This window comes from Harpia harpyja, chromosome 5, assembly GCF_026419915.1.
Source record: "Harpia harpyja isolate bHarHar1 chromosome 5, bHarHar1 primary haplotype, whole genome shotgun sequence".
NCBI lineage: Eukaryota > Metazoa > Chordata > Aves > Accipitriformes > Accipitridae > Harpia > Harpia harpyja.
In genome coordinates, this window is record NC_068944.1 from 23,378,355 (window position 1) to 23,666,712 (window position 288,358).

Genomic DNA, 288,358 nt, shown 5'->3' on the forward strand with positions numbered 1-288,358 from the left:
TGTGTCACAAAACATACATGCCTTAGTGAACTAGACCTGCCTTGAGTGCTCATAACTTCAGTTGTGCTTCATTCACCAAGGACAACTGAGTTTGTTTCACTTCCCCCTCTCCCCCAACTGAACTACTGGATCCCAGTTATCTAGAACCACACAGCAAAAGGGATGGAGGAATAACTGCAAAATGCACCTGTAGACACTGCATCCTTGAAAAAACACATTACAGCAAGTAACTTACCTCTCTTCCTATTGTGAGCAATTGACAGTATGGACCATTCATCAATGGTGACTGCAAATCTCTTGACCAGCTTAGTTGAAATGGCATTCAGAATAGCAATATAAACGTAGCTTCATCAAATATGCACCTACTTTGGAGGCTTCAGAGCAAAACATCCAGTAATTACACTGCTCAAGTCTCACAGGGTGTCTCAATGGACATTTGGAACGGGTGCGTTTTTCATCCAGGCTATTGATGTAGTGATAGCATAGCATCATCCTCCAGCGGTTCTCTGCCTCGCTTACTGCTCTGCCTTCCTTTTGCTCCCCTTGGGCATCATCCTTTCCTCCTTCCCTCTCACTGCTCTTTCCCTGAACTGGAGCCCTGGCGGACAATGGGACTCGGAGAGGCCCTGGAGGCGGCAGAAGGAAGTCACAGATGAGATACATGTGGCTAGAGAAGTACTGGAGAAGATGGTGATACTGGGATGGTAGAGTTGTGGAGCCAGGGCTCCCGATGGTGGCGCTGTAACACCACAGCAGCGTGGTTTGGAAAGGAAGGACTTGTCACTGACCAACATCAGTGGGTTACATGGGGTATCACCCCTCACCTGACACAGGCAGTCTCTGCATCCCTGCTTGCTAGAGGAAGAGCAAAAAGCATAAAGTACACACCAGCCTAGGGGAAGCAGAGCTTAAGCACCGAGTCAAGCTATGGTCCTTTAGAGGTGGGTGAAGGAAAAAAAAAAGCCTTGCCATTGACATTTTCTCCTCTGCTGAAGGGAGGGAGACTGGGAAGAAGATAAGTAGAGTTGCTGACACAAGCCCAGGCACAGGACTCACTTTAGGTTTCCTCTTGATAGGCTTTTGCCAGAGGTTCCCTGTCCTACCAGAGAACTCAGCAGCTTACACCATAGAGGCATGGCCCCCTGTCTCTCCTTGTTGAAGTGACAGGTGCTCTAATTTCCATCTTCGCTGATGAGCCCAGCATACAACACGATGATATTGGGGTCTGATGGGGCAGGGAGAAATAAAAGCCACAAGCTGGCGAAAGGGCAAGTCTCGGGTCTTTCGATGGGGGAAATCTTGTCTACCTTCTGAGTGGGAAAACTGCTGCGGGGTGTACAGGGCCCGCTGTGTAGAGTGGGGTCACCTGGCACAGCAATGGGCCTCCTACTCAGCTTCCTGACAGCATGCAGTGATAGGCCCACTGCAGACACCACCTCACACTGGGACAGTGGCACCATGCCAGTGTCTCTGGGGGTCTCTGCTGGAAAAAAAGGAAGAAGGTGAAGTCCTGTCTCCCTGGGCTGGGAGAGGTGCCCGCAGCCAAGAGAGAACCCAGGGGATTCCCAGCCAGCCCTGCTCTGTGGCTGCTGCCACTGGCTGCAGTACAGTCAGGGCCTGACCTGGTGTGCCTGCAGCCCACTCCTCCATCCCATCACCACCCAGCTCCTCTCCCCATGGTGCAGCGGTGGGCAGCAGCCCTTCCCCACCCGGAGCTGCTTCCGGCCTCCATCAGAAACCAGCTCCTTGATCCCATAAGCTGGCCCAGGCCCCAGCCAGAACCGCTCCCTCTCACTTTTCCTGCACTGCTCTCCACCAGCCCCTCATGAAATCAGCAAGGACAACATACACACCCTAGTTTTTAGTCCCTAGTTTGCTCTGTAACAGAGTAAAGAATGGGTAAACTAAAAAAACAATTGACACTTACCTTCAGAGCTTGGGTGTTTTGTCAGGACCAAATCAGCTATCCTAAACAGCTATGCAAAGCAGTAACTTGCACTGTAATAACCTGCAACCCCTCTGCTGAAAAATCCTGAAAATTCCCTGGTGAAATTTCCCAAAATCTCTGATTGAGCTATTGCACAACTCTGGAAATCATCCTTAATGTCCTGTTTGCTTCTTCCAGCAGGGAGATACATCGCATGACACTGGTAGTGCCTACACTGACCACTGAAGGCAAGAGATGAATTTCAAAAGGAAACATTTCTGCTGGAATAGGTATTTAATCAAACAAGATTCAAGGCCATCCAGAGGCTGGAGGTTGAGGCTAGGCAGATGTCAGAATTAAAATAAATGCATTTAAAAGAAGTACTACCAAGTAACTTGGTGTGGTGGGACAACTTCTTAGGTGGCAAACCCCATTATGGCTGCCTGGTTCAAGTCTTGATGTCTAAACTTAGAGCTGAAAAAAAGGAAAAAGGGCTGAGGCAGGGCTAGCATAGTTTTTGGCTGGTGTTACATGTTGTACTTGAATGTATTTATTTTCTTTAAGAATAGGACAAATTGATGTCTAAAGTAATTTAGACTATCTTTAAGACATGACGTTATGAAGAACCTTCTACCACAGAAAGCACTGCTTAATTTCTCCTTAATTTGGAGAAATTTAGTTTTATTAGAAATGTCATAGAGATGTGCACCAGTGATCAGCATTCCGAAACTTCTAGCAGGATGCCATGAAACTTCTGTCAGGATGCCATCATGTCTTTTTAAGTTTAAAGTCCCTTTTCAGAAAAGCCGTATATAAAATGCATGTTGCTGAGTGCATATAAATCAGCAGATTTGATAGCAACTTTCACTCCAAAGCAGAAATTCTTTGAGGCTGGTGTGAACCAACACGTCCACATGCTTGAACCCCTTCTCCTGCTATGTTCTTTATTTACATAGCTTCAACTAATATTTTTATACTGCCTCAAGTTTAGCTTTCTACTCTTGCCCTATCTTTTTCATCCAGTCAATCCTATTTCCAGCTGCTCACTCTCATCCTGGCTGAAATTGTATCTTTAATCATGCCTGGTCCTTTTCTGCCCTGCACATTACTAAAATCCTTCTGAGGCAGATCACTAGAGGTAACCTTTGACTCTCTCCCTTCTTTTTTTTTTTTCTCATTTACCTGTTGACTACTTTCTCTAGCATTTTAAGACTCCGTTTCATAAACCATGGAAAACTTAATTTTCTTTAGGTATTTATGAAGCCAACAGAATGTTGTTTGTTTGTTTGTTTGTTTGTTTTTTAAAGCTGGAGACAGCCTTATAAAGTAAAATTCTGTCCAGGTATCTACAGTTTCCCAACACGATTATCTTATGTTCAGCTTAAGTCTCCATTTCCAACTCTTAAACTGCATACACACACAGTTTTTTATGAGAGTTGTGGTAATATAGACGCTGAAAAGTGGTCAGTATTGGTACAATATTGTATCTCATTTGCACCCATGAAGTATCCCTACTCACCACTCTCCCAATCCATAAAATAGCCTCCTAGTAAACCTGTTACACTTTTCATACTCACAAGTTACTACTTTGTTTTTTCCACTGGCACTGTCTGAAGGAGATATGAATTCCCACGTCAACACCTTGGACATAGCCTTAGATACTGACTTCTTGTTAACTGTCTAAAGGCTCTACAAACGGCTGTGGTTAGATCTCAGTATATCACTGCTCAAACCCTCCCTTTTAAATCAGTACTACCTCAACAGCTCATACATCCAAAAAGAGCAGTCCAGAAAGTTCTCTTCCCCAAGACAGCCTGGGATGCTTTTAAAATTAAAATCTCATTTCATGGCACAATCTGTTGACTTAATCATTACAATCAATTATATTGGCAGTGCTCTGTACTGAAGCAGTTTTATTGAAAAGATTGATTTTTTTCATAAATAAAAAAGGATATACTTTAAACTTTTTTTCACACATGAACATAAAAACTCTGAAAGCTTTTAGAAATGAAAATTAACTATACAAAAATTAGGCTATCAATGTTAAATACTTAAATTTTTGTTACTACTAACTGAAATACATTTATATCTTCTATCAGTATAAAAATCTTCATAGTAATGGGTAATACAACATGAATATTTCCTTTAACTGAATGTATTCACATTTTCAATACAAAGCTATTTTCAGCAAGTCTCATCAGTCTTATGCCTTTCTCTTTCGTGGAGTCCCATTAAGTTCTGAAGGGGATATTTGCAGCAGTTGCTGTTGCTGCTGCTTCTTTGTGGGAGAGGAGATCCATTCTTCTGAGCTAAACAAAAACATACCACAGTAGCTTATAAACCAAGCCTTTTTTTCTATATATATGTATTATATATGTCTTTTTTATTTATATATATATTTGATATAATTGATGCAAAAGCACAGAGCTCCCACTAGTATAAATATTATAAACCCCATATTTGTGCACAGCTTCTAATTCCTGTAATTATTTTGTTAAAATGAGGAATAGCATCAGGCTAATATTAGACAGTTTAAATACATGTGGATAAGAAAAATAACAACAAATATAAACAGACATAGTAATATAGTGAAAACTCATTCTGAGATTTAGAGAACACAACTGAGTAAGATTTAAATAATCTCAAAAATATGACCATAGTTCAGCAAAGACAATGGTGCAGTCATGAGGAGAGAGATGAGAAATGGAAAAGTCAGTTCCATGTCATTTTAAAGATACAGACTTACAGATTTCCCTGATTTTCTTTTTGAGGTGTGTATAAATGCTCATTAGCCACTGAGGCAATGCAGAAGTAGATACACAGGTAGAGAGGTAACTGTGTTAAATACCTTACCACCGGTTCACCTCAGACAGTTACTTAGAAAAAGTTATGTAAGAATAATTCTTTCTCTGTTCATCTGCCCAGTATTTGACATTGAACCTTAAAAGACTTGACAGACCAAGCCATCTCAAATATTTCTGGGGTGGAGCAGAGCTGAATATACCAGAAAATATGGGGAACATGAATGCAGAAAGATGCCAACCAATCAGTTCAGAAAGAGAAACAGAATTAGAATTAGCAAGCATATCTTTACATCAAGCTTAAATAACAGCAGAAACTTTAAATAAAAGTTACCTTGAAAATCAGCCTTATGCAAACTCTACTCATTGTTGGTTATTGTATACAAATACAAATTAAAAAAAAAAAAATCTCCCATGTAAAAAACCAAACTAGTTTTTGCTTTGAATTCAGGATATGGGAAAGTAGTGACTAGATTCAGAATAGACTTACCTATACAATTTTTTTACTGTTTCTCTTCGCATTCTTTTGGGAGGGATGGGGGTGTCAGACATATCTAACATATGATGTGGCTGAAGTAATGATTCAGTGACTTTATCTGATGGAGTCATACCTATGAAAAAGTTGCAAGTAAGAACAAATTTAAACAAATATTAATCCTACTGGTTATAAATGGGCCCTGTAACAGTAGTGTTAAACCTTTGAAGTAAGGCTTTAGACATGCCATAAATTTTATAGTTACCTTATGTCTGAAACTGAGTTCAAAGATGACAGGTAAAAACATTTGCTTTACTTATAGTTGTCACAGAGTAAATGTTGTTTTTTAAAATATATTTTGAAATATTATAAACTATTTGTTATTGACATAAAAAACTTTTCTAACTAAGAAATACTATCCTTGCAGGATTAGGGGTGTTTCTTTTTATAGTACAATGTTTTGATTGTGTTTCCTTAGCAAAAGCAATTCAGCTCTTTACTACGCAGTCATTTCAAAAAGAATGTCAATGTTCTCTACCACTGGGCCAGCCAGACTAACAGTTATATAATCTCATATTAATGAGATCATAGTTTCATGTTCACAAGACACTAACTGACCACATTTTTTTTTATCTGAACACATTACAGGGCACTGCTGGTCTAGACAATATCCACAGCACATACTACATACAGTTTTTCTATTCCTTCCCTAAAATGAGACATCTCTAAGATCTTAATTAACTTTAACAATCTTCCTTCATAGTTTGAACCTGTTAGTTTGTAAGAGTAGAATACATCTGGATGCAGTTAACAGTTGTTCTCCTTTAGGACACCAAAAATATAACCTACCCAATTTTTGCTCTATTAGCTTGAGGCTTTTCTCTTGTTCAGCAAGTTCCTGTTTTTTCTTCTGCATTTCTGGAGTGTTAAGTGACTGCAAATGTAAATCAAGGTCCTTATTCACATTATCAAGTTTCACCACTGCTGCACGGTATTGCTGAAGAAGATCTAATTGAAGAATAAAATAATAAAACACAAAACAGTAAATAAGTGGTCATTTTGATTTAGAAGGCTACCAAATATAATCCAGACAATGTATAAGATTCACAAGAAAATATATCTTTCAAAAGCACTACTTAAAAAAACCCCACTCAAATTTATAGTGGACCAGTGTCTGTTCTTAAAATGACTGTAAAGACAGACTGAAAAAAAAAATCACATCCAATATTTTGATTCCTCTTTTCTTTTTCAGCCCGTATCTTAGATCACAGTAAAGTACCAGTGAACCCTGAAAATGATGTGGCAAACAGGTATTTCTTTACATATCTTGTCACTTGTGTGCTCCAGACTGAATTCTCTAACTTTGATGCCATTAAGTGTGCTTGTAGTATGTTTTGCTTTTAGTGCTGCAAAGCTGAAGCTTGTATTACTGACTTGAATTCTAGTCCACCTTGTGGAACAAGAGAACATTTACTGAGTTTCACTTTGTCCCACCTACAGAAATTTAAACAAGGAGACAGCACTAGACTCAGGTAAACAAGGGTGTATTTTGCTGACAAACTTTGTTCCTCTTTTAACACACGAGACAAAGAATTTTTCTTTGTCCAGGCATTGAATAAATATGTCAAGGAATAAAGAAAGAGTTCACACATGTTAGCCCAGGCTCATTCATTTTACTTTGTGGTGAAGATGAGGTAGCTTGCACAAAGCTTAACTGAACACTAAATTACCTTACATTTGCCACAGGGCGAAAGCATTCACACGGATAGTTACTGCAGACTGACAAAAGGCACTGTAAATTCTTAGTACGGTTTATTTTAGAAGTACATTGTCAGTGTAATCACAGTTTAAGTAACTGCTTTCCTTTTATGCTACAAACATAGTAGAAGAGCAAGTCAGAACTAATGTTACGGCTGAAATTCAGTTCAAAACAAATCTTGCGTAAAGAGGTGCTGTCCTTTATATGGAATTTCACTACTATTTTCCTTAAATGTCTAGTAACTATCCAAGCGAAATTAAAACATGCCCTTTTCTTTTACCATGATTGTTCCTGTACTAAATGATAGACAATTCCAATTTAATTCACATTGGGTAATAATTGAGTTCAACAATTGAAAATGTGGTGATAGAAAAATATAGTGTGCTAAAACCAGCATATTTCAGTCTGTAGCTGAAATGCTTACTACGTTTTTCCTACATGTAATACATTTTTACTGAAATGCCTAGGAAAGATCTTTTTAGTCTTTTTTTCTCCCTCAACTGGTCAATGTTAAGTAGTTTGCTCATATATAAGGCTACTCCAATAAGTACATGTGTTCTCTCTCTCTTGTTCTCCCCCCACCCCTTTCCACTGCACATTTCTAGGAATAATGTCATGGAAAAACTTCATGTCCTTTCTTTTGAAAATTAAGTATTTAAGAACAATCTTATTTGTGAATAAGACACTTCAATGTTTTACAAGTCAGTCAGGTCAGCTGTTACATGTCAGAAGCTGCCATCTTTTAACTTAATTTATAACCTTTATTCTGAAAGGAAGAATCCAAGCACGTAATGAAATATAAGTGATCCTGCAGGAAATATAAGGCATCTTCTTATTAGGGAAATAATGTAGATGTTGTGCATAACTGATGAGAACAGGAATTTTTCTATCACTGCTTCATAGAGCTTACTTGCACAGTAAGACATTCTAAATTGGTGTATTGATGTATGCTGTTTCTGAAGGAAGAAGACCTGAAACGTGTTTTTCAAGGATGCCTGCTGTTTGAATGATTACCACTGCTTATACTCTTGCTTTAATAAGACTAAGAAAAAGGGGGAATATCTCATGATTATTATTTTTGCTTTCAGGAAATTTAATAGCTATCAGCTTTTAAGAAAATTCATAAATAGGACATTGTACAGGCCATATTTCTTAAAATAATTTTATGCTAAATTGAAGTTTTCCTTTTTATATTACATAAAAGAATAACAAACATAGGCAAGCAATATATTTTTGGAAGTTTTGTATTTTCATGACTTCATTAACCCACCTATCTGTCCAGAGAAAGTAGAGTAAAGTTTTGGCAGGGGTGCTCCAAATACCATTCCTCTGAGTTTGTCCATTGGAGGAGCTTTATTCTGAAGGCCTCCAAATTTCCCATTGCTGCGAATCCTGTCTCCTTCCCTAGTCAGCAAAGTAGGGCAATGTGTAATTTTTACAACCTACACAGGTATAAAAAGTGATACTAAATTAGTAACTCCAGGGAAAAATCTAAGTTTTTAGCAATGCTGTTGTGAAGCTTTGTGTTTTAGAGCTTGTTCTCTAATGAGAACTTATTTACATTTCATGACTTCTGCTTACAAGTAATAGAACGCATACATTAAAATTAAACAGTACTGTTGATAATTATGAAGACTAGATTTTTGGGGTTTTTTTGTGTCCTCAGATTTTAACAGAACTCTGGAGGCAGAATTTAGATCTATACTGGGAAAAAGCTAATTATCAACATATACTATGAAGTAATGGTAATAAAAATCAGTGTTGATAAAAAATGTGAGCACTTATTCAATTAGTTCATGAAGATGGCTTTTTTTTTTTTTGAAATGCACAAGATTTAAAGCATCTAAATTCCAAGGGATTTATTTCTTATAACATATTCAATAAAACTTCCATAAAGTTGATAAAATTTACCTGTGGTGAGTGACTGGAAAAAATGGGGTGACAGACTAACCAAGTGAAATGACCCAGACCTCATTTTGAGAAATGACCACATATACAAACTCCTTTTCCTGAACAGACACAGATGGTCAGTCTCCTGACACTGATTAACAACCAAGATCTGACTCTCCTGCCTCTTCTGTTAGATTTTTTAGTAAAAAATATATACTTTTTGATGAAAGAAGCATACACAGTCTTCACAGTTGAAAATGGTAGCTATTTGTTCACTTGATGGACACTGAGGTGGTTATAACACATGATGAAAATTAAAATATTTACATCAATCATCTGGTTTTTACTATGACTATATCCATATTGCTGAGACACTCTGGAAACATTCAGGACAGTCCTTGTTCCCAGGTTACCAGCTAGTGGTAGCCATTAAAAAGGGAATGGAATCATAGAGAAAAGAGCTGGTCAGGCCCAGAGCATAGAGCAGGAAATCCGTGCTGTGCTGACTCTGAAAGAACGAAACAGGCAGCCAATTTTAGATGCCACCAGAGGTTCCTTATTAACTTGTTGTTCTCTTAAGAAGAACCCTGCAGTACAATATCTTATACTTCTGGAGAGGGGAAGAAAAAAAAAAAGAATGTCTGGCCCCAAGAGCTTAATATTAATATCATACGGTTCTACATTCTTATGCTGAATCATTATTTCAATTCTAGCAAACTCATAAGCTGAAACAGAAAGTGCCCAGTGTCAGGACTTCCTCAGAGACTCTTGCCTGCTAAAATGTGTCCCATTAAACCTAAATAAAATGGGTCAGAAAAAGGTCTAGTAAGTTTCACATCAAGACTTTAGTAATTTTAGTGGATCTGGAATTTCATCATGTGCCTCACACTCCTGTGTTTTATTATACATACTGGGACTAGGAAAGTACTGAAGAACTTACATTTAACGCTAATAGCAAAATTAAAAACGTTTATCTTTAACAACATGGTCCCATGCTTCATGGCAACATTCACATGGAATTTGTTGAATGGAGGTAATTTTGTCAGTGCCAATAATAAAGATTTCATTCACTGTTAAGTGCATCAAGACCTACAGACAGTAAGCATGCTTACAGCTAATGCAGCATTAAACTTAGCAATCATTCTAAGTTTGTAATGTATTAAATATGTAGCTATGCAAAATATTTGTTTTAAAAAAATATCAAGAATAATTGAAACATACCTCTTTTCTGTAATGGTTGGCAGCATCCAAGTTATCTATAATGATAGTGTCACCCAAGAGCATCCCAAACACTGAAAAATATAATTTTTTGAACCATGAAATTTCTCTGCAACAAAATAACTTGAATTTTGAAAAATCAATTCTGAGGCATCATTATTACAGCTTTTCAGATAAGTGCAAGGGAAATAGCACGTGCATGATCTTTTTTCAATGAAATTTTATTCTGAGATTGAGATAAGTATGCAATCTTCTGTTTTCATCTAAGACTTCATAAAGAAAAAAATTTACTATATTTACTTGCCTCATGGCATAATTGACTCTTTTTTCCACCAAAGTACTCTCTTGATATCTTACATTCACATTTATGAAGAAACACATAATAAAATCCCAAGTTTTAGGAAATGATATAAATTGTAATTTTTTTAAGTCCTCCTTGAATTGTGTTCTTAGTTTCTTAATGTTTCTTAATATTCAGTGGGTTATCAAAGAAAAAAAAAACATTCACAGGCTGATGATCCAACTGAGTTTAAGACTTTTCTTCTCCTAATAAAAGACTGTTCTATACAAAGTCTAACTTGATGTAGCCTTGCATGAGGTATGTCAAGCAATGTGGTTTTCAAATTCCCCCAAGGGACACTAAGAAGAATTTATAGTTAAAGTCTCTTACAATATCAAACTTTCTGAAAATAAAGTGGACTAAAAATTGTTTTATTAACAGTAGAGAGGATTATTTCAATACTGGGAAGTTGTGAAGTAAAATGAAAAACTTATTGAACTAATTACAGATCCGAACTCTCCATATAAAGGAGTAGGTCTACTTAATTTAAGAAAAAGAGTGTAGGAAAAGGTAGGTACTGCTAAGTTGTTAGAAAGAGTGAGAGGATGATGGTTCCCTAAACTGCAATATACATAAAAATTGAAAGCTTATTCTCACTGTAACTATTTAAGCATAACATACATAGTCATGTACAGTTTGGTCTCAGTGTACATTAATCTATACATTACAGTGGACTGGAAAAAACAGCCTAACAAAAGCAGTAACATCTGCAATATGAAAATATAAAACCAGTATCACGATTGTCAGTTTCTGCTTACATGAGCTTGGGAGTAAGATAATGCTGCGGTAATTTAAAAAAGAAAAAACCTCTAGTATATACAGTAGAGAAAATAAAAATAAAACAACAAGCAGAAGACAGTGGTCATTGCTGAAATTTTCACAACTGTTGTTTGCTAACGTCATCATCTTTTTACCAGCAGACCTCATGAGGAATGTACACTGGTATTTGCAAATGTCTCAAGGAAGGTTACTGAATGGATTATGGTTTGTGATGTTTCTGTATTTCATTTATTAAAAAGAAAGAAGTTATGAACAATTTCTTTAATATCATTTACCTGTTTGACAATGCTCTACATTATCTGGAAATGTTAACAGATCTCTGGCAAATACAGGATTTCCAATAGGTCTGAAGAAGATTTTTCCATTTCTTAAGTGAGGCAAAGGCCTAGTTAAAGAAAGGGGAGAGTGAGGGAGAAGAAAAGAAGAGAAAAAAGTAATTTGTCCTTATTTCATTATTGCTTCTGAGAATCTAGTCAGAAATGTCAAAATGAATTGAATGCATCTTAACACTTCCACATTAGGTGCTAAGTGATCCCAACATTATCTGAAATGCCAGTTATATTAAAGATGCTTTGTTGAAACACTTATTTGTAATAAGACATATATCCAACAAGTTCATATGACTGATTTTACGGACAAGTTTTAATACACTATTTTATAAAAACTGAGATTTTTGACCTTATAAATACATCTGCACATGATATGTTTTCTAAAAGTCATTCTTTATGATATTAGCAGTCATCTTCATAAGCAAATTATTTTCAGGCACAGAATTATTATATTTTCATTTATCTTCCAGGAAACCAAACCAGCAGAATGACTTTCTATTACTACAGATGATTTTAAGGAATGTACTTTGGAATTCAATTTTTAAAAAAAGTTAGAATTTGATTTGAAGGACTAGAATTATTTAAAAAAAGTTCCTGCTCTAGAAGACATGTAGTAATGAAGAAAAAAAAAGATAGATTTGTCTTCTCTTTTTAATAGAAACACACTATTAAATAAAGAACAAAGCACAGCAGTTAAAGATATAAGGCTATTATTTCAGCTAACATTTCAAGTGACATTACTGTTGCTGTAATTATGACGCCAGAAATTTTATGCTTTGAATCTTTAATAGGAGTAAAGTTTAAAATACAAATTAGAAAAAAAAAAAAAAGCTGAAGAAGTATTTAATACAAATGCAGAAATTTCTTTGTTTTTTCTCTACCTGTTCCAATCAGGGAGTGTCTTCTTGTAAATAGAATCAAGGGGTAACACTTGTTGTCGACCTTGAGTTTCATCAAAAATAGAACGAGCGGCTTCAGTAGTCAGTGTGACTACACAGTCCATGTCGCTTGCCAAATGCCAAGAGATAACTTTTGCTGCTTCATTATCCTCAATTTGAGCTAAATGTGCAATCTGTACCACAGAAGTTAGAATAGTCAAAATAGAAGCCAAGACCACCTCCCCTTTTCATACTAATCACAATCATCCTGCAGCTTCAACCAGACATTTAATTCCCCTGTTGATGGCTCTGTTAGAAGAGCTGGTCACCTGATGGATTGAGAATGCTATCTTTTTTTTAATACTCCTCAAAAATTACTTGCATATTCAGTTGACTAATTTTCCATCACTACCACTTCCTGGAATCAACAAAACTCATTTGAAGGCTCTGAGAGAAAACTCACCTTGCCTAAAATATCCTGGTTGCCTTTTGGATAGTTTGGGAGGGTACAAGTTCGTCTTGGCTGTTTCATTACTCTTTCTTGATCCAAGATCTTTTGTTTTATAAGAGAATCCACATACTGAAGCTGAGAATTAAAATTTAAAGTTAGCGAGCATGCACCATTGGGCTGAGCTGCAGAAGTAGTTACTTTATCTGCTATCAGTCAAGTTCCTAATAAAAAACATTCAATAATCTGAAACAGACTCTTAATATATAGGGGACCACTGCATATAATCTCAGAGGAGAGCAAAAGGACGCACACTGCAGTTGTGACTATGAACTTTTTTATTACTACTTTCTTTTTTTAAAGACTTCAGGAAGCTTTTCACAAAGAGCTACTGGAGCTTTATTAGAGCCAAAACTGAAGAAAATTTAAATCAGCAGGAAGAGACGACCACAAATGTACAAAAAGAAACCATTTTACAAAGGGACTATATCCAGCCCTGAAAAATTCAGCCAGCAGGGGGAACTTGGGTATCATGATTGCAGAATGTGTATAATTTAATTCAACTGATTTGTGATTAATGACTGTAACACTTGTTTTTATTTGATCTAAAGATAACTGATTGTTTACATAATTTTTTTTCCAAAATGTTAGTAGTTTGAAAACTGTCCCTAAAGTTTCTTTAAGATATAATTGGATCTTTATGGGAAATTAGCGATGGGGTACATTGCCCTGAATCTTTCAAACTTCTTTTTACATCAGCTTTGGCAGTAACATATGAAATTCTCTAATTCTCTGAAAAGAAGTGTTTTCCTTTGGTCTACTTATGCCAGAATACATCCATTGTATATTGATCAGCCTGCAAAAACCAATTATGAAAACTAGCAGTACCAGTAACACAACTGGTAACCTTAGCAGAAAGGCAAAACCAAGATCAGGATATAAATGAGACGTTTTTCTTATTCCTCTAGCAGTTTCTTTAAGAGATATTCACATTGGTAGAGCAGTAAAATTTAAGTTTGGTATTGATCCACAAATTTTCCTCATGGTTTAAACTTTCAGGGTTTCGGTAACAGGTGCTTGTGTATATACCAGTGTGATTCAATAATGTTATATAATGATATCAATTTCATATTAAGATTAGATTTATTTTTAAGATGTTATGGAGTTTAGTAAGAAATAAGCCATACTGTGTTTGTCTGTGGTAATTCAATTTGGTGTTTTCTCAGTTCATTCTTCAGGTGAGTTTCTCTTGTTTCAGCTTCTTTAACCTGACCTGAAACCAATAAAATCAACAAAGAGTAAGGTAATATTAGAAAGCAATGGAACACTTCTTACAGAATTTCTTACAGCTTTTCAGAATTATGCCATGCACAGCTGATCCTATCTACTTCTTAATTTCATCACAGAATATCAGAATTTGTCCTCAAAGATCTTGTGATTTGTCCAGCTTCTAAGCAATTTCAGCAGCTGCCATCTCCTTCAGCTTCAGGAAGCAATGGGGCCAGTTCTTAGATCAGTCTGAGAATGTAAGCTCTTTTCATCCTCAATTGTCTTTCCAAATGGTTCTCTAACAGGTGAAATGGCAAGAAGGAAGGGAGGAGTAGTAGCTAGCACTACCCTCTTTTGTCTCTTATATGGGACACCACTTTCTGGACAACTCTCATAGCTGAACTGAAGCAATTTTGAAAAAAAAAAAAAAATTAAACAGATGAGTTGCTTTCTACTCTATTCAAACAGGTTTATATTTGGAAATGTTATTGAAGCATGAAGTATAATGTTGTGCTCTAACTTACTCTAGAGATGTGCAAAAATCTGCAAATAGGAAACAAAACTTTTTGCCTTTCACACCGGAATTCAGGAATTTGCATCCGTAATGGCAACATGCAGTAAGCAAGTAACAGAGTCATAGCCCTGTACTAAAAGTACAAGAAACAGCACCATCTTCTAATTCCAGCATGCTTTATTTACATTTAGTGATTACTTAAAATAAAAATTAAAAATGCATCTATTAAAACAAACCTTCTGATCAACAGATAGGATGATTCAAACAAAAAAAATAATGCAAAGAAAACACTTCCTTCATCTCTCCCATTCCCATAAATCACTGCCCTCACAATGCTCTGCTGTTTTAACAGACTTTATAAAGGATTACATTTGCTGAAGAACATAAACAATTAATAGCTACACAATACTTTTGAATAATGTACATAGGGTCAAATCCGGGGCAAAAAAGTAACATTTTGAAAATGTAAGACTAATGTTCTGAAAGAGGTTTATCTATAGTTCATTCCCTAAAATTGCTTTTAGGCAATTGTTGAATTTCCAGATGGATGGAAAAAGTGAATCAGACCACCAGCTTCAGTGTTTTATTCCTCCTTTTGACCCATTCTGATATAAGACATTCTACCTCAACTCAAGACCCTTTACAAGTAGGTCTGTCTAAATAACTAGATGCTTCCCTGCTAATGCAAAGATATAATCCCTTCTGCTCCCCTCTAATTACTGCATCTCATGATTTCAGTACCAATTTTTCTCCCCCTCTATATTCTCAAAAGTAAAAAAAAAGGAAAAAAAAGTCTAATTCACAGGAAATTTATTTACATATTTGATTGAACTTACATTTAATTTCAGTTACAAGCTGATTAGTAGTATCAAACCAATTTCTGTAAACACCTATGGACTGAGATAATTGGTCTCTCTCCCTTGTAAGTGTTGCCATCTGTTGCTGCTTCTTGAAATCTATAGAAATAAATATTTTTAGAAGAAAATACAGTAACATACTTAGTTGGTTTAAACATCAGCAAAAATCTATTAAGCTATTACACAGTTCTGAAGAAGTATTACGGACCTAAAAATAGTTGGTTCTAAGTAAAAGCAAGCATTTTAGAGTAATTGAAACATACCATTGTAAAACATAAATGACAGACAGTATGGTTCCAAAGGTTTTTTCAAAGCTGGCAGATCTGGCTCAAATACAAGAATATATTCAGTGCTATCTCTTCCAGGGCTGTTTTCAGCCAGCACTAGATTCTAATAAAACAAACAAACAAACAAACATACCTAAGTTTATGTTCACACTTGAGGTAACACACAAAATAAAATAAACATTCTTCAAATACTAAAACTTTTAAGTTACCTAACACGTCTATACAATATCACTACAGTTTTAAGTATTGGCTTGGAAATGCCTTTTATACCTAATAAACAGAAGTAAAATACAAAGATTTAGCAGTAACTATTTTATTATTTAAGAATTAAGATTGTCATTTTACCTGTTTAAAGAGTCTTATTATTTTTGGCTATGTATTTTATTTGAGAGACATATGCTCAGAAAAAATATTCTCTGCACTGTCCCATAAGCAAGACTTCCTCGGATTTACCTCATTCAGCATGTGAACAAATGCAAATGGAACATTAAAAACAAAGACCCGATGCATAAGCGCAGAGAAGGAAAAAGAAACTATTTCCATTGCTCAGTTAAAGTTACTGCTGTTACCATGGAATTAGACAGCAGGTCCCAAATGAATGAACAATACATGTCCAAACACTAACATGAGCATCCCATTTCTTATCAATTCCTTATTGAAAAGACAAACTAAATCCTTCACCTTTCTTTACAAACACAGGAAATATTATAAAACCATAAAGAATGGTAAACGGAAATAAAATTAGTATAGGTAGTATCTAAATGTGCTGTTACTTTGGAAAAGGTATCATGCATAAAATGAATAATGCTTATAATAAAACTCATACTGTTTCCACCTTTAACATGTAGAAATTGCTACTCAACTGGCCAAATCAAGAAAGAGGTGGCTGCAGCCTAAAAGAAGAGATAGATATATAACCTTCAAAGATAGTCTTCATGGCTTTCAAAAATATTGCAGCTACATATTTAATCAGGAGAAGTAGTCTGTAGTGCAAATATCTTTTCCTTAGAAAATTTATACTAATAAAAATCTAAACATTTCCCTTCGTTAAACAAGTTTAGTATTCTTGAACCTCAGTGTAAGGGTAAACACGTCAGATTATCAGCTTCATTACACTGATGCTAACTGAACATAATTATATTTATAAACGAGATGGAACAATTTCAAGATACTTGAAAAAACACTAGTGTATCCCCTCCCCTTCCCATTACTGGTCTTCATATGAAAAGTACATTGCATCACAACCAACAAATCCTTGCCACATGAGCTTTGTGAGTTGTCTAAAGTCAGAGAACTCAGTATAAACTAGACAACTGAAAACTGCCTGAAGAGGGGAAGAGATACAGGATTCACTTAAATGGAATTACTCCTGATGGAAGACTAGGGAGCACAAGTTACTGTCAAAAGCAGTAGGATCTCATCAGATCACAGTAATGAGAAAGCAGAACGCCCCCCCCCCCCCCCCCAAGAAACCAGGAATATATATGTAGAAAGAAAAAGCATGTGCTTACAAAAAAAGTCCAAAACAAGCCAAACAAAAAACCCCCAAAACATCCTACCCCCCCCCCCCCCCCCGCCATTACATAGGTTGTTAGCTTAGTCACTGAAGCAATACTGGAGTATTTAGGTCACAATGGCTCAATGGCAGGTTACTAGTACATGGAGGTAAAAAAATGGTTATTTCTGCGTCAGTGAGGAGTCTGAGAAATTATTCAGTAATTTTATCTGAACTGTCAGAGTCCACTCTATGGGGTTATTATTCCCCTCAACACTATGAACTTTTAAACATCTGTTCAAATTTCTATACCATAGGTGTAAATGCCAGATCTGTGGAGAAAAGTGCTATTTTATTAGACCAGTGGCTATACCTGTCTTTTTCCCACCCCACCTACTCAAGAAAAATGTGTTCACAAACCAATTAATTCATTACTCCTGAAACATGCTTGGACAACAAGAGAAACTCAGAGTACACCATAAATCAATTAGTGTATTAATTTTATCTGACACCTGTTTTTCATACATATTTTGTCACTTTTCCTTACGGATCAGAGTAGACCAGCATTTGTCAGATTGTTCAGTGAAAAATATTTGCCCACATTAATTGGATGTTTCCGTCCTTGACTGTTATTGACAGAGAATTTATTTATGCTGTGTCATTAAGTTTCATCTACGTAGTTCCATAAAAGCAGCTGATGTACTGAATAAAATATACTATGAAGAAGTTTGTATGTAGGATCTGTACATTTTAGTGATTCTACTGGGGTTTTATTGTGGTGACTTCCAAAATGTATTGGGAGATTTTGTATTTGTTGCTAAGGCAGTGTCTGCCTCCACCTGGCACAGACTGATGCTGGTCTGCTGGGAAGCTGCTTCCAATGAACGAGTTAGAAAAGGTGGCTGAAAAAATTTCTTTAAAAAGTTGGATTGTCCTTCAGTACACCTTCTAACTGTTTGAAGATTTCCACAGACTTCAGGCTAGTAAAACATGTGACAAACAGAGGAACCAAATGAAGTGGGGGTATACTTTTGCTCTGCAATTCTTATATGATACTTAAGCAACTTTAAAAAAAAATACATCTATATATACCTATTTCACCACATGAATAGTCCTGTTGACTGAAGTTCTCTGTAGACTTTTAAGAGAGAGACTGTGACCATTCCACTCAGAAGAAATGTGTGGGTCTAGACTCAGCTGGTTTTTTTGGTGTATTTTGAACAGTTTCTGGTTTTGTGCATGTGCATGTTTTAACTTGTGTCTTTTACACTATACTTTGTAACAACTATTACAAGTGGAACTCACAGGTTTTAATAATTCAATCTGTATTCGTTGAAGAAAAAGTGACAGTGATGACATGACTACAATATGCAGTACTTTCAGAGGTATGCATGATGCTACAGCCAGAGATTCAAACTGAAATAAGGCAAGCATTTTTAACAGTCAAGGGCACTAATGACTGAAATAAAGCATAAAGAGAAGTGGTAGTTTTATCTTTACTTCTTCAAAGGAGGATAGGGTGCCTTTTTGCAAAGTACATATAAGCCCAGTTAGCTTGACATAATGTAAAGAGAATCTGGCAAAATCTAATTATATATATATGAAGAGGTCAGACTAAATGATCTTAAGATATTACAGCCAGTTAGCATTATAAATAAAAATGCAAAATACCACTAATATTAAAAGTTTAACTACAAATTGCTGAAGTTTTATTTACACGTGAAACTCAAATGAAGAAAAGACTTATCCTGGATCCCCCTATATGTCTCAGTCCCTAACTGAATGTACTTGTAAACCTCCTGTGCTGGTTTTGGCTGGGGTAGAGTTAATTTTCTTCATAGCAGCTAGTATGGGGCTGTGTTTTGGATTTGTGCTGAAAACAGTGTTGGTAACTCAGGGATGTTTTAGTTACTGCTGAGCAGTGCTGACACAGCGTCAAGGCCTTTTCTGCTTGTCACCCCACCCCACAAGCAAGTAGGGTGGGGGTGCACAAGAAGTTGGGAGGGGATACAGCTGGGACAGCTGACCCCAACTGACCAAAGGGATACTACAGACTGTATGATGTCATGCTCAGCGTATAAAGCTGGTGGAAGAAGAAGAAAGGGGGGGGATGTTCAGAGTGATGGCGTTTGTCTTCCCAAGTAACTGTTACGTGTGATGAAGCCCTGCTTTCCTGGAGATGGCCGAACACCTGCCTGCTGATGGGAAGTGGTGAACGAATTCCCTATTTTGCTTTGCTTGCGTGCACGGCTTTTGCTTTACCTATTAAACTGTCTTTATCTCAGCCCATGAGTTTTCTCACTTGTAACCCTCCTGATTCTCTCCCCCATTCCACTGTGAGGGAGGTGAGTGAGCGGCTGCATGGTGCTTGGTTGCCTGCTGGGGTTAACCACGACAACTCCCTCACTTGGCAAAGATAAACAGTTTAAAGAATGTCCTTCCTTCAGGTTTTCTGAAAATCAGCAACCAAACAGAGAAAAAGTAATTTATCTACTTATCTGTAAGCGAAGACTAAAATATATGCTAACCCTCTACAAAACACGATGAGGTGCAAGATCAACTTTGAAACTGTAGGAAAACAGGCCTCATTAGATCCACTGCTCACAGAGCTAACTGTGTGTTTCAGTCACACTTACAATTTCAGCTGATCCTCTGTCAAATGGAAACTCAATTGTACTGACTTTCCCCTGAAACTGTGGGACCTCTGTGTCATCTTCACTGGGGCTCTTAATTTTTGCTATTATTCTGCCAACTAGATCAATTCCAGTGCGGTTATTGTATTCATCCTGTAAGTAAAAAAGACAAAGTTAGTTTGGAACATGAACTAAGTAATCCATTTATATACTGCATTGGGGTTACATGGCAAGGTGCTGGCAGTGGGGGGGCTGCAGGGGCGGCCTCTGTGAGGAGAGGCCAGGGCTGCCCCATGCTGAACACAGCCGGTGCCAGCCGGCTCCAACCGATGCACCACAGGGCACGGGTAAGCCCCTAAGCCAAAATGGTGGTTCCTCCGGGAAAATATATTTAAGAAAGGGCAAAAATGCATAGAGGAGAAGAAGGGGGGAAAAAAAGTGATACAGCAGAGGGAACACCAAGGTGAGAGAAGGAGGAGGGGGGGAGGTGCTCCAGGCACCAGAGCAGATTCCCCTGCAGCCCGTGGGGGGACCACAGTGGAGCAGGTATCTCCCTGCAGCCCATGAAGGACCACGGTGGAGCAGATATCCACACGGCAGCCTGTGGAGGACCCCACACTAGAGCAGGTGGGTATTTCCTGAAGGACTGCAGCCTGTGGAGAGGGGTCACGCTGGAGCAGTTCATGAAGGACTGCAGCCCATGGAGGGACCCACAGTAGAGCAGGGAAACTGTGAGGAGGAAGGAGCGGCAGAGAGGAGCTGTTATGGACTGACCGTGACCCCCATTCCCCAGCTCCCTGCATTGCTCAGGGAAGAGTAGAGGAGTCTGGAGCAAACTTGAGCCTGGGAAAGGGTGGGGAAGAAGGTGTTGCTTTACTTTTTTTGTTTCTCACTACTCAAATCTATTTTAATTGGCAATAAATTAAATTAATTTTCCACAAGTTGAGTCTGTTTTGCCCATGGTAGTAACTGGCAAGTGATCTCCCTGTATCCCTGTGAACTTTCAAAGTTCAGGAAACCTTATTTTTTGTAATACAAGATTTCTAAGAGAAACCATCTCCTGGAAGAAAAATCATGGAGCAAAACATCTGCTGTATATATAAGTGTTTTCCCACTAGAATCTATTCTTGAAACATTTTTTTCCTGTGGCAACAAGAAGTGGGTTTCAATTGAGATGCCTGACAGCAAGGATTGCAGGTTTCAGTTTTGGTCATCTGTATGTAAATAAAACAAGATGCACCTGTCATATACTGGAAATCACTGATTTACACCTTTTTTGTGAAGTTAATCTGCAAAGAGATAGCAGCAATACCTTGCAGAAAAATTCAACATATTTTTAGCAGTCTTATATATTTTCCTAATTAAGATTTTGTATTAAAGTATAGTTACCATTACATGGAGGTATAAATCCTTGACCAGTGTACGGCTAGTAAGAGTTCGAACATTGGAAACTGCTGGAGTAGCTGGTAAAGAATCAGGTAACAAGCGTACAGGGTCATTAGGTACAACTTCAACTATAATCTAGCAGAAAAAGGAGGAAGAATAAAACAAAACAAAACAAAGACTGATATAATTCACTGCAATTCACCTGCACACATGGGTTGCTCAAAAAATACTGGAACAAATGCATGTGAAATATACTGACAATCTTGAAATAAATTAGCATGATCACAAAACAGTTCTACTAGGTTGCAAATTATGCAGCTCTGTTATTCCACAAAATTTCTGCTTAGTTATAAAAGCTAATGAAAACATATTTTGATAATCAACAGTTTGAAATCAGTAACTATCAAAAATAAAAATCAATTTTTTTGCGAAGCTTGCAAGTGAAAGTATTTGCATTCTGAATCTACAAAGTATTGTAATATTTCTCCCAGATGATTCTGTATTATATGTTCTTGGCTACATATAATTAATTATAGATTCAAACCTGGTCACTGCTGAGCATATTTGTCTTATCCATTGCAAAGGTAAACTGGATACTGTAAGTGCCCACTCTCTCTGGAACCACTTTATCCCTAAATAAATCAAGAACAAAACCCAAGCAAAAGCGAGTCAATATTGAAGTGACAAGTATGTAAGTATGCAAGCAATTCAAATTCTGAGCAGTCTTCCAAACTAGTTAGAAAGTCCTATTAAGGCACGATGTATTTTAGTACTCCTCCATAACACTCCTCCTTCAGCAAGAACGCCATGAAAGCTTCTCAAGAACTAGAGTAAGGCTTTTGGAAGCTTGGATGAGGAAAGTCTCCTTCAAGGGTTTGTCTCTACTAGCTGACAGGAAGTTTGTCATGGTCCTATTATTCAGAAATCTGCAAGTCTACCTCACTGCACTTCCCATTCAATGAATTTTCACAAAGCTACTGAGACAGAGCACAGAGATGTTTAGATCTGCAAAACCAAAAAATTCTCTCAAAATTTAATCATTTGGCTTGAACTTACATAAGATATGAGTAGCTGATTCCATCTCTTACTCATAACGTGTACAAAGTTGGGCAACTTGGACCAGTGGCCAAGGTTGAGTATAGTGAGTAAGAAAAGAGTTCTCATTCTCCCTTACAGTGTTCCAGAGTGCAGACTACTGGCAAAGAACCCCTAACATCAAAATATGAAGGGAAGACAGACGCCTGCACTTCTGCTGCTATAAAGAGAACTTCACCTAGGAAGGAAGGCCACACAGCATCCAGAAGACCGCAGCAGTGTTTAACAATGGACAGCAGTGACTTACAAATGCTCTAAACTTTTGAGGAGATGCAAACAGTCTCTAACCAAGACTGAGACATTTCTCTGAGAGGATGACTTGCGGTACTCTTGAATTGGTTAATGAGATTTTTGTTTTCAACATACAGCATTTTATCTATTCTGTCAATAATATTAAGCAATTTGTTTCCTCTTATTCTGTTTGTGAAGGAGTAAGATGCAAGATTCCCTGGAATGCTTAACTTGTAATAAACAAGATCCCAAAGCTTCACCTATTTCTGGAATGGGCCATGACTTTTCCTTATTGTATTTCATATAAAGAAGGAACAATTCTACCTTCTTTTCTGCACTTTATCTAGGTTTAAGATTGAAAGTAGCATCTGTCTTGTCAGGATGCATTAAAAAACTGAGTTGTAAATAATCTGCTAAGGATCTTGTGGCTGAACACCATGTAACCAGACATATGCTTTAGAAAAAGAAGAAATTGCACAGTTGCTATGAAAGTTGTAAGACTGTGTAATAGCATCCATGTTACTGATTGGCGTTAAATAGATGAAAACCATCTGTGGCTGTGCCAAGGACAGGAAAACTTGAGAGAAACCAGGTGCTAGACAGTGATGTTACAGACACTAGTAGCAATGAGTAATACGTACGTTCCTACAAGGGCTGCTAATGGGTAGTCTCTACCATCTGTTCTTTCAAATTTGTCAATAAGGTTGGGAGTTTTAATTCTGGACATTTGTGGACAACTAGTAAACTACAGGTACCAATGTAAAGATTTTAATAATTCCATATTCAACTCTATATAGGTTAGTTTATATCACACTGACCACCATAGTGCTTTTCACAGGAAAACATTTATTAGCATGACTACACATTGGCACATTCATTCTAGTTTTATTTTTCGGAGGTACAAATACACGATGCAGAGTGCCTTGTTCTGATAATGTTTTAGGAGTTCTTACGTTTTAACTACACCTATAACTAAGAATTTCTCAGAATGACCAAGGCCACAGAAATGTACCTCATACTTAGTGCAAGTCTGCAGTGATCTTTGGCTTCTGGAGAAGTTCATTCCATAACCTTGGACTACCCCCACAGAAAGCTCTGCTCTGTTAAAAGCAAAATTGCACCCTTATTTGGAAGCCTTCTTTTGCTATAGCTGCCAAACTCAGCCACAGAAGGCTTTGGAACCTCGAGTGCCTTCAAGGTAAAGACAGATCTCGGTAATGATACAAAAAGCCATGCTTAAATAGCTTTTTGAATTAGTTATAATCTCTTAAACAAAAAAGCCTTCATATACAAATACATTATGCTGCTGTGCACGATCTGAGAAGCTAAAAAGACTGAATAAAAAGGGTTCTATCAACTGCCTTCCCAGATAGGATAGTTTCTTGGCTGGCTGTGACAGAGGGAATTACAGATGGAGGTATGTTTGGATTGCATATCAAGCTGGGTCAGAACCCTGGATTTGAGCCTCAGCTCCCAAGGGAAAAAAGTGTTGAAGACTTAATGCTACATCAAGGTCTTGAAAGCACATAGATTTCCCAAGGATTACAAATTGGATGCCTAGCTTCCTGAACTCTTATGTGCCTCGAAATGGAGGAGAGCCACAGCTGAGAGGCAAGTTAGGAAACTTCCTATCACCTCTTGAAATGCTGCCGCTCAGATGCTGCTGGAATCTTGACATAGCTGAGCTGCAGCAGCCTCTGTTCCTCTAATGCAGGAACCAGATCAGCTGTGCAACAGTGGTATCTGCTGCATTGAGGTGATCCTAAAGTCTACTTTCTAAAAGCAGAAGGGAAGTCTGTTCCTAGGAGGCAAGGGCTTGAATCAACAGCCAGTACCACAACTGTGTAATTGATCCCATAGCATGCCTGCCAAGAATAGATGTAGAAAGAATGTGGCAGTCAGGCATCAGCTTATGATGAGCTCTAGTTCTGCTGCCTGTCATCTAAGACATTATCTCTGAATAAGTAGCCCAAGGAAAGACCACTTAACTGACAGGGCCAATGTCATGCTTCAGGATTAACACACAGCCACAGAAGGTATTAAATCAGAGATAAGTCCACTTTGTCCGGCCTGCAATTCTACAGCAGTTGAACGTAACATTGAAAGAATTAAGGAACGTTACCAGACAAGTGACAAGCAGATGATGTAGTCCCTTCACTGCTAGTATTTCTCACCACGTATTCTAATACATTATCTTACACTCTCTTCTTCTCTACTCTCAGATTAAACAAATGTCAAATGTATCTAGGGAAGAATTCAATCCTCATGCTCATTGCATCTTGCTAATATCTTTTACCATTTTGTAGCACTGTATCATACTAATTCTATAACAGATTGTTATTATCAACATCTAAAACTCTTGTTTCTATTTCAAACTATGTATTTTGCACAGTAAGTTGCACCAGTAATTATAAAATAAATGCTGCTATACCTGAAGTAGAAGAAACCATCTTCTTTGTCATCCTTCACTTTACTACAGCTAAATGTTGTAACCTGAAAAGAAAGATGCAAAAAATTTAATGCAATATACTGAAAGTTAAAGTACCTTACTTGTAATATGCTACCAAGTCTTAATGATTTGCAGTTCTGATAGCATACAGTAATTCAGTGAGATCACCTATAATTTAGACACTAGTTTCATATTCTTAATTCTTGGAGTCTTGTCTTTGCAAAATTCAGAGTGGCAACTTTGAATAGTTTCCCTGCTATTAGTTAACTTCTGCAGAGCAGTAGCATTTTTGTCCCTACTATAGTCTTGACATTTGAACAGTCTGACAACTTGTAACAGGACAGATATTGATAAAAAAAATATGATTGATATGTAATACTTGTTATTTAAAATCTAGAACAGGATATTGATCTAAGTTAAATGAAGGAAAGTTTCTACTACAAATGTGTTTGTCCTATGCTGGCATTTTGATCCCCATTTTGAAAACACATTTTGATGACTTACATCAACTGGTATCCTAGTTCCACTGCTCTGTGCTTCCCACATTTTCATAGAAATCCGTGCTGGATTAATATTTTTAATAATGTTGTCATCTTCAGAAAGAACACTAACCATAAAATCTGTCGAATGAAAGACAGTATTTTTTCATGTTTTTTTTATTCAGAATTAAGATCAAACCCCATGAATTTCTGTGTCTCCCTCATACCTAAAGATAAAACACACAAAACCCACATCCCAAACAGATCCTAAACAACAAAACAATTTAAAACCAGATACAGAAAACCTTCTTTCCCTAGCCCTGTAATTAGACCAGGTAACAATCCTTAGAAAAAAAACAAACCCCACCTACTTTATACAATGACTGCTTTAAAAAAACCCCTCAAATTTCAAGTCTGCCTTTCCCAGATTATCATTCTTATCAAAATAGCAAGCCAGGCTTCTTCTTGCTCTCAGGTAAGAACAATCATTACCTAGTTAAGTAGCTGATTCCTTCCTTCAAGGGCAGGAAATCCAGATCTCCCACTTCCTTCAATGGCTAAATGCTTTAGCCATTGAACTACTGGCTAGAAAGGTGCAGTAGTTGTAATGAGACTGTACCAACACCACTACCATTTCCCCCATCTATTAGCCACACATTGGAAGGAAATAGAATCTAAACTAGAATAAAGCTACCCTTCTAGTTGAAAATGTGAACTAAGCACTTTGACACTATGGTTACAGGTGGATTTCTTGCATGTAATTGAAGCTGCACTGCTCAGGTAGAACTGAATTTTGCACTTTAAGGAAGGACTGCGCTTTGACATGCATGAAAAATTCAGGCATGACTTCCTCCAAAATTACATTGCCTGCCCTCAGGTGTACCTGACGTCACCAGTAAATCCAATAATTAGGATGTTAATTAAATATGAGGTTGTTAATAAGGAATTCAATATCTAATTTTATATCAAAATTTAATGTCATATATACCATGTTATCTCCTGAAGTCCACCTAAAGGCAAGGGAAAGACTGAAGTATAGGAAGGACAGTGTAAGTAACAGCTTCAAGAGCCTTTGGTTAAGGAACTTGCCAAAAGCTCTCTAAGAAACCAAGTACTCTATATCAGCAGGATCACTCATATTCACACGGTTGTCAACTCCTTCAAACACATTTGCAAGGCACCACTTTTCTGTACAAAAGTCATGTAGTTCCCAGCCTGCTCCCATTTCTACATTTACCCATGTACCATAATTATATTCTTTATATTCCTTCCAACAGCTGCCCAGTACTGAAAACATATCTACTGATCAAAAGTTTCCTTTACCTCTCCTGAGACTTTTTGAAAACTGCATCAGATTTGCCACCTTAATTATTCCTTTCAAATAAAGACCAAATTAAATAGGATTAGCATATCAGAGTTAGTAACTTAGCAATTTCATGCCTAAATTAATTTATAATTCTTAAGGTAATACCATTCAGTATATGAAATTTGTTAGTATTTACTTCATCAAATAGGTCTAAAAGTCATCTACTGAAGATTCAAATGTGATTTTTTAATTTTTTTTTTTTTTAAACCAAGGATGGGATCAAATGGAAAAAAAAATTTAGTTTGGAAACTACCTTACTCTCCTTCACAGGTGCCACTGACAAAATACAGCAGGCTTCCCAAGTCTCACATGTTTTTTGTTTTTTAATTTCACTAAATTGTTACTGAATTCTTTTTTTGCCTTCCTTAATATGGTATTATATTGAAAGTGACAGAATCTACTTGCTTTCTATTTAACTTATTTAGACGGGACTTCAGCTTTCTGAAGAGTATATTTGTATCATGGTTTCATAGTGCAAATGTGTTACTACAAATTAAACAGGAAAATTTTCTGGAAGAACAGCTAGTAAATTTGTATACTTCACTGGCAAATTCAAGAACAGTATCTCCCATGGTTATCATAAACAAGACTTATTTCCCAAATTAATGGAATTAGTCGGTATAGGTCTCCTATTCATGCCAAAGTGTCCTTACAGGAAAAAGCAGAGGTTTCACATTCTGTTTTGCTTTTAGCAAAAGATGTTTCCTCATGGTCATAACTTGCTCTTCTTTATCTGTTTTCCATATTGTGAATACTACTGGGATATAAAATAAGAGACGGGTTTTTTCTTTTATGACTTAGCAGCCTTAGTTAGAAAGCAAAGATTATCCTTTTGTGAGAGAATACAGCAAGAAAGAAGAATATTTTGTATTGTCCCTGGCATACTTCTGATCACTTTTTGGTTCCTCTTGGCTCACAGTTGGCCTATAATTTCATAGCTACCTCCTTTGTTACTATTCCACAGAAAATGAGGCGAGGGAAAACATGCATGAACTAGCTCAGTTCATCTTTTGGGAAGATCAAAACCTGAAATACGGTATTTCACTAAGGACAGAGAAGAGATTCTGTAGTTTTACCACTTATAGACAGATAAAACCAGTAATTTGCAATAAATAAATAATAGGTCTTTTGAAATGCTTTCCAAAGATGACGTACGTATCTTTTCTCTCCAAGTATTAAGAGAGGCATCTCAGATACTGCTGTTACAAAGAACTGAGACAAAACAGACAAAAAAAGGTAAGAAAATATACCAGGAGAATCATCAATATAGTTTTTCATAGGTTTATAAAGCTTTTGAGTGATTGGTTTCCAGCAAAGAATCCTTATACTTACCAGGGAAGGTACCTCCTGCTGGAAAAGAAGCATTTTTGTCATATTTAACATTCAAGCAGACAGGTTTCTCAGGATCAGGCAGGACATTTAATGTGACTATAGGACAATCTAATGTGGTCTTGTTGTGTAAGGCTTTAAGCTGTAAAGTGTGCTCTCCCCTGAAATATACAGAAATCATACAAACTGTTATAAAATATCTCTTCTGAAAAGACAATTTTCAACAGACTTCAAGTCAGAATCATGTACATGAAAGCATGACAAAATAAAATATCTAAAAGTTATCAGTAGTAAAGGGAAGAAAAAAAATGGAAGTGTTAATGCAAAGTTAGACAAGTAAAATCATAAGTTTAAGATATCCTTAATATATTACCTTATTAAATTTAGTTTTGCTTTAATATTTCATTAGCTTGATCATGTTTCATTGCCTCTCTGTAAGACACTAGCAACTACAGCTTTAAGGTGCAGAAGACAGTGAGGTGGAAAGCAAACACAGCTGATTAAAAAGCTGAGGAGCATTCTGCTTTGACAATTTCCAAAGAGCAAATCTGCGTACAACTCACATCTAGCAAAGTGCATTACAAGTATATAATGGCTTCATTGCTATAGAATAACTCATTTTCTTTGCAGTATTAAAAACCTGAAATTTAAGATTTTAAACAGAACTGGGAATGATATTTAACTGCATAGAGGCTGTACTCCCCAGCCAGTTTTGATTATGCTATCAATAGTATGATGTTACCACTAACACTAAGCACACCTGTTTCTAACCTCCAGCAATATATTGATAAATGATATTCATTATCCTTCTACCAAGATGCAGGCATTATAAATACACCAAGCACCATCAATAGCATTTAAAATAGATTTTCTTCCAAATGCAAAATAATATTGCGAGTCAAATCCTGCAGATATGAATGCAAAAGTATTAATTGCTATGAAAAACTTCAGACGTTTAAGAACAAGCACTTATTGCTAGCTTCTAAGCTACCTAAAGCCAACCTAGTCTTGCAGGAAAAGCTCAGGGATAGGGTAGCAGAACTGTGAACATGAGGAAGATACAGAAATAATGAATTTGAAAAGTCAGATGGGACACGTGAGTGTAAGGGGAACCCGTGTGACTGACATGAAGAAGCGGGAGCCACAGGACACACATCTGCAGGAAATGAGACTTCATTACTTCTATCGCAAATAAGAAAAAATAAATATGTATATTTAAAATTCTTTTGGACACTTTGCTAATCCCTTAAAACAATGGCTAGCACCCAGAAGAAGTGGGGTTTCAACACTCTTAAAATGTGTTCCTAATTTGAAAGCATAGTGTCTGGATCTGGTCACCCAAAGGCTGTACATTTCAAATATTTTAAGTGGTTTACGACACCATCTGCACTAGGTACAGGTTGACAATTATAAGCTGTGTTTTACCATGACCAGAAAAAACAGGATTCAGAAAATGAGAGCAGCAGCTTCGCAGCAGCTTCTCAGAAGACCAAAAGAAACAGCTATTGAATTTTATTTAGTTAAGCACTTAATTTCTTAAAGCTCACTATCTGGCCTTCCACTGGCATATAAATAATAAATGTTTGACCTTAGCTCTAGATTAATTCTTGGTAGGTACTTTATGAAATGCGCAGCTTAAATACATCTAGCAAGCGACATTTCAGAATTCAATTTTTTTCCACATAGTTTCACTACTTACCTAGGTGCATGAATACTAATAACTCCCAGGTTAGCCCTACCATTTTCATCTGTTTTAAGTTGCTGGTTTGAAGGAACAATCTGTCAAAAAAAATATTTTTTATTCTTTCAATGACACAGAAGTAGTATCAAGTCTTAGAATAAAATGTATATCTCATTTGCCTGCATACTGTCTTTCCATTTGAGCAATAGCTTCTTTGTATTTTTGCACTCTAAATTAGGGAAAGATACACTATTATGAATACAATATTAAGAGGTTTCAGAATTCTCTCTGGCAGTTTTTAAAGACAATCACTTTATCTGAACTAGGATATTTTTGTTCATTAATATGTTCAATTCTTTTATTAATGTTATTTCTTCAATTGCTACTGATGCTATAATGTCTTCCGTAACACATGTTAATCTGAGTATATTTTCAGACTCTAAAACCTTCTACAAACTATTTATTCCCTTTCACAGTGTTCCTCCAGTCTGCACAGAGATTCCCGGGTAGCAAACATTAAAGAATGATATAACTGGAGTAAAAAACAACTAAAACATCTGTGTGTCTCTTCCCCTTCCCCCATTCTAGTCCCACTGCCAAAAATGTAAGACTGCCACACAACCTAGCAAAAACTGTTACCACAAGTGATGAAGTACAGTACCTTATTTATCAAAACTTAATGACAAACAAGAACTAATCTCTACACCATAAGAAATGGCATTTAATCAAAGATTACTAAGGATAACTACTTGTCAGTGTTGTTTTAGGATAGTAACACAAATGCGTTATACATCCCCTATTTACCTAGCACATTAATTAGGTCTGATTCTAAGTCCTTTGAAGTCAATGGAAATTCCACTATTGACTTAAAGGAATTCTCGCTGAATGCCATTGTTAGAAAATAACTCCCCTTTAACTCACTAGTGTTCTTCAAGGTGTGTTTTCTATGTGCACCCCATCTTTGCCACACTTACTTCCCTGGCACTGAAAGTGAAATCTCATGATTGGCAGTACCATTAAGTCGTACTTGCCTTTACACATTAAATGGCAGAGAAGCCATCACTTCACTTTCCTTATCAACAAAAACTTTTTGAAACTATGGACTCCAGCGTAGCAGATAAGAGAATGCCTATCATCTCACAGAAACAGGTGTGAATCTTAAAGAATACTAAAACACTCTTAAAGTAAGCAGAAGCTATTCTGCAAATTTGTGTGCATGCTGCTTTAGCCTTACCTAAGAAATACCTTGTCAACGTATCAAAAAAACCTCAGATAGTAGCTTTAAAGTTTGGAGAACAGCAAAGGAAGCCATGGATACGTTCTGAGTTCTTCTCTAATTAATTCCTCTCTAACGAGAAAAATCAACTTTTTCACTGATGATACAACACAACAATGTGGTGCAAATGTTTGTCATTACCTGAATAGTGTTTGGCATTAAATTGCTTTCCCTTTGCTATTTCAGCACAAATTTCAGACTAAGTGCCTAGTGTCCATTTACATAAAAACAATGTTTTGGGAATACTTGAAGTGGGCAATCTTCTTCCAAAATTATTTTCTTTCCCAAATCTCATGTCAGTAGGTTAAAAGAATGAAATCACTTTAGGAAAAAACATTGTGGAAGTTGATTCATAATGGATCAGCTATGGGAGCGTGAATTTATCCTACCATGTCACTAGATAAAAGCAATGGCAAAAAATGTGTGCTTAATGGTTCAAATGGAAGGCAGCATTGTAAAGATATGCTGAGAGAATTGCCAGACGTTTCATAAACTCTTTTGAAGAGTATATTCAACTCAACAAAATAAGTCTGTATTTGAAATTACTGTACACCACAGAATGGAAAGTTTTAATTTTTACAGGAACCAGTGCTTTGTGCATTTCCACTACTGAGCTGCACGTAAGAGTTCAGAGTGTTTCTGTTCAGCCATACTCACTTAGTTGTGGACCTGTAAGACAGAGAATGGAGTGCTACAATGCATGCTACAACTGCAGAATATCAGGCTTACTAGACTTAGAGGATGGGATGTGAAATATAGACAGACAGCTTATCTTAGAATTTCAGTTCCCAGAAGCTTCTCATTTCCTTTGGGAGACTGTGCATACAACCTATTTGAAATGCCAAGGCAATACAGTTCTCTAAAGAGGTTCTCCAAGATACTCATGAATACTGATCCAATGTCTGTTCAGCAGCTATGCAGTTGGTTGCTCTGCTAATGTATGAAAGTAACTCTCAGAAATGACGCTAGTGTTAAGTTCTGGGAGCACGCACTGTAATAAACACATTTTAAAGGTGATCCACCTTGGCTTTCAGAACACTTTCTCCTGGACACATCCCACTTGGATAAAAAGCTTGCAGACTTTCTAAGACATGCTGTTGGTCCTCCCTGGAGGAAAGCATAATATCCGAAAAGACACAGCATGCCACCACAACATCTCTTTGATCAGGCAGCACAACCACACACTGTTACTGTCAAGGTTGTATGTTCTCTCAAGAACAACATAAATAGAAGCCCCAAGGAGTTGCAGCTGCCATCATAAAGGCAGTAGCTGGGGCAAACAAAAAAAATCCACAACTATGAGGCAGGCTTCTATGGCAAGAGATTCAAAAGAGCCAGAAGAAAAATGTTCAAGACATCAAGAAATTTTCTCACCCCCTCCCCGCAAAAAAACCAATAAAAATAAGTAATAGTAGCATAGTTAAACTGGGGGAAAGGTGAGGCTGTGGCACAGTTCTTGAGGGGTGAGCAAAAGAAAGTTCTTGGCTGCTGTGTGTTCCGAGAGAACTGAGGGATGCAAATGCATGGCAAGCAGGAACAAAAAGGGAACAAGACCAGCCCTGCAAGAAAAAATATCATGTCCACAGGTGGATGAATATATCCTGTATTGATAATGTACACATTCAATATAACAGTCTCTGCACCAACAGTTAGGAACATTTGACAGTTTGACTTTTTTTCTAATAACAAGAACAAAAATTTTAATGAATGGAGTAATCTGTCAAACTCCTTTCTTCATACAGAGCAATGTGCAGACCATCTGACACTCATATCTCACCCATGGAAAGGACAGTAATCACTTAAATTTGGGTTAGACTTGCATCCTCATTGTTTTAATTTGGTTTATACTGCCAATGCTTTTCACAGGGATAATCAAGTAGGGAGCAAAGCTGCTGACTAGCTTTACATACAGACCATAAGTCATACATTCAGGAACCACAATCAAAGAACCACCAGATAAAAATGATTTAGTTGCCAGTTTGGACCATATAATCATTGTCATTATTATTCAGTAATTTACCTCAGATAAAGTGGGGGGTGAGGTGCATGCAGAATTTGGAAGAAGGTTCAGTAGAAGATCCAGAATGTATAATAATTACACTTGGACACTGTACTATAGGAATTTTGTTATATTTGTGAATGAAATGAAAGGGAGCTGAGCAATCCGTCACGGGAACTGTTTACATTACTTGTTGACACTACTATTATATGAGATTAATTATTCTTTTGTGCCCTTACAATGTTTTATTCACTTTTCTAAAAATGTCTTGAAAATGAAGAAGATAATGTAGACTTGACAACAAAAATTTGTGTTAAACAAAGTTCACGTAAAAAGGCCTATGCTTACCTTTAAGTTGTTACCCTTTATAAGGCTGATTTTGACATTAGGTTCAGGAGATGGATTTCCCCACTGATCACACAGCTGAACAATAAGGGGCTTCTGCAATTCTCTACCATTAATCACTGCAACAGGCTGGAATAGATACAAATGCATTATACTATTCTGTTCTAGGTGTATCAGACATTCATGGCAGGTCAGGAATCCCCAGAGCAAGTCTGCCTTTTCCATACTATTTGTCTCCCATAACAGCTAGACCATAACAGAACTGTAAAACTCCAGGAAGGTATTTCTAGACTTTTCCCATTTACATTCTCTTGTCTTTATAAAATGCACTACTTGAATTGAATTGCATGTGTTACTCGTGTTCGTATGACTAAAAGGAAGGACGTGCTTCTGAGGAGGCTTACCAAACAGTTTCCTTGTTGTAGAAGGAGCAAATGGCCTAAAAATTTATCTTCTGATATGCCTTGACAGCCTTCTAGACAGTAAAAAGTTATGATACTCCCTGAAACTTTTGTTTCACTTTTTTCTTCAATAACTTCCTTCTCCATTTTCCCAACATGCCAATCTTTATTTCTGTTCTCTACTCAGATATCCAATTTTCTTTTATCTGCTTCCACTCTCCTATTTTGCTTTCTGCTGCAACTTCAGCACTATCATTTGAATAGCCAAGTAAACATTGAAAAATAAAAAAAGCCCCATCAAATAAATAGATGGTACCAAAATCTCCATCCTTTTCATTTGATATCAGTACTGTACTCCCTTCCCCACTTTCTGACTGTAAACACTTGTAAACTTAAGTAGATTTGGGACTGCCTTCCTACACCCTAAATATCAAAAAAAGCCCCAATAACAGATAAAGGAGAGATGAGCTGCCAACTATTACTACCATTAAGGACAGTATCTTTGGCAAAGAGCAGTGGAAGATGGGTGTTAGGATCCAGCCCACAGTAAAATTGCTGCACCAAAGAAAAGAAAAATACATCATCTGTAGAAGGGCAAATAGGACAGAATAAACAGTTTAAGTGATATTACAGAATACAGTGTTGTAAACACACACACACACACGAGTTAGATTACTCCAAAATAAGTTCGCTTTTAAAAAACTAACATAGTTATTGTATGAAAATGCTTCACAGCTACAGTCCCATTTAAAACATGTCTATATAATCAGACAGATGGCAAAATACTTTCTTAAATTTGCTTGTGTTATGTTGTCCTGTATAGAATAAAAAATGTCTCTAGAGCTGTCATATTCTGACAATTTTTAGAAGTATCAATACTGAGAAGTCAAGGTTTTCAGTTTTGAATCCTGTGCTCCAAAAAGCTCTGGAAATAAACGACCTGCTCACTAGCGACCCCTTGTTTTTTTCCAAACCAAAACTGTTCAACTCACCTTTTCTAACTCTGGCCAATCCACAAATTGTAATTTAGCAGGGGATCCTGCAGTTAAATTTACTCTGAGAAAGTCAGAAAATTCACGCCAAGCGAAGCACAGTTCTTTGCTTCCAAGTAAACAAGGTTTAAACCGAATACCTTTTACTCTCATTGTTAGAGTACTTTCCTGTTGAGAAATAAAAAGATTTTATCAAGAACAAATAAAGGGTAGTATAATTTATTCATTTTTTTCAATATGGTATTTTAATATTCATGCCTGCTGCACACTATTTTCTGTTTTTACTGTGAGACAGTGGACTAAAAATTAAAATACAAGTTCTACTCCTTTTGTTAAATTTAAATTGACTTCTTGTGTAAGAAGTGATCAATTTTAAACTCAAGCATTTCTCAGGAACCTGTTTTTCAATGTATGAGTTATGTACAACTTAGTTATACCCAACATATTTTAAAAGGTATAGAATGCATTTTAAATTAAACTATGGCAGACAATATTAGTCCATTCTACAGGGTTTTTCAAAAGATGATAAAATCAACTGTACCACCATAAACAAACACAAAAGAAAAGACTAAAAACAAGTTAGAAGAGAAGATATAGAACAATGGACTAGAAACAAAACAAACCTGACTCAAGCATGAAGTGAACTGGCCCCCGTACTGTATAGCTGCAGCAGTGATAAGGTTTTTAACAGATGCTGCTGTATTCCTTAGAACAGGATCATATGACTAATGCTTTAAGTCTCTATCTTCTCACAGCTTACCAACTAGTGTTAAATTTGTCTACTTTCCTACAGTTTTGGTTCAATTCTGTGTGACAGAATTAAGACAATTACCACACAAAGGCCACAGAGAAATAAACTGTATGACATCTTATAAATACCTGCCAAGTTATTTTCAAATTGGATTTATCAAGTCCAGGCCCAGAAACTCCTAGGGAATTTAGACATGCAGATGTCACTGTCTGAACCTGATTTCCATACTGATCTGTAATCATTATATCTGTTAAAAAACATGATGATGATTAAAATGATTACTAAGATGATTACCGCAGCAGCTGCTTTAACGAAACATTATACAACATACAGAATATAAATGTAACAACATACACATAATATAGAGAAAATTTACATGAGTATCACAGAATCACAGAGTGGCTGAAGTTGGAAGGGACCTCTGGAAGTCATCTGGTCCAATGCCCCTGCTCAAGTAGGGCCACCTACAGCTGGTTGCCCAGGACCATGTCCAGATGGTTTTCTGAGCATCTCCAAGGATGGAGACTCCACAATCTCTATGAGCAACCTGTGCCAGTGCTTGGTCACCCTCACAGTGAGATAGTGTTTCCTGATGTTCAGAGGGAATTTCCTGTATTTTGGTTTGTGCCCGTTGCCTCTTTTCGTGTCACTGAACACCACTGAAGAACCTCGCTCCATCTTCTTTACACCTTCTCTTCAGGTATTTATACACATTGATAAGATCCCCCCATCTTGTGGGTTATCAAAAGGGTATAAATAAAAAGTATCCATGTAGTCATATAACATATTTGTGCTTCCCACTTTTTTTGAATAAAAAGATTATTTCTTGCTATAAAGTTAAAAGAAAAAAAAAATCTTAAAATTGAAAGCTGTTTTTCAACCTGTTGGTTTGTCCTATGTGCTTTTCTTTGCTCACACACAAGCTTTTAACATTCCAAAATACTGTAAGAATTTTTAATTTCTTGCTATGCAATGTAGCAACTGTGTACAGAAACCAAAGGAGAATGAGAAGACTGATCCCAAACTAACATGCCTTCCTCTTAGGTTAAAGTTAACCTTAAAATGTTTCACTCTGAAGTCCGTGCCTTTGAAATAGTCTGAATGCTGTTATGGCCTGTAAGATTTCAGAATACATGAACTAAACAAAAATTTACGAATAATTTGAACTCAGTGTGATGAATGCCCCAATGTACAAACTAAGCAGCAAATTTTATTGGAGAGTAACTCCAGAATTGTGAAATGGCAATTGGAGAAGTCTGATCATCCTTCCATGAATGAAAATGTAAACCTGTTTTTTATATTAAAATAGTTGAAGATAATTCACTCTTGATGACATCTGTATGCATAACAGGCTAATAAACTGCAAAGAAAAAGAAATGTACCTTACAAGAAATTGAAGAATATGCAAATACTCACCAATTTCACTTTGTAGTTCTTCACCCATCTGCAGTGTGTTTGGTCCTTTTAATTTACATTTAATGTGTTTGGGTTCATCAGGAAGTGGTCTAAGTCAGCATATGAAAATTGACTTATAATCAGTCTCATGAAGGTAATCACTTATAAGACCAGACATGATAAAGCATACAGCAGTTATCACTCATTTGTGACTGGAATTTTTTTTTTTTTAACTTTATCCTTGCAGATATTTACAGGATCAAACCACACATGCACACAAGTTACATAGTAGCTTTCACCTCAATCTTATAAGGGGGAGCTTATCAGACACTACTTATATAACAAACCACAGCAATGTTATGGCATTTTAACTTATCTCTAATAACTTGCCTACCGACATTTTACCATAGATCAGATCATTAGCCAGATAAAGCAGAATTCAAGTTTGCAGTATTTTAAATCTTGAAAAAAAACCACCCCCAACACTTCTAAGCTGAAGTAACATAGCTGTCTACATATTAAAATACATCTATTACTGTAAAACCAATTACAATATCAACTTTAATCCTGATACATACATACAAAGGTATCACCGTCTCCCTTGCTATGAAAATATTTGCTGACTTCTTAAGGACCTGACTACAACTAACATATCTTAAATGTTTTAGTGATACAGTTTTTCCTTAAAAGCAAAACAAAACCAGAGCACATTACAAAAATTATGGAGAAGATGAATGACCATAAAAAAAGAAAAATCAGATTTCCATTTCCTCTTTTGCTATGATAAAGCAGAAGTCATCAGCCTAAATTATGCTTAACACTAGTGTCTTAAAAATACTTTCTGTGGTTAAACAATCTCAGCCTTTCCTTCTGTTTACTTGATGAAGATTAACATATGTTATGTGCTGGCTCCCCAAATATTTAAGAGTTATCTGACATCTGTAAGTTATTTAAGAGTTATCCAACACAATGTTTTTTACTATTTTTGTGCGTTCTAAGCTAAAAATTACAGTGAGATCTTTAAAAATCCCATTAGAATGACCTCCAGTTAATTTTTACAACAATGACAATAGAATAACCCCTAAATAAGAAGTTCCCTGATCTGAGACTGTTTTTCAATGACAAGCAAAAATGTATTAAAAATATTCAATAAATCAATCCACTGTTCTACCTTCCTTTCAAGAAGACAGGTACCAATTCAGTCTGCTTTTCTGCTCTTCTTAAAACAGAAAATACTATGTAACTGAAAATTTTTCTGTCTCCAACAGTGCTGCATCACGGACAGCTTTTTACAAGCACTATGCTCCCAATATTTTAAAGCATCTTAATGCTTGGTCATGTAGGTTTTTTTTGTACTGTAGATCGGTGAAATGTCTAATTGCTGCAAATTTACCGCATCAGTGTGCTATAAATGAGTTACTTAATCTTAACCTATTAAGAACACATGAAACACTTAAGTAATTTAGAATCAGATTCATCTTAACAAACTTTACAAAGATATAATAAGTAGACCTAAATGCCAAGACTCACTAAAAGTGATAAACAGGCAATTTTAAAGTTCAATTTACAGCCTGTCACTTTTGACTGAGATACCAGATGCAAGCATCCAGCATTTGGCTAGATAAATACTATCTTTAGCTTCAAAGTAATAACCTCTGTAAAGGTAACAATTAACTTCATAGTTATATATCTCTTCGGTAAACAGTGACCTGACTCTTCAGTAAAACTAGTTATTCTATAAGCTAATGTTTACTGAAAGTTTTCAAAGATAGCAATAATCTTCTTCAGCATATGTACGCTCACAAAAGGATTATAGGGCTGGATACAAACAGATCGTGATGGAGTCTTTCACATAGGTAATGTTCTCATCTGTAAACAGTTTGCATAACCCCCCCCCCAACCAAACCTACATTCCCCTGCTAATTTGCCAACTGCTTTCATTATTTCAGCTTCTGCAGAAAGATTTTTTTACCCCAAAGCACAGATCTACAATCCTTTGCCAACAACATAATTAATAAAAAAAAATTTTCACGTGAACAAACCTGACTGTGAACGCACTCTCCAAAGACACATGGTCATCAAGATAAGTAATTAGACAGTAACGAACATCTTTTACTGATGTTGGTACTTTTACATCAGGTAATAATCCCTGAATCAGCTGTTCTCTGTTAATTCTAGGTGTCCAGTTAACCTAAAATTAAAATTTCTTAAATTAATCAAAAGCTAAATTATTAATGACTAGCTACATAATACATCCGTGGTCATTCTAAATATGCTGAAGTAACATACAGGCAATAGAAGCTTTCAACGGAAAGCCTGTGCATTTCCCAAGAGTAAACAATGCTATCTTCCCAAATACAGAAAATTACTCCAAAAAAAACCCCAAACAAAACAAAATATATATTGTTTTCCTCACTTATCTTGAGTTAGGCATGATATGATTCTGAAAAATCTCACCAAAAAAAAGTGTCACATATTTGGTGAAGCTCTACCTTCATATTAGGCTCCATATATGTACACAGACAAAGTGATAAGATAGGTAAGCAAATCTTCATGAAGGAACATGCCTATTCAAGGTTCCTAAATGTTGGGAAAACCCCACATCTGAAGAATCATAACTATGCTGGAATTATTTTATTGTGTTTAGGAGAAGCACTGGAAATTACTAACCTGCTTTTCATAACACTACCCTGAAGCTTTACTTAACATTTCATTAAATGTCTTTATCTCATTGAGGACACGATTTTAATAAAATTATTTTTAAAAATTTATTAAGCAGAGAGTGAAGTTCCCATTTTAATAATACAGTCTTGAGGAATATTATTTCATAGTCTGATGTCTATGGATTTTAGAGGATCGGTATTGTATCTCTCCCCCATATTATGCTGCTGCTGTTTACTCAAAAGAACTTGCCTTGATTTTTTCTGCCATAGCTGGAGTTATGTGTATCTCCCTTTCTCCTTCATCATACATCTGAAATATAAGGTTGTGCATGACATCGCCAGCAACCCAATTAATTTCATCCTGATGTTTAATTTGAATAGCTTTTTGTCCATCCATACTTAAGATCTGTAGTCTTGCAACATGACTGCTAGGAAGAAGTTTAATTATCTTTTCCACTGGTGGCACATCTTTACAACTCTATACATGGGGGAAGGGGAAAAAAAAAAAGATATTAGATGTACCTATATGCATAAATATCACTCCATAATAGCCTATGGCACTACTCAGGATTACCAGGTGTGACCAGGTAATCAGCTTGACTTGTCAAAAGTAAATCAAAAGGATATGCCAGAATACTTACAACTTTTAACAGATACTAGAACTGATGCTAGCTATTTAGAAAACATTTTCTATTCCAAAAGTACTATGTTATACAATTTACAAAATACTTCTTAAGAGTAATCATAAATATCCTTTCATAGCGGTCATCTTGCCATTTTAGTGTTTTTTTACACATTTTTTACTGTAAAACACCACAGGTCTTATTTTCTCCAGCAGTGTGGCTCTCCTGACTACCAGAGAACTGGGATGTTCAACAGCATTAAAAAAAATTCAAATTTCAAGAGCTTTAAGACTGCAATGCTATAAAAAGCTACTGATCTTTAACCTTTGAAAAAATATATCCTTCTTCACTAAAGTTTTGGGGAACATGTTGCCATGTCTATTCTGGCTCTAAATGTTTATGCAATGAAGGCAATTTGTCAGAAGGATCCAGGGACTAAAAAGGGGAAGAAAAATCCCAGAAATAATGCATATTTCTGAAACACTTCAGGGATTTCAGAAATGAAGAGTAAGAGGTGAAGAAAAGGTAGAAAAAAATTCTTTGCCTTTTTATGATTTCCCAGAGAGGAAAAAGGGCAGCCACCTGATTATCAGGCTTATGGTATCTAAAACAGTAACTTTTGGGAGTTAAGTTGATACATAAAAGACTTCAGTACACTATCAAGACAGTACAATAAACTGTTTTCAATCTTTTGTTCATCCAAACATCCAAATCAATACTTACAAGTATTTCAATCCTTGCTTTCAGCAACTGGTCTTTCTTTATATTCTGTACATGTATAACTGGACCAGTTAAAATGTTTGTTCCTGCATTACTGCAGTCCACAGAATACACAGGAAGGTTTGAAGCACCTAAAAACTATTTAAAATATAAAATTAAACTTCAGATTTCTTCTACAGAACTACTAGGATTATTCCGGAAAAGATTATTTGTACAAGTCCAAACATATATAGGATTATTTACAGATAAATTTGATAAGATTTCAGTTTTCCAGAAGCTTGCAAGATCAACACCTATATTTTTTCATAGGTCATAAGAGATGTGTAGGAGAAAGGAAGAAGTTATAGAACTAAAATTTACTGTCTATACAACTGTTTTGTATTAACACATAAACACTAGTCTCTTGCCATTATGGCAATAAATTCAATTATGTTGTTAAATAAACCTCCTTTTTATTAATTTTCTAAAAATCACACATTAAACAGAATTTAAATACCAAGTTCAACATGTCATCATACTACTGCAGACCCAGTCTACAGGAAAAGAATGTACGCATATAAAGTGTAAACGGAATGCAGACTTTTTTGCAGTGGGAAAAACATTTTTATTTGTCTATCTGTTCTTGCTGGAAGACTGATTTCACTATAACTGGAAAAGTCACTTTCTTGAGTTAATAAAAAATAGGTCCAAAAGGGCAAAAGTTTTTTCCTTCTAAAAGCCACAGTAATACCTGTATTCCCTTCTGAACTTAGATAAATGCTTATGATAATAGTCTTATCTAGTATTATTCTTAGGCACTAGACTTGCATTTTCATCTTTAAAAACAAATAAAAAATAAGCTGTATGAAGTTTTTTTCCTGAACAAATTTTAGCACTGTATATGGCAACCATGACCTAAAATACCTTAAAATTGTAGCTATATATCCTCACCTAATTTTCTCTTCCATTTCTAAGGCCAGGTTCCTCTGGTTCTGAAACTTACTGAATGACTCATAATAGATGAGGCAAGAGAGTCACAGTTATGGTTACCAAGCTACAGAAACTTCAAAGGCATTATTAAAGATAATAAATTCTATCTAGATGCCAAAATAGGCTCTTTTCCCAGCCCTTTAAAAAGCAAGTATCAAAATCCTTATGACACATAATGAAATGCAGTTTACCTTACAATGAACTATCAACTTTGGCTGTGCTGTTATATTTCCTGATTCATCCAGTACTTCAACCTGAAAGGGGAAAGCTGTACCATTTTCAATCTTTAGAATTTCAGAATCTGGTTTTACTTTCAATTGATGAGGAGGGCCTATAAAAATGCACAATTGCAGAACAGTGGTTATATTTTAGGTAACTTGAGAGACACTGGATTTCAATTTTTGCTAACTCAAAAAGTTTTTAAAGCTAAGCTACCAAGATATTTGTGGTAACAAACCATTTAGACCAATTCAAGTGTATTGGTTTATGCCGAGAAGTTCTAGACACTTCCTGTCCTTCAATACATACCACCTGCCAATCTTTTGAATGAATTCAATGAGGAATACTTAGATAAACATGATAAACTTCAGCATATACAAGGTCTAAACACATGATATAGTGCTATTTACATACTATACAGATTCACATTCATCAAAAAGAAACTTGGAGCTTTCTCCTGATATGTTAAAACCAAAGATATTAATGTTGAGATATCTGATCAATCATAATGTGCAGCAGCTTAACTGCCAAAACCACCACAGCTACAACTCGCATGCAAAGAAAAGCAAAAGAAAATTTTGTTGGCATTACTTGGATAGTGAAGCTATTCAAGTAAGTCTACCCCCTGGAACATATAATTATTTTATGAGTTTTAAAAAAGAGAAGGAAGTAATAGAAGGAACAAAGGAGGCCATTTTTCAGAAACATCCCTTATGCATCATTCATTAAAACTTCCATTTCAAACTCACTGGTTGAAGAACAGGAAGGAAAGACTGAAATAGCTTTTATTCACTCCTTCTTCAAAAAACAGCTTTAAAAGCCAAGGATAAGTCCAATGAGAAGAAAGGTAGTGAAGCATCTCTACACTGCCAAAAGCAAAAGATTCTAATGAAGGATGAAGTTGCCTTCAGTCCAAGGTAAATAACTAAGCAATACAATACAATCTGTCTCAGGTCAGATCATTCCACTCCATTTTCTACATGAAGCCTTAACTCCCCAAAAGATAAAGAATAATGAAAGAAACTCTGCATTGTTGGCCTAACAAAGCTTGAAGTACACAATTTCTCTGCAAAAAATGAGATGGGAAAGCCCAAAGTTTGGTAACCTGGGAGGCCAAAAATCAGCCTTCAAACTATACCTTATCTCCCAAATCCAGAAAAACCCAGGTAACAAGCGATAACAAGTATAATACAATGGAATCCTCAATATCAAGACATCCAACAAAACTTAAAATTCTGGTAAGGGCAGTGGACTTACAGACTTCTATATTCCTCTCTTGTGTTATGATAAAGGCAACATGTAACACTGAAAATTTCAGACAAAATCCCAACTGCCAAAGCATCCCCCGCTTTGCTGGGGTAAGAAACTAAATGAGCACTTATTCATTCACAAGATGTTTTCTCCAGGGAGAAGAGGTCAATGCAGATCAGTACAGGTTAAAGGGCTTAATGCTGAAGAAAATCAAGATAAATCCATTCATTCATTCATTCAATGGTGCTAGGTTAGAAAAAGATTTTAAATAATTAAAGAAGTGAAAAATCAGTCTCAAGTAAGCAGACAAATTCCAGCTGCTAGAATAATAGACATGATTGGGCTGTCAGTTTGATGTTATTCCTGCCAAGAATGACATGCCCTTAGCTTTATTTAGTTTCAGTCATTCCCTTGGATGAGCTAGAATAACCTTTTTTATGCCTCACTAAATATTTTACCTTCTTGGGAGAAGACGCATTTCATTAATAGTGTCAGAATAAAGTTCAACAGAAATTCACCAAATATTTTAAGGATACTTACCAGGCTGCAATCTTATTTTAAAGATTTGTGTGTCTTCTTTCAAACCAGGAAGAGTAACCTTCAGATTAAAGTTCTAATGAAAAGAGTATTTTAAATATTAGCCTTAAACAAATCCAGATCATAAATTATCTCACATAGCCATGTCAATTCATATATATGTAAATTTCAGAAGTCCACCCAAATTTTCTTGCACTGCTACATAAATCAAGATTTTTTTCCTGTACTAGTATCTGTATTTTTCATGTTACTATTTCCAGAGAAGTTCAATCTAGGATTTGCATGTTAAACTACATGGTTCTGAAAACATTAAAAGCAGCTATCATAACTTGTGGTTTTCTGCTTAGAGGCTATTTTAGTTGGGGAAAAAATATATCAGTTCAAAAAAAAGTAGTTTTAAAGAAAGAGCCTGCAAGTTCTGTGTTCATTATTCCTTAGCTAATTGCCTGAAGCAAGGCAGCACAATTACTATCCATCTCATCTTTGAATAAGGTCATAAGAAAAACAATTGCTGTAGAACTGCATCGCTAAAACTGATTTTCACATTAAAATCAGAGAATGAAGCATTCTAATCAATAATCTTAAAAGCTCCAACTTTAAAAAACTAGTTGCACTGCAGCTACGTGTATTTCGTATTTTATATGTTTGATATTTGAAAGTATTTAGTTGCAATTCATGAATTGTCATTTTTACACATTCAGAAATGCTGCCTCTGGAAAGGTTTAGTTTCATAATCCTGGCTTATGCCCTTCCCATACCTGACAGGGTATGCACAACATTAACACCTTGTAGACTGGATGAAAACAATCAGGTAATTCTTTTGGTTTGAATCATAGAATCGTTTACGTTGGAAAAGACCTTCAAGATCATTGAGTCCAACCATCAACCCAACACCACCATGCCCACTAAACCATGTCCTGAAGTGCCACATCTACGCATTTTTTGAACACCTCTGGGGATGGTGACTCCACCACTTCCCTGGGCAGCCTGTTCCAATGCCTGACAACCCTTTCAGTAAAGAAATTTTTTCTAATATCCAATCTAAACCTCCCTGGTGCAACTTGAGGCCATTTCCTCTCGTCCTATCGCTTGTTACTTGGGAGAAGAGACTGACCCCCACCTCACTACAACCCCCCTTCAGGTAGTTGTAGAGAGCGATAAGGTCTCCCCTCAGCCTCCTTTTCTCCAGACTAAACAACCCCAGTTCCCTCAGCCGCTCCTCATACGACTTGTGCTCCAGGCCCCTCACCAACTTGGTTGCCCTTCTCTGGACACGCTCCAGCACCTCAATGTCTTTCCTGTAGTGGGGGCACAAAACTGAACACAGTTTTGTTTGCTGGGTAAGGGAAGCAGAAAGTGCAACAAGGCCTGGGCCAGATGCATCACAACTGCAGCCACATGAAACTCATGAGCTCCCCAGCTGACGGCTGGCCACAGAGGTGCATGAAAACTCTCCAGCTCTGACCAGCAAGCCAACCACACTGGTCTGCCTGCAAGCCAAGCAGCACATATCACCTAGAGCTCCATTAAAGCAAATGGTGAATCACAAGAAAATGGGAATATACTGAAAAGTTTCATGTTGGGGGACTAGGAAAAAAAAAGGGGGGGGGGCAAGGAGGGAAAAAATAAGGTAGGAAATAAAACCACAGGAAACCACTATAGCTGATAGCTGCTGTTTAATGTTAGTAAGTTGAATTCTTCAGTAGTTCATTCAATCAAGCTTTGTATTCATGCACTAGACACTCCTGTGCTCCTCCTTTTTAGTTTCAACCCCTTTTCTGCAATACTAATTTTTCACTTAATACTGCACTATTTTCTGCCTCCAATTAAGCAGTTTACATCTTTAATTTCATTCCTTTTAATCTTTCAACATCTGCGTCCTCTAGGGAAGTATTTTCCCTTATCCTTCATGATCCCTTTACCTACTTTCCTTTTGCTTTCAAGTCTGCTTCTATGTATACTGAAGTACTTTTTAAAATAAAAAGAATGAAGAAATATTATTTTCCTTTTTTAAACTCCCTTCTTCACCCTTCTCCTGACTGTATTCAAAATTCTATAAGGCAGCAGTCTTCTTGATACTGCTTACACACTTCTCTTAAAATTTTCTCTTTGATTCCACCCACGATCAAAATATACTTCCTTCTATCTTGACTGGTTTGGGTGGAATTAAATCAATGACTACAGAAGTAAATGAAGTCTGCTTTCTCTTTCTTCTCTATCAGTGCTTCCTTCGTTGGCAACTGTGATATTCTGTATTTCCTATCTCAATCAAGTTTCTCCTCTCCATTTGGCATGATTATTCCTTCAACATTTTTTTCCTTACTCCTTTCTCTGAAAAACACTAACTTTAATTTTTTCCATGCTCTCCATTTCTTCCTTTTTCTTCTTTCATTCACTTTCTCCTTCTAAATTCTTTCCAGAATCCTATTACTAGCTGTTTCTCAGAGATATTTTAGCTGTTTTGCTACCATTTCAAAATTAACTTTTAAAATACTGAAAATTTCTCCTATGTTCTTCTCTGCTTATTTTAATTTAAGCACTCAAAATTATAGTGTATTTATGTTTTAAGATTATCTGTTGGTTTTAGTCTGTTGTCCCACCATCCTGCTTTTTGCCATTGTTTTTATTACCACCTTAAACAATCCTTTTTTCATATAAATTAGAACCACTACTTTCAGTGCCACTTCCTTTATTGCCTCCAACATTTTATGCAATTAAGCAACGTGAGAAAATAACAGCCCTTCTTTTCCATTATTATGGTATGGTATTATTTCTGTACTGCAAGTTCCTTAAATGACTTTTGGTCTAGCCCCTCACCAAATTTATGTCTTGCCACAGCCTGACACTTCTGCTCCTACACACTTTATTTCCCATAATCCACCTCTATCCTCTGTCTTTCCACCAGCAAAATTATTTGCTTTTTTCTAAACAACAATATTAACAGTATAATGAGGTATCTTCAGCTACCTCAGTTCCTGGCTTTGCCTTTACTATGCTAGACTGCAAGACTAAATGACAGTATTAGGACCTGGGTAGAATACTGTGTAAATATGCCATCTACATGATTTTAATTTTTTTTTTTTCAATCTTCAAATCTATATTTATCAGAAGCATTAAGATCTGTTTTATGAAAGAAATCTTTTTGGCATGTAACATATGTTTTTGTTTTTACAGTAAATTAGCAGCTTGACTAGGTGCTGAGAATCCATCAGTAACAGGTTGGATTTGGATGACATGTATTTGCTACAGAAGTGGAAATAGCATTTTGGAAATGTCTAGAGAAGCTCGAGTAGTTACGGCTCATATTAACTAATACCACTTATCTCAACTACAAGAATGAAAGATTTCAGTGCTCCCTATGCTATTTCAGTGCAAAAGTCACCAGGATGATTTGGCTTAAACCAATTTCAGCACAAGTTTAAACTAAGACAGCTGATTTAGCACACTAAGTATACTCTACCACACACACATGTGTTGCTCAGCCCCTCCAGCTCCAGTCCCATCCGCTAACAGAATGCAGCTGTGGGAAAGACAAATTGCTCCAGGTAGAGCCAAGAGATCATTTGAAAATATCCCAAGAAATACCTGTAGTCATTAGTGTAGACCAAACTTAGATAACACTATGTGTTGTATTTTACACAAAAATTATTTGCTCTGTGGTTTTTTTTTAAATATTTTACTTCAAGTTTAAATTCATTAGCCTACCTTGCCCTGGCAACTATTTATACAGCCTTTAGCAGTGACACCCTTAATGATGCACTTTGTTCCTGCAGTTACTTCTCCATACTGCAATGACAAACCACTAGAAAAATACACAGAAAACAAACCAGAATCAATTTAAAAATGAACACTGTGTTTTGATATACAAGATACTTTCAGATATTCTTATGGAAATAAAATAAAAAATGCCAGTCAATTTATGTGAAAAGTATCCAGTATATCACTCAGACAAACCCCAAAGAATTACTATATTAATGTCACATGAAGAAAGGACAAAAAAATAATTAAAAAAAAAAAGAGATGGTTGAATTACCTAGCTTCAAGAATTGGTTTCATGGCAGTTGTCAGCTGTGTTGCATGACCAAATTCATCCTGCAATTCCAAAGGAATATTAAAAGGTACTCCAACCCGAAAAGGAAGCTCCAAAAGACCAACTGAAAATTTCTCTGGTTTGCCCTCTAAGAGAAAAGAATAATATATTTTTAGAAGGAATATGCATGTTCATTGGCTTTTTCTTAGTTAAAGCTGCAATTAAGTCAAGTGGTCTTCAGCCTTGAAGTAAATAGGCTTTTCAGAATACTGTTGTAACCAAAATCACAGTTTATTGGTTGATCTCCTTTTTTTAACTTACACTAACATAAAAACAATAGTTAAAACCTAATAGCAGTAGACTACGGTATAAGAAACATAACAGGACAGCCAAAACTTCCAAAGTACTTAGAGTATCAATACAGCACCTGAAAGCGGCTAAGTTCCTCATAGACAGCTTTTCTTAAACATTTAGTTGCTTTAGTTCTGTTAACATAAAATCATTCATGCAACAAAACATTTTTGTTCTACAGCTATCCCAAATTTGAGAGATAAAGATGAGTAATGATGAGCATTTGAAAAAGAAATGTGAGTGCATCCTTTCTGCGAAATCTGGCCCCATTAGACTGCCTCCAATTAGGCACTAAAAAATGAGACCAAACAGAGCAGTACAAATGGCACCTTGCAAATCAGAGTAACCTTTTGTGGAATAAAACTGTCTTGGCCAAGTGGCCTTTGAGAAAAGAAGCAATACAGTGCTGAGCTAAATGGTAGATAAATATCCTATCAAGTTTTTTTGGACTCAAGAACTACTTTCACTACCTACAGGTGTCATTATCAGGGAGCTTCTTTTGCACAAGAGATGTGAAAATCATGGGGTGAGAGAAAATGTTACCTTGCATTGGCCAAAATTATTTATTGGTTACAACAACAACAAAAAGACCTCAACCTACAGTGTTTACAATTTTATTTACAAATGAATTATAAAACTATGAAATGATTTGACAAAATAACAGTAGAAGAACTTCTGCGCTGTCAAAGTGAATAACTACCAAAAGAACATGTCTGAACTAAAACCAGAAAACTTACAGATTGACTTAGGAAGTTCAGTTTTAACTGGCATTTATGATGATTTTTTAGCTTGGCAAGAAGAACTGTAAACACTGAGCAACAACCTGCTGTTAGAGAAATAAAATAATTTGTTTCTCAGACAAAAAGACTGCTGATTTCAGTTTAGATTAATTGTTCTTTTCTGGATTTTTAGAATCTATATACATAAAAGGTCACACAAATGTTAATATTTTGGAATAATGAGTGTGAGGATTTATGGCTGCCTCTGAGACAACACAAAACATTGCAAAAATAAAGACTTTTCAACACTGAAGATATTAAAAATGTCAAAATATCTTCTGACTAGATAAAAAAGCAGCAACAGATAGCAAGAGTTGCTTTTGGTACCCCTTGTGTTAAAAGTACCAAACTATCAGTTCATTAGATTTTTACAGTGTGTATTCCTTTCCAAGCAGATCTATCCATTTCAATTGTTATGGCCAAAGGAACCTTTAATTGAAAGCTGGCAAGCTGGGGAAAGCCACAATACTACCGAAAAATAATTTTTAAAATAGAGAATGCAACTTTGCAACTTTTAAGATTCTCTTTTTGCTTTGATAGAGATAAAGAAGGAGCAGACACAGTTCATTTATGTATTTGTTCAGAGAAAGAGAGAGAGATATTTTTCTCTTTTCTTGGAACTTCACAGAAGTACCTTGAGACTTCAATGCCAGGTTTTCAGACATATGTTTAAATAATTACTCCTTTCAAGTAATGCCAAACATTTTTCTGTATTATCATACAAGAATACCTCTTTCTATTCTGCCAGTAATACTTTTGCAGAAATTTTTAGAAGAATATGCTACAAAGAACTCTTTTCTTCCTAAAGGGTTTGCATTCAAAGCCTCTAGTTTTGCGGAAAAAATAGGAGGCTACTGAAAGCATCTATTTTTTCTTGATCTTCTGGAAACAGATGTTAGCTCTACCTCCTAAACTTGTGATGAAAATATCCATTTCAATATTCAATGCAAAGGAAGTACTATTTTTTGTCCTCCCCAATCTCCGTCTCCCTTGTAGATAAAGCTCACAGAATGGTTGGAGTGGGAAGGGTTCTCTGCAGGTCATCTTATCCGACGCCCTTGCTTCAAGCAGCGCCACCTAGAGCCAGTTGCCCAGGACCATGTCCGGAAAGCTTTTGAATATCCCCAAGAATGGAGACTCCACAACTTCTTGGGCAATCTGTGCCAGTGCTCAGGCAACTTGTGCCAGTGCTTGGTCACCCTCACAGCGAAAAAGTGTTTCCGATATTCAGAGGGAAACTCCTGTGTTTCAGTGTGTGCCCATGCCTCTGGTCCTGTTACTGGGCACCACTGAAAAGAGCCTGGCTCCATCTTCTTTACACTCTTCCTTCAGGTATTTATAGACATTGATAAGATCCCCATGAATCTTCTCTTCTCCAGGCAGAGCAGTGCCAGGTCTCCTAGATATGAGAGTTGCTCCAGTCGTTTCATCACCTTCATGGCCCTTTGCTGGACTGTCTCCAGTATGTCCATGTCTCTTGCTGAAGATACACTCTGCCCCATCATCCAGATCATTAATGAAGACATTAAACAGGATCAGACCCAGTATTGACCCTATTGACCCCTGGGGTAACCACTAGTTACTGGCCTCCAACTAGACTGTGCCATTGATAACCACTCTCCGAGACCAGCCGTTCTGCCAGTCCATACTTCATCAGTTTCTCTATGACTTATGAGAGACAGTGCTGAAAGCCTTACTGAAGTCTAGGTAGTCAACATCTACTACTCACCCCTCATCTATCAAGCTAGTAATTTCATCATAGAAGGTGAATCCATGCTAACTACTGATAATTTTGTCCTTCATGTGCCTGAAAATGGTTTCCAGGATTAGTTGCTCCATCACCTTCCCAGGGATTGAGACAAAGGTGACTAGCCTGTAGTTCTGTGGGTAGTCCTTCTTGCCCTTTTTGAAGACAGGAGTAACATTTGCTTTCCTCCAATCATCAGGCAGTTCTTCCGATTGCCATGATTATTCAATTACTGGAAGTGGCCTTACAATGATATCAGACAGCTTGCTTTGCCTCATGTGTGCACACCCCATCATGGCCCATGGACTTACGTATGACTAGTTTGCTTAGGTATTCCCTGACCTGATCCTCTTCCACTAAGGGTATCTTCCTTGCTCCAGACCTTCCACCAGTCTTTGGGGCCTGGGATTCCTGAAGGTGCATCTTGCTAGTAAGTATCGAGGCAAAGAAGCTGTTCAGTATCTCAACCTTTTCCATGTCCTGTGTCCCCTGCCTCATTCAACAAAGGGCCCACATTTACCCCAGTCATCCTTTTGTCACCTATATACTTATAGAAGCCCATCTTGTTGCCTTTGATACCCCTTGCCAGGGACTCCAGTTTCAATGCAATTGGACTCTGGCTTTCCTAACCCCATCCCTGCATGCTTGGATAGTGTCTCTGTATTCTCCCCAGGTTATCTGTCCCCACTTCCACCTTCTATATACTTCTTTTTTGTGTTGAGTTTTGCCAGGAGCTCCTCATTCATCCATGCAGGCTTCCTCATATTTTTGCCTGACTTCCTATTCATTGGGATGGACTAGACTTGAGCTTGGAGGAGGTGATCTGTGAAGATTAACCAGGTTTCTTGGGCCCCCTTTCCGTCCAGGGCCTTATCCCATGGAACTCCACCAGGCAGATCTTCGAGGAGGCCTAATTTTTCTCTCCTGAAGTCCAGGGTTGTGAGCTTCCTTTTTGCCCCCCTTCCTTTCACGATCCTGAACTCTACTATCTCATGGTCACAGCAGCCAAAGCTGTCTTCAGCCTTCACATCCCCAATGAAACCCTCTTTGTGAGTCCCAGAGTACCTCTCCTTGTTGGTTCCTCTATCACTTGAGTCAGGAAGTTGTCATTGATGCACTCCAGGAATATCCTGGATTGCTTATGCTCTGCTGTGTTGTCTCTCCAGCAGATATTAGGGTGGTTGAAGTCCCCCACGAAGACCAGGGTCTGTGAACATGATGCTGCTTCTGGCTATCTGTAGAAGGCCTCATCCACTTGTTCTTCTTGGTCAAATGACCTATAGCAGACACCCACTACAGTGTCATCCATATTGGTTTGCTCTTTAACCCTCACTCATAAGATCTCAGTTGGCTCATCATCCATCTCCAGGCAGAGCTCCATGCATTCCAGCTGTTGTCTTACATAAAGGGCAACTTCACCTCGTCTTTCTGGTCTGTCTTTCCTAAAAAGCCTGTATCCATTGCAACTTTTCAGTTATGTCAACCACCTCACCATGTCTCCATGATTCTAGCAAGATCATAGCCCTGCTGTCTCTAACTTATCATGTTTATTCCCCATGATGCACGCACTAGGGTACATGCAGTTCACAGAGGCACCAAAGCATGCTGATTTCCCAGAAAGGTTTTGGCGATTTCTCCGTAATGGTGCCATGTAGGCATTTCCTTGCATACATGCAAATGCTAGAGGTGGGCCCACTGCAGCACCATTTTGTTGATTTTGTGATTTTGAGATTTTTCTGTCACTTCATTCCAGGCCCTTTGCTCATCAACCATGTCCATCACTCCCTCACAGGGCTGCTGATAATGCTCTTCCTCCCTTGTCATTCCTAGTTTAATTTCAGCTTGGTTTTTGCCACTTCAGAAAAAGGCAAAGTCACAGCATGGCAAAAGGGCTGAACAAAAGTTTTCCTTTTGAACTGGAGACTGAGAGCAGAGACCAAGAGAAGACCTATTTTTTTAATGTATGTAGGCCACAAATTTTTTTATTACTATATACAAGCACGCTCACATAAAAGGATGAGTCTTGGTGATAAGACAGAGCAAGGGATGTATAATCTGTAGTTAGCATGTATTTTTGCAAACTAATTTAGCAAGTAAATACAGATTTTCTTTAAGATGAATTATGATGTACAGAATCAAAAGTACAGATTTTTTTTTTTTAAATCCTATGAAGTCTCATTTACAGATAACGTATTATTCCTTTACAATTTAAAAATTAATTGTGTTTCATATTGCTGGACAGAAAGAGCGACTTCAAACTAGTCTACAGCTTTACCCCTTTTCATAAATATATGCCTATTTTCCCTGGAAACGAAGTCTTTTCAGCAAAAATAAATAAAACTTCTTCAGTCAGAGAAAGGCTTATAAACAAAAACTAACCAGCCACTAACAGATAAATACACACAAATAAATCAGAAAATAAAATTAACATCTTTGAGGATGAGAGAAACAGGACTAGCAAGGCTGTACCAGAAACATGATGTAACCATACATTGTACATCTTACGGTCTTCAACAGTGTCATTAAAATCAGAATCCGTTAATTTTCTTTAGAAGATATGATCAGTCACATACTATTTTAGGCCACATACATACATATCAGAGTGTATGGCAAGACAGAGTAACACCAGACATATTTAACAGCATTATTTCTATTCTGGTATTCCAGTAAGTATTTTATGATGGTTAATCCAAAGATACACACCTATTATAACTGAATGAGTTTAGTTTTGCATAGGAAACTTCTTTAAAAAAAAAAAAAAAAAAGAGACTTAGATCTCAACATGCATATTTTAAATGCACAACCTGTTTTTGAATGAGTTTCTCTCTGTGGTTTACGCATGAAAGTTGGCCTAACGAACACTAGTTTTATGAAAGAATATTTATGCTAATGGCATCAGGAAAAAGGGTGATTCTAATTAAGAGGAGGTTTATTTTTATCAAGTACATTTAGGAAAGTTCACATCAGAGTAAAGCTTTTAATTCCACCACCACTTTACTTTTTTGTAAAACTGACTGTATAGCAGAGGTGAGACACATTACAGGTGAGATCAAAACCTATTAGACAAAATTTTTTTTTTCTGAAAATAGTTTGTATTTGACAGGCAAATGCTACTTTTCAGTGCTGACAATTACCTCTCAACTAAAACATGAATAATTTTGATATACAATGAATCAAATAGAAACACTAAAAGTAGAAGAAAATTGCCATGACTGAAATTCTTACCTATAATAGTAAATTTAAATGTTTTAGATGGTAGAGGCCTTCCTGCATAAGTGTCTGCATTGCTTTCATTCAATACTACTTGCAGTTTCAAGGTGTAGTTCCCAAGTTTCTGAAGATTTTCTAAACAGAAATACAAATACAATTAGAAAGCAAAAAAAGTAAAATTATAAATAAACTGAAAATATTGCATATGTGAACTTACCCATTTTTTTAAACCAGTACGGCCATTTGCCTCCATGCTGACTGATATGGGAAATAATTTCTTTATTCCCAGTAGGTGCTGAAAAACAAACAATTAGCTACATGTATTTAGATTTTACACCATACTTCTTAATTTTTTCAGGTATTACTATCACTCATTATTAAGTATTACTATCACTTCTAAATCTAATAAATATAAATTCAGCTTCACAATTAATCACATTGATCACAGCTAAAAAAATGAATTCCCTACCTAATCCTATTTTAATTAAAAATTGCTAGCCTCAGACACATTAAACTGAAAGCAGCAGGTTTGTAAAATAGAATTTCATTAGCTCTTTGGTTATATGTTCCCCGTTAAGTCTGAACACTTGTAGGCTGTGCACTCCATACACTGGCAACTGATCGAACTTGACAAATGACCATAACAAATTAGCTTAAATGGGAACAATGGTAAAAATGTGCAGTTGACTGAACATATAATTGAGGAAAAAGAACATTCCTTTTTTGCTCCAAATTATTGTATCTGTCTTTATAAACACTTCTGCAGCATTAAGACACATCCGAAAAGAGAATACACTGAAACTTCCAGGTAATTTTTTAGTGAATGGTACTATAACCTAAGATGAAACCACGAATAAGGTTTATTGTTTGCAACTTCAAGAGGCATTAACATATTTGTTTTTCAAAACATAATTTTGAATAAATACAGAATGTGACTGCAGTAAGACTACACAGATTAAAAAGAAATGCAGTAAAAATACACATTGTTCTATAGCTAAGTACAACTGCTTCAGCTCCTGTTCTTACACCAAGATAAAGTAGCATACACGAGATAAAGTAACAGCTGCCAATTTTCTTAGGCGTATTTCCTTGAATGTGTAATACTGGAAGTATTGGGTTATTAAAATAAATTTTGATGGCGTTTTGTAGCAAGAGCTAATTCAGTTTTCTATACTGGAGAGTTTTCTACCCTTGGTAGTTACTAACACTGAGAAAACAGAACTTCTCAAGTGAGTGCAGTTTTTGTATTGCCACCAAGTTAAACTGAAAGTCTCTCTGTATTATGCAAGATGCACAGCTGGAAGATGTACACCTTTCTTCTTGTATTGCCCCAATACACAGATAATCTAAGGCGGAAATTTATCTATAGGAAGTGAAGAAAGTCTAATACTTCTGTGCATAGTGATACACAAAAGATGACAATAAAATAAATGGGATCTTGGAAGAGGACAAATGAGAAAACCCTGGCTTTTAAAGGCAGGGCTGTTATGTTCTGATGTTCTCTTCTGAAAGAGGAGACAATCCCAAGAGCAGTTCTGCACAAGAAAGTTATCAGGTATGTCCACTGCTGCTGTTGTGGTCTCTGTGATGAAGAAACATCCTGATGTTTTATTTGAACAACAGACTAAGTTATTTCAGTGGAGCCACGTGCAAAGATTTAGAACTGTCTTCGGAATTTATTCATTTTTTCCTTTCCTAGAGGAAAAGCCCTTCAAACACTTTGTATTAGTAGTGATTAATGAGCTCTCCTCCGTTGTTTTGCTAGAAAGCACCATTGGCACTTCCTAACCACCATGTTCTTTTCTTGACACTTCCACACAAACCTATTTATGAATATTAACAGTTTCCCTACAATCACCGAGATACAGAACGCTGCACTTGGTGCAAACTGTGTACCACCAACAGCACAAGAAATTAAATGGGGCTAGGGAGGGAGACGGAGAGACACGCATCTGAAGAGCATCTCCCATTGTGGTTTACAGGAGAGAAGTGACAAGATAATTGTTTGGTCAGAAGAACAGTCAATTAAGTTCTAAAATAAATACTTCGGTGATGAAAACACTTTGCTGAAGAGCTCAAAAACCTGAAAAGATGCCTCACTATTGCCACAGATTGCCACAGCACCTATTTGAGTATTTTAACAGAGATACCTGCAATTTTATTGAGTAATTGGAAGTGTTTTAAAAATAATATTCTGAGATAGAAATGGTTATTTCTCAGACACACCTTAGACAAGAATCACCCAGGCATGACTTTGAAAAAAAAACCACCAAACTTCCCAGAACCCAGCTTTCCTGGCAGCCCCCTCTGTCTTGGCAGCCTCCTTCCACCAACCCTAACATGAAATTTTAGAGTGAGCCTTAGAGACACAACCTGCTGGTGGCCCAGGAAAAAACCCAAAACATCCAAACAAGCAAAACAAAAAAACCCCCCTGGCAGTCCATGCCTCCTTTGGCAGATACTTTCTGTAGGCAGTCTCTTTCTCTTTACCCTACTCTTTCATTTGGTAGCCCATTTCTGTTCCTGCTCCACCTAGACTCTTCAGCTTTCTCTTTTTCTCAGCTCTAACCCATAACCCCAACCTTATTTTTTGGCCAAACCTTACAAGCCCTAGATAAAAAATTTCTCATATCCCAGCTGTCTTGCCAGCCCTCGCTTCCCTTGTCCAAACCTTGGACAAGGTGCTCCTGCCATGGCCCATACAAGAAGTTTCTCACAGTCTAGTTCTCCTGCTATCCCACCCTTTCCTTTGGCAGCTTTTATCTCCACTGGACCCCTCGACTTTCTTATTCTCTCAACCATAATTCAGACCCTAATTTTGAATTGAACTTTGTATAAGGCTCCCCAGTAACAGACCAGATAAGATGTTTCTCATAGCTCAACTCTCTTGGCAGTCTGCAGTATATTTTGCCAGGTACTCCACTCCTCAAAAGTGAAGAGAAACTTTTTGTACATTGTAAGATGTTTGCTGTTGGCCTTCATATGGGTGTAACCACTTTAGTACAAATGAGAGCTTTATATTCTAAGAAAGACTAGGGGTTTGAGTTTGACAGGTGTGCCATGCTCAAACTGTCACTTGCAGGACTTACTCATTGTTCTGGTGAAAAACAGTGGGATTATCCTAGTGATGCCTAAACTGACTAGAGACAAAAGTTAAGATAGGAAGCAGTAAAAACAGTTATAAGTACAAATTTCCATCAATGAATCAAAGTGGTCAGGAGACACGAAAGGTCTGAAGATAGACGTTTCAGTGATCGGAGGCAAAGGGCAAACTTAACTTTATTCTTCCCAGCAACACCACTGACAAAACACCATGCCTCTTTCAAGTTTATACATCCTGTCGTCGTGATGGTCTACCTTAATTAAGGTTGCAAAACACTGATTTGTTGCCCAGGCTGTTGGCAAATAGTCTGATAATCTGTATTTCATGAACACGTTTTTTCAGTTCCAACTTCTTCATGCCCCGGCACACTACCTTGGACAATGGACATGCACAGCAGGCAGTCCCCGTACAACAAGTGCCATTAAAATACCATGTGTAGTCTTATGACACATATACTAAACTGAAGCTAAGATACTTCCATTTGGTTTCCTTTGACATGTATCACTACAGTAACCTCAGTGCTTCTGAAGGGTATTTTTACAACTCTTATCAGACAAAGGAATCGGATTTTCCTATTGTATATGGAAAGAAACAAGGCAAACAAAATTTTAAGTTCCTAAAAATTTCAAATATATTTGACACGTGCAGGATTGGAGTCTTCAGAGAATTCAGTGTTCTAATTTTGTGTTCAACACACAACTGAGTAATTTCAGTTGCCTCGGAGAGAATGCAATTCTTCAACAAATGCAATATAAGAATACCAAGTGAAGCACCCATAAAATGCAAAGCACATAGCATTAAGACATTAAGCTTTGGCATTGAAGCAATTGTCATTTCATGAAATGTGGCTTTGGAGTACTACATGCTCTGATGGAATATTGTCCTTAAAATTAAAAGCTATATCTATCCATCTATGAAATTCTAGTATGTATTATATGCATATATACACAGAAATTTATTATCCATTATGCATTTTTAAAATAATAAAGACTCATTTAAATATACTGAAATACTTACAATGTAAAATAACCTTGAGTTCAACAAGAAGTTTCTTTGAACCTCCGTGGCTTGTACCTGGAAGTTTTTGCATTGCTTCTCCTTTTTTATTCAAAATTTCTATTCTTAATGCTCCTGTATTTAAAAGAAAAATTATGGACATTTAAAATAACCTGTGATTGGAGATTTTTGTATGCTTATTTTTTTAACAAGAGTGCATAATATAATTCTAAATTGACATTTTACTTTTTTAGTATTTGGAAGAATAAAATATACCTATTGGTGTACCAGCAAATCTTGTTTCATTTGGTAATAACTCATCTCCTTCAGGCCATGTTACTGATAATTTGTCAGGAAGTCTAGTGAAAAAGAAAGAATGAACAGTTTTCCTGTGAGTTAAAAAACAGGGTAATTTATCTTTAGTAGAATACACATGAAGCTATTTTTTGGGGGAAAGAAACCCCAAACCTGAACTATTTCTTCTCGGTTTAGAGTTCTAGGTTTTTTTTGTTTCTGCTGAAACAGCTGACTGCTTTCCCATTTGGGAATAAAACTGAACATTTTTGTGTTCCTGAAGAAATACTAAAATTGTTATTAGGAACTCCACAAGTAAATAATTACAATTTAGAGCTTACCTTGCCATTTCATCCTCTATGTATTTTTTAACAGCTTTGTCAGACACTGTTCTGTCAAGTTTTGAGATTGGAACAGTTTTCATTTCAGCATACAATGCCTGAGGTTCCTGAAAAAAAATTTAGCGCAGTTATAAACAGCCAGATTATAGTATGTCAGAGAAGAAATACCTCTCTATCAAGGGACTGGACAAGTAGACATAGACATAATGCAATATGCTAACAAATACTACGTGGTGACTCCACAAGACACTGTTCTAAAATTTGCTGAAATCACAAGGGTTAAGAATGGATAAACAACATACTATTGATACCAACTGTGATACTCTATTTCATATGCAAATTTAAATAAATCAGATCATTGATCATGAATAATAATTTTAATATGCTTACATTAAAACTAATGTAACTAAGCAGTTGAAAAATACCATAATTTTCAACAGTTATTTGAAAGTCGTTTAAATAAGTCTGACCTGGGATTATGTTTAAAGATTCCATAGGCATACTAGGTGTGTGAATTCTTTTTATATTTGTCTTACCAAAGCAATTTGAACCTCTCCTCCAGTGGCAAATATATCCCCATCATGGTCTCCATACAAAAAAAATTTCTCAATACTTCCATAGAATATTGGAAGAGTCTTAACAGTTTTCACCTGTAAAGCAAAGACAATTGTCAGTACATTGTTTCTACATCAAATGTACAGTAGTTGCCTTTTATAGCATTCAAATGCTTTATTACAAAACAAACAAACAAAACCCCAACACCAGTGAGCAACTAACTTACCAGCTGTCCAGTTTTGTATGTTTTCCCATCCCACTCTATTGCAGCATACATTGTCCAAGGGCTCTGCATTCTTTTGGATGGTAAATCAGTACGTGTAGTTATTCCTTTAAAGACTGTGAATTTTATCTGTTTGTCATATTTTTCATGACAGTCTTTGAGCCACAAAGCAAATTCTCTGTCAATTTTCATTCGCTGCTCCTATAAAGAGTTTACAAAAGAAATACATACTATTAACGTATTACAAAATTTAAATCTGACAACTTCAGAATTATAAACAATTATAAGAGTACAGTGATATTGTATGCAAAAAAAAAAGGATTCTTCAGCTTGGAAACACTACAAAATTCTAGGAAAGCTACACTTCAAGACAGAGAAAGTGTTTCCCCCAGCACCCATATTCCTCTAAGAAGGGGGTCTTTCCACAAAAACTGTCATATAACAACTAGATATTATTTAAGAAAATAAAAGGAAAAAGACTAACTCTTATTTTTTCAGATTTAAAGAGTCGGCTTTACTACTCTGAGAGTAGTAAAGTAGTACTTTACTACTAAAACTGGGAGAAGTGTCTGCTACAAAGTCCTGCAAAAGTGTCCAAGGTGAAAGTTCTTCAGAAACGGGTCAATATGCAGTGACATGAACAAATGTCCAGTGAGTAAAGGTTTCTGTATCATATGCATTAAACTTTTCCAAGAAGAAATACTTAACAGAATAAAATGATCACCTGTCCATTGAAGATTCTTGTGAACAGAGTATTCTTATCTTTTAGCTTCAGCTCCAGATCCATGAAAGTGAGTTTGTTTGTGCTGACCTGGAACTTATCATTGGTAAATAATGCACCAGAAATTCTGTTGTAGCACTCAATTGGTGCCAATCCTCTCTTCTTTGGAGGAGCACACCACTCAAAACTTAAACAAAAGGAGAAAGACATTAAACCCCTTTTTTATAAAGAGAGGTTTACATTATAGAAAGAGACTGGTTTACATTGTAGAAACAGATTACCACTTACTCTTCCACAGTTGTGTATGGTATTAATCTTCCATTCCAAAAACATTCAAAAATAGGCCTTTTTCCTCTGGCACCCTTTTCTACTATAAAGCAGTCTTCATCATCGTCATCATCGTTTAATTCTTGATTAAAAAGAAGACAGTCTCCATGAATACATTTCTTTAAAAAACTAATATCAAAAACCAGAGCAGTCTAAATTAAGGATTATCTATACTTATTAAGTTAGGCACAGTAGCAGTACACATGATCTCAAGCTAGGTATATATAATATTAGGATTTTTTTTTTCTGTTTAAGAAATACCAAGCAGAAAAACTAAGGAAAGCTAAGGAAAAAAATTTAAACAGGGATTGAATAATATTACCAAATTTGCAAATTTCAAATTTGAATAAATATTACTTATCCCCCTTAGTTACAACTGATGTTCTTCTAATATCAGAAAATCTTGTCACAATTAAACTCAAGATTTGTTTTGTCAAAAAAAAAAAAAAATCACCAACACAAATTATTTTAAACCCTAGCATCTGAAAACTCATTAAGGCTGGATAAAACAAATTTTAAATTAAGGACTTAGACTAAATGTTGTCCTCTGAGGTATTCTGATGTTAGAAATCTCTTGAATCAAACTACTGGTGTTTCATTACTTTCTCGGAGCAAAGATCTAACAGTCACGAAAGTCAAAATGTTTCAATCAGAGTGCATTCCATGAGAGTTTATAGTTTGAAATCAGATGGTGTTATGTCAAAGAACAGGTTTACATGAATGAGTTACCACAACAGCCAATTTTCTCACAGGGTTCATTCATCCAAAAGGATGTGAACTTTTCTGTTCCGCCAGAACCCAAATTAGATAACAACTTGCACTTCAATTTAAATTGTTCTAGTTTCTATTTCATTAAAACATTTAGAGTGGTAGGATTGTCTGTAACAGGACTGATAAGCTGCATAACATTTCACTCACTTGATGGAAAACATGGATCATCAGGGTATGTTTCTTTATCATACAGGAAGGGATGATATCGGATGATGCCTTCCACTATACCTTCTCCTTCAACATGTGCCTTAAACTCAAAACTATCTGCTGCAGTATTTATATACAAAGTCTGCATGTCATCTTTGATCTCCCTAAGATTGACAATCTTTGGTACTTTTCCTTTTTCAAACATTGAAATCTGGAAAAAAATAAAACAAGTTGATTTTCCTTAGGCAAAAAACCCTACAGTAATTAGCATTTGTGACACTTACCTTAACTGTTAGCAAAATGAAATAGTTCCTATGCTCCAATGATAAATAGTATTACTTTTTACAAATTAAATTACATACATATCTTAAAATGCTGCTGTAGTTCAAAATGCATGATTAAAGAGAAACAGGCACAATATGAAATGTTGCCTTCAAAGAATTTTGACTACTAAGTATAAAACTTCTTACCTGAATGTCGATGTTGTTGAAAGGGCTTATGTCTTTTGTTATAGCATTAGTTTCATTTCCTTTTGGTCCATGGATGTAATAGTGATAGATATGTCTGAAATACATTTTAAATGAAAAGTAAATCTCAGAAAGTGAAATTTTAAAATTTCAAAATTTTCAAAAATCTAGATAAACTTGCATTTTTATTAAAATATAACTGGTTCATTGCATTGTTATAAATCAACTCCACGACAACACGTATATGTGGTACAGAAGATTTACTAAAGGGAGTGACTCTTTTTCACTCTTTTCAACTCTCATCTCTTTCATGCACAATCATACTAAGATCAATTTTTTGATAAAATACAAAATGTAAACTAATAAAACTACTGTAATTTGTACTACACTCTGGAGATTAAAAAGATCTAGAGCCAAAAAACTTCCCACATATTGTTTCTGATATCAGCTTTGTATTGATAATCTAATAGTAACAGAAGTGTTTCACAATCACTATCCTTAAGTTATTTCCAAAAAGTAAAGATACCTCATTTGAATACAGGCAGCAGTCATGGATGTGGTCTGCATATTAGAAATAATTTTTCTATTCGTAAACATTATTTTCTAATGGCATTTGCGCTCATTTAAGAAAGTTCAAAAAATCCACACCATCAGATAGATTAATTATTTTCATAGAGATAGGAAGTTTGAGAAAACTGAGGAACTTAACCGCATTTACTTCAACTTTTCAACAAGCTAGCTAATTCTTCCAACTTCAGATATTGAGTCCTCAAACCTCAGGGTGGTGGTTTGCAGAAAAATGAGATTATACAAGTCAATGGGACTGAATGTATGAAGGAAGTTAAATGCACCTGCAAGTGTTTATAATCGCTTTGCTTCTGACATCTACTGCACTAAATGCAGCCCAAGGAGAAATCTTGGTTCCCAAACAAAAGCTCCTCATGGTCTCATTGCTCAGGAGTTTAGACCAGACTGGTATGTCCAAACTGCTTAGCATTTTGTCTGCATCTCCTCCAGACTTCAAAAGGTGCTCTCATGGCCTTAAGACATAATTATTTTGGGGGATCATCTCCCCTCCCTCTGCTTCAAAGCGTCCAAAATAATATGAGGGCTGTGCTGTAGCCCATTAGAGCAGAATGAAACTGGTATTATGCATGTGTGGCAAAAGGCACGGCAGGATGGTATGAGGGGGTGTTTGAGGGGAAAAAGGCCATTACAGCTGAAATAGTGACACAGGATTGTGTAGCACTGGGAAGCTAAATCTGATTGGTTTTACTGTAATAGCTACAGGGCACACCCTCGAATAATTGCACCTCTGTTTCATCTCAAATGGAGGCAGTTCTTTCACTTCAAGAGATAGCTGGAATGAACTAACACACACCTAAGTTTGGGTATTCACCAGAAGAGCACCTAGAAGCTAATGAGGGACCTAATTTATCTGTCAATGTAGATGTACCCCTACATTTTCACAAGGTTAAAAAGGGTTTCAGCCACAAGTTTTTACTTGCAACAGTGAATGATGTTTCATATAATAAGGTGTTATCTAATCCTTATACTAATCCTCATATTAAGTATTAGTATTATTATTAGATTACAGGTAACACAAAAATAAAATTATTGCTTAAAATCAAGTTCTATGGTTTGCCAGATTTCAAAATTGGGCCATGGCTTCATAGTTCAGTTTACATTCACAGATAGATCCATCCTCTTAACAGATAAATCCACATGATTCACAGGTATCACAGACTTCCACATCTCCAAACTCTGCAGGGCCACTGATGACACTACTATAGTACTCAGTGGAGAGTATCACATATCAGTCTCCCTCTTGAACTGGGATGAAGCAGCATTTTTTTTTTTTTTTTTTTTTTAAAAAAGGCAAAACACAAATCTAGATATAAAGGTTAGGAGCAAAGCTGTGAGAACAGTAATTTATCGAGTTACTAACAATTAGATATCTAATTATTACATTAATAATAATTATTAAACTGAATAGGTTATTGATAATTCAATTGGATAATTACGTATCAATTATCAAGTCACACTGAAACTGATGTTTGTAAACATCTTTGTTTGGATGGGGGGCCCCATTCAGTTGTGCTAGTTTCTGTAAGATCAGTTAGTTAGGAAGACTAATTGTGGCATCAACAAAACACGTATCAACAACCTTAACAGGAATAAAGCCGATGACAAAGTACAGAAAGGAAGTAATTCATAATTATCTGACTTTGTTAGTAGTACACTTTTAAATCAAATCTTTTAAATCACAAACTTACGCCAGCTGCCTTGTCCAAAGATGAAAATAGTTTTTCAAGTACTGCATATGATCTGGTTGTACACCTGTAATGACAACTGCTGTGAAACTCTCTTTATCCCTTTCTTCTAATATTAGGTTATGAAGAAATCTTTCATCATCACTTGTGATGTGAGTAGAGTCAGATGGCTACAAAAAGAGTAAAATAATAAAAGCAAGAATGTAAACTGAATTTCTGATCTCCCATTAGCTTTGAAAAGTATTAAAAAACAGAACAGGAAAAGAGTACAGAACACATGATGCTAAGTATCACACAGGATTAACGCTTATAATAAAACCTTCCAAATTAAAGTCAACAAACTAAGAATCTGACATCCCTGATCCAGTTCATTTTCAACTCACTTTCATGATAGCATTTGAAGTGTTCAGTCTAGAAATGCATTTAATCATGTTTAATGTGGCACTGTGTGATATCCATGTTCTCATCCATCAAATGGAACTACTATGTGTACCAGACATAAGTCTTCTTTAAGAAAACCAAGCCAGAAAAAAAAAAATTTGCTTTTAAATGGATAGGCTGCTTTCTATAGCAGAAATTGAAGTGGAAGAAACATGCTTTTGCCACGGAAGGGTGAATCCTCAGTTCCAGCTGAAATACCCAGTAGCCTCACAGAAAAAGAAGTTCCTGATTCCAGAAAGTCCTGATTGTCTTTTCCTGGATGGATGCACTCTACTCTTATGATAGGAGGTTTCTAAGCTGCAGAGAAACACAGCAGTTGATGTCATGTTTCACGCTGGACCAGTGGATAATCCTTTACATTTGGTGCATCCAGAAAAGAAGCTATTTTTAACACAAAGATTGAGATCTTTATAGCAACTGCAAACAATTGGTACAATGGAGAAGATACACTTTTCCATGCTGTAGTAAATGCAGCATCATGCCTTGTTTTGCAGGAAAGCAGGCAAAAAGGAAACACATCACTAAGTCGTGAAAAGATACATCTCCTACCTAACTGTAGACAGTGAAACATGGTAGTCAAGGGTGTTAAGACTTACTTTCCCCAGGGAATCAAAGAGCTCTCTTTAACCAACAGGATAATTTAACCAGTTGTGGGAACTTTCATCAAAAAAGACTGAAATTCTTAAAATGCTTTCTTCTGCCCACAGCATAGCCTCTTTTAAACCTAACAGTCTTGCTGATTTCATCCAAGCAAGGGGCTGTTTCTATGCTAGTAATGAGATCACAGATAATAAAGAAAATCCAGAATTGCTTGGTCCTCATCTCTGTATGGTTTGACCAATGACCTAGAAGCTGCACACCAATGTTGAACAAGTGCTATCCTGTACAACTTACGCAGTGAAAGTACCTCCAAAACGCTGTTCCCAAATTCTTTGGTTGCCTTCCTACTACAGATGACAAAATACCATGGTGCTTTCCCCAACATTCCTAGCATCCATCTCAACTAGAAAAGTAGTATTGTTGGCAATATTAAATGGTCCAGGGAAGTGAGTACAGTAAAGACAGGTGCCTATTATCCATCAACAGAAGAGCCATCAGTGCCATTTCTCTTCAGTGTTCTGGCCTTGTTCTAGAATGTCTTAGGTTTGACATTAATTACATCTTGATTTCTTTGCAGAAGTAACTTCCTTTACCAACTCAATACCTCAAAGATTCAATTATTCTTCTCACACTGCAGTAATCCATTACAACTTCTATTTCTGCCACAGTATTCTCTTGCTCACCTATGTGCACTGCAGACCATTTTTCAAGACATTAAAGAGACAAATTCACATGTTCAATTTCACATCAATCTAATGAACTGGCCTGGTGTATTGGTTTTGTGTGGCAAGGTTTTGGTAGCGGGGGGAGTTACAGGGGTGGCTTCTGTAAGAAGCTGCTGGAAGCTTCCCCTGTGTTCAAGAGAGCCCATACCAGCCGGCTCTAAGACGGACCCGCCGCCGGCCAAGGCCGAGTCAATCAGTGATAGTGGTAACGCCTCTGTGATAACATTTTTAAGAAGGAAAAAGTTGGGACGGCGGTATTCGGCAGCCGGAGAGAGGAGTGAGAACATGTAAGAGAAACAACCCTGCGGACACCAAGGTCAGTGAAGAAGGAGGGGGAGGAGGTGCTCCAGGCGCCAGAGCAGAGATTCCCCTGCAGCCCGTGGTGAAGACCACGGTGAGGCAGGCTGTCCCCCTGCAGTCCATGGAGGTCCACAGTGGGGCAGATATCCACCTGCAGCGCGTGGAGGACCCCACGCCGGAGCAGGTGGGTTCCCAAAGGAGGCTGTGACCCCGTGGGAACGCCGCGCTGGAGCAGGCTCCTGGCAGGACCTGCGGATCTGTGGAGAGAGGAGCCCACAGAGCAGATTTTCTGGCAGGACTTGTGACCCCGTGGGGGGCCCACGCTGGAGCAGTCTGTGCCTGAAGGACTGCACACCGTGGAAAGGACCCATGCTGGAGCGGTTCGTGAAGAACTGCAGCCCGTGGGAAGGACCCACGTTGGAGAAGTTCGTGGAGGACTGTCTCCCGTGGGTGGGACCCCACGCTGGAGCAGGGGAAGAGTGTGATGAGTCCTCCCCCTGAGGAGGATGAAGCAGCAGAAAATAACGTGTGATGAACTGACCGTAAACCCCATCCCCGTCCCCCTGTGCTGCTGGGGGGGTGGTAGAGAATCCGGGAGTGAAGTTGTGCCCGGGAAGAAGGGAGGGGTGGAGGGAAGGTGTTCTGAGATTTGGTTTTATTTCTCATTACCCTACTCCGGTTGATTTGTAATAAATCAAGTTAATTTTTCCCCAAACTGAGTCTGTTTTGCCCGTGACGGTAATCGGTGAGTGATCTCTCCTATCCTTATCTCGACCCACAAGCTCTTTGTTATATTTTCTCTCCCCTGTCCAGTTGAGAAGGAGGGGGAGTGATAGAACAGCTCTGGTGGGCACCTGGCATCCAGCCAGGGTTAACCCATCACACCTGGCTATTTCAATGATTTGTAAAAACTCCTTAGACCTGAGCTGTCAATCCAGTATCTCCACACTTCACTTCTATTACTTGAGTGCTTCACAGCATCTCTTCCCTCTTCGATATTTACAAGTTATTTTTTACCTCTAATAGAACTTTACTTGCAATTTTTTTTAACTGCATCAGCTTAACTTTCATTTTATATTATCACCACAACTTTTCAAACAGTTGATTGCACCACCTTCTTGAATTCCTTATTAGTATCTATGCATCTCATTCAGCTAGTTTCCTCCAACTAATGTCTGTTAGCTTATTTTCTACTTTTATATCCCCCACACTCCCTTTTTAATATGAAGTGGGGAGGGAAAGCATTTGTGCTCTCTACAATAAACAGATTTTGTCTGCTTTTCAGTTTCTATTTCTGTGACTCTACCTTCTCATCTCTATTACAGAGAGATTAAAAATAAAACTTGTACATTTTTGATGATTCATTCTTTGTCACAAGTTACTGCCCCAATATTGGCATGTTAAAAACATTATCTACCTCCTGTTCCTCTCACCCATACAAAAGGCCAAGAGCACTGAGATAACCCACAAGATATGGGCTATAATCAAGGTCTGATTACCTCATCATGCACAGCATCCACTTATGCTCCCATCTGCACCCTTAGCCATATCTTTGCCTTTATCTTCTTGCTCAAAAATGTCCAAAGAAGAGTTCTTTTCAGTCTTCCTCCTTATCTTGCAGCTTTTTTCTTAAGCTTTTCTTCTTCATGAAAACCATCAGGACTGTTCATTTTAGTTTTCAACTAAATAGTTCATTTCTTTTACAAAATTAGTGGAGATTTGTGAATCCACTGGGTTTTGTTTATCTGGCTGGACTTCTCTCCCATAGACAGGTTAGTTGTTCTACATACTTCTACAGTTTGTTTCCCTAATTTATTCCTTACTACTTCAGAGAACGGACATTTTTCTTTGTTTCATACATAATGAAATACTCGCTGATCTTAGAAAGGTATTTTTAAATATTTTTCTTAACCTGATATGTTAAACTATATGTAATTTCTGTCCTTTATGGTAAACTGAAAAGATAAAAAAGAATCACATACAAATAAAGCTTTATGATATGTAGTGCCTTCAAGTTTCCCATTACTTCCTTTAACACTCCGGGGTGCAAATGATTCAATAAGACAAAGATATCCCCAGATAAGTATTACAAGAATATTACATAGTGAAATCATGTTAACCTGGGAAAAGCTTTCAAATAAAAAAAGAGAAAGTATTAAGGCTATTTACCTTTCTGTTTCGAATGTATCCGCTATATATTGCTTCTTTGTTTTTCTCCTTCTTTTCAAAATCCTCTTTAGAAAGGACAAGTTCATGAACATCCTGAGAATCTGCAGGTTTGCTTATCATCTGATATTATTAAAGAAACAGTATTTAAAATCAAAATAAGATTTAAAATGAACACAACAAAATAGTTTAATACTGTGATTAAAAGCTAGGATAATAATAATCTGATTATGTAAAAATGTTTTAAAATAATGTTTAAGATTGATATTTACTTACTCTGGCAGACTGTCCAACGAAGAACACTGCTTGTTTGCCTCCAACTCCAAAATATGAGATATCACTATTTAAACTACGAGGCACTGGCAAAGGGCGTACATATCCTGAATGATCACTGAGAGTAAAAGTGTGTTTAACAAGTTTTCTCAAGATAAACGTAATTTAAAAAAAGAGAGAAACTTCTGATCTAAACAGCTTGTATTAAATTCTTCCGGCAGTCACACTGTTCAAAAAATCCTTCACTTTAGACCTATTATAATTGCAACATTAAAATGTATGTGCCTAAAATTCTTGATGTATTCTTTTTAAAAGCATGATGACAGAGTAACTCTTTTCCTAAGTCATCTTATAAGACATTTCTGTCCCTTCTAGCAAACCAAATCTTATTCAGTCATACAATTTGCTTATTACTATCTATGTACAATTTTATTACGCTGACGTTCAGATGAAAGAGAGGATAATGTTTGGCAGGGAGAATCTGATAGAAAAGAAAATATTACTCTGAAAACTTTTCTCCATTGTTAACTCTGCAACAGGGACATGGTCAACAGGTCCACGCGATAGGTACTGTGGTATAGGTACTGATACTAACTGTGAAGCTCATGCAAATGAAAATGGCTTACAAAGCAAACCTGGTCTTTTTGACATCATCCTTTCAGAGAAATACTATTGAGTAAAAATGGGAAATAATGCCAACCAACTATTAAACACAGTCTTGGAGAGACTACATATGCCATCAGTAATTAAATTCCATGTCTTTTAAGTCAGCTTTGATGGATGAAAAGTCTTACGTAGTTTAAGCAAATAGTAGGACAAACATGTTTTTAAATCACAGCTGTCCCAAATAAAAACAAGGTGTAGATAGTATCCTGCTATAATTTACAGCTGTGCTCCTATTGAATGGTACCAGCCCACAGTTTAAACTTGTAGCTTAAAAATACTATACATTTCTACTGTTACTAAATTCAACTACAGCAATTTTAAAAAGCAGTGAATTTCTTTACAAATTACTAGATGACTCCGAATCACTTCATATGCACATATCTCCAGTTCTTTGACAGATATTAGTTGTTCTATTTAGACATGCTTCTAATGCAAAAAAAACCCCTCCTCAGCTATATTATCACTTTCCACTGTCCCATTACTTTTTACACTACTTTCTCATAGGACAAATTAGTTATGATTGAGGCTGTGATCCTCATCTTCACATTTACTGCCCTAGGCTTAACGTATTTAAAAAATGACTAAAGCTCAAGAACTGTACTTAACTGCTTCTCTGGAATTTTCTACACTAGGGTTAAGTCTGGCTGTGGAGGTTGAAGAGCTCTTGAGAACAGATTCAAAACTGTAAAATGAATTCATATAAACCCACCATAAACCACCACTTTCTTCTTTAAATGCAAAGCATTTATTTTGCCTAGCCTCCTTCAAAAATTACAGACATCTTCAGGTATAATTTTGCATTACATTGTACACAATTATGATTAAAGAAAAAGTAGCATAACAGACATTGAATGCATTGCTTAATGCGCTACTGAGAGGCTTTCAGGTATCAGATGAACACACTATAAAAAAACCTCTCCAGAACACAGAATGCCCCTAATTGTACATAGGCAAGTCAAAGACAGCTTAGAAAAGGCTGTGAGAATAAAAAAATGTTCTCAGAGTTTCATAATATTAGAAAAGCAGTTTTGTGTTATGAAGCTTCTCTGTTTCCTACCTACAAAAATGTCTATTTATATGTAATCATGGAATGACAGGTTTCAGCTAAGTGTTGGCATAGAGGTATGTGTTAAAATGATATTCTGCGAACCTTCGCAGAGTCTACTAATTGTTGTAAAAATGATTAAAACTTTCTAACCTCTCGAAGTCACCTTGTCTTGTAAACTTTGACAATCTGTATACAGCCCAGTTGTTAAGCTGTTTAGAAGTCATTCCTCTTCCATTATCGATCACAGCAACAGCTGGTTTTCCGTGGGAATCATCAAACAACTGTTTGGGGGAAAAAAAAAAACCAACAAAAAAAGGAGCACCAGGAAAAAAAAAAAGGATAATGCAAACTATGCCAACTACACCTGAAAAAAAGTAGAATATTTTTATCTTACCAGTTTTATCTGTATGCTCCGAATACCAGTATTTCGGCATGTAGCTGACAGAGAATTGTCAATCAACTCAGCAAGGGCAAATGCTAAAGAAATTGAAGAAAAATAACCCCATTAAAATCTTGTTCTCAAAAGACAGCACTCAGAAAACAGACACATATTCACAGTAGTTTCTTCTGAGCAATTAAGATAACACATTCCGTAAACAGAGACAAGAGCTAAGCACTGTCAGAACGATCAAAATTAGATAACATCTTGATTTAAAAAAAACCCCCAAACCAAAAAACTTTTGTACATATTTGTACATATACTTTATGATTTGTTTCCTCACTGAACCTCTCATACCTCTGTTGATGGTAAGGACACAATTACGGTAAGTACCTAGGAACAGTGAGGAACTAACAGGTTCCTTACCACAAGACAAACTTGTCCTTTTCCATGATTGGGAATGAATTTGTATGATTCATATGAAAGTCCAAAGTATGTAAAGAACTGACTTTGACTTGTTAAAATATTGAGGGAAGAATGAACTCATTGAAAAAAACTGAATGGAAATGTTGCACAACTTCCAAAAGAGAAAGTTATTTGTTTACAACAAGAACAGAAAGAAAACTGTAAAAATGGTTGAAGAATTCAGTGAATGGTTGTATTGGGTTTGTGTGGCGGGGTTTTGGTAGTGGGGGAGGCGGCTGCAGGGGTGGCTCCTGTGAGAAGCTGCTCGAAGCTTCCCTGGCTCCAAGTCGGACCCGACTCTGGCCCAGGCCGAGCCCCTCAGCGACGGTGGTAGCACCTCTGGGAGAACAGATTTAAGAAGGGGAACCTGCAGCAGGGGAGGAGATTGGAATGTGAGAGGAACACCTATGCAGACACCAAGGTCAGTGAAGAAGGAGGGGGAGGAGGTGCTCCAGGCGCCGGAGCAGAGATTCCCCTGCAGCCCATCGGAAGACCATGGTGAGGCAGGCTGTCCCCCTGCAGCCCATGGAGGTCCACGGTGGAGCAGATATCCACCTGCAGCCCATGGAGGACCCCACGCCAGAGCAGGTAGATGCCTGAAGGAGGCTGTGACCCTGTGGGAACGCCGCGCTGGAGCAGGCTCCTGGCAGGACCTGTGGACCCATGGAGAGAGGAGCCCACGCTGGAGCAGGTTTTCTGGCAGGACTTGTGACTTTGTGGGGGACCCACGCTGGAGCAGTCTGTGCTTGAAGGACTGCAGCCCATGGAAGGGACCCACCCTGGAGCAGTTTGTGAAGAACTGCAGCCCGTGGGAAGGACCCACATTGGAGAAGTTCATGGAGGACTGTCTCCCATTGGAGGGACCCCATGCTGGAGCAGGGGAAGAGTGTGAGGAGTCCTGCCCCTGAGAAGGATGAAGCGGCAGAGACAACTTGTGATGAGCTGACCCCAGCCCCCATTGCCCGTCCTCCTGTGCCACCAGGGGGAGGAGATAGAGAAAATCAGGAGTGGACCTGTGCCCGGGAAGGAGGGAGGGGTTTTAAGATTTTTTTTTTTTTCCTCTTTAGCCTGTTTTGATTTGATTGGTAACAAATGAAATTGATTTTGGTTTTTTTCCCCCCAAGTTGAGTCTGGTTTTTGCCCAGGACCATAACTGGTGAGTGATCCCTCCCTGTCCTTGTCTCGACCCACAAGCTTTTTGTTATATTTTCTCCACCAGGGAGGGGGGAGGAGTGAGGAAGCAGCCTAGTGGTGCTTTGTTGCCAGCTGGGCCTAAACCATGACAATGGTAAATACAACCAAAGTTCTGTCAGATACGTGGCAATACACAGCAGAAATAGCCAGCCAAACTACTTGCACAAGTCTGTTTTTTCTAAACATTAACACTTGGAACCCTTGCCTAATTAAAGTTAGGAATACCTAACTTTAGTGAAAAATTGCATTTAATTAAGGACTACAGCATCAATCTGAAAAAAATACATCAAGTTTGGATTAATTCACTCCAATTGGTCAGCCCTAGTGAACAGACATTTCCATTCAGTCTCTCTGATAAGGAAGTTTTATTCCCTACAATTTGCAAGGTTCTTCAGAATGCTACAGTGCAAATTACATTGGCCATACACTTCAGACATGCAAACGAAATCCCTTGAGTATTAGTATCATACAGCAACACTGAAGCATTTTGCATTTTCCTTCAAGTTGTTTCTGAAGTACAAAAACAGTTCTCGGTTTCTCTGCAACCTTCTTCACTGCTAACAGGAGTTGAGCATCAGATAACAAAGGCCCTTCATCAACACGTGAAACTGGTTAGGCATGCCCTTAGAGATGTTGTAAATGAGGAGCCTCAGCTGCAGTACACTTACCCATGTTCAAAATTGTTATTTGCTCTAATAGTCAATTTTAGTACATAATAAACAAAAGTAGACAGTTTAATATAGCTGTTTAGCAAATTTTAATTACTGCTGTGTTGCAGAATTTCACAAATTACCTCACTAGGGTCTCAAAGAGTGAGAATTAGTAACATTAGAAAAAAGATACCAGTAACATCATTACAGAAGTGGATCTAAAAGTTATTCTGTTTGTAGTCTTGATCATTGTGGTCTCTTTAGGATTGAAGAGTTATGACCAGAAGTAGTACCAGAACATTTGGACTATTTTAACAGCCTTTGTTGGAGCAATATGAACACATGCAGTACACTCAGAGCAAGAATCCTCCTTTTCCCTGTGTCACCTATTGCAGAGTACTGCCAAGATCAAGAATTGAGTTAAATACATATGAAAAGTTTCTCACAAAACCCTGAAGCTTGCTCACTCTCTTTTAGAGAGAATTATGATTTAAAGCACCCTAGCAAGCTGCTTTAGCAATAACACGACAGAGGAAAATGTAGGAAAAAATTTACTTTTCCCTTAGTAGTAAACTTCGCTTTACTAGTAAAAAAACCCAACAGACTTCAAAAAGACAACATTGAGATCCCATATTTAAATCACTTCTCTGACTCATAAATAAATATGCCTCAGGCTCTTGGGCAACAGTATGCAAGGAGAGAAAACAGCAAATGTACGTTGATGATACTGCCAGATGGATCCAAACAAAAGTTCAACCTGTTCTTAAACTACAGCAAGTTGTCAAGAAACTCTGTTATCTAGGCCCACAGACATTGACAGGCATGACCAAAGTCTTTTCCTCTCCTGTGGATATACTTGCTTCCTGTTTCAATACTTCTGGAACACAAATAAATCTGTCAAAGATGCTGCTATATTTTACATTCGAACCACTTTGTAAAATGCAGTATTTTTACATGTGGATGGCAGATTTGACCTTGATACAAAATCTCTGGATAACACAAGAGGTTATCATTGGAGTTATGTACAGGGAAATGATCATAATATGAGGCAATAGAAGTGGAAAATGTCTTTCATGAAGAAAAAGAAGGAAAAGGAAAAGAAATTGTGTGTGAGGAACTAAAGGAAAACTGAACATACATATGCATTATCTATTTTTCACCTCATATTATTATTCTGAAGCCTGCTGAGAGAAGGAAAAATGGGTTTTCCTACCAAGGGAATGCTCAGCATTTCATGGGAGATGAGCTGTAGCTACAACTTACGTGAACACTTACAATAAGTGCAGTATTGAATGACTTCATATTCATAAAGATCTTACAAGATGTAACAGTTCCTTCTGACAAACCAACTGTTTGATTGCAGTGCTGTTTATTACCATGAAAACAAAGTGAGAGTTGGATTGTTATACACATACTGGGGAATTTCTCCAATGTAGAATAGTAACAGTCCTCAGTATGTATTAATTTTATTTCTTGATTTAATAATTTAAATGTTGCTTTAAAAAAACTAACAAACCAAACCAGCAACACTGAAACCAAAACTCTTTAAAAATGTATTTCTAAACTGAAAACTTGTTTAAACATTTGTTTTCTTGACATAAGAAGCCATAAAAACAGAAGAAGGAACTTCAAGTTCTATTGTAGAACTTGATGACCATGCAATATCTTGCATTTAACACACAAACCTGTTTGTTTAAATGCTACCATAAGTAAAGCTAAATGGATGACACTTGACTCTTTGACACTAAAATACTTTTTCTTCTGAGACTTTTTTTTTTAAAAAAAAGGAATAGGGATTGGCAGTTGATAAAGTGTTACAGAAAAATGAACACAAGAAACCATAGACTACGTATACCTCTTCAAAGCTTAACAGTTCTAATACAAGGTGGTTATATTAACTATAACTATATGACAGAGGACTAGATTTCTCCATTTTTCTACCCTTCATCTCTCAGTTCTTGCAGTACAGGCCCTTGCTTCCAATTTCCAGTTCTCATCATCTTCTTGTCCCACAAGTTTTATTGTGGTAATATTAACTAAATAGTATTAACTCCTTTCTAGCAGTGTTATATATACTTAAAAGGGAAACATGAATGTATAGTACCAAAATCCCTTGGTTTTGCAGCTGAACATCAAATAACCGAAGGTTCTGTGTCCACACCATTGCACTCAACACCTCACATCATCTTCACATGCCACAGAATTAACAATTTTCTTTTGTTCGTTGTTTTTCTGTCCCAGTGTATGGGCTACATGTGTGTTGATATTGTTTCCTACTTATACCCTCATGCTCAAGTACTTTTTTTTTTTTAAATTTTTTTTTAAAAATTTTAATTCTTTTTAAAAAATTAAAAAAAAAAGTCATGCAATGTGGTTGCTAAAGGTTCACTCCTTCAAATCAAGGCTGAACTGCTCTACAGTTTCAGGAACGTACTATGGTTTGACTGCCAGAAGTGCTCATTTGAATCTCATCAAATTCTGTGACTGAAAGAATGGAAATGCTTCCAGTTAACATGAATCTAGCAATGAGAACAATATTTCTACCTGCAACTTTTGAAATACTATGCATTTACCTAAAAAAGCTATTGTCACACTTTTTTTCCTATGAGTCAGCATTAATGTCTGTAAACTAAATAATTCATAGAGTCGTAGAACAATCCAGGTCGAAAGATCATCTGGTCCAACCTTTTATGGGAAAGGAAGCCTAGATGAGATTATCTAAGCACCCTGTCCAATTGCATCTTGAAAAGCTCCAGCGATGGGGACTCTACCACATCCCTGGAGATGTTGTTCCAATGAATGATTGTTCTCACTGTACAAAATTTCTTTCTTACATCAAGATGAAACCTCTCCCAAGTGCAACCTGTACCCATTGCCCCTTGTCTTCCGCACGTGAAAAGAGGGCCTCCATTCTCTTGGTAGCTGCCCTGTAAGTACTGGAATACAGTGATGAGGTGTCCCCTGAGCCTTCTCCAGGAAAAAAGACCTAACTCCTTCAGTCTTTCCTCACAAGGCAGGTTCTTCAGCCCTTTGATCATTTTGTGGTCCTCCTTTAGACCCTCTCCAGTCTGTCCACAACTTTTTTGACCTGGGGACCAGAACTGGACGCAGCACTCCAGACATGGCTTGACCAGTGCTAAGTGGGATGATCACATCTCTATCTCTGATAGTAACACCCCTGCAGAAACAGTCCAGGATCTGATTTGCCTTTGTTGCTGCAGCGGTGCTCTGCTGACTCGCGTTCAGCTTGGTGTCCACCAGGACCCCCAGGTCCCTTTCAGCAAGGCTGCTCCCCAGCCACACAGACCCAAGCCTGTACTGAGCTCTTTGGTTATGTTATCCCAGGTGCAAGACTTTGCACTTGTCTTTGTTAAACTTCATACAGTTCTTGCTTGCCCACTCTTCCTTCCTGTCCAGGTCTTTTTGTAAGATGGCTCTCCCTTCTGATGTGTTTGCATCACTATCCAGTTTAGCATCATCAGCGATACTGATAAAATCACAACAAAGAAGTATCTCATCCTACTGCTTTTGTTCTTTTTTTCTCTTGCAGCCTCCATCATATATGGAAAAACACAGCTTTTAACAAATAACTTCAGAGTCCCTTGAGCCCAAGATAAGAATGGAAGAAGAAACAGTACAAACCATTTGCCAATTAAAAAACCAAAAATCTGACAGATAAAATTAGCAGAAAAGTCAAGCAGCTAGAGATCAGAGTAGCCTAAGATAAGATGCTAACCAACTACCCCAGCATGGCTTCAGCATCCGTAACATGTACCTCCCAGTAAGCCACAGTGCATTTCACCGAAACACGACACAGGACCTAAGGGTACGATTTTACAGTGTTTCATTTTCAGCAGAAAGAACTACCACTGTTCAGCTTGAAGATCTATCACTGCAGCACAAATACAATGATGAGATATGATATCCGCCAGCTTCATACAGTTATATTCTCCAAATGAACCGCCCCACTGCTGACAACTCTTTGCTATGCAATCAACAATTTTACTGTCATGAAGAGTAGAGGGAACAAAAAAACCTTGATGTATAAAGAAAAGGAAAATGTAGGTTTGACACGCACAACCCACCCTGATCCATCGACCAATCCTTATTGATCTATACCTTCGTGGCTTTCCCTCTTTTACTTTAAACCCTTTTGGTACTTTGTTCCTGTGTTACTAAGTTCTTGCCCTTGGTGAGCATTCTTAATAGTTGCCCTGGATGGTTCACAACAGCTGGTTGATCTCCAAGGACTACCTCCTCAAAGAATAAGAGTAGTTCAATCCACTGTACAGAAACTAAAGTAAGTGTGGCAGAAGGCCAGAACTGGTAAGACTCCTGACCAAGTTCAAATGCTGATGGGAAGTAAGCATAAGGTTGAAGAGGGGATGGGGAACCAAGCAGGAACACAGAGACACTGACAAAGTGTCAAACAGCCAGTCAAGGGAAGTGATTCTCCCTCTCTATCCAGTCCTTGTGAGACTGCATTCTGAGTACTGTGTCTAGCTTGAGGCTTCTCTGAAAAAGACAGTGAAATACTCAAGTGAGTCTAGAGGACTCCTCCAGATAATCAGAGGGTTTGAGCACCAGACATGCAAGGAGAGGCTGCTGAGAGAACTGGGATTGTTCAGACTTAAGAGAAGGCTATGGGAAACCTTATTGCTGTCTTATTGCTAGGAGGGTGCAAAGATGAAGCCAGACTCTTCTCAGGTGTACAGTGATAGAATAGGAAGCAATGGATGAAAGTTGGAACATGGAAAATTAATTAGACAAAGATGTATTTATTTTATAATCAAATACTGGAACAGGCTGCCACCACAGGTTGGGGAATTTCTACTCTTTGGAGATACTCAAAACTCAACTGGTCTTGTCCAGTCACCTAATCTAATTGACTTTGCTTTGAGCAGGGGTTAGATGACATGACCTCCAGAGATCCCTTCTGACCTAAATTATTCTAGGATGCCATGTAATAGTTCCACATGCCCAAGATCACCCAACATTTCCCTGAAAAATCCCTGGATGGTTACTGCAGGTAATGATTACCATACAGTGTCATTTATTTTCAACAGTGTCAGGTTCACCCATCAATTCAGTGTCACAAGGAAGTAAAATAGTAATTAGCCTTCCTTTACAAAAGTCTTGAGCTGAGCTACAGAAGCAGAAGCATCAAGCTCAATTTAAGAAACTATGCATAGACACGGAATGCTTAGGCTAGTTTGCACTGCTGTAGCTCAGTTTTATTCATTTTGTTCAAAAAGTAAAAACAAAAGCCTTAATTAAGTAGAACAGAATGTACGTGCCTGGAAAAATGGACTCCTGAGATCCATGACTGGTATAGAAAATATGGACAAGAGATGATAGAATCCTAGAATGGTTTAGGTCAGAAGGCACGTTCAAAGATCATGTAGTTCCAAGCCCCCTGCCATGGGCAGGGATGTCTTCAACCAGATCAGGTTGCTCAAAGCCCCATCCAACCTGACCTTGAACTCTTCCAATGATGGGGCATCCACAACTTCTCTGGGCAACCTGTTCCAGTTCTCACCACCCTCAGAGTAAAGAATTTCTTCCTTATGTCCAATCTAAATCTACCCTCTTTCAGTTTAAAACTGTTACCCCATGTCCTGTTACTACAGGCCCTGGTAAAATGTCTCTCTCCATCTTTCTTATAAGCCCCTTTAGATACTAGAAGGCTGCAGCCTCCCCGGAGCCTTGCCTTCTCCAGGCTGAAAAACCCCAACTCTCTCAGCCTTTCTTCATATGACAGGTGTTCCAGCCCTCTGATCATTTTCATGGCCCTCTTCTGGACTTGCTCTAACAGGTCCGTATCCGTCTTGTGCTGGGGCCCCAGAGCTGGAGGCAGTACTCCAGGTGGGGTCTCACAAGAACAGAGTAGAGTGGGAGAATCACCTCCCTCAACTTGCTGGCCACGCTACTTCTTATGCAGCCCACGATACAATTGGGTTTCTGGGCTGCAAGCGCACGTTGTCAGCTCATGTCTAATTTTTGACTGACCAGTACCGCCACGTCCTTCTCTGCAGGACTACTCTCAACCCATTCAGGCCCCAGTCTGTATTGATATTGCGGGTTGCTCTGACCCAGGTGCATGACCTTGCACTTGGCCTTGTTGAGTCTTATGAGGTTCACACTGGCCCGCTTCTCAAGCCTGTGAAGGTCCCTCTGGATGGCATCCCTTCCCTCAAGTGAGTATCAACCACACCACTCAGCTTGGTGTCATCTGCAAACTTGCTGAGGGTGCTCTCAATCTCACTATGTCATTAATAAAAATATTGAAAGGTACTGGTTCCAATACAGACCCCTGAGGGACACCACTTGTTACTGATCTCCATTTGGACATTGAGCCTTTGACTGCAAGTCTTTGGATGTGGCCATCCAGCCAATTTCTTACCCATCAAACAGTTCATCCATCAAACCCATATCTCTCCAATTTAGCTGCAAGGATGTTGTGTGGGACCATATCAAAGGCCTTACAGAAAGAAGGTAGATGACATCAGTTGCTCTTCCCTTATCCACCAACAGTCACTCCATTGCAGAAGGCCAATGGATTAGTCAGGCATGATCTACCCTTGGTGAAGCCATGTTGGCTGTCTCTAATCACCTCCCTGTCATCCATATGCTTTGATATAGCTTCCAGGAGGATGTTGCATGACCTTACTGAGCACTGTGGTGAGGCCAAGTGGTCCATAGTTCCCACAGTTCTCCTTTTTAAAAGTGAGTGTGATGTTTGCCTTTTTCCAGCCACTGGAGACTTAGTGACTACATCTGCCAGTTCCCTCCAGACCCTTGGATGCACCTCATTGGGTCCCATGGACTTGTACATTCAAGTTCCTCAGATGGTCTTGAACCCGATCTTCTCCTACAATGAGTGGGACTTCATTCCCCCAGTCCCTGCCTTTAGATTTAGACTTGAGAGATGTGGCAAGAACAACTGCCAGTGAAAACAGGCAAAAAAATTGTTTAGTACTTCAGTCTTCTCCATGTCAGTTGTCACTAGATCCCCTCCTTTTATTTATTGGGGGGGAACAATTTCTTTTCTCTTCCTTTCCTAACATACCTGTAGAAACCCTGATTATTATTCTTTACATCCTTTACCAAATTCAGCTCCAGCTGTGCCTTAGCTTTGCTGATCCCACCCCTACATTCCCAGGCAACATCCCTATATTATTCCCAGGATGCATGCCCCTGCTTCCACTGCTTATGCATTTCCCTCTTGTGTTTTAGTTTGACCAGAAGATCCTGACTCAGTCATGCTATTTTCCTGCCTTCCTTGCCTGACAACTTGCATATGGGAATCAATAGTTCTTGCGCTCTTAAGAAAAAAAGTCTTTAAATAGCTGCCAGCTGTCTTCTGCTCCTTTATCCCTGAGGGCTGTTTCCCAGGGTGTCCCATCCACCACTCCCTTAAACAACTGAAAAGTTCGCTTTCCTAAGGTTTAGAGTCCCGACTATGCTTTTCACCTAGCCTATATCCCTCGAGATCATGAATTCCACCAGGGCATGATCACTACAGCCCAGGCAACTACCAGTCTTGACCTTTCCAATAAGTTCCTCTGCATTAGTGAGCAACAGGTCCACTAATGTATCTCCTCTGGTTAGGCTTCCTATCACCTAGATTAGGAAGTTATCCTCAAGGGTCTCCTTGACTGCTTGTAGCTTGCTGTGCTGCTTTTCCAGCGGATGTCAGGGTGATTCAAGTCCCCTAACACGATCAGGGCCTGCAAGCATGATGCTTCCTGTAGTTGAAGTAAGAATGCTTCATCGACATCCTCCCCTTGAACAGGTGGCCTGTAGTAAACACAAACCACAATGTTTCCTTTGTTGGCTTGGTCTCTAATTTTCAGGGATAAGCTCTCGACTTGTACACTGCTGTTTTTAAAAAACACAGCTCTGTGCAGTCAATCCATTTTGTTTTTTTATAGAGAGGGCAACCCCTCCACCTTTCCTTTCTTGCCTGTCCCTCCTGAACAGTTTATAGCCATCAACTGCAGCACTCCAATCATGTGAGTCATCCCATCAAGTTTCAGTGACAGCAATCAGATCATAGCTTTCCAGCTGTACAGTGGCTTCCAGCTCCTCCTGTTTGTTATCCATGCTGTGTGCATTGGTGTAGAGACACTTTAGCTGGACTGCTGACTGTCTCACCTTTTCGGTGGAACCTTTTTGGAGGGTTGGTGTCATTCCTTACTACTCCAGTAGGGGCGCTCATCCACACTGATCCTTGTGAGTACGCTGTTGTCACAGCTTTGCACCCCAGCCCCCAAGTTTGTTAGTTTAAAGCATGATTCACCAAGTCAGCCAATCTGCCAGCAATGCTTTATGATATCTCCCAGCATTCAAAGTATGGTCAACAGGTGAAAAAAATGGTAACTAGCTCAACATGTACAGAAAGGCAGGACACTTCACATCACATGCAATTAAGCTGGGAACTCAATACCACAAAATATTGTGAATACTAAAGATGTTATGATGGTTCATAAAGTAACTGGACAAGTTCATGGAAAAGAGCAGTCCACAGACATGAACTCAAAAGTCTGCAAATCACTTTTGTTGCATCTTTGCGTGGCCTTTCTGTTTTCCTAGTATTTCTCAGGTATCTAACACTCGCTGCTGGTGGGAACAAAGCATAGACCTAGACAGAATGCTTTGTGTGGTCTAATACAGCAATTCCTGTGCACAGAGATACACATATAGCTGACCACACTCTTAGTGCACTTTGAGCACAGTTTCTCCAAACCTGAACCAAAACAGTGTCTTTGGCAGGGCAGGGAAAAAACTAAGTGCAGAAAGAGGGAGGGGGCAAAAGGAGACTGGTACTTAAAAATACAGTTGCTATTTATAGACATTGTTGAGATTGTTATGAAACAGAAATAGCTGGGGGAATGGTATGCTTGAGTCTTGATGTTTGCATTTTTTTCTGTACAATTGTGAGCCTGCTGTACCTACAATGTACATATAAAGTAATTATAGCCACAGACAGAATTTTCAGAGAAGCTGTAAACAGAAATTTATTTTTTTCAATAAAACAATAGGAAATACTGGTTACATATTTAATATACCGGTTAGATAAAAACTAAAGCAGCACCTTTTTAAAGAAATACTTGCTCCTGTTGGTAAGTTAAGCCCCGTAGAAGCACAGATGGGAGAGCAGACAGTAGCTCATACAAAAACTGTTCACCAGTTTCAAACACAAAGTCTGTTGTGAGTACAGGAGACAAAAACCTGATAACACAAATGCTAACCTGTCTGAATGACATCCGCAAGTTTATTATCAAGACTAAACTCATTTTACTTCTAAAATATCCAAACTTCTTAAAGAAGTATTTGAGGAGGTACCTTTGTAAATCTGGATTCTTACACGGCCATTTTGAGTCATTTTTAAAAGAAAAATTTGTATGAAGAACATCGTTAATTCTTCTTTTGCAGTTAAGACTGTATTTTTTCACCAGCTGTAACTAAAAGTTAAACTGCTCATAACCACATTATATTCATATAAACATCATTTACACAAGATTATTTTGGCAAGTACTTACGCAAAGGATTTTGCCCTTCGCTGGCATAGTACTCGTACATGCCACTTTTGACAAGTGTATCATAGTGGGGCAGGAAGTCAATTCGCTCCTTTGTTGCCGAAAGCAGCATTTGATCAACTGACTGTAGCAGATACAAAGTCACTCCATCTTGAACAAGTTCGCCTGCAGTGAAGATGAAATATAAAGTATATTGAAGAGCACTGCACCAGGCAACTTCTGCTCTCAAAACCAGTACAGGTTTAGCCTCAGGTAATACCTGTATTTTCTTAGGCATTGACTGCTCTGCATCCTAGCAACAACACTTCATTTAAAATCTTTTCACACTTCCAAGCTTAATAATGCAAGTTCTCAGGTGATAGCTATTTACATGCCATTTTTTCTTATCATTAACAGAATTTGTGATGGAAGGTAAAAAATTACGTTGTAAAACTGTCATCATACTAACAAGTAGTTGTTAAAAACTTGTTTGTGAAAGTCAATTTTGTAACAATTCTTGGCAAACTATTACAGGATTTGTACTTTCAGTTAATTATTGCATGTCAGAGTATAAACAATCATCATGTGGTCTTTACAATCAATATAAAAAATAGCTGTACTTATTTTGCCATCTAAGATACTTACTGAAGTTGTCTTCTGTAATTTCTTTCCTGTTTGTTGTGGTGATAACAAAGTTTTCATCAGTAGCTATGCCAAATGCCTACAAAAATTGGAGGTTAATCAGTTATGATGACTAAGTACACCATAAAGTATTCAGATAAATGAAAAAAAAAAAAAAAAAAAGCAGTCTTTCTACTCACTTTGCCACAAACTACTGAGAGGTGACCAAATATTTTTCCCATATTAACTCAGAACACCGTTTAATTCCAGAATTTCATTTGCTTTCTCAACTTAGCCAAAACTGTCTGTACTCGAGTAGCTTGGTTTTTTACCTGCTTAAAATATGTTCTAATGAGCAACAGGAATTTTAAGGAGGAAGAACTGTCTTACAGGTAATCACCTGGAGGGTTGAGGAACTGAACAGCTCTACTTCAGACTGTGCAACTACAACAGCAATAGTCATGATCTAGAGGGTGTCCCATATTTAATTGCACTCTTCTGAGTCATTAAACCACCCAACTGTTTCTTAATGTTGGCTACACATTAAAGTCTTTGTTCTCCAATTATACCATACATTTTAAAAAAACAATTAAGACTTCTTTTAGAAAATTCTTTACCATTAAAACACTGAAGTATATTCTTCTGAACCTAAATAATCTTTGCCACTTTGCTGCCTCCAACTTTTAAATACGTTTCTGTAGCTTTGGACTTTTTATCCTGCTTTCTACATACATTTATATGTCTCTACATCTGCCCTAATTTTTGCACCCTGACGTCCAACACTAATCTCTTCCTCAAAATAATAAACGAAATATCTGTATTTTCTCCTGACTTTCCAGGTCTTTGAAACTCAAGTAAATGTCAACTCTGGTCTTGTTTAATTCCATCAAGCCTTTCAGTCCTGCAGTCATGACCCCAACAGGTGCTTTCTATACTTTTAGCCAGATTCTTCCCTGAAGCTCTTGCATTCCCTGCAGCAGCTTGTCCTCATCATTTCCCATACCTCTTTCTTTCCATCCCTGGTACTCAGACTCACAAAAATATTTTCAGAACACTGCTTAAGGCTTCACTAGAAGTCTGCTTTCCATCTTTCAGTTACCTTCTCCCTGGTTGTGACTCTGTTAAAGATACGGTTAGTATCCATCAGCAAAATTAGCAAAATTGTCAAATTTCTCATAGCACTTGGTGCAAGCGAAATAAATGGAGATGACATGAAGAGACTGATGTTCAGACTTAAAGAGCCTGGAGTAATTATTACTTTTTAACTCTCTATGTTCAGATCACTTCAACTTAACCTCTCACGTCACACAAATTTCAACATGGCAAACCTGTGCATGAAAAAAAAGAAATTGCTCAGAGCAAGGAAAATAAGCAATAAAAAACATGGATACTATAAAACTAACCATTGTGCCATTTGAGGTTAATGGTTAATATAGAATAACTGAACTGGAGAGTTTTACTTTTGAAAGCACAGATAAGCATCTTTTCCCTCCAGGTATAATTACAGCTTCCCTGTTTTCTGTAATTCCCGCAAGCTCTCCTGCTCTCAAAACCTTGTGAAGAGTGCAGCATTTACTTTAAGGCAGCAAGAAGTCAGGATGAGGTAGTGCATGCACAAGACAGCAGCCTGCTAACTGAGCAGGCGCAGCCTCCTCCTTCTGGTCCTCTCCTCCACTCCCTGGGTGAGCCTCAACTAAGCCAACCGCAACAGCCTTGCAGGCAGAGCTACACCTGCATTTCCTGGGTGAGCCCAGCATTACTGTATCTACTGGCAGCAGGTCCTTTCCACTTCGCTCCAAATGGCTGTCATTTCAAGATAAGCTACTAGGCAGGTTCATGGACCAAGTCTGGCAGTCCTAACCGCAGGTAAGCCATTTTTCTTGTCTGTGCCAGAATTTAAGAGGCTGCATCCTCTGTAAACTTTGGCCAACTTAGAAAATTTCTCAGTTTGAAAGCTTCACTTTTATATAAGACCTATTTGTTTTACTTCCTCCTTCCCTCTGTTGCACGCTCTTAGTTATCCCAGTCCCTGCCACTTCCCATTACGCCAGGTAGCAGTGAGGTGGCTGCACAGTTGTCCCATTATGTGGATGTGGTCTCCAGGAAGATGAGCTGGTCATCCCTGAATAAAAGTGAACCTACTAGGTAATTTACTTGAACAGTTGATGAGGTTTCATTTGATTCTGATAAACAACGTTTGGTGAAATGTTTCATTTCTCACTACAATTCTTGCATATAAGAGACATCATGGTATCTTTTGTTGACTTGACAAAGTTCGGGTTTCACTGCTGAGCCCCTTTCAGCCTAGTATTGCGCCCTTTTTCAAATAAGCACTGAAGATGCACCTAATTCTTGACTTCAGAAGGTTCACGTGACAACCTAGCAGTACTTTCAGATTATAAATCTGTTGCTTCTTCTGAAAATTGTCCAGATACACAATCATGATTTAGCTTTTGATGTCATTAAAATCTTGAAGAGTACAATAGAATCAGTATACTCAGAAATGCCTCTGCACCTTCACAATGAAAGCATGTTTGGAGGTTATTGTGTTAAAACAGCTAAGCAGAAAGCTTTTATTTTTTTGGATACAAAAGAAAAGATTTTTGGGAAAAAAACAGAGACAAGCTACAAATTAATCCACAATCTAGGAGAAAAAAAATTAATAATTTAATGTTCTCTAAAGAGAGAGGTAGATATGTGAAAAGACAAGGATTCCTAAACTATTGGTTACATATGATCACTACATGCAAATGCAAAAGTCAAAATGTTAGAAAGATGAACAGTTATATGCATACAAAAGAGAAAAAAGCCACCTAAAACCTAAAAAGTAGAGAAGATTATATCAATAAACCAAATTTTGAATATTCCGGGAAAACAACCATAGCTGTTCACTAAGAGCCATTTAAGTTGTTTGCTAAGCCACACTTGAATGTGTACTGAGTGTACACTGCGGGGTTTTGGTGCCAGAGAGCTGTAGGGGTCACCAGCGCGGGAGGAGGTGATGAATTGCCCTGACCCAGTCATAGCCAGTGCCAGATGGCTCTCAAACTGATGGAAGACAAACGAGAAGCAACAGAGGAGATGCATCAGAGGAGACATCAGTGCTAGGGACACCACCAGAGACACATTGAAAGGAGGTACGCCATGCCAGAGCAGGGATGGCCCCAAAGGTGTTGGGGCCCATGGTGGCAGATCCGTGACAGGGCAGGGACTTTCCCCTCTCTGTTCTACTCCCACGGGGCTGTGGCCTGCGGACAACCCCCCAGAGCAGAAGAAAACCAGTAAAGAGCACGAGGAGGAGCAGCAGCAGAGGGAAATCCTGCACATGGCCCTCACATCTCACACCACCTGTTGCCTTACCAAAGGAATTGGGATTGACTGAGCATGGCACATGGGGAGAACAAGGGAAGCTTGGACTAGGAATGGGAGAAGAGAGGTGGATGACAGAAGATGAACTTGGAGGAGGAGGAGGAAAGGCATTTCCCTAAGTGTTTGTTTAATTGGCCCCCCCCATCAATAATCAAAAGTTGTGTTAATTGGCAGTAAGTTAAATTAAGAAAAATTCCCTGAGTCAAGCTTGTTTTGCCTGCAGTGGGATATCAGTCATTATACCTATGAGATGATACACAAACCAAAAAGCTGTCTTGTTCAAACAAAAGAAACACATTCTTTATAAACTCGAGGCTCACTCTGGAGCACTGCCTATGTTTCATGATAAATAAATAAAGTTAATAACTCTCAATCTGTTGGTGGATGTTTATGATGCAAGATTAATATAATGCTAAAATGTAAGAGTTTGGAACAGCCAAATGAATGCCAGATGCCCAAGAAGCTTTCAGCAGAGCAATTTACAGGAACAATATGTGAAAGTGTGAATGAATTGTGATCTCGTTAACCCTTACATCTGAATCAAGAAGGAAGGTTCAATTTATATACTTGCTTCAGTCACAGGTTTTCTTTATAAACTAAAAAAACCACAAGCCCACAAATCACAGACAACTCCTCAGCAGCTAAGACTCCTTCAAACAGGCCTCAGTTTCTTTTCTTTCACATATTAGCACATAAGCACCAAAGCAAATTTTGCTGCTATTTGATCTGAACACACACTGCAAGGCTTACCTGGCTACTAAGCCAACTAGAACAATTAACACAAAGTAAACATAGATTTTGCCTCTAGATTTACCATCTGCCTTGGAAAAGGTGTTCAACAACCAAATGTTCAACATTGTGTGTATAGCACCACAGCTTGCAATAACATGGATAGGCTTGAAATGGTAAGTGAAGGAGAGATAACACACTGTAAGCACAGCATCATTGGTCTGCTTCCAGTGGGCCTCCAGTCTATTACCATAAAAGAATCATTTCTGGTGCTGACTTTTCAAACTGAAGGAATATAACAGTCTCACACATGACAGATTTAGGTAAAACAGTGAAATCGAAACTACAATATCTTTAGGGAAGACATTTAACCCCTTGCAATCCAAACTTTTCAACACAAACAGTTGTTTCCTACAATAAGCGACTTCCATACCTTTAAAATGCTCTGTCTCCTCCTATGGTAACTGTTCCAGCAGGCAGACACATGAGAATGATGTGAAGAACTGGCCTCAGAACTTGGTGATGTAGCCAAGTGATAACAGAGACATAACAGCCACCTTCCATGAAGTGACACCTAGCCCAGAAATAATTTTCTGGCTAATAGAATTGCATTGCCAATGCGAACCTCTTAAAGGGGACCTGAACTGTATCAGTTAAATGTAAAGAAATCCAGCAATGGCATTTTCAATGCTGTCCTTTACAGCTACTCATTTTCACAAGACTTATCTACATACCTCAGCTACCTAACGTGACAAAAAGCAATACAGCTTTACTTTAAGTACTTCACATTGATCCAGTGGCTCCTTTGCAGGAACTTGTTCAGGAATCTAAAAAAAGAACATAAATGCCACATCTAACCTCTGAGAGGCCTGTAGCCTTCTGTAACTTTGCATGTGATTAACTGTCTCATGCTATTTGCCAATTTATCACCTGAAAGATGTACATTTATCAGTTAGCTATGCTGCTTTATGCCACATTAAAAAGAATTATCAGTCCAAATTGAGAGAAATCTCTTAGATCAACAAATGGATGATGAAACTGTAAAACGCATCTGAGGAAACAGATTTTATTCTCAAATCACAGATTTTCAAACCAAGAACTGTCTTTCAGTAGTGCTTAAGGATACCGAGATATTTGTATCACATCTCTAAATTATTCATACATTCATACAACTAGGTAATATTAAGGTCATTCATACAAATTAGCAAATACAAAAACCAAGATATAAACAGATTAAGTAGAGACAAAGATCTTGCTGGAAGTTATTGACAATAACCATATGTAACTCATAAGAGTGCTAATGAGATAAACTTTTCCAGTCCACTGTTAGGTCAGCTAGTCTCAACATAATGACAACCTGCTGAGGATCTGGTACTGAGCGCTCATGGTAGGACAGCAAGTATGATAACAATCATCTTTAACCATAATCTGAATGAGCTTGCCTAATGTCAGAACACAAATGTGTATTGTCTTCGGACACCAACAGGAAGGGGATCCAAAAGCCTCTGGAAAAGCAGTTGCATTCAAAAAAGATAGAAGTTATTTCTAAGCATTTCTTGGAGCTCAAAGCAAGGAGTTGTATATTACAGAAATACAGGAACACCCAATAGCCCGTATCTCCTGGGCAGATGGTTGCTAGAGACAACCTATAGACAAAACCCAGCAATGAACAGTAGTGTTCTGAAACATTTTCCAACCATCCTTTAGCTGGAGGTGACTCCGTCAATAAAGAACAAATTACAGAAGACAACATTTGCAGAACTTGACGTGCTTTGTCCTCTGTCCTACTTAAAAGTTTCACTACTTTCAGAAGTTCTATTGATACAGTTCTGAATATTTACAAAAAGGTACCAATGAAAGGTGTTAAGAAGTGAACAGATGGATCAACAGAAACACTAAGAACATTGCTACCCATCACAAGAACCAGTAACAGAAGAAGTTTTTATGCGGTATCTTCAAGTAAAGCTTTACACTAATTTTGGTAGAAAAACAGAGAGAAAAACAAGAGAGGGAAATTGCATGACAGAAGCTGTCTACAGAAGCCACATACACAAATCTATGAAATCTTGTCCAGAACAATGAGTTAACTCAGACATCTTTTCAAGATTTGCAAGATATAACAAGTAGAAAGAAGTTGGGGACCCTAGAATTTATGCAAAGAGCATGCTGTCATTACTAGACTTATTCAGTCTAGACAAATAGAGTAACTTTCACAAGCCATTGTGTCTAAAAACAGAACCACAAATATTATTGAATACAGCTATCACCCAAAATTTTGACTTCAACTCCATACAGCTTCCACCATGAAAATACTTTGTATGACATCACTTGTTAAAGTAACAAGAATTCAGAAGCCAGTCTTCAAAAGCAAAAAATACTTGGTCACATTAAGAAGCTGCACCTGGATAACTAATGCTAAAGGAATGCATATGCTCTGCATCTGACTCTATTGCCAGCACTCAAATTTGAGCAGGAACTTAAAAACCACACAGCTTTCCAAATCAGTCAACACATAAGGTAGTACTTAAGTGCACAAAGGTATGCAGACTGCATCCTTCTTCCCACTGAAATGTCAGTAACAAAGTCGCTATACACAAGCGTTTCAGCAAAGCCTGAAATACAATATGACAGTTTTGGAAAAAACTCACAATACTGTTGCATCTTATACATACCTTACAGTACCTCCAACGGTTTCCTTAAAAAGCAAGGAAAAACTTGTTTGTGTATGCACAGCATGTTTAAAACATATCTATTTTCAGTTTCTGATTATACAGAATCTTGAAAAGTGAGTAAATGAATATAGATTTTTATAATACAAAAATATAATTATGGCAAGATGGACTGAATTCATCATTAAGAATGGAAGTACTTTTATTAGGCAAATTTATCAGAACAGTATCATAGTAAGTAATCCAGATACCTCTTAAATAGATTTAAGAGTTACCCTCTGGTGATACAAACAGCAGAAGTTGCTAGTATTTTTTCATTGATCATAAATAATTTCATTAAATTATTTAATAGGCATTGGCAAGCAAATATTCACCAAAAAAAAAAAAATTACACTTATTTCCTGAGTTTCCACCACAGCTATGCTTCTTTTCCATACTCACTCTTAAAGGACATCCTTTTTTGCCTCTTAGCTTATTGATACACTGGAATTTATCTTGGTGGACTGGCAAAATAGTATGTTTAAATAGTTGGTAGATTGTTAGGATACAATGGGAAGCTCAACAAAGGATGTGACAGAAGATTAAAAGCAAAAGACTTTGTTCTATTGCAATGTCTGTATTGTATTTACTTAAATTACAGATATTTACTTTCTATACAGATTACAGATCTATACTTCCTATATATTTCTTCAAACAAGGTCACAACAATGATGAAAAGTTTCAAAAGAATTAAAGATGCACTTACAAATGTGTTCAATTTCTATTTAAGAAGAAATACTAATTTTAGTACCGCTAGCTCTCTTCAGACTGATACTTCACCTCACAGCCTCTCACAAACCCTTCACTCATAGCAAAACTTCTGTGCAATTTTCAGCACAGATACCTTTCTGCTTTAAAAGGAGTGTGACCTCTCTAAGTGCCTGGAAGGATTCCTGCCAGCTTAGCAACAAACTGAAGTGCTCCAGCTTCACTGTGTACCTGGACCACATGAGCGAGGGATCTAGGATTAACTGCCAACAAAGTTTAGCTCCATTCTGCTCATTGCAGGTAAATATTTTCCAATTATACTCTAAACATCAGGACAACCAGTGGGGCATATACCTAACAAAAGACAACAGGAAGGTGTACAAGCAATAGTACTTCCAAGAAGAGGTAAAACTCCATATTTAATTCACTTATTCACCTTAAAACTTCATGGTTCTGGGGAGTGAAATTACATGACTGCTCCACATATGCTCGACAGCCCTCAAATGGAATAGTCAAGCTAACAGATCTTTTTTAATTAAGAGGTTTCTGCTTTAGGATTGATCACTGCAAGGAATAAGAATGAAGACTATATATATTCCAGCTTCTCTTATAAAGACTTTTTTTTTTTTTTTTAAATCTTCCCCCCACACGGACATTCAGAAGGAAAGGTTAATTTATCAGTACATAAAGCCACATCCAACCACACTGCCATGCATTATCTTGTTAGGGGACAGTAAAAAAATACTCATAAGGTGACAACAAATATTTGCTTCAAAAAAAGTTTCAAAAATTAATAAAGAATATTTTAATAACAACAGAGGAATATTTTATATGAAAACAGAGAGAACATGAATAAGCTCCTAAATCGACCTCTCAGTGGCTGAATCTCTTGTCTCAAGACTCAGTTATTTTGCTACACAAACAGGAAAATACTCACGTTCTCTCTGCATTATGAAAAAAACATAAATCTCAGAAGTAGCAGCCTAAGACCATGCCTTCAGGCATTCAAGTATTTTCAACTCAGAATCATCACATATTGCAACCGGGTTTAATTTCATTATTTTTTTCAAGATTTACATTCTCCTTTGACTCCTACATATCCAGTTATATCCAAAAGAATTCTCTTGTGCCACAGGAAGATGTTCATAGCAGAAATAGTTCCAACAGCTTAATATTTCTGGTGCCCCTGTCAGACATTACCACTCTCTCAGGCCAGTTGGCAGACTGGAAAATGTATGTGCACCTTCGCTGCTACAGTAGAATCATTCAGTCACACGACAAACTGCCGATGAAAGTCGATTTAAAGATGAGCCTGTACTGAGGTTGAGCCACAGACAGGATACCCGTAGAAACAACACTACTAGATATGCGGCATTTGCCTGATCATGCACTCAGATAGACAGTGTCTAGTAGCTTTATTGGAGAAAGCAAATGCAACATTCCATTTCATCTTAGTCTGAACAATTCAAAACTTGCTTATCAAAAGAATCTTTCTTCCTGAACTTTCATCACTTCCCTGACACGTATTTCAGCACCATGAAGTGGTGAAAGTCTGTCCCAATCAGGTGAACCCATTCATCACCTTTTTCCTGAAAGTAGTTAGTTGCAGTTTTCAAGATGCCAGAAATTTGGCACTCTGGAGTACAACACCCAGAGAAACACAAACAATGCGCAAAACTCCCAGAGGCACCGAGATGCCAGAATGCTCTTCCAAGAAGCCTAATGAGAACCTGTACACTATTGGTGTGGGAGACGTAAAGACATCAAACTCCTAGACCTCAGCCTGTCCAGTTTTCACTGTATCAGCACTTACTGGTCATGTCAAACCACCTGTCTCAGCATGCTTTCAGAGTGAGATGTCCCATATGTAAGATAACAAAAGCTCCAAGGTGCAAAGAGTCACCTCATTGAAATTAGCTGTGACAGAAGCATCTCTGACTGAACTCGCAGACATTATTGGAGAAGCCCTTTCTCTAAGAGAATGAATATTTGAGGAACTTGTTGCACAAGTTTAAGAGCACCGACTATTATCCTTAACACCCCAAAACAGCCACGAGGACTGGTGATAAGTATTATGGTGTTGACATGGTGAGAAACTATACTTGAAAATTTTACTTTCACAGGCACCAAATCCAAACACACCAAGTTCTGCTTTGCTGCGCCAGACTTTTCAAACGCTATGTTGCACGTCTGAGCGGACTGCCTAATGGCATTAAAGTACTGACTCCACAACATCAATATGTTTTTTGAGATAAGAAAACCCTGAAGCTGTTTGTACCCAAGATTTGTCACATCTGGTGATGAGGACTTATTTCTGTGTAAGACTGCAAATATGCCAAAAGCTCTGTGAACTACTGAACGCTGTGAGGATGCATAGAAACAGAAGTCACTGGAGTGTGCAGCATATGTAACAAAGCCATGAAAAGAAAGATGCCCTTGACTGTAACAAGTTGCAAATTAGTGTTAACCTCAGCCCATCAATTAATTGCAAAAGCTAAGGAAAAAGATGGGTTAATCATCAACATATTTACTCTGAATACTGAAAATATGAAGTATTCTTGCAATTCATCCACTAGGTACAGTTAAGATGGGATGCATTAGGACAACTCTTGGGAGGAAATCACGTAATGCTTCTAATTACTCACAGGCAATACGAACCCTATAATGATGCTCCATTAAGGAGGATGTTGGTTCTTAGAAGGCCATGAACCCATCCCATTGTCTAACTTCTCAGAATGTTACACTGCATAAAGTGTAATGATTTCTTTATTCCATTCAGTTACTTTGTTTCTTCTGAACAGAAAATGAAAGTTTTCTGAACTTTAGGGGCTCTGACCAGATCAAGGGATATGCTAATGCTCCATAGCCAAGTTGCTGCTGAGTAGCAGCACCTGAAGCAGTAGTACAGATTCAGGACTTCTATCAGAATAAGAATATGCCATTTTGAACACTGAAGTAGAACTGTGCAAGGAGGAGGCAGTCATCTGTGACAGCTATTCCTGCTGACATTGATAACTCAAAGCTTCCATCACAGTAGGAAACCATTACATTAAACACCGTCCAGACATAGCACAAACCAAGCAATTTCCTCAAAGAGCTTATATCCTAGAGAACAAAGTGCAAATTACACTGGATAAGGAAACTAAAACAGAATGTTTTATCCGACTAAGTTAGCACACAGTTTACAGCTGATTTTCCTGTGTGCGTCACAATAAAAAACAGACGCAGGCAGCTAACAGGTTTATGGCATTTATTACTCCCTCAGAAAACGAAACCATGACAGAAAATGGGCGATGCCTACTGGTATTACCAGCAAAGTAAAGTAAACAGCCCATACATAGAAAGAAATCTCCACCTCCAAGAGATCTGAAGACAGAGTAAGGTCTTGGTTTGTGTAACAAAAGGAAAGACAGCTGAAAGGATACACGAGACAGCAAAGAACAAGCCAGGTAAAGTATTTAAATGGCAGCAGCCACCGCTGCGGACGTCGGAGAGACAGGTACAGTGCTCAAGCCGGGAAACCACCGGCCCTTATCGCCAACACCCTGGACAGCAGAAATACCACCGCCCCGGTCCTCCGGTGCGCCGCACGGTGCCCGAGGACACCCCTCCTCGCCGCCGCCAGTTCCCCGCGCGGGGGAGCTCCCGGGCCGCCCGCTCCCTTCCCGCCCGCCGCCAGGGGCTGCTCCTGCCCCACCGCGCCGCGCCGCCGGCCGCCCTGCTGCCGCCCCGGACGGCCCTTTTCAGGGCGAGGGGCCCGCTGCCCGGGGGAACGGGACGCCGAGGGAACGGGCACGGTCTCTCCCCGACGCCCGCCCACCTGTCCCGGCAAAAAAGTTTGGGGGAGGGAGGCAGGCGCGGCGGCCCGCGCCCCGCCGGGCAGGTGGAGGAGGCAGCTCCCCCCACCCCACCCCCGCCGCCCAACCGTCACCGGTCGGGCGCGCGCCGCCGGGGCCGGTCCCCCCCCGAGCTCGCACGTGGGGCTGCGGCACGTGCCGGCTCCCCCCCGCGCCGCGGGGCCTGGCCGCGCGGAACAGTGGCGGCGGTTGGGACACGCGGCGCTCCTCGGCCGCGCCTGCCCCTGCCGCCGGAGGGGGCGTTAACGGCGCGGCCGGCCCCGCGGCCGTGGTCGCCCTCCCTTCCCCCACCATCCTCCGCCCACGGTACCTGGCAGACGGCGCTGCGGAAGCCGCGGTAGTTGTCCTTGCCGTAGCTGAGCACTTTCTCGTCTAGATCCGCCTGCTCCCGGCGCCGGTCGAAGAGAAAGACGGTGCGGTCCCCGCTGCCGCGAGGCGTCAGCAGCACCGGCCTGCGAGCTCCGCGGCTGCCTCCCGCCGCCGCTGCCATGTTGCGAAGCCGAAGAGACGGAAACCGTCCCGCAGCGATGGCGGCGGCGGCGGCAACGGCAGTATCTATTGCCTGGCCCGCGAGCTCCCCCACCTGGCGCTGCCCAGCCCGCGCGCGGAAGCCCCGGCCGGGGAAGGAGGAGGAGCCAGGCGGGAGGCTGGGGCGGAGACCCGGAAGGGGAGGGGGGCCGCGGTGGCGCAGCGGCGGTCGGCGGAAGGGGAGCGGCCTGGAAGCGAAAGCGAGCCTCGGCGCCGCGACCTCGGAACGAATTGGGAGCTTCTAGGCTAAGCATCTGTGTGCTCAGCGCCCAGGATAAAACACCTGAGGAACATCTTCTGAGTAATCAGTCAGGTCGAAAAGGTTGATCTTTGCTGGTTGCTGGAAGAGATCCTCAACAGTGCTGACTTGCCATTCTCTGATTTCTTGTTTATTCCTTTACAATTTTATATCTTTCAAGTTGGTTGTCTTCCTCTTAAAAAACCTACACTTGCCTGAACAGTGCAGCCTCTGGCTATAGTTTTCTGTTTCTTTTCTTGTGTGACTCTACTCTGCAGCTTTCCTTATGACTTTCTTACAACTGATGGCCAAACCCCTGGGAAGGGGAGAGGACAGTAAGTCACTATACTGTATTAGTCAGGCAGAGCCCATTACTTTGGTGTCCTCTCTGCACTTCAAATGTAATGTAATGACCCTTGCTAATTATGATCTGCCAGGTAATTAGAACTGGTAACTCCAGATGGTCTTTTCTAGGCAGAATAGCGAAGGACTTCACTTTCAGCTGGGTGGACCAGTGGTAACGTATGACTGTGCTAGTGTTCAGTGTTGTCAGAAGGGCCATGTGATTTCTACTGATACAAAGGCATTCACTATTCTGAATCCTGGTATGAAAAGTGAAACAAAATTCCATACATCTTGCTTGTTTCAAAATATTTATACACATTCCATTACCACCTGTCTTTCCTTCTGCTTTGGAGTCTTGCCAAACCGGTAAATATTTCAGTGGAGGTGAAATTGAAGTAACAGACAATTTCATGTGCCTTTTAAGTCTTAGTCCTGTGCAAAGGTTAAGACTAAAATGCTGATCAGATAAGACACTGCCAATTAAAATAGTGATCTCACACATGAGGTGCTAAACACCATACAGATCACACATCATAAAGACTCCTTGTTATCATGAAGCTGTTGATGAGGACTTCTGGAATGGAGGGACAACACAATCATCCTGTAGACAGACACGTGATCCTTTCTACTTCGGGCAAATACTGGGACTGGTAGACCCTTATGAACTGGGGTTCACAAAGGGTGTAGAGCACAATAGACCTGGTGTCTGTAATGCTTTATATAGTACCGTAAGCTCAGACCAGTACCATGGACAGTCTCAAGTGTGAGCAATAAATAATCTAGAACATTTTTTTGCATGGCAATCATTACCATTGCCTGACCTGTAATAAGTAACAATTGCCTTTTATTCCTCTAGTAAATTTTTAATCTGCAAGTCTGAAAAACAGACAGCAAAACCGCGTGCAGATACTCTTCTGCCAGGTCTTGCAGTTGTACTGATGCAAACTGACAGCTGCTAGAAAAATGCTGTAAACAAATCAAGTTCTACAGAAAAAGTGTGCAAAATTAAGAGTTTTCTCAGGCTGACTGAGCAGTCTCTGCCAATCTCCTGATACAGGAGTGAAGATGGTTGTGCACTTCTCTGAGATATGACATTGGCTAAGGCATCAGTGGTCCATCATTCAGTGAGGACAGTGAGGGCTGTATGAGTCGTCTGTGCTCCTTCCATTCCTTAAAAAGGAATGGATACCATAAAAAACTTTCAACAAGCACCTAAACTATAAAACTCCAATGAAGATTACTGAAGATACAATAGTCCTATATGGTAGAGGCCTTTGCAAGGAAAAAGACCTCAACAACACATGATTTCATCATGCCAGGACCCTTTCACAGCCAAAAATCTGGAGAGAGCAAGTGTTGAAAAAACAGGCCAATTCCCTGTTCCGTACGCTACTGCCAAAAGAGGAAGGTTAACTGACTCAAAAGGAGACATTAAGGTTTCCAGCATTAAAACAAAAGAGTGCTCCCCAGAGAAGAGTGGAAAGATAATATATTAGGCTCTTCAGATTCTTTGCAGTGCTCAGAATACTTAATACCAAATAATCTATAGAGTAGACATAGGCAAGGAGTAGTCAGTACGCTTGTCCACGAAATCGCCATTGCTTTGCATAGAGTCACTTGGCATGAAAGACCATGGACTTCCTTTTTGCTATAGAGCATTGCTGCAGGGAGTTTCCCCTCTTCTTATTGAAAAGGGAATGTCTTCAGCTGTTGGCCTTTTCTTCTTCTGTACTCTTTACAGAAATAAGATTAAAATATATACATTGTTTTTTTCAATTCTACTGCAAAAGGTGGAGCAGGGATGAGAAGTACACAAAATATTAGAAGTCTTACAGTACCAGAGAACAACATATTGTTATCCAGCTTGGAACTAAAGACATGCATAGATATGCAGTGCCGTACATTGGCAAAACCCATGAGGAGGGTCTGAGTAGCCTCATACACATGAGCTGAAGGGACACTGCAAAGTTAAAAAAGCCTTACCAGGCTCATACGATGCACTCAAGTACTCCAAAAAGAACTACCCAGTTCTTGACAGTAATGCAAGTTTAGTGCATTATCTTTAGTGCTTAAGATAGCAAAAGGTTGGTTGGGAAGATTAACGCCAAAAGGATACCTATGTGCATAAATCAGTTGTCAAAGTAGCTTGGACCTCTGTTCCTTAGAGTTTTTAAAAAGCCATTTATTTTTAAAAATGTTAAGACAATTTTTATTCCTTTGCAATTTATAGGAAACATGCTTCTATGTCTTTCCTCTACACAATGCACGTTTAACAGCAAGGATAGTCAGGGAATTAGTATCTGCTGCTAAGATAATTACCTAGTTTCTCCAGGAAAATCAAATTAATTGTGATTTTTATGTCACATTTCTATACTTGCAGTAAGAATATATTCCAGAGAAACAGGTTTCAGAAATTTTATTGAGTATAAAAATACACAAACTTAAGGCATATTAAGTAAACTGTACGAAAGATACACTAACAATAAATGAGGGAACTCTACACATACAAAAGCCAAAAAATTTACAAACCACTTGTACTACTGAGATGTGCAGGTGCCAGTGGTACATTCTGATTAAGACTTTACATTCTGGTGAAAAAAGAAAACCAAAATTAAGAGCAGTAATTATGTTCTAGTGTTTATTGTCTAAATTTAAAAAGCCATATTCCAGAATACAAATAAAAAGTAACTGACTACCCAACTTCAAATATCACACAGGAGCTGTGTTCAAGAAGCATTGAAAAGTTACCTACATTTTAAAATTGGAAGACATATTACCTAGTAAACATTGGCCAATGTTAATCTATGTTACATTAGCACAAAAATTCCCATAGTATTTTACAGAACCTAGGTCAAAGCCTGAGCTGGTTCTAAAGTCAGTTCAGTTTAACTGATACACAGATCAATAGTTCAGCCCAATAACAAAAACATGTTACCAACATTACAAATATGGAATTTTTATTACTCAGACTACTTTAATTTCAGAATATTACATTTGCCCGTACATGAAGGAAGGTCGTTGTGACCTTGATTCTTTAACCCATTACCATTGGGTTAATATTAGTCCTTACAAATGACATTTATTTTGCTTTCATTTACTGAGTCAACTGACTACTCCACATGGCAAAACACCCTGCAGATACTAATAAAGTCAAGAACAGTCAGTTATAGAAGCAGAGACAAACAGGTATCAGGCAGCCAAGAGAGAGCATAGCCCCTAAATAAGCACATATTTTAAAGGAACATGATTATTCTGTATAGTTCAGTTTTGCTTAATTAGAAGAATATTGCTTTAGATAAAAATATCAGAAAGATCACAAAAGAAAAAAGCTTCTAAAGAGAAAGAACTGAGATTTGATAAGGATTAGGCTGTTACAGGAAAAAAAAAAAAGTAAAGAGTTTGTAAAGGTAAAACGAAAGAGGACAACATAACGCGGCAGAAATACTACCCACCAGTCAGAAGACTTTTATAGCTGTCAAATTAAACTTCTGTACTACAACAAAAGAACAGAAAGTTAGAAGCTTAAATAATGCCATCATTATCATAATATCTGAAACAAAATACTCATACCAGTGTCAGAAGATTCACACACTATGTTAAGGACAATTGAGTTTTATATATGCTCTGCAAAAATAGCCTAGAATTAAAAACAATTCAGTTTTTATTTACAGTCTGCATTCAGATAGTCCAACTTAAATTTTATTGTATATCCCAGGGATCTGCATTTCATTCAAATATTGTGTCTAATTATAGAAATAAGGAGCAACTTCATTTAGCTATCAGCTGCTAAAAACTTTTGAACAGACCACAAAGTTGTTTTTATCATTGTATATTTGAATCAGTGATATTTATCACTGAACTCTCAAAAACACTCAAGTACTTCAATGCCTTTATTAGGAAATACCTTCATAAACTAAACTATCCAAGATATAAATGCTGATTTTCTTTTTTTAAAAACACAAAGGTATATACAGAGGAAGTAAGAAGATATTACTTCCACACAGCACCAAAGTAGTACATGTTCAAAACATGGGGTTACATTTTCTTCAATGTATTTGGACCGGAGCTCCCCATAACACTAATTTTACTGCTACTTTCCTGAGGAAGAAAAAAAAGTCAAATAGCATCTGTCCTACTGGTCTAACAAGAAGAATGCAGACTCATTTTAGACCATTTTGATGTATCCAACATTAGCCAAATCTACAACTGATTAGCTATATTGCCAGAATTCATATGTTGTCCTACTTAGAGCTATCTCTGGTATATATATTCAAGAAGTACAGTGAGGATTCAGCTGGGACTATGAGCAGTTAGAGACAGAACTTTGTTTTCAAACTGACTATCTTTCTCTAGACTACTTAAAAGAGTACTGTATAACTACTACTGATCTTTAAAAAAGGTTTTTGTAAAAAAAAAAAAATCTTACTCATGTAAGAGGGGTCTCTGGGCAGTTTCATAGATAACTGAACAAGCAGGAGACTGAAAGAGATTTACATTTGGTCTTGCTACTAAAAGAAAGGCTTGGGAAAGGATATGCACTGTCATGCCTGTGCGCTAAACACTTACGTATATTACAAAATGCACAAACTATACTCCAGAAAGGAAAGCATAACTCTCTTCTCAGTTAGCAATCTTACAAGTTTACAAAACCCACTGGCTATTTTTAAGTAGCAGTATCTCAAGTTGTCAGTACCCTCTGCATTTGTGCTGTCACTTGCAGTTCCATCTTTAAGTCCACTCTGGCTTGTTATTTTAACAGCTTAACTGTACTGTTGTCTTATATTCCTACAAGACCACAAATGATTTGATTATAAAGAAAAATGAAATTAAATTGTTCCACAGCTGTCTTGTCACAGATGTTTGTAATCATGTATAATATTTTGCAAGAAGGAAGTGTAAGCAAAGACTTTTTTAAGAAAATGCAAATGTATTGTTTAATTCTTTAATGTATTTGTGTCAATAAAACAAAGGAAGTTCATAAACATTTCCTTACACTTAAAACCAGTTTCACTGCTAAACACAGGAAGTACCCATCCTTTTAAAGGGCACCATATCAGACCTTCAGAAACACAAAATTTTCATCTTCACCATTTTGGTAATTACAGACTTTCAGCCTTCTTTTTATAACTGTCTAGAATTCTGGTCAAGATTGACAATAGATCTTCAGACATGAATTCTTCATAGTCTCTGTCAATTTTCACATTCTGTTCATCAAGATATTTCTAGAAAGGAGTTACAGAAAGTTTATTAGAACTATCATGGTCTCTGTTGTACTGGTTCTGCTAAAGCATTTTAAGCAGTCATTGCACTGGTTAAGTGATTTCAGTTAAACACTTCTCTGAAAGATGTCTACCAGAAGCAGATTAAACCTGACAGGATGTTACTGCTGAAATTTAACGATCAATTCTGATTATTTATACCAAAGGTTTTGTCAACAAATTTATTTAACTAGAATCCACAGACTCAGTGCAGCAGCCCTAAATAACTGATACTTTATTGGAAAGAGTAAGTTCTAATTTCCATGTGTTTACTGCATTTGCAAATGTCTCTAGAAAGATTTAATTCTGAATATCAAGATTTAGCTTACCTCTATAGATACTACATGAGTAGCAACCACTTCTAAAAGACGATTCAAGTTATCACCAGCTTTCCTGCTCTCTTCTGTTGTTGTTTGCATAACAACTTGATATCTAAAATTAAAGACACTCAGAAACTCACGTCCAAAATTACAAAATTCCTGACATCTAAAACAATCACTTCACCAAGTCTGATATATTGTCATGTTTAGCCATAATTTTTTCTATTAATATTAACTTGAACCAAATTAGATTTGTATATTAATACTCTGAAGAAAAAGGACTGTATTGTACTAACTGGTAAGAAACAAACTACCTTAGAGTCAGAATAGTCTTTCAGACTTTAGGCTGTAAAATGAAGTTGTCACATAAGTTTGGAAACAAACTAGTTTCCTTACTACAACCAAATATATATGAAAAAAAGTTACATGGAAAACAGGAGTTCTGATGCAGCAGACAAACTTTCTAGCAAAATATTAAGTGTCGAGGAGAAACATCTTTCAATTGTGAGTTTGTGAAATTCATGTACTGAGATGGATATCCGCTCAACAAGGAATTTAGTGTTAGGATTCAAGAAAATGTCTATCCTTAAAACACATAAACCCCAAAATAAACTACACAAACAACTTGAAGTTATGGGCCTTACTGTCGTTGAAGATCATGCAATTCTTTTGTGGCTTCACTGAGACCTTCATTGACACCACTCTCAAGTAATTGTTTATGCTTCTCTAACAATTCCAGTTCATTTGCACATTTTTGCTCTTCGTCTTCTGCTTCCTGTAAACATAAAGAGAAAAAAATAAATAAATTGCATAACTCGGGAATAAGTAGGACTTTTTCCTCTCCTTTATGTTACCTCATTACATCCTAATACTTGAATTCAGAATTCACACAAGTAACTCCAAACTCCGAACTAAAAAAAAATCCAAGGACATCCCCCCCAAACCTAAAGTTGCAGGCATTTTCTGTATTGTCTTCCACCCCAAACCAGCCTAACCTTCCCTTTATTTCTCTAACCATATTTCAAGGTCTATGTTGCAGCTATTTTCCCTTGAAAGTTCATCCAAAAAGTGTTATTTACATACTTTAAATAGGTTAGAAATGGAACATCATGAACAATTGTTTCTAGGTTAAAAAAATAAAATCACATTTGAGTAAAGAAATTGCTTTTCCCTTTTGTGTCTGAAAGATGAGTAGAAAATGTAAGTAATCATATCTCCAAGGAGAGTGACACTGTTGACACTATACTTAACACAATTAAATGCACAAAACCAAACTAAATTCTGCCATCAACTAAATATGCAATTCTGGTAAATTAATGAAACATCATCCTTCAAAAATAATTTTAATACTGAAGTCTTATGGATAGCATTTTAAAAATTACATGAGGAATTAATTACATGACTATGTTGTCTCATAACCATCCAGTTGCAACTGTGTATTTTATGAGGTCACCTTAAGAGAAAAGCATATGCAACAGCATAGATCAAAAGATAAATTTCAGATGTTTTTGAAAGCAATAAACTAAATGAATTGCCTTCAGCCACCCAAGCAGGTATTAGCAATGAAATAACCCTGTTTTGTGGTTATAGCATAGGAGCTTGGATTTGAAAGAGCAGACATGTTAAACGTTAGCTTAGTTCAAAAAGCACTTTTCTCCTGGGCACCACAGCTCCACAAAAGCTATGCTGTTAGAGAAGCTGGGAGGTACTGAAGCAACTACTTCGTTGTTAACTGAGAGGGCTATGTTTTGTTGCTAAACTGGAAGTGAGGAAAAGGATAGGGACTGCTCCCCCACTGGGGAAGAAAAAACAAAGCAAGCAACAGTTTTATATCATTCAAATATTTAATGTGCTTTTAGTCAAATAACGTTTTCCTTAGTTTTTAATGTGATTAAACACGGTTACTAAAAACTCTAAGTGTATTTATTATATACAAACTGAAAAGACAAGGCAGATTCTGTTAACTCTGAAGTCTCCTTCAAGCACATGCTTTGAGAAATCCTGAGGTCAGATGATTGCCACTGCTTTTATTACTGGATGTAGTAGCTTATGATTTACAGGATCTGCCAAAGTATGATGCCAGATTCTCTTATGAGAAAGTGAAAACTGACTCACTCAAATATTTCTGAAGAGAATGAGAGAATCCTGCAAGAGGAATGGAAGGAGGCAAGGGCAGAGGTCCAGACAAACAAAAATGCAAACCAAAACCTTATGTATAAAGATTAAGGATATCATTAAGGATAAATTGTCATCAACCTATAAAAAGTTCTACCTTAAGTTTCTGATGGTAAAGATCATCCAGCTTTTCAGCTTCTTCTTTCAGCATTTTCACACTGCTTTTCTTGTCCACTACCATTACATTCACCTAGAATGAAAACATGAACAAGAAAATATAATTCAAAAAGAATTCCAACATATAAATCCATGCCATCACAAACAACACATGGTAGCCCAGAAATATTTAAACTGGGCCGGGCTGGGATGGCATTAACTTTCTTCATAGCAGCCTGCGTGGTGCTTTGTTTTGGATAAGTGGCTAAAACAGTGTTGGTAACACACCAATGCTTTAGCTATTGCTGAATAGCACTTGCACTGCATCAAGGCTTTCTCTCCCTCCCATGGCCTCTCAATGAGTATGCTAGGGGCGGGCAAGAGGTTGCAAAGGCACATAGCCAGGACAGCTGACCAAAATTGGCCAAAAGGATATTCCATACCATATACTGTCATGCTCAGCAATAAAAACTGAGGTGGGGAAGAAGAATGGGGAAATAAAATTCTCCTCCTTCCAACCCATCCTGAACCCAGTATTGCTAAAAATCTTCCTGATGACAACTTGTCAGTGATGGTAAGCCACACAACAGACTGGAATGGGCAACTTATTAAAAACAAATCTTTCTGATGTTTATGGTCAAATAGCTGCATAATCTTCAGTGCAGGGAATACACATTATTTCAACCAACAGAAGGAGACCCTAATTCTCACAAAAACTTTTAGATTCCATCATGATTAAAGCAATCTTCTCACAGCTTTCCTCCCATCCGCCCTGCCCACAAAAAAACCCCAACCCAACAAAAAACCCCAACAAAACCAACCCAAACAAAACCCAACCCACCACACCATACTTAACCCATGCAAAAAGTCAAATAAGACCAGCAGATAACATTATGGTATCTTAGTCCTAATCTTCATTAATGAACACACCTGTTCCAAAGTATCTTCCAAAGTCATTTTCCGTTGAGTAGTTTTCCTAATTTCTTCCTCAGTCTGGTTTATGATCTCCATAAGGGGAGCCTGTAATATGTATGCAAGAAGATCTGGCTAATGCAATTTTTTAGTTTGAACTAAGATGTACCCCAGTACATCTTTTCCCTCTCCCGTTTTTATTTAGGCTGCTGTACCCTCCAACACCAAATTTCCTCACTGTACTATAATGTTCTTATGGCAATGCATCATACAAGCTTTTCAGTGAAGTTTCCTGGAGAGGTTAAGAGAGACCTTTCCAACATTTCCAAAGAAACACACTTTTTTGTGAGTGGTAACAGAAAAATTGTGTTGACTGTACTTACCTTGATCTGAGTTCTGTATTTGACCAGGCAATTTGGTCCTGCCTCAGGATTAAATTGAATCTCAAAGTCATGGCCTTTGGAATTCTCAGCACTTACTGGAATTAATTTCAGCTTTCGAGCCAGTTTATGATACTCTGCCAGTTGCATTTCGATCTGTTCAGAGGAGAAAAGGGCAAAAATTGTAGAAGAAATACAAGTGAAAAGCTTTGCAAAAAGTATTCATACAGTACTTTAAATATGTTTCTGAGTTGCTCTGTACAAACATGATGCCATGTCATGCCACAGTATGCAAGAGCTGTATGTATTGACAGTCCAGCAGTTTGCATTGTTTGGATTATGATTCTTTCAGAGTTTGCTCTGCAAGGTTTCTCAGTGTGTATGGGTGAGACTGAATGGTTTCACCTGTGGTTTTCCCTACTCATCTGCCATATTTTTTCCCGCCTCAGCTTTCTGAGGATTAGTTGATAGGCAAGGAAAGACATGCTTGGAAATAATCCAGATAACTAAACCAATGATCAGTCATCATGTTGACAGGCCTTCTCTCATTGGTTTTGACAAGAAATGACCCATAGCCACACATCCTAATAACAAAGTTTAACATGAGCATACCTCTAGACAAAGCTTATTAAATGCTCTATGTTCTGATTAATGAGTGCCATTTATATGCAAACACCAAACAACATAAGTATTTTTTCCAGTTTTATGTGCTTCAGACTTGCACAGTATGAGGAAGTTAATAATAAGTGTTTCATAAAGCGTAACCCTGCCAAATGCAAAATATACTTGAAAACTTTTTTTTTTAGTTCTCCATCTAGCAAAGCAGAAGCTTTTAAATCCTACCACTTACAGGACCACATCTTTTCATTCTGCTTGAGGGAATTGAATTTTTCCCTTAAAACCTATTAGAACTTCCACATAAGGGACCAATCTGGCCCTAAATGCATGCAGAGACATTGATTCAAAGCACTAGTTTTGCATTACTTCCTTGCTATGAAATCTTAACATTAGCCTAAAATTGCTTGTGTTATCAAAGCAATTTCAAGCTAATGTTATCAAACCTCTTGATGCTGTAACAGTGAGCTGACAGTGGTGCATATTCTAGCTATGTCCCTTATGATGCAGAAAAAAATGAAAATACATTTCCATTATGCTCAAAACAGAAAAGGGAAGAAAGAAACTTTTTTCAGAGAGATTATAAACAGAAGCCATTCTTGTCACTTCAGCCTGTTAAGACATACCTATACTGTTGTTAGATTATTTAGGGAAGAAGTTAGCAATAGTCCAAGTCCCAAGTTTAAGCTTGCATGATGAAAACTGATAGCCACCTCTCAGCATAGTAGGGTTTTCACATACCGCCTCTTTATTCCTCGCGTATTTTAGCTCCTCATTCCACAGCTGATGTTCTTCTGCTTCCACTTCCCTAGTCAGCTTGTTAATGGTTTGCTGCAACTCATTTCTCTCATGATTTATTCTCTCAATGTCCGCAACTGAATACTTTTGGTTATCAAAGATGTGCTGGAGCCGGGCATTCTCCTGCTTCATTGCTTCTACTTCCATTTCTAAGTTCACAAAACATTTGTGAAATGGATGTAAAATACCAGGCTATATAGTTAAATCTAAACTTTCTGTATTTTTATGAGTAAATAAAATCTGTATTTCATTACTCTAGTGTACAAACAGCTATCAGCCAATAAATCTCTTTATTAGCAATCCATTTTGGAAAGTTTATTTGTAGTATCATCATACACTAAGTATCTAACTCTGTCCTGAAGCTGAGAATTACAATTACTTTAAACCTATTTCTAGCTTCACTATCCCATTTGTGACCAAGGCCTTCTTACCCGTTGTTTCAACTTCCTCATTAACGCCTTCCATTTTTTGATCAAGGATGGCTATATGAGATTCCAGATTAGCCAAATAAGCTTGGTATTTCTGGACATCTGCTTGAAGAGATGATTTCAGGTTTCGTAGTGATACTCTGCGATCCTAGTAAATAGATGGAAACAACAACCACTATTATATTAATCTAAAATAATGATCTGACTTTCCAGATAAGGCAATAGAGTAATTGGTCAACTTCAGTGGTATAAAGAACTTCAATAATTTTTTATCTCTGTGACAGCTGAATCAAGTTAAGCATCTTTAAAATAATATCAAAAAAGGCTGATAAGATGGTTTGTACCTCAGTCCTTGTACTTCAGCATTTAGTCTTTGATTTGCATTAAGAAAGTTCTTACTACAGGTAATTCACAACTTAAGTATAATAATACACAAAGGGCAGATAAAACTCAGGGCAAGGAAAGCTGGGAATACAAGCAGCACATTTTGCACAGTACGCAGGAGTCTCGTGCAGCCACTAAACTATTTTTAAACTCATGATGTATTAAAAGCAGAATCCACCTTTTCAAAAAAAATAATTTCCCTAAAATATGTTGTTACCACCAAATCTCACACTCTCAACCCCTAAGTAGTTCTCATACCAACCCCTTTTGAAAAAGGGTAATGTTGAAGTTCAGAAAAAAAAAAAGGTACAAGTATTTTATTAGTATTTCAGCCAATGCAAGATCTCATTACCTGAAAATATCTGCACAATATCAAACAAATAGTGACTGAAGACTCCACAGTAAATGCCTTGTACTACAATGGAATAGAGTCTGTAATAACCTGGCCTAATTAAAATCTCAGAGCACTGAAAATAATTTTCCATTTGTTGTAATGTATCATCAGTATCTTTGTTTGATAATGGCAATAATGATCAATAATAGAAAATTCAACTCCACCATATAAACAAGCATAGACACAATTTACTAACCGGCTCACTTTCCTTTTCTTTTTCTAGTCTTGCAATCTCTTCATGAAGTCTTCTGTTGTCAGCTGCTAAACCTTCTATCTGGAATTCATCTATATTAAATAAATCCTCTGTGGGGGGAAAATTAAAAAAGAAAGAAAAAAGGAGGGGGACAGTTACAAATTAATCTCACTGAATATCATCAGCTAATCTGAATATCTGTGCTTTAGCTTCAGCACAGTAAATACCCATTATCTGGACAATTACTTTAAACTGGAAACCCCCCCCCACACCCCCCAAAAAACAACCAATAAACCCATTACAAATCAAATAAGCAAAAAACCCAAAACAAACAAGTAAAGAAATGAGTTTTTCAGTTCTCCTCTCATAAGAGCTCAAAAATCACTCCTGTGAGGTCAGAGTTTCCAAACTCTCATACAGCCCACACTATAGATTAGTGGTTGTTAGATAAGTTTCATCTGTTCCAGCTTCACAAAGTAGTCTGATTTGTATACTCCTTTCTCATCTACATACTTCCTTGCCCTCTTGAGACATCTTTTCCCTTACTTCCCTCAAACTTAGCCAAACAATGTCATGATTACTTTTTCCTACTAATATCTAGTAACAGTCTGGTAGCTTATGTTTCCCCTCCAACTGATGGTTTAAGCTTGCAACAGAAGTGTCCTTAGTCTGGCTTTTCATAGAAGGGCACAGAAAGCGAGAACTCTTTTTCCTCTTTGTTCTCATACACTGTTTGTATTTCTGTAGGTAATGAAATTAATGTGTCAAAAAAATTAATAATTTTCCATCTCCCTGAAGAGAAACACAGGTGCATGCTGAATCATATGTGGGAACTTCACAACAGAGTTTGGAACTCGTGCAGACTATTTTCACAGCTTTTAGAAGCTGAACTTTCTTACTCATCAGATGTGCATCCTCCAGTAATATTTTTCTTTTTTTAGTTGTTAACTCTCAGACAGAAACAAGAATCATCTTCATAGATGGAATTTGCATCTGAAGAACTATATACTGCTTTTCTGTCACAAAGCCATTAAAAACAACAGGGTTACACAGGTACAGATGACAGCAGAGCATGGCCTCTCTGTCAGTACTAGTAACAATGCATAAAAAGAAGATAATTAAGTCAAAGTAACTGAGAGGTACTTGGGATTTTCAGGTTCCTCAGATCACTTTCACCTGTAAACTGAGCAAAACTCATGCTAGAAGAGAAACCAGTAACAATTAAATACTCCATTAAAACATGAAAACTTACTTAATTTTGACTGCACTTCTGCATCCACTTCTTCAAAAGTATCTCTCCCTTTCATGAAGAGCTCATAGCACTTTACAGAGTAGTCCATGAAAAGCTGAAAACAATTTTAAAAGTTTTCATTTCAATGACTCAAAGGGCTGTAAAATATCTAGATAGTCTAAATCTACTCAACCAATGGAATTAAACAGAAACCAAAAATATCTTTCACTGGTTTGACTGCACCTCTGTAAAAATCAACTTTTTTTTTCCCTCCCTTTAAACATAGAATGTCAAGAGATTATATCCAGGCAGAAGGCAGCATCTAGAATTCACATTAAGAAAGGTCTGGAAATACTTGATACATTTTTCTGGGATACCTAACAAGGATAGTAGATACAGTATTTAAGAATTTATTATCTTGAAGCATATGATCCTCTCAGGCTAGTTTATGGAAACATTAGGTCTGTTTAACAGACCTCTTCAGTAAATATGACCACTATACTTCAGATGTGCAGATGTCAGAGAACTGATCTAGAATTAAAGAAAGGTTACCCAAAAAGAATTTACTGGAGGCTTTAAATTACAGATCTTTTAGAAGCAATTACACCAGTATTGTAAGTTTTGTTTTGACACATATGCATATGAATCAGTGTATAAACACACATTTAGTTTAAAAGCATTTTTACTTGTCAACTGTCAGGTTTGTAACCTTAGTCCAAAATTATGATTTAATTTGATTTTTGCAATTTTCTAATTAAATGTTCTGGCACATCATACAACCCCTTCCAAACATCTGCTGTGAGTTAACACTGAGTTAAATCTGAATAGTACTAATAACCTATGATAAATGAGAAAGCAAGCAAGCTGCTGGATTTTTAAGTGCCTGAATTACGTTGCCACCCTATTTTGTGGCTCAGAAATTAAACATTACAATGAATTTTTAAATGGTAAACTGAGTAGATACCAGCAGAAGCCAACACATTTATAATTAGGTCACTGTCTTTACACTGTACTGCTGTTAAACGTGGAAGATTCAAGTGCTAAAGAGAAATACACCTGAGACACTACTAAGACAATTAAACAGTATGACTCCCTTTCTGCACAAAGGAGAACAGAAACAGTAGCAACTCAGAGAATAAGGCATTTCAATTTAATACCCAGTCTGCACCAATAGACTGGCCATGATGCCTGCTCAGGCAGCTAGTTGATGAGGCTTTTTAAATAATGCTACTATACTTCCTAGAGAACTCTGTGAATATAAAACTGAACAGAATATATAAACACAGATAAAATTGTTGTCATATATTTAAATTCTGTTGTTACAGCATATGGCAAAATCCACTTGAACAATTCTGATAATAATTTACTTTTTATGGTACCTTATTATGTACAATTCCATCATCTGTCTCTCCTCCCCAGCTCTGTCCATCATCAAACGATGGTGCATTTTCCCTCATAGCACCATACAACTGAAAGGCACAAGTGTACATACAAAGAGCAAGTGTGAATATCCCCATTAGTTTTCATATTAGTTTCACATTCATGTTAAGAAGCAGAGTAACATTTAGGATTTCAGCAAGCAGGGTGTAATGGTGCTGCTTCAGAATGGGGCCAATCACATCAGGGTAAAGAGCCTGTGCTTAGCTGACTAAAAGCACTGATGAAGAGGTATTAACTGGACATTCAACACTGCCAAATTGCCTTGCTAAGCTAAACACGTCTTTTCAGCAATAAAGGACGGGATTTTCATGTGTGCCCAATTCAGCAGTGGTGAACTTCTGTCACGGATTCCAAATTTTGCTCAGACCTGAGCTGGCAGCAACAGAGAGTTACCACTATTAAAAAAAGAAACAAAAAACCCCCACCCAAACATCCTCCCCCCCTCCCTGCCCCCATACAACAATCACAGGACACTTGAATAATTGCTATTGAAAATTCCATCCTTAGACTTCAAATTTAAGAGAAGATGGCAGGTGTCACAAGAAGATCTACACTGAAGATACATGATTATGCCCATAAACTTTTCACATTTTTATGTATAAGTTGTCATTTCCCCCCCCTTTCTCATACACAAATTTATCCAGTGAACAGAGTTTAAAAAAATATTATCATAATATAACATTAAAAACTCAGTTTAAAAGTTACTAAAAGTAAGGCTAAGGGCTAGATCCCAGATGGCAGGTAAGAACACCTACCATTTTCTTTACATAAATGTCAAACAAAGAGATTTTAGAAAGCATTTAAGAGATCTGTATTGAAACTAACATTCCAGCCTGAAAACTGGAAATGTTTGGCTTAAAGAAGACAAATGCTACCTTGACACAATCAATTAACCAAACCAAAGCTGTCACGATCTGAGGCCACGTATGTGGTGCTCCCACTGTGTACATGGAGCTTTTTGACAAAGGAAAGGGGTACCTACAAGGTAAAAGAAAATATTTTTAATAGCTGTGGCAAACAGTGATGAAAACTAAACAGCACATTTTTACATGTAGGTCAAGGTACAGAAGGAAGAACAAACTCAATTGTACTTTATACAGTACATCAAAGGGAGGTAAGCTGAGTTCTTACAGCACTATTTTATTCAATTATCATGGGTTTCTCATTTTGTGATTCGTAGAATATCTCAAGTTGGAAGGGATCCATAAGGACCATCAAGTCCACCTCCCTGCTCCTCACAGGACTAACTAAAACTAAGCCATATGACTAAGAGCATCATCCAGACACTCCTTGAACTCTGACAGGCTTGGTGGCGTGACCACTTCCCTGGGGAGCCTGTTCCAGTGACCAATCACTCTCTCAGTGAAGAACCTTTTCCTAATCTCCAATCTGAACTTCCCCTGATGCAGCTTCATTCCATTTCCTTGTGTCCTATCACTGGTCACCAGAGAGAGATCAGCACCTCCCCCCTCCACTGCCCCCCTTGAGGAAGTTGTAGACTGTGATGAGGTCACCCCTCAGCCTTCTCCAAGCTGAACAAACCAAGTGACCTCAGCCACTCCTCATAAGTCTCACCCTCAAGGCCTTTCACCATCTTGGTTGCCCTCCTCTGGACACACTGTAATAGTCTGATGTCCTTCTTATATTGAGGCACCCAAAACTGCACACAGTACTCGAGGTGTGGCTGCACCAGTGCGGTGTAGAGTGGGACAATCACCTGCCTTGACCAGCTAGCTACTGAAGAAATGATTGAAGAAATGGACTTTTTTTTGCATATCCAATCATCAGGAACAATGAAGGCCTCATACAAAGAAAGTGTAAACTATTCCTTCATACACTCCTTAGCCCCTTCCTATACAGCTTAGTATGTTGCCTCAGTCTTGGTAGCGGCCAGATCTGTCTTTCTCCTTCTGAAGCTACTATGGGAGGAGCAATGGGTGCTGCGGTACTACAGAAAAAGGAGTGGGTGCCCTGGGAGCACGAGGTGATTCATGATGAGACAAAGACCTCAAAGGAAAGGCAACAAACGCAAAGGAGGGAGTAATAGTCCAATGGATGACATTTAGACTTCCAAACTGGGTGTGCAGTTGTGAAGGATTTCCTAACACATAAAAACAAACTGATACACAGGAGTGCTGTTCTTAGAGGGCAAGATTCTTGCTTCTTGGGTCAAATGCATTCTGAAAACAGAAAAGCAGCTGGCAATCAGCTTAATGTCATGCAATTACAGAAAAGAATTTCAGAAAAGCTGCATATCAAAGTATTAATATTACCTACAAACACACAAAGGCTATACTGCTAATTACAGGCATTCTCTCAAAACCTTCTACAGATCAAGGAACACAGAAGTACAGATTTTATTCCATCTTTAGACTGACAGCTGCCCAAAGTTATTTTAAGAACATAGGACAAGAAGCTACTGATAAACTGACAGTTCTAAATACACACTCGTGAGCCATTCAGCCTGAGAATTTTTTAAAATTAATTATTTAGGTCCATTTTCTAGCTCTCAAAAGACAACTTAAAGTGAGTTCTCAAAATAAGTCTTTTTATCCAGGACTACACTCTGGTTGCAGCAGAATAAAGCCTCTTGAGAGCAACTTCCTTTTCAACATTTCAGCTAGGTCAGCAGTTTCAAATGTTATAGGTCAAAACAAAATTTTATTAAAATACTGAGAAGTGAACAGAACAGATTTATACCTACATCTAAGGAGCCCTGGTGCTTTGGCACCATCATGGGCTCGAATCTACAGACGTAAAATACACTTCACTTTTTTTTTTTTTTAATGAGACTGAAAATTCATCATTATCAACAGGCAGAGAATTTTCTTTCTTGGAAAGTGTTGGTGCATTGATGATTCCAAACACTTACTGCACAAGATTAGAAATAAAACACCCAGCTACTTACTGGTTTTTTTTCATCTCAGTGGTCATTTTTGTTATTTGCACCCCCTGCTTTGAAAGCAGAATTAGAGAAATTACAGGAAAAATGATTTCTAACTATATGAACTGGATCCAACATTCTGAAATTGTTTTAGTTTTTGGATTTTAACAGAATGAACCAGAAAAGTCTGTCAAAAAAATTTGTGTCAGTCTTTCAAAGTTTAATACAAATAAACATAATTAATTAGATTTTACATTACAAAGCAAGCTTCCAAGAGCCTATAGTTCTGCAAGTTCAAATATAAAATGTATAGTAGAGTCTGAGAATCAGAGACTAAACTTAGAGCTCAACAGAAGTGAAACAAAATAATCACAACATTGTAGTTTCAGAGTCTCATCTGAATAAAGAAGCCTATCCATTCTCCCCAACTATCATGCAGAATTCTTAGCTTTTAAATTTCTAGCTGTATCATATCTATTTAGCACAACAGACTAACAATAATGATCTTACCCAAGCTCTTTAAAAACTCTGGGAATTTCCTCTTCAAATTTTGAGTCAGGCAGTTCATAAGAAGGACAGAGAAATCCATAGATAAAAGTGAAGATTTTTAAAAAGTCCTTAACAGATGGAGACTGTAGCGATTTCATGGAAACATTATGGGCATAACCATTCTCAACAAGAAACTGAGAAAAAGAAACATGGCATATTAGTTACTAAATAAAATCTAAAGTTGAAACCATGAAAAAAAATATTTTCATTAGTATCTTTTATGCCTAATAATGTACATTTAGAATAAGTTAATAAGTTACCTCACAAAGCTGCTTGATACATTGTTGGATGAATGCCTTGTCATGAAGTGGCCTGGGATCCTTGATCTTTTCTGTACCGAACACACCATATTGACTGTTGCGTGAACCTCCAGCCCCACTAGTTCTAAGAATAGAAAACAAACAGAGTTCTTGCAACAACAGATATAAAGAAGAAATCTCTTAACGTTTAAGTCGCTACAATTGCTATTTTTACATTTCTTTTGCATTTGTTATGCAAAGGGATGCCTGAAGGTTTCTCTTAATTTAGGCTGATTGGAAAAACAACATCAACCTGGAATCCACAATGCACACATACAACAAAGGGACTATTGCGTCCTAGGTGAATATTTTCTTCAGTTTATTGAAAGAAATAAGAGTTTTATAGAGCAGAAAAATATCCCAGAGATGAAGAAACAAAATGGTGTAGGTGATTGAAAATAATGGCTAAAACATTTAAGGAATATTTAAAAGGAATAGATCCCTGCAACAGCGGTGTCCTATGAAAGAAGATAGCAGCAAGACATCAGAACACAGAAAGCCATGAACTGAGCTGAAAGATTATAGAATTTTGGAAGGTTTGCATCTTAGAGAGAAGAAGAAACTAAGGCAGAGTGTACTAGAGGTATCGTTCTTCCTTAAATAGGCAAATATATCGAGGAGCTCTTAAGGTCCGCAGTGCATATCATTCCCACGAGGAAGAACAGCTCTCAAAGCAATTCCTACTCCACAGAATTATTGTTTAGTGATCAAAGAGTGGAAGAAGGCAGACCTGAAGGTCTGCTGGTCTCAGATCCATTATTCCCTGTAATGAAAATCTGCCAAGAGAGAAAAATTACAAAGTGATGTGGGACTGTTGTTTTAATTTACAGTACAGAGATCTAAAGCTATCAATACCTCTTCCCAAAAAAGCTGACTTTTCTTTCCGAAGTTCCAGGTGTAGGTTTGCTCATGCTTAGCTTCCCAAATGTACCTCTGTCCTTCCTGAGGGATAGGGAGAAGGATTCAAGTGACTATTTCTACCATTTCATCTTTTGCTCACGTGAGAAAACTATAAACACATGCATATAAGCCTAAGAATCTTCAGCATAGCAGCATCTTAGAAAAGTTAACTGATTTTAATGCATTATTTGTCCATTATCAAAACTACTTCCGCAAGAAGACTTACAATATACATTTTATACACACATGCACCCAACAACCTCTTAAGAAATATGTAAGAAAAAGTGTTACAATTTGAAATGTCATGAGTATACAAACAGATTAAAGAAAGTTTTTTGCAGAACGGGAGTGCTTGTGCACATATCCGTGGCTGCAAGGAGTTTTCTTCTCGCTGCTCCCATTTTTTTTTTTTTCAGTTGCTACTTAAACACTTAAACACACTACAGTAAATCTCTTCAGAGTTAGTTGTATATACCTGTTCTTAGCAAGATGATCAGCAACACTTACATCTGAGGTGTTTGAAGACCCATCTTGTTGTCCTGCACTCTCAGTGCCATCATAGATTGCCGACCACTGGTTCCGGCAGTACTTGAGCTTCGTCTCATTGTGACTAAATCGTAAATCACAATCTGTCAGTATTGGAAAATCCAGGATCTAAGAATATTTGCTTTTTTTAAACACCACAATGACTTTTTAAAGGGTCAGAATAAGCAAGTAGATCTGTACTTTGGACCAACCAGTGTGACAGTTTTCAGAAATACGAAATACTTGGTTCTCAAAAAAAAAAAAAAAAAAGCATGTCAGACTCCAGAACTACATAGCAGCAGCCACAGCCCACAGCCTTTCAAATTAATTATGTTATTGATGAAAGTGCCAGTGCTTGTTCAAAACCTACTATTTTGCCTTTATTTATATCTGGTCATTTCTAACCTACAGGTTCCAAAAGCAAAACAGCTTAACAAGTTTTTCAGTCCAATCACCTGGGAGAAAGGTGACACGAATGTGACTACTGTTTCTAGCACTTCAGCCATCAGTTCTGAGCCTGCTTATTAATTTAGCAAATGATGTCACAATATCATAGCACAATAACTGGAAAGCTTACTCTGAGATAATATTATGGCTATCTTCAGACTAATACACACACACAAAATACAAATGAAACTGGAAATATTGAACTGTCCCCACAGTGGTATTAAGTGGGATTTTGAGGTAAATAGAATCAACTCTGCAAAAAATGCCAACTTTTGCCCTCTACAGAGGATCTATTTTATTTGTGGGGTGGGCTCAAATGACTGAATTGTAACTAATAGAAAAACCTTCATTACAAACATTACCAAAACACATCATCAATATAAATTGCATTTCACAATCACACTTCTAGTTCCACTTCTCACAAACCATGACAGGAGTTTAGGTTAGGCCCACTTCGTAGGGCAGTTTATGCATGACCTCATTTTCTCTAGGGAAGAAGCTGCATTCTTCCATCACTTTACCAGGTATCCACCGCAGAGAGCGTAAATTGTTTTCATAAACATGCCAAGCGACCAGTTTAAGAGCAAAGTTTGCTAGAGTGAACACACCAGCAGAAGAAAGGTAGAGTGCTGCAGAACTGGGCACAACTACACCCGCTTTCATTAACAGCACGTTTAGACGGCACCAAACGTAGACAGGGAAGCCGGTGGCGCCAGCGCGCCCACACCAACCGCCCGACGCTCCCCACCGGCACGGAGCCCGACCCCCTCACGGCCCCGGCTTTCCCCCGGTGCGCGGCCCGCCTCGCGGACGCCCGCCCGCCCCCCCCTCGGCGGGGAAGGCCCACGCTGCGGAGAGACCCTTCCCAACAGCCTAGGCGCTGCCGCTACCGTTACCGGTGCCGACGCTTTCCTCTCAATTTCAAATCCGCCCGCCGAGACGTCACGCAGCGCGCCGCAGCGGCCGACGTCACAGCAGAGCGACGAAGAAGCGGGATAAAGCGTGAAGGGACGCGGCAGGGCGTGTCGTGTCGTTACTTCCGCTTGCCTGGCCCCTCCCCCATCCCCCACAAACCGCCTGATTCCCCTGGAAGTTCTTAGGAGAAGAGGTTGTGGCCGTACAACAAGATGGCGGCGCTCACTGGGGACGGAGCAGTGGGGGTAAATGTGTGAGGTGCTGCTGTGCTGTGGCGAGCCGCGGGGCTTTTCTCCGCCCGCAGCGAGGGACAGGCCGGAGGGCAGCCCCCTTCCTCCCTCCGCGCCGAGCACCGCGCACAGGCTTCAGCAGCCCCCCCCTCCCCTCTTCTCTCCGCCGCGGCGGTGCAGAGGGTGCTGTGCCGTCAGGCCGCTCTTCCCGCCGAGCGGCGGTGGGATGTGGCGGCGGGGGGCGGTTCTGGGGAAAAACCCGGGCTCCCAGTCCCTGTGTGCCTGCGGGCAGGGGCACTGGGGCCTGGTCTCCGCTGCGCTGATGCTGCGGCTGGCCCTGTGCTTGTGCCACTGCTCCCGAGTGCTGTCAGACATACCTAGTCTTGGTTCGTGTAATTGGTGTGCCGTAGTGCTCTTTTCTAACTTGTTGAAAGAGTTATCTTAGAGTAAATCTATACTTTATAAAATGATAGAAACTTATTTAAGACTTGCTTACTAGAGAAAAGTGAAATAGGGATGAAACAGAAGTCACGATGGGGAAACCGGCTGAAGTCTGAAGTTTCTGCAGTGTGTCCTGTGTGCGCATGGACGTGTCGGTCAGAAGATAGGTGCTACTCTATTAAACAGTGATAGTTCTGAAAAGTGAAATCTTAAAAAAATTCCCACAGGAGGAGTTTGCTCCAGGAAGTGCATATGATTACCAGGTACGGTCTCAGGGAGTTGATTTTTCTTCCTGAAAAGGGGAGCTGTGATGTCTGTGGTGCATCAGCTGACAGCGGGGTGGCTCGTGGATCATCTCTCTTTCATCAACCAGTGTGGCTATGAGATCTGTGACTCCTTTGCATACCCTGGTGGTGTCACTCTCGATACTTCTGTCACATCTACTGGAGATTGTCATGCTACTTCTACCTTTGCTGCCACCTCCTCATCAAGAGATGGTCCTATTCCTGGCCCTGGAGATGTGATAGAAACAGAAAGTAGAACAGCAAAAATGAGATACGTGTTTCGGGAGGAGTTCTTTGACGTTTCTAAGCCCCATATAGCTGCAGCTCCTGAGGAACAGCTGTGGCAGGGATGCCCTGAGGTGAGTCTCACAGAGATAAAGGCCAGCAGCAACAGAGAGGAACATCGAGAAGGAACCAAGAGTGGCATCAGAGATTCTGTTGCCAGTGCTAAGAAGGTATGTTCTCCATAATACAGTAAACTACAGTAATCCCCTGGTAAATAATACGCCACTAACATTGTCTTGCGCATTTCAGTTTCCTGAGGTTATGTAGGAGAGCAGGAACTTGTCCACAATAGATTTCAAGATGCACAGAAAACGTAAGCGCTCATGAGGATATTCTTGTGTCCCTTATGTCAGTAATGTGCATCCTATGACTCTAAAGCAGTGGCTTGCTCACAAAATCTTCTGATGTTGGTTGTTGTCAGGCACTTGAGCTGAAACTGTGGTAGCTGTCAAGATTGTGCAGATTAACAAGGAGGGGAGGACAGTATGAATTTACTTTTAATCTGTAGATTGTTCAGTACTGTTCCTTATGGACCAAAAAATATAAAGAGTCGCAGGTCTAAACTAACAAATGTAATCATGAAGACATAGTTAATTTTCTCCTGTTATTGGTAAACTGCACTTGGCAGCTGAACAAATACTTTCTAGTATGGGCCCAGAGGAGGCATGAACGTGAACTGTGGCATGCACTAGCTACCTTCAGATCCCAGTGCCATGAGTAACATAACACAGCTTTAAGCCTATGTACCTTGAGAATGCCTACAGCAGCCTAGGTATTTGGAGATCACCTTTTTGCTAATTGGTCTTACACTTGTGATGGAAAAAGATGGAAAGTTTCTTCTGCTTTTAAAAGTTAATCTGTACTTCAGGTATGTGTGGTTATTTTATTCCTTTCATCATGGAGTAATGTTGTTTTTTTTTTTTTCATTGCTTGCTCATTCTGCAGAAACGTAAAAGGAAATGTGTGTTCAACCAAGGTGAACTGGATGCTTTAGAATACCATTCAAAGGTAAGTCTGAACAAAAGTATGTTTTGCAAGTACATGAAACCTGACTTTGGGCATGTATGGAGTGCAAGACATAATTGCAAACAAGTTCTGTTCTTGTAGCTTTTTCCACTAACAGGAAGGTACTCTCTCCAGTCCTGAAATGAATAAGTGCATACAGAGAATGTCTTCTGTGTAGATACATATGAAACAAACTGGACATGAAACTGCAGGTGAGACATTTTGAAGAGCTGGAAGCTGCATTCACAAAATATCCTTTACTGTTATGGGTAACTGAGCGTTATATAGTGATGAGTTGAGTATTAGTTGAACAGGAAGTGACTCATTTGAAATAAACAGTGTAACCTGTTCTGAAGATCAGCTCATCTTTAGTATGTCAGGACACTGTGCTGAAGTTACTTAAAGCTCCTCTGACCAAATGCGCTCCAAGATGTCTCGTTCTGCTAATGAGAGAGAATTTTTCACTCTAACATTTTACATTGTTGTACTAAAGCATCATGAATGAATTAGAATTCAAGTCTCTATTTAGGCTCGCATCAGTGATGTACTGGTGAAGTTACAACTGAATTACACTGAAGCATTTTAGTAAATCCTAGAAATGTAATCTGTGGATCATGTTTGATGTATTCTTACTGCTTTCCTAAATAGTGATGTGAACCTGAACTAGGACCTACACTTGCTTTCTTTCCTCTGACAAAGGTGCTAGTCATATTGGGCTTTTTGTTTAATTCTGTTCCTCTTGGACTATATTTAAATGACTAAATTTTTCTTTTACGTGGCAACGATTTTGTAGTAAACGTGCAGTTTGCTATGATACAGGGTAGAGGTCCTGTAATTATTGTGAATAGGCTATGCATGTGCAGAATCGCCTTAAAGGAGAGAACTTTGAAGCTCAACATCAAACAGAGGTTTATGAGTTTGAAAACCTTTAAGCTAAAATAAAGTAATTCACAGGAGGAATAAGGGAAGAAATGAAGAGAAGTTTGATGTCTTGGGGGCCATGTAACTTCAAATGATTTTTGGTGATTATGCAAAAAAGACACAGTTTTGAAAAATTTGTGATCCCAGTTAGCCTCCGATACCATTCACAGATTAGAATGTATTGTTTTTTACTGTATTTGTAGTGTTAAAGGTTGTAGCTCTGCAAGTCAATTCAGATTATTTTGGCACTTAACTTGTATCTTTAGAATCATTTTCCAAAAAAAAAAACCCCCAAATTTGTGTCTGTCAGTGAAAGTAGGCGTTGAATCCATTTATGAATTTCAGTCGGAGTCAACACAGGGAACAGTACAAAATAGGCTAAATTCCTTCAGCAGCCATTTGTTAAAACTACTGTTTAAATTGCTTGATGGTCAAGAGGCTTTGTCCACCTGCGAAATAACACATGGGTGTAAGAAGAAAAGCCATCAGCATTAATTCAGCTGTACAACTTGTAGCATTTCTAAAGATATATTTACTAATTCTGTTTAAGTAGTATGAACTTTTACTATCACAAACCTAGGTACTTAAAAATTATGACTTTGTCCCCTCAGATGTCTAGATGGTGGCACTATTAAAGAAATGATTAAAAAACCATATCCTTCTCCCCCTATTAATTTGGAAATTGTAATAAACAGTATTTTGTAAAAACATCTTGTAAAGTTGAGGATTCCGTAATTAGGAGCTTTAGAAACCATAAGTATTTAAAACCATTAGTAACTGTGATAATTTGCCACTGTAACTGGCAATATTGCTGTTCTCAGTGAACAAAAATGCCTCATTCATAATTAAAACTCGTAAAGGTTCAATGATCTGGGAATAAACTAGTTCTCTACATTTTGCAATGAGAGCGTGCTGAAGTGAATGAGAGTGTATGTAGATCCAAGAATCTTGTCTTCCTGGACTCACTGGCAGGTTATTTGAGAGGTGTGTCACTTAGAAAAGTTGCAAAAACAAATTCTAATAATGTAATTTGATTTCTGATTGTACTTCCATATTACTTTTAAAATGCATAAACTATTGTTTTTCAAAGTGAATTAAAATGTGGGAAAATAATGATTTTTAGATCCCAGTATACATATCAATTAAAAATATATTTATGGGCACAGTAACTTGAAATTAGATTAGAATTTTAACTTATACTTCAAATTATAACTTTGAAATTTATGTTTGTTTGAAATAATAATATTCCACCTCTGTTGTCTGTGAAATGTTTTATTCAGTAGTCTCTCACTCTTTCTTTTTCCAGGCTTCTAATTGTTGTAACTTTACTGAAAATACAACAGCAAAAGTCAGCATGGCCTTGTTAACATGCCCTTGTAGCTTTTGAGTCAATGATCTCAGTGTTTGGCAGGGATCCTCTTCCCGCCCTGCAGATTGAAAATGTTTTGACTTCTGTTGCGTTCCCTGATCAAGTAGATACCTGAAAGATTGTTTCTTCTTCCCTTGTTTTTTTTATGACCATACAGGTCAGGAACTTCATTTGGGAAGGCACTTTGCATTTAGTCCAAGAAGGACTCAAAAGTGGTTTTCTTCACCGCAATACTGCAGAACTCAGTTGCAGGAAGACTGTTGTTCCTGGGCACTTTGGCTGTGGGTTGGCTGAATTATGTGAAATGGCAAAGAAGTTTCCAGCTGTGAATGAAAGTGACCATCAAGCTGTACATGTGCTAGATGATGAAACCTCCATTCCAGAGCAGGACCTGCTTTCGTGTGTTACAGAAAACAGCTCAAATTCTGCAAAGATAGTTGTGTTAATGGGGCAGAAGTACTTGGTGCCACCAAAAAGCAGTTTTCTTTTATCTGATATTTCGTGTTTACAGCCCCTGCTAAGCTGTAAGTATCTTAGGCACTAGAACTTACCACTTCTCTCCTGCCTGAGAAGGGCAGTTAATGTCAAGATGACTAAGGACTCAACGAAGAGATTTTAATATACAGCATCACACTGATAGGAAATGCCGTTGCAAGCTTTCAAAGTGGTATTTCTAACTTTGTGCAAATAGGTAAGGGTTTTCAAAGGAATCTTGAGTGGTTAGGAGCTCATGTCATGGGGGGATTATCTATCTCCAGGAGGCCCCTTTAAAAATCTCAGCCAAAATATGACAGTTTGAGAGCATGTTCTGAGCCACTGTCAGTACAGAAGTCATATAAACGCATTAAATTGGGACTAGCTATGCTTCTGGGTCCCTATCCCACAGAACGAGGCTTTAACATAGGTAAATCCATGCTGCTATGCTGCGGTTGGGGTGGTGTTCCTGCTGTCTTGGTTTTTAGCTAGATTAGACCATGGGAGAGGGATGAGGTTATGCACCTTAAAGCAAGGGTTCTCTTACAGATTCATCCTGTTCACCGGCAGGGTCTATTTAGATTGGCATGAACTGATTGTGAAATCAACCCCAGTGTCCCCAGAGAAGATAAATAACAGTTTGAGAGGCTGCTGCCCCCAGCTGGAGGTGAATGCCACTTTAACAAGACCATGAGTAGCAAACATGAGTTGACTGCTCAGCTGCTACATTTCAGCTGAGAGTATTGGCTTAAGCCAAAATCAGTGATGGGGAAATGGTGGGGTTTTAGAATTAGTAACTCCTCTGTAAAAGTAGATCAAAAGCTATCCAAGCCAGTATCCCCAGCCTTAACGGGCCATGCAGAAAGCTTTAAGTTGGCAACATGTGGCAGTCTTCACTGTACTTCATTGTTCCATTAGCTTTCAATTTGACCATTATTATTATTATTATCAGCAGCAGCTAAGCTTCATCACACAGTCTTATAGGAAAGATGTTGCCTGTGAGCAAGAGCTGGGCATTACTGCTCTTCCCTCTAATCAGTAATTTTAGATTTGTTAGTTATGTATGTTTCCTCCCTTCTAATGTGCAACTTAGATGTTCACTGATTTTTTTTTTTCTTTTTTTAATTAAGAAGACATGCAGGAGGTGGAATCTTATTATCCAAATAATAATTTTATATGTGAAGTCCAGAATTTAGCCAGTTAGCTGTTTTCAACTGTATGAAAGAGGGAAGATCACTATCACTGTGCTATCACTATGCACAGCTGTTTGGATTCTCCCAGAGGTCAGAGAGCAGTCCAGGAAGTTTGAGAAAATGCTTTTGAAGTAACCAACAGTGAATGTTAATATAATGCCATGACTTCAGATTTTTTTTTTTTGTTTGAGGAAGTCTACTGTCCATTTTTATTACTATTTTTCTTCTTCCCTTTCACCTGCTGGAAGAGAAATACTTCTGCTGGTCAGCCTACTGTCAGGATAACACCTCCAATGTTAATAAAGGAATAAGATGTAGAAAGCACATTTAATGGACATTAAAGTTTAAGCTGTTGTTCTTATTCTTATTAGCTATTTAAATAATTAGCATCAGACTCAATGAAGGAACAAATATGTTCTGTGGAAAAAATAAAATTGGAGAGTCCTGGTTTTTTTATGGATATGTCCTGTATCTTCTGTCCTCCAACTAAAGTAAACCCAGCTTCTCCCATGAAAACTCTTTCAGTTCTGTTCCTCTTGTCCATTAATCTCCATTTCATATACTGGGTCTAGCGCTCTGTCTCTCTTCACCTCCAGTAGTGCAAAACACAGTTTTGCAGGGTTTTTTTTCCAGGGCTGGTTTGGAGCTCTGCACGTCCCAATTGGCCTGCTGAAAGATCAAACAGGACAGGAATCTTGTGTTCAGGGCTGCAGCCTTTCACTCAGCTGGGTGCCTTATTACATAGCTTTTGTTAGGAAACTCAGAGAAATTTTCATCTTAGACTTGCACTCTGCTATCAGGTTTTTTTTTATGGAAGTCCCCAAGTTGTTCAAAATTTCTTGGAGGGATCTGACACGGATCATATAAACGACCTTTCCTTAGGTAATCACCCCAAAAATCTCTGAAGTATATCATTATCTGAATTAAAACAAGCATGCTGGAAGCTTTTAACTTCTTATTTGGAAAGAACAGAAGAAAGTTGTGAGTTTGCTGCATAGTTGGTTCTTTAAATGTTGTCTGTATGTGGGTAGTTAAGCCTTCATCAGTTTTAACTAGTACATTTATTTTAAAACTAATTTATTGGCTTTTTTTTTTTTTTGTAATTTCACTTCCCAGACAAGAAAAAATATGATGTAATTGTGATTGATCCACCATGGGAGAACAAGTCTGTTAAAAGGAGTAACAGGTAAATTTTACAGTAAAATCAAACAAACTCTCATCTTGGCTTACAATGGGTAATTAACATTTTAATGTACTGATGCACTCCAAGACCAATAGAACTGTGAGACTGTAGCTTAAACTAGCAAATATTTTGGCACATGCCTACCTTCAAGTCTGTGAAATGTCTTGGGGATTTCACTGAAATGACTTGGATACTTTGCATACAAAATATTTGCAAGAGTAGATTTTAAATTACCTAACTGGTGAGAGAATGTTAGTCCTTGAGACCTATAAGGAAAGTCTGGAGTGAACTGTTTTATAAGGCCCAGATCATGCAGATACTTATTTGAAATTATTAGGGTTACTTCAGTGGGCATAAAGCTGGATAAATAGGTATTTCCAGGACTGAGATTTTTAATTATTTTTTTTTTAATTTGAGCTATAGTTTGAGCTTCAGTCTGATGGGTAGAAGAGAGGAAGTGATAATGCAGCAGTAAAATCCTCAAGTGCAATAGGAACTTTATGAAGTCATTAACTTAAAATTTTTATGGGCTTCCTTCTCCACTGAATAACATCAGGCTTATGCCAGTGGAGCTCTCTTGATTATCGTAGAATTGTACTCATGTGAAAGAAGGACAGACAGAAAATAATGGCCTTACAACTTTCTAGAATAATGTCTACTGTAGCTTTTGAAGTTTGTTATGAAGATATAATTTGAAGATGCAGAGACTGATTAGTAGGTTTTACTTTGAAAGCCCTACAGACACCTCTAGAAACTCAGAGTTAAACTCATTCAGGTGTCTTTCTTAACTATGTAAGTTGCTCAAAGGAAAACTGTAGTTATTCACAAGCATGAATTAGCCAGCAAGACCCCCTCTCCCTTACAAAATAAGGGCAAAATGTGGAAGAGCTATCACTGCTGTTAGTTACCTTGTTGACGGCTAATCTTTGTTAAGCTTTTCACATCTGGGTTGTGAATCTTGTTTTCTCTGGACAGGCTAGTCCAAGAAGTATTTTGAATTTATCCTTGTTACCTGTTTCTCACTGTTGTTCTCACTGTTGCATTGTATAGGGATCCCAGGTACTCTGATGGTGGCTGTTGATTGCAGTAGGCAGTGTGCCAATGTTTTTGATGCTGCAATTTTGTAGGTTCCATGAATTGCAAACCACTAATAGTGTAGAGTAGCATCATGAGAAAAATGGTAGAACAGGACAGAATCTGGAAAGCATACTGTATTCACCTATGTAGCATACAGTTAGCTCAAAAATTCGCAGAACTGTTCTGAATAACCTAGAGAACTTTTACCATGAATGGTAATTTAAAAATAATGAATAAGTTCTGCAAATAATTGGAGAAGTGATTACTCTTTTATGACCTTTTAACTTGCCAGTCAAATTAGTGTTGCCCTTGTGCTTGTAAATGACTCGCTTGTCATTCTCATTCAGAAGAGGGATTGCTTATTATGAAAAGTGAATAATTTTACGTTGACTAAAGAGCTACTTTTCACTAAATAGCTTTGTTCTGGCGAAAAGATGAGAGTATTGAATTACATATGATAGTTCTTAAATTAAACATGGGCTTTTAGACTTCAGAATCACAACTCGTAATACTTTATTTGGGGGAATAGTAGAAATATGTAGTTAAAGGTTCTGCTCAGTAAAACTTAAGTACATACACTAATGGTTTTCTATCAGATTCTATCAGATTTGGCCACTGGGTGTCAGTCTTGATCCATTTTTATCACTTGTGTTGTCAGGAGATAATTCTTGAAATGTCTTGGCTGTGTAATTTCTTTATCCATTTGTGTTGCTTTGCAATTTTTATATTTGGTATATGTTAACTTGCTTTCTCACTGTATTGGCATATAGATACAGCCACTTGTCTTCATGGCAAATCAAGCAGATTCCTGTACCAGCACTAGCTGCTCCAAATTGTCTTGTAGTCACGTGGGTGACTAATAGGCAGAAGCACTTACGTTTTGTTAAGGATGAACTTTATCCGTATTGGTCTGTGAAAACACTTGCTGAGTGGCACTGGGTAAAAGTAAGTTCTCAATTTGTTTTGTTGCTTTCTTGGAGACTGAGAGGGCTTGCACTATGACACTTTATATTCTTATACTTTGTGTATTTACTGCTATGTGCTTTTGTATTTCAAAGGTATGGTATCATCAGTATCTTCCTTTTTATCAAAGAAAATGTCTCGGAAAAAGTTGTGTATGAAAACCTTCCACTGTGTATTTTTAACTCCTTTGTGTTAGATTACTAGAGCTGGAGAATTTGTATTGCCTTTGGATTCTTTACACAAAAAGCCCTATGAAGTTCTTGTATTGGGAAGAGTTCAAGGAGATGTAAAGGAAACCTTAAGGTATGCCAGGATATTTATGGTAAATGTCTTTTTCAAGGCTGCTAGGATTCTCTTTGTATATATCACTTGTTCATAATACAATATAATGTCCCAAAATCTTCTCTTGGCATCATCTTTTGGCTGATTGTGGACCTAAAAATAGCCTTAATAGCTTTGGGATAAGGGAGTGCTTTAGTGAGGTTAAAGGATGGAAACCTTTGTCTGTTCTTCATATCTGTCTGTGTTTGGGAACTGGCTCAGATAAAAGCCTTGTGGACAGGGCTTGCTTTGCTGACAGGTTCTCTTGGACCATGAGTCCTTGGCACAGGCTGATGCCATTTTGGGGATGCCAGTGTTTTTCTACACATGAAAACATACAGGACTACATTGTTTGTTCTCAGTGGCTTTGTATGGCTATTGTTAACCTTGTTTTGTCTAAAACCTCAGTGATTTCATAAACTGTCCTTTTATATATTATGGCTGAGCAACATTTAACTTCCCTTAGACTTATCTGAAGTTTGACTGTGAAAGAACATTCTGTGTGTTAGCACCCATCTGAAGTAGCTCTGTGAGAGCTGCAGCATCACATTTGGTGATATTCATTCTCATACTTCTTTTCTTGTTCTGATTTATACGACAGGAAATCTGAGGATGTACTTCCAATTCCAGAACATAAGTTAATTGTCAGCATACCCTGCAGCCTGCATTCACATAAACCCCCTCTGACTGGTACGTTTTGTTTTGTTGCATAATGGTTCTGTAGGGCAGACTTGGATATCTGAAATGATGTACCTAGAATGAGATACCTTTATATATGAAGTGCCTTAATTTCCCATATGCCAAGCAATTTCGCCTAGCAGGACTTGTGGTTCCTCAGCGTTTCTAAAAATGTTGTCAGGAACCTAAATCTTGGTCTCTAAATAGCAATGTGAAAAGTAGAACTTCAAGCATTTATTGTATGAATGTTTTGGGTAGACATGTAAAAAAAAAAAGTTGCATTTTTAAAATTTGTTTTTTAAATGCTGCATGAACAGTTTACAGATACTGTATGTAGGAAGTTATGCCAAATGACCTAAAGTACCTTGCAGGGTGGGGATGAACTTTGGGAATATATAAAATAGAATATCTTCTACTTAGTTAATAAAAGCAGAAACCTCTTTCTTTATTATGTCATCCTGAAATAAATGTTCTTATTTCTGCATGAGTTGTTTATACACCTGCAGTACAGTTATGCCTTGAAATCCAAAAACTTACTTTAAAACTGTTAACAATAGGCAACAAATAGAGCATGCCCTGCTTATTTCTGAGGAGCTGTATTTAATTTACTGAAATTGATGCAGTAACTCCAGCCGGCCAGTTACAGTGGGTATAAATTCAACTTTTCAGAATTTAGTCCAAAGGATTTGAAGATTTCTGTGTGTTATGTTACCTTTTGCACTTTGTTCTGGAGCACTCTTACTTTTGACTAATTTCATCAATAGAAAGTTGTACTACTTTCATCGTTATAACACCTGAGTGCCTTACAATGCTGTGGTAAGAAACATATTTAATACCTCTCACAAAAATGGTTTCATCGTCCCCCAAGGGGAAAACTCATGATGAATTGTGCTGTGTAATCACATCAGAAAAGGCAGGTGGAAGAAATGCACGGTGCTGTTGGAGAGGAGAGGCATCACAGTTTGCTTCACTGACACGCTTTCCGTTTTCTGTTCCCAAGGAACAGAGCAACTTCAGTTAGGAAGCTGATCTGGACAGTTGTTATATGTTCACAGAGGAGAGACACCTCCCCCCCCCCCCAAAAAAAGGCAATTCTAGGAGAATCTTTTTGCAGTTCTGAAGCCACATCTTTAAGATTAGGGCTACAGCAGGAAGTATGTGTGTTGATTTAAGATAATGAATGGTAGGGTAGTGATTTGTGAGACAGCCACCTAGGGCCTCTTCAGAAAACCAATACTTAGCAGCACACTCAGACACAAACAGGAAACTTGTGAGAGATCCAAGGGTGCAAAACAGCAGGTTTTATGTGTTATGGAGAATTCTAGTGCCAGAATGGTCCTCAGAACCATTCTTTTGTAGGGCAGAAGCTAGAGACCATATTGGGGAATCCTTTATAAATGATGATCCTGAATGGGTTTTGAAAGAAATTGTCCATGCGAATTTACATATTTCTTGAGTCTTGAATGATGGGATTTGATACCATTGTGCAGCATTTGTGTTTCTCTTTGAAAAATGAATTTGCTGTTGCGCAATATCAGCGATTTACAAGGTTTTTATAAAAGTCCACGTACCAGTTTCGGCACCTCCATTCAGAACATGGTTATGGAATGAAAAGGTAGACCATAAGACAAAAGCTAATTGCTGATGCTTTGACTTCAGTGTTGTAAAAGGGTATCACTTTCATGACAGGACAATATTCTCAAAGTGGCCAGTAGAGAGCAGCTGAGCCACATCCTAGAGTGGTTCAGCAGAAATTTGAACAGAAGCAGAGATTTGGCAGTGGGGGAGAAGGACACTTGATGAATCACACACTTTCTTTATGCTTTGTTTAAGTAGTAAAAAAGCCAAAAATATTAGTATTTGCTGATGCTGTCTGGCACTTTATTTCTTATTACTACTATAAAGGTTGTATGTTGGTACATATGTGGCCACTTAATGACTTCTAACAGTTTATCTCTCTGGGGGAAGAGAAAGATGGAAATTAAAGTAAGCCATCAAAAAGAGATGTTTGGGTTCCTACAGTGCATTTAAGCATGAAATTGTGACCGTAGGGGTTTTTGGTGATGCATGTGCTGTGTTCAATGCTTAGAGTTTTAATACGTCATTGTAAATGTACTTAAGCTTCCTTATGCAAGTGTGTTAAAATGAAATTTTATTACTCCTGGTTTTGATTCAAATAACAGCAGGTTTTCTTCCTAATTCAATTCAATGTTGCTCTTAGAAGACATAGAAGGTATTCTATTATGCAGATGAAGTAATGTAGAACTTCAAACACCTTTTTTCCTTTTCCTGTTTCATAGATCCTTCTTGTTATAGCCATTTCTCCTCCAGTTTTTAAGTATGTATGTTTATTGTTAGAAAATAAAATTGTCATATAGGAGTATGCCTGAAAACATTGGAATTAATTCTTGGCTGTGTTCTAGCTGCTTTGTGTATCTCCAGCAGAAGAGTGCAATGGGAAATCTTGGGAACTCCGTCCTCCTGTGGCAACCCTGGCTTGTTAGGCCACGTTATAGAAGTGGTTTTGGAAGTAAAAAGAAGTAAATGCCTTTTGTTTCCTTATGCACCTTGTGAGCCCTTACTGTTAGGCTAATTATAGGTGCATCAACATCTATGTTTAACTTGAAGCTCAGGAAAGATGCAGAAATTGTAAAGCCGTCTTTGTGCTGAGTCTCAGGTCTTTTTCTGGTCCTACTCTGTTCAGGGATTAGACAAACTGGGCAATAAGGACCTGTACACTGCAGACTCTTTTGAAGGGTTACTATGAAATGAGTTCAGTCATGTTCTTTGTGCTTTGTATGGCTCACAAATCAGACAGTGAAAAGCCGATAGTCATTTTCACTTGTTTCCAATTTGCCATGCAGAACTTGCTATTTAGGTAATGAAAGTTCAAAAGATAAGGGGAAACTGTTGCTTGTTTCAAAAATGATTCTTCCTTTTGCTTATTTAAACATTTTTAGCAGCATGCATCTTCAATACATGTTTAGGATTAAGAATAGGCAGCTATGGGTAGGTACTGGATTGCCAGATCGCACTTCAGAAGGAAGTGGGTTTTCTGGAAGACCACTGTTACGTCTACCAGCAGGCTTTGTGCTGGCTTCATGTGTCATAGGGCATTAGATGCCCAAGTATAGGTGCCTGAGTTGCTGTCATAGTGACATTATGACACCTGCAAGTGATAAAGAATAATCTATTTATCATCTATTTAAGTGGTACCTGTAAGTAGATAGAAGTAATTCTGTGGGTTTGTTTGTTTTTTTTAAATCTAGAAAAACTTTAATATTTAATCTTTCTACTGATGTAGATCCTCTAACCTGTCTTCAGAGGAAAAAAACTCCAGAGTTTTCTTAAGGGCTGCAAGTCAGATCCATGTGTGTTAAGATAGCCTTCTGGTGGTATAAAAGCCTAACAAGCTATAATTTATAACTTGAACACTGACTTTTCCTACTTTAAGGAAACCAGTGTAATGAGATTTTATGCCAACAAAATATAGCCACATTATTGCCCTCTTGATATGGTAATTTCCATTGCAGTGCAAGCTACTGCCTGATGTAATTATGTAAATGCCTACAACCTAGCAATGAAAAATCATACTATAACGTGATCTTGAATTATACGTAATCTGTCTGTTTTTAAAAAAAACTCTGACTTTAAAAAACGGCCCTCTCTCTGGCAGCAGGAGAGGGGGAGATTCCTGGGACTTCCTTTTTAAATGCTATAACCAAGTCGATTGAAAGATTGGCACAAGCTTCTTGCTTCTGCTGAACTGACCCATTTTTTGGCTACCTCTTCTTTTGCTTTCTGGTGAACCAATCTTTGAAGTTGGTTGAATCTCCTAAGTGTGCTTTTAAAATTTGTTCTCTTAGGCATGGAAGTTCTTGGTGCTTAGTAAAACTGCTTTTGATTACTGGACTTAGTGCTGTGATGATATTTTTTATCTATACATTTTAAGAACAAACGTCAACATTACTTATGTGCTCTTAATAAAATTTTGTCACCTAAATAATTGCTTCCTCTACTTAGAAGCCTATATAAAGCATAAAATATTTCTATTTTGTTTTTATATGGAAGGGGGGGAAAAGTTACATAAAGCCTGACTCTGCAGTAAGCTCTACATGATCTTATGCCTATTAGAATCAAAAAGATATCCTACAGATGTCAGGATCTGCTCACAGAGAGCTTATTGAAAGCTTTGAAGCTTTGCTTTCCACAGTCTCTCCCTTCTTTTCTGTGGAAAAAAGTGCAACCTCCTGCAACATGGGCTTTCTTAGAAGATCAAGAAAATAGATTTTTGGAAGACCTTTGTTAAAGTCATAGAATGGTTTGGGTTGGAAGGGAACTTTAAAGGACATCTAGTCCAAACCCCCCTGCAATGAGCAGGGACATCTTCAACTAGATCAGGTTGCTCAGAGCCCTGTCCAACCTGACGTTGAATGTGTCCAGGAATGGGGCATCTACCACCCCTCTGGGCAACCTGTTCCAGTGTTTCATCACCCTTGTTGTAAAAAATTTCTTCCTTCTATCTAGTCTGAATCTACCCTAAAAAGTCTGTCCCCATCTTTCTTATAGGCCCCCTCTAAGTACTGAAAGGTCACAATAAGATCTCCCCCAGAGCCTTCTCTGCTCCAGGCTTAAGAACCCCAACTCTCTCAGCCTTTCCTCATAGGAGAGGTGTTCCATCCCTCTGATCATGTTGGCAGCAAACTGTGCACAAGAAATCCTTAACTAAGTAGAGCATGGAAAAAGAACAATAAATTTTACACATTTTTTTTAATACGGTGGGTTTGAAAAATATGGTATAAAAGCAGCTACTCATAAGTGGTGTCTAATTAGATGAACTCCTGTGACACCAAACAGCAATGTTCAGTGAAGCAAGCTTTCTGTCAGAATGTACATTTTCCTCTAAACCTCCCAGTCTCTTCTCTGCAAATGTTAGGTTTGTTTAAACATTTTAGCTTGCCTCTAAAAGCAGCAGGTTTTTAGAATGATTCCTGCTGGTAGCAGTATTTTTTAGATTAAAAGCTGCCTTGATGACAACACATCTGAGACGTTCATTTGACATTTGTTAAATATTGGGTGAAGAAGAATAGATTTATATGCCATGCCAAAATACAAGAAAGTCTGGAAACACCTATTACAGAATATTTATGAAAAAGTTTTGAATGGATTGAAGCTTTGGAAGAAGCGATCATGTAGGTAGGAAATGCATCTGGGGTTGGTTAACATTCACTAGACAGTGAAGTCGATGCTCATTTTTCTGCAACAGGAGCAATCCATGATAAGATCAGCTGGGGTCTCCTGCAGGGAGTCTGTGACTGGCAAACTTGATGCAAAAAGTCAGAACTTGGATTGCACCAAAAAAAAAAAAAGCATTCCCTCTCATACTTTGACGTATGCTGATTGGATGTATTTTTGCTTTCTGCAATGATCATGTCTGAAGAGACTGAGTTAAGCAACATAATGTTGGATTTATGAGCTGGATTTTTAAGCTACAGAGATGCAGAAATCACTGGTGGATCTGATAAAAAAATGACCAAGATATCCTCTGGAAAAGGAAATAGTTTCATAGTTTTTCTTCTTTTGTCCTCAGTAATAAAAATAAAAACTTAACATGTAATTTTCAGTATAGATATGTTTTTCAGTCTTTCTGCCTCCTTTGTTTTTCTCATACATATTTTTATACGTAATATCTTTGTAGCTATTTCCTGAAACCTAGTTCAGAATTTGTTTGACCCAGCCACAAACTAAATGGCTCTGTATGACAAGTAACATGTTTAACAATAAACTGTTTGCAATAATATTTTCCAGGTGAAATGCAAGATCTTTTTCTATCACTCCAAGAATACCAGTCATAATCGGTGACATAATTGATGTTAACAACAGGCATCTATTTATTTGGGTTTAAGCAGTAAAAATGCCCAACCATAGAAGAAAATTGAGATTTATGTTACTGAATGAAAGAACACAGTTACATAAATATTTCTTCGGTTGCCGAGTTGGTATTGGGGAAGAAGTCCCTCCATTTTTATAGCCCTTTTACTGCTATGCTTATTTAACTGATGTTTCTTATTTTACCTTTTAACGGTTATCATCAAAAAAATGCTTTTATCCCCTTTAAGATGCAGAGAAGAGTGTGATCTTAATTAAGGAAAGGATTTATTTATGTATTTTTAGAAATGTTGCCCCCATGTTATAGGAGCTAAGTGAGTCTTTAGGAGGTGTTTGGTTGATATTAGTGAAAAATTCAGAACTCATCTATGTAGAGGCTGAAATAAATCCTCATTCCCTTTCTCTAAATGAAAACCAATAAATCAAGGCTATTGAAGGCCTTGACAGTATTGTTCAGACTCTCAAGGGCACTTATTTAAAATTACTTTCTCACTATAAATAGTCCAGCTATTTGATGAAACCCCTGAAGTTAATTTGCTGTCTCTCCCTTTTTTAATGAAACATTCAGTTTTTCATCCACTAGCAGCACAGGGGAGGTTTTATTTGTTTACTATTGTGATTTGTACCTTTGTCACTGTTGTTATCTTTGTGTTTTTTTCTCTTGCACAGGGGTTCTGGCAGATTTTATCAAGCCAGATGTGGAATGCTTGGAGTTGTTTGCTCGGAACCTACAGCCTGGCTGGACCAGCTGGGGAAACGAGGTTTTGAAGTTTCAGCACATTGATTATTTCACTCTTCTGCAGAATGAAACCTAAGTTGGGTCTCTTGTGAAAAGAATTTCTTAATTGTGAAATTCCACGCCTTCCTAGCAGACTCTCGAACTTGCCTTTATTAGTGATGGTGCACTCAGAAGGTAACAGAAATAAAACCAATCGCACTTCCGTTAAAATTCTTGAAGTGACAGGGTATCTGTTTAATGGTATCTCCATTTGTACAAGCTGGTCCTTTATTCTGATGATCTTGAGATATTTAAATACTGATGTTAGAGTGTAAGTCCATCCCTGTTTTTTTCAAACCTCAAGAAAAGAAAGATATTTTAAAGTATTCTCACTGCAGCTATCAAATCTGAGCATCATAAGTGCTACAGTTTTGTACTTGTAATGTATTATTTTAAAAGAATGATAATGTATTATTTTTAAAGAGAGCAGTGGAAGTAAACAGTTCTGAATTACATGTTTCCTTAAAGAAGATTGTTATTTGCAAAACAGTGAATTTTGAACTAAAATAATTATGAAGACAGTGTATACTCCTATATGTTTGTATCTGTCTGTCTACCTTAGAGGAAATAAAAGGAGCAGTGCCTGGGTTAATTGGCAAATGAATTGTTCACTGACCACATTCTATGTAAAATTACTTTTTAAAAACAGTCAGCAATTCCATCTTTCTGTGTATGGTGTTAATTGTTTGAATACATTGTAAATGATCAGTCTCAATATCTTACAAATTCTGCATATGAAACTGTTAAATCTAACTGAAATTTTAACAGATTATAAGTATTTTAAAAATTCTCTTTCCTTATGTTCTTGGAACATTAAAAAGCCATGCCCGTGAGCTGTATTTTTCAGCTAGCATAAAAATGTTAGGTTTTTTTTTTTAAGAATGGTACACTTTGTGTGTCCTTTGCTGCCCTTAGATTTGCTTTGAAAAATAAAAAAGGAGACTTAATGAAGCCTCTGCCACTTACACATTTGCAGCAGTAGAGGCAGAGCTGCTGGACAAGCTGATTTTCCTGATTGCAAGCTCCCGAGTTCTGTTTATAATGGGGAACAAAATGCATTGCATACCTTCCTTACATGAATTTCCCTTTTGGAAGTCTGATGAGCTGTGGAGGTTTTTAAATTAAGCTTTAAATGTTAGCAGATTATTTTAAAATAATTTTATAACAAAAATTAACATAAAAACTTGTCAGTGTCTTATTTGCAGACCCAGTTTCTGTATTACTGTTAAATTTCACATTTTGCCTATTGGAGCAGTGAAGTTAACAAAACAAGGAAAATGCTTTTTTTTCCTCCCCCCCCCCAGTTAAACATATATTCAAAATAAGTAAATAATGTAATAGTGAAAGTAGTTACCAAGCAAAACAGTTCCTACTGCATGATTTTATTTAGCCTACCTTTTAAACTGTCAGTACGTAAGCAACCTTACCTACAACTATAAGGGGTAAGAAGGTTGCTTTCAGTTTTACAAGACATTCCCTATCTGGAGGTTTTGTATTCCCAGGCAGAATTCCCCTGCCCTCCCAAGATGGTCTCATTCAGTACTGAATGAGAGTACGAGACTCAGGTATGGAATAAATCTGCTGCACATATCTTGTTTTCCCTTTGTACTCTATAAAACAGCACAAGAAATGATGATATTGTCTGTTCCATGTCCTGCTGCTATGAATGGCTTTAGATTATCTTTTAATTGCAAATGAAGAAAAGGGATGAACAATCTTAGAGATCAGGAAACCACCTTTCTCATCCTTTGAGATACATAGCAGAGCCCTTCTAAGGGAATGACCTTCTTCAAGCTGTTTAAGAATTGATGACCTATTTAATCTGTCTCTTCTGTGGAGTTCCTTTGCAAATCAAGGCCTTCTAGCCCTTCCTCTGTCTTCTGAGCTGCCATGCTCAGAAGCTGAGCAGCTAATTGCAGCAGCTGGGAATCCAGCCTCCTGAGTATGGTTTGTATGTAGAGGGCATATGCAGGCAGGCTGTAACCTTCTCAGACTGGAAATCAAAAGTTGAAGATTGGAGTCTAAATAATACCTGATCCTGTCATAAATAGGTACAAAATTGTGCCTCAGACAGCTGTTTGCTCTGCTACTTTGCCACCACTCTTGCTATGAAAAAAACCTTGTGAATGTGACAGAAGTGGTGTTCTACATCTGCAGCTGACCTGAAACTATTGGGTTTTCTCAGGAGGAGGTTCAATATATCTCAGTTTGTTGCTAACTTGGAAATCTCATGATGGTATTAGCAGTTGATAGTTTCAGGGTCATCTTTTAAATGTAATTATTGGCCTGTTATGCTTAATTCATAATTTAAATAGCCTCTTACACTTTTCTAGCTGTCCAAAACCCCAGCTGTCCCCAACCAGCCATCAGATCTTTCAGTGTCAGTCAGATGATTCCTCTGAGGCAGAATCTGAAGTGTACTGAAAAATCAGTGATGAGTGAAGCCAGCTAATATAAAAGGACAATTTAAGATCCAGTTTCCTTTCATAAAAGAATAATATTATCTATATCAATTTCTTTATATTACTTCTGTGGTGGAGAGGTGCCCTCTATTGTGTCAAGCCTTGTATAAAATAGAAAACCTGCTCTGAAGAGTTTACAAACTTGGTAAGAAATGAAAGAACAAGGGAGAAGATACGGGTGGAGGAATACAGGATAGTAATGAGGTGTCAAGGTGAATATGGTAAGTAGCAGCCTAGGTATTATGCACATCTTCAGTGTTCCTAAGAAATGATAGGGGTGTTGCCCCCATTTTAAAAGAGATTTTCTGCTTTTCTATTTTGGTATGTTAAAATTCACACATTCCAAGGAAAAATAGGTGAAGTGTGTACTTCACTAACAACATTGACAAAAGAGAAATTTTTTCAGTTCTAAATTCTTTTTTTGGCAGTTTCGTGAAGTGAGAACTGTGCTCAAGAATTTTCAAGAAGTACTTTATTTGGTACATCTGCTGTTATTTTAGCAGGACAATGATAAAAAAATTCTTTGGGTAGGTGTTCTCCACTACTTAAGGCCTTTTAAAATTACTTTTTACTGCAAAATAATCTCAGTTCATAAAGCAATAAGAAGTAATTTTAAGCTGCTTCTATATGTAGAGTACATCAAGTGTCATAATCAAACTTACTTTTATGAAGCTTCAGGTTTGAGTATGATTTTGAAATGTCAAATTAACATATGACCTTTACTTGTATTTTTAAACTTATATAAAGTAAAAAGAATTATACCAGTAAGATATGTTTTTGGAATAGTGATTGTTAGGCATGAAGTCCTGTGGAAACAGAGAAGTTTCTCTTGCAAGATTAAACATTATTAAGTGAAGTGAGCAGCTCTTACCTCTTTATAGGATTCAGCTCAGGCAGGTATCAGTGAAGAGTTGACTTTGAAAATTGATTTCCAAACTACATAAACAACTACAAAATTACAGGAGGAAAATGCTACTATGCCTTGAGAATTGTGTTCATTAGCTTCAACATACCATTTAAGACTTACCCACTGCTTATTTTGGATGAGAGGAAATGGCCTCAAGTTGTGCCAGGGGAGGTTTAGATTGGATATTAGAAAAAATTTCTTTACTGAAAGGGTTGTCAGGCATTGGAACAGGCTGCCCAGGGAAGTGGTGGAGTCACCATCCCTGGAGGTGTTCAAAAAATGCATGCATGTGGCACTTCAGGACATGGTTTAGTGGGCATGGTGGTGTTGGGTTGATGGTTGGACTCAATGATCTTAAAGGTCTTTTCCAACCTAAATGATTCTATGATTCTATAACAGTAAGAAAATGGAAGATGGCTAGAGAATAGCCAAGGGATGATCTTTGTTCAAGTTGCTGAAAGAAGTCTTGTGGTGTCCCAGCTCGCAGGTATTTTCATAGAATCATAGAATGGTTTGGGTTGAAAGGGAACTTTAAAGGTCATCTAGTCCAAGCCCCCCTAGAAAATGTCTTCCTTCTGTCTAGCCTAAATCTACCCTCTTTTACATTAAAACCATTACCCCTTGTCCTACTGCAACCGGCCCTACTAAAAAGTTTGTCCCCATCTTTCTTATAAGCCCCCTTTAAGTACTGAAAGGTCACAATAAGATCTCCCTGGAGCCTTCTCCTCTCCAGGCTGAACAACCCCAACTCTCTCAGCCTGTCCTCACAGGAGAGATGTGTTCCATCCCTCTGGTCATTTTTGTGGCCCTCCTCTGGACATACTCTAACAGGTCCATGTCCTCCCTGTGCTGAGGACCCCAGAGCTGGAGGCAGCACTCCAGGTGGGGTCTCACCAGAGCGGAGCAGAGGGGCAGAATCACCTCCCTCGACTGCTTCTTTCAATGCAGCCCAGGGTACAGTTGGCCTTCTGTGCTGTGAGCGCACATTGCCGGCTCATGTCCAGCTTTTCATCCACCAGTACCCCCAAGTCCTTCTCCACTGGGCTGCTCTCAATCCCTTTATCCCCCAGCCTGTGTTGATACCAGGTGTTGCCTCAACCCAGGTGCAGGGCATTGCACTTGGCCTTGTTGAACCTCATGAGGTTCACGTGGGCCCACTTCTTGAGCTTGTCCAGGTCCCTCTGGATGGCATCCTGTCCCTCAGGCATGTCAACCACACCACTCAGCTTGGTGTCATCTGCAAAATTGCTAAAGGTGCACTTGATCCCACTGTCAATGTCATTTATGAAGATATTGAACAGTACTATTACACATTTTCCAAATGGTCTGACAGTCTAGTGGATCTTGCTTGACTTAATAAGTTTTGCCACAGTAACATGTTTGGGTTGTAATGATTAGGAGTATCCTACTGCAGCACCACATTGCTATCTGTTGTGGTTTAAACCCAGCTGGTAACAAAGCACCATGCAGCCATTTGCTCACTCCTCAGCCCCCAGCCCTGGTGGGATGAGGAGAAGAAAATATAAAGAAAGGCTTGTGGGTTGAGATAAGGACAGGGAGGGATCACTCACCACTGATGCTCACGGGCAAAAGACAGGCTCAACTTGGGGAAGAAACAAAATCAATTTCATTTATTACCAACCAAAACAAAACAAGGATACTGAGGAGTAAAACCAAACCTCAAAACACGTTCCCCCCCAGCCCTCCTTCCTTCCCACCTCAACCCCACTCCCGGTTCTCTCCACCTCCTCCCCCCGGCAGCGCAGGGGAACAGGGGATGGGGGTTGGGGTCAGCTCACCACGCCTGGTGTCTGCCGCTCCTTCCTCCTCAGGGGGAGGAGGACTCCACACTCAGCCCCTGCTCCACCGTGGGGTCTCTCCCATGGGAGACAGTCCTCCACGAACCTCTGCAACGTGAGTCCTTTCTGCAGGCTGCAGTTCCTCACAAACTTCCCTGTCGTGGGTCCTTTCCGCAGGTCAATCTTCAGTCACACACTGCTCCAGTGCGGGCTTTCCCATGGAGTCACGGCCATCTTCGGGGGCACCCACCTGCTCCAATGTGGGCTCCTCCATGGGCTGCAGGTGGGCATCTGCTCCACTGTTCACCTCTGTGGGCTGGGGGGGACACAGCCTGCCGTCTCACCACAGGCTGCAGGGGCATCCACTGCCTCAGGCGCCCCTCCTCCCCTCTCACTGACCTCAGTGTCTGCAGAGGGGTTCCTCTCACATCCCACTACTCACTGCAGGTTCCCCTTCTTAAATCTGTTCTCCCAGAGGCGCTACCACCGTCACTGATGGGGTCAGCCTGGGCCAGAGGCAGGTCCAACCTGGAGCCAGGGAAGCTTCTAGCAGCTTCTCACAGGAGCCACCCCTGCGGCCCCCTCCCCCACTACTGAAAACCCTGCCACACAAACCCAAAACACTATCCCATGCTCTTCAGTCCTCACCTGGGTGGGGATTGCTTTTTGCAGAGAACACAGCTACGGAAAGGAGCTGCTGTTTCACAGAGCCAATGTGTAAACTGCAGGACCTAAAAAATGCTTCTCTGATCTAGCTGTGTGCCCTGGATACACCCTGACTCCATAGGGAGGACTCCCAGGATCAGGACCCCCTGATTTTGGGGGCGGTATTTTGGTCAGGGCTGGTATTGGTAGAAGAGGTGCATGCTGTGACCTAGTGTGAATCAAGGGCTCTGCTATTGCACAGAACAATATCATAAAATCTCTTCCCCAAAATGACTAGGTATTTTCAATTAGTGGTGGTAACTGAATGCTGATGTTATTTCCGGGGTAATGGGAAGTTAGAAAAAACAACCAGGAAGAGAAACTGGTAGGTGGAGATAAGCTGCTACCCACATAACAAAGGCATGGCCTTTGTCTTGTTAGGGACATGTCTTGCTTAGGGATAAAATCTGCTTTGTTGCATTGACAAAGCTTGAACCAGCAGTTGTTAAACAGTTAAAAATCACTATGCTGGGCAGGGTGAGTGGAGATTTTGGTTGTCAGAAGCAACTTGCATGAACCATTCTAACTAGAGACCTTTGGGAGGGGATGCTCCTGCAAGACAGCGTTCCTAAATTGAGTCTTACTGGTTGTTCCCAAGGCAAGAAGGGAGCTTCATACAGAACAGTACAATGGAAATCTTCTCACACAGAAAGCCGTTTCTATGGCTCAATCACAAGTGCTCTTTGCTACTGGAGAAGGCATCCTGGGTACTTCAAACTAAATGGCGATCACCTGAGAAGAAAACAGGTATAATCCTGTTTATGGCCTGGTGGTCAGAAGTGGGAGGGCGTGGCAACAGATGCTAAGTCTATGGCCTGCTTTGAGAGAAGAGCATTTGTAAGGCTGTGATCGGACAGCACTGGGAGGGTGAGTGGTCTGCCAGTATTTTGTAGAGATAATTGCGTGTGTGTGTGTGTATTTGTGTGTACATGCAAAGCTGGTCTGTTGGAGTAGTGTGAGTCAGGAGTATACTGTCTTTTGAATAACAACCAGAGTTGTGCATTGCTAGAAATTTAATACCTTTGCATTTTTACTTGTCAATGCCCCAATGTTACTAATTTATGGGGAAAAAGTACTTTTTATTTGGTTAGAGATGCCCTGATAACGCACAAGGTTTAAAAGCTTGCATGGGGACTGCATGATAGATTGGTGTTTTTTTGAAGGCTCAACATTGACACCGATAAGTGAACAGCAGAGCAGCTGTCAAGGTAGGTTCCCATGGCCCTGGCCACATCTTGACAGTGTGGGAAGCATGCAGAGGGTTGGGCAGGTGGGTGGCTTCACTGGTCCTACGGCAGCTTCAATTCGCCTTAGCATCACTAAAATGCCATCAAAGCAGCTCTAACGAGGTTGGGTCACCTTGCTGGGCCTAGCTGTGAGGATTTTCATTGCTGGCATAAAGGAGGTGAGGCTATCACCTCATCAGGGTTGTTCTTTGGGTGGATTGAAAATTTTCTAAAAAAAATTAGTTTTCACTTGCAAACATTTTTTATTAAACTTGTTGAACTCTGCTGGTGTGCTGCAGAGCCTGGGCTTTCAGCTTTGGATCTGAGCCTGCCACGTGGGCTGTCCTGGGATTAGTTATGGGCCTTGCTCTGGGGGGCTGAGACCCAAAATGCTTGGGCTTTCCAGGCATCCTCACTTGGAAGCACTCTGGCTGCCAAATGGCAGGTGGTCCTCCTCAGTGGTCATCCCTTCTGGCTTTTTAGCTTTATAGCTCCCTATCAGTCCTATGAGAAGGGCTGGGAGACACCATTGTCACTGGTGTCTTGGCACTGAAATCCCAGTGTTGTTTTTCTTAAGAAATGTGGCATTTTTAATCTTTTCCCTGTGATGAGAAAATTGAAATTTCTATTACTCTTTTCAGAACATTTACATATTTCACTTAGTAGTTTGCCATTTACTTATGACAAAATAAGTCTGACTTTCCATTTGCTCTGGTTATTGCTGTTCAGTTCTTCCTTTCTCCATTTTTGTCTTCTGTTTCTCAACTGATTTGCTTCAATCAAGCATCCATTCACACATCAGTAACTTTTTTTTGTTACATCAGAGTCTCATTGGTGTTATTGGAATTGCCTTAGGTTTCATGTAACTGTTGGGAAGGCTTGGACGTAAAACTGTGTGATTTAGGAAAAACCAATTTGAATTGATTTGTTACCTGTTCAGACAAACAACTGTACATAACAGAGTGTAGCATGGGGTTGGAAACAAGTAGCTGGAGGTGAGGGAAGAAAGAGGGGCTGCTTAGTAAACACAAGCAACAGCATCACTGAATGTGCAAGCACAGCCATCCTGAGGCATCTGAAGTACGACATGGCCACACTCTTGGAGTTGAGGATTTGAAATTGTGGCAATAGCAAAATTGGCTACTGTCACAAGGACATAAAAATGTGCAAGCCACATGAGAGAAAGATGTGATTTCTCCGTTAATCCTTGTGTTGGCTAATTTGTAGGAATGAGGATAGAAAAGAATCAGCAGTAAGAAAGATAAACAGAACAACAGTACAGTAGCAGGATTGTTTTCCACAACTGGAATTTTATTTATCAGTTTTCTGGTGCTACCTGTTTGATAACAGAAGAAAAAAGTGAGGTCTCATTTGACCCTAATGGAAACGATAGTCCTGCCTCTGAATATAGGTGACTTTTTTCAGATCAGCTAGGGAGATAGTATTCATGGTTAACGTACTACTAATAAAATGCTATGAAGGCAAATACTTGAGTAAGATTTTTTTTTCCCCGTGACATTCAATGTCCAGTGGCATGTCTTCTTTTTTCCCCTGTCAGTAAGTAAATTATCTTAAAATAAAAGAGCAGTATTGATTATCTCTAGTTGGAATATTGGACACCCTTATTCAGTTTTCCTTTTCTGTGTAAAAACAAGCAAAATCTTCTGCTGAGGAAGTGGGAGGTCAGGCATTCTCATTTTGTCTGTAACATTGCCTCTATTTGTCTCAGATGATTAAACCTTGTGGAGCTGACAGTCCTGTAAGCACCCAGAACCGGTGGGATATTCCTCACCTCGGCCTGTCTTAGACCTCCTCTTTTTTCCATTCTCTTTCCTTCCTTAAACAGCATTTCTTTAACAGTTAATGTGTAAGAAAATGAGGGACTGTAAAGAGGAAATAACAGACAAAGTGGAAACCGATGCCCAAAGCGCAGTGGAATAATGAGAAGAGAATTGTATACTTTCATAGTCTAGTCCACAGCTAGTGCCACTGCAATGCTTATGGCTCTCTAAGCCACTGTTGTGGACTCGCTCATAGAGACATTTGAGATTTTACAATCTGTAAAGATGCATTGCTTACCCTTTTTGGAGCATTTTTCAACACAGAAGAGTAAGTGCAGTTCCCCTGGCCAGCATTGTTAGCACAGTGGATATTGCACACTGCTGGTTACAGGTCAATTGCAGAAAGTACAAAAATCTGAATTTAATTTCTGACCTTTTTTGTCCAATTGCGTTATTCAGGCAAATTGCAAGATGAGGGCCAAAAAGAGAAAAATGTCATAGTTTTCTCATCCACCTAAAGGAGGCAGATATTATTATATATGTCAGAAATTGAAAGAACAGCTAATAATGTAATAGGCTAAAAATATCAGCAATGTGGGTCATGATTTTACAGGATCATTAACTGAAGTTTGTAGATAAATTTTACTGTTTTATTTAATAGCATTGCCTTGTAACAGTTATATACTATTAATTCAGGAGACAGCTTATTGAAAATATTTTTATGACACTGTTACTGCCCTCAAACTGTTCAATGTGTGGATTCAACCGTGGGACCTTTGTATCTTTTATTACTCTGTGTGCTCCAAAAGTTAGGCTGAGTTCAGAAAGAAAGTATGTGTCCTTTTCTGAGGTCGATGGTTCATCTATTGGCTCACATAACTTCAAAGAGACAGTTCTGACATAAAAATTATATTTTCCCACATCAAAGTGACCCAGTCAAAACTTCCATCTAAAATTTTATGAGGCCTACAGCCTAACTCATTAAAAAAACCAAAAGGGTTTAGATTACAAAGAGCTATTTCTGACCAACTAACAGGCAGGCAAAGTTACAAGGATTTCTAAATTTCTAATAAGGTCAAGGAAGTGCAGAACATAAGAGGAATCTAAATATTATTACAATTTTCACTGCGTGATGCAACTCACACATATATATATATAATTTTTTTGGTCCTGTGATCTTCAAGGTTAATTGTGATAACCCTCAAAGTAAAAAATGCAACGTTAACATTCCTCCTAACATTATAGGAGGAAACGTTCTGTTTTTATACTGCTGAAAAGCCTCATTTACAGAGATGGGAACTGTCTTACACAACAATTTCATTTCATTGATGTAATCATTGCTTTGTATAGGCATTTACATAATGACATTATAGATCTGTAAGAGAAACAGGATTATATTATTCCATAACAAAGTTACTGAGGTTTTGGTATTATACTAAGGCTCTGCTTTTACACAGGATTTCATGAGAATGGTCTTTAAAGGAAATGATTTACCCATTTTCACACTGCTCTATTTGAGGTCTTAAGTACACCTCCAAAGCCTAGGCCTTTTGCTAACTGTCTTCTGGTGATAGTTGGTAATTTCACTCTAAATCACTATGGTGAGCAAACTCTTCTTTTAAATGAGTAGCTTGTCTATTCTTGTCCCCTGCATACACATATAAGAAGGTGAAGCACAATAAAATTTAATATCTCGCTTTGTCACACGTGTTTCTTTATAGGAGAATTTGATTATTGTACAAAGCAGTGTGTGCAAAAGAAGAAGATATCCCACAAATTCAGAGAGGAATGATGGGCAGTGAATAGTGATCAGACAGTGGGATGGGTCCTTTCCATGGGGGATGTGTTTCCTTGTAGTTGATCCCTCCATAGTGGTAAGTACTCTGCTTGGAAAAGTTGCATCAATAACTGGGGATTCACTTAAAATTAAGATGTTCCCTCTGAGTTTTTAATTCTCAGTCATAAATCTTTGCCAGAAATCTAAATAGCTCTCTAAGTTTTCCAGATTTGATCATTATGCAAAGCCTCTTTGATGATGGCAGTAGCAAAAGCAAGTGAAAATAAATCCAAATGCACTGGTAGAGCTAAGAATCCCTTTGCAGCCTGGAGATGTGAGATGATATCTGTTGTCTTCATCATTTTTTACTGTCTAGCCATTTATGAAATGCTTACCCAGTGAAGATGTAATAGTTTTCATTTAAAATTTTGGTACTAGATATTTAGTCTGAGACCAGCTGTGACACTTAAGTATTTCCTGCTTTGATGAACCAGATGATGAAATAATCTAATTAGTCTCCTCATGAGAAGCAGTCAGAAGTATGATAGCTTTCCTATTTAAGAATCAATAAAATGGCAAGATGGTAAAATCTGCCAGGGCATCTGTAACATGAATGTTTTATTATGAAAAAATGCAAGCTTCATACAGATCTGATTACAGAGGATTAGTTATCTTCCTTTGCAATAGCCAGGGATTAGCAAACAGTCCTTATCCTTTTGCATACTCTATGTATTTGTGTGTTTGTGAGAGAAGGGAGTATATGAGTGAGATTTACAGATACAAGTATTTAGTTTTCTTTCTCCCAGTGGGTACTGTAGGTGACAACTTCATTTTTGCAAGACCTTTACTTTTTCTCACCTTTATGCATAGCAGTTCTTGGAGGTACATGTGATGATCCTCAGCTAGTATGAACTTGGGAAGTTTCACTGAAGTTGATGAAGTTGTGCTAGTTTACAAGAGCAGAGATGTAGCCCTTTGCCTGACAGTTCCTGGTGTCCACTTTCCCCATCACTGATGATCCCTTCTGTGAATTTCGCAGCTTATTTGGACTGTAGAAAACAACAGACAGCTCCCTATAAGGCAGGCGTAGTATTTTCTAAACCATCTGTGACTATTTTTTGACTCATCTTTTTCCATGTGACCCCAGCCTTTTTACTCACTGCAACAGAAGTAGCTCCTTCCATGTCTTGTAGGGGCACCAAACCAAACCATAATTACAGGCTGCATGTGTTTATACTTAATCATTTGCCTTGAAGGAACTGAGCTGCTGCTAGCATTTAAGGGTATTTGCAGTTGCCTACCTTGTGAATGTTGCAGCCTCGTGTTATAATCTGCATTTGTATCCCACCTCCTGTAGAAATGAACTACAGCTGCTCTTGCTAGCTAACATTTTTAACATCTTTTATTGACCCTTAGAAACATCACAGACCACAGTTTTAGAAATACTGAGCTAAGTAGCAATTCTCGCTTCTAGGTCACACTCTATGTTGGAGCTATGCTCTCTCTTTTATACTCACACTTTCACCTGCAGACATTCCCTTTTATCTGCTTGTCCTAGTATAGCGTGTTCATGTTGAGATATAAATCTGCTTAGATAGAAAAAGACCAAATATTTCAGGAGGCTTTCTAAAAGCAGCCAAAGCATCTATCTACTTCGGTTACAAGTATTCCAGCTCTACCTAACAGAGCTCTGTGTCTGGGGAGAGCTTAATGTCATATACAGTTCTCGCACTGGATGGGGATATTTAATGTATCATTTGTGAGTAGTAAGCTGCTTCTTTGACATTTACAGTTGCCGTTGCCATTTCTTACCTTCTACCATTTCCAGGCAGTGAGTCTTCCAGGAGGGCCTGAGCTGTCTCAGGCTGCGGCTCACTTGCCTCCTCTGGGAAGCTGTTTTGCAGTTTCAAATACTTCAGCTATTCATAAAAAGGCAATGCAACTTTGCTAGCCCTGAAGAGTATATCTGTCTCACTGACTCACCACAGAGATGCTGAAAACAAATTTACTTGCCAGGCCCAATAGCAGTGCTTGGTTAGTCGGCTATTTCATGCAGTTGGAAGGACAAAAGTAAGCTTTCTCAGGAAGGACTTTGGGCAGACAGGTCAGGATGGCGGAGGCACCCAGCCAGAACAGCAAGTCAAAGGGAGCAAGAGCTGGACTGCTGTGTCATCTCGTTCATTAGAGGAGGAAGCACTTAACTGTCATGGGTGGTGTCAGACTGAATCTCTAGCACCTAGGAGAAGAAGGAGAATTGTTGAATATGACCAACAGGAACTCTAGGAAGAGATGACTGGTAGCAGGCAATGAGGGAGCTTTTATGAGGATCTCCAAGAGAAAAGTAAGAAGTCTACATAAAGTCTGAATTCCAAAATAAAGGGTCAGTATAAAGGTCAGGATTCCTGGTGAAAACTTGTAATGCTTGCCAAGCTTTTGTTAAAAAAGGAAGTCTCCACCACTAACCTTTAAAATTTTTAATGAATCTTTCACTTATTTCTTGAAAATTTTACCTATGATGAAGATTCTGTTTAGCTTGTGTGGTCTGAGCTCATTTCTAAGTTATTTTCTCCTCCCAGTTTATGTTGGCAGTATGCTCAGCCATGCATGATGCAAAATGTTTAGCTATGTATAATGGAAAAGATAGGAAAGGCAACTCAGGCCTTCAGCTGTTGTTTTTAAAGAACCACCTTTCACATGCTCATTACTAAGTAAGAGGCTCAGAGTTATGTATGCTAAGTCACTTTTCTGGTTTACTTACTCCATCTTCGAAAGCATGATTGTAGGTGAAGAATGAAAATGGAGGGTCCAGAACAAGATGAGAAAAAGCAGAAGTGATGGTATCAAAACACTGCAATGAAGGTTAATGTCTAAAATAATGTAATTTAAAGGGATGGTGTTCTACTAGACGATGTTGTGGTACATTGTGGTGGTCACAGCAATTGGTCTCATGTCATGATAGACCTAGATTTGCTTGAGATTTATTTATGCTTTCATGTGATTTTGAATGTCACAAAACATAGTCATCTGACTCTTGAAAACTCAGCTGAGACAAGAGTATTGTATTTCTTTAGCTCTAAACAATAAAAATGCTTAGCAGGTACAGTTGGTACTTCCTCGGCCAATTAATAGAACAGAATTAATTTTGCTGAGAACTTTATTTTACTTAACAGGTAATATAGCCATCCGCCACTCATTGCCAGTCTAAGCTTATATTTGCAATGTGCATAGGTTTTTAAATGTGCTCGGTGTCCAGGAGAGGTTTTGTCTTGCCAGACAACCAAGATGGATGGATAGTCTATTATTGCTCAGTTCTAATCTGACTATTGCATAAAACAACAACAAAAAGATCACAGCAGAGAAAACGGTCCAGTTTTATGAAAGAAGACATGCTGGTTACCAAATGAACTGAAAGCAGATCCAGATGTCACTGCCAGTTCTTTTACTGTATGCTTGAGACAAGTATCCATGGTCTCCTGTCTTACCTAGCACGTTCTTCTAAAAACCCTCTGTTGTGGCAAAGCTGGCTGTCAAATGAAGAAAAGCAGCAAATACTGAAAACCACTGATGGTGGCACTAGAGGCCTATCCCTCTACTCTCCTCCCAAGAAAGCTAATAAGGAACATCAAAATTAGATGTTATCAGGCCATCAAGAATTAACAACATGCAGCAGATGGTAGCACCTACCCTTTGCTGTATGTCTAATTTTAGCTCAGACTATTTACCAGCAAGTTGTGGCAAAGGTTAAGGAATCCAGCGCTGAAGAGTGGGAAGCGAGTAGAGGCAGGAGGGGGCAGAGAGGTTCTCTCTCACTTCTGGACCTCTTTTAGGTTATCATTTTCATCAGTGGCTTCGCACACCATGATTACTTTCAGTGAAATGAATGAAGGTGATTCTTTCAACCCCAAACTATCAACTGGTAGTTAGAAACTACAGCCCTCGAAATCTATGACATACCCAAGAAACTGGAGCTATATTTTATGGCTGAAATTGAACTATCTCCCTGAAGGTGTGTTCCAGGTTTGTGTGGTGGGTTTTTTGGTAGCGGGGGAGGGGCTGCAGGGGTGGCTCCTGTGAGAAGCTGCTAGACGCTTCCCTGGCTCCAAGTCGGACCCGACTCTGGCCCAGGCTGACCCCATCAGTGATGGTGGTAGCACCTCTGGGAGAACAGATTTAAGAAGGGGAACTGGTAGTGAGTAGGGGGATTGGGATGTGAAAGGAAACCCTTTGCAGATACCGAGGTTACTGAAGAAGGAGGGCAGGAGGTGCACCGGAGGAGGGGATGCCCCTGCAGCCCGTGGTGAGATGGCAGGCTGTGCCCCTGCAGCCCATGGAGGTAAGCGGGGGAGCGGATGCCCACCTGCAGCCCGGGGAGGAGCCCACGCCAGAGCAGGGGGATGCCCCCAAAGATGGCCATGACTCCGTGGGAAAGCCCATGTCGGGGCAGTCTGTGACTGAAGATCGGCCCACAGAAAGGACCCACGTTGGAGAAGTTCATGGAGGACTGTCTCCTGTGGGAGGGGCCCCCTGGTGAAGCAGGGGACAAGTGAGGAGTCCTCCCCCTGAGGAGGAAGGAGCGGCAGAGACAACGTGTGATGAACTGACCCCAACCCCCATTCCCTGTGCCCCCGCACCACTGCGGGGCAGGAGGTAGAGAATTTGGGAGTGAAGTTGAGCCTGGGAAGGAGGGAGGGCTGGGGGGTAGGTGTTCTAAGGTTTGGTTTTACTTCTCAGTATCCTGTTTTGATTTGATTGGTAGTAAATTAAATTGATTTTGTTTCTTCGCCAAGTTGGGTCTGTGCCAGTGACCATAAGTGGTGAGTGATCCCTCCCTGTCCTTGTCTTGAACCATGAACATTTCTTTATATTTTCTCCTCATCATTCCACCGGGGCTGGGGGGGGAGGAGTGAGCAAGCGGCTTCGTGGTGCTTTGTTACCGGCTGGTCTTAAACCACGACAAGGTGTTATGAGGGGAAATGCAATTACGTTACACAGTGTACATGTGGGATGTGCACATGTGCTTACAAATGTACATATATATTTTAACTCATTACGTCTTGTCCTTACCTGGTATTTTCTCTCTGCTTTATTAATTTTTCTTTCCTGACACTAGCAACAGGATTTGTGTGAACACTGTGATTTAGGACAGTAAACACACATTGATGCATGTTGGATCTGCCACTCTTGTGACAGATCATCTAGACTGAGACCATGTCTTCACCGCAGGCTTAACTCAGGCTCCTACCCACATTTTAGTACAAATCTCTCTGTCAGCAGCGCACTTAAACTTTTCACCTGGGCTTATCTGAGCTCTGAACACGTCTGCTGGCCGAGCGAGGGGCACAGGCTAAAGCCAAGTTGCTGCTGAAAGGCAGACTCTGAACATCCGACTCAGCAATGCAGCTGTGCCGTGCCCAGTCCAGTGCAGGGAATGGCTGCAAAGTGCTGGGAGAGAATGAAAGATGTCAGGATTTCTCCCCATGGGATGAAGAATGCCACTGGCAAACCCTGCACCAGGTGGTTTTGAGACCGGATGGTCTGTTTTCTCAACCAGAGGAGAAGCTGGTGCCACTGCTGGAGGTGTCCACCCCGAGGCTGCAGCCTCCCAGTGATTGACAACCAGCATTTAACAGCCTTGCCTCTGTGCTCCCTCCCCACCGCCATTTACCGAAGCCAGACCATACCAACTTTGCTGTAGACTTAGCTCACGGGTGTGCACATTCACGTCCTGCAGTGCAAGACCATCTTCTTGATGCTAACCAAGGGACAGGCTGGATTCTGTGTCCCAACGTGCACCCTTTTATGGGCTTTTTCTTGTTTGATCCCTTCTAGGTCTTTTGGCCATAGGCTTAAATTTGCCCATGAGTCCGTACCAGGAAGATGCAGGGAGACCTACAGATTAGAAGAGAGCTGGAAACTTCTGAAGGAGCATGTAAGCAAAGAGAGGATTTTCCCCAAAGCACTGGAAGACAAAACCTTTCTTTCCTCCTCCTTCGAGAGGGTCATGTAAAGATTTAGTTTCTTTTTTGTTTAATTGCCATACCACAAGCTGTGTTTCCTAATGGGAAGTTCCATACACAATATATTTAAAATGTTTCTCTGCTGTAGATGCTTTGTGTGAACAGCACTTCAGTGAGAAACAAGCTGCTCGAAGTTGCACAAGTGAATAAAAATGGCTTGAATCCCTGGTTCTGATATACTGACTAACTACTGTGAGTTTTCTGTATTTTGAGCCTGGTTTAAAGTGCCTGAAAGTTATTGCTTTTTAAATTTGTTATTTAATGGACTTCTCCTGGGAAGACAGCTCTGGCCTCTCTAGTTGGTTCAGCTACGTTTTTCAAGAATAAAAATCTCACAAACCTGTTCATTTTGAAAGTTATGTTAATGGAAAAAGGACTGTTGATTTTTTTTTTAAGGTTCAGTTTTCACATTTACAGTTGGAAGGATTCATAAGGAATCATTTGAGGAGTTTTGCCTTTTCCTTTATAGACCTGCTGCAGATTTCACAGGTACATGCATTAAACTGCTGTGCGTATTTCAGCATGAATATTTTTTGAGGGATGCAAATAGCCTTTTGTGTGTAGTCAGTATTGAAATGCTTGTCATATTAGTTAGGTGAAGCGCAATTTGTTATTGCTGAGTGAATCTAGTATCACTGGTGATTGCAAAGTATGCAAAAAGCCCCAGTGATTCCAGTGCTAACCCATGTGAGCATTTAAGAAGGACAGACAATTATTAAAGTAGTATAACCGTGTATCCCAGGATTCTCAGGGCTTCAATATCCCTTTAGCTTGTATTTGTATAGCATCAAGTAAAATCAGTTGCTGGGCAAATACAACTGAGCTTTTTGGTTTGTTTTTTTTTTTCTTGTTACTTATCTAATGCAAATAGTTGGTAAAATGAAGAAAAAAATAACTTTAAGGTTTCTTATTTCCATACCTCTTTAATTAAGATCTCAAGAAGTTAATAACTTTAATACATTGTACAAAAAACCAGAGAACATCTGGCATTTGACTTCATAGCAAACCTGGAAAACAAAAAGACACATTTTGCCTTTATCCAGCTGACTGCACCATCCTTGGGCAATGAGCAATGAGCCAGAGTCTGATCTGCTTCCTCAGCTGCCTTAAACTACAACAGGCCTTAAAATGAGACTTTCTAGCACTAATAGTGTTGAAATTAAACTTTCAGAGGATTCATTCAAGTTGAAAGTTTGAATATGTTGACGCACAAGAGGCAAATGCCCTTTCTCTGAAGGACTTTATTCTGCAGCATGCTCAGGAACTAGCAACAGCCTTGAGTTAATTGAATGCAGTATACAAGAGAAGTATAACATAGCATCCAGATGCAATACAATATATTCAAGTATTTGTTGATATGTAAGTAGTTAATTGACTGTGTTGCTATGAAGCACAATTCAAGGTTATTTTATTTTCTTTAGCACAAAGCTGTACAATTACAAAATCATACAGGTTGCAAAATAAATTTAAGGGCAAGGTAGGCTTAACAACAATGTTACAAATGACCATGAATTTTTTTGCTCGTTTCTATCTTACTGTACCCTTCATAGCTCAGGGACAGCATCTGGTGCTCAGTGAAAGTCTCATTCTATTTAGTTTTTCTGCTAGGAGGAATGATGGTAAAAGAAATTGTGTGTGGTTTCCAAGGGTATGCATTCATGCTAAAAATGGTTAACATTTAGATTCCTGATTCTTGACCAGTCCCAACTGTTCATGTATTATGACTAAAGCCTCTCAAAAATATGGAGATGTTAAAAAAAGCCTACAAAAAAATCCTATACAGGGTTTAGTTTCTTTGTCCTCTGTTTCTAAACCTTTTAAACACCTTTTCTCCATGATCATGAAGTCTAAAAACTTATATAAAAAGTGAGATTCTCCTGGAAATCATTATTCAAAGGTCTGGGGGAGTGCTGAAATTTCAAGACTTTTAATGAAATCTTGAGAGCTAGATTATCCTTTTTCTTGTACCCAAGCATCCATCTGGACTGCGTGAGGCTGATGTGAAGATGAATGTGAAAGTAACACTCCACCTTAGATTCCCTTTCTTTAGGTCAATATACACGAAACCGGAGAGGTCTTGCTGGGCTGGAAAATTTTGCATTTTTGGACTGGATTTCCTATTTTTTCTCCTGTGAGCCATCAGTGCAGCTGCAGCCAATGCTGCACTGCATGAGGAGCAACGTGGGGCAACAGGTGGAGGGCAGACAGGACCGCAGGGTGTATGGATATTCCACCAACCTATGTCACCCTTGGGGTACAATGGTGAGAACGGGGTGAAAGGGTCAAAGGGAAGGTTTTTGTATGTTCAGGAAAAAACTAAACCTCATTAAAGGTGTACAGTATTTTTACTGGCTGAGCAAATGGCACAGGCTTTCTTTACCCCCTTTCCTGTGCAAGCACAGATACACTTCAAAATGTACAATTTGTGTGTCTGTGGAGCTGGGGGAAATGACATAATGTAACATTTATAACTGTAGCTATAACTTAAAATGATGAGGTAGCTACAACTTAAAATTATGAGGTAGCTACAAATGCTGTTATACAGTATTTGGCACCTTAATTCCTTGCTATTTGAGGCAGTCAAAAATGTCTGTGAAACATCTCGAAAAGCAAGTGACAGGCTGATCCTAGAACATAATGGCCAGGAGCTTTTTACAAATTAAATAGCATGATGTTCTTAGGATGAGTGTTAGATAGGAAAAACTTCGCAGTAACAAGTATTTGGGGGTGAAAAATGGGATTTCATTGGGGAAGTAAAATTACTGTAAATTATGAGTAGCTTTTGGAACGGGATTTCCATGCAGAACTGTTACCTTATCTATCATCTTATCTATACATTAGATGTAGTCTATCTGTATGTAAGAGAATGAAAGCATGCCCTCTACATCTTCAGTTATAGCATCTGTATCAGCTAATCTCCCTGAGAGTGCCAATGTCATGGTTTCCTCTAATACATTAAAAAAGAATATGGATTGCATATTACTGTATATGTTCTTGGTTTTCTTCTTCGAATTTGATAGAAAGTTATAAGAGTTTTCACATTAGTGTTGAGACCCTAAAGCACTGTACACAAGCTAAGAAATGCATCATACCTAATAAGAAAGGAAATTGAGAAGTTGAAATGGAATAATAAAGGAAGAAAAACATTGATGCCTGCATGACCCTGGAAAATGATGTTATGTTCTGTTACAGAAATTAAAATAACTTCAGCAAGGATTTATTACTGAAGAAAAGTAGATGTGGGACTAAAACCCAGAAAAAAAAGAAAAAACAAAACATCACCACAAACAAAAAGCCTTTGGCAGAGAAAAGACACCAATCAAGACCCAAACTGAGTTTTAAAACTATTTCTAATCAAAATGTTTCCTTTAATATGAACAATAATACAGGAGAAGTATATTTGAAATTCAAAGCAGCTTTGTTACCTATAGCAGAGCTTCTAGATGCCAGTTAAGGAGTTATGATTTATAATATCCAAAATTAACCCAGCTATAAAGTCTATCTGTTAATAGTTTTGCTTATGCATCTGCCATTTTGGTGCCTAAGCACCGTTTGCTCTTTTTATCTGGGGTAAAAAACAACAACCAAGAACCTGTGGAAAGTTCACATTTTTTAAATATGTTCTAGCCCAAACTGTTTTGACACAGCCACCTACAGTAATTGCCCAGCTTGGCTATTCATTAAACCATTTGTTGAATTTTGTTTCCATGACAACTTCCTATATTATACTATCTTATAAACTCAGTAGAATTCAGCCATCAACTTAAAACACCTAAATGTTTCTCTGAGTTGCATCTCTTGTTTCCTTGGCAACTTCCTCTCAAGTCAACCTAGGATATTCCAAGGCACCCAAGACAAATTCCATCGCATTGATCTTTTTAATGAATTTACACTGACCTGCAGTATACACATTGTACCAAACTTAAAATATTAGATGACAGAATCTTTATTGATTTCATTCAAATGCCACTTCTCAGCTGAAATCCAATTACTTGGCCCCACTGCGTACATTTTCCCCATTAAGGCTGCAGAAGCAATGCTGTAAGGTGCTATCTATAAATATGCAGACCAATCTGAAGATTAAAAACAACTTTGCATACTAAGTGCAATATTTCTGACGGAAACAAGGACACGTTTTTGCTGCTCCAGTGTAATGTGTGATTATTAAGATAAATTCTAATGAGAAAAGGTAAACGCAGGAGAAACCACAAGAAACTTTGACACTTGCTTTCTTTCTGGTACATTGTAAATGCAGTAGTTAAAAAAATCATAACACAAGAAAAACCTCCCAGATGCTAAATGCCCCTCCCTGCCCGAAAGAAAAAAAAAGAAAAAAAAAGAAAAAGATGTAACACTGATTCCATTCTGGTCACAAAATATGGCAAAAGTTGGTGACTCAATAGATCTTCCCTAATTCTGCACATACTATAAATTGTGCTGTCTTGGAGCAGTGTAAGATGCTGAAACAAATGAGATGAATCTTATATCTTGGTTGCAATCTCTTCCTCCAAAGTCCCTTAAAGAAATAGTGGCCAGTTCTGAGCCAATATTTAGTCTCTACAGTGCGTAAAGACCATTTTCATCTCCCACTTTTCTCCTTTCACATTGACTGGTCCCACAGCCTGAAGAAGAAGTGGGACCTGGATCTGTGATATTTGAATGGAAAAGTGGAAAGCAGATCAGACCCTGAAAATTAATCTCGTTTAGCGGTAAGAAAGGACTAAAAATCTAAGATCCATGCGCTTGAGTCTTATACCCATCTGCATTATTTAATCCTACCATACTGAGTTTTTCCCAGTGTAAATCCATATCCTGTTATTTCTAAAACTGGCCTACCTTCTTACACCGGCATCTGTGCTTTGCTGACCTCAACCCTGGTTTAGCATCTTCCCATTTTTTTCATGACTTCCTTTTATCTGGTTTATTGAGCATGCCTCACTCTAAAATAAAACTAAAACCAAACCCAGATGACACAACAAGTGCACAGGCTGATGTAGCCCTTGTGCAGATGAATATGGGAATATGGGAATAATGTTTACAAAGCCATTAAAGTTAGCACCTGCAGAGTCCTTTGCTGACATCTTTTTCAGAGCTCTCCTGCAAGGGTAATTTGCTGCTTTCCGAGATGTTCTGGAAGCTTTTGTATTTCAGCTTTGTCAATAGTTTGAATGTCTCCAGTTCGCTGTTTTACAGAGGAAGAGAGATCTGACATGAAGAGAGTGCTCTGCAGTGCCCATGCTTACTGCTTTGCCAGCTTTTGCAGCATCTGCTTTTGGAGCCAGAAGAAAATTTATGTTTGTGCTCGTATCCACAGAGGCTCAAGGTTTAGGAACAGGTGTTGACCGTGGCAGGAAATTTCAATCTCCTTGTTCTTAAAATTTCTTCACAAGGGTGAAATAACCCTTCTTACATGGCAAGAACATCTTCCTCTTCTGATTATGTGTGACTGACATGAGCTGGCTCAAGCAAGAGCAATTTTCTGAGTATGTCTGAACCTGAGGTTTTAATCTCAATCAGTCGGCCTTACCCAGGAAAGATGTCTGGGGTAGTATCTTTTGGCGAAGATCCTTTAAGTCTAGCTCCAGTCTGGTGCAGTTGAGATCAGAAGGAGGGGAAGAAGCAGTGGAAGCGGAGAAGGACCATATTTTTACTGCTGTGGGAACTGGCTGTCACGGTGTCAAGAAATACCAATATTTGTGTAAAGGAAATAGAATTGCTGCTGACAAAGAGATGAATGAAGGATGTTTTAAGAGACAGAAGAGTGATTTTGCTGATTTGAAGTTAGGCTCGGTGCTGAGGAGCAACCTGAGAGGAAATTAACTACTTTAAGCTTTTAAAAAGCCTATCAAACAAACAGACCTTAACAGAGCCTTGAATCACATTAATGCTAATTGACAGATGTGCAACACTTGAAAAAAAGATTTGAGATATACAGTTATATATAAAAACTAAGTAACAATGGCTTTGTAAGAGGTAACTGGAGATGATTAATTCATACCCTTAAAAAAAGAATTAGTGAGCTGTTTGTCTAAGCCAGAGCAATCATTCCTCTACCTTGTATCTGCTGCTTTCTTACTTTCACCTGGCAGGAAATGATCCTTTGAAAACGTAACAACTCATATAATTTTCTACATGTTAGAAGTCTCATTAAGTATAATAAATTATTAATGCCAAAGACATTATGGTGGAGAGCATTTGTGGGATCAGAGCTACAAGTGTTAAGCCCTTCTGGAAAAAGCTGTGGCTTGTCTGTGTCTGGACAGTAGCAGTTTACTGGGACCCCAAACCTGATAGCCTGATAGCTTTGGGTAGGATAAATAATAACATTTATAAGGGCCAGATTATATAACAAATGTGTAATTTCAGGCAAACTTAAAATGTTGGGCAAGTCAAAAGCTATTAAACTTCCTTGTTTCTTGAGCTAAATTATATCTTTTTTCTAAAATAATTGCACATGTTCTTTCCAAATCTCAAATGCATTTCATAGTGTTTGGTAGATAACTTGCACTGCCAAGACTTGCTGTTATGCAGAATGCACTTTAATTTGGAATTTAATGGATTTCTTATGTCACCATTCAGGGTTATAATATGCTGTTTTCTCTGGTGTTTTAGCCTAGTGTTAAAATATTAATATTAAATTTTTAGTAGAAACTGTTCTTTGAAAGTATTTTTTTGTTCTTGCTTTTCTCAGACTAATTGTTCTCTGATGCACAAATATTTTAACTTTATTTAGGTGGCTGTATCAATACATGATAGGCTGCTATTGCTGGAGGGGATTAAAGGACTAAGTTCAGGGAAGACTGTGAAAGTCTTTCCAATGATTTCAGTTGGCTTTGGATCATGCTGGAGCAAATATTTTAAGCTACTTCTCTTCAGTTCTATATTGAGACTAATGTTATGGCAGTTTCTTAGTAAGCTATTTTCTTTGTCAAAGTATATGATGCCAAGATGTGTGACTAAAAAGAAGATTGCCTGAATGTGATCATCCATTCGTTTTAGTCATAGTGTAGCTCTCGCAAGCAATACAAATGTATGTGTGTTTGAAATAAAGGGTGTTTGTTGTATGTATGGAATCAGTTTTTCAAGATAATGTCTTACTGCACTACTACTTGCCTGCAAAAGGTATGGCCAGGTGGAGGACCTCCTGCAGCCAGTGGCTGAGCTGCAGGAGGCAGTGAGAAGGCTGCAATAACATCAGGGAGGCTGAGAAGGAGTTAGATAGCTGGTTCCAAGCACAGTCTGCAGTGGACCCACAGCCGATGGCCAAACAGCCAAAAACTCCCCCACCAGCACACACAGAAGGGAGTGGGGCCAATAATGTGGAAGAATGGAAGCTTGCAACGGCAAGGACCTGCAGGAGGAAGAGACTTCCCCTGAAGCCTGAGGTGCCCTTGCAGAACCACTTCACTGCTCTGCAGACTGAAGAGGAAAGACCCGTCACATCAGTAGAGATGCTGGAGCTGAGTAAGGCAGCCCGATCTGCTCCCCATGTAACAACCAGTGCAACTAAGAAAAAGCGACAGGTGGTAGTAGTAGGCAACTCTCTTCTGAGAGGTACGGAGGCACCCATTTACTGACCTGATGTACTTTCTAGGGAGGTGTGCTGCTTACTGGAGGCTCGTATCAGGGGTATCACCAAGAGACTACCGAGCCTCGTACAGTCCACTGACTATTATCTGCTGCTGTTGTTTCGCATTGGGCACCAGTGATATAGCCAGGAGCAGTCTGAGGAGTATCAAGAAGGATTACAAAGCCCTGGGAGCAGTGGTAAGGGACTCTGGACTGCAGGTAGTTTTTTCATCATTCCTCCTGGTCAAAGGGAAGGGGTTTGAAAGGGCCAGTCAAATATGGCGACTGAACAAATGGTTATGGGACTGGTGCCACAGCCAGGGGTTCAGCTACTTAGATGATAGGACTTGCTTTGAGAAACCTGGTGTACTGGGGGCTGATGGGGTCCATCTGTCAGAGAAGGGGAAGAGCATCTTCGGTCATAGGCTTGCCAAGCTGGTGAAGAAGGTTTTAAACTAAGGTTGCCAGGGGAGGGGAACCTCAATCCATCCCACTCCTACCAGTTTGATGCCAGTGCCAGCAATAGTTGCCCAGAGCCTGAAGAGGGATCACAGGTCAGCAGGACAGCACCTGAAGAGCAGCACAAAGGAATTCCAGCCACTGCAGCCAGTAACCAGCTTCATCAAGGCCCCAGTTTAAATGCCCCTATGCAAATGCACATAACATGGGAAATAAACGAGAGGAGTTAGAGATGTGCATATGCTTGCAGGGCTATGATCTCATCGGCATCACAGAGACGTGGTGGGATGGCTCCTATGACTGGAGTGTTGGAACAGAAGGATGAAGGCTCTTCAGGAAGGACAGGCAGGGGAGATGAGGAGGGGGCATTACCCTTTATGTCAGTGACCAGCTGGAGTGCATGGAGCTCCACCTGGAGATGGATGAGGAGCTGACTGAGAGCTTATGGGTCAGGATTAAAGGGAGGGCAGGGACAGGTGACATTATAGTGGGGGTCTGCTACAGGCCACCCAACCGGGAAGACCGAGTGGATGAGGCCCTCTATAGACAGATAGGAGCAGCCTCATGTTCACAAGCCCTGGTCCTCATGGGGGACTTCAACCACCCCAGTATCTGTTGGAGGGACAACATGGCAGGGCATAAGCAATCCAGAAGGTTCCTGGAATGCATTGATGATAACTTCCTTCTCCAAGTGATAGGGGAGCCAATGAGGAGAGGTGCTGTGCTGGACCTTGTTCTCACAACCAAAGAGCGGCTGGTGGGGAATGTGAAGCTCAATGGCAGCCTTGGCTGCAGTGACCATGAAATGGTGGACATCAAGATCCTTAGGACAGTGAGGAGGGTGCACAGCAAGCTCACTACCCTGGACTTCAGGAGAGCAGTCTTTGGCCTCTTCAGGGATCTGCTTGGTAGAGTACCATGGGATACAGCCCTGGAGGGAAGATGGGCCCAAGAAACCTGGTCAATATTCAAGGATCACCTCCTCCAAGCTCAGGAGCAATGCATCCCAACAAAGAGGAAGTCAGGCAAAAACACCAGGAGGCCTGCATGGATGAACAAGGAGCTCCTGGACAAACTCAAACACAAAAAGGAAGCCTACAGAGGGTAGAACCAAGGACAGGTAGCCTGGGAGGGGTCCAGACAAATTGTCTGAGCAGCCAGGGATCAGGTTAGGAAAGCGAAAGCCCTGATAGAATTAAATCTGGCTGGGGACGTCAAGGGCAACAAAAAAAGCTTCTATAGGTACGTTGCTGATAAATGGAAGACTAGGGAAAACATGGACCCTCTCTGGAAGGAAACGGGAGACCTGCTTATCTGGGATATGGAGAAGGCTGAGGTACTCAATGAATTTTTTGCCTCAGTCTTCACCAGCAAGTGCTCCAGCCACACCAACCAAGTCACAGAAGGTAAAGGCAGGGACTGGGAGAATGAAGAACTGCCCACTGTAGGAGCAGATCAGGTTCAAGACCATCTAAGGAACCTGAAGGTGCACAAGTCCATGGGACCTGATGAGATGCATCCAGGGGTCTTGACGGAAATGGTGGATGAAGTGGCTAAGCCACTATCCATCATATTTGAGAAGTCACAGCAGTCCTGTGAAGTTCCCACTGACTGGAAAAGGGGAAACATAACTCCCATTTTTAAAAAGGAAAAAAAGGAAGACTCGGAGAACTACAGGACAGTCAGTCTCATTTCTGTGCCTGGCAAGATCATGGAGCAGGTCCTCCTGGAAACTGCTCAGGCACATGGAAAATAAGGAGGTGATTGGTGATAGCCAACATGGCTTTCCTAAGGGCAAATTGTGCCTGACAAATTTGGTGGCCTTCTGCAGTGGGGTTGCAGTGTTAGTGGATAAGGAGAGAGCAACTGATGTCATCTACCTGGACTTGTGCAAAGCATTTGACACTGTCCCACATGCCATTTTTGTCTCTAAATTAGAGAGATATGGATTTAATGGATGGACCAGTTGGTGGATGAGGAATTGGCTGGATGGTCACACTCAAAGGGTTGCGGTCAATGGCTCGATGTCCAAGTGGAGACCAGTGATGAGTGGCATTCCTCAGGGGTCAGTATGGGGACAGGTGCTGTGTAACATCTTTGTCGGTGACGGGGACAGTGGGATTGAGTGCACCCTCAGCAAGTTTGCTGATGACAGCAAGCTGTTTGGTGTGGTTGACATGCTGGAGGGAAGGGATGCCACCCAGAGGGACCCTGACAGGCTTGAGAAGTGGGCCTGTGCAAACCTCATGAAGTTCAACAAGGCCAAGTGCAAGGTCCTGCACATGGGTTCAGGCAATCCCAAGCACAAATACAGGCCAGGTGGAGAATGGATTGAAAGCAGCCCTGAGGAGAAGGACTTGGGGGTGTTGGTTGATGAGAATCTCAATATGCTCCAGAAATGTATGTTAGCAGCCCAGAAAGCCAACTGTATCCTGGGCTGCATCAAAAGAAGTGTGACCAGCAGGTCAAGGGAGGTGATTCTGCCCCCAGCTCTGGGGGCCCCAACATAGGAAGGACATGAACCTATTAGAGCAAGTCCAGAGGAGGGCCATGAAAATGATCAGAGGGCTGGAACACCTGTCACATGGAGAAAGGCTGAGAGAGTTGGGGTTCAGCCTGGAGAGGAGAAGGCTCCGGGACACCTTATAGCAGCCTTCCAGTACCTAAAGGGGGCCTTCAAGAAAGCTGGGGAGGGACTTTTTACAAGGGCACAGAGTGATAGGGCAAGGACTAATGGCTTTAAACTGAAAGAGGGTAGGTTTAGATTAGACGTAAGGAAGAAGTTCTTCACTGTGAGGGTGGTGAGGCATTGGTATAGGTTGCCCAGAAAGGCTGTGGATGCCCCATCCCTGGAAGCGTTCAAGGCCAGACTGTATGGGGCTCTGAGCAACCTGGTCTAGTGGAACGGTGTCCCTGCCCATGGCAGGGGGGTTGGAACTAGATGATCTTTAAGGTCCCTTCCGACCCAAACCATTCTATGATACTTTCAAATCATTGACAGAACTATGGATATTTTTGAAGGGAAGGAACAATAGCAACGGCAGCTTTATTTACTCTGGAGACAGCTAAAAATCTTACAAGTTTAGAGAGAGGATGCTGATCTGTGCTTGTACTTTTGGTGTAAAGGAGTGTAAAATATATGGCTTTTGTTTGTTCCTTTTAGTTTCACTCCTGACTTAAATTCAGGGGGATTGCCAGAAACAACAAAATGCTGCATGACATGGTGGTACCTCTTTTGCAGCTGGACATGTGCCAATGGCCTGAGGGTTATATCTGCTTTGCATATGAATTTGCACAGTATATTCATCAGAGCCTAATGTGCAGGGTTAGCCTTTATATATTTGTATGAATTTTAAAGCAACTGCATAAAATATGTTTCAAAGGCTGCAGGGGAAAAGAGTATGAAAAGGCAAACTGACACTTCTTTTGTCCATCTTTCTCTTCATGCATTATTTAACACACCTTCCACTGCCAATATTCATCAGGCTGAAATTCTTCAGGAAAAAAAAAAGCTAAAGCTTTGTTTGGAAGACAAAGAACCTCACAAGTCAGATGATATTTGTCCTGGAGCTGAATGTTCACCCTTCTAGGTGCAAAGCAACATCAGAATAAAACAAGATTTTGGTGCCAGCAGTACCCTCAAGTATATGAAGGAGTGCTTGGAATCTCTTCCAAAACTGCCCAGCCAGTGAAGTGCACCATTCACCTTCATTCCTTATTTACTTTTGATTTCCCTAGGTGAAGTCTTAAAGCAGTGAAGACTTTGGGGTGCAGTTTTCAAATGATGATTGGCCTCAGAGGGCCCAAGTTTTGGCTTCTCTCATGCCTGCAAAACCAGAAGGGCTTTCCACCAAGAAGTTCCTGGTGGCCAAGGATTCTCCTCCTTCTCTACCCCTTACTTTTGAGAGGGGCCGTATGAGAAGGTATGTTGAGGAAGAAGTGGCTATGACCATTTCAAGTTGTGTTCTGGTCACTTGAGGCTTCTGCAAAGATTTATTTAGAGAACTTCCTTCTACCCTATAGCATCTCTTGTGCTCAGAATGGGCACTAACAATACCTCAGGGAAAATCTGTTCTTTGACCAGGAAGCTCAACAACATCAAAACACTTTAGAGAATTTCATTTCAGAGACAGAAAATGTAGACATTTCCCTTTTGTGTGTTTTGTTTGTTTGTTTTTTTGTTTTGTTTTGTTTCTCTTTATTTCTTTTAAATGAAAGCTTAAATCTGCCTCAGCTTGTGAGGTCATCATAGAGTGATCCATGGGAAATTAAGTATTTTCATAGCACATAGCACATTTTAAGGCTAGCAACCAGACAGACCAAGGGCTATGCAGTCTATCAACATGTTAACAGAGAGGAACTGAATCTTTCATTGTACTGGTACAGCAGAAAGCAGTGCACTGTCCTCACACATCATCTCTTTTTTTAAGAAATTGTAACAAAAGTAAGGTTGAAGTGTCAGATTCACAAGATTGCTTGTGTCTGTGTTAGAGCCCCCCTTATCTTTGTCATGGACACCTGTTGGGTGTGCGAATGCTCACGCTTGGTTGTAAATCAGATTTCAACCTCAGGTGAGACCTCAGCTTGAGACCAGCACCCCTACCCCAGGCCCACCATGCTCATGAGGCCTGAAGAAATGAATAGATATAGTCATTACAACAGAGTCCTGCGAAGAAATGAATAGATATATTCATTACAACAGAGTCCTGCTGCTCTTAAGGCTGCACACAGTATTCATTTGGAGAGGTCTATTTGAGTCTATTATAACCTTGTCAAATATTTGCCTTTCACTTTGAAATTGTGCATGCTAGTTGTCAGTCAAGGTTGCTTTTTTTTGCCAGGACGTTCCAGCTGTATCAGATCTTCTTTTCTGTGAGGAAAATGACCTCCCCCTAAACTACCCATATTATTGCAGTGCTAAAAGTAAAGCCTTAGCAATTTAAACAGGAAAGTGCCTCACGATTTGGAACAGAAACTGTAAATCTGATGGGAACCAAGGGGCTTGGGTTACAGGTGTGTGACCCAATAGCCTGGTGAAAATACATTTTGATTTGTCTACTTGCAAGGGGTTTTGCATCACACTTTCAACGCAGATGTTCTTTTTTAGAAGACAGAAAACCTCTTTATCTTTTAAATCAGAGATGTACCAATATTGAATGAATGTGAGCTCTATTTATGTTTGACTGAAGTGCTTTTGTCATGGTCTGATCAATCCTTCCTGAAGCTTGCAGAAGCCTTCCAGCTGGCTTTGCTGAACTTTGCCCTGTCTTCAGTGTATGACTGTAGTTTGTAAAAGAAGGCTCCAGAAGGCTTTGCTTACCTTAGATATTATTCCTCTGTTTAGATACCCAAAGAGTTATTAATCCACATGACTGTCATGTCATTTTTTTCAAATCCTTGCAAAGATTATTATTTATTATAGGTATGGTAATAGGACAATTTTTTATAATATAAATAACAAAATTGTTGAAATTGAGTGCCTTATTTTTGCAAATACTCTTGACAGATATTGCTGGGTTTGCTATACTTATTATTACACAAATTAACAGCATGTAAAATGATGGAGGGTATAGTCTAGTGACTCCATACGAATATTGACTCAGTCAGGGACTGTAATCAATGTAAAACTCAGAGGTTTTCATCCTGAAAAGTTACAACTAACTTCTGATTTTTATTTGTTTCTATTCCGTGATTCTATTTGGAAGTTATCTATCAGCTATGGAACAATTATAACCGTATAGTCATGAAATTCTGTTGTAATAGGTGGTACCCTGCAGTGCTGCATCTATCTTCTCATGTGCCTAACAGCTCCATGTTTAACTCACAGCAGTATTTTTTCATGTCTGTCTGAGGCAGATGTGGATGTGTAACTAATATCACTGAAATATATGAATGCATTTCCATAATTAGTGTCTTGTGAGGATAGATTTGGATTTAATGGGGGATTCAAGTCTTAAGTGTCTTGCAAATTGCAATATATTGATTAATACTATCCTTTCAACCAGAACTTAGTTTAACAGCCACCTGTTTCCAAAAAATCCAGAAATCCACAACTGGAGTAGCCTAGCATTTAAATCAGAAAAATAAATGAAGTTAGATGGACACACTGCAAATAAATTATCCTTGTAAAAGAATATTATTGAAGTTGTGGTTGGTAAATGTTTGGAAATAATTTTGAATATTTTTATGCAGGATGTATTCAATAATTAGAATTGGCCCTCCAGGTAACGTTTCATATAGCAGTAATATTTTTTCGAAGTGGAAAAGCTGAATTACTAAATGATGTAAGGGCACAATATTTACCAGATGTAATCAGAGTTTAAGAATGAAGAACAACCAAGATTTGCTTTTCTGTATAACTGCTTCCTGCATTAATCGTGTGAGCTTCTAAAACTGAAATCAGAGTACGTGTGCTGGGCAAGGGAAAGTTTGCTTCCATTGGTCCTCCTTAATTAAATTCTCCATGTATGCTACACTGAAACCGTAGTCACCCAGAAGGAGCAAACCTAGACAAAAGGAAAGCAAGAACCCTGGGGAATTTAATATCACTTCTCCTGTTTCTATTGGGCTTGCCTTTGCACAGCGTGCTTGGAGCCCCTTCTTATCTATTTCTTAGGGAGAATCCAGCAGCAATTATCAGAGGATTATCACTTCTGAAAGAGGTATGCAGAAGGAAGAAAAATGAATGTTAGTAGCCAGAGCTTGTTTGTTTTTTGATGTGGAAATGTCAGTCAAATTTTGGTAGCCTGTTACTCTGTAATGAAGCAGCTGCCCAGCTTTCTCACCATCACTTTTGCTATGTATCTGTGTCTTGGTTTGCTTTTGGATGGAAGATTTTTCTCACCTGTTATTTCATGAGGTGAGAAGAAAGTCAGAAGAAAGTAATTACAGAGATAGTGTCCTGCTGGGCAATATCCAGCTGATTTATTGATCAGGCTTGTGAGGGCTCCACTGGACCAGAAGTCCTTTGATGCCTGAGTTTGCTGCCGGAGGACAGTGTCTGGAACAACTTCTATGTGCAATAGAAGACACCTTTACTCGCTTCTTTTAACAAGGGCCTGCAAATCAAAGTGTCTGTGAAAGGCATGTCTGTAAAGTTTATCCATGTCCTTGGACTGGCATTATTTGGTCTAAAGTGACTGAGTATGAACGACCAAAATTTCAGAAGAAGAAACATTAAGCACTTCCCTTCTTCTGTTCTGTTAAAAGTACACCAGAAAGAGGTCTGAAAACAAAGTTGTAGAATTTAATTTCAAAATACTTTCGTATCTAAGTAGGATAAAGAAGCAACCATGTGGTGTGTACAAAGACTGCGGTAATTGGCTCAGGCCTGTGATTCTCCTTAAGCAGTGATTGAGTCCCCCCTTTTGGGGACTGCAGAGCAGTGACTGCCTTCCCCTTGCAGACAACTGGCCCCCCACTCTTTATCTGATTGTCAGGAGAAAATCAAAAGGAGAAAGAATTGCAAGGGGAAATTAATGTTTCTCAGATATAGAGATTTCTGTGTCCTTTCATGCCTTGAACTTTGTTTATCTCTATTGCTACACCATCTGCAGTCCTGTTGCTAACTACTGCCCATCAAAGTTCATGCATGGTCACAGCTCTCTTGGACTGTCTGTCGCCTCACACCAGGCAATGCCTTCTCCTGTTCCGCTATCAGCCAACTCTGAACTGTTATTAATATCATTCTTCAGCATTTTTGTGCTTTTTCCAGTTCAGAAGACAAATATCAGTGCCTTTCTCTGCATTTTGCAATTTGCACAGAAATCCACAGTTTTATGTCTTTGTACCTGCAGCTCAGGAGTCAAGGACATTGACAGCTATCGAAAAGTGTCTCAGGTAGTGTGGTAACTGTGCAATGGAAAATAGTCTTTGCCCCAACCATGAAGATCCTCCTGGTATTGTAACACAGAAGATTAAACTAAACTGAAAACATTCCTGAAACTGCAGGCATTTGTGAATCTGCTTGGACATTAGCCTTACATGTGAAGGTGACATCGCTAGGTTTGTAGACATAGGAAAAAAAGAGAAACAGCACAGGACGCGCCAGTCAGACACTTCACAAACTTTGGTGCAGCCCTGAGACAAACGTGAAGAGAGGGCATACTTTTTGTTCAGACAGAGCTTGAAAGAGGCTGGGAGCTCGAGGAGAAAAGCTCTCCTGTCTGATTCTTCTTGCAGCTCAGGAAGCAGGCTTTGTCCCCCTATCACACAGAAACAGCTCTGCATTGGCAAGACCGAACTCCATCCTAAACTGCTTCTCCTGGTCAAAAAGGAAAGGTGGTTCAACAGCTGCTTGGATTTAAGTGGACAATATTACCTTTTCACATGTATAGTCCTAAATACATACATGCAATTAAACTTTTCTTGGGGTATATATTTTACAGTGATGCCAAAAGAGTCAGCCTCTGGCACTATGTGAATGCAATGGCAAAGAACTAAAGCCTATCTCCTAGTGTTGGGCAGGATTGCTATTAGCTAAAACCACCCCTGGCACTATCCTGCCTCTGTACCTCATTGACGAGTCTCAGCTCTGAACTTTGCCTTTGACCCTTCCCATCTGGTCCTCATACAACTGTGAAGAAAATGTGCAAACCCAGTTTTTCGTAGGAAAATACCAGGAACATACTATTTTCAATCAAAACGTTATGGTCCCCACCCCTTGCATAAGACTTTTTTTTTGGCTTGCATGTGATCAGCCAGTGGAACTTCATCCGTAAGAAAAGTAATAAATCTGCCAGGAAAGCTCATAAGTTTAGCTTATTCTGATTAAATACAAGGATTGTTCACTTCCCTGTTTCATCAAGGATTATAACCAAGATTTTAAATGTGGCCAGAAGGGACATTTCAGCTAGTGATTCAGTTTGTAAGACAGAAAGCAGGTTTTGTATAGGAAAACATAGTTAAATATACAAGCACAGCATGACTGTGTGTGAATTTGAAATACAGTCACATAAGGGTCTTGACATTTAACAGGAAAATTTTCTAGGAGGGATTCATTTGGGGGTGCGGGTTGAACACCATTATTTTTCCTCTCATTAGATTGAGTTTAACATACAACATTTTTATAAGAATATGAGGAAAATAAACAGTTAATTCTTTGTGATCCAGAACTGACTGGACAGGGGGCTGGGTTTTAGGGAAGATTTTTTGTGTATTTCTTGAATGACCTAAAATATTTCCAAAAGAAAATAAATGTTTTGAGGGACTTTTCACATAGCAGTTCAACTAGCAAACAATCACCTCTCCTAAAATTACTGCTTATAGTGCCCGTGACTCAGCATGAGTTTTCTAGCAGTGACTCGTGAGAGAAATGATCTACTGGTGGTTTAGGCTAGCATTCTTCTTCCTTACTCTGTCCTTATCCATTCCCTGAACCTGCGGGTTGAATTGACTCATGGTTTTGTCCTATCTTTCTCTTTTTTCTCTTCCTTTTCCCCATTAAGACTTCCCCAAAGTCATTTCTAATCCCCACCTCCCCTGTGGGTGGAAGCTATCAGTGAGGCGGCTGTATGCCAAGGATCAGTGTTTTACCAATTGCTTGTGCATTTCTGTAGAATAACAGAGGAAGTAAAGGAATTGCCAGAATGAATCAGACCCATGATTTCTCTAATCCACCATCTTCTGACATATATATATATATATATTCCTCTGAACCATATAAATTCTCTGTACTAGTTTCCTGCTTTCTCTTCCTTTTCAGAGGTCAATTTTGCATAGTCTGTGGAAGTATGGAAACAAAGATGTAGTAGCAGAATACAATAGGATTTCAGTTGAAGGAGAAACATATTTCTGGGCTGTTCCATCTTCATAATAAATGCATGAAAAGGGATATTCCCTGAAGCCTGAACTGTATAATGAATAGTGCACAACACTCCTTCCACTTATAAAGCTAGTTTGGGCATTTACCACCAGTCAGTGTATGAGCACAAGTTCATTCAGGAAATACAAAGCAAAAGCAGCACACAAAGGATGGGATTTGAGGCAAATGCTTGGACCTGTAAAACTCAAAGCATGTTTCCAAAGTTGAAAATCAGGTAGAGGAAAATATGGTAGAGAAAAAATTAATTACTTGCTGAATGTCACTTAAAAGGACTTAAGACTGAAAATGAGCAAAATTTGAAGAAAATACCCATATGGAAAGAAGGGATATATTACATTTATTATCAAATGAAGCACATTAAACATCATTTGTGTTGCAGAGGAGACCTGGCAGAGCAAAATCCAAGAAAATAACAGTTTGCTGGAAAATGCCAGTTTGTGAAAACTAAAATTTGGAGGATGTAACTTAAACCCCTGCTTCATCAAAGCTGAAATTTTTGTTCTAAACTCAACCTATGTCCCCAGATACCTACTAACTTGGTGATTAGGCTTCCTGGGAATGGGACTTCAGGTGCAAATCCCTCTGCTGACTGCTTCGGGCTGTGTGTGTCACAGTCCGAGGAAAACATTTTCTGTGGAGGTCTGGGACAGGAATGAAGTTGCCACTGCTGCAGAGATGACTTCTGGGCAGCCAAGAGCAACGCGATTGCACTGCTCCCTGTCTCACCAGACACCTGTGCTCTGCAGCAGCAGTGTGTGGGGAGGCCTGCCACAGGGTACAGGGACATGCTGCCCATCCTTCCACATGACCAGATGTCCTGTATGTTTCTGCTTGGACTCTACAAATTCAGTAGCAGGTCCTGTGCTCAGCCATCTGTCTCAGGCCCTTAGGATTGGGAAATGTGGTTGCATTACTGTAGGCTTTTTATCACATGGAGCCAGGTGGCATACCTTCTACTGCCATTAAAATGCAATTCTCCTTAGTGAATCCTTGCATGCATGCAGGGGCTGCCACACTAGATCATTTGCAAGTCCTGCTACCATCTGGGATTTATGTTGAGCGTTATTCAAATAATATGTGGTGGAGCCTCAGGAAAATAATGACAGTGAGGCGAATGTACATTGAATGCATTCATTGACCCTATTCTATCTGACGAAATGCAGTCATTCCAGGACACAAATTTTCTATTGCCTAGGAGGAAAAAGAGAATCCATTAGAATCTTTTGATTATAGTTTTTTTAAAAATAATGATTGTTACAAAAGAATTGTGTGCATTAAAGTTCATTTTACAAGAAAGAAAGTGTCATGAATGTACTGGTGAATTATTTTCAGGTTTAGGCCCATGTATCTGACTGATTAAAGAAAGCTTGAGTTTTTCAGGCAGTCTCACATGTGATGAGACTGTTGTTATGGCAACAATACATTTTTTATGAGTCATAATAATGACAGAGCAACATCTTTTAAATTATCAGGATTTAAAGTTACAGCTGCTTTGTTTTGTCTTTCATACACCCCTTGAAAATATTGAAATATTTTCATGACTCTATGGTACCATCTGTATGCTTTTCTTGAGTATGTAAAAAAAAGGAGCTTTAAGACGGACATACATTAAGTGAATAACAACTTTCATTGTGCCTCATGAATATTCCTTTTTCCATGCCCTTTGTGATTACTTTTTACTATTTTTTTAAACAGATATGTTTCTCACTCGCAGTGTGATAGTCTTAAGTGTAGCCAAAGTGCTGGAAGGATTGCTAGGTGTTCCCAAAATTAATATTGCTGCTACAGTAACTTTCAGTTAAGCTTGAAGGTAGTAGTTTTTTGGGATGCTTCTGGCAAGTTCAGGAAGCAATGGATGTCAGTGATCCTCGTGACCCTCCTAGATATCCCTGCTGGAAAGATTTGATCTGACGTGTATGTATTCCTCACTGCAGCCTGCCAGGATGTGGTGCATGTGCACCTGCTCTGACCATGACCACTGCTCTCACCAGAAATCTTGATGATACTGCAGGAGTGCAAAGACAGACTTTTTTCCAAGAGAAGAAGGATTTTTGTCCTCTTCAACGGTGACAGAACAGGAGCTACATTCACACATAACTTGCATTTGTCACTACTCATGTATTAAGTAGAAATATCCAGATTTTTCAGTCTTCAGGCTTCTTTTAGGCCCAGTTGCCCTCAACATATCCACTTGAACAGGCCATCCTGCTGTTATTATTGACCAGGACAATTTTATTCCTTTGGATGAGCTAGACTGTACTAAAGAGAAATCATGAGTAGTAGCTTCAAATAAACCAACTGTGATTAGGATACTTCTGGAGTCAATTTTCAAGCCTTTGTTGTTTATTCTGGAGCATACTCCATTCACACGTAGGAGCACATGTATTTTCTCTGCACTGAATGCGTGGCTCCTCTACTTGCAGCCTGAGGAACAAATGTTTCAGCTCAGTACTTTTCCCTTCTACTGATGTTATTAACACCAGAAAAAGGGGCTGTGGAAGAATAACAGAAGTGTGAGTTATCTGTAGAATTGTGTGGAAAAACCAGAAGTGGGATGCAGGAAGAATTTATTCATCCCTCACTGTTAAGGAAGCCACATGTCTAAATTATAAAAAAATACAGTGCATGATTGGCTTTCTGTACATGTCTTGTGTGTCTAAGAAAATATTTTGCTTATTCCTGAAAGTGTTTGAAATAATATTTGGTCATCTATAACTGTCAAGCTTCTTTACCTTCTTGCTCAGATCTGCCTTAGGCCATTTGCTCACAAGTGTCCATATATCATTGCTTCTAAACAAACACCTAAGAAACCATTTTAAATGTTAAAAAAGCCCTTGCCCATCTGTCCTTTGAATACCTTTCAATGAAAAAAAAGCATTTTCATGTAGAATTTGATGAAAAGTAGATCATGCTTTGTCCAGCACTGATAATTAGCTTTTTTTTTTCCCATTTGAAAGTGAGGTTGTCCTCAGTACTCACACTCCCCTTGGCATCTAAAGAAAAGCATTACACTACAATTGAATGAAAGGTGTCTGAAAAAGATTACTTTTACAACCTGAGACCAATCATCATATGAATGAAAAAACGCCCATTACATGTTTTTATTATAGGAGCTTTTTCTTTCCTTGTACTTTCAAACAGCTACTGCATCAGCACATACACTGCTCGAAAATAACCATTTTCTCATTGGCTTCAAGGAACTGTCTAACTGAAAAATATCAGGAAAGACTTTTCTTTATATGTAGTTTGGGAGTGGAACAAAATATGTCTTTGCCTACATAGCTCTGGTTTTAGATTAGTTCTCAGAACTGAATTAATAAGTATTTTTCTAGCATGCCTGAATATTTAATTTTGTAGACATATAAATGTCATATTATACACACATACAACATCATCAGTTTGGGATTTTTTTGTCCTTCCCAGACTTTTTTGAAGGAGAAGGACTGTTCAGAATATGATACTAAGATCTTGAAGGACTGCAAAGGTTTATCTTTGGAGGAGCACTCCATAAACTTGTTTGCTTACTAAATCTGGAACACCTAAGGATTTTAGATGTGTCAAAAGATAGGATTAGAGGTTTGGTTTTTTTTTTTTGTTTTGTTTGTTTGCTTGTTTCAGATTAAAGGAATGATTTAGAGAAAAACACAATGCAATCTAACAAAGTGAGATGCAAACATAGCTAGGGATAGTCATGTACAGATGCAGAACAGAGAGCGATGGCTATGCAGAAATACTGCAGAGAAGGCTTTTGGTTACAATGGCTCACAAGCTGAACATGAGTCATGGTGTTGTGGCAAAGCAAGCAGTGTGTTACGATGTATATCAACTAATGCACTACCCTTAAGATAGAATGAAGTAATACCATCCTGTTTTGTACTGGCACAGCTTCCACTGCCGAGATGTGGCTTGTATGGGTGTTGAATTTAATAAGAATATGAATGACAAACAAATTTAAAAAGGATATACATGAACTGTAGAATCATAGAGACGTAAGACTGACCAGATAAAGACATGGCAGTTACTGAATATTTCTCCTTTCCTACAGTCTTCATTTTTTTCATCTTTCCACAGGTCACCAATTCAAAATTGCAAAAACTAGCTACAAGAAGGAAGATAAAATACTTTTCTACATCTGCTGTTTTCTAAGACAGGGAATACTAAGTTGAGGAATTGACTTCAGGATGAGGAATGTTCTTCTAACAAGGCAGTGAAGTGCCAAAGTAGATTGCAAGGAGAAATGCTGGAATCTGTCAGATTGCCTTTAAGAACAGGTTGGAGGGACATCTGTCAGGAAAGATGGTAGAACCTTAGGGTGAAGAAATACCTAGATAATCTCTTCAGCTCTGTTTCATAGATTTCTCTGAGTATTGCAGCGTGCTGCTTTGCCTTACAACACAATGCCATCTGTGGCCTGAACAAAGCTAACCAAGTCTGTGTTGTTTCAATTTTCTTCCACCCTCCTTTTTTTGTGAGTGTTTGGAAACAACTAGTACACCTTGTAGCTGGTATTTCAGGAGACTGGGTAAAAATGTTGTTTGAAAAAATTGTACTCATTAAATGACACTAAGACTTTTGCAATAAAGTGATGCAATACAGCTAGAGTAAAATATTCCAGTATGAAGGCATATTAACTTTAAACTAAACCTTGGCTACCCCATGGAGGACATTAGGCAAGTGTTTTTTTGCTGATTCACGTCTCCACCTTTTTTAGTATCTAGGCATGCATAAACACACAAGCTCCCATCCCACAGCTAGAATGCAATAAATTGCAGTAAGGGTTTCTCTAGGGTGCTGAAGATGTGCTGTGAAAAGTCCTTAAGATGAGTGGAAATACCTTATTTCAATTTTATCTACAGTACCTGTCAGATAGGGCCAGTCCTCTGTATCATTTAGTGAACCCTTCACTCACTCTCTTTGGCAACCAGTTAATCACTTCCACACCATTCATTTTAGTAGCACTACTTTGTCAAGTAGCTCTTCAATGATTTGGGCGGGTATTAAAAACATGGCTCTTGCAGCACCTGGAGGGCCAGATGCTGATATACCTTTTTGCAGCAGAACAAACACTTTCCTTCACAGTCATCATCCTTGGAATCTGTGAAACGAGGTGCACTGCAAAAGCAGTGAGTTGATCTCCACATTTCGGAGCCAGGGAGCAGGCTAATGCCCTGAGATAACTGTGTGTTACACTCTGGCAGGTGTAGGTGGTGTCCATGTGCGGCATGCAACACCAAGGTCTCTCTGGGCAAGACTAAGGCATTAGCTTGCCTGCTTGACATCAGTCACACATTTGCACACTATACAAATGACTGTAGAGGATGGCGGAAGGCTATATAGGAGCAGCTGGTTGCTGATTTCCTGGGCTATAAGTGAAAATCCTTTAGGTATCTGCTAGGTGGGAATAGCATCAAGTGACAGTTTCCACAGACTCCCTTCCAGTGCAAAGGTTTGCTCATACGTGTTGGGAGTGTGACGAGAACCATCCCCAAGGACTTGGCCCTTTCTTGGAGAGCAGTGTGGGCATAGATGTGCCTGTGTCTGGCTGAAGCTGTTTGTGTTTTCTTCACCTATTTTGCATTTATCTGTTATCTGTTTTTCCTCTCCATCTTTCTGATTATGTATAGAAGTACTTCAGTTCATCTTGGTGTTTGTATTTTCCTGCAAAAAAATCTTTCTGCTTTGATTTGTATCTCTATACTAGATATTGTTTATATTTTTTCTCTTTTCACTTTTCTGTTCTTTTTCCAATTACCTCACAGTATTTAATAAGATCCTGGGAAATTCAGACCATAACTTCCTTTTTGTATAGCAAAGCTTTTGTTCCTAGCTTAATATAGGTGGTTTTCAATATTTTTTGTCAATGGTAGTGATATAAATACATGGTTTTATGGAAATATTTGTTCATCTCAATGAAGATCATGTGGAAAAGATTAAAACAAATGTTGCTCACTATGAAAATATTAGTAAGAGACTGTTTAAAGGTGGTGACACAGATCTGTTTTCTACAGTGAACAGGAAATCCAGCTCATACTGCTACCTGATAAAAAGAGTGCATATAGAGGTTTCTTCTTATCTAAGTTATGTGTCAAAAGGGATCAAAATTGACTTGTTCATTATTCCCAGTGTCTAATAGTCATTAAAGTCCTGGTTTTAGGTTTATCTTTTTTGAAACCGTAAGTAACAAAATTTAGAATTAGCTCTCAAAATCTTCTTTCATTAGTAAAATAAAGATGCCATCTTAGAACAGCTTTTCTCAAAAGCCTGAAAAACATTTCTATAGTTTGATTTTTCTAAAAGCTTGTAATAGTCCTAAAAGTTCTGATGCTAGTCCTGCTTCTTCAGTATTTTTCTCCTACCTGGGACCATTTTTTCAAAGTAGCTCCAAAATACTGAGCCAGCCAACTGCACATAATCTCTCACGCACACTGAACTTAAAATCTCAAAAAAAGATCCATGTTCCTGAAAAACAGCAAAACACAATAGTTTTTTCAAATTGTATAATTTATCAGTCTCATTTTTTAGCCTGCAGGCAAATGATGAAAAATTCAAGCTTTGTGTACTGCTGCCTAGGAACTGCAACTTGCCATTCGTACTGTCTCTGACATGTTTTACCTGCACAGCTAACATGTCTTATAGAAACCTCTTATTTCAAAGGCTCTTTCTGTTTGAAAGAGCTTTGTGCTTGTTGACTCCTGGTCACTAGTATTTGCACAGGTATAACCATAAGGGAGATTTTAATCTGTAAACCCATGAGCATATTACAGTAGCAAATGACTGGCTGAGGAAACGGAAGACTAAAATCCAATCTGATAGTCAAGAAGTAATGCCTCTGGGAAAAATAATCTGAACTATTGTTTTGGGTTTGTGTGGCAGGGTTTTGGTAGCGGGGGAGGGGCCACAGGGGTGGCTCCTGTGAGAAGCTGCTGGAAGCTTCCCCGGCTCCAAGTCGGACCTGCCTCTGGCCCAGGCTGACCCCATCAGTGATGGTGGTAGCACCTCTGGGAGAACAGATTTAAGAAGGGGAACCTGCAGCAGGGGAGAAGATTGGAATGTGAGAGGAACCCCTCTGCAGATACTGAGGTCAGTGAAGAAGGAGGGCAGGAGGTGCGCCAGAGGAGGGGATGCCCCTGCAGCCCGTGGTGAGACGGCAGGCTGTCCCCCCCCAGCCCACGGAGGTGAACAGTGGAGCAGATGCCCACCTGCAGCCCGGGGAGGAGCCCACATTGGAGCAGGTGGATGCCCCCGAAGATGGCCGTGACTCCATGGGAAAGCCCGCGCTGGAACAGTTTGTGACTGAAGATAGGTCTGTGGAAAGCACCCATGCCAGGGAAGTTTGTGAAGGACTGCAGCCCGTGGGAAGGACTCACATTCGTGGGAGGGACCCCATGGTGGAGCAGGGGCTGAGTGCAGAGTCCTCCTCCCCCTGAGGAGGAAGGAGCGGCAGAGACCAGGTGTGTCGAGCTGACCCCAGCCCCCATCCCCTGTTCCCCTGCGCCGCCGGGGGGAGGAGGTGGAGAGAACCGGGAGTGGGGTTGAGGCAGGAAGGAGGGAGGGGTGGGGGGAAGGTGTTCTAAGGTTTGGTTTTACTTCTCAGTATCCTTGTTTTGTTTTGATTGGTAGTAAATTAAATTGATTTTGTTTCTTCCCCCAGTTGAGCCTGTCTTTTGCTTGTGACCATAAGTGGTGAGTGATCCCTCCCTGTCCTTGTCTTGACCCATGAGCTTTTCTTTGTATTTTCTCCTCATTCCACCAGGCCTGGTGTAGGGAAGAGTGAGGGAGTGGCTTCATGGTGTTTTGTTACCAGCTGGGCTTAAACCATGATAACTGTCATAGGCAATGATGGATATATTAGTTACTACCACTCAGGAAAAAAAACTCTGAGTTGCTTTGAATAATTTTCTGAAGATGTCTATTAAGTGAGATGGCCTTGGTGCAAACAGTTTTTCAGAAAGACCCTAAAGGTCTGATGGCCAAAGGGTAGGAGCATATCAGAGGACAAAACATTTGGTATATGCTTTAGTTTTTCTATACTTTTCCTAAACAACTGCAATTAACCACTTACAGAATCAAGACCACATGATTTGATAATCCATCTCCAGATATAATCATTTTCTATGAGAAAGCTTGCAATAATGTTTCTTTACAGTGCTTGTGATTACATTCAGGTTTTGTTTTTTAGTGCTGCCTTTGACTTTTGAAGGTGGAAGATGTCTTCGTATGTCTTAACCTTACAAAATATGACAAGAGAAGACCGAAGAATGTCCATTTTTCATTAACCTTCAGTTTGACACTAGTTTTTGCACTAGTTCAGGTTATTCTAGTGGGCAGGTCTGGACTGCCCCAAGGTGAGGCAATGGGCACAGCAGCCTCAGCCTAAGGTAACCATGCTACTGGGAGTTCATTACACCTGCCAGCCAGTCCAGTTCAGGTCTGTCTGTATGACCTGAAATAATCTCTGATTGCCATATAGATTTACTGAAGTTCCTGGGATTGACCTGAAGAGGCAGCAGTCCTTCCTTAATTCTCAGTATTTTGATTTGATTTGTCTGCTCACTTCCTAGAAACACATCATCAAGTGAAAAGAATGAGCACATTACATGCAATGGTGTGAAAGGCCAAGCTGTTGATTTAATGAGATAATGGTGTAGCTGTTTGAATTGCTGAGAAAAACTGAGGAGCTTGCTGAGAAGTGAGGAAAGGTATATTCTCATTTCCAACTTCCTTAAGTAGTTCAACCAATAGCTGTTTCTCTGCAGTTGCTTTAGACTACACAATAATTTTTCCGTATCATTATTTTTTATTCACTTAAGAAACACCTTGTTTTTTGATTCCTTTGACATATAGCTATATCTAAGCCTCAAAAGTCATATTCATGTGTTCCATCATTTTAAGAACAGATGATTTCCGTAACTTGTTTTACATGTAGTGAAGAACAGAACTAAAAAAAACCCCACATAATGTATCAAAATGGATTTATGTTTATTAAGTATCTAGGCTCAGTTTCTGTCTTTTCTCTTGCATGAATAAAACCTTCTACCAAAGTATTGAAATCTAGCGTTTATATGGGATTTGTCTTTGAAAGATGGTCAAATGTTCTATAAACTTTGTTGAAGGAAGTGTGAATGCTCCTCTGTGAAGCATCAGATCTACTTTGGTGATGAAACTGGGAAAGCCTAAAGTGCTGCAAACTGTGACTTGGATGAAACTGCAAAATTAGTTTGTAGCAAAGTGAGAGAGAATGTTTATAAATCCTGACCTGCAAGCCCCTTCTTGGGTTAGTGGATAATGTTATGTGACAGCTGCCAGCTTCAGTTAAGGTGTAGTCAGATGCGCTCTTGTAACATGATCTATGTGGATTAGGAAATCATTATCCTGACTTCCATTTATTTGTCTTTTTGATGCCAGCTACCATCGCGTTAATTTAAGTCTGGTAACTGAGTGTGCTAAGCCCTCTCTAATACTAGACTAACAACTTCTACTCTGTACTGTCATGTTCCATCTTCTGACTTAAGCTTCTCCCAAAAAATGAAAGCAAACCTCACTCGCAATAAACAGGTTCTCCCAAACACCTCTGTTAACAAAATGCCATTTACATGTGGTTGCCCACTGCTGTTTGCATAGATACTTGATGTGCCTTGCTTAGCAGTTTAAGTAAGTCCCATATATATCTATTTTTTTCAGCCATGCTTGTGCATAACAAAGAGCTGTGTTTTAAAACATCTTCAAAGCAATAAAAATTTTTGACTTGAGTATGATACCTGGGCACAACCCCTGGAAGATTCAGTGTTCATCTTCATCTTGATCAAATATAGCCGTGTGTAGAGATGCACAATGCATAGTGTATGATGAAGATTTCAGGTGACTTGTTCAAGGTGAATATCGAGCAATATCAGAGAAACTGTTTTTAGAGAGCATGGCCATCAAAAACTCTGGCCACTAAGTTTGTAGACACTTCACTCTGTCCTCCACTGCCATGTAATTATCTAATTGGTAGTTTTTCTTCTGGTTGGTGAAGGGTTGTGGGTAGCCATACAGCACCTTCTCTTCCCATTGCCCAGTCAGGATGTTCTGACTTTCCTGAACAGACCTGCCATCTCACATCACTGGTGCAGCTGTGAAAACAGTTCTAGGTACAAAGTAATGTTCTAGTGAAAGAAACAGGAACTGACTTTCAAAGGTGCTGAGAAAAGTAGGTGAAAATCAGGCACTGATAAGGAGTCATGAAAATAAAACATAAAATATAAACCTAAATCAACTGTCATAGGAAGTGTTTTTTCTGAAACTGAAAATGTTGTGGTAGTCCCAGTGTGCTGGAATAATAAAACATTTAAACACTGCTGTACTGAGACATGACTTGTGGTATGGAAGCTGGGATTATGCTATGGTATTAGCTTTTTAAGCATATCTTTGGTGATCTGTCACCTGCTGAAGCTGTGGGCAACCCGGAGGACACTTCTTGTTGACACTAGAGGCACAGAAGGCTAATTAATGAAAATCTCCAAGTGCTGAAACACTGCAGCTAATAGAATTTTGAAATTTTGCATGCCTGGGGTCAATACAGGTTGTTTTGACCTTCTTCAGAGAGCTAAGAAGACAAAAGGGACTGAAGCTGTAAGGAATGAGAGCACCTGACCTGAGCAGACATGAGGATTTGCCTGCCAATATCTCCCAGGGGACTAAGGAGAATGAACTAGCAGTATCTGGTTTAAAGAAAGGCTTTTCTGTAAAATACTGGTACTATGCTTTGCAACAGATCTGGCTGGTGGCTCAATAGCAACTGACACTGAAAGAACAGGCCAGGGCTGAGCTAGTGTCAGATCTCTTGTGATGATCATTGCAAATCCCAGGGTAGTTCCAACTCTGAAATTCTGTGATCTAGCAAGAGCAGATCATGGGGCTCCATCCCTCCATCTTCCCTCAGCAGCAAGAAGGAACATGGCCAGAACCTGGGAAATGGGTGGGATGTTTTGCACAGGTCATAGAGAGATGCATAAAAAGACATATTTTTGTCAGCTTCCAGTTAATTTCAATAGTGGGTACTTGTGCTACAAAATGACAATGATTTGCTTGAATGTCATGATAAGAATATGTTGTAGTCGTAAAACCAACCATAAAAACTACTTATGATAAAAGAAAAACTCTACAAAAAGATCAGATAATCACTTATTAAAGTGTGACAGCCATAAAGTCAGATGTTGAAAAAGTAGATGTATTTTAAGAAAAAATATTAGTTTTGGCATAATTTGTTATACAGAGCTTTCAGCCAAAGATAAAGGGTAATTTATCCATAGATAAGTGTACCTTCATAACTCAAGTAGCAAAATCAAAGTGATGAATGTATGCACGAATTCCAAATGCCTTGGATTCCAAATATTAGGACCTTGAGTAATAGCTGAAACTTATTTTTATTTCTTACAGAAGTGTACTGATTCAAGAGAATAGCATGACAGTATCACCACAGGTACTCTGGTGTTCTGAAAATCTGAAGGGATATAATTTTCAGTCATCGGATAACTTGCATTTGTGGCTTCTGTTTATGTCCAAGTTGTTTCCACCCCTTCGTACCCATTGAGAGTCCTGTACAGTACTGAGAACAGCCTAGGATCCCTGACAAATACCTGGCAGTGCCAACAGCTGGAGTAGCAGAACGTGAATTCCCCAAAATGGAAAGTCATCCAAAAACATGCTTCCTGGATCCTGACTCTCCTTTACTTCCTATTAGCTAATTAAATATATGCCATCAAAGTGAATCTGTAAAAATAAGTTAAAAATTAATGTTGATGATGTGCTTCACATACTCCTCTATGCAGGCTTTTGTATCTGTCCCTTATGGGCAAGAATCAGCTGGACCAGATAGTATTTCCACAGTGATTTTTCATGCATTTTTGTGATATGACATATATTTGCTGACAGTTTGTAACAGGTTGCCATTGCGGTCCCATGGACTTTCCATGGAGCTGCAGGAGAAGCCTGAGGAGAGAAACTGGAGATCTAGAAAATGTGACTTCTGTGGAAAGATTGAATATACTTGGTTAATTTACAGAGAAGACTTGGATGGAGATTGTAACAGTCTTCAAGTATATAAAGAGTGTCTGCTAAGAGATGGAGCATTTTCTGGTACAGAATTTAAACTGTAGCCATGGTGATTCAGTTTAGGCATTGATAAGACTTATATTTATTAAGCATTTGTTAATCTCAACAATAAAATGCTTAGCAGAACTGGAAAATCTCCATTTTGGGGGGGTTTAAGGAGCAGTTTAGACAACAGGTTGCTGAAACTTCCATAGATGATTTGGACTGGGGCAGGGGATGGACTGGGTGACTTCTCAGAGTCGCTTTGAGCCGCAAGTTTATGTACCTGTGATATTATTCTGTGATGTCCACTGAGCAGTTATGTGTTATCAATATCAATTAATGAACTGAAGGACTCGGGGAATGGGGAGATGAAACTTTCTCATTGGTAGCAACAGATCAACACCAGATAAGATACACTATACTACTTCTGTTTCTATTTCTTAATGTCTTCAACTGTTAGTGTCATCAATGTGCTGCTTACCATGATATTAAAAACACTAAAGAAAAATGCCAGAACTATATGGGTCTTCATGCAAGACCTGCAATTTTCCATTGCTTCACTGCTTGGCATCTCACAAAGCAGAGCCTTTAAATTGTAGGAGAAAAAACTGTTCAATTATTTTTATAGAAAGAGAAACATGTAAGTTATAAGCAAGAGTTTTGCTGTTATGTTTACTCAGGGGGAGAATATACAAAACATGGGTTTTCTTCCTCGGGTGATAAGGGATCAACTTGCTTTGTGTCAACTACTTCTCTCCCCATCTAACAATATAAAAAATTTTGCAATACTCTCACCATTAGATTCACTGAACTCATTAGAGCCAATGGCTGATTTCAGGCGGATGGTGTAATTAGAGAACAGCATTATGTTACCATTTTATTTTAATCTTGTGAAGAGCTGAAGCAAATATATATTTAAGGCTGATTGGGCCTGCAAAATTCTTTAATTAAAGGCAGAGTAGAAATATATATTTCTTGCAATATAGTTCAACAGGAGCTATGTGTTCCAATGTGATTCAGATTAAGTATGTTTTAAATGTAACACTATTAATTTTAATAAAGAAAACAGTACAGTCTTTTAGTCATTTGAGTAGTTCATTATTTACAGAGAGAAGGGTATAAATGAAGGAAAAAATGGTATCAGAAAGCTGACTCATCTCTTTTACACTGATGTGTAAGGAGGCAAGGGTCCATGGAACCCAATGGAAATCTCCAGCAGAACACTTGTGGAAGACAGCAGAAAATCAGACTTCAACTTCTTTGGGGGTGCTTGTTGACCTGAGGACTTGTGTAAATACTTGTCAGTTTATGCAAATGGCTGTACTCGATTTTCCCAGAAGGGCAATTCATTTATGTGGCAAATCTTGTGCTCAACCCACTAAAAGTTCTAAGCTCACTGTGTGTATTAATTATGTACTTACCTATTCGCAAATAGTCCATGACAAATTTTAAATTGCTAAGATACTCCGGGGAAGCATGAAATGGTAAAGTTTGCTCCTGGAACCCTGGGGAGGATTTCTGTCTCTTCTACTTGAAATAGCAACACAGTCTGTTCCTGAGAAATGGTAAACATGTCTCTGCATTGCTGAGCACCCTTTTCTTCCATCAGCTCTTACTGGAGTGCCGCATGTTTCCGCAGCCCTAAGTGAGTGGAATGGATTTATCAGCTTCCAAAAAACAGAAAGCAAATGAATCCTGCAGATAACTCCGTGTTTCTTGTAGCCTGTGACCACTGATATATTGAAAAAACATCCCCAAAGTGGAACCCCTGGATTTATCTCCTATTTGGATGTAACATGTGACCACAATTTACTCCCTGTGGTGTTTTGGGTTGTCTTAAAGACAACTGCATTTTTTGGAGTCCCCCCCCTCCAAGAGCCAACATTGTATAGAAGTTTTTGGTATACTGAGTACTTCTAACTGCAGCTTTCAGCATGGGATACCTCTATCAGAAAACCTTAGTGGCATTATAGAGTAACAATCCCTTTAGAGTTTTGTAATGGTTGAAGTAATGCAAAAGATTTTGTCATTTGTCATTATAATCCAATACAGCAAAACAGTTACCTTATAGGGTTGATGATGGGAAAGGCTTTTATATGATTACATCACAAGATGATAAATGAGAGCAATTTGTGTTCATTATGAGAACAGCATCCCAAAGAGAAAGCTGTTATAAATTTTGTCCTGCCTTCCCTTCCTCCACCACAAAACTAGAACACCAGCTTAGAAATAAGCAAACAGGCTCTGACAACAATCCAGATGGAGAAAAGCAAAACCAGTGAAGATTCGTCTGCATTTTACTCTAGCAAGAACACTGAGAATTAGAAAAGTAAAAGAGAAACACAGGAGGATACTTAGGACAAATTCTTAAAATATAATTCCCCCTGTTTCTTGAATAAAGAATATTTTGGTTCGGTAAAGTATTCATCCTGTGTGGAAAATAACTGTCTTGTTCCTGAAGTGGAACAAAACTATATTTTGCAAATCAGTCAATGAAAACATTTCATTTGATAAACTGGAACTATTTCAATTTGAATGTAAAACCTGAACATTTTAGTATGTTAATTACAAATTTGAAAGAAAAATAATTAAAAAGCATTATTATTATTTCTAAATTTTTTCGAATCCAGAGATGTCAGTCTCCCCCCAGCAATTTTGTGTTGACTGATCTGCATTTTCAAAAGAAAAAACATTTGATGGGTAAGTTTCCAACCCATTCTGTAACTGAATGAGTACTGAGGTCAGCAATTAACTAATCCTTTCTTCCTTTTCCCATATGCATCACTGCAACAGCAACAACAGGCTGGAATGAAATCTTCTCATGCATTTGTTTCCTGTGGCCTGATAATTGCCAACTATTCAGCCATTATGCCTTAGTTTGTGTCTATGTGGTCTAGATTCTAGGATTGATGTCAGTGGCATTCAGCCTTGCAACTTTATGTACATTTAAAAATATATTAGCAGATCTGCTTGCCTCCTTCCTCTCTTCTTTTTCTTCTCTCCACCACTTTAATAACCTCTCCATCCTCCCTGTATGACCTGTGATATTTAACAAGTTGGGCATGGAAAAAGCAATGCAAACAGTCTTTGTGCTGATGAAGAAAAGATGAAGGGTGAACTCAAACACCTGTGTCTCCTAAATCCTTGTGGATGTGTGATCTAAAGCTGATTGAAGTCATCACTGGATAGTGAGTTGTCTGTGCAAGTAAAAGCAAGGACTGTGAATTGGGTTGGTGCTCTTGTTGAACAGTCAGCATTAATGCTCAAGAGTCTTGTGATATTCTTAAACCCCTTGTATAGAGGGGTTTTCTGCTAAATCGCAGAGCTTAAAAATAGGGCTGAGGGACTCTGTGAAGACAGAAAATCAGGAAAGTCTGAAGGAGGTGGCAGAGTTCTAGGGATGAGGTGGTTCTGGGAAGACAACATTGGGAAGATTTTCTTTCACCCCATGATCTCACCAGCAGCTGAGGATGCAAAGAGATTTAACTCAGGCTCCTGTCTGGAGACCATGTGAAAGGAAAGGCCCAGAAATGTGTCTCTGCCATGAGTGCCTGGGCTCAAGGAAGAGTATGCAACAAGGCGGTGTAGTAATGCTGATTGAGTGTTGAAGCAAGACCTGGCATAGGACACCAGACTAACAAGAAGTGAGAGAGCTATAGGGTCCAGGCAGGCTTGTGGGTGCTGATCTCCTATCAGGAGAGGATGTAGAGAAGTAAAATGAAAATACTTCTGGATGGAAACCAGACAGCAGTCTTGGGTCTGCTCTTCTGCTCTGGGACTCTGCCTGCCCCGTAGCTGGGATGTGGGGAGGGAGAGGGTGGCAGGCTGAAGGGACTTGCAGCTACTGGGTGTTCACATCAGCAGGTGGGCATCACAGATCCTGGGGATTATTTAAGTACTGATGAGATTAGAGCTTTTACCCTTGATTATCTCACACACTTACTCACTTCTCCTGCCCAACGTTAGTGCTCCCATGGCCTCATTTTCTCTTTCCCATAGGGAGGTTGCAGCTGGTCCAGGAAGGTTGGATAAAGACTCATGTCAGTTCGTGTTGTACCACTGCTCACAGCTACCAGTCTTGGGCATCACTGGCCAAGGGCCTTAGGCAGCCCCCGACTTTTGTCTCTATGCATCTCCCCCATCCCCAGGATCTTCTACACTTCTAGGATCTCTCTTCCAGACAGGAGCTCTTCTTCTTCCCAAGACCACTTTTTCTGAGACCACTTCTTCAGGCTCCTCTTCTTGGGCACTGGCTTTCCCGATCTGAATACTGTGTATGCAGAAGACACTTGATTAGTGGTTCTGTCTCATGTCTCTCTATTAATTGAAGGGTTTGGAATGTGTCACTTGATTAGTCCAGGTGTTATCAAAATCTACAACCAGCCCATATCAGTTTCAGTAGCAAGTAGCAGGCTTGAGCATGCAGAAGTTGAACTGCAGACATTCACCCACCCACACACATACACCCAATAACCTGCTGCCTGTCAGCATTCACAGTTTAAGTTTTTTTTCACCTATGAAACCAAGGTTTGAAGGTTTTGAATTATAGTGTTGGTATGTATGACTGAATATGGAGGATAGAAAAGCATTGCTATGGCTTTCCAAAGTCACATCTCTTGTTAATACTGAAATCTTGCTTCATTTCCTGAGTAAAGTCAGTACCTGAGAGTGAGGTTGGGCTATTGTGGGTTGATTCTTCAGAGGCATATTTGATTTGCCTCAGTTTCTGGGTGGGAGTATGAGATGATCTTATGAATTTAAGAGGAAACCCTTTGGTCACTGAATCTAGCCCATTTTGGTGCCAGTTATGCTTAAGAGAACAGCTGCAAAAAGCACCATCTCCTCTTTGTGCTCTTCTGACACACACAGAAGTTGGGAAAGACACTGCCAGTAGTGAGAACAAGTAGTAGCACCAGTGAGAGAGAGAAGACTCATTTTTCTACTGTCTCCTTGGCTTTGTTTCATATCTAATTCATTACCAGAATAATCCACTCATTATCTTTTTATTGAAAGATGTACCATATGATCAGTTGTCTTCCTGGTGCAATAATGTTTTCAAAATGCTATTGGCTGATATGTATGTATTATACACTAGGGGCATATCTGCAACACACAAACATTGTTCAACTTTAATTTTAGCAGAGTTACAGGATACAATCTATCCATTATTGACACATTCCATGCAATATATTTAATGCCAGCAATAACAATGTTATACCAGTATTGATGAAATCAAGCCCTTCATTGACTTGGTTGTATGAGTGCAAGAATGATGTCTAGAACAGGCTTGATAAAAATGCAGCTTTTCCAGTGCCTTCCCAGTAGCTGCCAAATCCCATGATCAGTATTTGGAGAGGTGACTCCTGATATAGAACAAAGAATAAAAAAGATGCTAAAAGGGCAGTGGGAGACTGCCTTGTATTATGTTGTAGACCAACATGGGCTATCTACTTTAAATGGCGCCTTCAGGAGGTGAACTTTTGAGGATGTGTTTTATTTCCATGGTTATTCAAGTAATTACTGTCTCATCCTTTGCAGATTTGGAGAGGTGTGTCTGGGGAAATTATGCTGTTCCCTCTAAATATCTACAACTAGAGGGAGAAAATTTCTTTTCCTTAGAATATTGAGAAAGAGGGAGAATGAACTAAATTGGGGTGCAGAGGTGTGAGCTGCGGAAAGACAAATACTTGCTATGGTGAAAAAGCTGGTAACAACCAGAGGATCTGAGATGATCTCTTTAACCAGCTTTGCATCCATCTTAGAAGACTTGCATGAAATATCTAGAAGATGAATATCCAGAAGATAACTGAGATTTTTGGAAAAAAGGTTACTGGTAATAGTTTTGATTTTACTGATTGTTGGAGAGATTGGAGATCCCAGATATGCTTTCTATAGAAATTGCAATACCATAGTGTATTGAGTGTCCATGCCAAGGTGCTGGCAGTGGGGGCTGCAGGGGTGGCCTCTGTGAGGAGAGGCTGGGGCTGCCCCGTGCTGGACACAGCTGGTTCCAGATAGCTCCAACCAACCCATCGCAGGGCACAGCTGGACCCCTCAGCCAAGGTGGTGGTGCCTCTCAGAAAACATAGTTAAGTAAGGGCAAACAATGCTGGACAGGGAGAGAAGGAGAGAAACAAAGTGTGAGAGACAGCCTTGCAGACACCAAGGCCAGAGAAGAAGGAGGGAGAGGAGGTACTCTAGGTGCTGGAGCAGAGAATCCCCTGCAGCCCTTGAGGAAGACCATGGTGAAGCAGGTTGTTGCCCTGCAGCCCATGGAGTACCATGGTGGAGTAGGTATCTACACTGCAGCCTGTGGAGGACCTCAAGCTGGAGCAGGTCAATGTTTTCCGAAGGAAGCTGCAGCCCATGAAGACCCCACACCGGAGTAGGGGAAAAGCGTGAAGAGGATGGAGCAGCAGAGAGGACTGACCTCTGCACTGACCACAGCCCCCAATTCCCATCCCCCTGCACTGCTCAACAGGGAAGAGGAGCTAGGAGTGGAGGAGTGAAGTTGAGCCTAGGAAAGGGGGGAGGAAAGATGTTGTTTTAATGTTTGTCTGTGGGTAACTGCTAAGCAATCTCCCTGTCTTGACCCCCAAATTTTCTCATTCTGTTGCCTCCCTGTACCATTAAGGCAGGGGGGCAGTGAGCAGCTGGGTGGAAATTTGGCCCTTAACCAAGGTTAATCCACTACACAAAGTCAACTGCTGAGGTTTATTGATTCCTCTAACAGATAGAGGTGAAGCTGAGAAAAAAAAAAAAAAGTATTTGAAAACTCTTCAGTAGAAGTGGCTTCAGCATTAGATACTTCGGGTCTGTATCTTCTTCCAGGATTTTTTTTGCTTCCAGGCAAATACTTTGACAAATTATAATAGGTGCTTGTTATACCTGCAGTGAGAGTAGATGCTGTGAATTTTAATAGCAGTTGAAACACCAGTAGCTGACAATAGCTGTTTTTTATTTGCATCTTTCTTTTGAGTATAGATTGAAACTACCTACATGGCATAGTTTATTAAGCATCTACTTGTGAGAACAACTGTAACATCATTACTTTTACTTTATGCCAGACTTTGTGGACCTAGCCAAGCAAACCTGCTCTAATCATATGTATCACTATTGGTCTAAGTAAATAAGCTCAATTTTCTATTGCCAGCAATATATTTGCTCCTAACTAAACATTTTATTATAATCTAGCATTTTCCAGTGTCTCCGAACACTGAAAGGAGTTAATGCATAATCAAATGATTTCTTCTCATTGTAGTTTTAGCTAAACTTGCTAAACCTAGTAATATGGTACACCAAAGTTTTTTCTGTGCTGTTACCGCATACACCAATGCATATTATGAGCTATCCTCCTCATAGCAACATTGAAAAATCTTCTATTTGGCAAGTGGCAAGCAGAAAATTGTATTAACTACACAGTTGTGAATTCTTCCAAGCCTTCCATCTCACACTGTTTTCTTTTACCTTAGTTTTTCAACAGAGTTCTGCTGGAGGACTTCTCACTTCTTTGCTCCTTACATCAGTAGAGCCCTCAGCCTTGTTTGCCACTTTAGTTATTACTTCAGTACCGTGACAATATTAGCATAGACACTCAGCTAAAGTATGTTTTCTGAAACATCTGCCTTTCTTCTAACCTTTGGTGAACAGAAACTAGTCAGCTCTTCCTCCATTCCCTGTCAAACTAACCTATTCATGAAGATGGAGAAACAAAGAAGCACTGATGAGGAACTCCTTTAGTTAACACTGATGGTTGAAATCTGGAGAGACAGAAGTTAGTGGTGCCTTAGGAAAATAGGCAACTTGTGACGGTATTTAGTTGCTTTTTATTTGTCTTTGAAGCTATGTCTGGAGGTCTTAATTTCAGTAAATTGTTTCTTGGCTTATTCTTTCATGTAGTATGTACTACTGAGAGGCTCAGATTTGACATTGTAGAAGAGATTTTGTACAGCTCTAGGTCTTGTGAAAGTAAGAGAATTTTTTTTTGAAAAGAGAAGCAAAAAGAAATAGTTCTATTCAGTGTAAGTTGAAAAGCATTTTTATATCATGTTATTTACCCTGGAGTAGCACCTGGTATATGGGGGCTACCCCTGAGGCAAGGCAGTCTTCTCCTCAGTGTTCCTACATTCTAAGACCAAATATAACTTAGATGGTGGTAGAGTCTCGTGACTGACAGCTGAATGAAGAAAACAGTGGACTGTGATTATAACTAATAGTAGGCTAGCTGTGATATAAATAATATATATTTTTAACAAATATACAATATTCACAATATGAGTTAAATAGAATATATATGGTTATATACAATATAATTTATATGTTGTTACCACCACTGTCTTATTGCAGTTCCAATCTCTTTCTTACTCCTTTGTTTCATCCATAAAAGCCTGTCTCTGTCTGTGCTTGTGGGTTGCTATTTATTACATCTGTATAGTACTCTGCACAAGAGTGCCATGACCTGTTGGGAAGCCTCAAGGCTTTATTGCAATTTGTAATAAGATAGAATTAGAGTCCGAAAATAAAATCAGCCAGAAACTATCTGTAAAAGTGAAGTAGACAAGTCTAGTTTAATAGTGCAAGCTGGGAGTAATGCAGGAAGTAAACACCTTAGGGGAGAGTAAATTAGATTCTTTAAACTCTCTTAATTTTAATAATCTTTTCATAACACAGGCAAACCAATTTGTTAGAAAGTGTGACATTTAATCTGACAATGTTCCTTTAATAGTCTACCTATACTTGCTGTTGCTGCCATGGTCTCTTTGCTACTCTTAAATGTCACTACCCCCAAAATGCCTTTGCTGTAGTAGGGGTGCTGACTCCCCAAAGACCATTTGCTGCAATTTTGGATGCAAAGCTCCACTTCTCTCCCTCTCTTCCAGAAAAAAAATGGCTGGGCTAGGAATGGGAGCAAAGCTGATCTGCATTGGAAACTCGCGGCCACGTGTCAGTAGCAGCAGCCTCAGGGGTCATCTGTCAAGGGCACTGATGAGCTCGGTGCTTCAGCTGTCTCTCCTGTCACACTAGTCTCTCACGGGGCAGAGGCACCCCCCTGGGTGCTGTTGGCTCTTCAAAATGCTCATGGGTTTCCTGGGGTGCCATGACAGCTGCCAGCCATTTAACCTCTCCATTCCCTAAGAGGTGCTGTATATTCATCCATTCTGAAACCTTGAACTATGTAGATTTGAGCTCTTGTTTGTCTTATAATGACCCCAGATTTTTCTCCAGAAATGTTTGTGCATTACAGGAAGAGTTAATCTCCTGCTTTCCTTCCACTTTCCACTCCTCTTTGAGTTTAAGTATCTTTTGTCCTGTTACCACTGTCAGTAATACTGTTATGCAAGGAGAAGAAGTCAGACTGAAAAACACGAGAGGACTACAAGACTTTGTATGTGACCTTACATGGAGTAAGACATGATCACTGGATCAATGCAATTTCAATGGGAAAGCTCACTGGGCCGAGGGGAAGGGTAGAAGACCTGGCCTTGCACATACAGCCCTGTGGGCAGAGCAGCATTTCTGGGGGATTGCCTGTATAAAATGGGTGACAAAAGTGCCTCTCAGGAAGGCCTTCATCTTTGGGGATTGCTGCTGCTTTGTGTAGCCTCGCTCTCCCTTTTTTTTTTAGCTCATCAGACCTTTTGATGTGTTCTGTCAGCTGCGTTCTTTAAAAGCTGCTGGAGATGTTTTACAGCAGGATCTCATTCATTCAGTGCAGCTTACATCTTTCTTTCTCATTTCTGCAGTAGCTTGACAACACAGCTGTCAGAATAAGTCACTCAGCAGAGCCACCTTTTCAATGTGTAGCTGTGTGTATGCTTATACACACACATACACACTTACCATTTCTGTAAGTATCCCCCAACATCTTATTAATAAAATCACAAAAGAATATGTGATAAAGCACCAAATGCAGGCCTAGGAGGGAAACAATGCACATAATCAGAATATATGTCTGTTTTCATAAGGGAGGGAACAGAAGGGGGAAATAGAAGAACTTTCATTTCATGCAAATATTAGGAATAGACCCAAGCAGCAGTTCAATTCAGCTGTCAAGCATGTACAACGTGTGTAATGATTTTTTTCTCTATTATTTTTAATGAACAAAGTATTTTTAGAAAGGTGACAGATTTACTATTTGAGTGTCATTTATTAGGAGATTAAGGTCCTATTGTGTGAAGCATTGTAAACATGTATCATAAAAGGCAATTGCTGCTCTGCCCTGAGGACTTTACTGCCTACACAGCCAAACAAAGGGCTGCAGAAAGGAAATGCAGTGTTCAAAAAGAAAAGCAGAGATGCAAACTGAGCCAAAGGGAGAAACCTTAGAATCCTACTCCCATTACAGGACTTTGGCAGCACCTATATTTCCAAATTTCTCTGATCTAAGCCTTTTATCTGAGTTGCTAATGAATCTCTCAGTCTTTCTCATTTCCCACATGAATTCTTTTGGAACTATGAGCAAATGCCCTATTACAACGTGGTGAACTTCTGACGTGTAATGCTTGGAAAGACTGGTCAGTAAGTTGGCTTCTGGTCATTGGAAGATAGAAGTCCTTCACTATACTGCACCAGATTTTGGTGACTGAGAAGCACCTGGGAAAATGTACCTAGATCATGCACAGTAACATCTTGTAGTTCTGCAAGTTTTGTAATAATATCTTGGAAATCTAATGGAGAGGCTATCCAGGGGCTACTGGTTCCCCTAAATGTTTCATCACTCCACAGGGAGCTTTTGGTGTAAAGCAATCCAAACTGCTAAAGGGACATTGTGACGTTACCAACTTTCAATTGACCAGGCCAAGACTTATGGTCATCCAGGGACTTTAGAGCCAAAGTATTTAAGGAAAAGATGTTTTGAAACTTGTGGGAATTTTTACACAGAAGTATACAAAAAGCCATTTGATTTCTAAGCAGGAGGTCAGGAAACACCACTAGAAATAGTTCTATTGGATCCCTGTTCCACGCAGCAATGCTCTTCCTTAGTGCTGTCTGTTTAGGGAAAATCAGTGCTGCTGGAAGATAATTAGCCTTGTAAATCTTTGTGCAGAGTAGGTGAAGCATGGCATCTCCACCAAAATCAGTGGCGACTTGTCTATTGACTGTGTGCTTTTTTGTCCTGAGGAGTGCAGCTTATTATCTGAAAGAATTTGATCTGTAGACAGAAAGAATCTAGAAGAATAAAACCGGAACAAAACTTGAGAAAGAAAAAAAACCCAAACCAAATCCACTGAGAGCACAAGGAAATGGCCTTTCAGTAAGTTTCCTTTCTCCCTCTCTATTAATATTACATGGTTTTATTTGCTGTACTTTGTACAGTCTGAGAAAGCTTGTACTATGAAATATTTTACACATCCTCTACTTTCCTCTCCCGCACTGCTAATGCCTCTTTTACTGCCTCACAAAAAATATTCAGATTATTTAAATATTTCATGTAGGACCTAGCAGTACCTTGCAATATATGTAGATACCATTGGGAAATGGATTTTAATATTACTTTTAGAATCACAAATTATTCATGTAGTGCAAATAAACTGGTGGACAGCACAATCTGTGATAAAGCACTTGCTTTTTTTTAACATTTTCCCGTGTAGTTGGAGTTGACAGATCATCAGATGTTTAGTGCATTATTTATTAAATGTTTTAGCATAACTTTTAAATATTCAGTGAACACTGAGCCCACAAAAGACATGGCTGACTGAAGACGCAGTGACGCTGATGATGGAAGCATGTTGCATAGTTTTCGCTACACTACTGCAACATGCAGTTTGTGTTTTATAAGGGACTATTTTTCTCTTGCTTATATTACTCATTCCATCCTTTTGGGGACTGTGGTTTATGCTTCACTGTGTTGAGAACACAATCCAATATTTTATGGACTGCTGTGCATGGCTTTACTGTATTTAACTGTGAAGATTAGAAAACATTGAAAGAGTTGCAATGGTTAATGTATGAAAACTAAAGTTGAAGAAAATGCATTTTCTAGTCTAATTTATGGTTTTCTAGGAAAGCGAAATGCGAAGAACTAACAACTTAATTAATTTAAAACAATGAAAAATACACAAGAAAGTAAGCAAAAGTGGAACACGTCCTTCAGTTTAGAAGTGTGCTCTGTCTGCTCATTCAGCTTGTCCTGGCACATTGAAATGAATAGACTGTATATTTCTGAGAACATAATCTCTTTAATTTAATCTGTCTCTGAGTTCTTTAGTGTTTCATGGCATTTGGAGATTGTGCCAGAGCAATATTTAAGAACTACTTCAATATTTTAGGAAGCCCAGATCCCAACTTTACTGTTCACTTTTTTTTTTTTTTTTTTAAAAAACAGAAATCCCCCATTTCCTCCCTTTCCCAACCAGATTCCTTGTTTGAGGAAGAAAGACAAACATTGCACTTCAGGATTATTTCTGACACTAATATGATCTGTATTGTGTGACTGTCAACCTATGACAAACCCAAAAGCCTAGTAGGGGATATTAGAAAGGAGATGCAACCAAAAATAACAGAAGAGAAATCCTAGTGGAGTGAGGTTTGTTCTTTCTGTGAGTATAAGCATTGTTGTAACCTGAGCCTCCAGAGATCATCAATTCAATTCCTAGTATTGAACAGAAGATGATACTGGGACTGTGTAGGATGGAAGGAACCTTTGGTCTGAAATGGCTGATGTGCCTAATAGTGAGGCATGTTTGAGGAATGCATGCCCATGTCAAAGTTGCTTACATCAGTCATGTTGAGCTACATTCTACCAGGGAACCTCATATCTCATAACTAATACAATTAGACGTGGTACTGCAGCCTGGGAAATTAAGAGCCCTGAATCTGAAGAACAAGTTACTCAATTTAACTGTTTGTTAGTAGAGAAGGCATTAGAGATAACAGTCTGTATCCAAGAGATTTTTTTTGGTTTTGCCTCAGGAACAATCATCTTTAAATTACCTTTACCTGGCCAGCATAACCATATCAAGAATAATGAATAAATAAACTCACTCAGAGAAGCAATAGCCACAGCAATGCTATAAAACAGTGCTGTGGGTCTTCTCTTACCATAAAATTTCCAATTTGTGAATTGAGTCCAAAGTCTCATTTCCAAGGGGATGTATGCCTGAATCAAGGCACAAAGCACTTCTCAGTAGCTGAACCTCACCTTAAAGTCAGTCTTCTTCAAAGCCTTTCTTTTCTTTCTGATGAAGTATTGGCAGACGTCAAGACCTTGTAGGCTGATTCTCTGTTAAAAGAAAAAATCTCAGCAATTCAGATGGATGCTTTGTTAGCATAACCTGCTTAATTTCACCTATTGAGAGAGTCCTTGAAGTGTGGTTGTCATACAGTGTATAAACCAATCCCAGTTTAAATAAACTCAGTGAAAATGCTACAGTTTGATTATCAAGAAAAATTCTGTGCCTAATCATTGCATGGAAATAAAAATTAAAAAAAATCATGGGGCTGAAAGGCTTCAAGAGGTCACTTAGTCCATGCCCCTGTAAAAAGATGATAAAAAATACGAAGAATGTCCCAAACAAATGTCAGTCTAATCATTCTTAAAATCTCCAAAGGAGAAAATTCCTCAATCCTGTTGTATATATATCTGTGTGTGTGTGTATGTGTATTGCAGTAGATAACTTTATCATTAAAAACAGCTGCAGCATTTTGCAGAAGCTAACCTAGATCTCCTTTGTTTTAAATCCAGTTAATTTCTTCCTGTCACATCCCCAGTAAATTTGAAAAAACTGTAACAGTTTTCTTCACAGCGGCTTTTAAAACATTGGAAGGAAATTGGTGTGCTTTCCTGCCCCTTCTCTTTCCTAGTCTGAGCAAGCCCAGATCCTTCAACCTTTTCTCCTAAGCAGTATTTTTCAAGTCTGTTATCATTCTTCCTTTTCTCCTAGATAACAGGCCCTAGAGATGGGTCCTAAATAGCACCAAGTAGAGCAAAACAATGACTTCCACCACGTTTCGGGTGTGCAAGCCCTGATAGCACAACAGGGCATTTGATGCTTTGATAGGACCGTTGTGCTGTGGAAGAAGAGACAAAGTCATTGCTTACTGCAGCTGCCACATCTTCTGTAGATGTGTTGCCCACCTGGCCGTACCATGCTCTGTGCTTGGGCAATTGGTGTCAGAATGAAACTGAGTCAGCCTGACCCATTTGGTTTCTGATAACCCCTGACTGGTGGATTTCTTATCTTTATTATTGTCTTGAGGCTTTCAGGCCTCATGGTTTCTAGTATCTTGTATCTAGTAACTTGGAGTGAGGCTGACTGGCATATTACTTCTTTTTCCCTCTTTTTACATGTATGTTGTGCTTGCATGTCTCCAGTTCTTTGATCATTCCCTGTTCTAATCAAGATCCTAATGATACTTGCTAATGTCATTTTGGGTAGCATTTGAAACAGGAGTGAATTTGAACAGCCTGTGCCATGTTGAACACTTTTTTTTTCAATACTTTCAAAACCATTTCAAAACCTGTTTTAGTCTGTATGCCTAATGCCTTATCAAAATTAAGTGCATTCACAATTTATGTTTATTGTGAATACAGAAGCAAAGAAGACATGATCTATGTTCCTTTAAGCTCTTCAGCAAATTACTTTTGTGTCCTCTTTTGTATGAGTCCATTAAGATCTGCAGGTGCTTAGAAAGTTTCTAATACAGTCATTTTGGTCTCCTATGATATTTCCATCTTTTCTCCACATTGGAATGATTTACTCTGATGTGTCATATCTCTCAGGTTATCTTTCCATCTTTTCCCCACATTGGAATGATTTACCCCGATGTGTCATATCTCTCAGGTTATCTTTCCATCTTTTCCTGCTCCCTCAGTTGTTGAAGTCTGCTTTTTTGGAAGCCCATTATTTTAGTTTCCTATTCTGGCTTCTTCCCATATTTAGCCTTTTGATAGAAAGCAACGCCCTCCCCCTGCCCCAGCTGCTTGCAACAGCTTGTCAATAATTATTGTGTCAAAAGAGTAGCAACAACAAAAACACGTTCTTCTTTCTCCAGGAAAAGCCATTAACTAGCCTATTAAAAAACCCCACACCTATAAATCATATATGGTTTTGCCCCTGGTCATTTCTGCCCTAAAATTTTACTTTTCTTTAATCTTCCAAATGTTGTGTGCTACAATGGTCTCTGCTGACAATATGCATCTATTTTGTAGAGGTTTCCAGATATTTCTGGGAGTTTTGATGACCAGGTTGGAATATCTGGAATTTTTGTGCAGACTGGCATTTTGAATTGGATTTTTGGACTTGGAGGGCAGCTGGGACTCAAGAGGGATGCAAAGAGGGAGATGATGTCAAAACTGAGAGAAATCAATGCCAGAAATCCTTCGATACTACTCCTGCCACTCATTCCTCCTCCCATATCTCTCACTGCATCCAATAGCAAGCAAGGACCTTATCTGATTTTTCAGTCCTTGACCAGCAGGTAAGGTGATGCATATGGAAGGTAGGAACTAACATCACGAAAAGTTGGCCAGTGTCATGGGACCCAGATCCAGCCAAAGCCTTGAAGAGACTCTGCCCAAACAATTTATTTAAAACAAGCATGTTAGCAGCACCAGATGGCCTTTGAACAACAGGAAAAAGGTTTTACTGGAGCACACACTGGAACACTGAACATTTTAAACCAGAGAAAACCCAGGCTGAATCAGAATATGAATAGGAGGAGGCTGCACAGAAAACTACTGCTATGCCTTTGTGAGACAGAGCCTTACCTCCAGCTTGTTCCCAGGCCAGTGACCACATGACTGTCTGCAATGCAGCAGCTGTTAGATGCTACAGACGCCACAGAGCTCTTGTTCTGGATCATGAGGACAAGCCTTTCCTCCCACACCCAGGACCTGCATGTGTGCCGTCTTCCTGCTCTGCCCAGGGGTCTTCCAGTCCCTGCCTCTCCTGCTCACTCTCCCTGCCTGCCTCATCCTTGCTTGAGAGTGGGGGGGTTTCTACACCAAAGGGAGCTCAGTTGCTTCCAGGAAAAGAGGAATCTCTTCTCTCTGGCAAGGCAAAGACAACTTTCCTCCCTGCTGCCCGTGCATGGCATTTTGGCAGAATGGGTGCAGAGCAAATACACTCCTAAGCTTAACTGAGTGTAGGACATAGAGCAGACACTGTCCATTCTATCCAGCAGCGAATATCTCATGCTCATAGCAACACAGATGCTGGTGTACAGCTATGTATCAAGTAAACAATCATTTACAGGTTTGATATGTTGCACTAGCAAGTATTCCATTAGTGGCTGAAGTGGCACAGTTGTCTTACACATCACCTGTGCATTGCCCCCAGCCTCTCCTACCTGGTGGCCTGTGCAAGGGATGCCTTGCTTTCTGGCTAGTTTGGAGCACACTGACTGGCCAGGCAGTGTTCACATGCTGGTTGGCCAGCAGGCTGCTGCCATCCCCTCAGTGGGCGCTCTGATTTGGTACCCACCACTGATTTTATGATGCCATTTGTCAAATTTGACTGAAAGTGGCTAGTGGGCTCAAAAAGCTATTGAGGAGAAGGGACTGACAGACAGCTCAACAGATGAACAGGCAGATGGACAGTTAGTGTGACTGCTTAAGCCTCCCTTTTGTACGAAGCCAGTCTGAAAATAATATGACATGAGACAAATGATTCCTTTTTTTCCCCCTAGAGATATTAATCAAAATGAACGACTATGAAAACCTCTCTCTATTTTTATGCTACTTTTCTGCAGACAGAAAAATAACAAAAGAAACAGATATTTCAAGCCAGAGTAGTGCATTAGTTTACAATTAAGTTGATAAGTTGCTTTTGAGTTGCCACAAATTATACCTTTGCACTGTGTGTGATTACAGTGTAAACTACTGAGAAAACTAGCTCTCTTCTTACTACTGTAGCACTTGCCACTCTGCTTCTGCCTGGGAGAACTTCAGTGAAGCCTTGACAGTGAGGCAGGGAGTAGAGGCGAGGGATGGATGAATGATCAGGAAGTATCTCAAGAGAGGGTATAGAAATATAATTTAAATGGAAATCCGCAGATTCCTTGAAGGTTAAATGAAAATGTCTGTGACCTAACAGAATGAGTTTGGTACTTCAGCATGTAGGTAGCCTGACCATATTTCTGTTTTAGGTATTTGTGCAGTGCCTAAATGCCAAAAGCAGTAATTAAAATTCATATAAAGATTCTGGTCTTATCTAACAGGGATGATTCACCAGCAGTCATGGGACTTGTCAGAGAAGGTTGATGGAGAACTTTCAAAGACCCTGAAGTACCCTGAGCATTGTATAAAGGACAGACTGAGACCTTTCATCTGAGGCAAAGGGAAATACATTACGTACTGCACATTCTTTTCAACTGAATGCTTTAATCTATCAGAGTTCTAGGTCTGTCTTGAGCTCCAGGATTAAAAGTATCTGCATTTATCAAAGATCAAGGTTTATCAGATACCAAAACCGCTGTCTGTTCTGCTGATATGCTTAATTCCACATCACTTTTTTCTTCCCTCCAGTGAGTTATCTGCAATACAGTAAGGACAGAAAAGTCTTTTGTTTCAGTATAACCTTCAGTAGCACCAGGTTAGGAACCTGCTGCTCAGCCCTGGGAGAGGTGAATGCACTGCCTCTCTGCTTGGCAAAACAGGGAATGTTAGTAACACTGACTACTTGCAATGTGAAATCTCTAGTATAACAATAATCATACAGAGGAAGAGGTAGTAGCACTTGGCTTTTCTTTCACCCGTGTGAATAAGCGTAAGCTGCTTAAACATGGGATCAAAGGCAAGTGGAAATTGATCATGGTAACATAACTGATTGACAGAATCTTTACACAGATCTTTCACTGGCATTTTCTGTTAACTTCTAGACAACAAAGGCTGGCCACATGTGAAGGTGGGTTGGTACAAGCTCTTTATATAGCTCTGTTAGGATAAAATTTACAGTCCTACAAAAAGCTGTGGAGGTGTCAAGCTGAACCATAGGAGGGAAAAAAAAGTCACTCTTGGGACTCAGTAAAAAAATTCTCTGCTAATATATGCTGTTACCTAGGGGAGCACTGCACCAAGGCTGTCAGCTTGTCAAGGACAACATTACTTCAGCTAAAGTTGCTCATAATTCTTTGCTAAAGAGAGAGATTTTTGTGCAGTATGTCCAGGCATCTAATACCAGTGGTACTTATTACTCACAGATTAGTTTCTTCTTTGAACTCTGCATCTCTTTTATCATATTTCTTTCCATCTCCTTACTTTAATTTTCCTTTACCATCACGTCTTCTAATTTTCCCTAGTCACTTGATTTATGGCATTTCAAGAAATCTTTGCTGAAAGGAGTATACTCACAGTGCCTCACAGATTCCTGCTGCGGTTTGCAGGGCCTTCATTTTGCAAGCACAAACATGGTGATGGAATGGGCCATTGTATACCATACGCCATTGCTCCTAGGCCAGGAGACAGGGCATGGTTTGACTGGCACTCTTTGCTGCATCCACTGGAGACCTGCTCAGCTCTGTTGATAACATACTTTCCTGATTTCTTCATGGGACATAAGACACTCAGAATTTTCTGTTCAGTCATTCATGTGGAAACCTCATGACAAAGGATGACAAAGAGGACTGTAATGAGTACTTTTTTCTTTCTCTCCTTCAAGAGCCAAATATTGCAGAAATACCATGCTGATGATGAAACTTCATATTTTTACCAGCATGACCCCCTGAACTTTCAGAATGGTTATAGAAAACACATAAGATGATTTAAGACACCAGGCAGAGATTTTAAATCAGGAAGGAAGGAAGAGGTATATTGTTTTACTTACAATTTGAAATATTTCATGCAAAAATCATTGAGAGACAATAAACATAGAAGCTCTTGGGGCTATTTTCAGTCATTTTTTGGACTGGAACATTTGGGGCTTGATGCAAAGTTAATTGACTTTATTTGAAGGAGTCTCATTGATCTCAATGAGCTTTCAATCAGACATATGCAGTGTCATGACAAGGGGGAATTGTCTAGAAGCTCCTCATGCAGGTCAGCCCAATGCTGGCTCCAGAGGGGGAATTAATAATGCTACAAACTCAGACAAAATGCAATACAGAGAATGAGTTTGGAATGAAGAAGCATCAGGTCTGTAGCTGTTCAGGGAGGGGGATAGCAAGATAAGAAGGCAGAGGAATATAGTTTTTCCTCATTTTCTCCTATCACCGGTGGTTCCTGCTAAAGGGAACAATCTCATGCTATTTTCTTCTTCCAGTCTCACCCTCACTTATTTCCCAACACAGCATATTTCCCATCAGTCAGAGAAAAGGACATATTGCTGAAACTCAGAGTAAAAGCAGGATTGTTTGTCATTTACTTGCCTTGCAAAGCCTACAAACTCTAAGAGAGAATGGAGTGAAAAAAGATACCAAACAGGATTTCCTTATCTTGACTGAAAGAAAAATGCTCTTATGTTTGTAAAAAAAACAAAAAAAAGTAGAAAGAAACCCCCAAAATGTTCAATGAAGGACATCAATTGACATTCAGAAATTTTATATGGACTTTCTTAATGAGATGGTTCTCATTGTCAAAGTGTCAGAAAAATTTACCCTTCATCATGAAATTCAGCCAAAAATAGAAAAAACATCTTGTGGAAAAAACCTGGTAGGAACATGCATTGAAGCAAGAAAAGGCTGAGTTAACTGTCCTGCATTTTTACAGAAAATTAAGTCTGCACAACAAAAAGGGATAGTGAAGGAAAAGGAAAGTTCCTGTAGAAAACTGAAAGAGAAAAAAGACTTCTTTCTTATCTTTTCATCAGAGGTGGATCTGTTTAAGGACACAGGAAGCAATTCACAAACCAAACACAGTGTCCTCTAGAGTTCTTTGCTTACATTTCTGTAGGCTAAGTTGTTTGAAACTGAGAAATTTTTTAATGTGTATTTTTTTTCAATGGAATTAGTTTTACACTGTTACTGTTATTCATGCAGCATTATTGCCATTAGCTATTTAGCTGTTAGAGCAATTGCAGCCTTCTACATACCCTGTTAGGCAGCTCCCAAGCTTTGCTGTCCTCTGGAGGACTCTGCTTGTTGTGGCATCACACTTCTGGCTGCCTGTCCACTTGGGTTGCAGCTGTGTGGGGTCTTTGGTCTGAGCCATGCCAGGTGGTCTGGGAGTGGACATTACCTTGTGAGCCACAGACTGAAGACTACTAAAGTAAATAGATTCAAAACAAGATAGATTTGGAGCTGATGTGATGTTTCCACACCGTGAGACTGTTTCGGTTTCCTGTTTAAGGTACCTCCCCCTGCAGCAGCTCTTTAGGTGTTGAATTTTTCAGGGCAGGGCATTTCTCTTTGGTTAAGCCCATGTTAGTAACTTCAATTTGCTGACAATTGCTCTACAATCTGAAGTCAAACCATCAGGAAAAGATGTAGACCCATATTCGCAAAACCTCAGCAACCAGAACAAGCTGGCTGACGGTGGCATGCCTTTTGAGACGGCCCTTAGCAGTCCTCATCTTTCTTTCTTTACCAGTTCAGATGTAGCCACAGTATCTCTTATGGCAAAACCCAGGGCTTTGACTACTCTGTTCCTGTAGGTCACAGTGCCACCATAGCATAAGTGGTTAGTATTATAGCAGCTTCACGTATGGCCTATTGTATAAGGTTTGCACCAAAGCCTTCTCAAATATATTTAAATGTATTTTGAAAGTGTAACTGAACACAAAGGGGCATTGCCAGTATGAGAAGTAGTTTTTTCTGCATGTGTATAGATACCATAAATGCTACTGAAGATGAGTTGTTCACAACTACTTTCGTGGTTCACACACATCATATCCATTCATTTAAGCTGTAATAGCTGAGGTAAAGGGCTGGGGCCGGTAGGAAAGATTTTACAAAGTGACCAACATGATCTTTATGGAGTGTTTTTTTATACTTGTGCTTCTAAGTTATTTTGCGTGGTTTAATAATAAGAGACCTAGATTGAAGATCTGGATTTTTAGAACTTTCTGATGGAGAAACCTCACAGTAAATATTAATCTGAAAACAGAAGAAAAGGATTCCCCAAAGGTTAATTTTTCTGGTCACAATTTTTTTGATCACAAGAAAGGAGACTTCTGATATCCTCTCGCAGATGTGGTTGTTTTGGGGACTATGCATCTGTACTAACTTTGAGCCTCTCACCCAGGTGCCCAGTATGGAGGCGAGTGTCTCTGGGCACTGAAGGCAATAGAGGGATGGAAACAGGCTCTCCTTTATGGCAGCCCAGAGACTTGTGTACTTTCCTGGGGTCCCTTCTTCTCTCAAGAAGCCTTTTCTCCTTTCCCAGAGAGATATAGGGAAACCAACCTTCTGAGCACTTCAGGTAAGTGTTTAACACCCAGTGTCACAAATGATTCCCATGGTGCTTATTAGCAGTGCAAATCCAACACAGCCTCCCAGTTTTAAAAATCTTCCATGGACTTGCTCTTGCTCATCTTCCACATCTCCTCTTTTTCCCAGCCCTTGCCCTGTACTGCTCCAGATTTTGCCATGCTGCAGTGGGGCTGCCTTTCCCTGGAGCTTGGGCTGCACAGAGGGGCTTCATAGAACACCTTGGCAGCAAATTGGTACACCACTTGCTGTGAGGTCCCTGGCTGGCACATCTTTGTGGCTGCACTTGTGCCTTGGTGACTCTCAGTCTTCGTTATTATTAATTTCCAAACACCTATTTTTTTAACTTGGGAAATCAATCTGAGCAAGTTTACACATCACATAAAACGGCACTGTATTGCCCCAGTGTTAATATATTTTACTATTTGGTTTAAGAGGCAAAGTTGTTTGCCTGATCTGATGAAATGCACTTAGAAGGAGGCTTGAATGCAAAATTGAAACTGTATGTAGCATAATATCTTAAAGGAAAGAAAAAGAAGGAAATCTTAATACAGGAGGCAAAGGTTTTAGAAGAACTGCTTAGGCCAGGTCATTTGATACCAGAGGTAATAAAGCACAAGAAACAAACCCTTACAGTATATTATTTTAAATGACAATGGTGGGAGACAAAGAAAAATTGTATGTTGACTGGGGTTGATGAACGATGAATGGTTCAGAGGAGACAATAACTGACACAGAATTTCAGCCATATCATGACCTAACTTACTAGCACTTCCTTTTTATTCTTAAAACTTAAAAATAAACCCAGATACTTCTTTTCCAGCTCCCACCATGTCCAGGTCTGGTCTGGGAAACTTGTGTCTGAAATCCTATTTTCCTTCTGAAACTTCAGTCTTTATTGTTCTTTACACAGTATTTCTAAGGAGGGTCTAGGGTGGGTGCTTTTGTCAAGCCAGTATTTGCAGCTGTAGTATGGAGAAACTAGAGCTACCATGTTTAACATTAGATAAAAGTTGCACAGGGAGGAAAAGCACCTAATAGACTAAGTCCTCTCTGACTGGTATTGTTTGTCTGAAGTCAGGAATCTGCATTTGGGAAATGAAGAGACAAAGTCTCTGCCTTTTGTTTTAACCTTTCCTTTTGCAGGAGAAAGGTTATTGTGTAGTGGAGCTCCTAGAGCTAGGCTGCAAATGGAACAACATATACCCTGGGGCCCTCAACTGATTTTAACTTCCTTTGTTATCCATTACTTCCACTTTCAAGGTAGAGACACAAACTTTAGGTTGAAAATCCAGCATAACCCTCAAGTTTTGTTACACTTGAAGTGTCCCCTTCAATTTCATGAGTTCCCGGAGAGTTTTCCTTTTGCTATTTTTTAATGATTTTTGACCTCTTCTCCTTGTGTGTGTTCAATAATTATTGCATGTTTTACTAAGGACTTCACTAGAGGATATGTAGGGGACTTATAGAAAGAGTGGAGGAGCTACTATTTTGTAACTTTTTAGAAGATCTAACTTTTTTTTTTTTCCCAAGGACTTGCAGAAAAGTTATGTATAACCTGCTGAAAGACCGTTAATGTTCTGGAACACAGAGAATGGAAAAATACACTTTAATTATGGAATGGGAGACACCAGCAAAACCAGTTTTCTTGTTAATTTTTTGCAGTGGAGAATTATGAAATGGTGCTGAGGGACAAGTTGGTGCAGCTGAATTTTGGGCCTAATTGATGCAAGTTTTTACCTGCAGCACTACAAGTTATCTGGGAAATTATACCCTGTTGATCTTCATGTTTCTATTTCATGCATCTTCACCTCCTGCAGCATTTTTGCTCATAAATTAAACACTAGACTTGTGTTTGTTTAGCAACTGAAACATGATCATGAGTAAATGATTGTTATGGGTGGCCAAGCATCCAGAGAAAAGAGAATAGACAGCTTCAGGCATAGCTATAATCAAAAACCTGATTGTCTAGAAATGAGATAATTTCAAATGAAGTTCAGCTATCTGTGCTCGTTATGAATTATGTTACAGCATCACAGTTCCTACTACTTTATAAGGCGATAACATTGCTGAATCAACAGTGTTGTGAAAGGCAAGCTGAAAACTGTATTGGCTCATATTTCTTTGACAATATTGAATTCCAGATGGAGAGATTTGGTCATGATGTGGGCAGAGGGGAAATCTTGTGAATCCATGTTGTGTCCTGCCTTGAGAAGCCAGCTGTGGCTGGGCAACCTGGGTGGAAATTGCTGCTGGTTGTGCTGGTAGTGCTTTACATCCAAGTCCAGAGAATTTATATTAGCTTCACTCTGGCCCAAGTGATCTAAAACCAGCTATGGACATGGCTGCAGGTAATGAAACTGCTCTGTGTTGCATAGAATAAAAGATTTCTTTTGTCTCAAAGGAAACCTGTGTTTTATAGATAGGGAAGTGGATGCCTGTGTTCTGCTGCTGAAAAAACTATCTAGAGAAAAAGGTGTTATTTTAATACATTATATTAAAAAATCTCTAGAAATGTGGAGGCATCAGAATTTTTCAGCAGCCTCAAGCTGGCATTGATTGCTCTATGGCTATGAACATATATCGCATCCCAGCATGATGCAGAGGGTATGCCAACTTCCCTGTGCCAAACCAGAGATGTGGAAAGTTTAAGTGTAGAAGATCGGTCTCTGTCATCCTCCTGTGTTTTCAGATCCAGCAGTGACTCCATGGAGCTCTGACAGTGCTGGAAACAAACACCTCCGTCTCCTTGGGGCTGCTTTGTGCCCCATCAAACCCCCACGAGTTTGGTTTCTTTGACAGCCTCAGAGTGCGATGGTCTGCCTGGATATCTGGCCATGTCTTTTGGGCTGCTTTATTCTCTTTATCACACAATATTATATATGTCTGGCTTTGCTGATAAGTGAAAAATGGCTGTTGCAGTGATCCTTGCAGAAAGGTTTTTCACTTCATCCAGCAGCTGTAGAAATATGGCATTAAAGTAAGAGAGAAAACTATGAACATTAAACGTGTAAATTGATAGTGATAGCCTTTATTATCCCTCAATTTTTTTTAACAGCTTCTTCATTTGGCTGATCGCAGGAAGTAAGGCAATTACGAGCTAGGTAACATTCATTGCACAAAAAGCTCAGGGAAATGGTTTGTTTACTGTTTTCAGCATCTTCACAGAACATAGCGATATTCTCAGTAGAGCTGAAAGATGTAGTACTAAAAGCAGAGTCAGGGAGAAAACAAGTTCACGCTGTCCTGAATATGCATGTTGTTGTAACAGAAAAGGTAGTTAAGCTAATTTTTAATTTGTAGGCATCTGTGCAAGACTTATGGTTGCCAAGAAAAAAAATATAATCAAGGTGTGTGCACACCTAAAGAGCATCAACAGGGAGAATCATGTAGATATGAAAACAAAGCTCCTGACATCCCACTTCAATTCGTAGTAAACAAGATTTAAAAAAACAAAACCAGGAAGAGGTCTGAACTGCAGCTGTCCTGCTGTGAATAATGAGAATGGCATTATTCAGCAGTGGTTTAAACTTCCCTGCACCAAACTGACCTATGAGTACTCACATGTCAGCATGGAGGAACAGCTTCCAGGAGGAGCTGCAGCCAGCAGCAGGAGGTGGTAAGTGCTTGAACCTGACCCACAAGAGCAGGTCACCTTGGAGAGCCTGCTTTACCCATGTGTGCTGGCTGCAGGCAGTACTCATTACCCCCATTTGGTGCCATCAAATAGACCGTGTTTTTCTTTTCACCCATCCTGTGTCCATCAAGTCTATATCAGTTTTAAGTTGTCTGAGCACTAGTTTGTTTGGTCACATTAGTGATAGGTCAGTGCCTATCATCTTAGTGTTCATTCTTCACCTGCCCCCAGATATGAGTGAAATAAACTCCAGTGATGATAATAGGGACACCGGGTTTTGCAGTGGTTGAGCTGAGAGAGGCTTTAAAAGAAAACGGCTTTGAAAGTGAGCAGAGGGAAGTCCAGACTGAGGGTTAGTTTGGCGGTGGGGGAAAACAGGCTTCTGTAATTAGTTCTAATGAATTATAATAAACATAGAACAATATCTCCCTAGCTTCTGGAATTGAAGGAGTAATTAAATCTGGAATAAGCCACAGCTGAAATTCTGACTTAAATGCAAAGGATTATTTATTTTGTGAAGGTTGAGCTATGTCAGACTGTGCAGCTGTCTTAGTGACCAAGGAAGTGGTCATTAAGTGAGCTAATACCAGCAGAAAGGGCAAGGAAATCAAATGTCAGACTTCCTTTCAAAAGATAGTAGGAATAATATGTTGGTGAGTCTTATGTTAGTACCAAGTAAATAAGGAGAAATGGTAATTAATAATAAAACAACTAAAGAGCATGATATCTTGGAGGATATCGGTAGGATTTCCATGATAGAAATTTATGCCTGGTTAACCTCTTTTAATTCTTTGGACTGTTCAACAAAATAATGAAGAACAGAGAATTAAGCTTTCAAAAATCCTTGGGCAAAGGCTTTCATAAGAGGTCATTAAAGACACTAATTATGCATAAGGTGAGATGTAAAGTTTTCCTGCTGGTTTAAGTACCTCTAATGAGTTGTTTAAATTTAAGGGAACTTTTGGGGAGAAACTAAAGCAATGGTTATACAGTCAACACTAACCAGAAGAGAAGCAACTTGTATCAGCTAAAGGAGCTTTCTCCCTTCCTCTGGTATGATTGCATCACATCCCTGTTACATTGGGGAAATTTATTACACCTGTCCTGTAATTACTTGCAATTATCATGCTTTCAGTTATTGAACTATATGTACAGCTGTTTTTATCTTAGCTAAACTCTACCTGTCTGAACTGAAATTCTTCATGCTGGTTCTGCACCTGAGGCAACATAATTCTGGAAAATTTGATCTGCAATGTTTTTTGCTGAGAGAAGAGATGAGGAAAAAATACCTTCTTTCTCTACTCTGATTTTTAGCATTGTCTTTCCTGTAAAGTTCTAGAAGCCCTATGATTTGGCCCCAGTAATTACAATTTGTCTTGGTGGGGTGTTCTTGTTAGCCCAGCACTGCTCAATTTTGGACAAATTATAGCTTTCTGAGGGTAAAGATGTGAATACTAATTGTCACAGAGACCAGACTGTTTGGTGTTCTTATGATCCGGTCCTTCTGCTCCCTTGGGCCCTGTAGAGGGGAGCTGTTTGTGCTGGGGTGAAAACAGATAGAGCTACTTTGGCATGATTAACCTAAATAATCTTGTAAGATTGTCATACTGCTGTGACAACTCTACTTTTATTTTTCTGGAGCACTGTAAATATATTAAATAAAACCAATATTAATACAAAAATCTTAAGACAGTCTCCTCTTATGATGAGTTGTCTATTTCTTCTTACTCTCTATTTTCTGGTAGCTGGTCAAATTCTAAACCAATTCCAGCAACTATTGATATTTCTTTTTTTGACATTCAGTTTTGGGTACTATTCCTTCCCACAAAACAGAAACAAAGCCCAAACTGAACCCCCACTTCAAAAAGTTTAGTTGTTGGCTTTCCTTGCATTGCTTGCCTTGTAAGTTTAGGGTGGATCTTTTTTATTTTAAGGAAGCTTCTTTCACAATTTCTTGGAAAAACTAATAAAACTAATAAACCTTCTGCAGTGAATTTCTAGAGAATCATTAACCAGAGATTTGTTGCTGCAGATACTGAGACAGGTAGGTAGCCTACTTAAAAAACAACAACAACAACCACAAAAAATAGCCACACACAGACACAACAACAAAAAACCCCAAACAATTTGACCTCAGCTCAAAAGTGAGAAGAAGCAAAATTTTCCTCTTGTAACAGCAGATGTTGCAGGTACAGAGGAGGTGAAGAAATACAAAAAGCAGAGTGGTAGTAAGGTAAGTCTTAAGGGTTGCTTCTACCCTAATATAAAGGCTATAACATAATCCTCACAAAAAAAATACTTTAACAGTGAAGTAATCTACAAGTAATGAATCAATCTTTTACAAGTCCAGAGATTTTGGGTTTGTCGTTGTGGGGAAATGTCCTCATGGATGCTGTGCCACACAAACTTAAAGGTAACTGACAGCTTAAGGGGTTTCCTTTTTTTTTTTGCTTTTGTGTTTTATGGGTTTTTCTGCTAGGTTTTTTTCAAGCCATCATCAGTATGAAAATGCAGAGCGATGCACAAGAAAAGACAAGACCTTGTGGAACCAATTTCAGTGACAGATACACACAGATTGCAGGTGGCACCTGAACTCTGCATTGAGGCTCAACTCCTGGGGTCGGTGGGACCTGCGCTGACAGCAGCAATGGCCCAAGTTATTTGTCACCACACATGGAGGGTGGGATGGAGAGAGGGAGGCAGCATGTCCACTTTGGGCGGGCTGGCGTGAATAGGGGCTCTTTCATGTCACCCCAGAAAGCTGTGGTCCTGGAAGTGGAGTCTGCGTTCACCCACCAGGAGGATGAAGAGAAACCAGGAGAGGCGTTTTTTTCTCTGCTGGCAGCATCTAATCAGGGGCGAGCCATTAGTGAGTCAGCTGGGGGCCGGGCTGCTCCCCTTGCAGCAAAGGCAGGCAGGTTCCCTCTGTGCATTGTTGCAGGTTTCTATAAAAGTCTTTTCCATTTCCAGTGCTCACCTGAAGAGTTAATTAGGGAGACAACCATGTTTCTGCTTTTGGTAACACTTAATGATCCCCAAGATGCAAATAAAAGAGAGACCTGCAGCTGTTTAAAATATTCTTGCTGCTATGTTATTAAGTAGAAGGGGACAAACATAAGGGCAGGAAGCCTCTGATTAAGAGCAAGTTTGTATGGCGTATGTGACTCAAACATTGATGTTGTTTGAACTCAGTGCTGGCACAATTTTACCCCTGCCCAGGAGGCCAAGCTTGCGCCTGAATGTTTCATACGTCTGTGCTCTTTGAATCAAACAGGATGCAAAATCCCTCTGATATAAAGGTTTTAAGGCTGGTATTTATCCTACTGACATAAAACTGTGTTTGTTGGGAAATACCACATGGTGCCATAGACTCAAGAAAGTATTGATGAGTGAGAGATACTGTCTGGGACTGAGGACAAATGGAATTAACTTACTGTCTCCTCCATATTTGAGTAAAGTCTTTTCCTTTTTTGAACACAGGTCTTTTTCAAGTGTCTTCATGGCTCCTGCTAAATAATGACAGTAAAACGGCTAGTGCCCTGGGAAAGAGGTGTAGTATTCCTGTTTAAAAAAGAGAAATGGAAATGGAAAGAGCTCAAGTAGTACAGGAGCTTGCCTTGGGCAACCATGTTTTATGACCCATGTTTGGATGTCTATGTGCTATCAGACTACAAATACTATAAATCCCATGTTTTCCATCATCTTGGTCTTTCCGCTTACATAAAATATATATAACTTTGCTAACAATGAAATAATGTCAAATTCAGTCAGCCACAGGCAAGAAAAGTGAGAAAGGAAGGTTTTGCCTTTAGCTAATGCATGTATGAAGGCCTGGAGTGAAGGATGCCATGTTTCATCTTCCTAAGGCTAGTCTGTACTGTAACATTAAAATATCATTTCCTCTGACACTCCAGGATAGCCTGGGAGAGTTGCGCCTTAAAAGACTCAGCTCCCAAAAGATACCAGCAAAAGGTGAAGCTTGTTGAGGAACCAGGTGCTGGGGAGCAGTGGCTCCTCTCCAGGAGCTGCTTGGCTGGTCTGTCCTTTGGCACTGTTAGTATTTATTTCCATTGCAAGAAAAGCACTTCCTGCTGCTAGGATTTATACAGACAGTTTTGGTATCCTTTCAAGGCTTTAATATGTTAACAAGGGTAGTGTGCTTACATTTCTTTTTTATTGTGTATAACAGTGAGCCTCATCTTGCCCATGAACCCAAGCAGCAGAGCTGATGGGGGTGGTGTGGGCTGTTGTCATCATGCATGTGTTTCATGTTGTTCTGGGTCACAGGTATGACAACATGGTGGGTTGCAACTGCTCTCCAGGAAAGTGGCAACTACCTGTCAATATAGCTAAATGTAATCTAGTCGATAGCTTTCTGATGAAACTTGGATTTACATTATGAAGGCGGCTGACAGCCACTTTTCTGCACAGCCTTCTGCACTGTTCCTGTAAGCACTCCAAAGTGTTTGTTGGAATAAGAAATGAGCATGTTTTGACAATGTCAAAGTCAATGTTAATGTTGTATTTTAATGAGGCATGCACATGCTGGTTAAGGCAGTTTCAGGAAGGCAGCTCTTGGAGGGGTTTGCACAATAGCTGGAAGCAGGTTCCAGCAGCCACTGGGCATAGCTCGGCCATTCAATGACAGCTGCCACCCCAGCCAGCACTACCCCTATTCATCCAGGCTGCAGTGCCCCACAGAAATGCTGGCTCCTACCTGAGCACATTGCAGTTGTGCCAATGGGGTTCTTGGAGCAGGGCTTCTGCCTGGGGCATTGCGCTGCACAGCTGCAGCAAAGATGCTTGGGCTGCTGGGGTCTTTCACCTTCCCATCTCAAGTGCTGATGCACAGACTGGACGCATCTGTTTTAGCCCTCCTTTTAGAAGCATTTAACTGTGAATTGGAACATGTTACAGCAGATAAGTACAGTCATTGTTGCTGAGTTGTGAATAACAAATTCCTAACAGCAAAACCTCTGTGCAAAAGTCACAGTGAGTCATACTGAGGCCATTAAAAGGATACAATATGCTAGCATAAGATGTCACTCTCTCTATATAAAGTCAATCATGAAATTAGGAAAGACATAGACCAGTTGGAGCGGGTCCAGAGGAGGGCCACAAAAATGATCAGAAGGATGGAACACCTCTCCTATGAAGAAAGGCTGAGAGAGTTGGGGTTGTTCAGCCTGGAGAAGAGAAGGCTCTGGGGAGACCTTACTGCAGCCTTTCAGTACTTAAAGGGGGCTTATAAGAAAGATGGGGAAAAACTTTTTAGTAGGGCCTGTTGCTATAGGACATGGGGTAATGGTTTTAACATAAAAGAGGGTAGATTTTGACTAGATAGAAGGAAGACATTTTCTGTGATGAGGGTGGTGAAACACTGGGACAGGTTGCCCAGAGAGGTGGTAGATGCCCCATCCCTGGGAACATTCAAGGTCAGGTTGGATGGGGCTCTGAGCAACCTCATCTAGTTGAAGATGTCCCTGCTCATTGCAGGGGGGCTTGGACTAGATGACCTTTAAGGGTCCCTTCCAAACCAAACTATTCTATGATTATAGATTCATAAAAACTCTGAAGAAGAAGGTCTAAAGCAGTCTTGTGTTATTCTCTGGAAGTTGTTTCCTACTTACGCTGCTTTCATTCAAATTACTTTCATCTGCTCCTGAACGGTTTTTCCTTGGAAGTATAAGTCTATGTTTAGGGTTTGTGTGGTGGGGTTTTGGTAGCGGGGGAAGGGCCACAGGGGTAGCTCCTGTGAGAAGCTGCTCGAAGCTTCCCCAGCTCCAAGTCAGACCTGCCTCTGGCCCAGGCCGACCCCATCAGTGACAGTGGTGGCGCCTCTGGGAGAACAGATTTAAGAAGGGGAACCTGCAGCAGGGGAGGAGATTGGAATGTGAGAGGAACACCTATGCGGATACCGAGGTCACTGAAGAAGGAGGGGGAGAAGGTGCGCCTGAGGCGGTGGATGCCCCTGCAGCCCATGGTGAGGCGGCAGGCTGTCCCCCCCCAGCCCATGGAGGGGAGCCGAGGAGCAGATGCCCACATGCAGCCCGGGGAGGAGCCCATGCTGAAGCAGGGGGATGTGCCCAAAGATGGCTGTGACTCCATGGGAAAGCCTGCGCTGGAGAGGTCTGTGACTGAAGATCGGCCTGCGGAAAGGACCCGCGCTGGAGCAGTTTGTGAAGAACTGCAGCCCGTAGAAAGGACTCACGTTGGAGAAGTTCATGGAGGACTGTCTCCCGTGGGACAGACCCCACGGTGGAGCAGGGAACAAATGAGGAGTCCTCCCCCTGAGGGGGAAGGAGTGGCAGAGACGTGTCATGAACTGACCCCAACCCCCATTCCCTGTTCCCCTGCACCGCTGCGGGGGAGGAGGTAGAGAATTTGGGAGTGAAGTTGAGCCTGGGAAGGAGGGAGGGGTGGGGGGAGGAAGGTGTTCTAAGGTTTGGGTTTACTTCTCATTATCCTTGTTTTGATTTGTTTTGTAGTAAATTAAATTGATTTTGTTTCTTCCCCAAGGTGAGCCCGTCTTGCCGGTGACCATAAGTGGTGAGTGATCCCTCCCTGTCCTTGTCTCGACCCGTGAGTGTTTATATTTTCTCATTTTCTCATCCCACCAGGCCAGGGGACGAGGAGTGAGCGAGCAGCTTCATGGTGCTTTGTTACCAGCTGGGCTTAAACCATGGCAGTCAAAATTTTTAGTACAAAGAAATAAAACAAAGAAAAATACATCCCTTGGTTGCCTGACATACAGAAATGGAGAAAAAACTGCTCTGGAGATTAGTTTCACTGCTCAGCTATTAATTCAAAGCCAGTCCAACCTATAACTAGTCATCTTGGTCCAGTTCCAAAGCCCACTGAAATCCATGGCAAGGCAGGGGCTGAAGTCTGACAAGGCTGAAAAGCAGTTTGTTGGTTCATCTGGAATTGATTTGATGTTCTTAATCAAGGTTTTGAGTGACAAGTGTTTAGATTGCAGTGTGGGCTTGTATCATGTGTTGCTTGACCAGACCCGCTGCCCCATTACATGGGCAGCGCAGATACTCACCAGGGAGGCTTTGCGCTGGGGAGCACATGAACCCCCTTCTGGGACTTCCTGATGAGATCTAGTCTGGGATTGTTACCCCTTCCTGAAACACTGTAGAAACCATGGAAGTGCAGGTATAGATCTTGTTTTATATTGTGCCTGATCTCCCATATCTGACATGCATTAGCTCTAGTTCCTTGATAGGTGTTAGGCCTTTTCCATCTTGGGCCGTCTGCTTACGGTGGCAGAGATCTGTGAGGACCGAAGGAGCTGCATGGAAGCAGTTCCTAGCTGTTTAGGAATCACTCTGATGGGTGCAAGGGGAAGGCATAAGGCACAGGAGACTTCTCTGTGTCATTCAGGACTCTTGCCATGCCTGGAAACTTCCCCGTGTTTTGATGCTGTTGCAGTGGGGCCAGCAATCTCCATGGCCTGGTGAGTTTGGTTTATGTTTTGGAGAAATTATCACTGTGGTCTTGCTTCTTGTCCATGCTTTTGTTCTGCTAATTTAGCTCTGAGTTCAAACACGCTATGAGGCTGCAGTGAATTTTTATAATTGCTTTGTGGGGATGAGGGTCATCCTCTTTGTCAAGAAGAGTGATGTGGTAGGAAATCTGAATTTAACTCACAAGACATGACAGCGACTACCTCAGCACTGCTGATGTCAAAGTGAGGCCAAGGCCAGGCAGGAATTGATGGCTGGTCCAGCCTTGTCTCCAGCATGTCCAGGAGGAAACACTGCTAAAAAGCTTCTAGACAGGGTGGGGTAACAACAGTCACCATAAAATATTATTGCACAAGCTGATAAAAACTGTCTGGTCTTGGCTGAACCTGAAATGCATGTCCTTGCTGCATCTGAGTCTTCGCTCAGCAGCAGACTGTTGTGCAGTCTGAGCCGATGAAGCTGCTCAGTCATATTAAGCATACAACCAGCCTTACCCACCTGGCAGTATTTTGTGTTGTAGTAGACCTTTCCCTTTCCTACCCTCACTTAAGATGAACCATAATACAAGCAATTTGTTTGTGAACCTGAAAGCCATGCAGACTGAGAGTTTAAGGAAAAATTCTATCTATCTGAACACACTCACATTTTTTGATACAGCAATTGGGAAAAAAAATCCTCGCTGCAGGTTGTGTACTGGTCAACTTCTGACAATGCTCGCTATAGGGAGGATTGGGCTGCTGAAGACTGAGAGTAAAAGCAGCTAATAAAGGATAAGAACCCTTACACAGTTCCATTATACCTTCCATCAAAATGCATCTCATGGGCATTAATGAATCAGGCTATAACATTTTACAGGCAGACAAAGACTTCAGCAAGGCTAAATAAGGAATTTTTGAAGGGTCAGTCTTGGGGCATTTGGAGAGACCAGTATGGGCACTTACGTAAGACAAGAAGATGATGAATATGTGAGCACCGAGAGCTTGCGCTGAGTCCTAGGCTTGTTCCAGGCTGTAACTTCAATGACCACTGCCTAAGTGGCATTTCTGAACATTTTCTACAGTCAGTCCAGCCATAAGGGATGGAGCTCAATGGCTTTTCTCTTGTGGAGGAAGGAAATATGAACGTGTCAGAGCTGATATAACAATTACTCAAAATAGGTATTTTACCCCTGCCTTTGTAATTTTGGCACAGCCTTCTGCCAGCTGATTCTTCCTAGAGATTTGACACAGAAATTTCTAAATAGGGGTGAAATGAAGAAACTGTGTAGCTCCACAGGATGCATTAGCAGAAGATGTATATGTGACCAAGGTTTCTGCAGAATCTGGTTGCCAGCAGGGAAAGCATACCAAACTGCATTCAGGGTGACTTTCTGGAAGGCTTGCCACCAGTTTTGTCCCCACTGTCGCAGTGCCAGTCCCCCATGCTGGGTGTCAGGGAGGGGGATTCTGTGCAGGGAGTGTGAGGGTGAGTATGCTGTCCAGCCCCTGCTCCCACGCTGGGAGTGTCTTGACTCTTCTTTGGCTTGCAGAGGTTTCACTTGGCTCATAGTCTGAATGCCACGAGAGCATTTACTTCTTCTATGGGGCAGGAAGGGAGACACTTGTGCAGGCACAAGCACGGCAGGGTCGCTGTCACTGCCTGAGATGCTGGTGCTGCTCCTTGCAACACGTTGCATGGGGGATTTGTCTGCATTGCAGCTGGTTGGTTTGACTCTAGCACATGCATGCCCTGAGCCCCAGTTCCTCTGGGTGTCATGCTGAGCCATGGTAGCCTCAGAAACCTTTGAAGCAGCTTAGGAACAAAACCTCAGAGGGGCATTTCTTTCATGGAAGGTCTCTGAGTCTCTAGGGGGACTGGCTGGAAAGCAAGCTAAAGATCCTTTTGAGGAAAAATAAATCATGACCTCCCCACTGCACAGTGTAGGCACAGTTAACTTATGTTTTGGGTACAACATCGGCATATCCTCACAACAAGTGGCATGAATCCTGCAAATCTCTGCTGCAGATCCTGATATAATGCTCCCAGCACCCTGCCCAGACCCCTCTATAAGCCCTGCAACACTCTGCAGGCACTTGTATTGGCTGGGAAGACCTCACTGGTAGTGAGTAGAAGTCCACTGATAGCCTACAATGTAAAGAAGTTCACTAGATGATCTTGAAACAATATTTTTCTTTTGGATAAAAAACCTCTCAGGTAAAGCAACTAATTCATCACTGGACCTCATTCAGACCATCCACTTGAACCTAAGGCTCTCATCACTAGCTTCATGTGAGGACTTCATTAGTGAGATCCCTAAGCTAACAAGCTTATTTGCTCCCCTACCCCACCCCCCAGTGATTGTTTCTTATGTTTAGAGCAGCCTCTATGAGTTCATGATTCTTTGCACTTGAAGTCACAGCCTTGTAGGAAAGTATCTCATTTACTTAACAATCTAATTTCTTCCTTTTTAGTCCAACAAATTGAATACCTTCATGAAAAAAAAACCAAACAACCCAAAAACAAACAAAAAACCCTCTCCAAAACTCTAGCTCATGTTTTCGTAATAATCGTTATTTAAAGTACACATTAGCATTCTGTATTTTATTTTAATTACAGGTGCACCAGAAAAATGAAATATCTATACTTGCGTGCACTTCTTTCCTTTTTGACAGCAGTGAATATGATAAGCTTTTCTGAGACTGTAATAAGATTAACATTTTTCAACCTAAGTTTGTATACATATGATATATATTCATCAATACATTCTTATTACAGCCACTGAAGATCCGTCAAAGGTGAAAAAAGTAGAAACAAGCATTTCTCAAGCTAATGGACATGTCTGCGAAGGATACATAGGCACTTATTGCCTAGGAAAAAAGGGTTCTCCAGAAACCCAAAATTTCTCTGGCTTTTTCATTAAATTCAGTCATTTTGGGCAACATTGCCATATAATTTCCCTTTTAAAAGGAAAACTTTTTTACCCTCAAAATTCTGCGTGAAGTCTCATTTTTCTCTTCCTGACATGCTCAGTGTCTGGATATTGCCATTCATTTTCAGTGCTGTATCTCACTACTACTGCTAAAGGAGAAAGACCCTTGAAGTTTGGAGTTTCACCTTGGAGTTTCATTGCCTCCTGTGGGAGCAGCTCAGAACACCTGGCATTTGTTTTCAAGAGTGACTGTTAGAATTTGTTGTGCTGCATGTTTGCCAAGCCTTTGAAGAACTAGTTTCACAAGGTCAGGTTGGAGGATGGCCTTGTGTAGGCCTGGGAAGATGTGGCTGAAGACAGTCACAAGTATGTCTATGGAATGTTTTTATCTTCAACTGTTCTGAGGACTGGCAAACATCCCATCTGGGCCAGATATGCCCTCCTGTGTTAGTAGTATTGGCTGTATGCCGTTAGTTCTTTCTAGACCTTTGTTGAAACATATATAAGTTTGATCTTTTAGTGAAATAAAGGGAATCTTGCACAGAGAGCTTGAGCGCTTGATTGAGTCGCCACACCTCCTTGATTGCAGAGGAACTGCCTCTTTGCAGCTGGGGGTAGTACTGAAAATGATTAGAGACAGCAGTGCAGTGCACAGTGCCATTTAAGCTGTGTACAATTTCATTGCTCAGTTTAGAGTAAAGATCAGATTAGAGAAAAAGCTCTAAAACCTTTGTATTAGCACGTTAGAACTATAATCTTACAATGAAAAAAAGGCAAAGGCATAGTTTCTGAATCCTTCAGCTGGTCAGCTGAACTCCAACCTGATCTTCTGTTTCCTTTCTCTTCTGGCTGTATGGTTCTTTCTGAGTTTTGAACTGCCACTAATGCTTAAATTAAAACTCCCATGTTGAAGGGAGTGCAGGCTCTGAATCTCAGATAAAGCTGCTACCAGTCTATCTAAGGCTGTCTCCTGCACACAGATGATGTAAATATTCACTCTGCTTTTGATGTGACAGGTTAAAAATTACAATTTTGTTATTATTCAGACAAAGTGTCTTTCTAGTCCACTGGCCTGGTTTCAGCTGGAATAGAGTTAATTGTCTTCCTAGTATCTGGTACAGTGCTATGTTTTGAGTTCAGTATGCAAAGAATGTTGATAACACTGATGTTTTCAGTTGTTGCTCAGTAGTGTTTAGTCTAAAGTCAAGGATTTTTCAGTTTCTGATGCCCAGCCAGCAAGAAAGCTGGAGGGGCACAAGAAGTTGGCACAGGACACAGCCAGGGCACCTGACCCAAACAGGCCAACGGGGTATTCCATACCATGTGATGTCACATCTAGTATATAAATTGGGGGGAAGGGGGGCGCGGGGAATCACCGCTTGGGGACTAGCTGGGTGTCGATCGGCGGGTGGTGAGCAATTGCACTGCGCATCATTTGTACATTCCAATCCTTTTATTATTACTGTTGTCATTTTATTAGTGTTATCCTTATCATTATTAGTTTCTTCTTTTCTGTTCTATTAAACCATTCTTATCTCAACCCACGAGTTTTACTTCTCTTCCTGATTTTCTCCCCCATCCCACTGGGTGGGGGGAAGTGAGTGAGCGGCTGCGTGGTGCTTAGTTGCTGGCTGGGGTTAAACCACGACATCCACTTGCACCCGTTCTTCATTGACAATAGTTATTTATTTTCCTCACATGAATTCTTCTATCCAAAGGCTGTAGAGTCTAGCAGTTTTTCACAGACACAGCAGATGGCAGGAGCCAAATGCATAAGGCTTTCTCCCAAACTCCCACTCTATTGCTAAATACGCTTGCTTAGGCCAATTTTATCTGTCCAGGCCTTCCTCTCCAGAAATGTGTGGATAAAAAACTGCTTCAGGCATAGGAATTTTACAGGAATAAAACCTACAAAATTTAACCCCATTGTAATATGTTTAATATAATAAGAATGTTTAATGTCCTAGCCACTGTGTAAGCAATACTATTTCACAGGTGATAAAATAGAGTTGCTGCTCCCTTGGCTGATCCATATAGATGTGGGCATTTTAAACCATATCATAGCCATATATTAATTTCAATTAGTAATTTTTAGCTTTGTGATTACTTGCAGCCTCCTAAGAACTTGCCACGGGAGGCACAAGTGTCATCTTATTGTAGTGGGTTGAGGAGATTGAAGTAGACGGATGCCCGTAAAGTTGAAAGCAGACGACCCTTTGTTGCTAAAACACACACATATTTATAGTCACATATTCTGCAAAGTCACTGTACACGTGCACAAGCATAAAATATGATTGGTTATATCAACTCTGTACACGCGCATAAACATAAGATATAATTGGTTATACCAACTCTGTACACGCGCATAAGCATAAGATATAATTGATTATATCAACTTAAACATGCGAAGCTTGTCTCAGTCTAATTGGTCGAGATAAACTGCCGAATTGAGGTTTTTTGTGCCAAGTTCCCTTTATCGTGGAATGCACACCTGTGTTCTTCTAATTGGCTTTATTATCATCTTTCTTTTTTTGTCTTCTTGTTTATTCTGTTCAAGGTCTTCTAAAGGCATCTGCAATGCTCTTGCAACCGATGTTAGCTAAATATGTGTCCATAGTGGGTAACTCCTGAGGTCCCTCAGAAGTAGTATGTGGGCCCCAGGAGTCCACTGACCACAAACTGAAAACCACAAAGTAAGGCAAAATACCACTAACAGTGATGAATGAATTGACAAAAAAGACATAAAAAGGCAGATATCAACAATGCAGGAAACACCAGCTTGATCCGAGTGAGTGGTCTTTAATTCAGTGGCTTCTTTGTACCTGTGCTGAGTGCCAAGATTTTCAGAAGACAATATAAAATGAATCATAAGGGAATGTTGTTCGAGGGAGCTTTCCTGAAACTCCTTATTTTATGCACTGAAAATAAAAAAGTTTCTCTCCATTATATTATTTGTTATTCTTTCACTGTAACAACATGTGTGTACATCACCAAAATAGCCTGAGCCTTCTAAATCTTTTAGAAGGCTGCTGCACCTAAGCTACGTAAAATTTTGTGGTAGATGAGTTTGACAGTCCAGTCACACATTTTAACGGGAGTGTATCTTTGTGAGATATATATATATATATATTTTTATTACCTTTCACTTTAGGGAAGGCCTTTACACTGTTATCTTGTAAGAAAGGAAAAAAATCTCAGCAGACACCCAGCTTTGGTTTGCACTGGATGTCAGGTTGTATATAAGGCATATTTTGAAATGCTACATTAAATAATTTCCATCTTTCACCTTCAGCTCAGGGATAGCAAAAGCCTGACTGAGAAGAGGTTTAGCCAGGATTCTGCTCTTCCAATTTCCGTTCAAAACAGAAGTTAGTCTTTCTGTTTATTTCCATGTTTTTTCCAAATATTCAAGGAAAAACACAACAGCATAGCAAAATAAGCATGTCTTTAAAATTCCCCTATGCGTGGCAATACTGAAATTTTAATGTTTATATCTTATGACTTTATCATCTTGAGCACAAACTGTTGGCCTTGGTTACAATGCACCAAATGCACTTGATTTTCTGAACAGAATAATAATTCATCCTACTCAACAACTTCATGACTACAGTTTAATAGGACAATCTTCAGTAAGAGGAAATTCATTCAGCTTCAGCTTAATTTGTTTTCTCAGTTGCTGGAATTTAGCATGTCATGAAGGGTTAAAAAAAGAGAGTGAAAAACATTAATTAAAATATCCTATGCAGCCATGTTTCAAGACAATGTGCAATGTAAAAGAAAAGATGTGTTTCTGTGCATCATCTGTGCCTTGAACAAGCACATGCTTGGAAATAGGCAAACATGATTTACAGCTAAAGTTAGAACACAGTTTCTTTAACAGCTCAAATTCTGGGCAAAAAGAATGGTTGGTACTTTTTATATTTCATCCATCCAAGTTCTATATCCTACATAAGCTCACAGGGGGAGCTAATGCAGTTTTAAATTGGAAAGAAGCCTACTGGCTTTGATTCATGCGTGCCTGATGCATGTTTTGTTAGATTTGTTAAATGATAATTTCCATGGGAGTAGGCAATCTGCTAGAATAGGCATGAGAAAATTCCTTTTCTAGCAGTATTTTTGGCATTCAAACTGATCCCGAAAGCACTAACAAAGACTGAGGTGAGTGAGAGCTGGTCAGGAATTTTCCCTAGAAAGTGCTGATTCATCAAAAGGGGAGTGTTTCAAGGAAGTCAACCTGTTTTGACAAACTGGGTGAGAACTGTGGTTGGTTTTGTCCTGGGTCTGTCCAGGCTTCATTTCCGTGGCTCTGAGGTTGCTTTGTCAGCATGACAGTCCCAGGTCTGGCAACTCTGGAGTTTCCAGCGATCTGGAATGTCTCTGAAATCCAGGTTCAGCTGCTCTTCAACTCTTGGCCCTATAACAGGGAACATGGAGAGTACTTGAATATCTAATGCTATAGCATCTTATAAGAAAGAGTTATGAATACATCTGCATCTGCTCTGGTATGCTGCTAGAAAAAGTCTGTGAAGAGGTCACAGAGACAAGAAATCAGTAACCACCAGAATGCAAAAGATTTATCCTGTTTCCAGGTAATAAGACCCCAGCTCAGTAGTGAACAGAATTTTGTCTTTGGCTTCAGTCAGGGTTGAATATGTTCTACAGTGAACCAGAAGCCAAGTCAAGAAAAAGTAAACAGAGGTATGGTCTCAACCTTAAATCAGAATACCCTGTTTTTTATCCCAGTAAGGCATTCCTCGAAACACATGGGACTAACTGTGAAGGAATGGTGGTATGGCCTCCTCTGGTTCCCCTGGGCTTTTTAAGCTTTGCTTATCAGTGTTCTTCTGAGATACCTGAAAACTCACATAGAAATCTTTGCAATGTCAAAACTGTGAACATTCTCTTTAACAACCATAACTACTAGGGCTATACATTGGAAAAAAAGAGAAAAAAAACCCCACAACAGAAAAAAGAAACAATATCAAAAGCTGAGAAATCAGAGAACAAGATAACAGCTTGAGAGAGGTGCTGGTTTGTTATGCTGCCACAAAACAGATCGATCCATGCCTTGAAGTGAACACCCATGTGTACATCCTTTTCAGCTGAGTTGTCTGCAAAACTTAAATAGATCTTCTGCCACATTCTCTCATCGTGTATCTCTAGCCTCTCTCTAGCTGCTTGTGATTGTATTAGAAATATTTTTCAGGTCCTAGTTTTAATTGCCTGCAGAGCTAGCAGTCAGTTGACAAACACATGTTGTTCAACAGTTACAGAAGTAGGGCTGCACCACTAACTGGTAAAAATAGATGTCAGGACTTCCAGAAGGTGATATATATCTACTGCTGAAAACACAAAGTATGCTCTGGCAACAGAAGTCATGAGACTTACAACCTCCCAGTGCTTTTGTGGTGCTGCTAATTATCATGTCATACACACAGTGAGCATGTAAGGGGAAAGAACATATATTCACATCCTGTTAGTTGAACTGGCAGGTGAAATGCACGCATCCTGTAACTGCTGATGAATGTGAGATCCAGTACAGTACTATTCTGAAAACTGGCTTGATAGGAAAGGCTCCATCTTAACGCTGCAGTTAATACTACCATTTGGCTTATGTGTAGAAATGTGTCACCTACCCCTCTGAGCAGTGGAAATCTACCAGATTTCCTGATAACCCAGCAGCTAGTCCTCTAGTAACAACACCACATCCTGCCTTGGGCCTTTTACCTTGAAACTTCTGCTTTTGAACATGCCATATTTGGTGAGTCTGAGGCATAACCTAATCACTCCCTTCAAAAGATGAATAAAGTGGGATTTTGGACTTTTGCGTCGCTGGGCGGCAGGTCTGTTTTCTGAGTCCTATCTGTTTTTTTCAGCATGCTTCTTAAAGTGTGGAAATGACTCAGTTTTCCAGTAAGAGCTGCAGGAATGTCATATGCATTAGTTTACATAATCTCTAGCTATGTTTTATATTCCAATGTTTACCAAATTCTCTCTTTCAACCAAAGAGTCTCCCTGGGAGCTTCTTGCATCTGAGTATTGGTCATATAATCCCCAAGAATTCCACAGAGGCACAGGCTGCGGCTCAGGAGGGCACACTCTGTCCTCCCAGTCTGCTCTACTTTGCAACTACAGGTAAAGCAGGGCATCCTGATGTGACAGCATCTTGATATGTGTAGAGCCCTGGGCCTTTCTGAGATTATTTGGTGTGTGAGGCAGGAGATGTACCTCCCTTTTTATACTGCTTCAAGTATATAATACTACCCATTATAATCCTAGTAGCATCTAAGAAGTAAACTTTCTAGGTAGGTATTTTTGAGACACCTCTCCTGAGTTCATTTACTGTATCTCAGTGTCATGCTTCTGCAACAGCAAAAGCAGAGTGCAGTTTTGTCTTGCAGGCACAAGAAAGACATATTTCATATACATTATGCTGCTTATGCTAAGGCAAGAGTACTGGAAAGAAGGTATTTCAAATATCTAGCTCTATTTGCTGTATATGACTGAACTCCCACTGAAGAAACGTTACTTTATCAAACAGCCTAGGTTCTCCTGGAGGTAACCAAATTCATTGTCATGGTTAGTCGATATTCCTGAATATTTAATCATAGAATCATAGAATGATTTGGATTGGAAGGGACCTTAAAGATCATCTAGTTCCAACCTCTCCTGCCATGGGCAGGGATACCTTCCACTAGATCAGGTGCTCAATATATTGCTTCTTGTTCTTAACAAGGATTTTGACATTATAAATACAAACTTTTAAAGAGACAGCATCACCATTTTGATAAGAGTACATAATTTTTGGAGGGTTGCTGCCAAGGTTGATGTTGGGAGCAGTGAAGGATTATTTTAGGGAAATTTCCTAGTTTTCTTCTATTCAGAAGGGGAGAAAAGTGCTTGCCCTACAAGGCTGTCCATGTTATCTCCTGAACTTCTTTGACCTTTTTGATGTCTTTAAACTGTATGTAGTTCCAGTGAGTCAATGCTACTGTTGATATGCTGTCTGTACATTTCATGTAAAATATAATTTTATGCTTGAGATAAGATTCTGGTGCTATTTAGATCCACATAAAGTTTTGGCTTCTGTGAAGATTTTCCCTGGAGTGTTTTCTTAAAATTTTGAAATAGTAAAAGACATTCAGTGATGACATAAATGCTTATGTCATGAGAGAAGTAAGTTACATTGCACAGACACAGATGTGATTTAGACATTTCAAATATGAAGAAGAAAGGCTAGTCCCTCTACCAGAAAACAGAGTATAATTACAGAAGCACAATGGCATTTTTTTTCTTTATACTAGTTTATTTCACGATCTGATGAATTCCTCTTGACTGCAAATGTTAGGCTGGGCTCCCCTTGAGCAACTTTATTTCACAATATTTGAACCAGCACCAGGAGGAAGTAGAAATGGCATTTATAACAAAAACCATAACCGAGAAAACTCTTTGAGGGTACAAAGCTCTGAGGAATAATGACTGCTCCTCTCAGAGGTTTAAAAATGTCATCAGTTACAGCTGTTGTAAAATAAGGTACAGGCAAGGTGGGTTTGATCCTGTAACAAGGGTGAAAAGGAATTGATTGAAACTGACATGAAAGAAATTCCTTAATGGTTTGAGTGAGATTTAATGTTTTCCAAGAAATCTGTGATAAAACCATTGAAAATCCATTAAGAGTTGGTTGTTATAATTTATAACATAAAAACAAGAAGGTGGATTGAGAGACCTAATTAGAGCATGATAGTGATAGCAAAACACTTTGGGTAACATCCTGTAATTGATGGTGACACTGAAATTAATGCTTCAGACATGGTATGCTACTCGAAGAGAAACTTTCAGTCTTCTTAGATAGAGGTGTGCTGAAAGAAAATTAGGGAACTCTGTCCACAGCTGATAACAGAACATTTAAAAACTCTGTACAGTGTTTGTTTGTTAATGTTTTCATCATCTCCCATATATCTGGTTACTTTTAATCCTAGACTTGTTTCTTTGCTCACAGAGCATATTTAAAGGCGTTAAAGGCATAAAGGCAAAACATGTAAGTATGTGATTAGAGCTCTTACTGCATGAGTCTTCTTATACGTTTAAATTTATATACACGCTTAAATGCTTTGCTAGCTTCAAGCCACAAAGCAAGTTAATGTGGTCAGGAAACCAATCCATTCAAACTATTGAACTTGTTGATTATTCTTTTATGCAGAAAAATGTTGGCAGCTGATACAGAATTCACTGCAGTCTCTTCAGGCTGCAGAGACTGTTAAAGGAAACAATACACATTTTCAGAAATTAGTTTGACATTGTAAAAGTTCACCTTGACAAACTGGGAGCCAATTAGATGTGTGGCAATAGACAGCTACATGAAAAGACAGACTAAACTGGGTGTTTCTGAAAAGAGCAAGCTTGATGTGTAGAATCTAAAAATGCTATTTTTCATGATGGTACTACAACCAAGAAAAAACAGACTCACAAAACACATTTTGGTGCAAAAACAAATACATGAAAACTCAGAAAGGACTGTCTAATTTTTGTCAAAAAATGGTTAAAGGGTGACAAATTTCTGATAAAGCCAAATTACAGGCTAAGACGGAAAGAGAACAACAAATGAAATGATCACTTATATTAAAGCTGGTAACATATTCCAGCACAATTCAAATAATACAACAGTAAATCAGATTCCTAACATTAAAAAAATCAATCACAAAATGACAGAACAGCCTTGTGAGGTTCTGTTGCCTTGCAAGGTCCCTCTGGACTGAAGATCTGTGCTTTGGGGTGTCAGCCACAACCTCTCATAAGGCTGGCGTTTTCTGGGACCTCCTTTCTGTCTCATCATATACACCATCAACAAATATATTGAACAACAGTGGCCCCAGTTTTGATGTCTGAAGTAGATTGCTTGTCACCAGCCACCAAATGGATGTTGCCCTCTTTGTACTTGTTGGTCCAGCCAAGTTTGCAGCCCATCTAGCAGTCTGTCCAGCCCAACATTACTTGGCTTCCTGCTCAGGAGGCTCTTGGAGACAATGTCAAAAGCATTATGAAAGCTGAGCCATATGACATGCACTCTCTCCGTGTCCACAGAGCCAGCCATTTCATTATAGAAGGCAATCAGTCTGACCAACCATGATTTGCTTTTGGTAAACCCACCCTGACCATTTCTGATTACCTTTTTGTCCTCTATGTATTTGCAGGGCTGGGGGTAAGGCTGATCAGTCTATAGTATTCTGGATTCTCATTTTTCTTAAAGATGGGCATATTGTTACCTTTCTCCCAATCATCAGAGACCTCACCCAATAGCCATTTTTTTCAGAGATGGTAGACAGTGTACTAGTCATCTCTTTCAGCACCCTAGGTGGGATCCCACTTCGCCTCATGGATTTGAATACATCCAACTTGCTTACACCGTCACTAGCCATGTTGCCCTCCACTACTAGCTGCCCCTCTGCTTCCCAGACTAGACTGGTATATGAGGTATTTGGGAGTAGGCTTTGACTGTGAACACTGAGGCAAAAAAGGCATTAAATGTTTTAGTCATTTCTGTATCCGTCATCATGAGGTTGTTTCTTCCCATTTGTTAGTGGACCAATATCTTCTCCAAACTTTTGTTCTGAACACTCCTGTGGAATCTCTTCCTCTTACACAATACGTCCCTACCTATTTTTAACTTCATCTGAGCACTGGCCTTCCTGATGTTGTCCTTAAGTCCTGGAACAATGCTTTTACATCCTCCTTTATTACTTGTTCTCATTTCCACTTCTTGTGTGCTCTTTTTTTGCATCTTAATTCACTGAGGGGCTCTGTACTCAGACAAGTGGACCTATCACTGAAATTCCCAGTATTTCTGTCCAACAAGATAGTTTTTTCCTGAGCTCTCTGTAAGTTCTCTTTATAAAATGAACCCAACTTTCCAAGGCACCTATCTCCTTCGTGGCTACTTTCCAGGGAATTCTGCTTAGAAATTCACTAATGAATTCAAAGTTTGCAAGTTCAGACTCCTAAGTCTGCAGCTCCCCTTCCCAGGCATCTTCTGGATCCTGAAGTCAACAATTTCATGGTCACTGCAACCCGAACTATTGTCTATAGCTACATTTGCCATCAGTTCTTCCTTGTCTGTGAGCAGCAGGTCAAGTACAACCTTAGTACTGCTGGCTTTGCCAGCATTTGTATTAGGAAATTGTTACTGATGTCCTCTAGGAACTTCTTGGACAAAAATTTCAAATCTTTTCCCCTTAAATTTAGTTGGGATTGGCCTTCCAAAGTTATATCTTTCATCTTTCCTCATCACCTTTACAATTTTTTTTACAGATAATGACACTTGTGATGTGTTGGAGTGACAAACAACTAAAACAACAAACCCTGATTGATTGTAATCTTCTTTTTTTTTTTTTTAGTTTGAAAAAGTCATTCCAGTCTTGTCATATCTGATGACAACAACAAAATCCTGGGAGTCAGTGAGCTTGCTGATATTTCAAAATTCCTGCTGTCTCTGTTTACAGACTTACTACTATATTTTGTTAAGCCTGGGTGAGATATTCAGGACTGCATTCAACAGGAGTAAAGACATTTCTTGCCATGAGGACAATTAATCATAAAAAACCCACACAGATAAAATCAGATGCCCTGGGAAAGTCTGAGGAAGGAATTAATAGAGGTTTCTGTAGCTTTATTTTTCCTTTTCTGTTTTCCATTTTCTTAATCCCACTCTCTGAAGTGGCATGGAAAGAAAGTATGTTGATGCTTAGGCATGGTTTGTGATCATTGCAGTCATGGAAAACAGTGAGTTTTAGGAGGGATCTGAATAAAAAGATTGTGTTGTCTCTGTGAAAATGAAAGCAACATAAGTAACAGACAAAAAACTTGGGCAAGGAAGTGAAGGAAGGAAATTAATGCACTAGGGATGTGAGTACAGCTGAGGTGAGGAATCTCTTTTCTGCAGGGCAATCAGATGGCTTTTTGGGTGCCGGAATAAACAAGTTCCAGGAAACAGAGCATGCTGTGCAGGTCTGAGACGTGCAGGGGAATGACCTACTACAGATCCACACCTGCTCTGGGTAAGCTGGTTTTGCTGTCTGACACATGGCCAACAAGCCAATGGGCTAGTCTGCTGCTTTACCTGGGTTAACTAACCCTCTCTTCAAGCTAACCAACCCCGCCAGAGTACTCTGCTCTCATGGCCATAATTCTTACGTGCTTCTGAAGCACCATGAATTGTGCTTCCCTACCCCTGTGCTGCACACTGCAGATATCCCATGGGACGTTTGGGTTGCTGGAAACAGATCCATTTGGGAAGAATGTACAAATTTTGTCTGTTAGTGACAGGGAATTATCAAACCATTCTGACATTTTGTTTCAACACAGTCAAAATGTCTGAACTGGTAATGCCCCAAAATGTTGTTTTGCCCCTTTTCCATTTGGACTTTGTTATGGCAATGTTTATGTCGTGGTAATCAAGCACCTCTGAGTATCTTTTGTGAAATTCAGGACAGTAAATGAAAGCATTGTCAACTGAATTTCTCTTGATGAGCTTGCACCGAAATATTTCAGAAATCAGGCTTCACAGTAGTGTTTGAATTTTCATTCCAAATTGACATGTAGAGGGAATTTTCAAGTATTGGAATCTCATGAAATGTCACATCTTTTTCTCCATTAGGTCTTATTCTGACCTTATCCAAGAAGAGAAGGTGTGTGATACTAGATTGAAAAAGTCCCAGCTATTTTCTATGAATCTTCTTCTGAAACGAAGAAAGCCATTTTCTGTCAACTCTGCCCTTTCTCCGATGAACATAGCCCTCTAGATACTAGTGTAAGCAGATGGCACAGATAGAGTAAATTCTGCAGAGTTCTTGTGTAAATGGTGTGCAGCTTGAAAGGCTTGTCAGGTTTCTCCTTTTTTTTCACTTTTAAAGGTTATTGTTACATGTCAAAAAATTTATGATGCCATTGGAGAGGGTTCATCTGTGTGTGCTTGCCTAGAAGGAAGATGGTGCAACTTGTAATTAATACTATATTGCTCTCCACCAGAGTTTAATGCAGAAACAGGGCAGATGTGCCCCTCATTGTAAGCACTTTTTGTTATTTAAATTGTCATTTTTGTCCCTTAGATTGGAAATCTAATCCAGTGTCCACTCAAAACAGTTCATCAGGGACTTGCAGTTGCTTTCAGGCAACCTTTCTGTACTCTCTGTAGATGAAGCTGCAGCCCTCTGAAATCATTAACCCACTGTATAGTACAAAGTACTACAGCATATAGAGAGATGGTACCATCTTCAGGCAGGAAAACCTGAGTCAACTGACTTTAAAGCTTTCCTATCTGTAGAAATTATGGCCTTTCCACTGGCAAAAGCTGGTCTTGCTCCATTATCTTGTTAATGCTTTGCCAGCTTACACCAGCTGAAGATTTACCACTAATCAAGCACTTCAATGCTGTCAAGCGTTTCTCAGCAGTCGCTTTCCACATTAGCCATTCCTCTGAATAAATGAAAATAGCTAAACCAAATAAATTTTATCTGTCAATGGACGCATGAGAAAAAGAAATACCCATGCACCTCAGTGTGTGATATCTCCACATTTCTCAGGAAGCTAAAATAGTTTGTGGTTTTCTTAGGTCATTTTATTCCCAGTCTTGAACAGACTGTCTGACAGAGTAAGAACAGCACAACATCAAACAAAACGAGAAGGGCCAGAGGGTATTTATTTCTATGTAGGGGCAAGCAATCTCTTTTTTCTAGAGAACAGGTCTAAACCTAAGAAATATAACAAGTCACTGACACTTATCTGAATGAGGTTCACATGGGATTATTTCCAATCTCTTTTGTATTTTCTGCCCTTTTTAAGGCACATGAATATTCAAGTGACTAAAAAAGGGGTGGGGGGAGACGAAAAAAGGGCACTGTTCCTCTTTTGACTTGAGCAAAATTATTTATACTGATGTTATACATCCCCAAAGAGGCCATGTTCGGTAGCTGAAGCCAGGGAAGGATTATTCAAAATGAAAATCACCAATAACAACTTCCTCCTAATCACAGCTAGCCATTCTACCAAAAGCCATCCTAGGAGGCACCAAAACCACAGCTATCTCAACACATAACTAGCAATTACTTTCATCCTTCTCCCCTTATTTACTCTTGTAAAGGACTCATTACGCTAAGGAATGACAACGTTTCTGAACTGAGCCTTTTTGATTACTTTCCTTCCCAACCTGAATTTATTTCTCATGACCTTTAGAACTATCAATTTAGATTTTTCCCTTTAGTCATTTGGGCTTGTGCTTGATTGAAGCATCCTTCTAGCTGTGAACATGCTGGTGCTGTGACCTGGTGTGGCCCCTACATTGGCGGACTCAGTTTAAAAAATCTGACACTGTAGCACAGTCTAATCCAAAATCCTGAACAGACTTCTCATTCTGTGGGATATTTATTAGCTTAGCTTCTGAAGTAGGAGGCTTAATATGGTGCTTTTTTCCCCCTTTACATTACAGTCCTTTTATTCCCCCTCCATGAACTATTTGAAGAAAGGGTAGATCCTTTAAATGAGTGTAACAGGGAGAAAATATAAAAAGGTTGTCAGGCTCCAGTATGAAAACCTAAGCTTGTTGATTTGAAGGTAAAATGTCAGTGCCTTGTTAATTAAAACTCCCAGGAGAAGTCTACCTTTTTTAATCTGGATGTATCTCTAGGTGAGTGAGCTCATGAACGTTTTCTTTGCATCTCTTTCCCTTTCCCCACCCCAAAGAAAATGAATATATTGCTATGTTAGCAATATGTTACATATACTAACAGACCTGTTACAGATTTCAAAAAAGTAAATAGATTTCATTCTTTTACTTCCTGGGCATTGATTTTGGCCTTCCTTTGGTTTGGCTTGGTTATTTATACTTCTGTCTTCATACAGCATTATATTCCTCCACATTCTTATTTAGTAAAAAATGAACCTGTGGCAAGACTAAAAAGTGTGAAGATGAATTAGTGATGCCACTACTCAGTGATAATGTTAACATAACAGCTTATGATAATGTTAATCAATGACAGCCTCTTCCTATTATGGTATAAGCACTATTTTTGTAAGAAAGTGCATTGTTCCAAAGTCTGGGTGCTTAAAATCTATAGAACATTTTTCTTTCACTGATAATTTTTCATGGTAATCTTTTGCCTAGAAAAGGTTACATTTATCACTTTTATATTTTATCAGTATGAAAAATATATTCTTGCTTTTTTTTCCTCAGAATTTGTTATTATGTTGATGTGGCCTTAACGAAAGAATTGAGATCTTTGAGCTGGTAAACATACTACAGTATTTTAAGAATGTTCTGAAAATCTAAATTTGATAGTTTGCCTAATATTTAGAAATGCCATGGGACCTAATCCTATTTGAGACCTGAACAGTAGGCAGATCAATAAATACACAGTCACATTTCTTTGATATTTCATTGTACTCGGTACCACAATAAATTACAAAACACCATAAAAAAACCTTTAAATCCGGTACACAAATTGAATGAAAGGCAGGTTAAATTTAAGGAAAACAAGACAGTTTACATTCTCAGGCAAAAGGCTAATGTAATATTCAGAAAGGAACAGTTTTAGCTGCTGTAGCCCACATGCATCTATAAAGAGGTACAAAGACACGCATGGATGTGAATATTGCTTATTTACTACATATCTGAGAACATGGCTGTCTGAGAGTACAGCCCCAGAAAATAATTACAGAGTGATAATTCTAGCTCCAAGGAATGTATTCCCTAAATCTCCATGCTCTTGGGTTGCTTGGGTCGCCTGTGGCTCCTGACTGCTAAATTCCAGCTGTAGTGGCAGCTTGCTTTACACAAATTACTGCCCCTGTCATTTTTCTTCCAAGCTGAAATCACCAGCTAACTCTATGTGGTTGTTTCATGCTCCATTTTGTTCCATTTTAAAGCAGCTGATTGAATTCCACACTTCACAGTGCTTGGCGGGACATCTTAATTAAACAGAGACATTTTCAAGGAAGACTAGTACCATTCAGTGGAACATATTCCCCCCCCCGCCCCCAGGTATTCTGAAATTGGTGCAGAAATCCAGATTCATTAAAGTCAAGAACTTTTTTTTTTTTTACTGGCCTAGGGCAAATTCAGAATTTTAACCATAGTATTTAGTGCCATCTGCTGTTGTGAATTTCATACCTTATTACCCAAGCACAGTTTATTCTGAAAAGGAGTCCTTTCACAGCACAAATCACAGCTGAAACTGTATGGCATGATCAGCACCTACTTTCTTGGGTTGCTTTCCAAAGCAGATGAAGAAACATCCTAGGGATTGGCTGATAAATGAGATGCTTTGTTCCTCCTGCCACATGGATTCGCTTTTGCAGTAAATGTTGCTCCCTGGAAAGAACAAATTTAGGTGCACACCCGAGTCCAGACAGAGCTCTAGGACACTAAGCAGTTCTGCAATGCACTTGACAAGATGGCCTTGCTGGTGCACTGATAATTTTTTCCCATCACTCTTTATGCATTTTGCACTAACGATTCCTTGCACTAGCGCAGAGAAAGAGTCCTGGGAGCAAGCACTCGATTCCTGTTCTGAGCTATTTTCCAAACCTACAGCAGCCTTCTCATCTGATCTCTCCACTCAGGCCCACAGATTTTGCAGGATGAGCTAGCTTTTAACAGAAAGTCTCCCCCCAGCCAACATAGTCAAAGCTAGTAGGTATGATATACACAAATCTCATATGAAAACATAAAAGAGGGGATATAGATGTGGCTAAAACACTAGTAGCTAACTAAAGGACAGCAGTTTGATGAAAGCAGGTCAATGTGCTTTTCAGGAAAATAGCCTTCTTTAACTGTCACTGCAGTTATTTTTTTGATAAAATTACACGTTCAGTTCTCAAAATAAGTGTGTTTTCATAATAGATTCTTGAAAGCGGTGCAATATGATTCAAAATTATTTTCAGAAGGAAAGGTAAGAAGATATCATATGAATATGTAACAATAAGAGTTAGGGCAATGGTGCTTATTTTACTCTAGTTTCTCTTTTTACATAGCATTATTTTGTCTTTCCCTCACTCACAATATAATTATATGTTTATTCACACAGTACTTTGCCTTTGAGAAGACATTTTCTAATCCATTAGTACTAACTCATACAAAAATATTCTAACATCATGTGTGTATTTCTCATTGGACCAGAGGGGCATCAGCAGTTACTCCAGTTTCAAACATAGTCATTGTTCATTTCTTAAACACTTCACTAATCATATTTTTTTACTTTAGGTTTCTAATCTTTTGTTTTGTTTTGTTTTGGCTGGTGCTTTATTCACTGGAGCATTTCTCTTGCCAAACAGACAAGTATTCCTGATAAATGTGCTTCCAAAGCACTAAAGCTGAACACAACTGTCTTGCACTACATATGCTGTCTCTGTTGCTTGATGCGTAAGACCTGTAGGTGAAATATCTTCCATGAAGCTCAGCCATACAAACATTGGCAATCTGCTAACAAGGAGGACTTTCTCCCGCTACATTTTAATGAAGGCTACCAATGTCTTCCCACATCCCACTTCCCTTCTTTTAGATACAGCACTGCTTGCCAGGAAGAGTCTTTTGAAGATGCAGTGAATGTACTTACTAGAGCTCTGCCACTTTGTTTTATTCCCTCGTGTCAGACTAAAGAATGAACAAGCTGGAGGTATTGGTCTATTCTGCCTGGTGGCCTGTGCTGGGCTTGGATGTCACAGCTACCGAGCAAATGAAAAATGAAAGATCTGAGGAACAGAGAATGTAGCTTCAGGTTCCTGCAACACCAAAAGGAGGTAAAATAAAGTCAGTAGACATTAGTGTTAAAAGAACCGTGTCTGAACTTCACCAAAGAAGAGGCATATGGCATACAGGCAGCCTTATCCAAGCTGCAAAGCTTCCTCATAGAAGATCTGCTGCAGCTGAGAGAGGAGATCATCCCTGCTGCCTGTAACGCATAGTATGGCCTTGAATGGTGCCCAAGGGTTTTTGCTAAGCCACTGGCAACATCACTGTCAAAACCAGACAAGCATTAAAAAAAAAAAAAAGTTGTAGGAGCAGAAGCAAAACCAAAATGTGGGTTTGGTGAAAATAGCAGGATTCTCTTACACAGCTAAAGGTGATGAACAGGTTTTATACGGCGGATGAGGGTCTGGTAAAACCAGATTTAAAAATTCCCCTCAATCTAAAGGTTATCTTACAGGAACTTCCAGTGTTAACTTAGGACGTGAATGTTGGGTACCTTGATTGACAACACCATCTGAGAAACAGAGAGCACAGAGTTATGGCCATTCAACCCCAGTTCAAAGCAAAGCATTGGTGTCAGAGGCAAGTATTGTTAGAAGAGCATCTGAACATTGTTCAGCATCAAAGTAGTCTTAGCACATTATAAGCCTGGTCTTCTAATTTCCCTTTTGGTTTCTAACAGTGATTTGACTTCCTGGCATACAAAGTGAGGTGGGAGTGTAGGACGCCTGAAGGATATGATAGTGCCCTGCAAATACATCCTACTTTGAATGGTATGAAATACCACTGCAAGAAGAAATGGCGTGGTGAAAATGCTCTCATGACAGTCAAGCCTAAGCACAGCATCTTTCATTAGCAACAGCTGTCTCACAGTGGCTGAGTTCAAAGTCCATACTTGTAATTTCGATTTTGTGAAAGATGCTTCACTCTTGTCACCTACTGTCTATTGAAATGCTACTTGCAGGCATCTGTGAGAGACAGAAATCCACAGAAACACAGTCTGGAAGAATCATGCATTTTTATTGCCTTTCCAAGATGTTACCTTAACAGAAGTGGACTGTGTATTACAAACATGCTTCAGACCTGAAACACAACAAAATGCCAGTGGTGTGGTTTCAATTTCAACAGCTCTGTCAAATACTGGATATGTCAGTGGAAAACATAATATCTACTCAGAAAGACCTAGCAGCTATCTGTAAATGTAGGCTGATATTAAAGAAGAGATTGAGAAGGCTAATAGCCCTCAGTTGCCTCTTTTTGTTGTGCTCTGCTGAAAGCCAGCACAGCAGGGAGTGGCAAGTGTGTGAGAGGCCAGGAATAGCTGTTCTGGTCAAAACGCCTGCGTTTGGCTCTGATGATACAGCTGAAAGTCTTGTGCCCTTTCGGACACTGTCAAGTCTTATTATCACTCTACAGGAGACACACTGAGCTGGCAGAGTTATATCATGAGAAACTGAATTACCCACAATGCAGAGGTCCTGAAGCACTCTGCAAATTACTGCTGCGTGCTCAATAGGGCGCCTCAACCCAAGTAAGCCTTTCCATGGGGGCAGTCTGTTTTGGGGAGCTATGGTCTTCATCATTATCACACACACACACACACAAACACACGTGTACACGCACTCCGCTGCATTTGCAGCTGTGGAGGGAGGAGGAGCTGTGTGCTCAGCCAAAATAACTTTCACAGGCAGATATGGAGAAGTATTTTATCAACCTTTCTTGCCAGTCACCTTGTAGTGTGTAGCAGGTAAAGAGGGATTGACATTCTTCTGGAAATGGTGCAAAGTTGGCCGTTTGATCCTCAAGATGTCTAAAACCGGGAAAGTTTAAATACCTATCTGCTGATATGAGCTTTGTACCTGTATACTAGCCTCAGGATCTCAAGAAGCAGAGCAGAGAACTGCTTTTGCTTGCAGCAGCTTCTTGAAATCTCCAAGAAATGGCATCCAGCAAATGTTAGGATCACAAAAAACTTGTCTAGGGCAACCTCAATATTCCCTTCTCCCTGGAAAGCACTGCCAGGGAATGGAGTTCTGAAGTGTTGTGTCAGCCTTGTGCTAGACCTCTGCAGAGGGGGCACATTACTATTATTATCCTGTTTATGAGCCTCATTTTGTAGAGCAGTATGATGTTGTGCTGTTTGCTATTATAAGCACCCAACAAAAGTAGATTCCTGTTCAAACAACTGAAACCTGTTATAAGCACAGTGCAAAACTCAGGCAAAACCAATGCATCTCTTGTCTTACACTTTTTCCAAAGGTTTGCTGAAAACAAATTAACTTGCAGTGTAAGAGTCAACGTCCATTTTAGTAAATGCTTTCTTCAGGCTTGCTTTCAGCCAGCCTGCTTTTTGGCTGCAAAACTGAACAAAAATGATTGAAAAATACTGTTATAATGAGAAAAAAAGTTGGCTGAATTAATGATTCTCATATTGCCTTTCATATGACTTCACTGTTATGGATCCATTAAAAAACAGGAAAAGAAGGGAACTGTGAGGAGAACTGGAATTTCCATAGACTGTATGCATCTGTTCTAGGCAAACTTTCCTAAAACTGTTCTTGCTGCTCCTGTAGTGTTCACTAAAAATAATGTTGCTGAAGACTGTGCTAAGTTTAGTACAATATTTTACTTCTGCTGGTTTGATGAAGAAAGCAAAAGTAAAGCAGCTTTACCAAAATTAGTTACCATAGCAATGAATACGAGTGTATCTTTCATGTCCTTTGGTTCCTAAAAAATGATCCAAGTGCTTCTATATACTGTACAGCACCAATAAGAAATCTTCTTTTGTTATAAGAAATCTTATCTTTTGTTGCTTGTCTTTCTGCAGGAACAGAGTTTATACACCTGGAGCCTTTGTTACGGAATTGTTTCTAAATAATCAACAGAAGGAGGTATGTGAAAATTTGAGGAGATTTTATCATGTGAATGTTACAAATAACAACATGTCCAGGGTATTTTTTTTCTAGCAGCAGCTAAACCCCAAAATGACAGAAGCAGAATTATATCGTGTAGTTGCTAAATTATCACATAGCCTCTTTAATTGCAACATTAATAACAGAAGCATACCCTACAACTCAACGGTGGAATAGACCTCAAATTACTCACTGTGTGTCAGGCACAGTTACTGCACAAAGAAAAGGAGGAGAACAGAATATCCTAAAAAATAGATTAATTGCAGGGGCATGTATTATAAAGGGAATGTCTTACATGGTAAAATGAACCACAGTCCCATGGCAATATGATAACTTGCTTCTTGACTTTTTTTTTAATCAGTCCACTACATTCCTAGGCAACATGCTCTCTCTTGAGAGCTATAAATATGAAGGATAAAAAAAGGATATTTTACTGAGCTGTTTTGCCTTCAAGATTTGCTTTTGATTAATGACATAATTGCATTTCTTCAAAGGATACTATGTAAATAAGATTTGCCTTCTGACATGATGGAGTAGGGAAGGATTTAAATAATTTTAAAAGTCTCTGTCATTGCTGACTTTTCACTGCTTTAGCTTTGTGGAAAATCTTTGGTTGAAACCTTAGGAAGTACCTGGAGTGGTCAATAGCAGTCAGGGACCTTGGAAAGTAAAGAAGAATCTAACAAAATATCTAGCTTTGAAATACTTAGAAAATTGATTGGACACACTCATAGGACTGGAGTCATTAATAAGACATGGAGTCTTTCATCAGTCAGTAAGTCAGTCAGTCACTATGTTCCTATAGATGTTTAATGTGTTATTTGCACCAGTATACATGTAGTTAAAATACTCCAGATTAGCTCTGTTGACTTTAAAATTAAAGGAACACGTGTTTAACACACAATAAATGGTACTCAGTGAAAATTACCTGTAACACCAGTGTTTTATTGAAAATTCGGGTATTCAGTTATGGTGAATTTTTTATTATATGAAACAATCTTCCTATGCAAATTGTCCAAATACAATTATTTCTCTCAGGGAACTGGGAGGAAAAATGTTTCATATATTGTCAACCTGATTTTCTGAATTTTTTTAATGTTTTGAATAAATTTAAATTTGTTTCTGTTTGAAAATTTTAATTTCACTCCAGTTAGAAGAATTCCTTATTTTCAGCTTACTGCTCCTTTATCCCATTCCACAACAATGGGAAAAAGAAAGGGAGAAGTCACATGTTCCTCCTAATTTAAAAATTGAATTTTATTTTATGAGGAAAAAGATTTTGCTCCCTAATTTTGGACCACTCTATTGGTTGGTAGCACAGCTGGGTTTTACCCTTTGTTCAAGGCTTTTTATCAGTGACTTTAAATCCTACATTTCTGTTGAATACATCCAGGTCACTTTGTACTCCAAAAGGTATGGCTGTTGCACTGACAATTTGCAATCACATGCAACAGAAAGTTTCAGAATTTCCTTAAAATCAGGATAAATGTGCTATTTAATCTAGCTGGATTGTTACTGACTTGGGATGCTTCCTCTAAGCCTCCCTGATCCCTCATTGATAGCGAACAGTATTCCAGGTGTAACAGAGAGGTTTGCTGTTGATCTAGATATTTCCATTTTTGGAAGTATTGTTAATACCATAGACTTTCTTGTTGTTAGACCGTAAAGAACACAGATACACATAAAGGGGCCCAATTCCCCCATCGTCCTGTGTGCAAATATGGAGTTCCACTTATCTCATTTCTCGCTAAACCATAGATTTAACTCTTGTTTTGTATTAACTTAGTGAAATCTATGTTACAAACACATTGCTAGCTTTCTGGCATTATGCTTGCTATTAGAACAGGGGAAAACATATGTTTTTCATCTGTAACACAGGCAATACCCCATCTACTGTACCTCCAAAAGCTCTGATTGAAACTGTTTTGATTCTCAGCACTGTTGACCTGGTGTTAGATTAGTATGAAATACTACTTTTTCCTACAGTGTGAGCTAAACCAAGAGACTTAAAAGTGAATTAGCCATGTATTCTTCAGATGGGGTGAAGCACAGTATTGATTGTTTTCTTCTTCTATATGTCAGTGCTGTGCTTTCACATATATCTCTTAAATCCCAGATATTCAGGAGCAAACACAAATAAGAAAAGCCAGGAGTTGTTAAACTCTGGGAGCTTTGCTCCCCCAGCATATATTGACAGAACAGGACTTTTTGCTGCCGTATATGTCTGAGTGAACATTGATTTTGATGCTTTACCTCCTGGTGGGCTCCTCTAGGCCACTGAGCAGAAGCCCTTGCTTTTACCAGCAGGACTCTGTCCACTAGTAACTGTGCTAATGAGGAATGGCAGAAGAAGGAGCACAGCAAAGGGGGCAAACCTCTTGAATTCTATTTTTAAGGATAAATGTTGTCCCTTCCTTTCCTGTTTTCTTTGCTTATCTGTTTTCCAGAGCTCAGGTCAAAGGCTGCAATGCAAGAGATTTGAGGTGGCTTTAGTGTGGCTAATCAAGAAAGGTTTTCATTAGTCTCACTACAGCTCCTTGCTCTGTCTCAGGCAGGACTGATAAGCTTGGAGGGAGTCTGCACAAGAAATGAGGAAAGGCATCAGAAGCCCAGGTGATGATGCTGGCATTTGGGTTTCCTGAATGTCAGTGCTCAGATGAGCAAACCACACTAAAAAACAGAAACATGTTTCTTAAGCTTGTGCCTCCTTTGTGACATGTAGATGCAGGGCTGCATACAGTTTCAGTTGCATATTTAACATCTCAATTATTTTGACGTGCCTCTGTGATAGACATTTTCTATTGGCTTTATTTGGGAGGGATGCCACTGGGGGTGACAGCTGTTGTGAAATCCTGGAGGAGTCATTGGCATATCAGAGGCATCAGAGGAATGGCAGAGGCATGGCAGAGAGGACAGAGGAGGAAGGTCATGGAGTTTGGAGGGATCCCATGTTATTTATATGGGAAGAAGTCCCACGCTCATGGGTGGCAAGCTGGGCATACAACCTCACCCTCTTTGGAAAGGCAGTGTCCTGGCTCCCAGAAGTGACTATGCCAGTTGGCTTGTGGCAGTGACTAAAATGTGAAGGAATCTTGACTTTCCTTTCATGACTGAGGAACATCCTAAAAGCAGTTACAATTTTGAATTATGACTCTTTACTAGCAACAAAACAGAAAATAACTCGCTTGTAAGAACAAAAATCACCTGACCACCCTACCTAATTTGATCCATTTAGTTTGATAGTACTGAAGTTAATAATCTATAGATATAGTAACCCATAGAAATAGTAATCTATTAGATAGAAAGAGGCTAGTAATCTATACTCTACATAGCAAGGTAAAGTAATTGCAAAAGAAGTCAGTTAGGGAGATTGAATGGGATCATGGAATATGAGCTGCAAGCGTTAGGCAGAAATAAAAAGAAAAGCTTTAGTTTCCTCACTAGAAAAAAGAGAAATTACAAAAGGGTGTTTCTGTAAGCAATTAAAATCTTTCAGGTTCATATAAGAGGGAAGAACAGGTGCACAGATCTGACAGTTCATGGTGTTTCAGAGTGCTGAACGAAAAAAATGCTGTTTCTTGACACTTATTTTAGAATGCTCCAATGCAACTGTCTGCTGAGGCCCCATACAGTCTTTAGTGGGTTAATAGAAACAATGATAAAAGCGCCTTCAAGATGTCAGTGCTTTCTGTCTGGATCTGGGACAGTGTGCTGAGGCAGGATAGCCCAGCACATGAATATGCTGGTTTCCAGGTATCAATAAATTATCAGAGTCCTTCTAACTACAAAACTCCTATCGACATCTCTGAGTGTCCAAATGGCTGAATCTAGGTGGTGGCCAAGTAGGGGTGTGTCGTGGTTTCAGCCCAGCTGGTAACAAAGGACCACGCAGCTGCTCGCTCACTCCTCCCGCCCCCCTCCAGTGGGATGGGAAGGAGAATCAGAAAGGAGAAAAGGAAAAAAGAACCGGAACCTCAAAGGTTGAGATAAGGACAATCTACTGGGACAACACGAAAAGAGAAGTTACAACAACAACAATGATAGTAATAAAAGAAATATACAAAATGAGTGATGCATGGTGCAACTGCTCACCACCCGGAACCCGACGCTCCGCCACTTCCCCCACCAAAAGCCGAGAGAGCACCCCCCAGCCCGCTCCCCATTTATATACTGAGCATGATGTCACATGGTATGGAATAGCTCCTTGGCTCGTTCAGGTCAGCTGTCCCAGCTGTGCCCCCCCCCCCAGGTTCCCGTAAAAATTAACTCTATCCCAGCTGAACCCAGGACATTATCCACCCCTTATTCTATACCATCTACATCATGCCCAGATCCTACATTTTCCAATTAATCACCACTACTTTCCTTGTCTTATATACATATATGTATATGGACAGCCCCCCCCCCCCCCCAAATAGCATTCCCTTAGTTGATGGGCTATCCCTCTAATGTGTCCATCAATTTTATTTAGTCCATGACTTTGGGGCTCCATCTGTTGTAACAGTCCTTCAGGGTAGGAGAGATGGTGTGAGGTGTTGGGTTGTTGCATGCTGCCTCTGGAGCTTGCAGCTGGTACGTTTGGTGCAACCCACTCCCTTGGTCTGCAGGATGAAGTTGTTGATCTTGAAGAAATCGCTGGGCGCCAGTTCAAGTTCTATCACTGTTGTACTTGGCTCGGTTTCAAAGTCCATCCTTCAGTCATTTTGGGTAATTCTTACAGTAATACCCTTGATATGGCATATAGACACTATAGATACAACGACATACATTGGCAGGTTATTTAGCAGTTAACATCATACAGCCTAATTCACTGGCTATTCTTTCCCCAGATCAAATCTCCTTGAGGTACACATCGAACTTCCCCATCCTTCTGCATCACCCACCAAGTGTACCCAGGTCCTTGAGCAAAAGCAATCCCTTGGATGGGTTCGTCTCTGCTTGAGGCAGGACTAACCCAGACTGTCTTCCCTAATGTACTCTTCAAGCGCACTACAGGGACTCTATCTCCTTCTACAGTATGTGGAAGTCTTGGTTTGGCGGGGCCAGCCTGATTGGCAGATCCTCTAGTATTAACTAACCAGGTGGCTTTTGTTAAATGTGTATCCCAATGTTTGAAATTTCCACCCCCCATTGCTCTCAATGTAGTTTTCAGCAGTCCATTATATCATTCGATATTTCTGGAGGCCGGTGCATTATAGGGGATGTGATATACCCACTCAATCCCATGCTCTTTGGCCCAGGTGTCTATGAGGTTGTTTTGGAAGTGAGTCCCGTTGTCCGACTCGATTCTTTCTGGGGTGTCGTGTCACCATAAAACTCCCTCTTTAAGGCCCAGGATAGTGTTCTGGGCAGTGACATGGGACACAGGATATGTTTCCAGCCATCCAGTGGTTGCTTCCACCACTGTAAGCACATGGCACTTGCCTTGGCGGATTCGTGGGATTGTGATATAGTCATTCTGCCAGGCCTCCCCATGTTTATATTTCAGCCATCGCCCTCCATACGACAGGGTTTTTAGCCGCTTGGCTTGCTTAATTGCAGCACACGATTCACATTCATGGATAACCTGTGCGATAGTGTCCATGGTCAAGTCCACCCCTCGATCATGAGCCCATCTATATGTTGCATCTGTTCCCTGATGGCCTGAGGTATCATGGGCCCACCAAGCCATAAATAGCTCACCCTTATGTTGCCAGTCTAGGTCCACCTGAGCCACTTCAATCTTGGCAGCCTGATCCACCTGTTGATTATTTTGATGTTCTTCAGTGGTCCAACCCTTGGGTACATGGGCATCTACATGACATACTTTTACAAGCAGATTCTCTAGCCTGGACGCAATATCTTGCCACAGTGCAGCAGCCCAAATGGGTTTACCTCTGCGCTGCCAGTTGTTCTTCTTCCATTGCTGTAGCCACCCCCACAGGGCATTTGCCACCATCCATGAGTCAATATATAGATAGAGCGCTGGCCACTTTTCTCTTCCAGCAATGTCTAACGCTAGCTGGATGGCTTTCACTTCTGCAAATTGACTCAATTCACCTTCTCCTTCAGCAGTTTCTGTGACTTGTTGTGTAGGACTCCATACAGCAGCCTTCCACCTCCGATGCTTTCCCACAATGCGACAGGACCCATCAGTGAACAGGGCATATTGCCTCTCATTTTCTGACAGTTTATTATACAGCGGGGCCTCTTCAGCATGTGTCACCTCCTCCTCTGGCGACATTCCAAAATCTTTGCCTTCTGGCCAGTCTGTGATCACTTCTAAAATTCCTGGGCGACTGGGTTTTCCTATGCGAGCCCGTTGTGTGATCAGTGCGGCCCACTTACTCCATGTGGCATCAGTTGCATGATGTGTAGAGGAGACCCTCCCTTTGAACATCCAGCCCAGCACTGGCAGTCGGGGTGCTAAGAGGAGCTGTGTTTCAGTACCAACCACTTCTGAGGCAGCTTGAACTCCTTCATATGCTGCCAATATCTCTTTTTCAGTTGGAGTATAGCAGGCCTCGGATCCTCTGTATCCCCGACTCCAAGGCCCCAGGGGTCGGCCTCGGGTCTCCCCAGGTGCTTTCTGCCAGAGGCTCCAGGTAGGGCCATTCTCTCCAGCTGTAGTATAGAGCACATTTTTAACATCTTGTCCTGCCCGGAACAATCTCCCGTTTAATTTGTTCAAAGGCTTGTTGTTGTTCAGGCCCCCATTTAAAATCATTCTTCTTCCGGGTAACTTGGTAGAGAGGACTTAAAATTTGACTGTAATTTGGAATGTGCATTCTCCAAAAGCCCACAACACCTAGGAAAGCCTGTGTTTCCTTTTTATTGGTCAGTGCGGACATAGCTGCTATTTTGTTGATCACATCCATAGGGATCTGACGACGCCCGTCTTGCCATTTTATTCCTAAAAACTGGATCTCCTGTGCAGGTCCTTTGACCTTACTTTCTTTTATGGCAAAACCATCCTTCAAAAGGATTTGGATTATTTTCTTCCCTTTCTCAAAAACTTCTTCTGCTATGTTGCCCCATACGATGATGTCATCAATGTACTGCAGGTGTTCCGGAGCTTCACCTTTTTCCAGTGCAGTCTGGATCAGTCCATGGCAAATGGTGGGGCTGTGTTTCCACCCCTGGAGCAATCAATTCCAGGTGTACTAGACACCCCTCCAAGTGAAAGCAAACTGTGGCCTGCACTCCACTACCAAAGGAATGGAGAAAAATGCATTAGCAATGTCAATTGTGGCATACCCCTTGGCTGCCTTTGATTCCAGTTTGTATTGAAGTTCTAACATATCTGGCACAGCAGCGCTCAGTGGTGGCGTGACTTCAATCAGCCCACGATAATCTACTGTTAGTCTCCACTCCCCATTAGATTTCCGCACGGGCCATATGGGACTATTAAAGGGTGAGTGAGTCTTGCTGATCACTCCTTGGCTCTCCAATCGGCAAATCAGCTTATGGATGGGGATCAGGGAGTCTCGGTTGGTGTGGTCTTGCCACCAGTGCACCGCTGTGGTAGCAATTGGCACCTGTTGTTCTTCAACCCTCAGCAACCCCACAACCGAAGGGTCCTCTGAGAGGCCAGGCAAGGCAGACAGCTGTTCAATTTCCTCCATCTCCAATGCAGCTATACCAAAGGCCCAACAGTACCCTTTTGGGTCCTTGAAATACCGCCTTCTGAGGTAGTTTTTGCCAATGATGCACGGGGCCTCTGGGCCAGTCACAATGGGGTGTTTATACCACTCATTCCTGGTTAGACTCACTGCAGCTTCCAATACAGTTAGCTCTTGGGATCCCCCCGCCACACCAGAGATACAGATAGGTTCTGCCCCTTTATAACTTGATGGCATTAGGGTGCATTGTGCACCAGTGTCTACTAGAGCCTTATATTCCTGTGGGTCTGATGTGCCAGGCCATCGAATCCACACTGTCCGGTAGACTCAGTTGTCCCTTTCCTCCACCTGGCTGGAGGCAGGGCCCCTCTAATCCTGGTTAGAATATCCGTTACTCACTTTTTGCGAACGTGAATCAGAAGTCCCTTCAAGAGGATCAGAAATGGGATCAGCCCTTCTACTGCGTCTGGGGGACTGCTCACGGGAAACTGGAGCAGCAGTTTTCCAAGAAGAATCCTCTTTTCTGATTGCTTTTTCTCGCAAGTCCCGTACCTGTGCATCTAGGACTGAGGTAGGTTCTCCATCCCAGTTCCTCATGTCGTCTCCATGGTCACGCAGGTAAAACCACAGGTTAGCCCGTCGTGTGTACTTTCTATCTCCTCTCTCTTGGGCAAGGAATACTTACTCCTAATAGCTGTGATGTGGGCCAGTACAGGGGGGGAGGAGGACATATCCACTTTGAATTGCTGGAACTCCCAGGACAATTCCTCTACAGCCGAGACACAGGCCCATAGGGAAGAAGAGAGACTTCCTTCGTATTGCCAGAGTTGGACAGCCAGTTCGTCTGCTGTTTGCCCATAGCCTTCTTTCCAGGACATTACTGCCAATGAGTTGGCATAGATTGGTGGTGCACTTCGTAGAAACTTCTGCCACATTGGTTGTGTGCATTGGACTTCACCTGGATCTGTGGGTGACTGCCCATTTTCTGGATCATTATAAATCACCTCCAGCACGGCTAATTCCCTCAGGTACTGGATACCTCTCTCCATGGTGGTCCACTTACCTTGGTGACATGTAACTTCATCCTTGAAGGGGTATCTTTCCTTCACACCTGACAGAAGTCGCCTCCAGAGGCTGAGGACTTGTGTTTTTCTCCCAATCGCCTTGTCAATGCCCCCTTCCCTAGACAGAGATCCCAAATGCTTGGCTTCCTTACCCTCTAATTCCAAACTACTGGCCCCATTATCCCAGCACTGGAGCAGCCAGATAACAATGTGCTCACCTGGGTGGCGGCTAAAATCTTTTCACATGTCACGCAGCTCACTCAAGGATAGAGATCAGGTGATTATTTCAGCTTCTGCCTCTTCCTCCTGTTCTCATGATGATCCTGGTTCACTTCCGTCTCTCGCTAAGCAAACTGATTTCTTTGTGTGTTTCTTTTTCTGTACAGGAGTGACTGATACTGGCACAGGTTGGTTCTCTGGTTTAGCTACAGTACCTGTCGCCGGGGTTGGGGTAGCCACGGTGTCTGTTGCTCTGTTTTCCCTCTCTTCCCCCTGAGGGTGCTGCCTAATATCAAGCAGTGTTTGGTAGATACTGGCCAGAGCCCAGCACAGTGCAGTAAGTTGTGCGTCTCTGGAAAAGCCACAGCATTTTCCTTTCAAATATTCTACCACTTCATGAGGGTTCTGTAGTTGTTTGGGAGTGAACTTCCAAGCCACTGGAGGTGAGGAGTTCTCTAGATACCTGCCCATATCCTCCCACGTGCCGTGCCACCCATGAATATCCAGCCTTGGGGCAGATCTCTGGGTGGTACTCTTAAAGAACCTTTTTGTAGCCCTAAACAAGACCTGAAACATATTCAGGAGACATAGCACTAACAGCACGCTGGCTTGCGCATCCCAAGGAGAGTCAAAATTCTCAAAAGCTGTTGTAATTAGCCGGAAGGAGAGAAGGGAGGTGAACCGACGGGGGGGAAGTACCCCCCCCGACTTCCCCATGGATTGGGTGCAATTACCAATAAAATCCGATAGAAGGCGCCCGAAGTATGGAAATGATATCACTACTGCATACAGATACCAGCTTAACCTCATGACCAGTGATGTAATCATTTCACAAGTCAACATTGCCCAGTGTAGCAAAATGATAATCCCAATCCCTCTCCCAGAGGTGATAAACGTAACTACAGGCAATATATAGAGCATACAAGAACTTACAAAACGCCACCATGTGAACAAATGAACCAACATTGTGACTAGCATCTATTTATCTAATATAAGAAATGTGTATGATGAATTTGTTTCAACACACTCTGGCCAGATCTGTCGTTATCTCAACCCTTCGTGCCCCACGTTGGGTGCCAAAAAGGACTGTCGTGGTTTCAGCCCAGCTGGTTACAAAGGACCATGCAGCTGCTCGCTCACTCCTCCCGCCCCCCTCCAGTGGGATGGGAAGGAGAATCAGAAAGGAGAAAAGGAAAAAAGAACCGGAACCTCAAGGGTTGAGATAAGGACAATTTACTGGGACAACACGAAAAGAGAAGTTACAACAACAACAATGATAGTAATAAAAGAAATATACAAAACAAGTAATGCACGGTGCAACTGCTCACTACTCGGAACTTGACGCTCCGCCACTTCCCCCACCAAAAGCCGAGAGAGCACCCCCCAGCCCGCTCCCCATTTATATACTGAGCATGATGTCACATGGTATGGAATAGCTCCTTGGCTCGTTCAGGTCAGCTGTCCCAGCTGTGCCCCCCCCCCAGGTTCCCGTAAAAATTAACTCTATCCCAGCTGAACCCAGGACAGGGTTCAAAAAAAATCAAACCAAGGTACCTTCAAGGATTGTATGTCAGAAAAAAATTTAATCTTTCTCTTGTAAAGATTTCTGCTTGTTATGAGCTCATTTGTGGTGTGATTGGTTGCATAAGTAAATCACTTAACCTAATTAATAAAGAAACAGGGTGTCATAAACAGTGCCAGCACAGTCCTTAGCAGCTCTGCACAGAGGTCTGGTCTGCAAGCAATGTACTGAGACCATCACCATGCCCCAGTGATGGCAGACACACCGCTCCCAGAGAACTGCCAGCAGCTAACCAAAACACACCAATAGGTTGAGTGGCGACCATGTGAGCTAAACTACCAGCGTCTCTTGGAAAGTAAGATATATCAGGTATGGACATCCTTTCCCCCAAGAATATATGAAAAGAAGAATTACTCTCATTATACTTTTTTACATTTTAATTGTTTTCATCAACAGGCAATAGTAGAAAATTTGCCTGTGCTATCAAAAAGGAAGTTCAGGGTTGCTTGGCATATATTCTGTTCTACACATGCGGAATGTCACAAAGAGTATTGTATTGCTTGTATATGCTAATTTCTTGGTTCTGTGCCAGAACTTATGGCTATATACATATAAATAATAAATATGAAGGCAGTTATACTCTCTAACAATGTTGTTTCTGTAACATTCCAAAACCAATATACTTTTTTTCCAGGATAAACAACAACTGATGAATTTTTATTAGGTATCTTAAGTTTTCTCAAGAATATTTACATCAACAATATCAGGTTCTGGTCTTGGTTCTTCTTCTAGTAAGCATTACTTTAGCATGTGGTTTGTCTTTACAAATAAGCTTAAACACTGCTACTAATTTTTAATTGCTGGATTTTGTATTTATTTTTTCCCTTGCTCTTTCTATAGCTTACTTTTTCTTGCTCTTTGTATGGCATGTTTTCATTCCTTTGGTAGGTACTCAGTTCCTTGTAACAATAGCAAACTGTATCATTTCAGATTTTGCTTGACCTCTGCCTCTCATCCACACATACCCAGCATAAATGTTTTTTCAGTGCCTCATTTAAAGTTTAGCTCATTGCATTCCAGCTTTTCTCTTTGAGCATTTATCATTCCAGCTTTCCTCTTTCTCCCTGTAATTTTGAATATCAAAATCTGGTCCATGTCCAGCTGATAATTAGTAAGTGCCTCAGTGTTCAGCCTGCTGTTCCAGTCTCTGGATATAATTTAAATTTTTTTCCTGACAGGTGGGTTGCTAAAATTCTCTTCCTTGCTGCTGCAGTGTTATCTAGTGAAGAGTGCAAAAGCTTTGCTCCTTTACAGGTTTATTAACTTTTTATCTGTCTTTTCATATAACCATTCTGTTTCCTGAAAATACAGCAGGAAGTAAAGGCTAAATGCTGCTCACTTCTCAGTTTATTTCCAGGCCATATGCATGGGGCAAAGGCACTCCATGTGCCTTTTGTAAAATTCATTTTGGAAGTAACACATTTTGTCTTTGTTTCATCACCTCTGCTTACTGCAGCATTAGATGATGTGTTTGATTTGTCTTCCCATCAATATTTTAAATCTGGCCCAGTTATGCTTTGCAGATTGGCAAAGTTCCATTTTTTTAACATTGAATTTGGATTTTCCAAGAGTCTACGGGACTTGCAGGACAGCAGGGCATTACTTTCTTTGTTCTTATTTTGCCTGCTCTCTGCTTGTGTAATGTGACCATTAGGCTTTTGTGACATCTGCTGAAGAGAGTGTTGATTTATGGAAGATGATTACTTTCAGAATAATTTTTCAGAGAAATGGATTGGCACTGCAAATGATGAATGCTAGAGAACCTGCAGGTATTAAAACAATTGCTTTAATTATTCGTAATAGACATTAAGGATGCCCATTCACCACCTGCCTTAATAGGCTCAGAAAGACTTCACTAGGTTGACAGACAGCAGGGAAGTATTTCACAGGACCATAAACCAGCCATTCCTTGGGAAAATATGCAAAATTAATATCTCTCTCCCCAACCTTTTGTGTATAATCAGATTGTCATACTAAGAGATAAAATAAAATTTTCCCTGGATGGCAAAAACAATTCATACCAGACACTCTTTGTCCCTATTGAGCAACTATCCTGGAGAGACAAAATTGAGATTTAAAACTAATAAAAATCTTTACAGTCTCGTATATAATATGTTTGTCTTAATGGAGCAGACCAGCAGGTTCAAAGTGTTATCTTCTTCCAGAGCCTTTATGGCTTGTGTCATTTTCTATTAGTGAAATATGCAGACTCATTTACACTGGGTTTGTATGATCTCCATCAGGTCATTTTTAACCACGATTTTGGTTCCTCACCTGTTCTCTGGCCTCAGTGGAATTACACCAGGTTATATTGGTTGAAGATCATGCCCTTGTGGTTTGACAGGATTTTGGTCATGAATCCTGGCCAACTGATGCTTTAAAATTAAGCTCTAAGTTAAAAGAACTCCCAGGACCTGGGAGGGTGTGACCACTGCAGCCGAAGGAGCTCCCTTTTCCTCTACTGGTGAATCAGCAGGTGCTGGATGAGGCTGTGCACTGCGGCTTAGGTACTGGCATAAACCCTGCCACATTGTTTTCCTCTGGATATGTTCTAATTTCCCCCTTAAACGTAAGTTTCTTTGCTCTATTCTGTATTCTTTATTACCTCTAAACTCATCTCTAACCTTTTCCCAAGGCAGTTCCTTGCACTTGCATCTGCTTTTACCAGGGGGTAAAGGCTGCTGTGGATGCATGGGACACTGGTGCATGCTCTAACACCTGAAGAGCCTGCATGGGAGGGAACACCTGGAGAAACTCACATTCACCCTGCACATGGTCTCCCCATTTGGGGAGCCATGGGGTGCTTCTCCCTGGGGGTGGTTAAGAGTGGTCGAGCACTGTGGCAGGTGCCAAGCTGTGGGATCCACATTGCTGGAGACAGATAGTCAGAACTCAGCAGGACAAGGCCATGAGCAACCTGGTCTCGATTTGCAGTTGGCCCTGCTCTCAGTAAAAGGCTACTTTAGATGCCACCATTCTGGATGTCCATTCCAGCTTCTTTCTCCCTCCCTCTATCCTTTCCTCTCTCCCTTTCTCTTGCTCCTTATCTTTTTTGCTGTTTCTTTCTTCTAAATGGAAACGAAACCTGACATTTTGCCCTCAGATGCTGAAAAATTAATTAATGGGCAAAATCAGCATTTATTAAGGTCAACAGTCAAAGGCGTTGACTAACTACAGCAGGACTAGACCCCGCTTGCTCCTGAGTTTTAAATAATAAACTAATTCATTGGCAAAAGATAGCTGAAGTTTGAGTTGTTTTTTGCATCCGAAGTCATGCTTGTGACATTGTACTTCATGTTTATGAGAAAGCAGTGTTTTGGTACTGACGTGTAATTGGTAAAGGACAGCTGGTATAATTAAACCATGAAAAGGACATAAAAATGCAGCCAAAGGACATTATTTATAGGTCACCCCTCATTTGTAAAAAAGGTTATTTTCAAGCAGAGATGTAAAAAGACAAAATCCAATCATCCTACCAATAAATCTTTGCCTTAAAAGCTTTCCATCTGATATTTGTGAATCTGCATTTCATCCTTTAGGTCTGAAATACACTGTTTTTCCCTAGTCAGCCTCTTAGCTTGAGTTCTGAACAATTTACTTAATGAATTTTAATTATTTTTTCTGAGATGTTTTTAGTACTAGCCTTCAATGACTACATCATTTTGTATAGGAAAATATTGGAATATTTTGGATTTCAGCAAACATATTCAGCACACATCTAGCCAACTTTTAGAATATTTTTCACACAGGTTGTATACAGTTTTCCCTTAGAGGAAATATAGCAGGTGACTTTATTACATCAATTCTTGATTTAATAACACTTAGACTCATTTTTTAAAAATAAGGCTAATAATTACTTGGAAAGTTGTACTGACTCAGGTAAATTCATTAGATGGTCCTAGACAGGCTTTCATTTCTCAAAAGCCTCAAACTTTATTTTCTTTAATACTCTAATAAAAGGAAAGATATATTCTGAAGCAGTTTTGTAACAGACTAACAATTATTAAATACAATTTAACAGGAGAAATGCACCCTGATCAGTCTGTTAGTTATTTTTAAGGCATTCTAAAAAATTTCATTTTAAGTAAATACCCAGGAAAGCCAATCAGTGCTTATAGGTCTAGAATGGTTATTACCTTTGACAAACAGATTAATGGTGATCCAATCTGAGGGTGCCTCTCTCTTTTTAAAGATGGTGGCTGTGCATTTTTGATACTAAGTAATACATACTTTTAATAGACAATTCATGAAAATAAAGCCCTGAGAAGAAATGCCATGAGAAAAGTCTGTGTTGCTGACCATAGGAGTACAAATAGATTCACCTTTTATTGGAAAGTGGTTAGAATCAAATTAACCTCTCCTGTCGTGGAGAGCAACCCTAAGTGCATCTGCCTGTCAGATGTTCTGAGGTGCTATTTCCTAGCAACTAGAAAATGCTAATTCATGACTTTGCTTAAATTATCTGGGCTAGGCCAGACCTCAAAACTGCCTTTTTATACTTCAGATTTATTTCTCTATTAAGATGCAAAGGAAGGAGGTTATTGCTGCAGTTCACATAGCAAAACAGTGTGGAGCATCATGAAAGTGGAATATAAGGAGGAAGAAGAGGATGCAAATGCGTTGGCAACCAGACGAAAATGTAATGTTGGAAGGTATGTTGGTGATAGGATCAGTTTCTTGACAAATTTGTGGTTTTATAATATAAGATGATGCGTAATATAAATCTTGAGTGCACTTACTTCTCTAAAAGTGTAAAGCAAGAAGCACCTTTCTAAACACGCTAATATTTAAAAAAATAAAATGATACTGTAAAATTAGCCATCAGCAACGCTTAAATAGATAAATTAATCAAAATCATCAAGCTGCACTAAACATGTAAAAATATTAAATATTCAGTTCACTAGCTGTGACCACATGTGCTTCTTGAAAAGCCCCTCTAAAACAGCCCTATGGCTCCACTGTTGTTCCACATAATCTGGTTCTTCCAAACTGAAACAACCCATTTCAGACATTGGTGTGGCACCAATTGGGGCAGTGCCATGTTCTCATCTCTGGGTCAAAGCCCAAGCCAGAGCCACCCTGTGGTGGGGCAGACAGGAAGGTCCAAGAGGGATGGCAATGGTGGGGAAGGACTCACAGGATTCAACAGGATGCTGGGGGTTGAAATGTTGACTCACATTGCTTTTCAAATGTGACTGTATAAAGCACTGATGAAGCTTACATGTTGAACATTTCAAGACTCAATGAGATCAACTTTTCAATGAGGTTATCTTTTATATCTTTTATATTATTCAGGACATGCTTTGAGGGGCATGGTTAATGGTTGGACTCGATGATCTTGAAGGTCTTTTCCAACCTAAATGATTCTATGATTCTATGATTCTATGATTCTATCTACATTATACCAGGAATTGAAGATCATCAATAAGAAAATACATCTTATTTCTAAGGGTAGCCTCCCTCCTGCTGCTTCTTCCTTCAGTGAAGTAACTATTTGCTGTTGACATTAAAATAACTTAGCTGTAGCTATGAACTCTGACTGTAGCTATGAGTTGGAGGTCACAGAGAAAGGATCCTGAGTATCAAGTACCAGCAGTAGGAGCAGATAATCTTTCAAGAAACTAAGATCGTGTTTACATGCAAGTGTCTCTGATGATAATAGATTTTAAAAAAGGGAGAAAGCATTTCTTCCTCTCAGCAATTATGATCTTGGCAAAAGAGAAATATTTCCATGAGGCTTTGGTAGGCTTTTGTGGCTGTATTCTCTGGTGTGTGCAGCTGCTTTCATTAACAATAAAGGAAATTACACAGTTGCAAGGCGGGGAGGAGGGGGGAGACTTTGTTCTACAAGAAAATGTAGGATTTGTCCCCTCCAGCCATCATTTGAAATGTTCTTAGCTTTGAAATTGTGTACATATCAGAGGCTGTTAGGTACACAAAAATAAATCAATCAATGTTTTCTTAAATAAAAACTTGGGTCAGCAACTTCGCAGAATTCAGGTATTGTTTTGCCTCAATGTGGGCTATGGATTCAGAAGGTCCTTTTTTAATTTTAAGCACTTAGTGATTTCAATCTTAAGATGCTGATAAGTAATTTAAATAATGCATCATCTTTAGCAGAAATAATTATTCTCCTTCATCTTCATTTACATTCTAGCCCATCAGTCAATGGCTTAGCACTACAGCAAATTTGTACTAACATCCTCTTGGGACTAATTTCCTTCTTTGGCTGGAGTCTGTCATTGTTCAGGGTGGTTCCTTTTCTGGGGAGATCCTGAGCAAGGTTGAGCAGTGCAGTGTGTAAAGCCTCATGAGGATTTCTTATACTGCTATGTGTTTATATATATATGTGTGGTTACTTGGAGGGATAATGAGCCTGGTTATTTATCAATGCACATCTAATCAATTGCCAAGTGCACAGAGAGTTTTTTATGGCTGATTTTAGTTTGGTACAAGAGTGAGATAGAAATAAATACAATAAATATGGCAAAGATGCTTAATGTTTAGGCGTTTTTGTTGTACCTGAATTCCTTTAGGATTACAGTAGTTTTAGAAACTGAAAATCCTTATTCTTCCAGAAGTGAATATCTTAAATCATGAAGTAGTCTGCCACAAACGCAAAACATTAAATCTGTAGTAAGTTTACTTCCCTGAGGCATCTCAACTGGCAGTAGATAGACATAATCTTTGTTGAGGGAAGCACAAAACAAGATGAGTATGTGAAAATTACCAAGATAGCAATAATGTAAATAAAATAAGCACAACACTGTGCTGAAGTACCAACGGAATTCCACACAGGTAATATGTGAGTATTAGGCAGTTGCAAGCTAAATTATATAGTCTTAAACTCCTCTTCCTGCACTTTGTTCTTTTCTTCACCTTGAATCTTATTCTCTTTTCCCTTGACCCTCATTGACATTTTGGTTTTGATCTCTTACTAGACCAAATTTTACTTTTGGAAGCCTTGCACCAATACATGTCAGTGCTCATTTTCTCACTTGCCTGTAAACAAGAGAAATGTGCAACTTTGTCTTCACTGAAGCTTTGTCAACTTATAGCTCTTGTCTGAATGTGAAGCAGAATATTGCCACATAGTGAACTTTTTTTCTGTACTTGTTTAACATCCTTGCTTGGTTTCACAGTTTTGGAACCTGCTTAATCCCTGAAGCATTATTTTTTCTGTCCACATACCATGGAATCACAGAATGGTTGTATTTGGAAGGTACCTCTGAAGACTGACTTCTCTGCTCGAAGCAGGGTCAGTTAGAGGAGGTTGCTCGGGACTGTGTCCAGCTGGGTTTTGAATATCTCCAAGGATGGAGACTCCACAAACTCTCAGGACAACCTGTGCCAGTGCTCAGTCACTCTTACAATAAAAGAATTTTTTTCTTACATTTAAATTGAATTTCTTGCATTTCAATTCATGCCCATTGTCTCTTGTCCTGTTGCTGGGTACTGCTGAGAAGAGCTTGGTTCTGTCTTCTTTACCACCCCATCAGTTATTTGTACACATTGATAAGATCCTCTTGAGCCTCTCTTCTTCAGGCTGAATAGTCCCAGCTCTCTCAACCTTTCCTCATCTGTAAGATGCTCCAGTCCTTTAATCATCTTCACAGCCCTTCACTGGACACACAACAGTGAGTCTATGTCTCTCTTGTACTGGGGACCCCAAAACTGGACCCAGGACTCCTCTAGATGAGTCTCACCAGTGCTGAGTAGAGAGGAAGGACCACCTCCCTCGACCTGCTGACAACACTCCTCCTAATGAAGCCCAGGATGGCACTGGCCTTCCTTGCCACAAGAGCATGTTGTTGGCTCATGTTGTCCACCTTGTTGTTTACCAAGACTCCCAGGTCCTTTTTTTGCAGAGCTGCTTTCCAGCTGGTTGACCCCCATCCTATACTGGTGCTTGGGCTTATTTCTCCCCAGGGCAACAACTTGGTATTTCCCTTTTTTCAAACTTCACAAAATTCCTGTTTGTCCATTTTTCCATCCTGTTGAAGTCCTTCTGGATGGCAGCACAATCATCTGGTGTATCAGCAGCTCCCAATTTTATATTGTCTGCAAGTTTGCTGAGGGTGCACCTCTGTCCCGGTATGTAGGTCATTAATGAAGTGGTTGAACAGTACTGGCTCCAATATTGAGCCCTGGGATACATGAGTAGTGATTGGCCTCCAGCTAGACTTCATGCTGCTGATCACAACACTCTGAGTCCAGCAGTTCAGCCAGTTTTCAGTCTACCTCACTCTCTACCTGTCTAACCCATACTTCATCAGTTTCTCTATGAACATGTTATGGGAGACAATGTCAAAAGCCTTACCTAACGTCAAGATAAACAACATCCAATGCTCCCCCCTCATCTACCCAGCCAATCACCTCCTCACAGAAGGATATGAGATTGGTCAGGTATGATATCCTCTTCGTAAATAACCTTCTTCTTCTTACGTTTGGAAATGGCTTTCAGGATTGTTTGGTCCACCACTTTCCCAAAGGTTGAGGTAAAGCCAACTAGCCTGTAGATCCTTGGATCTTCCTCCTTGCCCTTGAAAAAAGGATTGACGTTGCTTTCTTCTAGTCCTCAGGAGCCTGCCTTGATCACCATGACCCTTCAAAGATAGTAGAGAATGGCCTCACAATGACATCAGTCAGCTCCCTTAGCACTCATGCTGCACCTCATCAGATCCAATATACTTGCATATATCCAGTTTGCTTTAGTGTTCACTAAGCTGATCCTCTTCCACTGAGGGTAAATTTACCTTGCTTTGGACTTTTTCACTAGTCTCAGGAGCCTGGGATTCCTGAAGGCTGGTGTTACTAATGAAGAACAAGTCGAAAAGGCATTGAGTACCTTGCCTTGGTCCATTTTTTCCAGGTCCCTGCTCCATTCAGCAGCAAACCCACATTTTCTGTAGTCTTCCTTTTGCTGGTGATATACCTGTAGAAGCCTTTCTTGTTGCCCTTCACATTCCTCACCAGATTTTGCTCCAGATAGACTTTGGCTTTCCTTATCAGGTTTAAATAAGCTTCAATCATTCTTCATTGTGGGCTCAAGCTTATCATGAGCCTTGTTTTGCTTTAGCACTTTCATTGTTGTTGTCATAATTAAAGATTTAACTCACTTCACACTGCTGCTTGGCTTTAAGAAATAAACTGCATATGGTATTTCAAGGTGTACTCTTACTGAACTCCTCTGAATGCTGACTGTCTTCCAACTCATGATTATTTTATAACTGATAATGCTGGTATCTGAACCATGGGAAAACACCAGGGGCTTAACTGTGCCTGTGAGCACTCTGAACTCTTACCTGTGTTCTTCATGGTCTGAGCAGTGTGCTTCTTTTATCACTGTAAAATGCCACAAAAAAAATCCTGGCCTTTCTTTTTGTTTTGTTACAAGATGATTTTATGTTACACATTCCATTTTTACTTTACATAAACCTTTAGTCCTCTATGCATGTGGGCATAGTAATTGCACAGGGAACTGAATGCATGCATACAATGATCCAGTGCATTGCCCAGTGGAGGCAGTTGAGGGTATTAGCTTGGACTGCTGCTGAAAGAAAGGAGACATGCCCCTCTTCAATTTTTTTCTGCCATAAGGTGTAGATTTTCTGTGAACTGAATCTGAAGATTAAATGTGAACTCCTGCAGGTGGAAGAGCCAAGTGGCATTACAATGGGGGATGCAGAAGGTAAACTGTAGAGCACTTGAATGTTCTGCCCACTTCCATGTGAAGCTGGGGAAAATTATAAACCTTATGGAGAAAAATAAACATGCATTCAGGGCTCCTCCTGGAATAGAGTGTGTACAGGCTTGTTCATTTGGACTCTGAATGTAGCAGATTTCACCACTCTTGCTCATGCTGGGTAGCTCTTACAGGAATAGGACTGTTTATTTCAAATAGCTTCTCTGTGTGTGTGCACTTCTCATCAGAGGAAAACATACAGAATACTACTTGTCAGTTTACCTTGAGAAGGGAGCTTCACATGACAGTTAAGGACAAGCCACATTTACTTCACCAAAAAGTTTAAAAGCTATTATACAGTGCTCTACGATGCTTTGTGAATGGGAGCTGCATGCAGAGCACCCTTGAATGTTGGCCAGAAATCTGGCCTTCCCTGCCCGTGCTCCGTAAATGCAATTGTTTTTGTCTTAGCAGATCATGTGAGACTAGAGACTGGCTGATGGAGATGAAGTCAGATCTGCTGCTGCAAAACTAGGTTACCTATGTAAGATTTTAGGATTTTTATTGTCTGAACAGACAGCAGGTTTGACTATCCAGGGGTAAGTAAATTGGCCATATTTCTGCCTGTTTCTCTGTGCAGCAGCGCAAATAACCATCTCATCCCAAGCCTGAGCGGAAGGTGGTGTGTGAGGGCCAAGAGAACCCAAAGAAACATCCATTCACTGTTTACAAGGAATGGAAGTGATGAGCAGGGCTGGCTCATGACAGTGGTAGCAGCTGTTCTCAGGTGATGGCAGAGGTGTTGCTTTAATTTCAGGCCTCTTTTTTTAACCACACACAAACCATCTGAACAATTTGCATATGTGGCCAGAATTTCTGATGAATGTTAGAAGGGCAATTGCAATTTCAAGTAGAGAGGACATTCTAGCTCTGCATATCCCCAGCAGTTACTGTATGGTGACTTTTCCCATAAGTATCAAGGCACATTTTCAAACCCCATCTGCATGGCAGCAGCAGTTTTGAATGGGCCAGAGCTATGGTGATCTGTTACACAAAGAAAGGTACTGGATCTCCAGGGGTAGGTTCAGGTTATCGCACAGTATGAGTATCACCTTGAAAGAACGTGCAGGTAGAAGCAATACCGCTCAAAAGATACAAAGCCATGGGGTTGAAAGAGTACTTCAACCTTGTGTCTTCTGTGAAGAAGTTCACTGCTGAAGTAGAGAGAAGCAGCTGAGGTTTTCTTCATCCTGCTTCTCTCCCAGATACCAGACTATTTCCCCAAACGAAGTTCAGGGTGAAGATTTTCCTTAAAGCATGAGCAATTATCAATGTATTCACACACCACCAAGCTTTACAGCTCATTATATTCTGTGTTTAACTCTGTATTCTGATTACAGATGAAGACTCAGTTCTCTTTAGTTCATGCATTTCTGGTGAATTTCTGCATACCTCTGGGATTCTAAAATTTACCATTTTAAAATACTATGTCACCTCCTGCTGAAGTTCTGTGATACTGGGTAAGAGTGGAATTCAACAAAAGCACAAAGCATTGAAAATGGTGGAAGACAGTTTAATGAGACTCTTTGGCACTGCCACCAAGACTAAAGTTTCATAGCAGTGATGGCTGGCGTAATCAATCTCCAAATTCATTTTAAGCCCAAACCTCTCCAACCTCAACATAAACCTTAACAAATAATTCTGTATTTTCAGAATAATTCTCAGAGGACATAGAATCACCTACTTAAAATTCAATACAGCCACAAAATACTTACATTTATTAGTCCCATAACTAATCCAGTTTATATTAAAGTCTCAAACAACAATTCACTTTCTGGATATTTTCCAATTTTTTTTTTTTAATATTGAACAAAACTAGGCTTGCATAAGCCAAACAAAATAGCAATGATTTTTCTTCATATCTGAAACAAACATTAATAAGTTAGGAAATCCAGAGGAGTTTAAAGTTCTGTGAGCTTCACAAGCACTTGGCAAATTTACAAGACACCTGGAGCCTCATGATACTTTTTATTTCATAAACGAAATAAAAGGGACCAGATCTTCAAAAATGAAATCAGTGTGGATGACTGCTTGCTGATATATTTTCAAGGAGGATTCAGTGACATGGTCTTTTTCAATGTGTAAAGATTGAGTTATGCAAAGAGTTGAGAAACCCATATGTATTCTTTAGTCTGCTACAGTTTTTCTACTCAGAAAAAATAAAGCAACCCAAATGGGGGCCCTGCATAAAAAAATCGAGTGGTAGTCTGAATGCACCGGATGTCACCATGCTGTTGATGAAATACACTGTGATCTACTTCAAGGTTTGCTTATTTGGCTTGGATACAGGGAGATGATTTTTTTCATCCGAGGCTTGAAGTGTATTGTAAATGTGGCTGCGGGCAGATGCCCATGCTGCAAGGAGCTGTGGTGGCTGAGGACCTCTGTGCCTCCCTGCCTTGCCTCCATGCACTCCACGCATTGCCTGAGGCTGTGGTGGTCTCAGTCCTCCCTGCTGTGCTTCAGGCAGCCAGCTGGGTTGGCTTGCACACCTGTGGAAATGGTGTCTGTCCTTTGCAGAGTTTCTAGCAAATGCTTGCTGATCTCTCTCCATCACACGTCCTGTCCGAGATCAACAGTTTCCCCCACATGTCTCCTGAGAAGCCAGACCTTCTGCTCTGGATGCTTTTCCTTACAAAGACCCTCCAAACCACTCCAAGGGTCTGGAGAACATCCCACCCATACCCTCACGGGGCTGGCTGCTGGGATTTGGGGGCATCTTAGTGGTTGTGGAGGTGAGGGCAGACCCTGTCCCACTGGTCATGTGGAGAGAGGATCCCTGAGGCACTGTGGGGGGACAGCCACCAGGGCCTGTAGGAGTTACTTCCATATGAGCCTTTGCCATTTGGTCCCCGCCAGAGCTATGGGTCCCACTGCATTGCAGTGTCCAGCCATAGTCCTTGCTGAGCAGGATCTCTGGGCCCATGTCCCAGCCCAGCCTCAGCGTACCCCCATCCCAAAGCAGGTTCCCAGTGCCCGGGGCTGTGGCTGCCCCAGTGCCCCCTGGCTGCCCTGATTCTGGCTGGGGCAGTGGAATGGGCCCCAGCTGTCAGGCCCTGCTCTGGCGGACACAGGGACTCCTCCAAATTCCCAGCCCAAGGGGAGCCCTGGGCTCCTACAGCAACCAGGGAAGATTTAGGACTCATCTTAAGGACATAGCTTTCCTAATGAGCTAATAGAGGAGGTGGACAGATGAAGTCCCAAGTATAAGTTTGACTTAACACTGCCATAGACAAGTACCCCAAATATTCCTGGTGGTTTGGCTGTTTTTAATGAGAGAACTGATGTATAGCATGATAAGGACCAGAGTAAGCAAGCCTTTATATATAACATGCCAGTATATGCTACTGTCAACCTCAAGACAAGAAACTGGTTTGTTCTACAAAACAGTCTCTCACAGAGAGAAAGCCTGAGTCCCTAAGTTAGGAGTATGAACTGGGATCATCAAGGACATCCAGGATCACGATGTCGTACTACTCTACTCCTCTTCTTACTCTCAGGGTGAAGCTAGTAAGAATACAAAGCAGTGTTAAAAAACAAGGCATAAATCTGCCTTGTGAACTACCTTTGTAGTTGCACAGGTCAGAATTCATCCAGTCTCTTGGTGCAAGCTACAGATGGCCACCTAAAGGCTGGTCTAGGTTTCTTGAAGTGCTAGTGAAAAGGTTTTTTTCTGCTCCTAACTCTTTTTTTCATGGCACAGTGCCAGCAATAAGGATAGAAACTACCAAATAAGCCATAAAGGTGACCCTAAAGGAGCTCTCTGAAGTAGAACAAGCCCAAGGGACCATCTGCAACAAGCTGAAATTTCACTTATATTGGCAGTGAGATTCAAAATGTCAATACTTTCATAGAGATTCCCCTTGCATGGATAATTAATTCCTGGAAGGCTCACTTCTGCAAATGGTCTATGTTCTGCCATCTTTGATTGCAGCCTTAATTACCAGTCAGCCATGGAATTTCCTTGAATTACCTCCACTCTGAATAAAAAATTGCTGCTGGGTACCCTAGCAGTGCAAAGGATAAACTGGCAAATTCAAGACAGTAGGATCTTTCTCTCCCCTGTCTTTATTTAGTGAAAAAAAAAGTTGTATCTGGGAGATATTTACTAAAAAGAGAAGCACTGTGACAAGAATTGCAAATCAAGCCTATGGCTTAATTGGCATTGAAGTTACCTAAGCAAGATTTCTCCTAAGGCTGATGGCTGTGAAGTCCTGAGTCACAGAACTACTGCTACTTCCACTGCTGGGAAACACTTACTGGAAGCAAAGAAGAGAGTATTGTTAGAACAGCTGCTGCTTATGCTTTGCTAACAGAGCAGAAAAAAAATCTGCCATGCCAGTTGCTCTTTTGTCTTTCTTGCACTCCTGAAATGACTTTTATGTTATGGCATACAGGCCAATTTCACTTTCAATGATACCTGCATATCTCTAACTGTGATTGTCGAGGAAGTCCATTCAACAGGGTGCAAAGAAGAGAATTTGACCATCTCTTTACTATGAAGTCCCAACCTTGAATATCTCCAGGGTTGTTTAGGATAAGAGCAGCACACTGTGCCAGTCTGAGCACCTTCTGGAGCTTTCAATATCCTGAAACAAGCAGTCATTTTCTAAGAGTGGCATATTCCGAGAGTTGTATTTTGTCATCGCCATTTAACTAATCACAGTGCTCTTTGGGAAACACCAGAAAACAGGTACATATCTTCTGTCTGGTTACTCTTTTACCTATATTAGGACGTCCCTGAATGCATCTAGAACAGCAGTCCTGACTGTTGGGCTCTCTGACTAGATGACTCTGGGCTGGGCTTTCCTAATGAGAAGCTGTTTCCAGCGAGGCGGCACTCGTTGTAGGTCACCGCAAGCAAGATAATGAACACCACACAAAGTTATAATCAGTTGCTTACATAAATAAAGTACATTGCTACTTCTGATTAAACGCTTGTTGTGCAACCAAGTTGGAGGTTAAAGACACAGCTAGCTTACAGGTTCATGAGAAATTGTCCTTCCAAATATTTTGATCTGAAAGAGTAGGTTTTCCTCATGAAAGGTATTTTAAATGTGGGAAAGTGTCTTTCCCCACTATATTTTACTATTTTCTAGCTTTTTCCAGTTAAGAAACACAGTTTGTAGCAATGTGGAAAAATCTCCCCTTCTACTTACAAAACAAACATATGCACTTTTTTTTAGATTTATGGATTTACCATCTACAAATGAAGCTACTCCTTCACGAATACTTCTTGACTGCATAACTGGAAATTGCCCAGTTGTCTGGATCTCAGTTTTGGGGGGGGGTGTGTTTGAATGTGTTTGGCAACTGGATCTTTTGCCACTGTTGGCTCTAACTGCATTTTGTGCTTAACACACACACACAGGAATCATATTTAATCCCAGCTGACTGTGGCACTTAAAAAGTTTCTTTAGGCATTAGTTAATAGGATATTGTGTGAGCCCATATGTAAGCTAGAAAATAGCACCACCAAAATATATTCCAGGATTTCGGCTCTTACCTATAACCTCATCCCATGTGATTGTGTTTGTCAATCAGTGAATCAAATGAAGACAACCTGGAAAAAAAAGCAAAAGCAAAACCCCCAAGGTAGAGTCAGCTTGTCTTTTTCTACCTGTACTTAAAGCAAATGTGAGAGTAACTTATCTGGACTAGAGATAGTGCTTTGGTTGACATGCTTAATGTTTTTTTTCTTCAGTCTCCCTGAACAAGCGCTGATTCACTTAAAAGGAATATTTTGTGTTCTCAAAATGTTTACCTCAATATGCGGCAGAGTACTGTGGTGATAATCTTTTAAAAAGTGTTAGCAGTAAAATGACTTTTAATGCATTACAGTTAAAATTCTGCTGATGGACCAGAATTTTACCTTATTATATTATTAACAGATGCTTGGAAAATACAATGGCAAATTTACAGCTTGATTCCTCTATCCCTGACCACTTGAAGTGGGCCCATGTTTAAATGGGGAAGACTGTTTTCACTCACTGAAGGTCTTACAGAGTGGATCATGTGGAAGTGTGGTTTTGGACAAAGCTGGGAGTGTTACCTTCTGGAAAGAGCAAGTAGTGGAGCTGGCACCAGGTTTAGCTGTTCCTTGGTGCATGTAGGATTCTTCACACTCCTGCCTATATTGCTTCTTTTCTGTATTGCCTCACACAGTTTGCAGCTCAATTCAATATGCTGTGGGGACAAGTGCTGTCATTCCTGAAGCTGCACGGTACCTGGTTTTGTGTAAGGCCTGCTCCCACCAGCTGAAGAGATTTTTGGATTCTCTTCTGCAGGAGAGGCTTGGGAGAAATCTTGAATTAGATTGCAAACCCTTTAAATGATTGAGCAAGCTGTGCCACAAAAGCTAAAAATGCCATGTACGTTCAGGTCATGGCCTAAATATCTACTTTTGTATCAAAAACTTTATTGCTTGTTGAAAGTAAGGTTCCTCCCATCCAAACTGAGTGTGGTGAGTGAATGATATGCTGATATGCTTGTAGAAGACTAAGTGATGGCTGGAGGGATTTTTCTTATTTTCTGTCAGAGTAGAAGTTGTTGTTGGTAGATTCACACACATTGCAATTTCTTTTTAGTTTTTGAAGGGTCAGAGAAGCAGTGCACCACTTAGGAAGCTGTTATCCAGCAAATCATTTCTGGAGCAGTTTGTAAGCAATTGTATATGTGTGATTAAATGATATTGATCATGCTTGTATACTAAGTACAAGCAGAAGAGAAAAAGTAAAAGTCTGTATTAGCTGGGCTAGAGATGCAAAGGTGTCAAAAAGTGTTCAAAATGATGTGCAGTATTAAACACAGCTGTCTGTACTGTAAATCTTGTGTGGCTCTTTTCACATTGACCACATTGTTGTGGTAAAACACGTAGTATAACATTGTCGTAGATCATAAAGTTTCCTGAAAACACAGGAGTTAAATCTTGCAGAGTGGGGCATACCTAGTTACACCCTAAAAAAAAGAGGTTTTTTTCCCCCATGGTTTCCACACACTGAGCTTTAAAATCCTGTTCAGCTAGATTTTCCTTCTGCTTGGGACTTTCTGTGCAAACTGCTTTATGACTGGTTCTGAATCAAATTTCAGTAGGCTGACCTTTATTGCTACGGTTTTAAGCAAGAGGAATAACCACCATCCAAACACTCTCTGTAGTTATAAACTGTGCCTGTAAGCACTGAAGGGGAACCTTGGACTGACATTTTGTTTGACAGAAACATCAGGCTATGGTCTTCCCCTGCTAGTGCTCTTTTGAAATGGAGGCTGAGATGGCTATAGTGAGTTTCCTCAACTCCTTGCTTGGTTTTCTGATGCTGCTCGGAGCATGTTCAGTCCTTCTACCCTGCAATATGCTGCCACCCACCTGTTTTCCTGTAACCCAGGTCTTTGGTGTAAAACCACACATTGAGTGGACCTATGTAATTTTAAATTTGCTCATAGACATAGCTGTTTCCATTCTTCTAGTCACCCACGTCCCACCTGCCTGTTTCTGACTGCTTGCCGGCTTTGACTCTGTCTAGCCGAAGGTTTCTGAAGTTCTGCTTGTGGCCTCCTATCAGGTTCTGTTGCCTAGATGTATCTTGTTGCCCATTTAAAAGGCTTTTAGTTTCATCTGCCTCCAGTAGTAAAATGATAGTTATTTACTAGTGTGTAGTGGTTTAACCCCAGCCAACAACTAAGCACCATGCAGCCACTCACTCACTTCCCCCCCCACCCCCCAGCGGGATGGGAGAGAAAATTGGGAAAAGAAGTAAAACTCATGTGTTGAGATAAGAACAGTTTAATAGAACAGAAAAGAGGAAACTAATAATGATAATGATAACACTAATAGAATGACAATAGTAATAATAAAAGGATTGGAATATACAAGTCATGCACAATGCAATTGCTCACCACCCGCTGATCGTCGTCCCGTTAGTCCCTGAGCTGTGCTCCCCCCACCCCCACTCCCCCCCAGTTTATATACTAGACGTGACGTCACATGGTATGGAATAACCCGTTGGCCACTTTGGGTCAGCTGCCCTGGCTGTGTCCCCTCCCAACTTCTTGTGTCCCTCCAGCTTTCTTGCTGGCTGGGCATCAGAAGCTGAAAAATCCTTGACTTTAGAATAAACATTACTTAGCAACAACTGAAAACATCAGTGTTATCAACACTTTTCTCATACCTAACTCAAAAACATAGCACTGTACCAGCTACTAGGAAGACAAATAACTCTATCCCAGCTGAAACCAGGACATAGCGAGATGCCAATCAGCCTCCTCTTAGTGGACCACGAATCTCAGTCTCAAGGGTGCAGACACATGCAGGCATGGGGAGATCATCAGGGCAGATAGCATCAAGGGTTCAGAGGAGACTAGGCTCAGACTCCTTGTAAAACATTTCTGGTTTTGTAGTCTTTATAACTAGCTGAGATATTTCTGCATGGGAATGCTATGTATACATATTTGAAGTCCTACTATTACCCTGAGCCAGGTAGAGACAGATGACCCAAGCAAGAAAAGTTTCCTGTGGCCTTAATGGTGCAGAATGGGAAAATACTGTCTCTGAAATGTTTTATCAATACAATGCAGCTTCAGAAACAAAACAGGAACAAAGGGCTCATAACAGGTAGCTGATACCAATTGGATTTGATTTGTTTCTAGTGGGAGGACTGTTCAGTTAAATCACCTCTTGTGTTTATTAGGATTTACTGAGAAAAAAACTCTGTTTATGAATAGCCTTGTGTTTTGAATAATGATCTTTGCTTTCAAAATTTGTATGATAAAATATGTGAATTGTTAATCGAATAAATCTAAATACTGTCTTAAAAAAGAAAGATTGTGTGTGGCTAATGCCAGGTCAGTAAATCGATACCCAACAAAAAAATCCATATGTTCTCCTAAAATACACAATTTACAGGAAGAAACAGAAATTTCTATTTTGGTACACATAACATAAGATAACATAAAATGAAGAGGAATTTGCCAAGCTCATGACAAAGTTTTTAATCATTATGTACATTTATGAGAAATAAAAGGAAATCTGAATTAATTAAAAAAAGGATATACTGACAAGTTCAGAAGTCAGCGCAAATTTACAGGTATATTGGAAATGCAGAAGAATCTTGTACATCTGTGAATATCTAACTCACCACTTTCCTCCCCACTGAGTCTAGGGCATAAACACACCTCAGAAATCAGAGTTGTGAGCTAGCTGTAACTGAAATCATTGTTATTTTATCAAAGACTGCAGATCTTTAAGCCTGAGACCTTTCTCTGTCCTAGAGTCAGTTTTCTGTAGAGTGAGATTCAGGATAAACTAGCAACTTCTTCTTTAGTCTGTGACTAAAAAAAACCCCACCTAATGCTTTCTAAGGTGATACATTTCAGATCTAATGATCACCTGGACCCTTTGTGAATTTTTTTTATTTTTTGAAATACCTTCTATCCTCAGGCTCTACATAAGGGCCTTTACCTCTAATTAATCTTTCTCTGTCAGCAATAGCAATTTATTCTTTTTGAACCCTGTTATTTTTCCTTCTTATTTTCTCCCTCCTCCAAAGCTGTGAGAGCTAGAACCCAAATTAAGTGTTTTCACTCTGACAATAGACATGCACTTTTGAGGGGATCATTCATTTGGTGAAATACAATTATGCTCAGTCTCAGCATACTCAGGTGCTTAAAAGAACCCGTCAGACTCAATCTTCTTTGAGATTTCTATTTTATTCTTCTGTGCTTTGGGCCTTCTTGTGGTTTTTTTCCCTATTCCTTTTCAGTTTTACTTTACCTTTCTCTAGAAGAAACCCAACCTTAAAATGGTAAGCTGAGATAGCTTCCTGTTAGGAATTTTCTAACACTCTTTTTGCATGGCATGTTATTTGATTGTTAACATAACAGTTTTACCTTCATAATAAAAATTCTATTTTTATTTTATAGATTCTTTTTTCTTGAGAACCAAAAAAATTGCACAGAGAGATGAGTACATTATCAGACTCTGTCAGTCATGATCCTTTTTAGTAGTCTTATACGTTTTGGGAATTCTTTGAGTTTCAAAGTCTTAGTATTTCGAAGTTAATGTTTCTTCTTATATTGAATGACAGCTAAGTAGGGGACCTCGGCGTATCTGTAACATCTTTTCTTGTGGCTTCTGAGCCTATCTGGTTACAACTTTCCTTGACTTTATCTCCAAATCTTTATGAAATTTAGCAAGATAGATTGCTTGCATATTCATCAACAGCTGCTGAGTTATGAAATTCATATTTAACTTGTTGTTCATTATACTTTGGAAAAATAGGGAGTGTCTGAATTGTAAACTCAATAACATGAGTGTTGCATTTGAAAACAGAAAGGCAATTGATCACTGTGGCAGAGGACAGAAGTTAATTTAAATTTTATAGCTTCTTTCATCTGCATTGTGATATTGGTTATCATCTCTAAGAATAGTATAACATGATGTTAGGCATTCTTTCAGACTAATACATGAAGAATTTGGAGAGTCTTTAACAATGTGATAAAGTAAAATTATTAAAAAAAAAAAGCTAAAATATTCTAGGATATCCTATGTAATCCCCTGTGATCGACTGAGCACTTAAATTTTCTGTTGCTTTGCTCTGTATGCTTTACTCTTGAATGCATTTTGGAAATGTGATGAGATAAAAAGAGAAAATAACCTTATATGAAAGGCAAACTATCTTTTATTCCCTATATTATTTTATAGTCAATTCAGCAAAATATTTGCTATGTTTATTATTTACTAAGAACAAAACCTACTGGCTAGTTGCTAGGATTAACTATATGTATGATAAATCCATGATTTCCCAAAGATTCATAATTCTAGGCTCTGATCCTGCACTATTACAGCTCAAAGAAGCTTTGACATGCTTTCGTGACATCAGGATGAAGCCCTGTGCATACAAGCTAAAATAACATGAGACCTTCCCACAGCTACTTTCCAGTATCCAAAAATGGATTACATCCTTCATATCACTGAAAGAGAGCAGATGTATTATTCATTTAACAGTCTACTGGAAAACTGTGTAGATGAAATTTCAGTGTCATTTTACCCCAAAATGTTTCCTTTTCTCTCCTACAGTCATTCTCAAATGGTCGCTGAATAAAGGAATGTAATTAGTTGAACTACTGACCCCAAACACCTAAAAAATAATGAAGAAAAGTAAATTATGTCTCTTTTTAGAAAGAAACAGATCTTTGAGTTCCCACATACTTATTCCCTATGGCAGATATGTATAGGAACCTGCATGTGAGTAAAACTGAAAGTTTTAACAATGGTAGCTCTGATGCAAAAACCTCAACTTTTTATTATTGTTTGGAAATGTTTTTCAAATATATGGTTTTTAAACCATATATTCCCATGTGGACTTCATTTAGAAATGACTTTGAAAACCTCCAAGCTCTCAATGTCAAATGCCAGTTACTGTGCTGTGCCTTAACTCTTATGAGGATAAAGATGATTAAAAAAACCTGCATGGCCTATTGACTCTGACATGATAAATGAGCCCAGTGTCACTTGACACTGGTTCCTCAGTGGAACAAGGGTTCTAATTACGTGATTTGTACCTGTGTCAAATGAAGGCAAAGGGATTAAAAGAAACAAAAATATCAAAGTCAGTTAGTTATTAATAGTTTCACCTACTCCAGACTGTTAATCAAAATCTCTTGAGAGTCTGTCTAATGGCTGCTTTAACTCCACTCTAGATGCTTCAGCCATTTTAGGTACTCTGTCTCCCATTAGGCCATCTTGCTGGCAATTATTTCAATGTTTAACTCTCTATGAGTTTCACACCGATTCCTTTAATAATGATGCAGTCACTAAAAATGATGTTAATGTTAATAAATAGACTAGGCCCCAGGTTTTGCAGAGAACACTTTATATGCAGAATTCTCTTCTGTTTTCATTAGTTGTATAGGCCCAGATTTCAGTAGTTTGTAGATCAGGTTCTTATTTTAAATTATTTGAAAAATTGATTTATCTATCATCTGAGTTATTTTCAGCTTTTAAATTGTTCACTAAGGTTGGAGAGGCATTACCACTTTGACTATTCACTATTCCTCATTTGCCGCTTGTACTGGACAGTTGGTCACTTAAATGCTTTTCTGTTGTTTGCTTCAACTGACTGGATGACTCCAAGCCTACAGATACATTTAGAAATAGGCAGTTAAACAATTTTAGCACAAATAAAGATTTACATTGGTTTCTCAGCCAGTAATTCACTTACTTAACCCACTTATGAAAAACAGATAAAAGGAGGAACAAATAACACAGGTGATGTCACCATTTTTACTCATGCCCGATGTCCAAGCTTATTCCCTTTTGCTTATTATAAGCACATTTCTCATATAGAAGGCATTTTATTAGCTCCTGTAAACCAATGGATTTCTTACAGTCTTCAATAGAGCCATACAGGTGTATATTTATATCAGTTGAAGATCTTTTCCTAAAAATGCTCTTTTGAGTCAAAATATGCACTCTTCTTCTAAAGGGCATGTGGGAGAGTTGAGAAATCTCACAGGTCCAAAGAAAGGCTCAAATCAAAATCAAACCAAGACCTCTCTCCATTAACCCAGCTGCGAATGGGAGTGGAGGAGTTCTTGGGGCTTGGGAGCATCCATGGCCAAATGTGATGCTGGAGACTCCTCGCACACCTTTGTCTACAGCAATGGGGCTCTTCAGTGATTCCAGTCTGGCAGGCCAAGGAAGCCTAAATGAACCTTTTGGTTTTATTATGGTTCTGACTGTTCAATATTGTCCTCTATTTTGAGATTCTTAAAATAGCTATCTTAACATGGGTAAATAGAAAAATTCCTGCAAGCAAAAAGTGTAGCTTTTAAAAATAGATAATTTTATTTTAAAATTTGAGATGAACTTTGCATAACAATGTCTATTGTTAGACTTGTATTACCTACTCTAGGGCTTTGGTTTTTTTTAAACTCCTTAGCACATTAAAATACTTGTAATGTACAGTCATGCTTTAAAAGTGAATAGATAAGTGTAATTAAATTTATACTTTATCAGGCCTGTCTTTTCAGTGCTCTGACTAATAGAAGAATTTGACCTGTTAAATACTCTCTGATTTAGGCTGTCTGTTTACTATAAAATGTTAACCTAAAATATTTCTAATCTGAGCTGGACAAAGAATATTATTGCCTTGGTTCTGCATGAAAGAAGAGGTAAGTGAGTAAAATTTGGGATTTTGAGCCCATTTCACACATAACTTTGTATGCCTGTTTATTAAAAGTGATTTTTTTCAAGTGAGAAAGCAGAAGTAGATATTCTGAAGTAGCTTACTCCTTGTGTCTAAACGGGAATATCTTTCATTGATGCAGGCAGATTTAGAGTGAAACAGCTGTGTCCATATTGAAGATGACTGGAGATGTTTTACCATCTCATCTGTACTGGCATGGTTAAATCTGTAGGATCTAGCAATATACTATAAAATACATAAAGACATTCTCTTGTCTGTGTGCAGGTATAGACAAGATCTGTGTCTACGCAATCCAAGATTGCTATTTGGGATTTTCTACTCACATATGAAACCCTTGAACATTTCACATATTTAAAATATCAGGAAATACGTGTTTTTCTTCAAGTAACGAGTTTTGACAACTCCTCATTAAATTATCCAACCTATTTATGATGCATTAGCATGGTCTTCACTGATTATTTTACTGAATTGTTCTTTTTTTAAACTAAAATTGGAGCAGTAGAAATCATGAAACAGTCAGATAAGCCCATTTGTTGTCCCTTTGGTGATCTCAGTGATGACTTTGGCAAGTTGAAGGAGGGGAGTTAATGAAAACTGATACATAAATTCTTAGATGTTCTTCAATTCATGGGAAGTTTAGAGAAGACTGTCCAGTGCTAACAGTTGTGGAAAAGCCTCATACAAACCTTTATGCTACTTTTACCTATTTGGTAACATTGAAGGCTGCTGTGACTCTTCTTAAAATGATAATGCAGTGACATCAGAAACTTCTGTTACAAAAGCAATAGGAATTATAATAAAATCAAATATCTAGTAAAATACTAGTGACATTATAAAAAGCCCAGGATGTTCAGGAATGAGTGCTATGACCACTGACTTTGTGCTCTGCTTTCCTCACTTTCTCATTATTCCTGAGATTCAGCTGTAGACTGGAAGCCTGAAGGCAAGAACACCTTGGAAATGACACTGTAGTGAGAATGCTAACTTGTAAGTGCACTCCCACTCACCAGCTGTGTAGTTCATTGCAAGGAATGGTTAAGGTATTAGTAGACTGCCGATGATGTGGAAACAGAGATCCCTGCCCAGACAGTGCAGAATGCAAAGCTGTGTGCATCAGTAGGTGTTCCTGCCAAAGCCACAGGGGATGCTACTACCGTCACTGGGGTAACCCTTTGCTGGTTTCAGTGGTGCACATCTGCTTTCAGGTCTTCAGCCTCTGCAACCTCTGTCTGTAACCCCTGCTGTAAAAGCCTTGAGCTGTCCCAAAGGCTTTAGCTGCCTGATGACCAAGTGTCCAGGATCCAGTTATGGCATGGCACAAGTGTGTAACCTTCACCCAGACTGCTGAGAAAGAGCACCCAAAAAGAGCTGCAAGGGAGTCTGTATAGAGAAAAAGAAGGTAAAAATTAGGATTTTAGGATGGCATCATTAGCAACTCAAGGATTCAAAAGGGAAAGCATTGATATGAAAAGGTATGAAATCCTAAAGAGAAAAAAAAGAGGAATCATCATGTTGTCAGGTCAAGCCATCGGTACCGTGTACATCAATGGAGCTGGTGTAGATGGTAACTCAGCAATCCTGAGGATTTGTCCCTGGGGGCTGTGGTGGCTGCCCCTTTCCCTCCTGCCTGCCTGTGTTTCCAAAATCCGGAATAAAACTCCTTAACAACAATGAGAAGTTAAGAAGCAGGCACTCCTTTATTGCAGCGCTGGGCACACGGGGGATCACTCCACCTATCGTGTGCACCTGTCTAGTCTAACTGTGCAGGTTAAATACACACCTGTTATACATATTCACTAGATTTCTGGAAAATGTTATACATAATCATTAACTTTCCAATAAATCATTAGCATATGTAAATGTCTCTTTACGCAGGCGCAGTGAAGGTCCCTGGTGGTCTTCAGGAGCCCTCTGGTGGTCTCCCATAGTCTTCCTCACTTGTCCGCTTCTTGACCTCTCTTGGATGATTCTGCACAGTACGATTCTCACCATCATCTATATTAGTTTACATAAAAATGCATACTATGTCTATTCTTAAATTTAACCTTTCTAATAATTGGTCCTTCAGTCACACCATCTTATTAATATTCTTATGTTAAAACAATCATTGGTTAATCTCACTTAACTCTACTGATTGGAATCCTCGATAATTAGATCGAGGTGGGAAGGCTAAGGGGTTTCCAAGCAGCAAACTGGTGTCCATAACGGTTTCCCTAGTTTCCTAAAACAAAACACTGCAAACCAACAAATCTTTGTCAAAGTTTCTGTGGTTAACTGATTTTAAACAATAATTAAATTCTTATAGTCACACATAGTACATTTTCTAAAGTTCCTAGGTTCCTATGACTACATTTCAAACTTAACACTCCATACCTATGCTTCACAATTTTCTACTTCTTAATCAAACCAAACTCTTATATATATATATAAAATTAGATTTTAATTTCTTTATCAAAATATTTTCAACACCTGGCAAAGACTCCAGTGCCTTGTCAGGGATGGTGACCACACTGAGGCTTAGCACAATGGCTTGGTGAATCCTAGCTGTCTTTTGTGTGAGCTAACCAATGGATAATTCGTTTCTACTTTTAAGTTGCATATATCCTGGCTAAACTTGTGCCTGATCAAGATGCCGTAACAAGTTGACACCCAAAAGGGTCTGTAACGCCTCCAACAGTCTCCTTCATCAAATTAACCTCTTCCTCAGCAGGGCTACCTAAGCCAGGGCAATGATAATGCTGACTATCCCTGCACTTTCAAACTGGTCTGGGGGCTGTCCCCGTGGCTTAGAGAGTGCAATGCCTGGAGTGGCATTCAGTCTGAGCAGAGGCCCTAGCGAGGAATGTGTCTGCACTGGGGTCAAAGGTAGCAGGATATCTCCAGGAGCATGGACCTCACAGAGGGCTAGCAGCCTCCAAACCTATCTGCTTTTTCAGGTAGGGTCCCTAGACTTCACTTGGCTCCATGTAACTCTACTCGTACTCGAGTTTGAAACAAGCCTAGGCATTTTTAAATGAGGGAGACATATGAGGTTAACAAGGATGTTCACAGACCCTATGTGAACAAACAGCCTGCTGCAAGCAAAGAGTAATTTATTTAGAGTGAAAGCCTTTAAGAAGAAAGGATTCAATAAATTGTCTGTAATTATGTCTAGGCTATATAGCATATGTCTGTCTTCCATATGGTGATCCCACATGTTCTCAGTGTCCTAAAGCATTTGCACAGCAGCTGGGGTGCAGGTGGCAGTCTTATACTCACCAGCCATTTCTGTCTTGCCTGGTGTCAATGAAAAAGTCTGTCATCTGTGCAGGACCCTTTTATAACCTTCCCTCCCCTCCAGGAGCGCGAGTCACTTCTGAGCCGCTTAGTGACACCAGCACTGTTCTCTGCAGTGGCAAAACATCTGTGTCACAGCTTGGAAGTAGGTTGTTCTGATGCAAGCGCTCTTTCCCTTCCTGTTTATTTTGATGGCATTTATGCTATTGCCAAGGTGAAAGGAGTTACCCTCACTTTTTTCTGGGTATCACCTATTTAGCTAGTCCATACTTTTGCAGGAAAGACTAGTAACTTCTTATGTGGTAATGTCACATCCCTGACTAGATTGCATTCACTATTAATAAAATCATTGCATATCAATGTTATTAGATTATGAAACAGTAGCTTATTGTTCACCACCAACACATCCAGAGAAAAGACTTTACATGCGTGTATTGAGACTAATTCCTTCCTGTGAAATCTTACCAGCTGTGCTTCATAATTCTAGACTGCCTGACATTTGCAAATCAAAAGGGGCAAGGAGGTCAAAGCACACTCTGAAAAACATGCCAGATGCCTGCTCCATTTTCTGCAGGAGTCACAATTCAGCTGCCTGGTGGGTTGCAGGAAAGCAAAGGACACACTCTTATCACCTTGTTAGAAACTGTTCTTTGACTGGAATTCAGGAGCAAGCCTTTTGTGTTGTTCTGTCCTATCAAATAAGTATGAAAGAGCAAATATAAGGGTAGCTGCTGTAGTAAAACATTTTTAGTCAGGACAGCACAGCAGTATATATGGAGAGCTGTTAAATTTTGGTTGCATGTTTCAAAATAGATTAAATCTAATGACATTATGGCTGGAACACATTTAGGATCTTTTGAGGTAAGGGAAGAAAGTGGGGAGTGAGAATGACTCTGAGTCATAGATGAGTCCTGATCTCAGCGGATGTGCACAGGCTATACTTTCATTGATCTCAGTGGAGATCATTGCTTGCATAACAACTTCTGGATCAGGCCCATTTTGAGTGCTGAGTCAGTCCAAGCCTCTCAAATTTAGTTATTTTATCAAGCAGTTAGTTTGAAAAGTGTGGGAAGATATTTTTATTGCTCGTAAACTTTGTGGCTTTTGATGGTTTCCCCCCGCCAGCCTGATGCTTAAATAGTGATAACTTAAAAAAAGTAAAAAATTTATATAGGAAATTAAGGCAGAAGAAGATGATTATTCACTTAATTCCGTTTCTCAGTGTTTGCAGAGAATCAGAAGTCTCCTGGCATTACAGGGGTGCTGATATTCCAAATAGTGTTTCATGGCAAGAGTCACTTGCTAGGATTATCTGAGCTTCTTTGCATTGGTAAATATTTTCTTTCAGCTTAAAATCTAAAAGAACATGTACTAGTCTGAGAAAAGAAAATGATGTGGACAAAAGCGCATATCTTAGTATATACACTTTCCTTACAAAATCCTAACTCAGATCAACAAATACCTGGTTTCTTACAGGTTTGTGTATTGCCTGTAGCATTCTGGCATGGTAGAGCCCTGCATTATTTCTGTATGTATATGCTGTCCTTGATCCTTTACCCAGAAATCATCATGATCTTCAGATTTCACAGCTGGCAGAGGTTTATGTCTGTGGATCCTTGTGTCTGCTGTGGCTTGTATTGCACAGAGGACTCCACCTGAAAAGCTGCTATAAAGAAGAGGTATGTTTAGCATTAATATACTTGTGATATATATATATATATATAAAAAATTATGTTGCTATTTTCTTTAATAGTGAATAAATGCTGCAGATTGGAATAAGAGTTTCACAATGTAGAGGCTTTTGTAATACCCTTCTGTAATAAGAAGATGCACATGATCAATCAGTAAAATGCAGTTGGTTCTTTCACATCCATTAAAAAGGAGGGGAGTGTGTATTCTCCAGGCTTCCTTCATGAATATTTAACAACAGATTAGATCATTAGGATTTGTAACTTACAAGCCATTGATCTGAATCAGATTTGCAACTGTGATACAATTTTAAATTTATAATGACCTGAAACAGACCATTTTGTCCTTGTCGTGGTTTAACCCCAGCCGGCAACTAAGCACCATGCAGCAGCTGGCTCACTCCCCCCACGACGGGATAGGAGAGAGAATCGGAAGAGTAAAAGTGAGAAAACTTGTGGGTTGAGATAAAGACAGTTTAATAGGTGAAGCAAGAGCCACATACACAAGCAAAGTAAAAGAAGGAATTCATTCACTCCTTCCCATGGGCAGGCAGGTGTTCAGCCATCTCCAGGAAAGCAGGGCTCCATCACGCATAACGGTTACTTGGGAAGACAAACGCCATCACTCTGAACGTCCCCCCTTCCTTCTTCTTCTTCCCCAAGATTTATATGCTGAGCATGACATCGTATGGTCTGGAATATCCCTTTGGTCAGTTGGGGTCAGCTGTCCCAGCTGTGTCCCCTCCCAACTTCTTGCACATCCCCAGCCTACTCACTGGTGGGGTGGGGTGAGAAGCAGAAAAGGCCTTGATTCTGGGTAAGCACTGCTCAGCAATAATGAAAATATGTCTTTGTATTATCAACACTGTTTTCAGCACAAATCCAAAACATAGCATCATACTAACTACTATGAAGAAAATTAACTCCATCCCAACCAAAACCAGCACTATCCTAAAGGAAAAAAGCAGGGAAAAGAAAAGCAAAGGCTGAATATTGATTAGGGTGTTTAAAATACAAGAATAATGCCAATTTAGGAATAGTTTTTAACGGAAGATCATCCCCATAAGCAAGAGATGGAAATGTTTGATAAATTCATGCTTACTGTCCAGTATAGATAATATGCTTACAAAATCATTATGGTTGGATCCTGCTAATGCCTTCATTCCATGCCAACAATTTCAATCACTGGTAAATTACTCTGTTATTTGTTTCTGATTTGCCTAATTTTTCAAAATGGTTGCAAGCTGGTTCCGTGGAGAACACATAACAACTGTTCAACCTACTAGAGCATAGGGATGGACAGGAACATAATGTTTGCAGAGCAGTTTTCTTTTTTTAAAAATCTGATCTTTAAGACTGAAGTATGCTTGTAGTCATGTTATGTTTGCCACTGTGAAAGCATGAGAGGTCTTGCAATTTACTAAAATGACCTGTCTCCAGAACTGCTTACACCTCAGCTAGGCTACACACTTCTACCTATAAGTCTGACCTAGGTTCACACATCCTTGCATGCATTTGCACTCATTTTTTTGTCCAGATAGGTATAACTTTGAGTGAGTACCACTCAGATTAGCCTACTGCTCAAAGGCCAAAGTCTTCTGCCACCCATTTTGCATGGGTACAACTCTTATGTGGCCACTGCATTATTTATGTTAAAAGTGCTCACTGGAAGTCAGATGAAATAAGTGAAGAGTGAGTTTAAACAATGGAAACATACCCAAGACATGTTCTTGACAAGCCAGTAAGCATATTTTCTGGAGGAATGAACCAATACATTGTGAGTAGAAAGAGACCTCCACTGAAGTAAGTTACACAACATTTGAATGAAATCCACAGAACAATTATAATGAACTTTACAAACAAGCAGTGGGTAGTCATGCAGATAAAATCTTTTTTATTTCAAAAGAAAAATAAACAAAACTGGTATTTTACCAGTCGTAAGCAAAGTCCTTAGGAAGACAGAGGAATCTTCTCTCTGAGCTGCTTTTGCAGAAGTCTGCAGTGATGACACATTTTCCCATTTGTAGACCATAAAATTGACACTAGTATGAAGGACCCTTCTGGTGCCAGACACGATCTTCATATATAAGACTTGCTTGGCAACTCTAGGAGATACCATCCTTTTTGGGAGAGATGTTTTTGTTTCCCCTGGCATGGGAAGGACATCTTCCCCCAACAGCTTTGCTGCTGCTCTGGAGAAGGCAATCACACATGGGCTCACAGGCAAATAGGGTCCTCCCCACAGCAATTGTTTTCCTCAAGCATCCAGGCCCTTCAGAAATGTTATATGAGCTAAAATTACCTGTTCCTATATCAAATTCAGCAGATGTTGCTGAATTGCTTATTTTGGTCCTACCTGAAGATTCATTTCTCTTTCCCTCTATTGCAAATATTTTGATAAAGAAATTAAAATTTGATTATATAAAAGAGTTTGGTTTGATCAAGAAGTAGAAAATTGTGAAGCATAGGTATGGAGTGTTAAGTTTGAAATGTAGTCATAGGAACTTAGGAACTTTAGAAAATGTACTATGTGTAACCATAAGAATTCAACTATTGTCTAAAATCAGTTAACCACAGAAACTTTGACGAAGATTTGTTGATTTGTACTGTTTTGTTTTAAGAAACTAAGGAAACCGTTATGGACACCAGTTTGCTGCTTGGAAACCCCTTAGCCTTCCCACCTTGATCTAATTATCGAGGATTCCAATCAGTAGAGTTAAGTGAGATTAACCAATGATTGTTTTAACATAAGAATATTAATAAGATGGTGTGACTGAAGGACCAATTATTAGAAAGGTTAAATTTAAGAATAGACATAGTATGCATTTTTATGTAAACTAATATAGATGATGGTGAGAATCGTACTGTGCAGAATCATCCAAGAGAGGTCAAGAAGCGGACAAGTGAGGAAGACTATGGGAGACCACCAGAGGGCTCCTGAAGACCACCAGGGACCTTCACTGCGCCTGCGTAAAGAGACATTTACATATGCTAATGATTTATTGGAAAGTTAATGATTATGTATAACATTTTCCAGAAATCTAGTGAATATGTATAACAGGTGTGTATTTAACCTGCACAGTTAGACTAGACAGGTGCACACGATAGGTGGAGTGATCCCCCGTGTGCCCAGCGCTGCAATAAAGGAGTGCCTGCTTCTTAACTTCTCATTGTTGTTAAGGAGTTTTATTCCGGATTGTGGTAACACCTCCATTGGCACAGTCACCATGGGAACAAACTTTAGATAAATGCCCTCACCACCTCAACGTGCTGGGAGCTGATGAATTTCTCTGAGTGTCATTTGAAAGGCAAATCTGGCCTTGTGAAGCCATACCTGGGTTATGATGAATCCTTAAATATATTAAGGGCTCTAATATAAATTTTTTTCTAATCCTTTAAGTCTAATAATGCTTCTTTAGTAATTTTAGTGGTGTCCTGAGCATTTGACAGGCATTTTCTTCATAACTGTTAAAAAGCTGATGAAGAGGATAAGTGGAGAAGGGAGAGTATGTGTTCAGATCTTCACAGCTCCCCAAAGCTGAGAACTGGCGGTGGGGAGGAAAAAGCGCTTGAAAGAAGCAGAAGTACCAACAGCTGCATTGGAAAGAACACCAGAAAATTGTATTGCCAGAAAACAAGTAAACATGCTAGAAGTAGTTCAGAAGCAAACTGTCTTGCTATGTGGATATTTCTAGGCTGTTTACCTGGTTCTGTGACAAGATATTAATGTACCATGTTATAATAACTTTTCAGTAGAAAACGGCTGATAGGACTTGCAAACCCAGATTTTTGTTATTCCTTACGACTTCTCAGTGCCATTCTATCTTATGAAAAATAATTTTTTATTATTTACTTTGTCTTGCAAAACAGGCATGTACCTCCCAAATTAAACTACTTTCCTAAGATTCAAAAAGGCCATTAGCAATTCATTTAAAACTCATACTGAAGCCAAGTGCAGTTTACTCATCAGCTGACACAAAGCAGCACACTGACAATAATTCAATCACAGTGTGCTCTTAATGGCTTGCCTTAGTCATACAGCACCAATGTGTTTTTCTGTAATTACCACTAAGTCTGCTGTTACAGAACCAGCATCATTCTACCCTGTTCTAGCTCCTTGACTGTAATACTTCTCTTTTTATTTCACAAATAATCAAAGCATAGCAAGTGACAACAAAATTAATACTGGTTTACTGAAACCCAGCCTATTCATGCTACACAATCTGAGTCTTCTAAATCTTCCAGCGGTCACCCTGCAACTACTCACTACAGATAAATCTTCCTTGGTGCTGTGTGAGAATTCATGTTCATAGAAGCAAATGCCCTCATGGGTCACACTTGCCATTGCAACTCACTCTTCTTAATCTTCTGGTGCTGCTTTTTAGAAGTTCTTCGGTTCTGAAGGTGCAAGCAATGTGCATCACCCCTGAATTGTCAAGGACAGGCATCTGTAAGAACGTTACTGCTGTAGTTTTGTAAGAAGTACAGGTGTTCCTGCCCCTCCTTCCTATAGCAAAAGACCATCCGGGCCCTCCTTCTTGGATGAAGCAGCAGTACAGTCGAAGTGTCTGAGGACAGCTACTGTAGTCTACATTCACGCAGGCAGGCTAAGGCACTTCCAACATACTCCGAGGGTTTGAGGAATGGGTGAGCTTGGAGTCCCCTCTAAAACCTTGTAGACAGCAGAGTTCAATATTAGATTCACTTCTGCTAGTAACTGAAAGGACTGGGGTCATTCTCTGCCCCTAAGGACAAGTGGCATGGAACAACATCCACCTGCAGCAATAAACCTTCCTCCTCTCTCCCCTAGAATAGTGTGAGCTCATCCATAGCATTTATTTGGAACAGGCTCTGGATCTTACCATATCCTGCAACAACAGTTTCAAATGTTTAACAGTCAAAGATGAGGAAGCCTGGTTCATTTTGTCTGCGGTGCCAGCCCTGGGAGTCCATGAGGATCCCAGCAGAACAGCAGGGCTGGTAAGCTGGAAGGGTGGCATAGATGATTTTGATACACCTCTGCAGGACAGAGCAAGCTGTGGCATGGATTTTGATGTCAGAATCGTTAAACTCCTTGCTCGTGATTCTTCTTCAAGAGCTTGTGAAACTACAGGGTGACACAGGAGCTTGGTCAATATAGAAAGATGAAGAGACAAGATAAAAATTATTTTGTGACCTTTAAATGCATTTCATGTGAACACAGGATCTAAATGGACAAATGAAGAGTGAGTCTACTCTTCTCAGGCTATCATGTGAAAGATGTTTGATCCAGAATTGTCATCAAAATACCAAATCCTCATTCACAACAGGATAAAACACACTGTAATGAACTAGAACTTTGTAAAAGGCCCAGAAGGACATGACTATGATGCACCACAGAAAGGTGGGAGAGTGTCTATCACTGCCAGTGTCATAGGTCCCTGCAACTGAAAGAGATTTATTTATGAGGTGGAATTCCCAGGTGGCAAGAGAAAATGGATATTGCCTTGTGCTACCAGGGAAGATAAGAAAATGCCAGCTGTTCCTGTTATTCTGATATTGCTGCTCCCAAGTCTGGCAATCAGCTTAGCCCTGGCTATGTGGACCACCCAGGCACCTGGCAGAGGTTAATGTCATTAGAAACATGGGTTGCATCTATGGCTTACTATTTTGGTTGTGGTCTTTCTCCACTACTTTTAAGCAAAGTAAAGAAAAAAAATCTAGAAATCTGCTAAAATTTACACAAACGGTAAGAAGAAGTATAATTAAGCTCACCACTGTGACTAGTGACCCATATGGTGTTTATGAGGACCCCAAAAACATTGATGGAGCTCCACTGGAAAATATCATCTGCAGATCACACATTGTGTTTATTTTCCCTGCCCTATTTCTTAGAACATTGATTTATCTTATCTGCATGCAAATAATATAATGATGTGATGACAACTCTATAAAAGTTTTCATGGTCTCTTATTTAGCATCTGGGAAATTTCACGTGTCTCTGCCACCTCTAAGCTATTACTTTTCCAGAGATGAGTTAAAGCGTGATTCCTAAAAGAGGAGAGAGATGATTTATTTCTATGAAGTCTTACGTTGCAGCTCCTATATTCCAAAAAAACCCCTCTTGGCTCTCACAGTTTTACTTCAAAATCTCTGCAGGACTTGAAATCCAGGTTCATTCAACTTTGTTATGATGTAGCAGCTCTCTTTAGCAGTCAGCTTTCATTTACCTCAGCAGGATTAACTGAATCTATTATTTTCAGCTAACATGTAGTGGTCCTCCTTGATCCTTTGTACATCTCTGCTTTTTTTTTAAAAAAAAAAAAAAAAAGAAAAAGAAAAAAGGAAAGAACTCCCTTGTATTTCTCCACTTAAAATAAAAAGTCATGGAAGTCTTGATGGAAAAGAGTTTAGGGTCACTGTTTGAAATAAACACATCGATATTTAGTTACAGGGAAATAAAAGTCAGACGGGAAAGCAGAAAAGTCCTAAGTGTTAAATGGTGAGTTAGCGATTTCTATCAGAAAGACTTACTTGCATTTCCTCTTGTAGGCGGCTTATAAATAAAGTTGTTCTCCCATGGTTTGTTCACTTTTGTTTGTTCCATCCCTTGCAGTTCACTGTGACTGTAAATCACACTGCTCAGTCTCACTGCAGGCTGCCTTCAAAGGGCAGATCTGCCTCCCTGCCTGCTCCCTGCCTCTCTCATCCCCCTATAGTGGCACAAACAATCCCGTGGCTGGAAAGCCAGCTGAGTCAATTGTTCACATGGCTGATAAAATAATACTGGGTTTTTACGGTGGCATGAATTTTCAGCCAGATTAGCTTTTGCAAAATGCCCAATATCAGAAGTGTACAGCCAATTTTCTGTTTTGCTGTTTGTTATCTCCATATTACCCAAAAACTTCAGCTGAGCTCAGCTCTGTAAATGGTGCATGCGAAGATCCCAGGGCCTTAGGCACAGCTCCAAGCCTCCTTCTCACCATCCTGGCTGTTAACCTCTTCCTCTCCCAAAGATGACTACATTCATGCCTACAGCAAGGCTGCTTTACTCCAGGACCTTAATGAAGATGAAATTCAGGCCCACAGCCTCAGGCCTTAAGGACTTGCCATGCACTTTACTGTAGGTGTGTTTATGCTGCACAGCACTGCACCATACAGAAACACCTACAAAAGCCTTGAATAAGCTAGCTCTTGTCTTGACACTAATGGTCAGCCTTGTACTTCCCCCGGACTAATTAGTCCCACTACAAAGCAAGATTAATTGCCTCAGGCACAGTGCCAGGCTGAAGCAGTTGTAACACTTCCGTGTCCTGAGCTAATTCACCAGCATGACACAGCACTGTCTAGACACCCCAGGCTGGACAGAGCTAGTTCTGGTACCTCCGCATGATGTAAAGACTCAGTTCCTGTTAGCCCAAATATAGAGCTTTTCCAATGCAGTAAGTTGACCACAAAATAAGGAGATGAGACTGCTATATTAGTGGTCTCCAGAAATGTGCATCCTTTCCCAGCACAGCTGTGATGACTGATGTTCCTTTGTGTCTATTTTTCCCAGGTATAGCTACAAGGCCCCAGGATGAGAGGTCAAGTTTGGGAAAGAGCATTACGAAACCTTCCATTTTTTCTCTACTACAGCTTAAACTAAATGCAAAGGAAATGAATGCCTGACTGTTGGTGGCTAGAGTTTCCACACCAGAAAAATCACTGGGACCATTTGTCCACAGATGGAGCTAGTTGAGACTCTTTCTCAATACCGAATTTGTGCTGGTTGTGCCATTTATACTTTTCATTGCTGTTGTGCTTCTGTTACAAAGGTGCTAGGTCCTAAGGAGACCTCTGGGAGAACTTCTGCTTCCAACAAGGCTATGGACACTCTGTTATGCTCTAGGAACAGAAAAGAAGAAAATCATTCCATTTTCTCATAACCTGTTTATAAAGTGATTTAAGCCAAAATGGAGAACAACAGCCCTCCAAAATGTTGGTGCTAATGAATATGTATTGCAGTCAGATGAAGATTTGTCAGCAGAGTGCATATGACATCTTTTGCTGAGGGTGCTGCCAAACTCTGGTGAGGGTATCTAAAAAAGCACTAGTTTCATCAAGGGCTACACTGGGGGCAAGTCGGTATCTTGCCTCTTGTATAATTCACAAAGCCATGAAATCAAACCTGTCTCAGCTAAAAGGTAGTAGGAAAATTTTAGGAGTTTTTTGAGTCTGTCATTGTTCCTCCAAACCTGACATGACAGGAAAAGCTGTACATCAGTTGTTTGACTGTTAGACAAAATGTACATCTTATATCTAGCTTCTCACCAGTGCTTTATTATCCAAGGACAGCTAAAAGTAAGGCATTTTGCATATAGAAAGTTATGCATATGGAGGAGCCCTTCAGTGCCAGTTCACTTCTTCTGAGACGTGGATGAAAAAGGGCAGCTACCTCTATTCTGCTTCTCTTGTCCACCACCTGTGGACAAATGGTCCCAGTGATTTTTCTGGTGTGGAAACTCTAGCCACAGTCAGGCATTCATTTCCTTTGCATTTAGTTTAAGCTGTAGTAGAGAAAAAATCAGCACCATGGCCATGACCTGCAGTCATGACCACAGGAATCTGAGATGCTATAGAGGGAAGGAGGTGTTCCAACATGCATTTCTAAGAGGTTAGTTTAAAACATATTATTGAGGCACTGGCTTCAGGTAACACTCACAAAGCATATACTGTGCCTTTGCCCCAATCCTAGCTCAAAACTTAGGTTTCTTGGAGCCCTGAGCTGGAAGAGAAGGCTCAGGGATGGCTGTGCCTTCAAAAGCATGGGTATTGCTGCATTTCCAAAGTCAGCACACTCGCCTAGGAAGTTCTGAAAGGAGGCTAGCTTTTCTTGTCTAGATAGATTTAGGGCTTGGGAGTTTAGAGGCTTAGATTTTCCTTCTCTGGGGCACAAAAAGGCTAGCTCAGGTGTTCTACAGATAAGGAATAATATAGTAAGTTCAGCTCAAGAAGGGCCAGAAATCTCTAAGAGGTTTCCTTCCTTCCTCTCTTTCTCTCTTCATCACTTCCTTCTGCCCTTTTAACCTCCCAGCCTCCCTTCCCTGTATACAGGTAATATCACCATGACAGGCCCAAACTAAATGTGGTAGGTTACCTTTGTAATGAGGGTAAAAGAATATAAAATGAAATGTTTTCACCTTCAGCATGCATGCAATCTGCCAGGCTGCATTTTATTTACTCATTGCTTACATCAGTTGGCTTCTGTGCTCTTAGGTATGTAGAAATAGTAATTTATCAGTTAAAATAATTCACCAAGGTGTTGTTTGAGAGTGCTTGCTATGACTTGCTATGCACTCTGATGTTTATAAGGTTTTTATGTGTCTGAAATGAGAGCTTTGTGTCATAAAAGCCTCTCTATGAATTTGTGTAACTGAGCTCTAAAGGTAAAGGGTGTGGATAGAGAAAAAATTACCAAAAAACAGCAGGTCAAAGAGAGAAAAAATTTATGCTGAAAGGTAGTGTATGAAAGCCTCCCAGGAGCTCATAAGCTTTGGAGACTAGTTGTCCTGTTGTTCATCAGAGCTGATAAACATAGGACACCAAAAACTGGTCAGATCTGCAGAAAGCCACCAGCACACACCACCATCAACAATGGCTCGTACAAATCCAACTACATCCAAGAAGGATTTTATATGTGCTCTATTCAGAGAAAGACTATAGGATTATATGTATGTCTGATGAAACAAGGGACCCCTTGGGAGATTTTCTGTCCCTCTGCTTCTAAGTCAACTGCTGGGTGTGGTCCCTGAGCTGCTGCTCCAGCTGGGCAGCCATGAGTGAGAGTGGGAGTCTGCCAGTGAACTATGTGAGGGAATAAGCACCATGGGAATAGTTTTCTGCTGTTAATAATAACAGCAGCCTGATACTGTTATCGATAACAGCTTGGTTATTTAAAGGTGTACCCATAAGTACTGGTTGTGAGATGTGTCTCCCTTGACCTGACCCCCTGTCAGGGAAAAGAGAACTTGCAACAACCTGTGCATTGGTTTGGGGCAAACCCTGTGAAATAACAGTTCAAGAACGGTAAGTAAAGAGAAAAGTCACAGAATGGTACATTTGCAACATCTAAAAAACCTTTCTGCCACCCTGAGCTCTTGAGTAATGTCATGAGAGTCAATGTCAGGGATGTGAGCTGAAGAGGTTGCTTTCCTTCCTGGGGTTCAGGGTCTCCCCAGCTACCACAGCTCCATCCACAGAATTGTGAATGGGAGAAGACAATTCACGGAAGGTTTCCTTATACACTGACAGAGTAGATGAGCAAAAAATCTGAGCAAGCAGGATGGTCATCGATAGTTCCTCCATCCTTTCTCCATGCACTTCAAACCTGGCTTCTTTCCACAGCCTCCACCAGCCTGCCCTGACATCTATATTGATATACATGGTTCTGTGCAATAAGAAGTCCATAATTTGGGCCAGAAGCCCAATGTGAGGTCAATCTGCTGCATTCACAGGAGAGCTTTGTTGCGTTAAAGGGTAAAGAAGGTCGGCAGAAAATAAACCCCCTTGCATTCCAGCTTGTCCTTAGATGTCAGAGAGGCTGGGCGTGGCTAGGTTTAAATTCTGAGTCATGTCCAATTCAATGCTATAAGTCTGGTCACATTCAGTACGTTGAACTATCATGATGATAGCGTACTGCACTCTCAGCTTAGCCGTGTTCAATGCACTAGAATTACCATACTTAGGGATTTTGGTTGCATTAACAAACTATCACAGCTAGATTAATGAGCAGCACAGTTTATTAAAGCAACAATACAGGTTCTTTTGGATTGCTGGTGATAAATACACTGTCTGCAAAGCACATGCAAATAATAATACAGTCAACTACAAGCACACTAAATTATGGAAAAACTCTATAGAGTTTTCTAAGTTTCCTGAGGAAGCACTCGGTATAACTGAGGGTTCGAATCTTACCCAGGAGGTGTCCCTATGTGGGGGAAGAGAGGTTCAGCCCGTCGACTGATCCCAGAAGTCAGCGATGTCCTCCTGACTTGTCTATGATGGTGTCTTCCCTAACATTCCTCCTCTCTTAAGCCCTTTTATATTTTCTTATTTTTAGGTGGAGCTTGAGTGACTCTAGTCATATATACCTTTATTATGATTGGTGTAAAATCTTCTAGCTTTTCTTTTACAGGTATATGTTAGAGAAAATTCAGAGTGCATGCTCAGTGGGGGGTAGTCACACCTTGAAGGTGGGTAGCTTTTGGGATGGAGTTGTGTTTTGGTATTGTAATGAGATTATAATGAGCAAAGTTCACCCAGAGAACATGATTTAGCATGTCACTACTCCAGAACTGGTCACTTATGGTATAAAACAGAAGTAAGACAATAGCATTGAGAGAACCCCATTATTTCACCTGCTTGCTTCAGTGGATTCAATGCAGGGACCTTCCATTCTTGTTCCAGTAGTTCCAGTTCCCTATCCCTGTGGTGATATCACAGAGCCTGGCCACAGTGTCTCCACTCTGCTCCACCCTCCGTGTTTTTTCTCTTAGAGTCAGCATACCAACTTCCCCTGGTGTTGCTAACATCTAAGGTTGCAGGTTATGTTGCTTAGAGAATCATTATGGAATAGATTTCTTGCATATCCACTGCATTTCACCCTGGAGGTTTACCTTCCTTTAAGAGGGGGACATATCAATAAGTCACCTCCAGCAATCATTCCACAAGCTTGCAGCCTTGCACTGTCAGTGGTGACTTCCAGGCTCACCTTCTGCATCCTCTGGTGGCCAACCCTGGAGTTCAGCCCTTACCCTTAGCTCCAGAAGGTATGGGAATAACTCCTCAACAGCACTGGAATGATCTTCCCCTTGCTTCTGGGTTAGACAGCAGCACATGCCCATTTCAGTTCTGTATTTATTGCTTCTGGAATGAGCTTACTTCTCACTTTAGGCAACAGTGCTAAAATCTGGACAACCTGAGAGTATCTGGTGGGGGTAAACAAACTTCTTCCTAAATGTGATTTCTGGGGGAAAGGTGGTCTTTTCAGTTTTAAAAAAAAAACCTTTCATTAAAATTTACTCACCTTTAATTTTCATATGACTGATCACTCTCAATACACTGTGAACTTCTGTCAAGTAATCAAATATTTGCATACCTACTTAACAGACACCAGATTAATCTCTCACTTGTAAGATAGCATTTGAAAATGTGATAGTGGTTTGTGTCACACATCTTGAACTCCTCTCAGGTCCCAAGTGCCTGAACCATGACATTCAAAGGATGTTTTCCTGATGAAATGTGTTAATACTTTACCATATGTAGCCACTCGTGATGAATTGCTTTGGCATTCACTGTAAGAACATTAACCAAGATGAACCCATTTGGTGTTAATGTCAGTGTAATATACAGCTCCCTGGATAACCCCTTGGAGTTTAACATTCATTTAGAAACACTTTTTCAAAAGAGTTTTATACTATGCTTTTATGTTTTAGAATTAGCAGGCAAGCCCTTTTGGATTATATTTTTCAATTCTGCCTAAATGCTGTGCTCACTGGCTAACCTGCTTTTCAGGACTGAAATCTCTCTTCTCGAGGGAAAGCTTGGATGGTAGTTCTACAACATACTCTAAAATCACACATAAAGATGGGAATAATGCAGTCTTTGTTAAATGGCCTTGAGCTGCTACATACATCACCTGGTTCATACATCCAAATGCCTCTCTTCCATATTATGCCTTTGCTTGTATTACTGTCTTCTAAAATGGATCATATATACCCAAGCAACAAACAGATGTTTATTCCTTTTTTGATTACTATCTAGTCCATGTTTTTTACCTGTGTCAGCCCTTTTCTTTAGTCAAGTGAAACAGTGTTATGTTTTATTTCATTTATAATTTGGAATGCACTTCTGGAAATGCTGGAAAAAACATCTCTCCATGTTCTCCCTTCATGCCACCACTAGAAGGTCTGGTACACGCTGCTAGCACCACATGTCTAGTGTGCTCTGCATGGTACATGGTCTAGCCTGTGGGGCAGTAGCAAATTGCTGTGTGTGTGTCACTGGAGTACTGTGAGGAGAGACTGTAGAGTTTTGCCTGTGCTACCCAGGTAGTGGAGGAACAAAAGTTCTATGCCAGAGTGTAAATCATATTTTGATTAGATGAATCCTTGTTGGACTCTGATAGCAACACAGCCATTCAGAGATAATTGCTTGTTTCTGAAGATGTTTTGTGACTGAGCAGTTAGCCAGATTTTAATACATTCAAGGTGTTCTATTCCCCATCAAATGTCAGGTAGTGCTAGGTCAACTGCCTCATTTCATTTAAAAAAAAAAAAGAAGTTAGTATGACAAGATCTGTTTTCCATAAGCCATCTTGATTGATATTAATTATATTACCATCCATTAAATCTCCTCAATTGGTTGTTGCATTATTTAGTTGGTGATCAACATCAGAACAGATCATCCCATTTGTCCTTTTAAAAATGTTGTCATGTTTCTTTCTTGCAGTTTTCTGGGACATCCACTGAGTTCCAAGACTCCTTGAAAATTGACATTACTGGCCCAGAAAGCTTGATCAGCATTTTAAAGAGAGGATTTCAAGTTAACTATGCCTTCCTATTAAAAAATTCTTCAGAATATCATAGTTTTACTATGTGTTTAACATTTTAATGTATTATTGTTGAAAAGGAATTTATTTCATCATCATGATCTGGGACATTAAAGTCAACACCTTTTCCCCTCATACATACAGAAGAGAAATGTTTGCTGAACAATCCTGTCTTTTCTGCATGATTATTGATTGCTTTTATAATTTTCTTCTACTAATGGACCTGTACTGTCTCCCAGGGGCAATGAGCTCAGCTGCCCAAAGAACTGCAATCCTAGATTTTTTTTTTCTTTCTCAAATATATTTGAAATATCAAGAAAAAACAACTAAGAACTGTGCAAAGTGTCCAAGATCTCCTCTAATCAGTCTTAATTATGAGGCTTAGGTAGGTCTCCATGTATTCCTTGGCTTCTCCTATTAATTTTCTAGTTTCTAAATTACAATATTATTAAAAACTTGGTCTTTGGTTCCACATCCTATATAAATATATTTTCATAGTTGCTTTCACTTTTCCTCTAAAATAGGTTTTGGTTTTTTTGCTTTTGTTTTCAACCAGTCTAACATTACCTCTGCATTCTTGATTTAGATCATGGATAAAAAGATTTTTTTTGAACATTGAATAAAATATTCCTCAGCTTTTCCTGACACATTTAATTTTTTTTTTTATTGTTTACTTACATTATTGTG

General features: G+C 39.5%; 3 protein-coding genes across 11 annotated transcripts; 1 reads left to right on the forward strand and 2 right to left on the reverse strand.

Moving 5' to 3' along the window:
• Positions 1-3,274: 3,274 nt before the first annotated feature.
• SMCHD1 (structural maintenance of chromosomes flexible hinge domain containing 1) lies at positions 3,275-95,347 on the reverse strand. Of its 5 annotated transcripts, XM_052788655.1 has the most exons (49): positions 95,123-95,347; positions 87,973-88,113; positions 83,466-83,541; positions 82,845-83,006; positions 71,006-71,088; positions 70,762-70,892; positions 68,901-69,015; positions 68,628-68,747; positions 64,396-64,562; positions 62,123-62,216; positions 61,653-61,863; positions 60,696-60,816; positions 60,411-60,594; positions 59,690-59,887; positions 59,445-59,558; positions 58,909-59,015; positions 58,550-58,632; positions 58,295-58,408; positions 54,392-54,469; positions 54,190-54,309; positions 48,091-48,235; positions 47,763-47,859; positions 44,061-44,133; positions 42,242-42,381; positions 41,085-41,219; positions 39,989-40,216; positions 39,118-39,266; positions 37,097-37,185; positions 35,809-35,927; positions 34,930-35,097; positions 33,540-33,665; positions 29,935-30,014; positions 28,239-28,396; positions 25,566-25,681; positions 25,044-25,105; positions 21,831-21,918; positions 21,290-21,421; positions 19,904-20,053; positions 15,749-15,875; positions 15,465-15,584; positions 14,033-14,118; positions 12,861-12,983; positions 12,401-12,591; positions 11,466-11,575; positions 10,074-10,144; positions 8,233-8,404; positions 6,053-6,211; positions 5,219-5,339; positions 3,275-4,236 (listed from the first exon to the last, which is right to left on the reverse strand). In XM_052788655.1, exons 1-49 carry the CDS (start codon positions 95,300-95,302, stop codon positions 4,131-4,133), a joined length of 6,240 nt encoding a protein of 2,079 aa, XP_052644615.1. In that variant the 5' UTR covers positions 95,303-95,347; the 3' UTR covers positions 3,275-4,130. The 5 variants fall into 5 exon arrangements, 4 of the variants coding, with proteins under 4 accessions (XP_052644615.1, XP_052644616.1, XP_052644617.1 ...); XM_052788656.1 differs by lacking the exon at positions 87,973-88,113; XM_052788657.1 differs by lacking the exons at positions 87,973-88,113; positions 95,123-95,347 and adding an exon at positions 83,642-86,061.
• A 2,977-nt stretch (positions 95,348-98,324) lies between these two features.
• On the reverse strand, positions 98,325-117,144 carry NDC80 (NDC80 kinetochore complex component). 2 transcript variants are annotated; one of them, XM_052786959.1, is made up of 17 exons: positions 117,048-117,144; positions 115,687-115,789; positions 115,135-115,221; positions 114,241-114,364; positions 113,942-114,114; positions 111,423-111,525; positions 110,487-110,576; positions 109,129-109,222; positions 107,880-107,986; positions 106,909-107,053; positions 106,421-106,626; positions 105,068-105,220; positions 104,703-104,792; positions 103,774-103,866; positions 102,146-102,276; positions 101,511-101,613; positions 98,325-101,145 (listed from the first exon to the last, which is right to left on the reverse strand). In XM_052786959.1, the coding sequence occupies exons 2-17, from the start codon at positions 115,782-115,784 to the stop codon at positions 101,023-101,025; spliced, it is 1,920 nt and encodes a 639-aa protein (XP_052642919.1). In that variant the 5' UTR covers positions 115,785-115,789; positions 117,048-117,144; the 3' UTR covers positions 98,325-101,022. The 2 variants fall into 2 exon arrangements, with proteins under 2 accessions (XP_052642919.1, XP_052642920.1); XM_052786960.1 differs by having other exon boundaries at positions 117,042-117,113.
• Positions 117,145-117,213: 69 nt separating this feature from the next.
• METTL4 (methyltransferase 4, N6-adenosine) lies at positions 117,214-135,395 on the forward strand. Of its 4 annotated transcripts, none has more exons than XM_052786963.1 (10): positions 117,214-117,311; positions 117,796-118,476; positions 119,252-119,314; positions 121,759-122,125; positions 124,385-124,454; positions 126,299-126,473; positions 126,688-126,794; positions 127,414-127,502; positions 129,914-130,030; positions 134,049-135,395. In XM_052786963.1, the coding sequence occupies exons 2-10, from the start codon at positions 118,048-118,050 to the stop codon at positions 134,192-134,194; spliced, it is 1,563 nt and encodes a 520-aa protein (XP_052642923.1). In that variant the 5' UTR covers positions 117,214-117,311; positions 117,796-118,047; the 3' UTR covers positions 134,195-135,395. The 4 variants fall into 4 exon arrangements, with proteins under 4 accessions (XP_052642923.1, XP_052642922.1, XP_052642924.1 ...); XM_052786962.1 differs by having other exon boundaries at positions 117,217-117,311; positions 117,965-118,476; XM_052786964.1 differs by having other exon boundaries at positions 117,266-117,324; positions 117,965-118,476.
• Positions 135,396-288,358: the final 152,963 nt, after the last annotated feature.

What these genes read in the sequence shown, in the direction of transcription:
- SMCHD1 (XM_052788655.1), bottom strand. Translation starts at nt 95,302, where the DNA reads ATGGCAGCGGCGGCGGGAGGCAGCCGCGGAGCTCGCAGGCCGGTGCTG. An exon ending in CTTTGGACAAGGCAGCTGGC is followed by an intron (nt 62,217 to 64,395) that starts GTAAGTTTGTGA and finishes AATGTATTTCAG; the next exon opens with ACATATCTATCACTATTACA. An exon ending in GTACTGGTTTAAAAAAATGG is followed by an intron (nt 54,310 to 54,391) that starts GTAAGTTCACAT and finishes ATTTCTGTTTAG; the next exon opens with AAAATCTTCAGAAACTTGGG.
- NDC80 (XM_052786959.1), bottom strand. Translation starts at nt 115,784, where the DNA reads ATGAGACGAAGCTCAAGTACTGCCGGAACCAGTGGTCGGCAATCTATG. An exon ending in GTATCAAGCAGCTTTGTGAG is followed by an intron (nt 114,115 to 114,240) that starts GTAACTTATTAA and finishes TCTTTTTCTCAG; the next exon opens with TTTCTTGTTGAGAATGGTTA. An exon ending in TGGAAGATACTTTGGAACAG is followed by an intron (nt 103,867 to 104,702) that starts GTGTGTTCATTA and finishes TTTTCATTCTAG; the next exon opens with GTGAATGTAATGGTAGTGGA.
- METTL4 (XM_052786963.1), top strand. Translation starts at nt 118,048, where the DNA reads ATGTCTGTGGTGCATCAGCTGACAGCGGGGTGGCTCGTGGATCATCTC. An exon ending in TCTGTTAAAAGGAGTAACAG is followed by an intron (nt 124,455 to 126,298) that starts GTAAATTTTACA and finishes ATTGGCATATAG; the next exon opens with ATACAGCCACTTGTCTTCAT. An exon ending in GGTTTTGGAAGTAAAAAGAA is followed by an intron (nt 130,031 to 134,048) that starts GTAAATGCCTTT and finishes TCTCTTGCACAG; the next exon opens with GGGTTCTGGCAGATTTTATC.